This window comes from Theropithecus gelada, chromosome 2 (assembly GCF_003255815.1).
Source record: "Theropithecus gelada isolate Dixy chromosome 2, Tgel_1.0, whole genome shotgun sequence".
Classification (NCBI taxonomy): Eukaryota; Metazoa; Chordata; class Mammalia; order Primates; family Cercopithecidae; genus Theropithecus; species Theropithecus gelada.
Window position 1 is genome coordinate 41601516 of NC_037669.1, and position 284971 is coordinate 41886486.

Sequence of the window (284971 nt, forward strand, 5' to 3'; positions counted from 1 at the left end):
TACTACTAGGTGACAGGTGCAGAGGATGCAACAGCAGGTTTTGATAATAAAATAATTCAAATTTATTTGATTTCTTCTTACCTAGCCACTTTTCTCTTGTGCTCTGCTATAGATGAAATACTTCATTTCACAGAAAGAGAGTCCTATCCCAGTTTACATGGTTGGCTTCAGTCCTCAGCTATGTAATGGGCTCAAGAAAAATTATTGTTCTAGATTATCTGGCATTTTCTCTGCTAAATTGGGAGCAACACTCTTACATAATTTTTCTACATTTCTTTTCCAATTATAAGTACAAATATAGGAATTTTGACTAGAATTTTACTAAAGTTAACATTAGAGATTGTACAACATTATACAATTTGATCTTATATCCAGAAATACGGGTATTTTCACTCATTTTACAAAAAGCATCTTCCAGATTCTTTATGATATGGAGTTATGATTTGTTAACTGATTTTAACTTAAATTCCATATTGTTACAAACACAAACTGAAGTGGCTTCAATTTTATGGTATTAAAACATATTTAAAGCAAACATGGAAATTGAAAAGTATTAGGTTGGAACCAAATAATCATAAAGGTACCTAGGATTATAACAAAAATTAAACATTATATTTAACTCTGAGATTCCTAGGAGAAAAGACAAAAAGGGAAACTGTACATTATATAGTTCTCATAGTTTAATAGAAAGAATGCATTTTTTTGGTAGGTAGTTCCTTTTAGAAATAACAAAATAGAAAATGAGTTCAACCACTGCTTTATAGAAAATAGGGAAATGTTCTTCAATTGAGCATTTCTTTCCCTCACATTAATAAACTCTGCACACACCTCCTATGTTAATAGGAAATAGGAATTCCAGATAACAAATGTGGAAAGTTGAAATAATCCTGACAAATTTTTCAAATCAATTGTTGAAAATCTTTATTTAGAAAAAAATCTTTAGTTGGAAAACAGCAGAAACCAAAGAAAAACACACTTCATGTAAACAACAGAACACTATGCTAAGTTTAGTTCTACAATAAAAGCCACACAAATCTGTGTGTGGTCAAGGATGAGGATACAGAGAAAAGAAAAAGAAAATTGAGAGAGAGGTAGAAGATAACTCTTTGCTTACTGGAGGTCTTGTCACCTCTGGAAAATAATAAGTTAGGATGGCCCTAGTCTACTAGCATGCCAGAGGTAGAACCAATATAATCTCCTAAAATATGAGATTTGTGTCAATTCTTAGGGTAACTCACTAAGGTGGTTTGGTTCCACCAATGAATAAAGTTTCTAATTCTACACTAAGCTCATCCTTTGGAACATCAACCTCATCTCCAGATTCTTCCCCAAGCTTCTTCCACCAGGGTGCTTGTATGTGCTTCAGGGTTGTGAGATGGGCCTGCTTGGCCTTGGCTGCCACAGGCCTGGATCTACTTAGGAAGAGCTCAGGTTCTTTGCCTTCTGCCTCCTTTAGACTTGGTGCCTCTGTAGTGGACAGAAAATAAATAGATGAGAACAAGAGTCCTATGCCAGGCAGGTAGGAACTTGGAAGCTACAGAGCTGTAACTCTGCAGGCAGAAACAGCATTCCAACTCTGAATGTATTACTTTTGAGACAGGGTCTTGCTCTATTGCCTAAGCTGGAGTGCAGTAGCATGATCATGGTTCACTGCAGCCTCAACCTCCTGGGCTCAAGTGATTCTCCCACCTCAGCTTCCTGAGTACCTGGGACTATGCCACCACACCCAGCTAATATATTTTCTCTTTTTTGTAGAGATCTCACTATGCTGCCCAGGCTGGTCTCAAACTTCTGGACTCAAGCAATCCTTCTGCCTCAGCTTCCCTAAGTGTTGGGATTACAGCCATGAGTCAACATATTTGGCCCATTTCTGTTTTTTTTGAGATGGAGTTTTGCTCTTGTTGCTCAGGCTGGAATGTAATGGTGCGATCTCAGCTCGCTGCAACCTCCGCCTCCTGGGTTCAAGTAATTCTCCTACCTCAGCCTCCCGAGTAGCTGGGATTACAGGCATGCACCACCATGTCTGGCTAATTTTGCATTTTTAGTAGAGATGGGGGTTTCACCATGTCATTCAGGCTGGTCTCGAACTCCTAACCTCAGATGATCTGCCTACCTCGGCCTCCCAAAATGTTGGGATTACAGGCATGAGCCACCGCGCCCGGCCATTTCTGTGTTTAAAGGAATAAAAAAAGATGTAGATTTTTGTAAGATGGTTTATTTATTTATTTATTTTATTATTTTTGAGACAGAGTCTTACTCTGTCACCTACGCTGGAGTGCAGTGGCACGATCTCTGCTCACTACAACCTCCGCCTCCCGGGTTCAAGCAATTCTCCTGCCTCAGCCTCCCGAGTAGCTGGGATTACAGGCACCCACCACCATGCCCAGCTAATTTTTATATTTTTAGATGGGGTTTCACCATGTTGGTTATGCTGGTCTCAAACTCCTGACCTCGTGATCCGCCACTTCGGCCTCCCAAAGTGCTGAGATTAGAGGCGTGAGCCACCTCGCCTGGCCAAGATGGTTTATTTAAAGAACAGAAACTTGGCGGAGCAAGATGGCCGAATAGGAGCAGCTCCAGTCTTCAACTCCCAGCGCCAGCGACACAGAAGACCGGTGATTTCGGCATTTTCAACTGAGGTACTGGGTTCATCTCACTGGGGAGTGCCGGACGATCGGTACTGGTCAGCTGCTGCAGCCCGACCAGCGAGAGCTGAAGCAGGGCGAGGCATTGCCTCACCTGAGAAGCGCAAGGGGGAAGGGAATCCCTTTTCCTAGCCAGGGGAACTGAGACACACAACACCTGGAGAATCGGGTAACTCCCACCCCAATACTGCGCTTTCAGCAAACAGGCACACCAGGAGATCATATCCCACACCTGGCCGGGAGGGTCCCACACCCACGGAGCCTCCCTCATTGCTATCACAGCAGTCTGTGATCTACCGGCAAGGCAGCAGCGAGGCTGGGGGAGGGGCGCCCGCCATTGCTGAGGCTTAAGTAGGTAAACAAAGCTGCTGGGAAGCTCGAACTGGGTGGAGCTCACAGCAGCTCAAGGAAACCTGCCTGTCTCTGTAGACTCCACCTCTGGGGGCAGGGCACAGAAAACAATAACAAAGCAGCAGAAAGCTCTGCAGACGCAAACGACTCTGTCTGACAGCTTTGAAGAGAGCAGTGGATCTCCCAACACGGAGGTTGAGATCTGAGAAGGGACAGACTCCCTGCTCAAGCGGGTCCCTGACCCCTGAGTAGCCTAACTGGGAGACATCCCCCACTAGGGGCAGTCTGACACCCTACACCTCACAGGGTGGAGTACACCCCTGAGAGGAAGCTTCCAAAGCAAGAATCAGACAGGTACACTTGCTGTTCAGAAATATTCTATCTTCTGCAGCCTCTGCTGCTGTTACCCAGGCAAACAGGGTCTGGAGTGGACCTCAAGCAATCTCCAACAGACCTACAGCTGAGGGTCCTGACTGTTAGAAGGAAAACTATCAAACAGGAAGGACACCTACACCAAAACCCCATCAGTACATCACCATCATCAAAGACCAGAGGCAGATAAAACCACAAAGATGGGGAAAAAGCAGGGCAGAAAAGCTGGAAATTCAAAAAACAAGAGCGCATCTCCCCCGGCAAAGGAGCGCAGCTCATCGCCAGCAACGGATCAAAGCTGGACGGAGAATGACTTTGACGAGATGAGAGAAAAAGGCTTCAGTCCATCAAGAACAGAAACTTTAATAGAACCTCGTCCTATAGATGAGAGGCTCAGTTTCAGCCATTTATCCAATTTCAAAATATAAAATTCCCAAATAGTAGCCATTAAAGAAAACACTGGTCCTTTCTGTTCACATACACTAAAGAAATCCAAGAGGCTGACTGAAACACAGGGGCTTCATGGATGGGATCTCTCGTTAAATGGGTCAGTGGTTATGATGAATTAATTTTTGTAAAAGTACTTCATTAAAAATTATAGACCAGGTGCGGTTGCTCACACCTATAATCGCAGCACTTTGGGAGGCCGAGGTAGGCAGGTCACAAGGTCAAGAGACCGAGACCATCCTGGCCAACATGGTGAAACTCTGTGTCTACTAAAACTACAAAAATTAGCTGGGCATGGTGGTGCTCACCTGTAGTCCCAGCTGAGGCAGGATAATCATTTAAACCTGGGAGGCAGAGGTTGCAGTGAGCCAAGATCACGCCACTGCACTCCAGCCTGGCAACGGAGGAAGACTTCGTCTCAAAAAAATAAAAAAAAATTATAAAATGCGCTACAAGAGAATGACACTGTAACTATTGTCATCATCTACTTATAAAATATGACCAAAAGCTTTTCAGATTACATAGTAAAAGATGGCTAGTAGGGCTCAGCATCTGAAATTAATAACTTCGGAGTGACACATATGAATGATGGCAAGGCTTGGGGAAACACGTAAGAAGGAGGTTATAAAATCTGCATCATTTGAAAACATTATGTGCTGGTCTGATCTATGTAAAAATTTCCTGAGGTTAGGGGATGAGCTAAAGATGCTTACTAATGGTTTCCTTCTGAAGGTTTTGGATGTCACAAACCTTGCATAGGTTGTTCCTTTTAGAGAACAAAAGTAAAATGAGCACATACTCATTAGCTGTTCAACATTGGTGCTGATCTGTGCCATCAGAGCTTCTCTGTGCTGCTGGGCTCGCTCTTCCACGGCCCTGCCCATGAAGTAGTGTTGCAGTCGTTCTTGAGCTTGGGCATGGAGTTCCCTACTGACCACATCTGACATTGGAGAGCCCTGGAAACACAGGACAGAAAAACTTATCACAAAGAGGACATAGGTATCAAAGTACCCAACCACTTAGCAGAGGTTTTAGAATGCTTAGCTGTCTCTCATTTTATCAATTGAATCTTATGATTGATGTCTATCTTGTATTCTTACGCAAGTATTAAATAGTCTCTTAAAAGTTTTAGATAAAAATAATGGTGGAGAAGTTTTTTGTCTTTCTTTTTCGTATGTGACCATACTTTACTTTCTCAGACACTGTGGAATTACCGGAGAGGATATAAAAAACAACTACAAAAAAACAACCTGATTAAAAAATGAACAAAATATAATCCTGTGGAAAAAAAATGACTTGAATAGACATTTCTGAAAAAAGATAAAGAAACGGCCAGTAAACACATGAAAAGATGCTCACACTAATTAGGAAAATGCAAGTTCAAACCATAAGATACAACTTCATATCTATTAGCTGCTATCAAAAACAATGACTACAACAAAAATAACTAATGCTGACAAGGATGTACAGAAACTGGAACCCTGTGTGTGACTGGTGGAAATGTAAAATGGTACAGCCACTATGGAAAACAGTATGGCAGTTCCTCAAAAAATTTTTAAAAAGACTTAGCATATAATCTAGCATTTACAGTTCTGGGTACTCACCCAAAAGAATTGAAAGCAAGTACACAAACAGCTATTTGTACACACATGCTCACAGTAGCATTATTCACAATACCCAAAGGGTGGAAGGAACCCAAGTGTTCCTTGGATAAACAAAATGTAGTATACATAATGGAATATTATTCAGCCTTTAAAAAGTAGAAAATTCTGACACATGCTAAAACATGAACCTTGAAGACATTATACCAAGTGAAACAACGAAGTATGATTCCACTAATGGGGTACTTAGAGTAGGCAAATTCATAGAGACAGGAAGTAGAATGGTGGTTGCCAGGAGCTGGGTAGTGGGGGAATGGTGAGTTAGTGTTTAATGGTTGCCAGGAGCTGGGTAGTGGGGGAATGGTGAGTTAGTGTTTAATGGTTGCCAGGAGCTGGGTAGTGGGGGAATGGTGAGTTAGTGTTTAATGGATGCAGAGTTTCAGTTCTGCAAGATGAAAAAAGTTCTCAAGATGGATGGTGGTGATGGTTGCACAAACAATATGAACGTACTCAATGCTAGTACACTACATTTAAACATAGTCAAAATGGTACTTTTTACATTTTATCTATTTTACCACTCTGAAAATAAATAAATTTTAAAAATATAGGAACATGAAGCCACACAAAACTTACTGTATCAGAATTTCTTGGGGTGTGTGGGGCTTGGGTATATAATTTTTATAAAGGTGATTAAATTTGTAAATGATTAAAACTGTTAAAAGCAATATGTCCTCTCTACAGAGCTTAGGAACTGATTATTTATTGGAGAGAAGGCATGCTTCTGTCTATCCTCATTCCATCTCTGCTTTAAAAACTTTCAGTTGTGGTTCTGCCCCTCTCTCCAATTAGGTTCTGGTGCTTGGCTAAGGGAGGAGTTGCTAATATGCTTGATAAGCACTTAAGAGATTCGTTGGCCATATACACCATGGAATACTATGCAGCCCTAAAAAAGGATGAGTTCATGTCCTTTGCAGGGACATGGTTTATGTCCTGGAAGCTGGAAACCATCATTCTCAGCAAACTAACACAAGAACAGAAAACCAAATACTGCATGTTCTCACCCATAAGTGGAAGTTGAAAAATGAGAACACGTGGACGCAGGGAGGGGAACATCACACAGTGGGGCCTATCGGGGGATGGGGAGCTAGGGGAGGGATAGCATTAGGAGAAAAACCAAATGTAGATGACAGGTTGATGGGTCCCAAACCACCCATGGCACGTTATACCCATGTAACACACCTGCACGTTTCGCACATGTATCCCAGAACTTAAAGTATAATAATAACTAAAAAGAAGAGATTCATTGGCCATGCTTTATAGGTGGCCAGGCTGATTATTTTTAAAAGCTCAGGACCCCTAAAATTTTTTTAAGCACTTAGGTTAAAAGAACTTTATTAAAAAATACAGCTTTATTCACTCCTCAGCAAATGTACAACAACAGAAATTATAACAAACTGTCTCTCAGACCACAGTGCAATCAAACTAGAACTCAGGACTAAGAAAATCAAAACCGCTCGACTACATGGAAACTGGAAACTGCTCCTGAATGACTACTGGGCACATAATGAAATGAAGGCAGAAATAAAGATATTCTTTGAAACCAATGAGAACAAAGACACAACATACCAGAATCTCTGGGACACATTTAAAGCCGTGTGTGGAGGGAAATTTATAGCACTAAATACCCACAAGAGAAAGCTGGAAAGATCTAAAATTGACACTCTAACATCAAAATTAACAGAACTAGAGAAGCAAGAGCAAACACATTCAAAAGCTAGCAGAAGGCAAGAAATAACTAAGATCAGAGCAGAACTGAAGGAGAGACACAAAAACCCTCCAAAAAAAATCAGTGAATCCAGGAGTTGGTTTTTTGAAAAGATCAACAAAATTGACAGACCGCTAGCAAGACTAATAAAGAAGGAAAGAGAAAAGAATCAAATAGACACAATAAAAAATGATAAAGGGGATATCACCACCGACCCCACAGAAATACAAACTACCACCAGAGAATACTATAAACACCTCTATGCAAATAAACTAGAAAACACAGAAGAAATGGATAATTTCCTGGACACTTACACTCTCCCAAGACTAAACCAGGAAGAAGTTGAATCCCTGAATAGACCAAAAGCAGGCTCTGAAATTGAGGCAATAATTAATAGCCTACCAACCAAAAAAAGTCCAGGACCAGATGGATTCACAGCCGAATTCTACCAGAGGTACAAGGAGGAGCTGGTACCATTCCTTCTGAAACTATTCCAATCAATAGAAAAAGAGGGAATCCTCCCTAACTCATTTTATGAGGCCAACATCATCCTGATACCAAAGCCACAACAAAAAAAGAGAATTTTAGACCAATATCCCTGATGAACATCGATGCAAAATCCTCAATAAAATACTGGCAAACCAAATCCAGCAGCACATCAAAAAAAGCTTATCCACCATGATCAAGTGGGCTCCATCCCTGGGATGCAAGGCTGGTTCAACATACGCAAATCAATAAACGTAATCCAGCATATAAACAGAACCAAAGACAAAAACCACATGATTATCTCAATAGATGCAGAAAAGGCCTTCGACAAAATTCAACAGCCCTTCATGCTACAAACTCTCAATAAATTCGGTATTGATGGAACATATCTCAAAATAATAAGAGCTATTTATGACAAACTCACAGCCAATATACTGAATGGGCAAAAACTGGAAGCATTGCCTTTGAAAACTGGCACAAGACAGGGATGCCCTCTCTCACTACTCCTATTCAACATAGTGTTGGAAGTTCTGGCTAGGGCAATCAGGCAAGAGAAAGAAATCAAGGGTATTCAGTTAGGAAAAGAAGAAGTCAAATTGTCCCTGCTTGCAGATGACATGATTGTATATTTAGAAAACCCCATCGTCTCAGCCCAAAACCTCCTTAAGCTGATAAGCAACTTCAGCAAAGTCTCAGGATACAAAATTAACGTGCAAAAATCACAAGCATTCTTATACACCAGTAACAGACAAACAGAGAGCCAAATCAGGAATGAACTTCCATTCACAATTGCTTCAAAGAGAATAAAATATCTAGGAATCCAACTTACAAGGGATGTAAAGGACCTCTTCAAGGAGAACTACAAACCACTGCTCGGTGAAATGAAAGAGGACACAAACAAATGGAAGAACATACCATGCTCATGGATAGGAAGAATCAATATTGTGAAAATGGCCATACTGCCCCAGGTAATTTACAGATTCAATGCCATCCCCATCAAGCTACCAATGAGTTTCTTCACAGAATTGGAAAAAACTGCTTTAAAGTTCATATGGAGCCAAACAAGAGCCCGCATTGCCAAGACAATCCTAAGTCAAAAGAACAAAGCTGGAGGCATCACGCTACCTGACTTCAAACTATACTACAAGGCTACAGTAACCAAAACAGCATGGTACTGGTACCAAAACAGAGATATAGACCAATGGAACAGAACAGAGGCCTCAGAAATAATACCACACATCTACAGCCATCTGATCTTTGACAAACCTGACAAAAATAAGAAATGGGGAAAGGATTCCCTATTTAATAAATGGTGCTGGGAAAACTGGCTAGCCATAAGTAGAAAGCTGAAACTGGATCCTTTCCTTACTCCTTATATGAAAATTAATTCAAGATGGATTAGAGACTTAAATGTTAGACCTAACACCATAAAAACCCTAGAAGAAAACCTAGATAATACCATTCAGGACATAGGCATGGGCAAGGACTTCATGTCTAAAACACCAAAAGCAATGGCAACAAAAGCCAAAATTGACAAATGGGATCTAATTAAACTAAAGAGCTTCTGTACAGCAAAAGAAACTACCATCAGAGTAAACAGGCAACCTACAGAATGGGAGAAAATTTTTGCAATCTAGTCATCTGACAAAGGGCTAATATCCAGAACCTACAAAGAACTCAAACAAATTTACAAGAAAAAAACAACCAACCTCATCAAAAAGTAGGCAAGGGATATGAACAGACATTTCTTAAAAGAAGACCTTCACACAGCCAACAGACACATGAAAAAATGCTCGTCATCACTGGCCATCAGAGAAATGCAAATCAAAACCACAATGAGATACCATCTCACACCAGTTAGAATGGCAATCATTAAAAAATCAGGAAACAACAGGTGCTGGAGAGGATGTGGAGAAATACGAACACTTTTACACTGTTGGTGGGATTGTAAACTAGTTCATCCATTGTGGAAAACGGTATGGTGATTCCTCAAGGATCTAGAACTAGAAATACCATATGACCCAGCCATCCCATTACTGGGCATATACCCAAAGGATTATAAATCATGCTGCTATAAAGACACATGCACACATATGTTTATTGCGGCACTATTCACAATAGCAAAGACTTGGAATCAACCCAAATGTCCATCAGTGACAGACTGGATTAAGAAAATGTGGTACATATACACCATGGAATACTATGCAGTCATAAAAAAGGATGAGTTCATGTCCTTTGTAGGGACATGGATGCAGCTGGAGACCATCATTCTCAGCAAACTATCACAAGAACAGAAAACCAAACATCGCATGTTCTCACTCATAGGTGGGAATTGAACAATGAGATCACTTGGACACGGGAAGGGGAACATCACACACTGGGGCCTATTATGGGGAGGGGGCAGGGGGGAGGGATGGCATTGGGAGTTATACCTGATGTAAATGACGAGTTGATGGGTGCTGATGAGTTGATGGGTGCAGCACACCAACATGGCACAAGTATACATATGTAACAAACCTGCACGTTGTGCACATGTACCCTAAAACTTAAAGTATAATAAAAATAAAAATAATAATTTAAAAAAAGGTCACAATATTTCTCCATTGTTTCCTTTTAGAAGTTTTATAGTTTTAGGTTTTGCATTTAGGCCTATGATCTACTTTGAGTTAAATTTTGTATATGAAGTGATGTATGGCTTCAAGTTCAATTTTTTTTATATATGGATAGCCAATTGCTCCAGTTTTTCTACTATATTAACTGTGCATCTCTGTCAATAATTAGTTGGCTATACAAGTGGATTTATTTCTGGATTCAAGTATGTTCTACTGATTTGTTTTTGTATCTTTGTATCAATATCACTGTTTTGATTCTATAGCTTTATAATTGCAATCAGGTAACGTTAGCCCTCCAACTCTGTTCTTTTTTGCAGTTACTTAGCTATTCTATTCTAGGCCCTTTGTATTTCTATATGAATTTTAGAATCAGTGTGTCAATTTCCACAAGAAAACCTGATGGGATTATGATTGTGCTGAACGACATTCTGCCTTGTTCCTAATCTTAGAGGAGAAACATTCAGTCTTTTGTCATTGAACATGATGTCAGTTGTAGGTATTTCATAGATATCTTTCATCAAGTGAAGAAAATTTTCTCCAAATTCCCAGTTTGTTAAGATTTCGTTCTTGGGGTGTGTGGGGTGTCAGGACTAGATGTTGTATTTTGTCAAGCTCTTTTTCTGCATTTATTGATATAATAATATGATTTTTCTTAGTCTGAGTCTGTTAATATGGTAAATTATACCTGAGATAAACTTTACTTGTTCATGATATACTAGCCTTTCAACATATTGTTAGATTCAATTTGCTAAATGAATAACTATTTTGAGATTTATCCATGTTGTTAAAAGTTTTAATGTTTAGAATTTTGAGATAAATGTTCATGAGGAATATTATTCTGAAATTCTTTGCTTGTAAGGTCTCTGGTTATGGTGTCAGGGTATTGCTGGTCTTATAAAATGAGTTGGAAAGTATTTCCTCTTCTTCAATTTTTTATGGAATTGGCATTATTTCCTTCTTAAATGAATCAGTGAAGCAATCCAGCCATGCAAGTTTTCTTGTGGAGAGGTTTTCAGCTACAATTTAGTAGACATATAGATTTATGAGATTATTCATTTTATCTATTCTCAGGTGAACTGCGGTAATTTGTCTTTTGAGGATTTGTCTATTTCATAAAAATTGTTGTATTGGTATAAAGGTACTAATATTCTCTTATTCTTCAATATCTGTATAGTCTATATTGATGTCATTCTCTTACCTCCTGATGTTGGTAATTTATGTCTTCTTTTTCCTGGTCAGTCTGGCTGCAGTTTTATAAATTTTATTGATCTTCTCAAACAATCAGCTTTTAGTTTCATTTATTTTTCTCTATTGCTTTTGTTTCCTAGTTTATTGATTTCCCTTTTATCTTTATTTCCTTTCTTCTGCTTACTTGGAGTTTAATTTTCTCCGTTTCTAGTTTTTTAAGTTATAAGCTGAGGGTTTTCTTGTTTTTGTTTTTTAGTGAGAAAGGAGGGGCTGTCTGTTTCTGTTTGTTTTTTTTTTTAAGAGACATAGTCTTGCTATGTTGCCCAGGCTGGAGTACAGTGGCTATTCACAGGCACAGTCATGGACCACTATAGCCTTAAACTCCTGGGCTCAGGAAATCCTCCCGCCTCAGCCTCCCAAGTAGTTGTCACAGGCTACTGTGCCCAGCTCTTTGAGGCCTTTGATTTGAGACCTATCTTCTTTTTAAAATACAGGTGTTTAGTGATAAAAATTTCCTTCTAAATACTGCTTTTGGGGAATCTACAAGTTGTGAAAGGTGGAGTTTTCATTCAGTTTGAAATACTTTATAATTTCCCTTCTGATTTCTTCTTTGAGCCTTTGGTTATTTAGAAGTGTGTTGTTTAGTTTCCATATAGTTGGTAATATAACCAGAGATATTTCTGTTATTGACTTCTAACTTAATTCTATTGTGGGCAGAGAATATACTTTGTATATATATATTTTTTAGTTTATTGAGATTTATTTGATGGTACAGAACATAGTCCATCTTGGTAAATGTTCTATGTGCAATGTTCATTAAGAAGAATGTTATTTGGTGAAGTTTTCCAAAAATGTCAATTAGATCAAGTTGTTTAATAGTGTTGTTCATATCTACCATATCCTTGCTGCTTTTCTGCGTGCTTGTTCTATAAGTTGTTGTTGAGAGGGTTATTGAAAGAATTGTGGCTTTATTCCTCATCACAGTTCTATCAGTGTTTGCTTCATGTATTTTTTTATTGTGGTAAAATATACATAAGATTTATCATTTTAACCATTTTTAATTGTACAGTTCAGTGGTATTAAAGTACATTCATATTGTTACATGACCACTGCCACTGTTCATCTCCAGAACTTTTATATTTGCCCAAATTGAAATTCCATACTCTTTAAATACTATCTTCTCATCCTACTCCCCAACTTCTACTCCTGAAAACCGCAATTCAATTTTCTATTTCTATCAATTTGCCTTCTCTAGGTATCTTAGATAAGTGGAATCAGATAATATTTGTCCTTTTGTATCTGGCTTATTTCAGTTAGCATGTCATCAAGGTTCATTCATGTTGGCTACATGTATTTTGGAGCACTGTTATTAGGTATATAAACATTTAAAATTCTTATGTCCTCTTAATTGATTCCTTTATCATTATACTTGTTCCACCTTTTTTCATATTTAAAGTATGTTTCTTGTAATCAACATATAATCAGGCTTTTTTATTCAGTCTGCTACTTTGCTTTTTAATTGGGGTGTTCAGACCATTTTTAGCTATTGTAATTACTGATACAATCACATTTGAGTCTATCATTTTGCTTTCTTTTTGTCCCATCACTTTATTTTTCCTCTTTTTCTGCCTTTTTTGATCAAGTATATTTTATGATTCAATTTCATCTCTTTTGTAGACTTATTAGCTATTTTATTATCAGTCGTTAGCTATAACTCTTTGTTTTTTAAATTTTAGTGGTTGCTTTAAGGTTCATACCATACATGGTTAACTTATAAATCTACCTTCAGATGATAACATATCACTTCATATATAGTATAAGAACCTCTCAATAGTATAGCAATCCCCCAGTTATCCAAGGTTTCACTTTCTGTGGTTTCAGTTACCTGCAGTAGAGTACAATAAGATATTTTGAGAGAGACAGAGAGACCACATTCATATAACTTTTATTACAGTATATTATGATAATTGTTCTACTTTATTACTGTGGTTGTTAATCTCTTACTGTGTGTAATTTATAAATTAAACTTTATCATAAGTATGTATGTATAGGAAAAAACATGATATATACAGGGTTCAGTACTATCTGCAGTTTTAGTCTTCCATTGGGGGTCTTGGAATGCATCTTCTGAGATTAACGGGGGACTACTGTATATTTACCCAAGTACAGTCATGCCTTGCTTAACGACAGGAATAGGTTCAGAGAAATGTGCTGTTAGGTGATTTTGTCACTGTGCGCCTGTCATCGAGTGTACCTACACAAACTTAAATGGTATAGACTACTACCTATGTAGGCTATGTGGTATACCCTATTGCTCTTAGGCTACAAATCTGTACAGCATGTTATTGTACTGAATACTGTAATCAATTTTAATGCAATGGTAAGTTTTTGCATATGTAAACATATAAAAATATAGAAAATGTCCAGTAAAAATATGCCATTACAATATTATGTGACCACTGTTGTATATATGGACCAACACTGACTGAAAATTCATTATGTGACACATGGCTGTAATTACCATTTCCAGTGCTCTTAATTTCTTTATGTAGAGCCAGATTTCTCTCTGGTATCTTTTCCTGGCATCATTTTAAACAGAAATGTTAAGTGTTTTACACGTTAAAGAACTTAACATTTCTGATTTACATTCCCACCAACAGTGTGTAAGTGTTCCCTTTTCTCCACATCCTTGCTAACATCTGTTGTTTTTGATTTTGTAATAATAGTCATTTTAACTGGTATAATATGGTTATTTATTATGATTTTAATTTACATTTCTCTGATGATTAGTGATATTGAGCATTTTTCATTGTTTGTTGACCACTTGTATGTCTGTTCATGTTTCTTGCCCATTTTTTTTTTTTTTTTTTGAGACAGGGTCTCTCTCGGCCACCCGGGCTGGAGTGCAGTAGCATGAACATGCCTCACTGCAGCCTCAACCTCCTGAGCTCAAATGATCACCCCACTTCAGCCTCTCAAGTAGCTGGGACCGCAGACAGGCACCACCATGCCTGGCTAATTTTTAAATTTTTTGTAGAGACCAGGTTTCACCATGTTGCCTAAGCTGGTTTCGAATTCCTGGGCTCAAGTACTCCTCCTGCCTTGGCATCCCAGAGTGCTGAGATTATAGGCATGAGCCACAGCATCCGGCTTTGCCCACTTTTTAATGGGTTTTTTTCTTCTTGAGTTGAGTTCCTTGTAGATTCTAGATATTAGCCCTTTGTTAGATGTATAGCTTGCAACTATTTTTTCCCATGCTATAGGCTGTTTACCGTTGATTGTTTATTTTGCTGGAGAGGAGTTTGCAATATAAGCATGTAAATGTGCATTTTTACTCCCTCAATCTATATGAATAAAAAGAATTTAACATTTTTTATAACATTTCTGGAATGTTAAATTCTTTTTTGGTAGTGCAAGTGTACTGGTGATCAAGTCTTTCAGCTTTTGTATGTCTGAAAAAGCTTATTTTTAACAATTTTTTTTGCCAGGTACAGAATTCTAGGTTGGACAACTTTTTTTCCTTTCAGTACTTTAAAGCAAGGTATCTTCTTGCTTGCACTGTTCCTACTGAGCAATGTAATTTTTGTCTTTATATAACATTTAAAATTTTTTTTGTTTTTAAGATTTTCACGTATCACTGGTTTGACAATTTTGATTATGATATTCCTTGGCACAGTTTTTTCCATGTACTTGTGCCTTAACTGGTTTGGGTATGGGCTTATCATTTTTAGTTTGGAAAGTTTTCAGCCATTATTTTTCTCTACATTTCCTTCAGGGATTCCAATTTTTCATTTATTGGGTCACTTACAGTCCCACAGCTCAGTAATGGTCTTTTCAAATATTTTTCTCTTTTTTCCCTCTCTGTGACTCATTTTGTGCAGTATCTACTACTATGGCTTCACCTTTATTATTAATTTATTATTAGACTTCCATCCAGCAAAGTCTAATCTGCTATTAATTTGATCAAGTATATTTTTCACACCATACTTTGAAGTTTTTATCTCTAGGAGTTTGATTCAGGTATTTTAAAAATATTTTCCATATTTCTACTTGACTTTTTGAACATATAGAATACAGTTATAATGACTGTTTTAATGCCCTTCTCTGCCAATTTTAACATCTATGTAATTTCTGGGTTGGTTTGATTGAATATCCTCCTCATTATGGGTCCTATTTTCCCACTTCCATGCATGCCTTTAATATTTCATTAGCTGCTAGACATTGTGACTTTTACCTTGTTGGGTGCTGGATATTTTGACATTTCTTAAAATTTTGAGTCTTTTTTTGGAATGCTGTTAAATTACATGAAAACATTTTAATCTTTTTTTGACTCTTGATTTTATAATTTGTTTGGCAGAATGGAGCTGTCTAGGCTAATCATAATCTACTATTAAGGGAAGGTCTTCCTGAGTACGCTTCACAATACCCTGTGAATTATGAGTTTCTCCAGCGTATTTGACGGGAACAGGCACTATTCCTGGACCTATGTGAGTTCCAGACACACTTCCGTCTTACCTTTTCAGATGACTGTTTGGAAAATTTGGCTTTAGATAATTTCCTCACATGTACATGCTGATTAGTATTCTGGAGAATACTCAAGGGGTAGATTCTGTAGATATCTGGGGTTCTCTCTCTTTGCAGCTCTCTTTGCTCTGGTACTCTGTTCTATCAAGTCTAGCTCTCTTGGTGTCACCAGACTCTCAGTGCCATCTCCTTAACTCAAGGATTCTAAAGAGCTCTTCTCTTCCTTGAGCTATGGCCTAAAAACTCTTTCAAGGCAGTAAGCTGGGGTAATTATAGGGCTCGCTTTGTTCCCTCTCAGAAATTATTGTTCTTTGTTGTCTGATGTCCAGGGTCTTGAAAACGATTTTCTCATACATTTTTATCTGTTTATGTTTGTTTCTTTTTCTGGTTGTTTCAGGCAGGAAGTAAATCTAGTCCCTGTTACTCCATCTTGGCCAGAAACAGATGTCAGGACTTTTTCCAGTGTCTACCTCTTTATGGTAATCACAGAGGGCCTGACATAGAAGGGTGGTTTTTTCCTCCTCTCTTTCTCCACAGACTCCATTAGGTTTTGGGTCCCTAAATCCAGATTAGCAGGAGGGGAAAGTAAGAGGGCTTACTTACACTTCTTGGACTAAGCTATGCTATCCAATTCAGGTTTTACCATTGCTGTGTTCCAGTGATTACCAGATACATGCTCAGCTACTAATATATTTGCACTTCATTTCCATTTGTATAGTGGTTTTTGTTTGTTACAAAAAGTCCTTTCATTTTGGGCGCTCTGGAGGAATGAAAGGGTGAATGACAGGACTGCCTAAATATCACATCAAACCTCTAACATCAGTTATCCAGAACCTTCAAATTTGAGAAGTGTGTGTGTGTATCTGTGTGTGTGTGTATGTATGTGTGTGTGTGAGAGAATGAACTCAGGCACAAACACCACCACCACAATCACAACAAAACTCATGAAAAGCACCAAGATACACTATGAGTGGTTGGTTCAAATGAGGGAATAATTCTGATAGATTGAAATGTATAAACTGCCAACTTTGTCCATAAAATTACAGAAGTGTGAAAGCATGGGAGAAACTGTAAGAGTAAAGAAAGTAGAGGTAATCAGCAAAGGTGCAGGTGATTAAAATTAATGACAGGAGTGGTGAGTTACTCCCAAGGCAGAAAGGGAAATGACCTTTGAAGACACATAGGAGTAGATGGTCAAGAATTCAGGTGGGAGAAGTGAATAACACGTGACCTGCAATACTGTGGTCATAGAAAGTCAAAGATATGGACATTTCTGTTGGGATAAAGGCGCTAGCAGTATATTTGTGGTAAGATCATAAGAGGCAAATAGTCAAATGCTATATCTTATTGGCTTCTGGAGGTACATTAGTAGTCCAACAAATGTAAGAATGAATAATCATTGATTGACAATTACATATACTCTTTCTGGAAGGTTCAAAATAGTTCGAGTTTTACTGTATATTGCAAAAGAAGAAATGAACAAGTCTTATTGACGTAGTATGGGAAAAAACTGATTTAAAGCAGAGTCTCCTTCACCACTGACTATACCTCTATGGCTATGTAACTATAAAAAGATATACCATTACTTCTATGGAAAAGCCAATGCATTACCTTATACCAGCAATAAATGTATACACACACACACACACACACACACACACACACACACACATATATATGAGAGACACTGTTTTGTTGATCAATATCATGCACTGGAATAATGTAATACTGATTTGGCACAGAAGCCTACATACCAAATGTCTTCTGACATAGTCATCCACTTGTTGCTTCAGTTCAACTCGGCGTGCATCAGTGAGTTCTTGGAGTCCTCGCCAAGAAGTAAATAGTTTCTTTTTCTTATGGCACTTTGCTAGGAATTTAAGTGCCTGGAGGAAAAAAAAATTGAAGGTTTGTGATTTTTCTCCCCTAACTAATAGAACTATTTTCTCACTACAACATATGGTAGTGACCACATTGCAATATTGATTAACTCTGAGTGTGTATAAGGAGGGGAATGGGACTGTGACAAGACGCAGGAGAATAGTGATTTTGAAAATACACAGTCTTCTGTAGTGCTTTTTACAAGGATATAGTCACATATTATTTGTGCAGTAAGCAATGAAGAGGAAAAAAGCAATAGATTCTAGTCTCAATTCTAGTCCCTTATAAACTATGATTCTGGACAAGTCACTTGATCCCTAGAGGACAGATTCTATGTCTATAGAAAAAAGGGGCCTTAATTCTACACAGCCTACAGGATTGTAAACACCTAGGAGACAGTATATTTCTGTCTGAATTATTTCCCATGTCCTTCAGAATGGACTCTGGTAAAAAGAAATTTTGTAATAGGCATGATATGGGACAAATTTGCAATTATTCTTCCCAATTGTTTTCACTCTTCTTGTGTCTTTGTTGTTTTTATTTTCATCAAAGTTACATGTTCCCATTATTTAAAGCAAGGGTCAGCAAATCATTGCCCACAGGCCAAATCTAGCCTGCTGCCTGTTTTCATAGGGCTTGAGAGCTAAAAATGTGTGTGTGGTTTTGTTTTCGTGTTTTTGTTTTGTTTTGTTTTTTCATTTTACATTGTTAAACAATTTAAAGGGAAAAGAATATTTAGTGGCATGTAAAATTATATGAAATTCAAAATCTAATGTTTACAAATAACTTTTTTTTTTGAGATAGAGTCTCACTCTGTCACCAGGCTGGAGTGCAGTGGCACAATCTCAGCTCACTGCAACCTTCAACTCCCCAGGTTCAAGCAATTCCCCTGCCTCAGCCCAGAGTAGCTGGGATGACAGGCGTGCACCACCACACCCGGCTAATTTTTGTATTTTTTAGTAGAGATGGGGTTTCACCATGTTAGCCAGGCTGGTCTTGATCTCTTGACCTTGTGATCCACCTGACTCGCCCTCCCAAAGTGCTGAGATTACAGACGGGAGTCATCGTACCCCACCTCTACAAATAACATTTTACTGGAACACAGACATGCTCATTTGTTTACTATTGGCTATGGCTGCTTTTGTGCTATAACTGAATACATGTGACACACTGCATGACCTGCAAAGCTTAAAATATTTTATTATATAGCGCTTCCCAGAAAAGTTTGCTGATATAACTCTATCGTTTAATGTGTCAGTTTCGTAAGAATTACTAGAATGCTATTGTTTAATTTGTCAGCTGCATAAGAATTACTAGAATTCGGCCGGGCGCGGGGGCTCAAGCCTGTAATCCCAGCACTTTGGGAGGCCGAGACGGGTGGATCACGAGGTCAGGAGATTGAGACCATCCTGGCCGACACGGTGAAACCCCGTCTCTACTAAAAAAATACAGAAAGCTAGCCGGGCGAGGTGGCGGGCGCCTGTAGTCCCAGCTACTCGGGAGGCTGAGGCAGGAGAATGGCGTGAACCCGGGAGGCGGAGCTTGCAGTGAGCTGAGATCCGGCCACTGCATTCCCGCCTGGGCGGCAGAGCGAGACTCCGTCTCAAAGAAAAAAAAAAAAAAAAAAAGAATTACTAGAATTCTTACTAGAGTTACCCATTTACCCTGTCCCCTGACTCAAGGGCAACAATTTAATTCAGTTTATTCTTTTGACATTTAGCTCCGCCTATTTTTCTGTGATTTTTTTTTTTTCAGATATAGGTATTACCTATTGATTTTCTTGTATGAAAGGTATGAATTTAGCTCTCTTTCACTTGCTTCTACTCCCCATCCATCCTATATTATTATATCATAATTTTAGTTAAATTAATGTTCAATATTTGTAAAATTATGACCACATAAAGGCTATTCACTTTTGAACAATATACTATAATTACTTTTCCTTCCTTGCACATTTTTATTTTCTCTGGAATTATTAATTCTCTTTTCTCCCATGCTTTTTTTTCCATACTACCGATTGTATTTTATAAACTCTGCCCTACTTTTCAACACATTAAAATACATCAGGCATTCTATCAAATTCATTTTCTTGGACACACTTTCTGGAGCTTCCTGACCTGCTCTCTATACCTTGGGCATAGCTGTCATCCTGTGGTCTCCATTCACCATCATCTCGGTGACTACTTTTTATCTTTCCCGTGTGTTTCTTGGATTCCATGTTGCCTTCTTTCTCAGGTTATTCCCTCTTATCTAAAAATGTCTTTGGTCTGTCCTTATCTTTAATTAATAATTTGGTTGGGTATAGAATTCTAGTTGGAAATCATTTTCCTTCAAATATGTGACAGTCTCACTTCAATACTTTTTAGCTTCCAATGTTGCTGTCAAGAAGTCCTTTTGTTCCTAGTACATCTCACAGTATTATGAAACAAATGTGGAAGTGTTTCTGTCACTGTATTGGACACTTAATTGGTCCCCTTAATCTAAAATTTGTGACATTCAGTTCTGGGAAATCTTCAGTTATCTGACTTTTTCTCTTCTGTTTTTTCTTGTTCTTGATTTCAAATGTTTGGCTGTTTGACCTCCTAGACTGGCAGTGTTTTCTATCCATCTTTTTTTTTTTTTTTTTAAATTAAAGATTCTACCTTTTTTTCTTTTTCTAATGATATTTCATATGTTGACCAGGCTGGCCTAGAACTGCTGAGCTAATGCCATCCTGCTGCCTTAGCCTTCTGAGTAGCTGGGATTGCAGATGTGTGCCTCTGGCAAAATCTTTTTTCCTTGCTTTCTGTGAGATTTCTTTAACTTTTCTCCCACAATCCTTTTATTAGTCTTTCAGTTTTCCCTGTCGAATTTTATTCTGTGTGTTCCCTTTTATATGGTATCTTGGTTTTGTTTCATATATTATGTTTCCTTATCTCTCTGAGGATATTAATAACAGATTAAAAACATTTTTTCCTTATACCTGCAATGTTTATATTCTATCAAGTAGTTTTATTCCATTTGCTTTGTCTTTGGCTTTCCTTAGATATTCAGTGATAATTATCCTTTAGTTGATATTTAAGAGTGGGCACTAAGAAGCGGTTTAGAAAATTTCCCTAGTACCCTTTACTTTTTTGGTATTTTTTTTTAAGACAGGGTCTCACACTGTCACCCTGGCTGGAGTGCAGTGGCTTGATTATGGCTCACAGCAGCCTCAAACTCCTGGGCTCAAGTGATCTTCCCACTTCAGCCTCCTGAGTAGCTGGGACTACAGGTGTGCGCCACCAAGCCCAGTTAATTTTTTGTAGAGAAAGAGTCTTATTATATTTCCTAGGCTGGTCTCAAACTCCTGGGCTCAAGTGATCCTCCTGCCTCAGCCTCCCAAAGTGTTGGGATTTACAGGCGTGAGCCACCGTGCCCGGCCTTGTTTTCAGTATGGTACTTGAGTTTTCAACTGTGCTTGCATCCTTCTGTTGAGACTCTCTTCTTTCCTTCTATTCTCCCCTTTCATTTATTTTTCTCTTTTAGCAAATTTCCTCAATTTTTAGCCACTGGAGAAACAACGCCTCTGTTTTTGCATCAAGTAAGAGAAGAACAGAAGGTGGATAACCGTTCTGGCCTTTCTTTTCCTGCCGAGGACACTAATAACCGGTTCTTCCTGAGGGACGAGTTCATTGAAAGGATATTCCTACTCCTTTATACTCCTTTATGTTACTTTTTTTTTTTTTTCAGGCTGGATCTCATTCGTATTGTCCAGGCTGGAGTGCAGTGGTGTGATCACAGCTCACTGCAGCCTCAACTTCCCAGGCGCAGGTGATTTTCCCCACTTCAGTTTCCCAAGTAGCTGGGACTACCAGTACGTGCTACCATGCCTGGCTAATTTTTGTATTTTTATTAGAGATGAGGTTTTGCCACATTGCCCAGGCTGGTATATTACTTTCAATGAGGCTAATGAATTATTTCCCATTTTTTTCTTAGCAAGGTCAGTAGCAGTGCCAACAGAAGTATAATGTGAGTCATATAAGTAATTTCAAATTTTCTAGTTGTCACATTAAGAAAATAAAAAATGGGCAAAACAATATTTACTGAGTTATATAAAACATATAACTCTGTATACACAAAATATTAGTATTTCATCATGTAATCAATATAAAAAAGTATTAATGAGATACTTTACACTTTTTTTCATGCTATGTTTTCAAAATCTGGTGGGTATTTTACACTTACGACACATTTCAATTTGGACTAGCTACATGTCAAGTTCTTCATAGCCAGCTACGTATGCTTAATGATTATTTTATTGAACAGTGCAGGTCTCTAGTGTGTCTTAGAAAAGGATACCTTAGGCCAGGCACAGTGGCTCACACCTGTAATTCCAGCACTTTGGAAGGCTGCAGCGGGAGGATCACTTGAGCTCAGGAGTTGGAGACTACCCTGGGCAACAAAGTGAGACTTAGTCTCTACTGAAAAAAAAAAAAAAAAAAAAAATTAGCTGGGCCTGGTGGTGCAAGCCTGTAGTCCCAGCTACTGTGGAGGCTGAGGCGGGAGGATCTCTTGAGCCTCGCAGATCAAGGCTGCAGTGGGCTATGATTGTACCACTGCACTCCAGCCTGGGAGACAGAGAGAGATTCTGTCTCAAAAAAAAAAAAAAAAAAGAAAGGATGCTTTAAAAATATGGCAAAATGTATCCTTTATTGACGATTGCCTTGTTATACTTTTCTCTATTTTTCTATTTCTTTTCTCAGTGTACTTTCCCATTTTTCTTTCTCTTTTCCTTCTTTGAAAGTAATTCTTGGCCAGGCATGGTGGCTCACACCTATAATCTCAGCACTTAGGGAGGCTGAGGCAGGAGGGTCGCTTTAGCCCAGGAATTCAAGGCTGTGATGCACTGTGAACACACCACTGTACCTGGGTGACAGAGTGAGACCACGTTTCTTTAAAAAAAAAAAAAAAAAGTAATCCTCTTATTTCCTTTTCCATTTTGGCTAACTTCACTTTGACTTCATCTTATTTTTATTAATGAGATGCAAAGACTATAAACATGACTTTGACCCATCCCTTTTTGCTCTTAAACAGAGACGCATTCCTTTTTTTTATTAATGAGATGCAAAGACTATAAACATGACCTTGACCCATCCCTTTTTGCTCTTAAACAGAGACTCAATTACCTTTTTTTTAAGCAGATATGAGGCAAATGCGACTAATCTTCCTTTTGTGCCACTGGAAAGTATAAAAGCCAAAACAACTTTGCCTTCATAGCCTTCAGATACATTCTTATAATGACCCCTACTTCTTTCTCTAAGAAATGGTAGGCAAACCAGGATATTTCACTTTATAGTAGAGGATCCTTTTACAAAGTATTTAGGGTCATCTAAATCAGGCAAGTAGTAAGTCAACTTAATAAGGGCCCACCTAATTCTATGACAGGGAAGACTTTAAAAAGGAGGTATTTATGAGTTAAAAGTGTTAGAAAGAAGCCAAAGGTTCCTCCAAAGGAAGTGTCTCCAACCCTGATATCAACTGGTTAATCCTTAGATGACTTTGTTTAGCAGAAGGTAAATATCAGGAGTATGTGTGATTCAGTGATAGTGCAGGACTGTTTGTTGCAGATACAACCTGAGATCCCCAGAAGAGCCTGAAGAAGGAGTAGGAGGCAGGCATCTCTTCCTATTTCTCTAGCATTTATTCTACTATGTTTTTGGATGATTAAAAAAAAAAAAAACTTTGTAAAAAGTTAATCACAGAGACTGTTCAAAATCTATCACAGTAGAAAACTGAAATTGACCTAAAAATTCAATAACGGATTGTTAAGCTAAATGCTATAGGACCTGAAATCCTAATATGAAAGTTAACCATGTATAAGACAATAACTGGATGTTAGGAAAACTGGTCATTAAATTTTATTTTATTTTATTTTATTTATTTTTTTTTTTTTTGAGACAGAGTCTCTCTTAGTCGCCCAGGCTGGAGTGCAGTGGCGCGATCTCGGCTCACTGCAAGCTCCGCCTCCCGGGTTCACGCCATTCTCCTGCCTCAGCCTCCCGAGTAGCTGGGACTACAGGCGCCTGCCGCCTCGCCCGGCTAATTTTTTGCATTTTTAGTAGAGACGGGGTTTCACCGTGTTAGCCAGGATGGTCTCGATCTCCTGACCTCGTGATCCGCCCGCCTCGGCCTCCCAAAGTGCTGGGATTACAGGCGTGAGCCACCGCGCCCGGCCTGGTCATTAAATTTTAAAAACCACCTTGTGCTATGCTTTTCCAAGGCAACAAAATAGTACTATGCTCTAGAGAGATCACAGAAAGATTGCTATTTAAGAACATGAGGCTGGGTGTGGTGACTCATGCCTGTAATCCCAGCACTTTTGGAGGCCAAGGTAGGCAGCTCACGAGGTCAAGAGATCGAGACCATCCTGGCCAATATGGTGAAACCCAGTCTCTACTAAAAATACAAAAATCAGATGGGCGTGGTGGTGCGTGCCTGTAGTCCCAGCTACTCAGGAGGCTGAGTCAGGAGAATTGCTTGAACCTGGGAGGTGGGGGTTGTAGTGAGCCAAGATCGCGCCATTGCACTTCAGCCTTGCAACAGAGCAAGAATTCGTCTCAAAAAAAATAATATATATATATATATATAAAAAATTCTACAATTAAAATGTTATAATGATCTAAATATACCTAATATCTGTGCATTAAAAAAATCAAATATCACATGCTGCACTTGCAGAGAACTTTGTAATTTACAAAATACATTCCCATGAATTAGGGTAACTGATCCACATAACAACTGAGTGAAAAGGGTAAGGGTAAACATCTATTCACACATCAAGCACATGTGATGAGCTGACAACAATAAGACTTAGCTCCTTATTCCTGAAGAACTCACAGCCCAAGTAAGAAGGGAAATAATTAACAAAACAACATTGTAGTATAGTAAATGATGTACAAGGTTCTAAGGTAGTAAGTACTAAGGACTGAGTGTCTAAACCAGCTTGGCCAGAGGTAAGGAGGTTTTCTTTTACAAAAGAAAAAACTAAGGCTCAAGAAAACTAAGTGTCTTGATTAAGGCTTTATAACAGGTAATTAGCAAAGTCAGGTTTGAACTCATGTTTTTGCCTCTTGATTCAGAGCTCTTTTCACTACATTAGACTCACTGCTCTTTGAAGTGTGACAGCTGCTTTATACTCTGTGAGAGACTGCCTCTGTTGGTGAAAATTTTTCCTTTCCCTGTACCCTCTCCAATGTTTCTGGATAATCAATGCTGATTTCTCTTCCATTTCCCGATAGTGTTTCTCCACCTGACCTAAAAAGATGATAGACACTATTACAACATACTCACTGCCATGCTTTCTTAAGTTCTGGAATCAGGACAATGATAATAATAATCTTGCTTTCTTTTTATTTTTGCCAATACTGTTCACTAATTTTCCCAATTCTATTATTTTACCATGGTTCTAAGATTTTAGAAACAAAGCTTTCCCAGATTATGCAGCTTCTTTAGAGAAAGAACTCATATAATATTTTTGTGGTAGAGTAATAAGAAAATCGCTGAAAATCCAACATTAAAAACATTTTAAAAAACCCAAAAAACCAAGAATCCTAAGCACACGATTAAGAAGTCATTCAGTAGCATCAGAGGGAAAGGGAAAAATGTATGTATGTGTTCTCTCTACATGCTTCCAAATTTCTCTTAAGTCACTCAGTCAGTTATATAGATGACTTTCTTTTTGCTTTCTTGGAGTTGCTCAGCATACAACCCAGGGTTCACAGTACATACATGACAGAATAAGGTAGTAGAATTGTTAATAAAAAGGGGAGTGTATTTGGGGGAGTATAAGAAACTGATATAATTTAATGATCAATTGGATATAGAGGTAAAAGAGGGAAAGGACTCTAGGATGTCTCAAATGGGAAACTGAGTAAGTTACTGGTGCCATTACCTGAGATGGGGAATAAAGGAAAAGGAAATCTGAGGGGTAAGATAATGACTTTGGTGTTTGGGTTGCCTGTGGATATCCAGGTAAAGCTGGATCCAATAGGCAGTTGGGTACAGAGGTGTGTTATTCAATAGAGTAGACATTATCCACAAGTGGCTACTTGGGTTAAAATAAAGTAAAATTAAAATTCAGGTACTTCAGTACACTAGCCACATTTCAAATACTCAGTAGCCATCTCTAGCCACTGGCTACCCTACTGGATGGTACAGATATACAACCTTTCATTTTTGTAAAAATTTCTATTGGGCAATTCTCCTCTAAGAGCTTAGGAGAGTAGGTGAAGACAGAGACCAGATTTGAGACTGCTCAGCACTCAGTTGAGAGTTGAGCTGTAGTTATGGATGGATACCCCAGGAAGAGCAAAATGACAGGAATAAGGTGAGGATGGAATCCTAGAAAACATCTATATTTAATGGAGATGAAGTGAAATAAAAGGCTAGTGAAGGACCCTGGATTGAATAACAAGACGACAGGTAAAAGAACTTGAAGATAATATTGAAACCACTAAGACCTCTCAGACCACACCTTATTATTAATTTCAGCTTAGTCTGTTAAAGGTGGAAAGAAGATGTCACAACATTTGTACTAAGGAATGAGTTAAGTTCTGATGGCAGAATGTGATAATATTCCAACTCCTTATTTCAGTTCAAGAAGTATCTTTGTGTCTCTAACAGCTATCTTTATGCATAAATTTTTATGTTTCACTAAACTATCTGAAGGATAAGAAAAAAAAAAACCGGTGGGCAGATTGTTCATCATCAACGAATAGGTCTGAATCAAAAAAATAGTAACCATTTTTGAACTCAGAAGATTTAATAAAGTTTATCTAAAAAACAGAGAAAAAGGGCAAAAGTCCAAATTTTTAAAAAATCATCATGTAGCTAGAAAACTTGGTTTGTTAAAAGATAACCTAAATATTCTTATGTTTATAAAGTTGATACTGCCACTCACCTGGATGAACTATTTCGAGCATACTCAGTCGCAATTCTCGAGAAAGTCTCATGGCTCTCTGTCTTTGAAGCTGCAATCGTAATTTGAGGTCCTCCTCTTCCTTCTGCCTATTTATCTCCAGCAACATCTTTGTTCGTTTAGATCTGTGGTGGAAACAGTGTGTTATACATAATTTTCATAAATCATATGAAAAATGCATAACCTCCCTGGTAATCAAATAAATGTAAACAGAAAAAATTTTAAGGTAATTTCTAGTGTTAATAAGGTATAATAAAATAGCCTGTCATCTGCGGCTGTTGTGCAACCTTTCTGGAGAAATATTTGAATATACGCATTAAAAGTCTGGAAAAATATTTGAAATATATAAATAAAAAGCCTTAAAAGTGATGACCAATTAGTTCCATTACAAATAATATCCTTGAGGAAATAATCAGATATATATGTAAAAACTTCTGTTCAAAAATGTTCTCCACAGTATTACAACAGTAACAAGTTGAAAACAAACTTTGTCTCACAACAGGGAGTTGGATAAATAGATAGTGGTTCATTCACCTGATGGGATGGGATTATATGAACTATGAAAAAATAAAATGTTCGAAGAATATTTAGTGACATGAGAATATATCAATGATCTAATGTCAGGTAAAAGTAAAATCAGGATATAGAAGGATGAGATCAAAATTGTGTCAAAAAATTTACATTTACTTACACAGAAAATTAAATAAAAAACATTAAAATTTCAAGTGATTTTTACTGCATGATGTGATTACAGTTGATTTTTATTTTCTTCTTATGCCTATTTCTCAATTATTGATAACTGAACATTACTTTTAAAACTGGTTATGAAAACCTTCATGTGGCCACATTTTATATAATTATCATTTCTGTATTACCTCCTTTTATTCACCAAAATTTCTCCTTAGCCATTCCCATCTAGTTTTTCTTGCTTCCAATATCACTATGTAAGGAGACTACAAGTGTCAGTTTACAGTAAATATACTCAAAATGCTTTCAGATACCCACAGAAAAAGAAAACGAGGATAAGAAGAGAGACAGAATAAACTAGTTTACCTCTATAGACTTAATTTGACATGTGTCTCTCCCAAGAACATTTTCTCTTAGATCTTTTTTTTAAACTGTATTCTTAGAATTAAACTGTAAACAAATGTGGTACCTTGGCTATAGCTTTGTACTCTTAATAGCCAGACGTCATTATAGTATAATTAGAGAGGATTATTATGATTTTTCAACTGAATTTTCAACTCAAAATAGTTTATTTTGATTAAATTGTTTTGATAAAATGTTGTGTGCCTGTGGTTGTTTCTTATAAATTCTTCCATCAATTACAACTTAAATTTTCTCTAGCTTTCTACTTAGGACACAGTAGAGAATTTGTTTTGAAACTTCTTTCTTATCTCTCTTATGAAGACAGAGAAGACCTCAAAAGTGTATGTGTGTCAAAAGGTTCTAGAGAAGATCTAGGAAGTGTCTCTTGCTCTTTGTGAAAGCTGGAAATGAAGCAGGTAAGGGCCTCTCCCTTCCCAAAGAATAGCTGATGGCATCTTGCCTGTTCTACAGAACTCCTTCGCCTCAAAACTTCTGGGTTATACAGCATGCAGATAATAATGTTTTATCTTTTACCCATTCATAGAGGGTAAAAGAGAGCAGGCACTAAACACAGCCTCCTTTTAAACTGGTTTTTAAAAAACTAACTCTGTGGCTCGGTGCACTGGCTAACACCTGTAATCCCAGCACTTTGGGAGGCCAAGGTGGGTGGATCACCTGAGGTCAAGAGTTCGAGACCAGCCTGGCCAATATGGTGAAACCCCATTTCTACTAAAAATACAAAAATTAGCCAGCTGTGGTGGTGTGTACTTATAGTCTCAGCTACTTGGGAGGTGAGGCAGGAGCCTGAACCCGGGAGGTGGAGGTTGCAGTGAGCCGAGATCGTGCCACTGCACTCCAGCCTGAGTGACAGAGTGTGACTCCACCTCAAAACAACAACAACAAAAAACTACCTCTTTCTAACTTCTAACTGACTATAGATTATAGTGTTTAATACTGCATCATCAATATTTTAAATATCATTTCATACTATTAGTATGAAAAACATAGTAATCATTAAAATTACATCTGTTAGAATATTTAATCTGTCAGAAAACCAGGTTTGGGAAACAATTTAGGTATGTAGGCTATGAAATATGGCAAAAATGAAAAGACTATGGAGCATGAAGGTGGAAGTAAAGTACAAACCAGAAAGACAGGACAAAAGTGAGGTTTGGTGATTTAAATAGGGACTAAATTGTAAACAGATGTGCTTACTGGATTCATGTTTTACTTTCATGTTTGAAAACATTAGGAACTGATGTGATTTCGAATGTAATTCCCCCATTTATTATTAAATAACATCTAGTTATTTTGTTCAGAGTTTCTATAATCACTCAAAAATCAAACAATTATTCTTCCAACTGGTTTCTTTGTAAGAATTAGTAGGCACTGGACCACCTGGCCTCTGTATTACACTTCTGAAAATAAAATGACTGATCAGATGTCATATTCTGAAAATAAGTAAATTCCATGATTTACATTTAATCAGTCTGAATTTTTATCATTAAAGTGGGAGTTGACCAAACTTTCTGCTGCCAAGACACTGTGCCTCAGAGGGAGAGAAAAAAGATACTATTCTGCATTTAAGAAGCTCAGTTTCAAGGTGAAATCAACAAATGTAATTAAAACACTTAAAAATCAGCACTATGATAGAGGTAGGTAAATTGTAAGGTTTCTCTAAGAGAACTAGAGCAGCTGTTAGCTGCTTCAGAAAACTTTGCTGAAGAAGAGTACTTAAGAGACAATAAAGTTTCTGAATATGAGAAATGACTAAATAAAAAAGAAACCACTATGAAAGTGCGTTAGCAAGGGTGTGACTATAAAAGAATGCCTCTTGCTGAATCTAAAGAACACTAATCAATCTGAACCCATAAGTGTGACTGGTGGGCAGTCCCTCTCCCAAAACCATGGGAGGGGGAAATTACTGAGATAAGACCTGAGCACAAAAAGACAGAAATAACCTTTGAAAAAAAACCAAGCTACAAAGGAAGCAAGAGACATTTGCATGAACTGTAACAACTAATAGAAGAGGGAAGGTGCTGAACTGGAGCAAACTGAAAATTAAAAAATTAAATAGAATCCAACAGGTTAGAACTGCATTTCAGTATATTCTGGAACCTCAAATGCAAAAATACTGGAAAGGTAACAAACACAAAATGTGAGACTTAAATAATTTTTGCTTCACTGTTTATCTTTTTTAATGGAAATATTTATTAACTCTTCTGGTCACATAAAGAAAGCAATGGAATTTCTATTTTAAAATAATGGAATATTAGATTCCATAGAATTTTTCCACTTAGAAGTGGGAAAAAGTCTGTAATCCTGGGCTACTTTTAAATAGAGATTTTAATATTGAAAGAGAGAGTATATGAGCAAATTTGGCAACTATTGTGGGACTAAACATTAATGCTCTGAATCCATGTATAAGAGTGCCTTTAAATTTAAGATGCCCGATAACTAAGGATGACAGCAGGTAGAACCCATAAGTAATACCTACTCTATCTGAATTCACCACCAAAGGCAATACCAAGAGCACCTCAGATTCTTTGGGTAGAAAAATATATACTGTGACTCAAAAAGTACTCAATATTTCTCAGATTTATCTAACCACAGAAATGCTTTTTTTTTAAAAAAAAAAAACAGTTTGTAAGATAGGCAATAAACTTTGAGTAATAATAGATCGATAACACTTGCCTCTCAGTATTATCTATTTAACGCATCTATTTGTCTAGCTAGATTTGTAAATTTTCAAGGACAGAAAATGTGCCATATGCATTTTTCCTCCTATCATTTTCTAAGTGCCAGAAAATATGCTAAAAACTTTGTATTATCTCAAATTTTACATTATCTTGATCATACAAGTGTATAAACTATTATTCTCGTTTTATAGATTGGAAGTTTGAGGCTGAGAGAGGTGGGGCATTGTCCAAGTTCACTCAACCAGTAAGTTGCTGAAATGAGATACAAACTCGAATCTGTTAAACTGCCAGGGGATGGATCCCCTGGCATATACTAGGCACTTGATATGTATTTAAAAATTAATTCTTTTCTTTGCTACCAATAATATTGACACCCAATAATATTTTAAATCCATCTTGAATTCTTCCCTGAAGAAAACGTTCATCAATTAATAGGATACCCACTAAGAGACACAGTTAGCTAGAGTGATTTCAATGTCTTCAACTCTGTGACTACATAGTATTTTGAACCCCAGAGCTATTTTTAAATGTTTTTATAACTGAGAAATGTATCTGCAGTTATTAAAAGAATAGTTTCAGTTTTCTTTAAAAAACTAACTTCTGTAAAATGCCAGTTTCATTTTAATGAACTAAAGCTTGGCTGTAAGTTAGGCTGCATGAAAAAGTCACCTCTGAAACAGTTCTTTATCATAAATTACCTAGCAGCTAAGTTACTTTTTCTTGTTCTGTGACCTCGGAGAATCTGGATTGGTTAGTCATTTCAGAAAGTGGGCTATGTCTTCAGTATTTCCTTTTCAGTCTACTTGAAATAAATGCCAAACTATATCATAATTCAATGAAGATATCCATCGAGGCCATATTTATTCAGGAAAATCAGGTTAACAGACTTAAACTCTTATATGCATACATGTTATTGTTGTAATTATATACACACAATCATGATAACTGTTGGTTTTGAGGGTTTAATAATATAACTATCGTTGGCTTCCTTTGTAGGCTTGTCCCCTCCCCAAATATCTTAAGTGGATGGGATTGTATATTTAACACATTAGATTCCTGTCTTATGTCCTTTGCTTTGAAAGTGCATCTGGTTACTGGAGTGTTGGTACCCAGAAATGTAGAGAAAAAGAACGAAAAGATAACAATAAACATACTAGGAAATTTTTAAAAAATCACCTAAATTTCAATTCAACTGTACTCTAGTAAGATTCTCTGATCATCAATCCCCTTACCAAAATTTTTTACCTGAAACTCCTCTGCAAAGCAATCACAGCAGATGGAAGCTTCTTTAATCTCTTCCTTGTCTGAAAACCCTTCCAATAGGCTTGAATTAAGCATGCTGCTTGATGTAGTTTCTGAAATTAAATGCCAAAAACAACTTAGAGATATCTCTAGGAAGGTCTTAAAAAAAAATACCTCTTAAAGTATCAGGCCAGGGCAAGTATTAATCTCTAGCTCTAACAAGATGGGTAGGGATATTAAACCTTACCTCCCAAAGGAGGTATGTTAGGCTCGATAAGGCAATTTCTAGAACATACTCAAGATATAGTCTAGTTAGCTCCAAATTCTCCCTGGATAATCTCACTTCCATTTCCTTTTCAAAGATTTTATAGTCCGCCTGACCTTTCATAATCTTTTTTGAGCTACCATGTTAATGTTTTTATTTAATAAGCAGTCAACCTAGTTAGGTTCAAACTATAAGCTCTGTTGACCATTGTGGATGGTTGCTTGAATCTCTGTCTAGTTCTGTAAGCTTTTGGTATGCTATTCTCCTGATGGACCATTGGGCTTAAAAGGTCAGTGAGCTGTCTGAGTTCTTGACTGAATTCTGTCACAGTCTCCTGTTTACTTAGTAGACTTCTGAGTCCTCACATGGAATGAAAAAGAGTACAGCTATTAATAATAAAATGTGATTTCTATGATTTTGTTACCTAATCAATATGAATTTGAGCACATGCATAGTTTTGAGATTAATCTAAACTCATGATGGTTCATATATACAGAAAAAAGAAATTCCCTTCTTCTGCATTCTTCCTTCCAGCCTCCCCCAACCCATTCTCCTGCCTTACTGGACTTCTTTTCATGGTTTCTGCTTGTATTTTTAAATTTATTGCCTTTTTGGTTTTGGATTTTAGATACACAATGTCCCCTTTTCCTTTTAAATTAAAAAATATATTTAGTCATTTTAGACGTTTTCCATATTTAAGTCTTTATCTGGAAATCAGAAAGCTATATGCCTCTTCCTGTTGGAATGGGCTATTTAGAGCCATCATTTTGAGTATACTAGAGGAAGTATGATGAAATAATCAATAACCTGCTGCCTCAAATTTCTAAATAATTTTTATTAAGACCATTTCTTACACAAACGAAAAGGTGTTATTGTTGTATCTCAAAGAACAAGAAGGGTAGCCATAGGTGACCATAAATACAGTTTGCTACCATTAGAGATTTTTTTGGAAAAACAATTTTAAAATTTTAAATAGCTTATAGATAAAATAAGATAAACATTATAGATGGGGCTTTCATGAAAAATGTTGAGTGAAACTGATGTGGCAGTATCTATAAACAGATGAAAATGGGAGATTGAAATTATGTTTTTCAGCAGGTTGAAGGCGGAGAGATACAATTTTGTAACATTATATTTTAAAGATGGGGTTTTGCTATGTTTACCAGGCTGCGGTGCAGTGGCTATTCATGGGTGTGATCATAGGGCAGTCTCCAATTCCTGGACTCAAGTGATCCTCCTGCCTCAACCTCCTGAGTAAAAATTTTAAAGATATTTCTATTTTGGGAGTATTTTGCTTGAAGTCTTAAGAGAAAGAAAGTGAGGAACATTTAAGGAAAACTAAGGTTTAATACAGTCAGTGAATATCATGCAATTTTTTTTTTTTTTCTGTAACTTAATACCTGCTCTTCTACTTCCTGACAGACCGTTGGGCTTAAAAGGCCAACGAGCTGTCTAAGTTCTTGACTGAATTCGGTCCCAGTTTCCTGTTTACTTAGTAGACTTCTGAGTCCTGAAATAGAATAGCAAAACGTACAACTATTATTATAACAATAAAATATGATTTTGTTATCTAATCAGTATTAATTTGAAGCCAAAAAGTCTGGCTTAAAAACAAATGAAAACAAGATTAATCACATGATTTTTCTTTTTCCTTTTCTCAGAGACTTCCAGGTTGAAATCTTTAAGATATTCCTTCCTCCTGAGAATTCTTCCGTGCTCAATTGTGGGATCTGATAAAAAGAAAATCAGTCTAGACAATCTCTTTAATAAAAAAAAAAAAGGAGGAGGATGGAATCACTGTGGTAAATCAAAAAGTAGAGATAAATTTTTTTTATTTGAACATAAATACTTTAAGTGGAAACATTTTAAAGGTAAATTACTACAGACACATATTCAGTAAAAGCTTGTCCTGTGGAAGCACTCATGCAGATTATTATGTCATTATTAGTTGAAAAAGATTATTAAATATGAACATATGATAACATATATAATTTGGGGCAAATCAATAGGTTCCTGGGAAAACATTATAGGTGAAGTGCTACAACACTAGGATAGTACATTTTCATGCCAAAATAATACATAGCAGCAGTAAAAGGTACAAAGTAAGTACCATTTCCAGGTACTTGAAATGGTGTATTATAATGTGTGTATTCAAAATAAATACATAAGGTAAAATTGCCTTGTAGTGTATAATTGGGGAAACCACTGTGTGGCTCTTTTAATGCCTTATACTCTCTTCAAGACCCAAGTTCTCAGCAGTATTAATAATTGTAAAATATCTTCAGGAACCTGAATTAGTTCTGCTATTGAGATATAAGTCAAAGAAAGGGAGAAGGATTCAGGTAAAATTCCTTTATAACGACTCTGTTGGACATTCACATTTCTTTAGGAATTGAATTACAGAATTGGAAAATGTCTATCTGGCACAGTATCAACTAAAGAACTCTATTACTGGTACTTTTCCTCTCTATTCCTACAATACCCCCAGTAATGACTAATGCAAGGTACATTATTACAATGTCTTCAAAATCATCAAGAATGATAAAGACTTTTCTAGTAGTTTAGGTATTAAATACATCATATTATATTCTAACTTTTAAAAATTCCCATACAGTATCACCCTATATTAATAAGTATATTTAATGGACTAGAATCCCATTTTCTGACCATGTTGAATAAGAAGAATAGGTTATAATACATATATGGCTCTGGTCATCAAAGAAATAAAACAAAGATAACATATAACTTTGCTTGGCAATTAAAAAATATATATACTACCTTTGTGATCTTGGACAAATTACCATGTCTCTGTTTCTATATCTATAAAATAAGGATAAGAATATCTATCCCATAGGATTGTTGTGAAGATTAAATATTTTAACGCATGTAAAGTATATAGAATGTGCCTGACACACAGTGAATGCTCAATTAAATGAAAGCTATTATATAAGAATGTTAATACACTTACTCCTTTCATCCTCAAAATGTCTGACTTTTAATTCACATATGTATTTGAATTTGGAGGTAAGGCAATTTTTTTTTGTTTGTTTTTGAGGAAAGACAGTGTTGAGTAATTATGGATAGTTCAAAATACCATAAGGGCTACTGGGCTCTCAAGCACAGCTCCATTTTCTCCACTAAAGCTGGTCTTGCTAAGGTCACTGATCTTTTTGGTCATTATTTTACTATATTATATGGTATATCCAACACATAACCTTTTTGTCAGAGAGGGAGTAAATATTCATTGCAACCTGATCAGAAAGGTATCTTCCACTTGCTATCTGTAGTGACATGAAGATAGCTTGATTATATAAAGACTTTTTTTTTTCCTGAATTGGTATAAAAATTGATGCCAATTTTTATGTAGAGTTTTATCTACATAGTTATCAACTCTTTAAAATATAAGAATTTTGTTTTTCATAAACCATCAATAAAAAGTTTCTTTTTGAGAATCCCAAGTAAAGAAAGAATGAATGCACTACCTTTGTAGCAGGTACTTTGTCTCAGTAAAATCAAAATTTCCTGATGGGATTCAGCCATCAACAGTAGGAGTTTTGTAGCAGTACTTCTTATGACTGGACTAGGAGTTGAAAAAAGCTTGAAAATAACTTCATCTAAAATTGAATACAGGGCTTTTCTTCCTATTCTGAGTAAATCACCACTAATAGAACAAAATAAAAAAAAAAGTGCCATTACTAATTGATGCACAGGTATCACAACAAATTTAAAATAAAAGATTCAGTAACTTGATGCCGGACTGTGTCCTGATCCAAGAATATAACCACTTTTTAAAATATATGTTGGTTCCAAGAATATATCATATTCAGTCACTTAATATTTATTGAACTCCTACTATGTGCAAGGTACCATGTGTGCTAGGTACAATAGAGAATACAAAGTAGCCAAAGGCCCTCTCCTTAGAGAAGCTTGCAATCAAATCAAGGAGGAAAGATAAATGTGCAAAATACTAAATAATAAATAATTTAAAAGCTTCAAGGCAATGATAAAAGTGAAATCAAGACATGTACACAGTTAATTGTTAAATGATGTACAAAGACAAAAATGCCATAGGAATTCTACCATGTGCTTAATATAGGAGAAACTTAAAATCTTTCCTTGGTATTTCCTTTATTATACTAACAACCCATCTTATATTACTGATGTCATGAAAAATTATCTAAAACTTAGAAATAGTCAAAAGAAAAAGGTTAGTGAGTGTCCTTTTATTTACCCCCTTAAGGAGTATGTGATTTTCTAGGCATATGTACCTCTGTTTAATTTTCTACTCACTATTAAAATATTTTACAATTCTGTAAAAATAGAGGTTGGCTGGTAGAAAACAATGCCAAAGATTCTTATCTAAGAGCAATGTAAACAGACTCTTATTCAAAGCAATACAAATTATTTCTGTCCAGTAGAAAAGGTAATTCTAAAGGCTACATTGCTTTATAAGTCATATTTTCCTATTAGCAAATTTTTAAAAATCAATCAGCAAATTTATTTCTATATTCCTTCAACAAACCAACTCCATAAATCTATTTTCCTCAAATTCTCCTTTGAACCTGTATAAATATCTTACTTGTTCCCTCATTAACGAGTTGAATAAAATTTTGAGCAGTCAAATTTTATATTTGTATAAGACTCATGTTTGAGCTTTTTGAAAACTATACTTTAGTAGTTACTAAAATAATTTTGTTAAGAGAAAAGAGATCAGCAACATATCTTAAATGTAAAAATCTCTGGGTTGAAAGACTTTATAAAGTTATCCAATTAAAATATGTGAGAATCTTTGTGACATCTACTTCTGTGCCCCTGTGTCTCTTAAATGCTATTCCCTATGCCTAGGATGCTCACCCTTTCCCATCAGTCAATATCATCACACCATTCAAAACTCAGATAAAAAATATGCTCATCTCAGAAAGCCTTCTACAGATATCCCTATCCCAATCTTATCATATCTTTACTCCATATCCCACCAAGAGTTTGTGCTATAATGTAATACAGTAGTTTAAATGCTTTTAGATGCTCTTCAACCTCCTAATCTTAAAGACTTCTCTGACGCCACTACCTCATATCTCATTTCTCAAACCACTGCATCTAGTTTTCATTTTTTACTATTTCACTATACTATCCTTGGTAAGTTCATTTCATCAGTATAACTTCCCAAATGTCAAGTCACATATATATCATGAGTGATTCTTTTCCTAGACTTGTTTGTATCTGATACTTTCTACTTAGCTTCTGTGATACAAAGTTCTGGTCTCCCCTCTACTTTCCACCCATACTTTTCCGATCATTCTTTTTAATTTGTCTTTATGGGCTCCACTTCCCCAATATAACCCTAAAAGGTTATTCCCCAAGACTCCATTTTCAAGTCATTTATTTTCTCACTGTATTCATAATTCCTATCAATCTCACTTTCTGTCATGTTTTTCACTACCATGTATAAGCTGATTTGTAAATCTGTAACTCTAGTCCCCACCTCTTCCAGAAGTTAGTTTACCTATTCACCTGATGGACATTTGAGTTATAGCTAGTCCTTGGTTTTTACAAATAAAGCTCAATGAACATTTGTGTATAAGTCTTTATATAGATACTTACTTTTACTGCCTGTTGAACTACCTTACTCAACATAACCAACACTGAATTCATCATCTGTCTCACAAAACCAACTCCTTATATATTCTACATACACACATATATTCTGTCTAATCACTCAATACAGAAAACTTGGTATCATATCTGACTGCACCATTTATTTTACCTACCCCATATCAAAACACTTACCAAGTCCTCATAATTTTTGTTTTTAATAGCTTTTTAAAAATATAATTGATATGCAACAAACTGTACACATGTAAAGCATATAATTTCATCAGTTTGACCTGTTTCACCAATATAAAACAAGAAAATGAATATATCCATGACCCCTAAAAGCTTCCTTGTATTTCACTGTAGTTCCTGCCTTATTGCCTTCCCTGTCATTCTATGCCCAGGCAACCACCGATCTGCTCTCTGAGAAAGTTCCCTTCTATTCCTACTTTGCCGAGAGGCCTTTTTTAAAAATTAAAATCAGGGGTAGATAATGGATTTTGTCAAAAGCTTTTTCTATATCTACTGATATGATGGTTTTTTTTTTTTTTATTTTTAGCTTGTTAACATAAGTTACAATGACTGACTTTAGAATATTAAACCAGCCCTGAATCCTGGGATAAACCAGACTGATTCACGATGTATTAACTTTTTAATATATTGCTGAATTCGACTTATTAAAATTTTGTTCAGAACATTTGTATCTATGTTTATGAGTACATTGATGCGTAGTTTTCTTATAATGTCTTTGTTTGGTTTTGTATCAGGATAATGCTGACCTCATAGAATGAGTTGAAAGTGTTTCCTCCTCCTCGACTTTCTAGAAAAGTTTGCTTAAGATTATTATTTCTTCCTGAAGTGTTTAATAGAATTTACCAGTGAAAAAGCCATCCAGACCTGGAGTTCTCTTTGTGGGAAGGTTTTTAGCTACAAATTCAGTTTTTCTTTATAGCTATCTATATTTGGGTATATATTTGGGTTCTCTATTGCTTCTTCAGTAAATTTTGGTAGTTTGTGTCTTTCAATCAATTTGTCCATTTCATCTAAGTTGTTAAATTTATAAGCATAAAGTTGTTCATATTATTCCCTTGTGATATTTTTAGTATCTGCAGGCTTTGTTACAATGTTACCTCTCTAATTCCTGAGATTGGTCATTTGTATTATTTCTTTTCCTTTCCGTATTAATCTTAATCTTGCTACAGGTTTCTTCTTCTCAAAGAGCCAGTTTTGGTTTAATTTGCTTTCTCAAAGAACTTCAATCTTCTCAAAGATCCAGTTTATGGTTTATTTTCTCTCACTTTTGCTTACTATTTTATTGATTTCTGCTCAACCTTTATCATTTTCTTTCTTCTGCTTAGAGTTTAATTCCCTCTTCTTTTCCTAGTTTCTTAAAGGGGAAAGCTGAGGTCAATGATTTGAGACTTTTCTTCTTTTCTAATATATAGACATTAGTGATATAAATTTTCCCCTAAATATCATTCTGCTTTAATTAAGAATTTCCCCAGAAATTCTCATGTTGTGTTTTTATTTCCATTCATTTAAAAATAATTTCTAATTTCACTTTTGATTTCTCTTTTGTCTTGTGAATTATTTAGATGAATGTTTTTATTTCCCACATATTTAGGGACTTTTCAGAGATCTTCTTGGTATGAATTTCCAACTTAATTCTGTTGAGGCCAGAGAACATACTTTGTATAACTGAAATCCCTTTACGTTTTTCTTGTTTTTGAGACAGGGTCTCGCTCTGTTGCCTAGGCTGGAGTGTATTGATGTGATCTCAACTCACTGCAACCTCTGCTTCCTGGGCTCAAGTGATTCTCCCACCTCAGCATCCAAGTAGCTGGGACTAGAGGCACGTGCCACCATGCCCAGCGAATTTTTTGTACTTTTTGTAGAGATGGGGTTTTGTCATGCTGCCCAGGCTGGTCTCGAACTCCTGCAGTGCTCTGCTCACCTCAGCCTCCCAAAGTGCTGAGATTACAGGCGTGAGTCACTGTGTCTGGCCCCTTTTATGTTTCTTGAGACTTTATTTATGGCCTGGAATATGTATCCTTCTTTGTAAATGTTCCATCTGCATTTGAAAAGAACATGTATTCTGTACTGTTTGGTAGAATGTTTGTAAAATGTCAATCAGGTCAAATTGGTTGATATTACTGTTCAGATCTTCTGTGGTCATACTAATTTTTTGTCTACTTATTCTATTAAATATCAAAAGAGGTATATTAATATCTTTTGCTCGAATTGAGGATTTCTTCTTGTAGTTCTTGTCAATTTTTGCTTGTGTATTTTAAAACTCTATTAGGTAAATAAACACATCCTTTTGATGAACTGACTTTTTTCTGATTATGAAATAACTTTCTTTAGCACTAGTAATATTCTTTGTTCTGTAACTTACTTTATCTGATACTAATACAGGTACTTCAACTTTCTGTAGTATAAGCATGGTATATCTTGTTCCACCCCATTACTTTTAACCTATTTGTGTCTTTATATCTAAGGTGCATTTCTGGTAGACAGCATATAGTAGGTTTGTACTTTTTAAATCCAATCTGTCAATCTGTCTTTTAACTTTAGTTTTTCAACATTTACGTCTAATATAGATAGGTTTAAATCTACCACTTGGTTTTGTTTCTCCTTTGTTCTTTTTTTTTACTTCCTTCTTCTGGATTGCATATTTTTTAATGATTCATTTTTATTGCCTTTGTTGGTTTACCAGATGTAAATTCTTTGTTTTGCTATTTTCTTCATTGCTTTGAGGTTCAAAGTATACATTTCAATTTATCACAGTCTTATCACTTATCATAGTGATATTATACCACTTCATGTACAGTATAAAAGCTTTACATCAGTATACTTCCATTTATCTCCTCCTAGCCTTCATGCCCTTTTGGAATACATTCTACTTATACATATGTTCCTCAAGTACATTATTATTTTTGTGTAGGCAAATATATTATAGATATATTAAAATAATATAAGAAAAACTATCTTATATGTTTATGTAATCACCATTTCCGATACTCTATTTCTTTGTGTAGATGAATTTCCTTTCTGGTGGAAGGACTTCTTTGAATATTTTTTGTAGTGTTGGTCTGCTAATGATTTCTGAAGAAGTATTTCATCTTTGCTTTTGAATATATTTCTGCTGAGTATAAAATTCTAATTTGACAGTTTTCTTTTTCAATATTCAACTGTCTTTTTACTTGTGGTGTTTCTGATAAGAAAGTTGCTGTCATCTTCATCTCTATTTCTCTATATAATGTTTTTTCATCTCTGGTTGCCTTTAAGATTTTTCTCTTTATCACGGGTTTGAGCATTTTGATTATGATGTGCCTCAATGTAGAATTTTCTTCATATTTATTGCCCTTGGGGTTTGATGACCTTTTTGAATCTGCATGTTTATAGTTTTCATCAAATTTGGAAAATGTTAAGCCATTACTTCTTCACACATTTTTTTGTGACCCTACTGCCTACTTTATGTACTCTGATTACACCTACGTAAGGTTGCTCAAAGTTGTCCCACAGTTCACTGACATGCTTTTATTTCCTTTTGTTTCTTTTTTGTTTCATTTTGGATAGTTTCTACTGATATGCCTTAAAGTTCACTAATCTGTAATGTTAATCTGCTGTTAATCCCATCCAGTGTATTTTTCATCTCAGATATTGTAGATTTCATCTCTAGAAATTCACTTTGAGGCTTATATGTCTGTATTCAACTTTTTTAATATATGGAATATGGTTATATGGTTATAATAACTAGTGTCCTTGTCTGTTAATGCCAACATATGTATCAGTCTTGATTAACTAATTCTTCTCATTTTAGATCCTGTTTTCTTGTTTATTTGCATGCCCAGTACTTCAGTACCAGTAAAATCAAATCACCTGTTGAATCGTAGTATGTTTTGTAGCATAGTCATGACTGCAGAATCTATCAGTTTGTAGTAACGCCAAGAAATAGTTATTTTGCAGTAATAAAGAAACAGAAAAAAAGAGTCATCAAAGCAAATATTCTATGATGACACAGGTGGGATTTTTCTCACCCTTTTAAAAGCCAAATCGAAAGATTTCTAGTGAACTTCCTACCTTTGTATAACCTACAGTAAAAAAAAAATTTAAATACAGCCAGGTTCAATAACCACATGCAGTTAAGTTACTTGGAAACAGTTTGACCCTTTTGGGTCTTGCTTTTATGATCTGGAATAGTGCTCATTCTAATGTGAATTATTCCTCACTACTGGGGTAAAACCTTCCTGAACACTCTACCCAATGACCCATTGTTTATGAGACTTTCCAGTTTGGCTGCTGAAAACAGGTACTATTTCTGGCCCCGTGTGAGCTCCTTGCACTGTTCCTTTTAGTCCTTTTGGATTATTATTTTCCCTGGCGTTGGGTAGTTCCTTACATATATGTGCAGATCAGTACTCTACTTAATACTTGAAAGATACCGTCTGCAGATCTCTGGGGTTCTCTATGTGTATAGCTCTCTTCTCTAGTATTCTGACTTGTGAACTCTAGTCATCTTGTTCTCTCCAGACTCTGGGCTCTATTGCTTCAACTCAAGCTTGCTAGGATGCCTCTGCCTATACTTCAACCTGAAAACTCTCTCAATACTGTAAGTTAGAGCATTGTAAGACTCACCTTGTTTATTCCTTTTTCTCTGGGCTTACTTTCTTTCACTGACTGATATCCAGTTTCTTTAAAAATTATGTTTCATGTTTTTGTCCTTTTTTTCAGATGGGAGGATAAATGCATCCCTACTATTCCATCTTGATCAGTAAAGTCTTGATGATTTTCTTTTTTTTTTTTTTTTGAGACGGAGTCTCGCTCTGTCGCCCAGGCTGGAGTGCAGTGGCCGGATCTTAGCTCACTACAAGCTCCACCTCCCGGGTTTACGCCATTCTCCTGCCTCAGCCTCCCGAGTAGCTGGGACTACAGGTGCCCACCACCACGCCCGGCTAATTTTTTGTATTTTTTTTAGTAGAGACGGGGTTTCACCGTGTTAGCCAGGATGGTCTGGATCTCCTGACCTCGTGATCTGCCCATCTTGGCCTCCCAAAGTACTGCGCTTACAGGCTTGATCCACCGCACCCAGCCTAATTCATTATTTTAAAAACTCCATATCCCAGGTACCAATGCCCAAGGACAAGATATCATTACTTCACTTGGATTAGTATGATTGCCTTTTTTGTCTAGAGTTTTCTTTTCTTTTCTTGTTTTTTTTTTTTTTTTGAGACAGAGTCTCGCACTGTCGGAGTGCAGTGGCGTGATCTGTGCAGTGGCGCGATCTCGGCTCACTGCAAGCTCTGCCTCCCGGGTTCACGACACTCTCCTGCCTCAGCCTCCTGAGTAGCTGGGACTACAGGCGCCCGCCACCGCACCCGGCTAATTTTTTGTGTGTTTTTAGTAGAGACGGGGTTTCACCGTGATCTTGATCTCCTGACCTTGTGATCCGCCCGCCTCGGCCTCCCAAAGTGCTGGGATTACAGGCGAGAGCCACCGCGCCCGGCCTTGTCTAGAGTTTTCTTCCCCTTAATCTTTCCTTCACATAGTCACCAGAGTAACAAAACTGAAATGTAATCTGACCACTTTCGTCTACTTTAAAAATCTTCAATGGTCCCCGTTGCCTATAGGATAAAACTTCATTTCCTTAACACAGCATATAAATTCTTCATGACTTTGAGTCTCAGCCGAGCTTGCTAGCCACCTCCCTATATGGAACTTTAAATCCCAACAATAATGAATTTGTACCTACTTTTCATCCTCAGCATGTTGTTTCTTATCTCTGTATTTTTGCTTATGTTGCCTGGAAATACTGCTTTCTCTTTCTCCTCTTCCTCCCTGGCCAATATACCATCCTTGAAGTTTCATCTCAGATATTACCTTCTCCAGAAGCATCTCCCCTCAGTTTGGATTAGAAGGTCCTTTAACATTTATGGTCACTTTTAATATTGTAACAATGTATTATAATACAATGATGTTTGTGTGTCTGTCTTTTCCATTCTATTGTAAGCTCTTTGAAGATAAGGTTTATATCTTAATCAACTCTATAATTATAATGACAGACACAGCAGCTGCATAATAAATTCCTACTAAACTGAAAGAATGGATTATTCCAATTGTGTATACACTGCCCTTCCATTTTACCCTAAATAATTGCCAATTGCTTCTTTTATACCCTTCTTGAGCATCTGTAAAAATACCAAGCTTGAAGTTATTCAATAAATGTGATTAAACATTTTTTGTTGTGATCTCAATATTTTTCTTCAGATATCACACTAATTCTCTTCTTTAAGCCTGAGATTTGAGCTAAAATCTTAAGCTCTGGGATAAGGTATCAATTTAATAATACATTTCTAGTCTTTTGTAGTATTTTATATTTTTTTCTGAAAGACAATGGTGATGGAGCTTCAGCATTATATACAAGTATATGTACTCTATACTTGTATATACATTATATATACATTATATACAAGTATATGTACTATGAACTTGTATATACATTATATACAAGTCATATGCAGTCAATTTTAACAAAATTGGAATAAAATTGGTAATGCTTCTGATTAAAAAAACAGTAACATTTTGTGAAAACCAAGTAACCTGTTGATCTGTAGTATATTCTGTAGCATCATCATGACTGCAGATCCTATTTGGACATTGTCAGCTTGCAGTAAATGTAAGAAATGATCACTTTGTAGTACTAAAGGAAAAGAAAAAAAAAGAAAGATTAAAGCAAATATTTTACAATAACAAAGAAAGATTTTGTTCTTTTCAAACCAAATCAAAGCATGACCATTTCTGCTAAACTTTCTGACTTTGTAGACTCTACAATAAAGAAGATTTTAAGATGTAAAATTCATGGCAATTTTACATAGCCATAAATAAGTCATTTCATTTTTATGAATATAGTCAGACAATAGGCATAAATACTAAGGTAAGAATCTATTGTTATCTCTCTCTAAATAGAAAATAACATATCCTAAATCTGAATCTTTTTCTTCTATCAATGAATTTCAGTGAATAAAAACAAATTTTCTGCAAAGACAGAATATAAGGAAATGGAAATGGCACAGATGACTATAATTGGTTGCTCACATCCTTAAAAAATTTAATTTTGTGACATACTGTTTTATATAATAATGAATACATTAACTACAAAAATTTCCTTTTATTGATTTGTAATCTTTAAGCTCTGAGCAGCTAGTTATAACGATTTAGCACTGGATACTTATACAAGTAGCTTAACCTCTTAGAAACTATTTCTTCATCTGTAAAACTAGAAATAGCTCTCACATGAGCTAATGTAAAATATCCTAGAACAGGGAACGTTTCTAACAAATGTCAGTTTCCATTCCATTCCATACTCAATAACTGAGCATAACTACCAAGGTATTAGTTATACTAACTGAAAGTAGTTGCCTTTGGAAAATGGGAAATGGAATGGGCATGAGAGCCAGGGATTGTGTGTATGTTTTAATGATCCTTATAGAACTATTTGACTCTTCAACTTATGTGCATGCAATGATTCTGAGGAGAAAAGCTAAAAGTAAAATTTCAGTTCAAGTATTACTTAAAAAAATATTCTTAGAGTGTTACATTTATATTAGATGAAATTTTTCTAGGAAGAGCGCCATGAATGTAACTAAGAATTATTTTTTCGGAGGCCGGGCGCGGTGGCTCAAGCCTGTAATCCCAGCACTTTGGGAGGCCGAGACGGGCGGATCACGAGGTCAGGAGATCGAGACCATGCTGGCTAACACGGTGAAACCCCGTCTCTACTAAAAAATACAAAAAATTAGCCGGGCGAAGTGGCGGGCGCCTGTGGTCCCAGCTACTCGGGAGGCTGAGGCGGGAGAATGGCGTGAACCCGGGAGGCGGAGCTTGCAGTGAGCTGAGATCCGGCCACTGCACTCCTGCCTGGGCGACAGAGCGAGACTCCGTCTCCAAAAAAAAAAAAAAAAAAAAAAAGAATTATTTTTTCGGTCTTAAGAAAACAGAAAACTCATACATGTTTAAATCTCTCAATGTAAACATAAATATCCTATAACTTCCAAGTTCACTAAAAGGTCATTAAATAAAAGTTTACTCTTACTTGGATAGTTAGACTATATGAATTAAATCATATCCACCCTGAACATAGGGATTTCTCTCACAATACATCTAAAACACTGACTGCAATCTTTTAAACTTAAAAGTTATTTTCAGGAATAAACTGTTCAAATTATCATTTGTCTTCATCTTAGATTTGCTAAACAGAAAAAGCTAAAGTTTTATTTCAACAGTATTCTCCTTAATTTAATATTCACATTGTTGATGTTGGCTACGTAAAACTGGAATATCCATTTTTAAAAATTGTGAGTTTATTTCAACATGGTTTCATTTCAGTGAGGTTATCTGCACAGTTAATGTGGCATTTGTTTTTGGAAAAAAAGATCAAACTGTTAGCAGTTGATTCTACAATAGCTGTTAGTTACATTAAAATCTTTTCTCTTACCATTCTGAATAAGTTCAACATGGCCTCCCAAAAGCCAGAAGAGAGAATCAGTCACAATTTGGAAAAAGTGTAGTAATTCATCTTTTTCTTCAGCCTTAACATAAAAGATAAGCCCAGTTTACTTTTCCATAGTGTTTTTTTTTTTTTTTTTTTAAGGAGACTTCTCTCTGGGGAGTTAGAGTATACAGTTTCTGGATCTAACTTAGCCATTTATGAGGGACATGATTTTGTTGACGTTAGTTTCTTAATTTGTAAAACTTGTGGTTACAGGATAGTAGTATCTACTAGAAATGGTTGTTATCCAGATAAAATAAAACAATATAAGTAGTGTAAGGGCTACAAGTTGATACACTAGGATTTCTTAATACTTGCTATGCATCAGAATCACCTGTTGAGCTTTTTAAACACATCTATGCACAAGCTTTAGTTCAAATATACTGAATTTGAATCTCCAAAGGCAGTCTGGATATCTGTACTTGCACAAAGTTAGGTGGGTGATTTGGTTATACAACTCGGATGAAAACAACTGCAATATGCAAATGTAGATGTCAGCATGAGAGACATTATTAATAGTGTATTTCAGTTCCCGTTTCTACTCATAAGTTTAGGAGGGCAGAGATCATGTCATTTAGCTCCCCATACAAACTCAGTTTCTAGGACAGTTATGACACATAGTAAATGTTCTATCAACATTTAGTCAACAAATAAATGACAATTTTTTTCTGGCTCTTCCTTTCTGGAAAGTAGGGTGATAAATTATTATAAATTAGAGTGCCACAAGGAGAAATAAGAAGCATAGATTCCATTTACAATTTTGTCATTTATTGGCCATGTAACTTTGGTGGAACGTTGGATAAAGGTCACTAATCTTACCCATGTCCTGAATGTTTGTACTATAGCACAAAAGTAATAATGAGACCAGCAAAAATATTATGACTGCCATGATTATTCTTTATAATAATGAAAGTATTTTCTTCCTAATATTCTAGCACAGAGCTACATAGGTATTTAGTAAACTGACATGTGCTGACTTGAATATAACAATGGAAAAAAAAAAAAACCCGTAAGAAACGTCACATTAGGGCAAGAATCCTTTTATCCTTTTAGTTCAGATAACTACCTTTGCCAGAGTTTTACTTAAAGATACATCAAAAAGGGCATGGTAATTCTCATTGTTGTCAATCCCAAAAGATAGTGTTGTACTCTTAGACTTCCTACTTTCCTTAAAATGCACATTAGATAATGTGCAAATTCATGGTTCCTGAGACAAGTTAACACAATTAACCTTTAAATCAAAATTGTCACATACACACATACAAAACCACTTTGTATTTTAGGCCAGAATGTGTATGTCCCACCATGTGATCTACTAACTACATACTATCTAATTAAAACAGAAATCTGATTGAAAAGCTCCAAGGTAAATAGACTAATAAATTAATTCAAGTTTTTGTCACATCTTTTTTATGTCCCTGTTTTAATTTTGCCCTGTGGTTAAGTGGCCCTACTTTTTCTGTAGCCAATTAATTCTTTGATACTATTAAAGAATCTTTTATGTCAATAAAAATACAATAATAAAGGACAGAAAAATATTGTGAAAAGTATTAAGGACTCTATAAATGAAAATAATTAACTGAATAAGTATATTTATAATGAAAGCAATATACAAATACATAACATATTAATATATACTTTTAATAATATATAAGGAAAAAGCATCATTAATGCTCTTAAATAGGAATATTAAATAAAGGTGCTTTGAAGAAAAGATAAAGCTTACATAATGGTCTGAGCTATTAATGGGACAGAAATTATTTTACAAATGAGGAAAATGACATACAGTGAAATCCAGTGATTTGCTATTGAACCTAGAGTTAGTTTGTGGCACAGCCAGCAAAAGAAATCAAATCTAACACAATTCTATAGTTCATGTAGCTTCAACTGACCTGAATTAAACTAACTCTAGCAAATATTTATTTAGTGCTAACGTCCCACAAAATGCCAGTGGAGATTTCAGAAATGGAATTTGTAACCTATTACATGGAACGCATATGCTCTACCACTGAGTTAAATTATCTGCCAGGGGCATCTGGCAAGATGGTTGAAGAGGAACAGCTCTGGTCTGCAGGTCTCAGCAAGACCAATGCAGAAGGCAGTGATTTCTGCATTTCCAACTGAGGTACCCAGTTCCTCTCACTGGGACTGGTTAGACAACGGGTGCAGCCCACAGAGGGCAAGCAGAAGCAGAGTGGGGCATTGCCTCACCTGGGAAGTGCAAGGGGCCGGAGACCTCCCTCCCCTAGCCAAGGGAAGCCAGGTGGGACTGTGCTATCCAGCCCAGATACTACGTTTTTCTCATGGTTTTTGCAACCCACAGACCAGGAGATTCCCTATGTGCCTAAACCACCAGGGCCCTGGATTTCAAGCACAAAACTGGTCAGCTGTTTGGGCAGACACCGAGCTAGCGGCAGGAGTTCCTTTTCATACCTCAGTGGTGGCTCATTCCTCAGCAAGACAAACCTCAGCAGGACAAACCTCAGCAAGACAAACTGTTCACTCCCCTGGAAAGGGGTCTGAAGCCAAGGAGCCAAGTGGTCTTGTTCAGCAGGTCCCACTCCCACAGAGTCCAGCAAGCTAAGAACCACTGGCTTGAAATTCTCGCTCCCAGCACAGCAGTCTGAAGTCGACCAACCCGGGATAATTGAGCTTGGTGGTGGGAAGGGCATCCACCATTACTGAGGCTTGAGTAGGCAGTTTTCCCCTCACAGTGTTAAGGAAGCCACCGGTAAGTTTGGACTGGGTGGAACACAGCTGCCTTGTTGTGGCCAGACTGCCTCTCTAGATTCCTCCTCACTGGGCAAGTCATCTCTGAAACAAAGGCAGCAGCCCAAGTAAGATGCTTATATATAAAAATCCCACATCTCCCTAGGACAGAGCACCTGGGGACAGGGGAGGCTGTGGGTGCAGTTTCAGCAGACTTAAATGTTCCTGCCTGCCAGCTCTGAAGAGAGTGGCACATCTCCCAGAACAGTGCTAGAGCTCTGCTAAGGAACAGACTGCCTCCTCAAGTGGGTCCTTGACCCCGTGCCTCCAGACTGGGAGACACCTCCATATAGGAGAGCTCTGGCAGGCATCAGGCGGGTGCTACTCTGAGATGAAGCTTCCAGAGGAAGGAGCTGAGAGTAATATTTGCTGTTCTGCAGCCTCTGCTGCTGATACCCAGATGAACAGGGTCTGGAGTGGACCTCCAGCAGACCTGCAGAAGAGGGACCTGTCTGTTAGAAGGAAAACTAACAAACAGAAAGCAGTAACATTAACATCAACTAAAAGGACACCCACAAAAAATCCCCATCCAAAGGTCATCAGCATCAAAGATCAAAGGTAGATAAATCCATGGAGATGAGGAAAAACCAGCACAAAAAGGCTGAAAATTCCAAAAACCACAACGCCTCTTCTCCACCAAATGATCGAAATTCCTCCCCAGCAAGGGCACAAAACTGGACCAAGAATGAGTTTGATGAATTAACTGAAGTAGGCTTCAGAAGGTGGGTAATAACAAACTCCTCTGAGCTAAAGGAGCATGTTCTAACCCAATGTAAGGAAGCTAAGAACCTTGAAAAGAGGTTAGACGAGTTGCTAACTAGAATAACCAGTTTAGAGGAGAACATAAATGACCTGATGGAGTTGAAAAACGCAGTACGAGAGCTTCATGAAGCATACCCAAGAATCAATAGCCAAATTGATCAAGCAGAAGGAAGGATATAAGAGATTGAAGATCAACTTAACGAAATAAAGTGTGAAGACAAGATTAGAGAAAGAAGAATGAAAAGAAATGAACAAAGCCTCCAAGAAATATGGAACTATGTGAAAAGACCAAAAGTATGACTGCTTGGTGTACCTGAAGGTGATGGGGAGAATAGAACCAAGTTGGAAAACACTTCAGGGTATTATCCAGGAGAACATCCCCAACCTAGCAAGACAAGCCAACATTCAAATTCAGGAAATACAGAGAATACCACTAAGATACTCCTCAAGAAGAGCAACCCCAACACACATAATTGTCAGATTCTCCAAGGTTGAAATGTAAAAAAAAATCTTAGGGGCAGCCAGAGAGAAAGGTCAGGTTATCTACAAAGGGAAGCCCATCAGACTAACAGCGGATCTCTCTGCAGAAATCCTACAAGCCAAAAGAGAGTGGGGGCTAATATTCTACATTCTTAAAGAAAAGAATTTTCAATCCAGAATTTCATATCCAGCCAAACTAAGCTTCATAAGTGAAGGAGAAATAAAATCCTTTACAGACAAGGAAATGCTGACGGATTGTGTCACCACCAGGCCTGCCTTACAAGAGTCCTGAAGGAAGCACTAAACATGGAAATGAAAAACTGGCACCAGCCACTACAAAAGCATACCAAAATAGAAAGCCCAATGACACTATGAAGAAACTGCATCAACTAACGTGCAAAATAACCATCTAGCATCATAATGACAGGATCAAATTCACGCATAACAATATTAACCTTAAAGGTAAATGGTCTACATGCCCCAATTAAAAGACACAGACTGGCAAACTGGATAAAGAATCAAGACCCATCTGTGTGTCGTATTCAGGAGACCCATCTCACATGATAGGACACACACAGGCTCAAAATAAAGGGATGGAGGAATATTTACCAAGCAAATGGAAAGCCAAAAAAAGCAGGGGTTGCAATCCTAGTCTCTGATAAAACAGACTTTAAACCAACAAAGATCAAAAAAGACAAAGAAGGGCATTATGCAATGATAAAGAATAAAGAGATCAATGCAACAAAAAGAGCTAACTATCCTAAATATATATGCACCCAATACAGGAGCACCCAGATTCATAAAGCAAGTTCTCAGAGACCTATGAAGAGACTTAGACTCCCACACAATAATAGTGAGAGACTTTTACACCCCACTGTCAGTATTAGACAGATCAATGAGACAAAAAATTAACAAGGATATTCAGGACTTGAACTCATCTCTGGACCAAGCAGACCTAATAGACATCTACAGAACTCTCCACCCCAAATCAATAGAATATATATTCTTGTCAGCATCACATCGCACTTATTCTAAAATCGACCACGTAATTGGAAGTAAAACACTCCTCAGGAAATGCAAAAGAACAGAAATCATAACCGTCTCTGTCCACAGTGCAATCAAATTAGAACTAAGTATTAATAAACTCACTCAAAATCTCACAACTACATGGAAACTGCATGTAGTTTCCTGAATGACTACTGGGTAAATAACAAAAGGCAGAAATAAATAAGTTATTTGAAACCAATGAGAACAAAGACACAACATATCAGAATCTCTGGGACTCAGCTACAGCAGTGTGTAGAGGGAAATTTATAGCACTAAATGCCCACAGGAGAAAGTGGGAAAGATCTAAAATCGACACCTTAACATCACAATTAAGAGAACTAGAGAAGTAAGAGCAAACAAATTCAAAAGCTAGCAGAAGACAAGAAATAACTAAGATTAGAGCAGAACTGAAGGAGATAGAGACATGAAAAACCCTTCAAAAAATCAATGAATCCAGGAGCTGGTTTTCTGAAAAGATTAACAAAATAGACCACTAGCCAGACTAATAAAAAGGAAAGGCAAGAAGAATCAGATAGACACAATAAAAAATGATAAAGGGGACATCACCATTGATCCCACAGAAATACAAACTAACATCAGAGAACACTATAAACACCTCTACACAAATAAACTAGAAAATCTAGAAGAAATGGACAAATTCCTGGACACATACACCCTCCCAAGACTAAATAAGGAAGAAACTGAATCCCTGAATAGACCAATAACAAGTTCTGAAATTGAGGCAGTAATTAATAGCCTATCAACCAAAAAAAGCCCAGGACCAGACGGATTTATAGCCGAATTGTACCAGAGGTACAAAGAGGAGTTGGTACCATTCCTTTTGAAACTATTCCAAACAATAGAAAAAGAGGGACTCCTCCCTAACTCATTTTATGAGGGCAGCATCATCTTGATACCAAAACCTGGCACAGACACAACAAAAAAAGAAAATTTCAGGCCAGTATCTCTTATGAACATCGATGCAAAAATCCTCAATAAAATACTGGTAGACCGAATCCAGCAGCACATCAAAAAACTTATCAGCCACGATTAAGCTGGCTTCATCACTTGATGCAAGAATGGTTTAACACATGTAAATCAAAAAAAGTAATCCATTACATAAACAGAACCAATGACAAAAATCACATGATTATCTCAATAGAAGCAAAAAAGGCCTTCGATAAAATTCAACACCCCTTCATGCTAAAAACTCTTAATGAACTAGTTATCAATGGAACATATCTCAAAATAATAATTATTTATGAGAAACCCACAGCCAATATCATACTGAATGGGCAAAAACTGGAAACATTCCCTTTGAAAACAGGCACAAGACAAGGATGCCCTCTCTCTTCACCCCTATTCAACACAGTATTGGAAGTTCTGGCAGCAATCAGGCAAGAGAAAGAAAGTGTATTCGAATAGGAAGAGGGAAAGTCAAATTGTCTCTGCTTGCAGATGACATGACTGTATATTTAGAAAACCCCATCATCTCAGCCCAAAACCTCCTTAAGCTGATAAGCAACTTCAGCAAAATCTCCAGATACAAAATCAATGTGCAAAAATCACAAGCATTCCTATATACTAATAATAGACAAACACAGAGACAAATCATAAGTAAACTACCATTCACAATTGCTACAAACAGAATAAAATACCTAGGAATACAACTCACAAGGGACGTGAAAGACCTCTTCAAGGAGAACTACAAAATGCTGCTCAAGGAAATAAGAGAGTAAACAAACAAATGGAAAAAAAATTCCATGCTTAAGGACAGAAAGAATCAGTATCATGAAGATGGCCATACTGCCCAAAGTAATTTACAGATTCAATGCTATTTCCATCAAACTACCATTGACTTTCTTCACAGATTTAGAAAAACTACTTTAAATTTCATACGGAATAAAAAAAAAAAGAGCCCATATAGCGAAGACAGTCCTAACCAAAAAGAACAAAGCTGGAGGCATCATGCTGCCTGACTTCGAACTATACTACAAGGCTATAATAACCAAAACATCATGGTACTGGTACCAAAACACATATGTAAACCAATGGAACAGAACAGAGGCCTCAGAAATAATACCACACATCTGCAGCCATCTGATCTTTGACAAACCTGACAAAAACAAGAAATGGGGAATGGATTCCCTATTTAATAAACGGTGCTGAGAAAATTGGCTAGCCATAAGTAGAAAGCTGAAACTGGATCCTTTCCTTACTCCTTATACAAAAATTAACTCAAGATGGATTAAAGACTTAAACATAAGACCTAAAACCATAAAAACCCTAGAAGAAAACCTAGGTAATACCATTCAGGACATAGGCATGGGCAAAGATTTCATGGCTAAAACACAAAAAGCAATGGCAACAAAAGCCAAAATAGACAAATGGGATCTAATTAAACTAAAGAGCTTCTGCCAGCAAAAGAAACTATCATCAGAGTGAACAGGCAGCCCACAGAATAGGAGAAAATGTTTGCAATCTACCCGTCTGACGAAGGTCGAATATCAAGAATCTAAAAGGAACTTAAACAAATTTACAAGAAAAAAAAAATCAAAAAGTGGGTGAAGGATATGAATAGACACTACTCAAAAGAAGACATTTATGAGGCCAACAAACATATGAGAAAAAGCTCATCATCACTGGTCATTACAGAAATGCAAATCAAAACCACAATGAGATACCATCTCACTCCAGTTAGAGTGGCAATCATTAAAAAGTCAGGAAACAACGGATGCTGGAGAGGATGCAGAGAAATAGGAATGCTTTTACACTGTTGGTGGGAATGTAAGTTCAACCATTGTGGAAGACAGTGCGGCAATTCCTTAAGGATCTAGAATCAGAAATACCATTTGACCCAGCAATTCCGTTACTGGGTATATACCCAAAGGATTATAAATCATTCTACTATAAAGACACATGCACACGTATGTTTATTGCAGCACTATTTACAATAGCAAAGTCTTGGAACCAACCCAAATGCCCATCAATGATAGCTTGGACAAACAAATGTGGCATATATACATCATGGAATACTATGCAGCCATAAAAAAGAATGAGTTCATGTCCTTTGCAGGGACATGGATGAAGCTGGAAACCATCATTCTCAGCAAACTAACACAGGAACAGAAAACCAAACACTGCATGTTCTCACTCTTAAGTGGGAGTTGAACAATGAGAACATGTGGACACAGGGAGGGGAACATCACATATTGGGGTCTGTCGGGGGTGGGGAGCAAGGGGAGGGATAGCATTAGGACAAATACCTAATGCAAGCAGGGCTTAAAACCTAGATGATGAGTTGATGGGTGCAGCAAACCACCATGGCACATGTATACCCATGTAACAAACCTGGGCATCCAGCACATATATCCCGTAACTTAAAGTATAATAAAAAAAAAAAAAAAAGAAAAGAAAAAAAATTCTCTACCAACAGTATTTCTTATACTCAAACCAGCTTGTTGTCTGTACTATTATACCTCTCATTTGATTTCATTCTTCTAATTAAAAAAAAAAAATTCTTAAACTAAAAATACATCTATTTTAGGCTTTCTATTAGGAATGGCTAAGACTTTTTCTACTCTATTAGCCTGGGAATACCTTAAATGTAAGACTGTGTCTATTCTTTACATACCCAAAGCACCTTAAATAGAACTTAATATATCATGGTGATCATTATGGACTGTTTGCGTCCCCGAAAACTCGTATGTTTAAACCCTAACCTCTAATGTGATGGTAGGGACTTTTGAGGTTTGGACTGGATCATGAGGGTGGTGTCTTCATGATGGGATTAGTGCCCTTATAAGAAAGAAAGAAGGAAATGACAAGAAAGAGACAAGAGAGCTGCCTCTCCCTCACAAACACAAAGAGGAGGTCATGTGAACACACAAGAGAGTGGCTGTCTGCAAGCCAGGAAGTGGGCCCCATGAGGAAGTGAATCTGTTGGCTTCTTGATCTTGGAATTCTTAGTCTCCAGAATTATAGAAATAAATGTCTTTAAGTCACCGAGTCTACAGTATTTTGTTATAGCAGCCTGAACAGAGTAAGTCGAGTGACTGAGTTATTACTATCTCTGTCCATAATTGACAAAAGTTGTGAATCTGTTCAAACTTTGATATAGTAGTAGGCCCAAATGTACATATAGCTAAGAACTCTTCTAAGGTAAAGGGGTTTCAGCCTTGTAGACTTATCACTTCTTATAAATTCTAAGATGAACCTCTGCTGTCATTATACTTAAGAAAATTGCTAGCACACACAAGGTAAAAAGTTTTCATATTAATATAATGTATTCATTAATGCCAAGTTCCACTCTCCTCATTAGTTATTTTTGGATTCCCACTTGCGGGTACCTGGTGAGGAAATATCATTTTTAAAAAATCAACTGACAAAGAGCTTGGAGCAAAATACTCCTACTACATTCCCTATGTGGAGCTAAGAAAACCAGTGTCTCATATTACACCTTTTATATTCTTACAATTTTTTTCTTAATATTTCATTTGACCCTCTTTTTTTCCAAAGTCATAGTGAGTCAAGACACTTATCCCTTAGTTCTTCTAGCTTACTGCAATTATTTAAAATAGTCTATTCTTCCGCTCTCTCCAGCATACTTTTATGTCTCCGCAAAAAAAAAAAAAAAAAAAAAACTGGGGCGGTGGCGCCCAAGATGGCCAAATAGGAACAGCTCCAGCCTCCAGCTCCCAGCGCGAGCAACATAGAAGACAGGTGATTTCTGCATTTTCAACTGAGGTACCGGGTTCATCTCACTGGGGCATGTCGGACAGTTGATGCTGCTCTGCAGGTGCAGCCTGACCAGCGAGAGCTGAAGCAGGTGAGGCTCAAGGGGGAAGAGAATTCCTTTTCCTAGCCAAGGGAAATTGAGACACACAACACGTGGAAAATCGGGTAACTCCCACCCTAATACTGCGCTTTACCAAGGGTCTTAGCAAACGGCACATCAGGAGATTATATCCCACACCTGGCCCAGAGGGTCCCATGCCCACGGAGCCTCCCTCATTGCTAGCACAGGAGTCGGAGATCTAACTGCAAGGCGGCAGCGAGGCTGAGGGAGGGGTGCCTGCCATTGCAGAGGCTTAAGTAGATAAACAACGCCGCCAGGAAGCTCGAACTGCATGGAGCCCACTGCAGCTCAAGGAGGCCTGCCTGTCTCTGTGGACTCCACCTCTGGGGACAGGGCATAGCTAAACAAAAAGCAGAAGAAACCTCTGCAGATGTAAAAGTCCCTGTCTGACAGCTTTGAAGAGAGTAGTGGTTCTCCCAGCACGGAGGTTGAGATCTGAGAATGGACAGACTGCCTGCTCAAGTGGGTTCCTGACCCCTGAGTAGCCTAACTGGGAGACATCCCCAACTAGGTGCAGACCGACACATCACACCTCACATGGCTGGGTACACCATGAGACGAAGCTTCCAGAGCAAGAATCAGACAGCAACACTTGCTGTGCAGCAATATTCTATCTTCTGCAGCCTCCGCTGCTGACACCCAGGCAAACAGGGTCTGGAGTGAACCTCAAGCAAACTCCAACAGACCTGCAGCTGAGGGTCCTGATTGTTAGAAGGAAAACTAACAAACAGAAAGGACACCCACACCAAAACCCCATCAGTATGTCACCATCATCAAAGACCAGAGGCAGATAAAACCACAAAGATGGGGAAAAAGCAGTGCAGAAAAGCTGGAAATTCAAAAAATCAGAGCGCATCTCCCCCTCCAAGGGAACGCAGCTCATCGCCAGCAACGGAACAAAGATGGACAGAGAATGACTTTGATGAGTTGAGAGAAGAAGGCTTCAGTCAATCAAACTTCTCAGAGCTAAAGGAGGAACTATGTAACCAGCGCAAAGAAACTAAAAACCTTGAAAAAAGAATGGAAGAATGGATAACTAGAATAATCAATGCAGAGAAGACCTTAAAAGAACTGATAGAGATGAAAACCATGACACGAGAAATATGTGACAAATGCACTAGCTTCAGTAACTGACTCGATCAACTGGAAGAAAGATTATCAGTGATTGAAGATCAAATGAATGAAATGAAGTGAGAAGAGAAATGTAGAGAAAAAAGAGTAAAAAGAAATGAACAAAGCCTCCAAGATATGTGGGATTATGTGAAAAGACCAAATCTACATCTGATTGGTGTGCCTGAAAGTGACGGGGAAAATGGAACCAAGTTGGAAAACACTCTGCAGGATAACATCCAGGAGAACTTCCCCAACCTCAACATTCAAATTCAGGAAATACAGAGAACGCCACAAAGATACTCCTCGAGAAGAGCCACTCCAAGACACATAATTGCCAGATTCACCAAAGTTGAAATGAAGGAAAAAATGTTAAGGGCAGCCAGAGAAAAAGGTCAGGTTACCCACAAAGTGAAGCCCATCAGACTAACAGCAGATCTCTTGGCAGAAACTTTACAAGCCAGAAGAGAGTGGGGGCCAATATTCAACACTCTTAAAGAAAAGAATTTTCAACCCAGAATTTCATATCCAGCCAAACTAAGTTTCATAAGTGAAGGAGAAATAAAATCCTTTACAGACAAGCAAATGCTTAGAGATTTTGTCACACCAGGCCTGCCCTACAAGAGATCCTGAAGGAAGCACTAAACATGGAAAGGAACAACCGGTACCAGCCATTGCAAAAACATATCAAAATATAAAATCCATCGATTCTAGGAAGAAACTGCATCAACTAATGAGCAAAATAACCAGCTAATATCATAATGACAGGATCAAGTTCACACATAACAATATTAGCCTTAAATATAAATGGACTAAATGGTCCAATTAAAAGACACAGACTAGCAAATTGGAAAAAGAGTCAAGACCCATCAGTTTGCTGTATTCAGGAGACCCATCTCACATGCAGAGACACACATAGGCTCAAAATAAAGAGATGGAGGAAGATCTACCAAGCAAATGGAAAACAAAAAAAAAGCAGGGGTTGCAATCCTAGTCTCTGATAAAACAGACTTTAAACCATCAAAAATCAAAAGAGACAAAGAAGGCCATTACATAATGGTAACGGGATCAATTCATCAGGAAGAGCTAACTAAACTAAATATCTATGCACCCAATACAGGAGCACCCAGATTCATAAAGCAAGTCCTTAGAGACTTACAAAGAGACTTAGACTGTCATACAATAATAATGGGAGACTTTAACACCCCACTGTCAACATTAGACAGATCAATGACACAGAAAGTTAACAACGATATCCAGGAATGGAACTCAACTCTGCACCAAGCAGACCTAATAGACATCTACAGAACTCTCCACCTCAAATCAACAGACTACATATTCTTCTCAGCACCACATCACACTTATTCCAAAATTGACCACATAGTTGGAAGTAAAGCAATCCTCATCAAATGTAAAAGAACAGAAATTATAACAAACTGTCTCTCAGACCACAGTGCAATCAAAATAGAACTCAGACCTAAGAAACTCAATCAAAACCACTCAACTACATGAAAACTGAACAACCTGCTCCTGAATGACTACTGGGTACATAACGAAATGAAGGCAGAAATAAAGATGCTCTTTGAAACCAATGAGAACAAAGACACAACATACCAGAATCTCTGGGACACATTTAAAGCAGTGTGTGGAGGGAAATTTATAGCACTAAATGCCCACAAAAGAAAGCAGGAAAGATCTAAAATTGACACCCTAACATCACAATTAAAAGAACTAGAGAAGCAAGAGCAAACACATTGAAAAGCTAGCAGAAGGCAAGAAATAACTAAGATCAGAGCAGAACTGAAGGAGATAGAGAACCAAAAACCCTCCAAAAAATCAATGAATCCAGGAGCTGGTTTTTTGAAAAGATCAACAAAATTGATAGACCACTAGCAAGACTAATAAAGAAGGAAGAGAGAAGAATCAAATAGATGCAATAAAAAATGATAAAGGAGATATCACCACGGACCCCAGAGAAATACAAATTACCATCAGAGAATACTATAAACACCTCTACGCAAATAAACTAGAAAACCTAGAAGAAATAGATAATTTCCTGGACACTTACACTCTCCCAAGACTAAACCAGGAAGAAGTTGAATCCCTGAATAGACCAACAGCAGGCTCTGAAATTGAGGCAATAATTAATAGCCTACCAACCAAAAAAAGTCCAGGACCAGATGGATTCACAGCTGAATTCTACCAGAGGTACAAGGAGGAGCTGGTACCATTCCTTCTAAAAGTATTCCAATCAATAGAAAAAGAGGGAATCCTCCCTAACTCATTTTATGAGGCCAACATCATCCTGATACCAAAGCCTGACAGAGACACAACAACAAAAAAAAGAGAATTTTAGACCAATATCCCTGATGAACATCGATGCAAAAATCCTCAATAAAATACTGGCAAACCGAATCCAGCAGCACATCAAAAAGCTTATCCACCATGATCAAGTGGGCTCCATCCCTGGGATGCAAGGCTGGTTCAACATATGCAAATCAATAAACATAATCCAGCATATAAACAGAACCAAAGACAAAAACCACATGATTATCTCAATAGATGCAGAAAAAGCCTTTGACAAAATTCATCAGCCCTTCATGCTAAAATCTCTCAATAAATTCGGTATTGATGGAACATATCTCAAAATAATAAGAGCTATTTATGACAAACCCACAGCCAATATCATACTGAATGGGCAAAAACTGGAAGCATTCCCTTTGAAAACTGGCACAAGACAGGGATGCTTTCTCTCACCACTCCTACTCAACACAGTGTTGGAAGTTCTGGCTAGGGCAATCAGGCAAGAGAAAGAAATCAAGGGTATTCAGTTAGGAAAGGAAGAAGTCAAATTGTCCCTGTTTGCAGATGACATGATTGTATATTTCGAAAACCCCATTGTCTCAGCCCAAAATCTCCTTAAGCTGATAAGCAACTTCAGCAAAGTCTCAGGATACAAAATCAGTGTGCAAAAATCACAAGCATTCTTATACACCAGTAACAGACAAACAGAGAGCCAAATCAGGAATGAACTTCCATTCACAATTGCTTCAAAGGGAATAAAATACCTAGGAATCCAACTTACAAGGGATGTAAAGGACCTCTTCAAGGAGAACTACAAACCACTGCTTAGTGAAATAAAAGAGGACACAAACAAATGGAAGAACTTAGCATGCTCATGGATAGGAAGAATCAATATTATGAAAATGGCCATACTGCCCAAGGTAATTTAGAGATTCAATGCCATCCCTATCAAGCTACCAATGACTTTCTTCACAGAATTGGAAAAAACTGCTTTAAAGTTCATATGGAACCAAACAAGAGCCGGCATTGCCAAGACAATCCTAAGCCAAAAGAACAAAGCTGGAGGCATCATGCTACCTGACTTCAAACTATACTACAAGGCTACAGTAACCAAAACAGCATGGTACTGGTACCAAAACAGATATACAGACCAATGGAACAGAACAGAGGCCTCAGAAATAATACCACATATCTGCAGCCATCTGATCTTTGACAAACCTGAGAAAAACAAGAAATGGGGAAAGGATTCCCTATTTAATAAATGGTGCTGGGAAAACTGGCTAGCCATAAGTAGAAGGCTGAAACTGGATTCTTTCCTTACTCCTTATACGAAAATTAATTCAAGATGGATTAGAGACTTAAATGTTAGACCTAATACCATAAAAACCCTAGAAGAAAACCTAGGTAATACCATTCAGGACATAGGCATGGGCAAGGACTTCATGTCTAAAATACCAAAAGCAATGGCAACAAAAGCCAAAATTGACAAATGGGATCTAATTAAACCAAAGAGCTTCTGCACAGCAAAAGAAACTACCACCAGTGTGAACAGGCAACCTACAGAATGGGAGAAAATTTTTGCAATCTACTCATCTGACAAAGGGCTAATATCCAGAACCTACAAAGAATTCAAACAAATTTACAAGAAAAAAGCAAACAACCTCATCAAAAAGTGGGCAAAGGATATGAACAGACACTTCTCAAAAGAAGACCTTCATACAGCCAACAGACACATGAAAAAATGCTCATCATCACTGGCCATTAGAGAAATGCAAATCAAAACCACAATGAGATACCATCTTACACCAGTTAGAATAGCAATCATTAAAAAATCAGGAAACAACAGGTGCTGGAGAGGATGTGGAGAAATAGGAACACTTTTGCACTGTTGGTGGGACTCTAAACTAGTTCAACCATTGTGGAAAACAGTGTGGCGATTCCTCCAGGATCTAGAACTAGAAATACCGTTTCACCCAGCCATCCCATTACTGGGTATATACCCAAAGGATTATAAATCATGCTGCTATAAAGACACATGCACACGTATGTTTATTGTGGCACTATTCACAATAGCAAAGACTTGGAATCAACCCAAATGTCCATCAGTGACAGACTAGATTAAGAAAATGTGGCACATATACACCATGGAATACTATGCAGTCATAAAAAGGATGAGTTTGTGTCCTTTGTAGGGACATGGATGCAGCTGGAAACCATCATTCTCAGCAAACTACTGCAAGAACAGAAAACCAAACACTGCATGTTCTCACTGATAGGTGGGAATTGAACAATGAGATCACTTGGATACAGGAAGGGGAACATCACACACCAGGGCCTATTGTGGGGAAGGGACGGGGGGAGGGATAGCATTAGGAGATACACCTAATGTAAATGATGAGTTAATGGGTACAGCACACCAACATGGCACATATATACATATGTAACAAACCTGCACGTTGTGCACATGTACCCTAGAACTTAAAGTATAATAATAAAAAAAAAATTAAAAAAAAAAAAGAAAACGTGGTACCAATATACCATGGAATGCTATGCAGCCATTAAAAAGAACAGGATCATGTCTTTTGCAGGAACATGGATGCAGTTGGAGGCTATTATCCTCAGCAAATTAACACAGGAACAGAAAAAGAAATACTGCATGTTATCACTTTTAAGTGAGAGCTAAATGATAAGAACTTACGAACACAAAGAAGGAAACAACAGACACTGGGGTCTACTTTAGCGGGGAGGGTGAAAGGAAGGAGAGGAACAGAAAAGATAACTATTGGGTACTGGGGTTAATACATGGGTAATGAAATAATATGTGCAACAACCTCCCACAACATGCGTTTACCTATGTAACAAGCCTTCACATGTACCCCCAAACCTAAAATAAAAGTTTAAAAAATGAAAAAAAAAAGTTAATGAAAATTAAAAAAACAAACAACTCAAAACTGAGAATATTTTTAAAAATAGAATAAAATGTAATAGACAAAAAAAGTGTCTTCACTGTTGTAGAATCAAGTTCAAACTCTTTTTCTGTTTTTTCCTTTTTTTTTTTTTAAGAGAGAAGATCTTGCTCTGTTGCCAAAGCTGGGGTGCAGTGACATGACCATCGCTCACTACAGCCGTGAGCTTCTGGGCTCAAGCAATCCTCCTGCCCTAGGCTCCTGAGTAGCTAGGAAGACAGGTATGTGCCACCACACTTGGCTAGGTCTTTCTGTGTTGCCCAGGTTGGTCTTGAACTCCTGGCGTCAAGTGATCCTGTAATCTCAGCCTCCCAAAGTGCTGGGATTATACAGGCGTGAGCCACTGCATCTGGCTTTCAATCTTTCTGAATGAGAATACTCTAACTCTAGTAGGTATCTGCTCTGGGACTCAAAGATGCCATACTTATTCCTCTTTTCTGGTCTTGTCCATTTCCCTTGCCTGTAATGCCCTCATATTTCCAAATCTCACCCATGCTTTAGAGATAGACCAGGTACCATTGGCCCCACAAAGCTTTTTCAAATCACTCTTGTTCACATTGGTTGTCCCCTGCTCTTCTTCTTTATAGAACTTACTTTCCTGTTAGTTATGGGCCAGAAAATATGTTAGGCATTACAGTCTCTAGAAACTACTGAACTCTAGGGCTATAGTGAAAGTAGTCATGGATAATTTAAACAAATAGGTATAGCTGTGTTCTAATACAATTTAATTGAAAAAAATAAGCTGGATTTAGCCAACAGGCCATAGTTTGTTGGCCCATGCTTTGCTGACCAAATGTATAAACTCGGGAAAAAATATAAAAAGCAATTGTTTGAAGGTTTTAGATAGCAAGCAAAGGCACACAGACATGACCCTGAAATAAAATGCACTGACTGAAATCAAAATTTATCTTGTGTGCTTGTCAAACACTATTCTGGGTGTTTCTGTAAGGGTATTTTTAGATGAGTTTAACATTTAAATTTTTAGTCTGAGTAAAGCAGATTGCTTTCCTTAATGTGGGTGGGCCTCATACAATCAGTTGAAGGCTTGAGTAGAACAAAAGATTGAACCTCTCCTACATAAAGGGAAATTCCTCTTGCCTGACTGCCCTTGAGTTGGGACATCATTTTTTCCTGACTTTAGAGTCAAACTGAAACACTGCTTCTTCATGGATCTTGAGCCTGCTGGCATTTGGACTGGCACTACGCTATCAGTTCTCCAGATTCTAAGGCCTTTAAACTCAGACTAGGCCATCAGCTCTCCTGGGTCTCCAGCTTACCAACTGCAAATCTCAGGACTTGTTAGCCTCCATAATTGCCAATTCCTTATAATCAAGCACTTTCTCTTTCTTTCTCTCTCTCCATATATCTTCTATTGGTTCTGTTTTTCTGGAGAAACCCGACTAATATGCCTGGCTTTTCCCAGTGTGTGTTTATTAACACAGTGAAAAGAGTTCAAATAAGAAGTTGCAGCAATTACCAGCAATTTCATCATTTGCCTAGTGCTGGGTATACAGAGTTTGGAGTCTAGGTTCTTCCAGGTCAGATGGTCTGGGTTAACAAGGTGGGCTTTCCATTTAAACCACATAAGGATCCCACCTTAGGTATAAGGACTGTGAACCAGGACTAAGGGCAATACTCTAACAGCAAAACTGAAATAAACCTCTCCATAGAAAGGCTAAAACCAAAACTCCACAGGAACAATTGACCTGCCAGAATTTAACTGCTCTCAAGTCTTCAGAGGAAGATATGAATTTCTATAATGTGTCATTCACGGTGTCCACTATAAAACAAAAAATTAATAGACATGTGAAGAAGCAGAAAAATTTGACCCAGTATTAAGAGAAAAAACAGGTATTAAAAGACTCTCAAATGATCCAGGTATTCGATTTATAAACAATAACTTAAAACTAACTATGATAAGTATGGTAAACAATCTATAAGAGAAGCAAATAAAAATCATAGAACAATACAATGTATGAAATGAAAAATTCACTAGGTAGGATTATTAGCACATTAGACACTGCAGAAGATAGGGTCAATGTACTTGAAAACGGACCAATAGAAATTATCGAAACTGAAGTAAACAACAACAACAAAATGATGAAGACAGCCTCAATAACCAGAAGTCCCAGAGGGAAGGTAGAGAGAATAGGACAAAAAAAGTATTTGAAAAAATATTAGCTGAAAATTTTCTTAATATGAATACAATAACTCAGATACATGAAGCTCAGGACCTCCAAGCAAGATAGACATCAGGAAATCTACAATAAGGTTAATCAAAGTAAAATTGCAGAAAATAAAACAAAATAAACCAAACAAAGAGAATATCTTAAAGAAGCCAAAGATAAAAATATTCAATATGTATAGGAGAATGACAACAAGAATGAAGGCTGAATTTACATCAGAAACAAAAGATGCCAAAGACAATGGGAAAAAAATCTTTCAAGTGCAAAAAGGGGGAAAAATTGATGAAGTAGAATTATACACATGCAACAGAAATATTCCTCAAAAGTGAAGGCATCATGAAGACATTTTCAGATAACCAAAAAGCTGAGAGACTTCATTACCAGCGGAACTGCACTGTTCCGCTGTGCAAAAGATATGCTAAAGGAGGCTGTCAGGCTTAAAGGAAATGATACCAAATGAAAATTCAGATCTGTTTAAAGGAATAAAGACAACCAGACATAGTAGATATAAAAAATCATTTTTCTTTCATTTCTTTAAATTATTGAAAAGTCAATACACTATTTAAAGTAAAAATAACACATGGTGGATTTTATAATATATGTAAAAGTAAAATATATGACAAAATAGTACAAAAGATGGAAAGTGGGAACAAATTTTTTTAAAATACCATAATGGTAGAATTAAACCCAACCATACCACAACTTAGATTAAATGCAAGTAAATGATACCATTTAAAACAACAGCTTGTCAGACTAGACGAAAAAGCAAGACCTGACAATATGTTATTTAAAATAGACTCACTTTAAGTATAAGACGGAGATTAAAAAGTAAAGGGTTGAGAAATGATATACAATAGTCTCCTCCTTACCCATGGAAGACATGTTCCAAGACCCCCAGTAGATGCCTGAAAGTGTGGATAGTACTGAACCCTATATATACTTTTTTTTTTTAATCCGAAAACTGAGACCGGTTACAAAGTGACCAACCAGCAGGTAGCCTATACAGTGCTGATACGCTGGTCATAGGGTGCTTCACATCCCGGGAAGGACATTATGAGATTTCATCATGCTATGCAGAGCACCATGCCATTTAAAATTTAACTGTTTATTTATGGAATCCTCCATTTAATATTTTTGAATCACTATTGGCCATGGGTAACTGAAACCATGAAAGGTGAAACTGCAGAAAGTGTATCACGTAAACACTAATTATAAGAAAACTGGAGTGGCAATATTCGTAATAATAAACAAAGTAGACTTCAAGATAAGGTGTATTACCAGAGATAAAGAAGATCATTTCATGTGACCTGAGTCCATGAGTAAGGTTAAAAAAAAAAAAAAAAAAACCATTTCATAATGATAACAGATTTCATTCATCCAGAAGATATAATATTCCTAAATGTGTATGTATCTAATCACAGAGTTTTGTAATACATGAAGCAAAACCATATGGAACTAAAGACAAAATTAGACAAATCCACAATCATAGTTGGAAATTTTAGTACCCTTGCTCACTAAAAAGTAGAAATGCAGATGAAAAAAAAAAAAGAGAATTTAGAAGACTTCAACAACTCTACTAACCAAATTGACCTAATTAAAGTTTATAGAACATTACACACAACTGCAGAGTTCACATTTGGGTATACAAATAATCCTAGCTTTTGCATGGCACCATATTAAATAAAACCTGTGCATGTTAAAACCTTTGCATGGTTCTGATATGAACAAGTTTCAGTTAAGATGGAACTGTGCAAAGCAAAGGTGTCTTTCTCTTTTTTTTTTTTTTTCAGATGGAGTTTTGCTCTCGTTGCCCAAGGGGAGTGCAATGGCACAATCTTGGCTCACTGCAACCTCCGCCTCCTGGGTTCAAGTGATCCTCCTGCCTCAGCCTCCCAAGTAGCTGGGATTATAGTTATGTGCCACCATGCCCGGCTAATTTTGTATTTTTAGTAGAGCCAGGGTTTCTCCATGTGGGTCAGGCTGGTCTCAAACTCCCGACCTTAGAAGATCTGCCCACCTTGGCCTCCCAAGCTGCTGGGATTACAGGCGTGAGCCACCACGCCCGGCCCACAAAAGTTTATTTTAACAGAATATTCACAAAGATAAAACATATGGGGAGGGCCATAAAACAAGTCTGAAAAAATTCCAAAGGATTGAAATGGTATAGAGAATGTTATCTGGCCAAAACATAATTAAATTAGAAATTGATAATAATAAAGTATCTAGTAGATCTTCAAATATTTGGAAATTAAGCAATACACTTCTAAATCCCTGGATCAAAAAAACAGCATATGTATAGCATCTAGCATAATGCAATCAAGAAATACTTGAAAAGACCCCTATGTTTGGGTTGAATATTTTGATTGGAGAAGATATGAGAGATCAAATAGGAAGTTCACCTTTATTCTTCACTACTGGAGCTACTCAGAAAAGCCCTAGCCCTAGAGAACATACTTTCCTCTACTGTTAATTTAAGTAAAAAGTATGTTTAGAAAGATGTTATGGAAATAACTGTCTATGGGTGCTGCCCAACAAGTAAAGTAGCAAGGCGGATCCTTCGAAAAATCAAACGGCATGCTTCATTAAAAATTTTTCAAACACAGAGATGATTTTTGGAAGGTTGTAACTTTAAAAATGTTTAAATCCACTATTTTAATTGTTCTTTCAGCCAAATATTGCACATCTGAAAAATAACAGAACAGCTTCTCAAGAACTAAACTGATTTAGCTACAAAACACGGAATAAACACATACCTTAGCTGCATTGATAAAACATGTTTGTAATTGTCTACCCAAAAATAGAAAATTTTCTGCAGCTGATGGAAGCAATTCATTGTAAAATTCCTCTGCATCTTCTCCTGGCTCCAAGCCCACACAGCAATGGCTGAAATAAGAGCACAAGTTTGTGTTAATTAGAAGTTTACATAGAATGTTCAAGCTTCTAGAGACACTGTGCCTTATTGAGAATTTTTAGTATGCTTCTTTTATTGCCAAGCCAATAAAGAATTTTTGTCGAAAAATTAACAACTTCCTAGAAAAGTAAACAGTGGTATAGACCATGCAGGTACTTAGGTCTGGGATTTATATATCCTAAAAACCTACACATCAGCTCATTCAGGAAATAAAAGACACATGGCTCACAATAAAGAGAAGCTAAGTTTTTGGTGAATTGGCTATGATCATTCTCAAAGCTATAGGATACCTTGAGAGTTTAATTTATGAAAGGCATTTGTGTTAACTAATACATTTTAGACATCCAATAGCTGAAAAATGCCCAGGTAGGATTTGTTTGTAAGGGATACATAAGCAAACCAAACACTAATTTCATGCCAATTTTACCTTCCAATAGATCTACTTTTTGCAAAATATTCACTTGCATATTCCTTATATCAGAAGGACAAACAGCAAAACCTAACTCTAGTAGGAACACTTTACAATATACATTAGAGGAGAGAAAGTCACTTAACATGTCAGAAATCTCAATAATAAAAGGTTTTTCTGTAAACTAACATTCAAAAGAGCCTCAAACTCAAGAATGGTCTCTATGTGTGTTCTCTAATGAACAAAATCTGCTGTTTGAGTCTTTTCAACAAAATGCATGGACACTAATAAGCAATAACAACTATGTATTGAGCATGTTAAAAATCTAAGTAATCAATGGCAGACTGGATAAAGAAAATGGTATATTTCTTTGGGGTGGTACATATACACCATGGAATACTATGCAGCCATAAAAAAGAACAACATCATGTCCTTTACAGCGACATGGATGGAGCTGAAGGCCATTAACCTAAGTGAACTAACACAGAAACAGAAAGCCAAACACTGCATATTCTCACTTATAAGTGAGAACAAACACTGAGTATGCAATTTACTTATAAAACAAACCTCCACATGTACCCCTGAACCTAAAATAAAAGTTAAAAAAAAAAAACTAAGTGGCTAACATTTACATGTATCATTTTTTTTTGTTAGTTTATTTGCACCTGGGTTCCTAAAGTTAATGGGCTAATGCTTACATGTATCAGCTTTTCTTTTCTCTTTGGTTCCTAAAGTTAATTACTTAAGAGTATCTATTTTGATTGAAAGGCTTAACAAATGAAATTATGTTTCTGCATTCACAAACATGGGAATTTCTTAAGTCTTGAATTCTACCCATGAGCCTGGCTTAATTAATATCATCATAAACTAGCATATCCAATCAAACAAAAACATAAGTCTTTATTTACTTAAGAAAATCAATCTTGAAAATTAAAGTATGAAAAAGAACATGATATACATTTTTTTAACTGTTCTTTGTAACTGTATACTTTAAATTTGGCCTTTACCAAGTAACACAGTAGGATTAGCAGCTTAGAAATCTAGCATCCAAGACAAACCTTTCCAGTGGGAATAGTTTACTAAACCCAAATGCCTTATTTAGGAAAAACAAAACAAGAAGGCTAGGATCCAGTTAGTAAATACATCCTTTCAGTTACTTAATCAGGAAGTAGTTTAGGCACTAAGAACATCTGGTTTATTCTACTACCTCCTTTTAAAAAATGTTTATTTCTCTTCTATTGATTTCTAGCATGGCAGTAGATCAGGAAATTCTACTTCTAAATTTTATTGACAGTATTTGGGTTGCTTAATGAAATATACAGTTGATAGCTAAATTGACGTAGTGAAACGAATGTTTCTTTATCGGTTCTCCTATAGTACTTGCTTGCATACTTTCATTTTAGCACTGATTTCATTCTGCTTTGTATCATATACTTACATGACTGTCACCCAATCTCTATTTTAAGTTTCTCAAGTACAGAGCCAGTGCCTTAATTTCTTCACTTCTTTAAAACTTCCTTAGTCAATAAAGAGTATATTAGGCACTTGGAATTCAGTGGTGAGAAAAAAAATGATCACCATCTTCATTAAGCTTGTGGAGGAAAATTTTAGATAGTCAAACAATCTGAAGTAAAATTATGAATAACAACATATAATATGAAGGAAAAGTACAACCAAAACCTACAACAGGAGGTTGCCAATGTTTGTTAGGCAGATAAATAAAAAGCAAACGTTGAAAATCAGAATCAACTACTACATCCCTCAAGAACAAGCTGACTTACTGCTTCATTTTACCTTAATATCTGTGTAAGCTGGGAAATGGTAGTCCAACCACCCTGGATTCGAGAACAATCTTGACTGAGGACCAAGAGGCAATATTGAATGAGATCATAACAATATATATCTTGTTTGATTTTCTTCAACTCTGAGCTTCCTAAAGGTGTGATGTTTATTATTTCTAAGGCAAAAGGAAATAAGATATATTTAATTTTGCTTAATACACCCAGGAGCTATTTGTATTTTTATATGTTGAATAATCACTAAAAATATATTAGAAGGAAAAATTACTGTTCTATTATAGTGTTAAGATTTCTCTGAACAAATTTAAAAGAAATGTTAAAATTATACCAATGATGGAACCGTTTTTCACTTAAAATGATATCTAATCACAAAAAGATTTTCTTACCTTTTAACTTCAACAGTATAACAGGGACATTCTGCTCAGGGCTTTTTGCAACTTCAGCAGCTATAGATAAGATCCTTGGGTCTGTACCTGTTGGCTTCATTTCTCATATTACCTATATTTTAACAGAACAAGAGAATAAAGGTCAAAAAGCCGTAAAATGTTCACTACCTAAATAATGTTTGAAATATAATTTCAATATAAATAAAAACAGCTTTTCTTGCCTTGTTTGAGAAGCAGAATATAGATTTTTTCATTTCTTCCTTATAGAAAACTGGTTTTTCTAACCAGTGTAAAAGAGCTCAAGATTCCTATACCTCACATGTAACAGCTATAGCAGGTATTATTTATTGTGCACTCACTAAGAGTCAGGAACTGTGATAGGAGCTTCACATTCTCTGTCTAATCTGCACAATAATTCTAGGATAGGAATTAACTTCCTTTAATTGTACAAGAAAAACTGCAAAAAAGAGCTAACATGACAGGCCTAAGACTACTATCCTTTCAAAGGTGTGCTTACAAGGTTGGCCCTTGACTAGCATCTAGAACTTGGATTTCAGGAGGGTTTCTACCATTCTTTGATAAGAGTGGCTCCCTGTGCCTAAAACTGTTTATAAAAAATAATGTGGTTCATGCTGAATACCCGCTTTCCTTCCAGGAGTCTTAGAATTCTGGTATATGCCAGCCAAGAGTACCTATATAAAGGGTGCCTATGTGGCCATCCTCCAATAAAAATTCTGATCACTGAGTGTCTAGTTGAGCTTCCCTGGTAGACAACGCTTCAAACATGTTGTCACAGCTGGCTGCTGGAGGAATTAAGCATATCCTACGTAACTCCACTGGGAGAGAACTCAGAAGCTTGTACCTGATTTCCTCTGGATTTCACCCAATATGCTTTTTCCCTTTGCTGATTTTGCTTTATTTCCCTTCACTGTAATAAATCATAGCTGTAAGTACACTATATTCTGAGTCCTGTGAGCCCTCCTAGTGAAGCACTGACCTTCAACACACTAATGCTCAGAAATGTTACATAAATATAAGATAATCAGTGATTGCTTCTAAATAGTATAGTGAAGGCCAAGTGCAGTGGCTCACGCCTGTAATCCCAGCACTTTGGGAGGCCAAGGTGGGTGAATCACTTGCAGTCAGGAATTCAAGACCAGCCTGGCCAACATAGTGAAACCCCATCTCTATTAAGAATACAAAAATCAGGTGGGCATGGTGCTGCGTGCCTGTAATCCCAGTTACTCGGGAGGCTGAGGCAGGATAGTTTGAACCCAGGAGGCGGAGGATGCAGTGACCGGAGATCACATCACTGCACTCCAGCCTGAGCGACATAGCTAGACTCTGTCTCAAAATAATAATAATAAAAAATAAATAAATAGTATATTGAATAAAATCAATTCTCCTAACATTAAAAAACAAGGTCCACATCCTAATTGTTGCTAAAATTTTCTCTATGTAAAAAAGTTTAAGGCAGGAGAATCACTTGAGAATAGGTGTTTGAGACTAGCCTGGTCAACAAAGCAAGACTCTGTCTCTAAAAAAAAAGTTTTAAAGCATTTGAAGCTCAAAGATATCTTCACATAATAAAAGTGTATTTTCGTATTTATAATAAAGCTAACATGTATCAAATGTTTAATATAAGCTAAGCACTGTGTTAGTATACTATACACTGTCTTATCTAATCCTCACAACAGGGCTATGAAGTAGAGCCCGTGATCATTTGATCATTTCCAAACGTACATATATACATATACATATATATGTTTTTGTCCACAGTTCCTGGCTCATAACTCCCATAGCCTTTGTTACAATATTGTTATGTTAGGGTGCTTTAGGCCTCAGAAAACAGAATCTATCTCTGACTTTCTCCTCTCCTCCTTTCACCTGCTCCTTCTCTCCAAAGCAGAACTCTAATCATCCCTGCCTTTCTCTGACCTATCTTGTCTAGTTGTAGGTCATAAGACCCCTGTTTCAGAATGGATCTTGCCCTGTATCGTGGAAGGAGTGCTGCATAGAGAAGCCAAGAAGAATCTGAGCAGCCAGGCCTTGCTGGGTCTCCCACTCAGTCTATTAGTATTAGATCATATCTTTTTTTGTCCAATCACATTTCCAAAATGATTGTCCACACTTCAGTCATGCCTATCCAATGAAATCTCCATAAAAGGCTCAAGAGGATGGGGTACAAAGAACTTCTGCATAGCTGAACATATGGAAGTTCCTGGAGGAACCTCCCGGATATCACACCCAGGGAGGACATGGAAACTCTGTGCCCCTTCCCATACTTCACAGTATGCATCTCTGTATTTGTATCCTAATATCTTTTTTTTTTTTTTTTGAGACAGGATCTCACTCCTGTTGCCCAGGCTGGAGGGCAATGGTACAATTATGGCTTACTGCAGCCTTGACTTCTCGGGTTCAGGTGATTCTCCCATCTCAGTGTCAGTCCCAGTAGCTAGGACTATAAGTGCAAGCCATGACGCTCAGCTAATTTTTTGTATTTTTAGTAGAGACAGAGTTTCTCCATGTTGCCCAAGGTCTCTGTAATATCTTTATAATAAACTGGAAAACATGTTTCCCTCAGTTATGTGAGCTCCCCGAGCAAATTAATACACCCCAAGGAGGGGGTGGTAGGATTCCCCATGTATAGCTGGTCAGTCAGAAGCACAGGTAAAACAACCCAGGGCTTGCGACTAGCATCAGAAGTGGGGGCCACTCTTGCGGGACTAAGCCCTAAACCTGAGGGATCTGACCCTATCTCCAAGTAGACAGTGTCAGAACTGAATTAGATGATACCCAGCTTGTGTCTGTTGCAGAATTGATTGCTTGCTTGTTAGTGGGAGAAATCTCCACACATTTGGTCACAGAAGTCTTTTGTGTTGTCATGATGTGAGAGCAAAAACTGTTTTTCCATTCATATATCTCTTATTAGGTACAATATAAATCATTAAAAGACAGGTTTGCTGAAAATACTTTAAAGAAAGCCCAGTGCAACTCCTGGCACATAGTAATCACAAAACTTTCAAAGAGAGTGCATATAGTTATCTCATTCTTTCCAAATGGCTGCATTATGCTACATTTCCTTTTCAAGAATGCAGCAAAATATATCTAAACATCACCTCTACTGGAGGTCACTCAAGCCGTATGCTATTACAAGCAACACTGCAATGAATATACACATTATCCTTTATATTTTTGCCAATCTATTACATGATAATTGGTATGATTGTGTTTTAATTTGTATTTCTTTTTTTTTTTTTTTTTTTTTTGAGACGGAGTCTTGCTGTGTAGCCCAGGTTAGAGTGCAGTGGCCGGATCTCAGCTCACTGCAAGCTCCGCCTCCCGGGTTTGCGCCATTCTCCTGCCTCAGCCTCCGGAGTAGCTCGGACTACAGGCGCCCGCCACCTCGCCTGGCTAGTTTTTTGTATTTTTAGTAGAGACGGGGTTTCACTGTGTTAGCCAGGATGGTCTCGATCTCCTGACCTCGTGATCCGCCCGTCTCGGCCTCCCAAAGTGCTGGGATTACAGGCTTGAGCCACCGCGCCCGGCCAGTTAATTTGTATTTCTTTGATTATTAGGGAGGTCAGCCACATTTCATGTTCACTGGCCATTATTTATGTATTTTCTATTCATATCCTTTGACTATATTTCTATTGGCTTGTCTTACTTTTTTGCAGAAGCTTTTCATACATGGATAGGAATCTTTTCTCTTTTATATTGGTTATAAAATTTTCTCCTTGGTTGTCATTTATTTTTTTAAATTTGACTAGGGGGTCTTTACCATAATTTTACAATTTTTTTTTTTTTTTTTTTGAGAGAGAGTCTCACTCTGTTTACCCTGGCTGCAGTGCAGTGGTACAATCTCAGCTCTGTGCATCCTCCACCTTCCGGGTTCAAGTGATTGTCATGCCTCAGCCTCCCGAGTAGCTGGGATTACAGGCATGTGCCACCATGCCCAGCTAATTTTTGTATTTTTAGTAGAGATGGGGTTTCGCCATATTGGCCAGGCTGGTCTTGAACTCCTGACCTCAAGTGGTCTGCCCACTTCGGCCTCCCAAAGTGCTGGGATTACAGGCATGAGCCACAGCGCCCAGCCATTTTTACAATTTTTTACATACTGAAATAGAACAATCTTTTCCTTTATGGCGTCTGTCTTTTGTGTCATGTTTAGAACGGTCCTCTTTAACCCAAGAGGTAAAAAACATTCTCCAAATCTTCATGTTTTTCTGGTTTTGTTTTCCTTACATATCTTCGAAAGTAAGGTATTTTTGTGAATGGTGTCAATAAGAATCTGAATTTCTAATGTTAAAGTTATTGATGGATTAAAAAATGCACATAACAGTCCTAAACTCATAAGGTAACTAGTTATGAATAGACAACAAAAACAATCTGAAATGTCACATTTTCATGCACTAAGTATACATACACATACGCAGGGTATCTTTTTGGACTCTACTTAGTTTCTAGTAATTTAATCTGTTTGTCTATTCTTAAGCTAGTACAACATAGTTCATTTTAACATATGTTTGGATAAAATTCACCTCAGAAGGTAAGCTTCATGACGGCAACCTACCTATCCCTTAGAGATGATTAAATGAGTTAATACATGAAAGCAACTGGAACAATTCCTGGCACATAATAAGAGTTCTCCAAATGGTTATTATTAAAGCGCAGCTCTACCATCATACTACATTTAAGACCATCTTTGGTGGCTGCTTGGTTCACAACTATATTGTGATCTTTGGTTCACAACTATATTCCCAGTGGCTAGACTAGTACCTGGCATGTAGCAGGATTTACTAAACACCTGTTGAAAGAATGAGTAAATGCACAAACCTCAGGCATTCTGAGCCTCAATTTCTTGACTTTCTGTTTTTCTTTTGTTACAATACAGAAAGCTCAGATTTATGGTTGGAAGCCTCTCTAAAGTAAAACAGGCTCAAAACAGTTTGTGCCCTCCTGGCTACCATAATAAAACATCACTAAATCATTATTGTCATCAACAAACATGTTTAGAGCAGTATGGTAGATGTAGGGGACACAAAGATTCCACACAAGACATACTCTCTGCTATTGTTGCGGTTGGGAAAGAAAAGTATGTATATATACGTGTGTACACACACACACATATTAAAAAATATACTTAAGAATATCAGATATATGATAAATGCTAAATAGATGACACAGATAAGAATACAGGCCATAAAGTCAGAGGACTGGGCTTCTCTGATCCACTTTTCTTGCTGTAAACAACATAGCAATTCCTACCTCCTAGAATGATTCTATTTAGAAGAGAAGGCAGCCACCAAGACGGTCTTAAAATGTAGCATTAAGTGTAGAGCTGGACCTTAAATAATAACCATTTGGAGACCTCTTGTTATGCTCCAGGAATTGTTCTAATTGTTTTCATGTATTAACTCATTTAATCATTCCAACAACTCTAAGGAACGGGTACTATTATTTTTTCCCCAATTTGAACAATGAGCATACTTAAACTCTGGAGAATGTAATTAGCTGGCACAAAGTCACACTGTTAAGTATAAAGCAGGGGTTCAAACTGGAGCCACCATCTGGCTTAAAGCATTTAACTACGATATGAAACAGCTTCGGCACACCTTCAAAGGGTAGGATTTACACAGACAGGTTGAAGGAGACATAGTCACCTACCCAAAAATCAATTGACAAATGTGACTAAGGCAGAAAGTGAGGGAGTGCAGTTGGACTGCATAATTCCCCTGAAAAACCACCTGTTATGGAAACCATCCGTAAACTTTCTCTTGAGTGTTTCTCCTATAATTCAACACTTCTCCCATCTTTACATTAAATTCATGAAATTTGACACAAAAAGACAATTATTTATCTATTTTAATGCTACTACCCTGTTGCCAGGCCACTGGGGCCGGCCCAGCCTCTTGATTCTTCTGGAATCACTTCTCCCTCGCCGCGCCTGTTACTGCCTCCACGGATCACTGTGAGGAAAATAAATGAAAAGGAAATTCAGTGTGATCCGGTTGCGGCTGATCCTAAATGTCTGCAGTTCCTTTCTGCTAATCCTCTTTTTCCTCCCCACTACACATCCCCTTCTCCAGTCCTAAGACCACAAGAAACTTCCTCTGATACAAAAAGGTCAGAAAACGATTACTGAGGTAACAGCGTCGCTTCAGTCCAAGGACCGAGATTCTGGGGCCGCGGGGGCCCTTTACTCCAGATTCTAGACCCAGCTTTCGCGCTACCAGGCCTTGGACAAGACACTAGGCCCTGTGCCCGGACACTGCACCTCCCCAGGCCTCAGTTTCCACACCAGATCTCTACAGAGTGGGCGTGAGGGCAGGCCAATTCTCCCGTTAAGAGCTCTCACACGCCGGCTGACTTTGTCAAGAAGCCTGGGGTCCTGGCCTCCCGGTAGGCGCCCTGGGGCCCTATCCCTCCCCAGCCACCACCTCAGATAAGTTACCTCATCCTCGCTTCGCGTTCTTCCACAGAAGAACCCGGCTCCCACGCCGCACCACAGCGCCGCGGCCTTCCCGGGACAGCCTGCGTCGCAACGCGGGAAGGGGCCTGGAGGCGGGACCAGGGGCCTCGGAGTCAAGGGGCGGAGCGCCCTTTGCCAATAAGCCAATCAGAACGTGAGATGCTCCCGGTGGGGCGGTGCGCGTCGGGCGCGGGGTGGAGTCTGTGGTGACTCGGCTGGCGGGATCAAGTGCAGCTGCTTCAGGCTGAGGTGGCAGATAGTGAGCACCGGCGGCGGAGTTAAAGTCAGAGCAGGAGAGTAATGATGAACAGCGCAGCGGGATTCTCACACCTAGACCGTCGCGAGCGGGTTCTCAAGTTAGGGGAGAGTTTCGAGAAGCAGCCGCGCTGCGCCTTCCACACTGTGCGCTGTGAGTGAGGACCGCCCAGGGATAGAGGGGGAGCCTCCCGGGATGGGGGTGAAGAGGCACAAACCCCTCTGGGTTTTGTTCCCACAGTCCGCCTTACATTGTTGGAGACTACGGGGCGGGGAGTGGGGGAGGCAGCGCGATCCTCTACCCTACTCGGAGTCTTAGGGGGTCGGTGGAAGGAATCGGAGTAGAGCAAATGTGGGTAAACCCTGGACAGAGAGCGTTGAGACCAACAGACAGGAAGGGAAAGTGTGAAAAAAGCCTGTAGAGGTGACTGTGGAGACAGACGTGACAGGTGGATGATGCAAGGGTGGACACAAAGATAATAAGGTGACAAATGGGAAAGGACTAAGGACCGAATGCCGGGGAAGTTGAATGCCTTGAGGCTGGTGGGGCAATATCCTCTCTTTTCTTCACTTTTTCTCACCTCTGGCAGATGAGGGTTCTTATTTGGTGTGTTCTTTGCAAAGGGAGAAATTCTCAACCACCCCAATGATCTATATATCTCTTTAGACCCCAGATTTCACTCAGTTATCAAATACTGATTATCAAAGTGTTCGAGGGTGTGTTATTAATTTCTTTATTTGGAAGATGCTTACCTCCCTATGATTTCTATCCTTTGGTTTTCTTTATGTCCTCTGGAACTAGTTTTAATAAATTATTCTCTTTTATGTTGTTGGAGCAGAAAAAGGAGCTCTTTTGCTTTAACAGTTGGATGATATAGATTCCAGGAAGGAAAATATAGCATACAAGTTTTTATGTGTAAGACATTCGTTTTTTGCATAACAGCTGTCATAGAATGGTAGAGCGGGAAGGAAACTTCGAGATCACTGAATCATAACCTCTCATTTTTCTGTGGTAAAATTGTAAGTATTTTTTCACTTCCTTTCCTCAGCCTTGCCCTTCCTTAATATTTCATCATTCCGCCTTTCTCAGTCATTCTGCCCTCGGGTTGTTTAGAGACCTTTATGGTTTTTACTCTGAAATGTTCCACAGTTCAATCAAAACAACTAATTAAAACATACATTCTCCCAAAAGTTTATTTAAGTTGTAGACAATTTAGTTACAGTTACTCAGAGTAAAGGTATGAAGAACCACTGGTTTTAATCCTGCAAGAATATATTTACTAAAAGGATTTTTTAAAGCAAAATTAACATCCAATTGGTAGACTAAATGGGTGAGATATTTGTGAACAGAAAATCTTCAACAGTGTCCCTTGTTTATTCTTCTTTATAATATACTTTCTCATCCAGAGCTCCCCACAATGAGATAGTTAGTGCTGTGCTGGCTCTGCAGTTTCTCTCTCTCTTCAGTCCAATTTTCCAGAAGTGTGATATGCGTCTTTATCTGGTTTCTCCATGCCTTTTTCTCAAATAGTATCTACTCTCTCCTTTTCTCTTCCTTCTCTGGTACACAATAGTCTTAATATTAATTTTTCAAGTTACAAGGGCTTAAGATTATAAAAATTTGCTTAAGAATATATTTCTACATGATTTGGGTATATATTCTCTTATGTAAGGCACAAACCCCAATTTAAATGAATACAAAATTACCTTTGAAAATAATCTTGCAGGCCCTTCAAAGCCTTTCATTTATAAAGGTTCTGAAAATGCCAGTATCTTGAAAGTCAGAGGATCAGATGATCCAGCTACAAGAATGAAAATAAACAAAAATAAGCAAAACAACAATAATAATGACAATAATAAATAAATAAACAAATAAACGTAGATGTTTGAATACACACTGAGTTCTGTGGAAGACAGAACTATTAGAAAGGTTTTCAGTCCTTCTTTTCTTTTCTTTGTTGTTGTTGTTGTTGTTGTTGTTGAAGCAGGTGTAGTAATGGCGCAGAATCATTTTAGATTTATTTAAATAAAACTGCTCATTATTCTTGAGGACAGGTTCATTTCCAATGTAATCCTCACTCTTAAGACTCAGAGTGAGGGATGAAAACTGTAGAATAGTATGAAGCTGATGTTCATACACATAAGGTGGACCTAATTTATAACCAGCCCTCAAGCCAATGTTATTGGAGAGAAAGTAATATTCTGCCTTTATTTACAGGAGCAATTCTGCCTGTCTGATATAAGACTTCAGGCAAACCTGGATGTGAATCCTGGCCTCCACCACCTGACTTTGGGAATATTCTCTAAGCTCTCAACCTCAGTTTTCTTATGGCTAAATGATAATAGTAATATTTACATTTCATGTTTTTTGTAAAGATTAAATAAGGTAGCATAAACAACCTGGCACAATATTTGCCACAGGGTAGAGAATAAATAGTAGTCACCATTAATGTTGAAGAGTTACATTCATATGTGTATGAGGGGTGCTAATGAATGTAATTTAGTCAGACTTTGAAACAGCATTTATCTGGGTTCACCAATAAAAACTATCAAAAAGATAGTCTGCCATGTGGTAGGAAGGGCATGGGATGTTCTATCAATGATAAGCTGAATCCTTAGCAACAGGTGTTTACTGGGTAGAAGAGTTTCAACAACAGGACCTACTAGAATCAATTTTGAATTGGGAGTAGTACTCGTTTTACTATTTATATCCAGATAAGGGAATGAATTGTGAAATCCTAAGTTTGTAAATGACACCACTATTTTGTGTCCTTAAATGATGAGCTAATGAGCAGTGTGGGTTTTGGAGTTGGTTGAATTCATTCAAATCCCAGAAAATAAACTGATGATAATAATTGTGGATTCTTATGAAAATATTGACATTATGTGATGCCACAGTCAAAATAATCAGAAAAGCGATAAACATTGGCAGAAAAAATATTAAATACAAAGTAAAAAATGGTTTTCTACTCTTCATGCAATATAATAAGTAATTCCATTGCAAACCTGAAAAAAATTGCATAGATGAAAGAAATCCAGAGAGAATAAATAAATGGTAAAGTTGGTGGTAGGGTTTCCAAACAAAGAAGAACTGAGAAATGAACTATGTAGTCTGGAATCATAGCAACTTAGAAGAGAATACATTTGACATTTAGAAGCATACAGAAAGCATGAAAATGAGATTATTCAACAAATTCTTTAATTCTAGAACTAAACCACTTGAAACTCAGAAGTTATATACTTTTTAAAAAGTGTGTGAAGACAAAAGACAACACTGCTTGATATAACGAGTAACAAAGAGTAAAGAGTAGAATTTATTAATCCTAACAGTAGAATAATTATAAATGTAAAGAGATTCAAAATAGTTTTGGTAGATTTATTTATTATGAATTCATGTTTATCATTAAGTAAAGCTAAAGATATTTTGCATACATTTGTCTCTTGCAGATAATCTCATTTACTATAGGCATTTATGTAGGCTTCAGGGACCTGTGAACCCCTTGGGATTATACAGTATTTGATATGTATGTTCATATATGTATTTTTCTGTGGAGAGGATCAATGATTGGTCTATAATTTTCATCAGGTTTTCATAGGGATTTATGACTGACTGTCTCTCATCTCCTAATACTGCTCCCCATATACACACATACAAGTTAAGATCTGTGGATGTAAGACAAATAGGCTATATAATATGAGATAACGTATGTGGCTTGAGTCCCTGACTTCATCATTTATTGACTTCATTACTTTAGAGGAGTTCCCCATTAGTAAAAGTGGGCAAAATGTGCAACCCAAAATTTTGTTGTGAAGATTAAAATTGATAGTATATTGTAATGAAAAAAATCACTTCATAAACACTAAGACAGAGGTTATAGATTAATAGCATATAAGCTGAACTTGACTTTAGAAATGCTTTATTTGCTCCACACCATTGTTGTTTTATCTTGAGTTAGTTGCAAATACCTAACATTCAGGACCTTTTATATAAAAATCTTTTATATAAAAATCTAGATTTTCAGCTTATCTTTAAAAATGATAAACTGGTAACATTGAGCCCATATCTTCTCTTGGCAGCAGTTAGGTGAAGCAGTGTTGTGAGATTGGGTTACTCATCCTCGATGTCACTATGATTCCCACTGGTCACCTTGACTGCCTGGGTTATCTTGCTGGCCTATCTAAAGCATCATTTAGCTGTAGTTAGATGACAACCATACCTTCCAGTATTTCCCTTTGTGTCACTGTGAGAAAAATATTAGAAGTCTGAGGGCCATAGTTTTATTCTGGGATGTCATTTCTAAGGTTTTAAATATTTATCATAGAAAATCTTTATTGCCAAATATTAATAATGGATGCTGCCTATGAGAACAGAAGTATACTAGTGAAAAGTACAAAAGGAAAATGGCAGTCTACCCTAAAGAGATTGAGAGTTTTGAAGTAGAGGTGAATCTGACCCACAGAAAATAATTAGAAAACAAGCATTTTACACATAATTTAACACCTTATATATACTTAAAATAAGTTTAGAAGTGATTCAGAGAAGAGTGAACAATATGAACCTGAATGAACTACAAGATTTCTTGTATATCTATTACATTAAAGGCACTGTGCTAGAGACACTATCTGGAGAAATTAAAGTATGAGTACTGTGCTTTAAAAAATTACAATCTAATAGGATATGTCCACGAAAAAGTAAATAATAGGCCAGGCACCGTGCCTCATGCCTGTAATCCCGGCACTTTGGGAGGCTGAGGAGGGTGGATCATGAAGTCTGGAATTAAAGACCAGCCTGGTCAAGGTGGTGAAACCCTGTCTCTACTGAAAATACAAACATTAGCCAGGCGTGGTGGCGGGCGCCTGTAATCCAGCTTCTTGGAAGGCTGAGACAGAGAATTGCTTGAACCCAGGAGGCGGAGATTGCAGTGAGCTGAGATCACGCCACTGCATTCCAGCCTGGGTGACAGAGCGAGACTCCCTCAGGAAAAGAAAAAAAAAAAAAAAAAAAAAAAGGAGGCAGACCCCCCCAGGAAAAAAAAAAAAAAAAAAAAAAAATGCCGGTCGCAGTGACTCACACCTGTAATCCCAGCACTTTGGGAGGCCAAGGCGGGCGGATCACGAGGTCAGGAGTTCCAGACCAGCCTGACCAACACGGAGAAATCCTGTTTCTACTAAAAATATAAAAATTAACGGCCTGTGATGGCGCGTGCCTGTAGTCCCAGCTACTCAGGAGGCTGAGGCAGGGGAGTCGCTTGAACCAGGGAGGCGGAGATGGTAGTCAGCCGAGATCGCGCTACTGCACTCCAGCCTGGTGACAGAACGAGACGTCGTCTCAAAAAAAAAAAAAAAAAAAAAGGGTGCGGTGGCTCACGACTGTAATCCCAGCACTTTGGGAGGCCGAGGCGGGCGGATCACGAGGTCAGGAGATCAAGACCATCCTGGCTAACACGGTGAAACCCCGTCTCTACTAAAAATATAAAAATATTAGCTGGGAGTGGTAGCGGGCGCCTGTGGTCCCAGCTACTTAGGAGGCTGAGGCAGGAGAATGGCTGTGGTCCCAGCTACTCGGGAGACTGAGGCAGGAGAATGGCGTGAAGCTGGGAGCAGAGGTTGCAGTGAGCCGAGATCGCGCCGCTGCACTCCAGCCTGGGAGACAGAGTGAGACTCTGTCTCAAAAAAAAAACCAAAAAAACAAAAAAAAAAAAAGGGGGGGGGGGGGGGCGGTAAATAATATCAGGTAGGTAGTTTATGTTAGGTTTTAATTAATGGTTTAGTAAATGCTACGGGAATGGAGAAGAAATTAAGATTCTGGATAGTACGGAAAGAACTGTACCCTGAAATGACTTCAGAGAAGGGGAGACTTTGAAATAGGATTCAAATTCTAAGAGAGCAAAAGGATAGAGAAAAGCAGAAGGGCAGACCATAAGGTATTCCAGTAGTTTAGCTGATTGAAAACTAGCTTGTCCACAGCAAGAATGGAAGGGGATGGCTTTGAAAAATATTAAAGAAGATGTAATAATTAGATGTAAATGATGAAGTACATAGAGGAATATTTAGAGTAATATTTAGATTGATGAGCGGAACTTTGAAGAACAATTAAAATTAGAAAGTTGAGGACCGCCGGGCACGGTGGCTCCCGCCTGTAATCCCAGCAGTTTGGGAGGCCAAGGCAGGCGGATCACCTGAGGTCGGGAGTTCAATTCCAGCCTGACCAATTTGGTGAAACCCCATCTCTACTAAAAATATAAAAATTAGCCGGGCTGTGGTGGCGCGGGCTTGTAATCTCAGCTACTCAGGAAGCTGAGGCAGGAGAATCACTTGAACCCAGGAGGCGTACATTGCAGTGAGCGGAAATCGTGCCACTGCACCCGGCCTAGGCGACAGAGGGAGACCCTGTCTCAAAAAAAAAAAGAAAGAAAGAAAGAAAGAGAGAGAGAAGAGAAGAGAAGAGAAGAGAAGAGAAGAGAAGAGAAGAGAAGAGAAGAGAAAGTTGAGGACCAGCCAGGCGCAGTGGCTCATGCCTGTAGTCCCAGCACTTTGGAGGCTGAAAAGGGTGGAACATTTGAGGCCAGGAATTCAAGACCAGCCCGACCAACATGGTGAAACCCCGTGTTTACTAAAAATATAAAAAATTAGGCCGGTCACGGTGACTCATGCCTGTAATCCCAGCACTTTGAGAGGTCGAGGCGGGCGGATCACGAGGTCAGGAGTTCGAGACCAGCCGGACCAACATGGTGAAACCGTCTCTACTAAAAATACAAAAATTAGCCGGGTGTGGTGGCGCGCGACCGTAATCCCAGCTACTCAGGAGGCTGAGGCAGAAGAATCGCTTGAACCTGGGAGGCGGAGGTTGCAGTGAGCTGAGATCGCACCACTGCACTCCAGTCTAGGAGACAGAGAGACTCCGTCTCAGAAAAAAAAAAAAAAAAAAATTATCCGGGGGTGGTGGTGCGTGCCTGTAATCCCAGCTACTCAGGAAATTGAGGCAGGAGGACCGCTTGAACCTGGGAGACAGAGGTGCAGTGAGCCGAGATCTAGCCACTGCACTCCAGCATGCAGGACAGAATGAGCCTCTGTCTCAAAAAAACAATAATAAATAAAGTTGGGGATCAACAAAGTCCACTAGTATGGGCACCCACATAGGCCATGATGATAACTTATTTATAAATAGTGAAAGCTTTTATGAGGCAGTTACTTCATTTCTACTGTATATATCCATATAAAATGACTTTGGTTATTATTTCAGATTCACAAATGGTATTTGCTAGCCCAAACTAAACTTTTTTTCTCTCTTTGCTGACATTTATATATCTTGGCCAGCCTTTCATCTTTTTATTCTAACTGGGTTTTGTAGTTCTTTTTTCTAGCTTTAGAAAACAGTTGCATCATCTTGGGCAAGGAACTTAATTTTTTCCACCCTCACTTCCCTTATCTGTAAGATAGGGGTATTCACTACTCTTCAGGATTGGTGTGAAGTTTCAAAGTGAACATCATCAGGAAAAACTTTTAAAATTGATCAGCATGTAATAGCTGTTATTATTGTTGTTTTGGTTCATATCTGTGTTCATTCTCTCAGATTTTCTGGCTTCTCTTCTACTTTATCCCTATGATACTTTCTCAAGTTCAGTTCTAATTTTTTTCTCCTCAATAGCACTGTCCTTTCAACAACTGACATTATTTAACACTTATTTCCCTGAGTCCAAACCCTCTTTCAAGCATCTAAAACTTAACACTTTAATTATACCTTTCACTTTTCTCACCTTGCCACTACTAACAAACTCCTCAATTTATTTTCAGTCTGATCTTTATCCTTTGATTCTTCAGTTATACATTCTAGGGATACATTGTAAATCAAAACACTTTCACAGTTCATATTGCTTATGCTATTTTTATATCTGTATCTTAAAATCTAGGAATAAGCATCAAGAATTTAAGAGACAGTTATTGCATCTATTCAGTTTTGAATTAAAGCGCCATGAAGAATAAACTATATTATAAAAATACTTTCTGTAAATTGTTTATATTCATTTGCATTTATGTTTATTTAGGGAATAGAGGATGAATTTCATTTCTTTCAGAGTTGCTATGAGAAGTAAATATGAAGTGTTAAGCATGGTACCTGGCATGTAGTAAGTGTTCCATAAATGTCAGCTATTTTAATTGTCATTGTGAAGCAGGGCCAGCCTTGTTTATTGACAGAGCAATAATTTGATGATTATTGGAAAATTCTCCTTTCCCAAGGTTTGCTAATTATAATTCCCTATATTCCACTTATAAATATCCATTACTTTGGATTTAGACTTTTTGCCTTTGGGGCCTTTTTGTTAATATAAGATGAATCTTTAGGAATGATGGGTAATAACTGGGAGGGGCCTCTGTGGAGCTGGTAATGTTCTATTTCTTGATTTGGTTGGTGGTTACATGTGTCACTTTGTAAAAGTCAAAGGTTAATTTTTGTTCTCTTTTGCATTATACTATATTTTAATAAGGAGTTAATATAATATACCACAGGGAACTATGTATCAGAATTATTAGTTGTTGATGTATATTGGTATGAGTTAGTTTTAAATGGCTTTCATTGCTTAGAGGTTTTTAAGCTTGTTTAACATGTGAAATATCCTAGTAGCCTGAATTTCCTCCTACATGATAGATTTTAATGGCATCATTTGAACTATGATTTAACTCAAAATTAAATTTTACTTTAAGATCTTATAAAGTGACAGATTTGGTTAAATTAGACATCATTTAGTGGTGTACATATTCATGAAAAAACTGTTAAACTAGAAACATTACTTTTTCTTAAGTTTATTCATTAATATGTACTGTATTTGCTATGTATTCATTCATTTTGTTCTGCTAGAATGACAGACAAGTAGCAGTAGGCATCAAAGGTGCTTTAAAAAAAATTTATGGGCCAATATTCATGAACTAAGTCAACAGCCATTAAAAATAACATAAAAAAGAAAAATTTATGGGAAAAAAGGACTGAAAATTGAAAACATTCTACCTATATCAGTTTTTTAGCAAGTTGTGAAAACACTGACATTATTTACCTTTTAGCAGTAGAACACGTTAGTCAGATTCATCTTGGTCTAAACAGGATTCTATGGAAGCATGAGTGTGAGTAATTCTGTTTTAGAGTTTAGCTATTTCTTTTCCTCAGAATTATGCATACAGAAATAAACAAATAAAATACAAAACAAAATACTTTTTTGTATTTTGTTTGTTCATTTGCAATATGAAGACTTTAAACCATTTTAATTACAAAGCTCTTAAAAATGATTTATCATTCTGAAACATGCTCATAATTTTTATATCCAAATATCATTACATTTTATAAGAATTGGTATTTGTATCTATTTTTAGATGACTTCAAACCTGCTTCTATTGACACTTCTTGTGAAGGATACCTTGAGGTCGGTGAAGGTGAACAGGTGACCATAACTCTGCCAAATATAGAAGTGAGTATTTCTATATATTTAAAGTGATCACTTTTGTGGGATGCTCAGTAAATTTAAATGAAAACTATTGCAGAATTTGTGTAGTGATAATTGGTTAAAGTAATAAGCAGAGAAAAGCAAAAACCATATTGTAAACTACTTTAGGCAGAAAAATCTTAAAATACTTTAGTCCATTTAATAGTTCCAAGAACTATCATAGCAAATGATTTGGAAAAAAACTGGAGTCTAAACAAATATTTATTAAATGCCTACTATAAGCCAGATTTTAAACACTGACCTTAGGATGGTAGCATATCCCTTGCCTTCTAGTCCTAATCTTTTATAGCAGACAGACACAGAAACATCTAGTGTTATAAGTTAGAGCATATACAAAATTCTATGTAACCACATAAGTAGAAGCAAATACTCTACCTGGTGGAATCTTAAAAAGCTTTATAAAGCAAGCAATATTTCAGCTGAGCCTTTAAAGGACAAGTAAGATTTTATTGGGTAGATAAGGAGTAAAATAAGCAAACAGAACAGTATATGAAAGGCTCTGATACTGAAAGAACAAAGAGTTTGTGGAATAAGTGACTTTACATAGTAAATCATAGTATAATGAAAAATGACGGCTGGGCGTGGTGGCTCACGCTTGTAATCCCAGCACTTTGGGAGGCTGAGGCGGGAAGATCACGAGGTCAACAGATCGAGACCATCCTGTCCAACATGGTGAAACCCCGTCTGTACTAAAAATACAAAAATTAGCCCGGTGTGGTGGCGCGCACCTGTAGTCTCAGCTACTCGGGAGCCTGAGGCAGGATAATTGCTTGAATCCGGGAGGCAGAGGTTGCAGTGAGCCGAGATCACAACACTGCACTCCAGCCTGCCAATTGGCGAGAATCCGTCACACACACACACACACACCAAGAAAAGAAAAGAAAACAAAGAAAAGAGAAGAAAAAAGAAAAATGGGCCAGGAGCGGTGGCTTACGCCTGTAATCCCAGCACTTTGGGAGGCCGAGGTGGGTGGATCACCTGAGGTCAAGATCAGCCTGGCCAACACGGTGAAGCCCGTCTCTACTAAAAATACAAAACTTAGCAGGGCGTGGTGGCTCACGCCTGTAGTCCTAGCTACTCGGAGGCTGAGGCAGAAGACTTGCTTAAACCCGGGAGGCAGAGGTTGCAGTAAGCCAAGATCGTGCCACTGCACTTGAATCTGGGCTACAGAGCGCGCCTCCTTCTCACAAAAAAAGAAAAAAGAAAAAAAAAAAGTCCGGGTGCGGTGACTCACACCTGTAATCCCAGCACTTTGGGAGGCTGAGGCGGGTGGATCATGAGGTCAGGAGTTTGAGGCCAGCCTGGCCAACATGGTGATGCCTCGTGTCTACTAAAAATACAAAAATTAGCCAGTCGTGGTGGTGGGCGCCTGTAGTCCCAGCTATTTGGAAGGCTGAGGCAGGAGAATCGCTGGAACCTGGGAGGCAGAGGTTGCAGTGAGCGGAGATCAGACCACTGCACTCCAGCCTGGGCGACAAAGTGAGACTCCATCTCAAAAATAAATAAAGAAAGAAAAGAAAAGAAAAAGAAAAATGATTGATAGCAACAGAGACTAGAAAAGTAGGTCAAGATGAAATTGTGAAGGATATTTTATGTTGTAATGTAGAATTTGAACTTTAACCCATAGGTATTAGAAAACCATTCCAAGTTTTAATACACAGAGGTAACATGATTAGATTTGTTAGATTAGAAAATCTCTTTCTTTTTAAAACCATTCCTCAAACTCTGGCTGAAAGTCCAATGATTAGAATTCTAATGATTCGATTGTATTTTTGAAAGAACTTCAGCTGGAGTTTGAGGAGTGGTTTTAAAAAGAAAGAGACTGTCAGGGAGGCCCTAACCAAAAGTTTTGTCCATTAAAAAAATTTCCAGATGTATCCAAGTAACGGTACCAAATACTATTTGCATAAAAATACAAGTTCTTTGTTGTATGCTCTAGTTTTCTCAGTCCTTGAGTTAGAAATTTTTGAGTATTCAGCTTGTTTCTTTTGCTTTTTGCTTTTCTTTTATACTGACTTTATTCTCAGAAAAAATCAAGACTGTAACTTTATACTTCAATATATAAAGAAAATGCTAGATTTTTTTGAGATTTTTTTCTTTGTTTTGTTTAATTTTTGTAATAGGAGTGGTTTTGTGCTAGTCCATCCACATTCTCCTTTATGCATTAATGAGATGGTTTACCATGGTTATATGTATAGCAAGTAAACTCTGTATCCTCTCATCTGCTGTCTTTTTCTTATTTTTATCAGTTAACCATTTATTGAGCACCCACTGTTATGTCAGACTGTATCAGTTACTATCTCTGGAGATTTTCCTAAGGCTAATTAAATGTGTAGGGGCTTTTTGTTGAATATTTCCATTTGTTCTTTCTGGAACTGAAGGAAATAAAAAATATTTAGTATGAGATGTTGTAGATAAGTTAATCTTTCTATTACTCTGTTATGAAAAATTGTTCAGGTTCTAGTATTTCTAAAACAATTTGGAAATTTAATCTCCAGTAACCTAAGGCTTCTTTGCTTTATGATGTTTATTAAAGAAAAACCCGAACCAACCACCGTATTTTAAGAGTTTAAAGCCTCACATTAACAGTAGGAACCATCGCACCGTTGCACTCCAGCCTGGGCAACAAGAGCAAAACTCTGTCTCGAAAAACAAACAAACAAACAACAACAACAACAACAAACAGGAACCACTATCTATTGTCTCAGGCTATATAGTATTATTGATCAGTAATGATTGGTTTGCAGAATCACTTTAGTTGGATTTTTTTTTTTTTTTTTTTTTGCCAAGTAGAATATTGTTTTCTCAAGTTGCCATCCTCCCATCCTCATCCCTTGCATTGCTCTTCTACTACAAACAAATGGGGATTGTTATGTTTAATAATAAACCCTTGTCATTCACTCATATCTTGCTTTAACCAAGAGTTACCATCTTCCAGGTGTTTGGTTATGGTCTCAATTGAAATATGTCTTAAAGGAAGCACAGTTATAGGAGGCCTATGTTTTCAAGCCTGAAAAGTGTAAATTTCAGAAATTGGGAAAAAGTCACTACCACCACCACCACCCCTTTCCACAAGCCCCCAGAGATATGTCCAAAAAAGAATATGCCTCAGTATTTGTGTGTGTGTATATGCATGGACATTCTGTGTGATAAGTCATATTCTAAGGTAGCTGCCACTGGGAATACAGAAGTAGACTAGACATAGTCAATATCCTGAAACATTTTATCATTTAATGGGAGAGACAGAAAATAACTGGTTAAAATGTAGACATCTAAGAACTATAAAAAGGTATACATAGAATATTATAGAAACAGGAAAGAGAGGTATCTCAACCAGGGTACAGGGAGAACACATCAGGATACACTGAATTTTGAAGATGAGTTAAAATTACCCAGGTAAAGGAGAGAGGGAAGGACATTTTAGTCAGAGAAAAGAAAAAGACAAGGACTAAGATACGACAACAAAAGAAAGTTTGTTAAACATTTGAAGAACTACATATAATGCCTAGTGGCATATATGTAGTTACGTATGTAGGCGTATGTGTAGGCTAGGTTAAAAGGGGTGCATATGAGGACAAGGTGGGTAATATTTAGATATTTAGGAACCAGATTGATAAAGGGTCTATTATATAATATAAATTAATTATAACTCATTTAAACAGTGAGAATGAAAGAGTTATTTAGATCACCATTTGTCAAAAGCAAATATTGTTTCTCCTGGGTATGTAGTCCTTGAACAATCTTGAATAACAATGGAAATTATATTCTCAAATAGACTTTGTGAGGGTTTTCCCCCTCCACTTAAAGAACATCTTTAAGCAGGTAGGAGATTTGCTTTTCTTCAGTCTTCTTAATTCTGTTGGTATTTTGTGGAAATGTAATGGTTATTAGTTTGAAGCATTTAGATTCTTCTATTTTCTATATGAACTTGCTTTCATCATCCTGGTATAACTGCCTAGGAAGCTTAGAGTCAGACCATAAAATAGAACTTTTATTATATTACAATTTTAAGAGTACCTTTGGTTCTTTGGTAGGGTAGATTTTCTAATTCCATTTGTCTTAGGTTTCTATGGTATTACCAAATAGAAGAAACTAATAAAAACGAACACTAATAGTCTGGTTAAATAGTTGGGCATTTACAAATCTCTCTTCCTTACAAACAATTCTCCATGATTGCTATAAAATTTCAAAGTGTTGAATTTTGAAAGAAAAAGTTTTACTTACTTTGACTGTTAAGATTTGTCATTGGTGCTGAGATTGGCATATTTTTAGCGTTGACTCTTTATCTTACGAGGTACTTCTGTGGGCTTTTATGAAATAGCCCACTGGAAACTTTTAACTATCTATTATTCAGGCAATGCATTTCTAGTGGTTATGTATAATTTAACCCTCAAAACCTATACTTATGAGGCTCCTATATGTATGAGGGGTACTCCAGATGACCCTCTTGGGCAAAGTCCCTTTCCAAATGAACCTGGTCTGGTTTTCTCCAATGGATTTACTTAACTGATATAGGAAAATAGTCCACTATGTTCTTGAAATCTCATTTGATTTTAGGACCAGAGTCCTATTTTAGCACCCTTTTATATTTTTTAATGAAATGTATCTTTGATTATTACAAAATAACATTGTTTTCCTATTTTAGTGTTTTGAAGCTTAAGTGCTTACTTCTCTGAGAGATATATATATATGTGTGTATATATATATGTATATGTGTATATATATATGTATATGTATATATATATATATATATCCACCTTTCTTTCTTTTGTGTGTTCAAAGAATCTTAGTGTCTCTTCCTTTTATTTAGCTGACATTTACATAGCTATCTTTACTTTCTGTCTTTTGTGTATTCATAGAATCTTAGTGTCTCTTCCTTTTGTTTAGCTTGCATTTTGTATGAATTATATATTTTGTTAATATAATATGCTGTTTTCTTTAATATAATATGCTGTTTTATTTTTAAACCCAGTTTGACACTTTCTGTTTTTATTGGGAGAATACTGTCTATTCAGTCTATTCACATTTAGTTCAAAATTTATATACTTGATTTTTATTTATCTTATAGTTTATTAGTTTTTAAATATTTGTTGTTTCTTCTTTTATATTCTTTATTAGTTTTACCAACCATTTCTTTTTTTCCCTTTGTCTTTGGTTTTTTTTTTTTTTCATTACTTTTTAAAATTACTCTTGTTACTTTGGGAGTAGTAGTATACTTTTCCATTCCATTATTGATTATTTTCTTTTCCTGGTGTTCATAATGAGACATATGATTTTATTTTCTTATATGAAAGCTGAGTTCCTCCATTATTTTCCTACCTCTATCAAGTGAGATTTTTAGAATACGTTTATTATCTCTTAATAATAAGACTTTTTTCTCCTCCCTTCCACTTTTCTTTCTTTCCACCTCAGCCAAACACCTAAGTTTTTGCCAAGATATTGTATTACATTATAGAATGTCTTCATGTCAAGAATACTTATTTAGCTCTTATATTATACGTTCTCAGTCTATTCTTATCCTTCTTTTTTTTTTTTTTGAGATGGAGTCTCACTCTGTCACCCAGGCTGGAGTGCAGTGGCGCAATCTCGGCTCACTGCAACCTCCACCTCCTGGGTTCGAGCAATTCTCCTGCCTCAGCCTCCCAAGTAGCTGGGATTACAGGTGCCTGCCACCATGCATTTTGTATTTTTAAGAGATGGGGGTTCACCATGTTGACCAGGCTGGTCTCAAACTCCTAACCTCAGATGATCCACCTGCCTCAGCCTCCCAAAGTGCTGGGATTGCAGGCATGAGCCACCGTGCCCGGCCAAGTCTATTCTTATCCATTTAAACTTAGGAATATATAAATAGCCAGATTCCTTTTATCACTTCTTTTATTTATATTTATATTTTCTCTTCATTTCCCTATGTTGAGGTGTTGGTTCTAATTCCTTTGTTGTATGGTTAAGAGTCCTTTCATTCCCTCAAATAACATATGCACTCACTTGTTTTATTTTATTTATTTTTTAGAGACAAGATTTCATTCTGACACTTAGGCTGGAGTGCAGTGGCACAATTATAGCCCACTGCAGTCTCAAACTCCTGGGCTCAAGCAATCCTCCTGCCTCAGCCTTCCAAGCAGCTAGGACTACAAATGTGCACCACCACGCCCAGCTAATTTTTAAATTTTTTTGTAGAGACAGGTTGTCCTCATGTTGTGCAGGCTGATCAGAAACTCCTGGGCTCAAGTGATCCCCCCACCTTAGCCATCAAAAATGGTGGGATTACATGCATGAGTCACCATGTATGGCCCACTCACTTATTTTATATTTTATCTTTTATAGTTTTGTCTTTTGGTTGACTATCCTAAGTCAGTCATTCACGTAAACCAATTGTAAGCAATTCTGTGTGGTTTGTAAACAGTGACAAATTGAGAAAGTTGGAGAGTAGATGAGAAGATCATGGAGGGTCCATTTGCAGGTTTATGGAATATGGCTTTTATCCTGAATACATAGTTTTTTAAGCACAGAAAGATTTTTAAGCATGGGAACAATACGATTAGATTTGCCTGTCCACAGAATGGGGAACAAAATTGGAAAGAGAGTAGGGAGGAGAATAACAATAAACTAGGTGAATGACAATTGAAGGTGTGTAATCACAGTGAACATGGAGCTGATAGGAGGTATTCAATATTTTTTTAGAGACAATGATAGTTCATATGCTTAGTAGTTGTCTGGTACTTTAATAGTTGCCTTTTTGGGGTATTGAATAAGGGAATGGACAGAAACTGAAGCTTAAAAGTTAGGAATGGTGCTCAATTCAATGAGGGAGAAAGTTTACATTTATAAAATTTGTTCAAAATGTAGATGGCAGGTGTAGAGATTATGAAAGATTTGTTTCATGTGTTACTTATAACCAGAAATTGTCTATATTGTTCATATTTAACATTCATTGAATATTTATAAAGGTCTTGGTGCTTCTTCAGGTACTGAGAACAATTTTTAAAAAATTAATGATGAGTTCTTATTTTCAGGAGCTCAGAGAACAATAATACACTGTAATTTTTAGATGTATTCCATTCTAATTAAGACTACAGGTATCATTAAGAAGAATATATTGCACAAATCTCTTATCAACTGTAATTTGGAGTCCTTAGGTAACTATTTTGGGCTATCTTACTTGTTTCAGTTAACACGTCTGAAAAATTTACTTACCAGTCAAGTAGACCCACTTTGTTTTGTTATGATCATGCTCCTGACTCTCCAACTTACCGGGGCTTCAACTAATCACTCCACATCTAACCATTTTAGAGCTAGCCCAGACATGTCTTCATTTATGTGTTGTACATTCTTGATTTTCTGTAGATTACTTTAGTCTTTGGGAGAGGTAAAAAACCCACAAACAACTGTTCCTTTATTTTACATTTATCATTTTCCCTCCATACCTTCAGAAATCTCTAAACTACCCATCTTTTATGGCATTTTCAATTACCAAATTTATCTTATACTCCTCCTAGTGGTCATTTAGTAAATCTCTAATGATTAACTTTATGATACACCCCTTAGGCTTTTTAGAAGTCATCCTTTTCTAACCTAATAGTACTATTTTATTATTTTTATAATATTTGACAAAATTATTATGATAAATCCATTAAAAATTTAATGTACTTTTATAAACTTCAAAGACAAACATACACAAATAATTGTTTAGAAATACATATATGTAGGATAAAGCGAAAGAATGACAAACATAAAATTCTTTCAGGTTTGATGGGGCAGGGACAAAAGATATGGGAGGAGCATGTAAGTAGATGTAGTTTATTAGTAATGATACAGGTTTATTTTATGGCCAACAGAATAGTATAATGAATGACATGTACCCATCACTGAGCTTTAACAATTACCAACATTTTGCTAATATATATTTTTTAATCTAGTGTCTTACCACTTTTTTCCCTTGGCATATTTTATAGCAAATCCCAGACAATGCACCATTTCATCAATGCTTACTTATGTATCTCTAACTGATAAGGACATTTCTACCTTTATCTAAGCACCATGCTATTGTCACAAATAACATAATTAATAATAATACTTCATCCATAGTCACAATTTTGTGATGATATCAAAACGTGTTTTTACAGACATTTGTCTGTAAAATGTCCTAACTAGAATCCAAAAAAGATTTCTACATTGTATTTGAATATTATATTTCTTGTCTCTTTTATTCTTTAAAAGTCCCTTCCTTTTCTCTACACCCCTTTTTAAATTTATCCTTTTTAGAGACAGGGTCTCACAGAGAGACCTGTGTTGCCCAGGTGAGAGTGCAGTGGCTATTCACGGGTGTGATTATGTTACACTAAAGCCTAGAACTCCTGGCTTCAAGCTGTCCTCCTGCTTCAGCACTCATCCTCCACAAGTAGCTGGTACTACAGTGCCTGCACCTGGTTCTCGTTCCCTTTTTATGCCATTGGTTTGTTGGAAAAACCGTATTATCTGTCCAAGAGAATACACCTACATTCTGGACTTCAAATTACTTCTATATAGATGTATTTATCTTGTTCCTCTATTCCTTCTGTTTTCTATAAAATGCTAGTTATATATCTAAGGGCAGGCTGGATTACGGATTATTTGGGGTTTGATAAGAATTAAATTCTTTGGAGTTTTTGTGTGGTTTTTGGCAAGAGTATTTTATGGATGGCACTGAGTACTTTTATATTACATCATTAAGCACATAATGTCTGCTTATCTTACCTTTAAGGATGCTAAAATTAATTAGCGGTTTAGTGTAAAAGGTGTTCCTTAATATGCATGGGGAGGTACTACTTTAAGAAAATGCAAGATTTTAAAAATTAAACTTACAATGCAATAAGAAAGAAGATGAGGAGGCTGGGCACAGTGGCTCATGTCTGTAATCACAGCACTTTGGTAGACTGAGATCGCTTGAGGTCAGGAGTTCGAGACCAGCTTGACCAACATGGTGAAACCCCGTCTCTACTAAAAATATAAAAATTAGCTGGGCGTGGTTGTCCACGCCTATAGTCCCAGCTACTCTGGAGGCTGAGGCAGGAGAATCACTTCAACCCGGGAGGTGGAGGTTACAGTGAGCAGAGATCGTGCCACTGCACTCTAGCCCGGGCAACAGACCAAGACTCTGTCTCAAAAAAAAAAAAAAAAAAAAAAAAGAGGAATAGAAAATATGATTCAAAGCTCTGTTTCCTTATTCATAAAATATATTGGTTGTATTCGAATTGAATCTCAATTGCTCATTATAGGCCAGTGAAACGAATCTTTATGGTCCCAAGGTGAGTACTTCCTCTCTTCCCTTTCCTCAATGACAGCAGCTTTGAGATTTCAGCCTATCTTCATCTGTCTTTTTTACTACACTCTTTGGATTCAGGGTAGTAAATTTAGGTAGTTTATGGGTGACTTGAAGTATAACATAGAAGGAGAAACACAGAATCAAGATTTCAAAGGCCTTCCCAACTGAATTCCTATGATAAATTTTAAGTAATAATAATTAACTTTTTAAACAGGGTTCAACTCCACCAGTAACTGTTTTCAAAGGTTCAAAAAAACCTTACTTAAAAGAATGCATTTTGATTATTAACCATGATACTGGAGAATGTCGACTAGAAAAACTCAGCAGCAACATCACTGTAAAAAAAACAAGGTATGTGGTTTAATGAAATATATTATAAACATTAATTTCTAAGGAAATGTCAGGAAAAAATTTACTATATTAAGTAACATTATAATATTAGGTTTATTTATGTGTGGTACAAAAATGTTTTAATCTTATTCTAAGTTTAAGTTTGGTGGCGGGCGCCTATAGACCCAGCTACTCGGGAGGCTGAGGCAGAATGGCGTAAACCCGGGAGGCGGAGCTTGCAGTGAGCTGAGATCCGGCCGCTGCACTCCAGCCTGGGTGACAGAGCGAGACTCCGTCTCAAAAAAAAAAAAAAAAAAAAAAAAAATTTGATGGAGATCCTAAGCCAAAAGCTTTTTACCACATCACCCTGTGATATATAAAAGCTTGTTTTGCTTCTAAGTGCTTTCTATAGGTATAGGTATACTTTTTATCCTATTGTAGATACTTCTGTATCACTGGATTGAAGGGAGCCATTATACATTCTCTAAAATAATTTCATCTTCATTAGTAAAAATTTATTGAGTACCTATGCTGTGTAAGGTACTAGAAAAAGGAAAGTTTGTTCTGCAAACGCCTCAGAACTTCTGCGTTTTATTCAGGTAAACAGACCATTCCATTTAAAAAGTCAGTAGGAGAATATACCCATCTCAAATCCTTTTTGGAAATAGGTGAGACATTACTTACCATGTAATATAAGGATGTTTGCTCTAAAAGCCATGCAAATAGTATAGACAAAAATTGCTCTAGGAATTAAGAAAAAGGAGAAGTAATGGTAGATCGGAACATTCAGGGAGGCCTTTTTGATGTACCTTAAGGGGAGGTTAGGATCATAAGAATTACCTTGGGTGCTTGTTAAAAATTAGTTCCCGAATCCAGCCTTAAATCAGGGAAGGATCCTGGGAAACTCTATTTTTTAATATCCCCTCACCTCTACCATCTATGCCCTGCTGTGATTCACACCAGAAGAAAGTTTGTGAAATACGATTTAATTGATTAGAGAGGAGATGAGGGTGTAAGCCAAGTTTGAAGGCAGGAATATATCTGACTTATTCAGGGCCAATGAGTAAGACCTATTTGAACGGAGCAGAGGTTTGTCTCTGTACCCGTGTATATGTTTTGGAAAGTAGGGGGCGATATTGATATTGGGCTAGAGGTAAGTTTGTAATTTCGTTGGTTGAGGTTAGTGCCATCAATATTAACTAAGAAATTAGGACATTATCTTGCTGGTAGTGGTTGCATATTAAAGTCTTTTTAACCAGGGATTGGCATGTTTACAGTTTTGTTTTAAAACATTAATTCAGTAGAAAAGCTGAGTAAATGAAACAATGCAGGAATCAGAAAAATGTATAAACCAGGATTTTTTGAGAGCAGAAATGAAGAGAAAAGTGAGGTTCTAAAGACTCTTTGAAGGAAGAACTGACAGGATTTGGTGACTGGAAATGGGAGAGGCAAAAATCAAGTATACTTTTGTTATACACTCTTCTTAAAGATGTTGAGAGAAAAGTATTTGAATCTCCTTTATTATCATGCCTGTCTTAAGTTATGAATGGAAACTGTAGAAGTGATTTAGTTTTAACAGAAATGATAATCTTAGAACTTAGGGAATATATCGTACCTGTTATACACTTATATTTTTCCTTTTATTTTAGCCATTTGTGAATATCTTATCTGTTCAATTTAAGCAATGGCTTTTTTTTTTTTTAATGGTTGTTTTATTTATTTTTAAATAGAGATGGGGGGTCTTGTTATATTGCCCAGGCTAGTCTTGAACTCCTGGCCTCAAGCCATCCTCCTTCCTCAGCCTCCCAAAGTGCTGGGATTACAGGCATGAGCCACTGCACCAGCCTGGATTTTTGTTTTTGTTTTTGTTTTATGAGATAAGGTCTCACTCTGTCACCCAGGCTGGAGTGCAGTGGCGCAATCATAGCTTACTGCAGCTTCAAACTCCTGGGCTCAAATGATCCTCCCACAGCCTCCTGAGTAGCTGAGATTACAGGTGTGCATCATCATGCCCAGCTAATATTTTTATTATTTTTATACAGACAGAGTCTCACTATGTTGACCAGGTTCGTCTTGAATTCCTGGCCTCAAGTAATCCTCCCACTTTGGCCTCCCAATATGCTAGGATTACAGGCATGAGCCACCAAGTGTGGCACTGGTTTTGTTTTTGTTCTTCTTTGTATCCCTCAATGGACATGTGTATCACAGAAATAGAACTTGACAAATACTTGTTAAATTATGAACTAAATTAATGTTTTAATTACGGAATATTACTCTAAAGATGTTTAGGAAAAGAGTAAGTGGTCAGTTTTAGTAATTTTGTAAGTTGAAATTTTTGTTACATTGCTGTCATACCTGTTTCAATATTTGATATTCTTAATTGCAGAGTTGAAGGAAGCAGTAAAATTCAGTATCGTAAAGAACAACAGCCACAACAAATGTGGAATTCAGCCAGGACTCCCAATCTTGTGAAACATTCTCCATCTGAAGATAAGATGTCCCCAGCATCTCCAATAGATGATATTGAAAGAGGTAAAATCTAAGTATATATAACATCCCTTTATAAGAGATAATTAAGAAATGTTAAGGCCAGGCACGGTGGCTCACACCTGTAATCCCAGCACTTCGGGAGGCCGAGGTGGGTGGATCATGAGGTCAGTAGTTCAAGACCAGCCTGGCCAACATGGTGAAACCCCATCTCTACTAAAAATACAAAAATTAGCTGGGCATGGTGGTGCACGCCTAGAGTCCTAGCTACTCGGGAGGCTGACACAGAAGAATCACTTGAACCCCGGAGGTGGAGGATGCAGTGAGCTGAGATTGCACCGTTGCACTCCAGCCTGGGTGACAGAGCAAGACTCTGTCTCAAAACAAAACAACAAAAAAGAAATGCTAAATGAATTTTTTCATTTTAATTAACAGTGGTACTAATTATAAACGTTTACAAAGAGCATAATATTTTTTGTAATTATGCATTTTTCTGGAGTAAGGATGTAGCTTATGATTTTTAATTTTATGTAAACAATATCCATATAAGAGAATTTGTATCATTTTATTTACTTTTTTATTATATCTTAAGTTCTAGGGTACATGTGCACAACGTGCAGGTTTGTTACATATGTATACATGTGCCATGTTGGTGTGCTGCACCCAGTAACTCCTCATTTATATTAGGTATATCTCCTAGTGCTATCTGTCCCCCCTCCTCCTACTCCACAACAAGCCCCGGTATGTGATATTCCCCTTCCTATGTCCAAGTGTTCTCATTGTTCAATTCCCACCTATGAATGAGAACATATGGTGTTTCGTTTTCTATCCATGCGACAGTTTGCTGAGAATGATGGTTTCCAGCTGCATCCATGTCCCTACAAAGGACATGAACTCATCCTTTTTTATGGTTGCATAGTATTCCATGGTGTATATGTGCCACATTTTCTTAATCCAGTCTATCATTGATGGACATTTGGGTTGGTTCCAAGTCTTTGCTATTGTGAATAGTGCCGCAATAAACATACATGTGCATGTGTCTTTATAGCAGCATGATTTATAATCTTTTGGGTATATACCCAGTAATGGGATGGCTGAGTCAAATGGTATATCTAGTTCTGGATCCTTGAGGAATCACCATACTGTCTTCCACAATGGTTCAACTAGTTTACAGTCCCACCAACAGTGTAAAAGTGTTCCTATTTCTCCACATCCTCTCTAGCACCTGTTGTTTCCTGCCTTTTTAATGATTGCCATTCTAACTGGTGTGAGATGGTATCTCATTGTGGTTTTGATTTGCATTTCTCTGGTGACCAGTGATGATGGGCATTTTTTCATGTGTCTATTGGCTGCAGAAATGTCTTCTTTTGAGAAGTGTCTGTTCACATCCCTTGCCCACTTTTTGATGGGGTTGTTAGTTTTTTTTCTTGTAAATTTGTTTAAGTTCTTTGTAGATTCTGGATATTAGCCCTTTGTCAGATGAGTAGATTGCAAAAATTTTCTCCCATTCTGTAGGTTGCCTATTCACTCTGATGGTAGTTTTTTTTTCTTTCTTTTTTTTGCCATGTAGAAGCTCTTTAGTTTAATTAGATCCCATTTGTCTATTTCAGCTTTTGTTGGCATTGCTTTTGATTTAGTCATGAAGTCCTTGCCCATGCCTATGTCCTGAATTGTATTGTCTAGGTTTTCTTCTAGGGTTTTTATGGTTTTAGGTCTACCATTTAAATCTTTAATCCATCTTCAATTCATTTTTGTATAGGGTGTAAGGAAAGGATCCAGTTTCAGCTTTCTACATATGGCTAGCCAGTTTTCCCAGCACCATTTATTAAATGGGGAATCCTTTCCGCATTGCTTGTTTTTGTCAGGTTTGTCAAAGATCAGATGCTTGTAGATGTGTGGTGTTATTTCTGAGGCCTCTGTTCTGTCCCATTGGTCTATATATGTGTTTTGGTACCATACCTGTACCGTGCTGTTTTGGTTATTATAGCCTTGTAGTATAGTTTGAAGTCAGATAGTGTGATGCCTCCAGTTTTGTTCTTTTTGCTTATGATTGTCTTAGCAATGTGGGCTCTTTTTTGTGTCCGTATGAGTTTAAAGTAGTTTTTTTCCCCAATTCTCTGAAGAAAACCATTGGTAGCTTGATGGGGATGGCATTGAATCTATAAATTACCTTGGGCAGTATGGCCATTTTCACAATATTGACTCTTCCTATCCGTGAGCATGGAATGTTCTTCCATTTGTTTGTGTCCTCTTTTATTTTGTTGAGCAATGATTTGTAGTTCTCTTTGAAGAGGTCCTTCATATCCCTTGTAAGTTGGATTCCTAGGTATTTTATTTTCTTTGTAGCAATTGTGAATGGGAGTTCACTCAGGATTTGGCTCTCTGTTTTTCCGTTATTGGTGTATAGGAATGCTTGTGATTTTTGCCCATTGATTTTGTATCCTGAGTTGCTGAAGTTGCTTATCAGCTTAAGAAGCCTTGGGGCTGAGACAATGGGGTTTTCTAAATATACAATCATGTCATCTACCAATAGGGATAATTTGACTTCCTCTTTTCCTAATCAAATACCCTTTATTTCTTTCTCTTGCCTGATTGCCCTGGCCAGAACTTCCAACGCTATGTTAAATAAGAGTGCTGAAAGAGAGCATCCCTGTCTTGTGCCTGTTTTCAAAGGGAATGCTTCCAGGTTTTTGCCTATTCAGTATGATATTGGCTGTGGGTTTGTCATAAATAGCTCTTATTATTTTGAAATACGTTCCATCAATACCTCGTTTTTTGAGAGTTTTCAGCATGAAGGGCTGTTGAATTTTGTCAAAGGCCTTTTCTGCATCTATTGAGATAATCATGTGGTTTTTGTCGTTGGTTCTGTTTATGCAATGGATTACATTTATTGATTTGTGTATGTTGAACCAGCCTTGCATCCCAGGGATGAAGCCAACTTCATCGTGATGAATAAGTTTTTGATGTGCTGCTGGATTCGGTTTGCCAGTATTTTATTGAGGATTTTCACATTGGTGTTCACCAGGGATACTGGTCTAAAATTCTCTTTTTTTGTTGTGTCTCTGCCAGACTTTGGTATCAGGATGATGCTGGCCTCATAAAATGAGTTAGGGAGGATTCCTCTTTTTCTATTGGTTGGAATAGTTTCAGAAGGAATGATACCAGTCCTTCTTTGTACCTCTGGTAGAGTTCGGCTGTGAATCCATCTGGTCCTGGCTTTTTTTTTTTGTTTTTTTGGTTTGTAAGCTATTAATTATTGCCTCAATTTCAGAACCTGTTATTGATCTATTCAGAGATTCAACTTCTTCCTGGTTTAGTCTTGGAAGGTTGTATGTGTCTAGGAATTTATCCATTTCTTCTAGATTTTCTAGTTTATTTGCATAGAGGTGTTTATAGTATTCTCTGACGGTAGTTTGTATTTCTATGGGATTGGTGGTGATATCCCTGTTATCATTTTTTATTGTGTCTATTTGATTCTTCTCTCTTTTCTTCTTTATTAGTCTTGCTAGCAGTCTATCAATTTTGTTGATCTTTTTAAAAAACCAGTTCCTGGATTCATTGATTTTTTTCAAGGGTTTTTTGTGTCTCTGTCTCCTTCAGTTTTGCTCTGATATTAGTTATTTCGTGCCTTCTGCTAGCTTTTAAATTTGTTTGCTCTTGCTTCTCCAGTTCTTTTAATGGTGACGTTAGGGTGTTGATTTTAGATCTTTCCTGCTTTCTCTTGTGGGCATTTAATGCCATAAATTTCACTCTACACACTGCTTTAAATGTGTCCCAGAGATTCTAGTATGTTGTGTCTTTGTTCTCATTGGTTTCAAAGAACATCTTTATTTCTGCCTTCATTTCGTTATTTACCCAGTAGTCATTCAGGAGCAGGTTGTTCAGTTTCCATGTAGTTACGTGGTTTTGAGTGAGTTTCTTAATCCTGAGTTCTAATTTGATTGCACTGTGGTCTGAGAGACAGTTTGTTGTGATTTCTATTCTTTTACATTTGCTGAGGAGCGCTTTACTTCCAACTCTGTGGTCCCTTTTGGAATAAGTGTGATGTAGTGCTGAGAAGAATGTATATTCTGTTGATTTGGGGTGGAGAGTTCTGTGGATGTTTATTAGGTCTGCTTGGTGCAGAGCTGAGCTCATGTCCTGGATATCCTTGTTAACCTTCTGTCTCATTGATCTGTCTAATATTGACAGTGGGTGTTAAAGTCTCTCATTATTATTGTGTGAGAGTCTAAGTCTCTTTGTAGGTCTCTAAGGACTTGCTTTATGAATCTGGTTGCTCCTGTATTGGGTGCATAGATATTTAGGATAGTTAGGTCTTCTTGTTGAATTGATCCCTTTACCATTATGCAGTAGTCTTCCTTGTCTCTTTTGGATCTTTGTTGGTTTAAAGTCTGTTTTATCAGAGACTAGGATTGCAACCCCTGCTTTTTTTTTTTGTTTTTCATTTGCTTGGTAGATTTTCCTCCATCCTTTTATTTTGAGCCTATGTGTGTCTCTGCATGTGAGATGTGTCTCCTGAATACAACACACTGATTGGTCTTGACTCTTTATCCAGTTTTCCAGTCTGTGTCTTTTAATTGGAGCATTAAGCTTATTTACATTTAAGGTTAATATTGTTATGTGTATATTTGATCCTGTCATTATGATGTTAGCTGCTTATTTTGCTCATTAGTTGATGCAGTTTCTTCCTAGCATCGATGGTCTTTACAATTTAGCATATTTTTGCAGTGGTGGGTACCGGTTGTTCCTTTCCATGTTTCGTGCTACCTTCAGGAGCTCTTGTAAGGCAGGCCTGGTGATGACAAAATCTCTCAACATTTGCTTGTCTGTAAAGGATTTTATTTCTCCTTCACTTATGAAGCTTGGTTTGGCTGGATATGAAATTCTGGGTTGAAAATTCTTTCCTTTAGGAATGTTGAATATTGGCCCCACTCTCTTCTGGCCTGTAGAGTTTCTGCCAAGAGATCCGCTGTTAGTCTGATGGGCTTTCCTTTGTGGGTAACCTGACCTTTCTCTGGCTGCCCTTAACATTTTTTCCTTCATTTCAACTTTGGTGAATCTGACAATTATGTGTCTTGGAGTTGCTCTTCTCAAGGAGTATCTTTGTGGTGTTCTCTGTATTTCCTGAATTTGGATGTTGGCCTTCCTTGCTAGGTTGGGAAAGTTCTCCTGGATAATATCCTGAAGAGTGTTTTCCAACTTGGTTCCGTTTTTCCCATTACTTTTAGGTACACCAATCAGACGTAGATTTGGTCTTTTCACATAGTCCCATATTTGTTGGAGGCTTTGTTCATTTCTTTTTACACTTTTTTCTTTAAACATCTCACTTCATTTCATTCATTTGATCTTCAATCACCGATACCCTCTCTTCTACTTGATCTGATTGGCTACTGAAGCTTGTGGAAGCGTCATGTATTTCTCACGCCATGGCTTTTAGCTCCATCAGGTCATTTAAGGTCTTCTCTATGCTGTTTTTTCTAGTTAGTCATTCATCTAATCTTTTTTCAAGGTCTTTAGCTTCTTTGCAATGGGTTTGAACATCCTCCTTTAGCTTGGAGAAGTTTGTTATTACTGATCGTCTGAAGCCTTCTTCTCTGAACTTGTCAAAGTCATTCTCTGTCCAGCTTTGTTCCATTGCTGTTGAGGAGCTGCATTCCTTTGGAGAAGAGGCACTCTGATTTTTAGAATTTTCAGCTTTTCTGCTCTGCTTTCTCCCCATCTTTGTGGTTTTATCTACCTTTGGTCTTTGACAATGGTGACATACAGATGGGGTTTTGGTGTGGATGTCCTTTCTGTTTGTTAGTTTTTCTTCTAACAGTCAGGACCCTCAGCTGCAGATCTGTTGGAGTTTGCTGGAGGTCCATTCCAGACCCTGTTTGCCTGGGTATCACCAGCGGAGGCTGCAGAACAGCAAATATTGCAGAAGGGCAAATGTTGCTGCCTGATCCTTCCTCTGGAAGCTTTGTCTCAGAGGGGCACCTGGCTGTATGAGGTGTCAGTCGGCCCCTACTGGGAGGTGTCTCCCAGTTAGGCTACTCAGGGGTCAGGGACCAACTTTAGGCAGTCTGTCCATTCTCAGATCTCAAACTCTATGCTGGGAGAACCAATACTCTCTTTAAAGCTGTCAGACAGAGACATTTAAGTCTGCAGAAGTTTCTACTGACTTTCGTTCAGCTGTGCCCTGCCCCCAGAGGTGGAGTCTACAGAGGCAGACAGGCCTCCTTGAACTGTGGTGGGCTCCACCCGGTTCAAGCCTCCAGGCCACTTTGTTTACCTATTCAAGCCTCAGCAATGGCAGATACCCCTCCCCCAGCCTCACTGCTGCCTTGCAGTTTGATCTCAGACTGCTGTGCTAGCAGTGAGTGAGGCTCCGTGGGTGTAGGACCCTCCAAACCATGTGTGGGATATAATCTCCTGGTATACCATTTGCTAAGACCATTGGAAAAGTGCAGTATTAGGGGTGAGAGTGTCTCGATTTTCCAGGTACTGTCTGTCACGGCTTCCCTTTGCTAGGAAAGGGAATTCACCAACCCCTTGCACTTCCTGGGTGAGGCAATGCCCTGCCCTGCTTCGACTCACACTCTGTGGGCTGCAACCACTGTCCAACAAGCCCCGGTGAGATGAACCCGGTACCTCAGCTGGAAATGCAGAAATTACCCATCTTCTGCATGGCTCACACTGGGAGCTGTAGACTGGAACTGTTCCTATTCAACCATCTTGGAACCTCCCCTTGTATCATTTTAAATTACTATTCAGGGTAAAAAAAAAAATGACTCTTTAGAAATATATAACTGGAGTTTTCTTCTTTTTGGCATTTGTGATGACTCAAATTCAATTCTTCACAGCATCTTCCTATCAAAATGTTTATGTATGGCCAGGTCGTACATATTTAAGATGTCACCAATTCCATAGGGAAATGAGGAAATATAGTAAGCAGAATAAGCAAGCACCTTTTTCTGAATTGCTGCTTACTTCTCAGAAGGGAGGTATTTTTAGGGAAGTACATACAGTCCTTTTGTCAGTAAGAAAACTTAAATCTCCATTTTTTTTTCTAGCTGCAATGTGGGTTATCGATGTAGTAATTGTGGCTGCAGTGAGACCCTGGTCACTAAAGTATATTTGCTTCTACACTTTGCCTTCTTAAAATTTGCACATAGCCATCCAATTTCATTGTTCTCTTCTAAGCCCAGTAGAGTATTCATTTTCTAATTGATTAGTAGCTCCTATGCAAACAATAAAAAAGACAAGTCTAGAACCCTTGGTGGTACAAGCGGTCTTGAATTTTATTTTTTTTACATCATACTTGCTTCCAAATGGATTTGAATTATGATATCTTCATATACATGAATACAATAAAATATTGGTACAGAAAATCAAGATATTGAAGCAAATTTGCTGATCATTAACACATTAAATTGCCAGGTGTGGTGGTGTACACCTATAATCCCAGCACTTTGGGAGGACAAGGCAGGTGGATCACTTTAGCTCAGGAGTTTGAAACCAGCCTGGGCAACATGGTAAAACCCCATCTCTACAAAAAAATACAAAATTAACTGGGTGTGGTGGTGTATGCCTGTAGTTCCAGCTACTTGGGAGGCTAAGCTGGGAGGATCACTTGAGCTTGGGGAGGCCAAGCCTGCAGTGAATAGTGATTGTGCCACTGCACTCCAACCTGGGTGACAGAGTGAGACTCTGTCTCAAAAAATGAAATAATAATAAAAATAATAATAATTTAGCTCTGAGCTTCTAACTATCAAGAAAAAAAGGGAGACACAAGCAGCATATGTTGTATTATCGGATAGGTTACAAAGAATCAGACTTTTTCCTGTTACTAAATTCTGAAAGGAATTCATCATATGGAACGTTTTTCTAGGGAGCATTAAACTTTATATAGTGTTCTCAATGGTAATTTTACAGTAAAAGTAGAAGTTCTTCCATGTGACAGTTTTTTAATAGAGGCCTTAATAAAAGTATTGTATCGAAGCATAACTCAGGGAAAAGAAAGTTGTAGAGGACGCAAGGCACAGTGGCTCATGCCTATAATTCCACCACTTTAGGGGCCCAAGGTGGGAGGAGCATTTGAGTCCAGGAGTTCGAGAACAGCATAGGCAGCATAGTGAAACCTCATCTCAATTAAAAAATTATAAAAATTAAAAATTAAAAAAAAGAAAGTTGCAGAGGATAAGTTAATATCTCCAACCATAAAGCTTTCTATTTCTAACTTAGTATGAGAATGGAACTTCATTTACCTTGAGATATTTGTATAACATGTTCCTTAGATTGCATTCTATAAAATATTTTGTTGACCCTACTGTGCCACTGACTACTGTTAAAATGGTTGAATCATCTTTTCAAGTTTATGTCTGGCAGTTATATTAGTATTTTTGTAGCTTAAATTTTACATTTACATCTTCGAGCTATCTAGAATTGAGTTTGAGATAAGATAGAGGCTAGGTGCAGTGGCTCATGCCTGTAATCCCAGCACTTTTGGGAAGCTGAGGTGGAGGATCGTTTTGGGCCAGGAGTTTAAGATAGCAAGATCCCATCTCTACAAAAAAAATATATATATATTTTTTTTTAAAAAAAGAAATAAGATGGATCTAAAATTCTACTCCCCATACCCAGAGACAACTCACAGCTGGAAGTACCAGCAAACAGGATGATACCACAGTGAGTGATTGCAGTCCTCAAAGTGTTCTCCCTTTATGCCTGGCCTGAGACTCCCCTCCTCCATCAGAGACACTCTATGGCTAGAAAGTCCCTGCAGGTAGAATTCTATTGTAATAAGCATTCAGCCTGGGAAGACTGTTTATACTACCTCCTAGACCTGCCTCCCTGCCCTATTAACCTAAGATTCTTCTCTCTCATCTAAAGACATCTTGAGACTGGATCACACCAATAAATGGGATCCTGCCACAACAAACACTTTGCTAGGAAGCACTTTCCTTTCCTCCACCCCTCCAAGCAGGGGAGCTAATCACCAAAAAAAAAAAAAAAAAAAAAAAAAAATTGCCAGGCTCAGAAAGCACTCTTTATCCCAGGCAAGAGACTCCATTTCTCCACCTATACGCACCATATCTCCTTGCCTGGTGAAGTCCCTTCTTTTCGTCACATAGCACCAGCAGAGATCATCAGGGACCCCAGCTGCTGGAGATTTAGTTAAGAAGACCAAGATAATACTGCAAAAACTCTGGAAACGAGATTTTCATTTAAACCACAGCCCACAACAGTAGGCAAGAATATGCACGCTAAACCTCAACTGGGTGATTGCCTACTAAAATTAAAAATGTGAATAAGATATAGATCTCCCCTAGCATAAAAACCAAGATATCCAAGATACAATAGAAAATTACCTGTCATGGCCAGGTACAGTGGCTCACATCTGTAATCCCAGCACTTTGGGAGGCCAAGGTGAGCAGATCACTTGAGGTCAGGAGTTTGAGATCAGCCTGGCCAATGTGGTGAAACCCTGTCTCTACTAAACCCTGTCTCTACCCTGTCTCTACAAAAATTAGCTGGGTGTGGTGGTGCACACCTATAATTCCAGCTACTTGGGAGACTGAGGCAGGAGAATTGCTTGAACCCAGGAGGTAGAAGTTGCAGTGAGCCAAGATCGTGTCACTGCACTCCAGACTGGGCGACAGAGCAAAACTCTGTCAAAAAGAAAGAGAGAGAGAGAGAGAGAGAGAGAGAGAGAGAAAAGAAAATTACCTGTCATAACATAATTTGTGATTCAGGAGAATCACTTGAATGAGAAAAGACAATCAACTGATACCAACATCAAGACGAATCAAATGTTAGAATTATCTGACAATGATCTTTAAATGACTATCACGAATATGGTTCAGTTTTACATTCCCTTGAAACAAATGAAAAAAATAAGAAATAGAAAATCACATTAAAGAAATAGAAGTTTTACGTAAGAATCAAATGGAAATTATAGAACTGACAAATACAATAACAACAAAAATACTCACTGGATGGGCTCAGTGCTAGGGAGTGGATAGAATCAGTTTACTTGTGGATGTATAGAATCCACTCAACCTGAAAATAGAAAATAGACTGAAACAAGATGAGTATATCCCCAAGAATCTGTGGAAGAATGACAAAATATCCAATATTTGTGTCATTGGAGTCTCAAAGAAGAGGGAGAGCAGGGTTAAAAGAGTATTTAAAGAAATATGTGCAAAAACTTCCCAAGTTTTATGAAAGATATAAACCCACAGATGTAAAAACCTGAACAAACCCCAAATAGGATAAACCTAAAGAAATTGATGCCAAGGTACATCATAATGAAACATCTGAAAACTAAAGGCAAAGAGAAAAGGGTTGAAAGCAAGAAAGAAATGACATATTACCTATGAAAGAATACCATTCAGTTAACATCAGATTTCTCATCTGAAGTCATGGAGCCCAGAAGGAAGTGTCATAATATTTTTCAAGTGCTGAAAGAAAAAAAACATGTTAAGTGTGAATTCTGTATCTACCAAAATGCTTCTTCAGTAATGAGGGGTAAATAGCCTGCTTCAGAAAGGAAAACTGAAATAATTTGTTCCTAGGAAACAATCCTTAAATATTGGCTATATAAAGTCATTCAGACAGAAGAGAAACGTTAAATGGAGGAATCTTAAGAGTATCAGGAAGACAGAAACAACAACAGAAAGAGCAAACATATCAATAAGTACAATTGATTATAGTATTCCTCACGGCTTTTCTAAATCCTATGTGATGACTGAAACAAACGTAGTAATACCTTCTGATACCCAAAATAATGATATTTCAAAGTGGACCTACATGGATATGAGGTTTACTTAGAATGGGAATGCATTGACAAATCAGGTATGTATATTGAAAAACCCAAACCAACTACTAAGAAAAATATACAAAATGACACCTTTTAAAACTTTGTAAATTAATTGAGATGGCATTCTAAAATGGTTCAAGTAACCCACAGAAAGGCAAGACAAGAGAAATGAAATACAGAGGAAGCAAACAGAAAACAAATAACAAATTGACACACTTAAGCCCTAACATATATCAATAATTACTTTAAATATATATCGTCTAAATAAGCCAATTAAAATGCAGATATTGGCAGACTGTATAAAAAGCGCACTCAACTATATGCTGTTTATAAGAAACTAATGAAATATGTAGCTTGAAAGTAACAGTATAGAAAATATATGCCATTTAAACATTAATGTTAAAAAGCACAAACATGTGGCTATATTACTATCAGATAAAGGTGACTTAAGAGCAAAACAGGCTGGGCGCAGTGGCTCACACCTGTAATCCCAGCACTTTGGAAGGCCGAGGCAGGCAGATCACTTGAGGTCAGGAGTTCGTGACCAGCCTGGCCAACATGGTGAAACCCCATCCCTATTAAAAATACAAAAATTAGCTGGGCGTGGTGGCACACACCTTAATCCCAGCTACTCAGGAAGCCGAGGCAGGAGAATCGCTTGATCCTGGGAGGAGGAGGTTGCCGTGAGCCAAGATTGCACCACTGCACTGCAGCCTGCGTGACAGAGTGAGACTCCGTCTCAAAAAAAAAGAGCAAAATAAATTACTACAAAGAAGTACATTAATAATGATTAAAGTATTAATTTACTAGGAAGACATCAATGTGTATACATCTAACAACTGAACTGAACTGAGAAAAACATGAAGCAAAAACGGATAGAACTGAAAAGAGAAATCTGTAAATCCACAATTATGCCTGGGTATTTCAACACTCTGCTCTCAGCAACTAATAGAACTACTAGACAGAAAATCAACACAGATATAGGAAATCTGAGTAACACGATCAACCAACAGGATGTAACTGACAGATACATAACATGCCACACAACAGCAGAATACACATTTTGTTTCAAGTGCCTATGGAATATTTACTAAGATAGACCATATCCTGAGCCATAAAACAAATCTCAATAGATTTATAGAAACTGAAATCATACAGAGTATGTATCTGACCATAATGGATTCAAACTAAAAATCAGTAACAGACAACAGGAAGAATCTCTAAACACTTGAAAATTAAACAACACATTTCTAAAGGATCCATGGGTTAAAGAAGAATCATCAAAGGAAATTAAAAATACATGCAACTAAATGTATTAAGTTAACATAGCATGCCAAAATATGTGTAATGCAACTAAAGAAGTTCTGAGAGGGAAATTTATGGCACTAAATGCTTACATTAGAAGTGAGGAAAGTTATCATATTAATTAATTTAAGTCCCTTTTTTAGGAAAGTAGAAAAAGAAAAACAGATTAAACCCAAAGCAAGCAAAAAGAGACAAATAATGAAAATAAGAAGTGATATCAAGGAAACTGAAAACAATAGAGAAAATTAATGAAACAAAAAGGCAGTCATCAGAGAATACTGCTGATAAACTTCTAGTAAGATTGATAAAAATGAAAAGACAGAAGGCACAAATTACTAATATCAGGAATGTAAAGTGCAACTTCTATCTATAATCAGGAAAGTAATGAATTTACTACAGATCCAGCAGCCATTAAAAGTATTATAAAGAAATGGTAGGCTGGGTGTGGTGGTTCACACCAGTAATCCCAACACTTTCAGAGGCCAAAGCAAGAGGATTGCTTGAGCCTAAGAGTTTGAGACCAGCCTAGGCAATATAGTGAGACTCTGTCTCTACAAAAAAACTTTTTTAGATTAGTCAGGCGGTCAGGCGTGGTGATGTGCACCTGAGTAGTCCCAGCTACTCGGGAGGCTGAGGTGAGAGGATTGCTTGAGTCCAAGAGGTTGAGCGGCAGTGAGCCATAGTTGTGCCACTGCACTCCAGCCTGGGTGACAGAGCAAGACCCTATCTAAAAAGAAAAGAAAAGAAATATTATAGCTTTGTGCTCATAAATTTGACAATTTAGAGGAAATGGACTAGTTCCTCAAAAGCTAAAAACTACCAAAACTCAACTAAGGTGAAGTAAGCAACTTGAATAGTTCTATCAACATTGAATAAATTAAATTAGTAATTAAAAAGCACCCCCAAAAGAAATAGCCAGACCCAGAAGCCTACCAAACATTTAAAGAGAATTAACACCGACATTACACAATCTCTTCTGGAAAAAGGAAAAGGAAGGAATATTTCTAAGCTCATTTATGAGGCCAGTATTACCCCCAATACCCAAACCAGATAAAGACAGTACAAGAAAAGGAAAACTATGAACCAATATCTCATATGAACTTAAACTCAAAAATTATCAATGAAATATTAGTAAATTGAATCCAACATTGTAAAACGATAATTATACAACATGAACAAGATAACATTCCTATTCTCACATTATATTTAGGAGTATGGATGAGGGTGAGAGGGAGGGTGGGGAAGATACAAGCAGTAAACAAATAAGTATTCAACTGAATTTCAGAAATAAGTGTCTTGAAGAGAATTAAACTAGGCAATGGGGGTTGCAGAATGGAGAGGAAGGAACCTTTTGAGAAGGTTACACTTAAACTGATTCAAGAAGGAGCCAGCCTTTCAGAGATCTAGAATCTTCTCAAGAGACACCATTAATGAAAGGAAAAGCCTAGCTACAGACTTGGGGGAACCTGGAAGAAATATTCACAAATGCATATGTGTGACAAAGGGCTCATAGCCAGAAGAATTAGCTATAAAGAACTCTTACTAATCAGTAAGCAAAAGACAGACAAACATAAAAATGGACAAAAGATTTGAACAGGCTTTTCACAAAAGATGATATTCAAATGGCCAGTAAGCATATAAAAAACACGGCTTCATATTATCACATCAAATAAATGAAAATTAAAACTACAAGAAGTTACCATTGTACACCCATCAGACTCACTATACCAAGTGTGTGTGTGCCCTAGTTAGGGAAGATACGAAGCATCTGTGACTCATACCTTGCTGGTTGGAGTGTAAAACCAGTTTGAAAACTGGGAGTTTTTAATGAAATTAAACCTATGCCTATTGTGACTTAGCAATTTCTCTCTAACTTTCTACCTAAGAGAAGTATGTATATAAGTTCAAAAAGACTTGTAGAGGAATTTTCATAACAATTATATTCATAATATCCAAAACTGAAAACAACACAAATATTCATAAATGGAAAATGGGTAACCAACTTGTGGTATATTTATATCATATCATATCATATCATATCATATCATAGCAGTAGAGAAGAATAGTCTACAGATTAATTCAGTAACATGAATAAATATAAAAACATTATGTTGAAAGAAGGCAGACCAAAAAGTACATGCTGAGTGAATCCATTTGTATGAAGTTCAAGAATAGACAAAAATCTTTGGTAATAGAAGTCAAAATGGTGATTAGTGACTGGAAAAGAGCATAGGAGAATATTCATGGGGATGCAAATATTCTATATCTTGATCTCAGTGGTAGATATACAGGTTTTATATATGCTAAAATGTATCTAGCTGTACATTTTACTTTATGGAAATTATGTATTAAACAAACAAACAAAAGATCTGAGTGAAGAATATACCAGGCAGAGGAAACAGCTAGTACAAAGAACATAGCCTGGAAATGGGTTTAATGTGGTCAAATAATAGAAAGCCAGTGTGTCTATAATAGGGAGAATGAGGGAGTGGGCTAAAAATTACCAGTTAACTTAATGTAGCAGTGTACTAAGATGATAACAAATGGCAATGTGTTAACTGAGCATATTATTGACTTAGAATTTTTTGGTTTAAAAAATTTTGTTCAACTATTTGACATTTGTATCATATAGGAAAATATTGACTTGAAAGTCAGTAGACTTGCCTCTACCCATATATAACTGACAACTTTTGACCTTTCTGGATCTTCATTCCCTCATTTATAAAATTATGAAGTTGTTCTAAATGGTGGCTGAAGACCTTCCCAACTATGATTTTTTTGTGTGTCTAGAACTTGAAAAACACTAAACAAAAGAAGACATCATTATTATTCTTTTTATCTATAGAAATATGTATAGCCAAAGTTATAATGGGAACTGGCGTTTCAAAAATACTTAGAATATTTTAAATCCCTATTAAGGGAGCAGGGGGGAAACCTATAGATGCTTCATCAAAATGTTGTCTAGGAAAACCAGGAAAAGAATGAATTTCATCTGTTACATTATCACATTACATTATATGTATTTAAAGGAATAAAAAATAATCAGAAGACAGTTTCTGCCAAAATAGATTTTAATTTTCATAGTTTTTCACAGTATTTACTTCATATTTGAGTCACCTGTATATTTAAGTACAATGGTTTAAATAAATGTGGAGTTTAGATTTAGACCTTGTCTATCCCTTTTAGTTTCTGTAATCCAATCATTGAAGTATGGCTTGGTGGTAGAATAGTTTTGTGTTTTAATAAAATGCTTTAAGTTCTGTAAATATATGTTTGATTTTAGTTTCAACAGTTTCTTAAAAACTAATACATTCAATTTTTATTATATTTATTTAGCATTTTTTATTTAACCTATCTATTCATTTCTTCTTATTTTCAGAACTGAAGGCAGAAGCTAGTCTAATGGACCAGATGAGTAGTTGTGATAGTTCATCAGATTCCAAAAGTTCATCATCTTCAAGTAGTGAGGATAGTTCTAGTGACTCAGAAGATGAAGACTGCAAATCTTCTGCTTCTGATACAGGGAATTGTGTCTCGGGACATCCTACCATGGCACAATACAGGATTCCTGATATAGATGCCAGTCATAATAGATTTCAAGACAACAGTGACCTTCTGATGAATACTTTAAGTAAGTATACATAAACACAGGCAACTGGAAAAGTAAGAATTTATAGTGGACCCATATTGATTGTCACCTAAAATTTGGATAAAGAAAAAGATTCCTATTTTTTGCATTTGATACTATTAACAATTACATTTTTATTGAATTATGATTTTATTTTGAATCTGTAACATAATGCCTTCTTGGTTTTTCTCCCATCTCTCAGATAATCTTTCCTTTCATTCCTTTTCAAGTTTATATGATCTTCTGCTCAGTCATTAAAGTTGGAGTTTTGTGAGGCTTACTTTTGGGTTCTTTTTTTCTTTTCATTCTACAATTTTTCCCTAGATAATCTCCTCCATGTTTCTGTTGCAGTCAGTATTTATGTGTAGATAACTTGCAAATTTATATCTCTGATTCAAACCTCTAGGCTTTAGACACGTGTTTAACATCATCCCCCATCATCTCATCGCCTTCAATTTACTTTGTCCAAAACCAACTCATAATCAATCTTTGGCTCACTGTGTTACCTCTTAGTGAAGGTAGCATACATCTAATTATGCAAATCATAAGTATAATTATTTTCAATGACTGAATTTCTTCCTCTTTACAGTGTAGCCACTCGTTCATCAAGTCCTGTTTGTTTTGCCTCCTCTATATTTCTCAAAGTCATCTGCTTCTCTGCATCTCCGCCACTATCACAGTAGTTCAACCTATTATTTCTTGCCTTATCTACTACAATGACCTAACTGGTTCACACCTTTATCTAGTCAAGCCCATTTTTGATCCATTATGTACATTGTAGCCATATTGATTTTTTTCACAATTCAAATACAGTTTGTCATCTCTTCTGCTTTATACTTTTTAGTAGCTTGTAATTTCTTTTAATATAGAAGCAAAACACCTTAACATAATGGTCTTGATTTTTCTTTTCTAACAACACGTGCTTTCTTTTTGCCACTATACTCAAATACTTTCACTCACATCAGGACCCTTATACATGCTGTCCATTCAGCCAGAAACACTTCCTTCTTTTCATGCGATTTTTTCTCCTTTAGATTATAGTTCAAAGTTACTTTCTCTAGGAAGTCTTTTTCACCTTTCTGACAAGGTCCTATCTTTTATAGACTTTTAGAATATCAGATATGTCTTCTTTATATCAATTGTTTGACAGTAGTACATTTACATTAATTTGTGTGATTTGCTCTCTTTCTCTAGAGTATAATGTTCCATGAGAACAAGGACCTTGTTTGTTTTTGCTTATCATTGAATTCTAGCACTTAGCACATGGTACTTGACACATAATAGATGCTCAGTAAATACTTTTAAATAAAGGCATGCAGGTTGGTATTACCTGGGGAGAATGGAATTTTCTGTATATTTAAAATTAATCCCACTATGTTTATTAATAATGAAAAAAGTAAGCAGCTAGAAAGACTGATTAGCTTTAGCCTAATGATAGAACTAAAGAAGGGAGAAGCCAAGACTGAGAGGCAGATAATTGGTAAAACTATGGGTTAATTAGGGACTAGCAAAGATATTTTGAATTTCCAGTTATTTAGTGTTATTCTTGACTTGGGAAGTAATATTGAAATATTTGATTTTTTGAATGGCCAAGGGAACATGGAGAAAACTCAGCTTGGTGGTACTAAATGAGAATCTGAGTAAAAGCTAGAAAAAATTTTCCAGAAATTAATAAATTCTATAGTAAATTGAGCACATGTCTAGGAATCAGCATATCTGTATTATATTCCTGACTTCCTTATCACTTATTAGTTATGTAACTAATAACACTACACTTAACTTTCTTGTAGCTTCAATTTCCTCATTGAAAGTGGAGGTCACATTGCCTTGTAGAACTTTGAAGGGGTTCAGGATATTTTATATTTTAGAATTTCTTTTTATATCTAGAATAGTTTTCTGGTAAAACATGGCACAGTGAATTTATGTTTTTAAAACCCCTTCTCTGCCAAACAAATAGGAACAATGGGTAAAGTATTAAAAGGTAAAACCCAGACATGGCCAGAATCAAATAATATAAGATAAACATCTCTAAAGAGAAGAACTGGAATATACACACAAAACAGTGGGCTTAGTGGAGCTGAAGCCATTGGATCTGAGTTCAAAAGGAGGTGATATTGGTAAGGATCTTGGTACTTTCAGGGAAAGGTATAATAACATAATCAGAACTTTTAGGGAAACTTTTAGGGAAATAATCAGAACTTTCAGGGAAAGGTATAATAATATAATCAGAACTTTTAGGGAAAGTTTTAGGGAAATAATCAGAACTTTCAGGGAAAGGTATAATAATATAATCAGAACTTTTAATAGTTTAAAACTATTAAACTTTTAAACTATTAAAACTTTTAAACTATTAAAGTTCTGATTCAGTGAACCTGAGTCATACTTTCTATTTGATGCTAGAGAACGTGTGTTGTTGGGGGTTAGTAGGGGAAGGGAGAGAGGGTTGATAGAGGTGAGGATAAATAATAAAAGAAGTTTGGAAGAAGTAACCAGTTAATAAAAGAGATTGGAAGAAATAGACATTTACATATTGACTGAGGCTACTGTGTTTTAGAAGGTGTGGGCATAGGGTCTGTAGAACCTTGATATCCATTGACTCCTTGAAGGGATCTAGTATATTTACAATATACCCAGGGGATAACAACCTCCAAATGTGATTATGAAACCTGTTTCTGGTAATGGATCTCAGAGGACTAGGTAGAGGGAACTACAAAACCCTGTCAGAGTGGTGTGAGGATAGAGAAAAACAGAAATTTTCCACTCAAAATGAGCAATCATAATTCTAAAACAGAAGAAAAAAGTCTAATGCCAAGAAAGTCAGCCAACAAAATTAATAGTTAGGGCAGGGATTCTTTCCAAATGAAAATCTTTTTACAGAGCAATTAAGACAAAGACATTTAAATAAGTATTCTAAAAGCATTCAAAGAGATAAATGAAGATACAGCTTTTAAAAGAATTATAAAACAAAGCCAGGAAGAAATGAAACAAATCTAATAGATTATAAAAAAGAATAAATTAGACTGGTCATTGAAATTTTTTAAAAAACCAGTAAATGAGAAAAACTGTAGACTGGACACAGTTGAAGAATAAATTTGTGAAATAGAAAATAATATTGAGGAACTATCCCAAAACACAATATAAGAGAGACAGAAAAATAAAATGGGAGACCAACTTAGAGATAGAAAAGATTGAGAAGAGTGAACATTACGCAATAGAAAGTCCAAGAAAGAATGGAGGAGATAGTATAAAAACTTAATCCTGAGAATTTTCCAGAATTGAAGAAACCCATGAATTTTTACTTCAGCTAATAAGCAGGATAAATAAAAATAAATCTAGACCTCAAAACATGATCGTGAAACTACAGAACATCAAGGATGAAATAACCTTAAAAGCTACAGAGAAGACAACCTACAAAAGAAGAATAGGCTGACAGCAGACACTCTTAGCTAGATAGGTAAGCCAAAAGATAGTGGGGGAAATATCTTTCAAGTGTTGAAGGACAATAATTCTAGCTAGAATTTTATACCCAAACACAATGTCATTCAAGAGTAAAATAATTTTCAGGCACATGAAAACAGTTTATTATTTGTAGAATTTAGCAAATGTATTATTAACAGACATATATATGTTTTATATATATATATTTCGGCAGAAAGAAAAGTGAAAACAGAAGGAAAGTGTGGAATATGAGAAACAGTAGTGAGCAAAGAAATAGATGAAATGTCAGGAAATCTGATTAACCTTTGACTATAAAGATAACAAGTCTGTTTTAGATGTTTGTACATTTGGAAGTTTTTTTTTGAAGATTAAAGCTAAAACTCTAGACAATAGTTGTTGAGAGAGTATTCAATCAGTAGTTTAAGTAAGCTAAGATCCATGTCATGTTAGGAAGATAGAAACACTGAATTTGACTTTATTAGATAAATGTGTAGTTAGTTACGTATCCTAAAATGTTAAGGTTACCATTTAATTAATAAATACAATCTATAGTTCCCACATCATCAGTGGAAAAACCAGGGAACATAGAAAACTTTATGTAGTAGAAAGCAGAGAAGAAGAAGTGAAAGAAAGTGATTGATCAACCCAAAACAGAAAATATGAAGTAGAAATAAATCTCAATCTATCAGTAATAACAAAAGCAAAGCATTTTATCCACCTAATAAGAAACAGATTATCAGATTAGATTTTTTAAAAATGCCATATGCTGATTATAACAAATTTTCTAAAAACCATATGGAAAATAAAGAGATAGAAAAAAAGATGCTAGCTAAGTAGTAATTATAACAAAAATCTGGATCATCAATATCAGAAATAATAGACTTTAAGGCAAAATGTACTCCTAGAGGATAAAGGGGCTTGATAAACTACGAGAAAAGGTTCAGTTCACCTGGAAGATAAACAATTCTGAATTCGTATGCATGTAATAACATATCTTCACTGTGTGTGTGTGTGTGTTTGTGTGTATATATAAAACATAACAGAAGTAGTAGAAATTGACAAGTCTATTTTAGTGGGAGATTTTATTAATCTGTAATCAAGCAGAAAAAATTTAGTAAGAGCATGAAATCTGTAAATACATAATAGACATACCTGCTCTAATAGTGAATACATAGAATCCTACAATCCAAAAATGCAAAGCGAGTGGTCATATTTAAGATGCATATGAAACATTTACAGAAATTTACGTCTTACTAGGACAAAGACAATAACAGATTACAAAGAATTCATTTTTTAATGAACATATTATGATTATAATATGATGAAAATATAAATAAATAATTAATTTAAAATAAGTTTAGAAATTTCAAAGCACAGGCCTAATAACTTACATGTTAAAAGGCAACTATAATGAAATTACAAAATATGTGTAATTGAACAATATTTAAAAATTGAATACTGTTATGAAGATAAAAAATCATAAATAATAAATATCACAGCAGTTTTGGTACTTCCAAGGAAATGTTTTAAAGGATAATAGGAAATTTAATTAATTAATTAACTTTATTTTAGAGATGGAGTCTCGCTTTGTTGCTCAGGCTGCAGTGTAGTGGCCATTCACAGGTGCAAACATGGTGTACTACAGCCTTGAACTCTCGGGCTCAAGTGATTCTCCTGCCTCAGCTTCCCCAGTACCTAGTACTGCAGGCATATGCCACTGTGTCCAGCTCATTATAGGGAAATTTATAACTTCAAAATTTTATTTAAAAAAAATTGAAGATAAATGAGTGAAAGGTTCACTTTGAGGAACTAGAAGGACAATAACATCTTAAAGCAGAGAAACAAAATAATATAGATGAATAGAAGTTAATGTAATAGATAATGAGGAAACATTAGAAAATCAACAAAACTAAAAATTTGTTTCTTTGAAAACTAACAAAATAGACCAATAGAATAGACCAATCTTTAACAAGGGCTGAGAAGAAAAATAGAAAAATCACAAATAGGCAATATTAAGGAAGAAAATTAAGTTAAAATTATAACTATATTTTTAAAAATTATTGATATACAATAAACATATTTATGACTTACACGCGATATTTTGATACCAGCATACAATGTGTAGTGATCAAATCTGGGTAATTAGGATATACATTACCTCAAACATTTGTCCTTTTTGGGGGGTTAAGAACATTTCAAATCTTCTCTTCTAGCTATTTTGAAATATACAATAAATTGTTGTTAACTGTAGTTACCCTACTGTGCTATTGAACACTAGAACTTAGTAACTTTATTTAGTTATTTAGTTATTTAACTGTATTTTTGTACCCATTAACCAACCTCTCTTTATCCCTGTCTTCACCTTTCCAAGCCTCTGGTAACCATCATTCTACTCTCCATCTCCATGAGATAGACTTTATTAATTCTCACATGTGAGTGAAACCATATGATATTTTTCTTTCTGTGCCTGGCTTATTTCACTTAACATAATGACCTCCAGTTCCATCCACATTGCTGCCAGTGACAAGATTCCATTCCTTTTTATGTCTGAATAGTATTTTACTATGTATATTAATTATTTATTCATCCATTAATGGATACTTAGGTTGATTCCATATATTGGCTCTTGTGAATAATGCTGCAATGAACATAGGCATGCAGATATCACTTTGATATACTGAGTTCCTTTCTTTTGGATATATACCTAGCAGTGAGATTGCTGGAGCATATAGTAGATCTATATAGTTTTTTGAGGAACCTCTATACTGTTCTCCATAGTGCCTGTAATAATTTACATTCCCACAAGCATTCCCTTTGTGTCCTTGCCAGCATGTTATTTTTTGTCTTTTCAATAATAGCCATTTTAAGTGGGATGAGATGATGTCTCATTAAGCTTTTGATATGCATCTCCCTAATTATTAGTGATGATGACCATTTTTTCATACACCTGTGGGCATTTTAAAAATTATTGATTTTAAATGTCTTCTTTTGAGAAAAATCTATTCAGATTATTTGCCCATTTTTAAACGGTATTATATGGGGGTTCTTTGGCCATTGAGTTGTTTGAATTTTTATATATTCTGGTTTTTAATCCCTTGTTGGATGGATACTTTGCAAATATCTTCTCACATTCTGTAGATTGTCTCTTTACTCCATTGACTGTTTCTTTTGCTGTGCAGAAGCTTTTTAGTTTGATGTGATCCCATTTGTCTGCTTTTACTTTTGTTGTCAGTGTTTTCAGGTCTTACATACAAAAAAATCGTGGCCCAGATGAATCTCTTAGAATGTTTCCCCAATGTTTTCTTCTAGTAGTTTCACAGTTTCAGGCCCTAGAATTGAATCTTTAATCTGTTTTGATTTTATTTTTGTTTATAGTGAGAGATGGGGGTCTAGTTCCTTTTTTCTTTTCTTTTCCTTCCTTCTTTCTTTCTTTCTTCTTTTTTTTTTTTTTTTTTAAGGATATCCAGTTTTCCCAGCACCATTTATTGAAGAAACTGTTCTTTTCTCCATGGAATGCTCTTGGTGCCTTTGTGAAAAATCAGTTGACTATAAATATGTGGATTTATTTCTGGGTTCTCTATTCTGTTCCATTGGTCTATGTGTCTATTTTTATGCCAATACCATGCTGTTTTCTTAGGTAATGTGGTACCTCCAGCTTTGTTCTTTTTGTTCAGGGTTGCTTTGGCTATCTGGCATCATCTGTGGTTCCATATGAAGCTTATTTATTTATTTATTTTTTATATCTGTGAAGAATGTCTTTGGTATTTTGATAGGTATTGCATTGGATCTGTAGATTGCTTTTGGTAGTATCGTTATTTTCACATTATAATTCTTTCAGTCTATGAACATGGCATGTCTTTCCATTTTTTGTGACCACTTCCATTTCTTTCATCAGTGTTGTATAGTCTTCCTTGTGAAGCTCTTTCACCTTCTTGGTTAAATTTATTCCTAGGTTTTTGTTTTGTTTTGTTTTGTTGTTTTTTAATTAAAGACAGGGTCTTGCTCTGTTGCCCAGGCTGAAATGTAATGGCATGATTGTAGCCCACTGCAGGCTTGAACTCCTGGGCTCAAGCGATCTTCCCTCCTCAGGCCCCCAAGTTGCTGGGACTATATATATTCTGATTTTTAATCCCTTGTTGGACGGATACTTTTTTTTATTTTGTAGAGACTGGGTCTCACTGTATTGTGCAAGCTGGTCTCGAACTCCTGGCCCCAGGCAGTCTCCTGCCTTGGCCTCCTAAAGCGCTGAGAATATAGGCATGAGCCACTGTCCTGGACCTTAGTGTTTTGGGGTGTGTGTGTGTGTGTGTGTGTAGCTATTATAAATGGGATTGCTTTCTTGATTTCTTTTTCTGCTAGTTTCTTGTTGGTTTATATAAATGCTACTAATTTTTGTATGTTGATTTTTGTATCTTGCAACTTTACTTAAATTGTTTATCAATCCTGAGTGTTTTTGCGGAGCTTTTAGGGTTTTCTCTTTATAAGATTTTGTCATCTGCACACAGGGACAGTTTGACTTCTTCCTTTGCAATTTGGATGCCCTTTATTTTTCTCTCTTGTTTCTTTGCTCTGGCTAGGACTTCCAGTACTGTGTTTAATAAGAGTGGTGAGAGTGAGCGTCCTTATATTGTTCCAGCTCCTTGAAGAAAACCTTTTGGCTTTTCCCCATTTAGTATAATGTTAACTGTGGGTTTTTCTAATACGGCCTTTATTGTGTTGAGGTACACTCCTTCTAGATCTAGTTTGTTGAGGGTCTTTTATCATAAAGGGATGTTGAATTTTATCAAATCCTTTTTCCACATCTATTGAGATAATCATATGGTTTTTGTCCTTCATTCTGTTGGTGTGATGTTTCACATTTATTGATTTGGGTATGTTGAACCATTCTTACATCTCTGGGATAAATCCCACTTACCATGGTGAATGATCCTTTTAATGTGCTGTTGGATTTGGTTTGCTACTATTTGTTGAGGATTTTTGCATGTGTTTTCATCAGAGATACTGACCTATAGTTGTGTCCTTGTCTGGTTTCAGTATCAGGGTAATGCTGGCCTCATAGAATGAATTTGGAAGAATTCTCTCCTCTTCAGTTTTCTGGAAGAATTTGAGAAGAATTGGTATTTATTCTTTAAATGTTTGGTAGAATTCAGTATAGAAGCCATCAGGTCCTGACCTTTTTTTTTTGACAGGAGACTTTTTATTACTGATTCAGTCTTATTACTTGTACTTGATCTGTTCAGGTTTTCTTTTTTTTTTCTTGGTTCAATCTTTGTAGATGGTATATGTCCAGGAATTTATCAGTTATCATTAGGTTTTCCAATTCGTTATTTTTAAAAATTATTGTTTATTTTATTTTATTTTTTATTTTTTGGAGACAGAGTCTTACTCTGTTGCCCAGGCTGGAATCCAGTGGTATGATCTTGGCTCACTGCAAACTCTGCCTCCCGGGTTCAAGTAATTCTTCTGCCTCAGCCTCCCAAGTAGCTGGGACTACAGGTGCATGCCACCACAACCAGCTAATTTTTTTGTATTTTAGTAGAGATGGGGTTTCATCGTGTTGCCCAGGCTGGTCTCAAACTCCTGAGCTCAGGCAATCCACCCGCCTCAGCCTCCCAAAGTGCTAGGATTGCAGGTGTGAGCCAATGCACCCAACCTTAATTATAATTTTATTTAAACATTTATTTCAGTAAATTTGGCATAGGAATGGATGGTTTTGTAGAAAAAGTATAATTTACCAAGTCACAACAAAATAAGGGTCATCACAGAAATGTAAGAAATGTTAAACATATGAAATGGGATCAATCTAATTCACCACATTAACAGATTATAGAAGTAAACCCATATGACCATTTCAACAAATGAATAACTTGACAAAATTTGATATTTATTAATTTGAAAATACGTACTTGAGGCTGGGCATGGTAGTTCACACTTGTAATCCCAGTACTTTGGGAGGACGAGGCAGGCGGGTCACTTGAGGCCAGGAGTTTGAGACCAGCCTGGCCAACATGGTGAAACCCTATCTCTACTAAAAATGTAAAAATTAGCCAGGCATGCTGGTGCACACCAATAATCCCAGCTACTCAGGAGGCTGAGTCATGAGAATTGCTCACATCCAGGAGGTGGAGGTTACAGTGAGCTGAGATCATGTCACTGCACTCCAGCCTGAGTGACAGAGTGAAACTCTGTCTCAAAATAAATAAATAAATTAATTAAAATAAATAAAAACATTTACCAAAGGATGAATATAATAGGATTTTCTTAGCTTTACAAAAGTTAATTACCAAAAAACAGAACTCCTATAAACATCACACTAATAGAGACTTTAGAAGCATTCCTGTTAAATTCAGGAACAAGACAAAGGGGACAAATGTTATTTCTGTTGAGCACTCGATTGAATTTGCTAGCAAATGCAATAAAACAAGTAAAAGAAATATGATATAAGAATTGAAAACAAGAAATAAAATACTCTTAATTTGTAGGAATGTAAATTATCTACATAGGAAATCCAAAAGAATCAACAAACAATAGAACTAATAAAATAATTTGGAAAGATTACTAGATGCAAAAGATATATGCAAAAGTAAAGTCTATAGTGTTTTTGTCTATCGGTAATAACCACTTGGGAGGTTTTTTTTTTTTTTTAAAGTAAAAATAGTGAAATTTCTTTTCCTGATGTATCTAAACTAGGAGTTTCCTAATGAAATAAACCATCTCTGACCATTACTGCAGTCATCCCATTGCTCAGCTTTATGAGAGACCCAACACCCCCTTTTGTAACAGATTTTTTTTAATTCTCCTTTACTATTTTGAAATAAATTTCATCGCTTAATATAATCTGTGTGCATACTTCTTTGAAAAGCATTAATTTAATTTAATATAAAGGCAAATAAAAACAAATTTTTAGTAATATGTATTCCAACTTTGTAAATGTTAAAGAATAGCTGTATCAGAAGATATAATGAAGTAACCATGTTTTTGCAGTTACTTTTAATGCATAAGTTTGGATTTAAGAAAAACAAAACAACATTCAACTCATATTGTCAACAATTTTTCTTTTTATTTAACCTGTAGAAATAAGGACTAGAAAAGTATAGGCATATATATTTAAAAATTGCGTCTACAGCTGCCTATACAGACAAGTGTTGTGCTGTAATGCTGCTCTAAATACAATGAGCAGCATTGATGACACTAATGTGTTGCCCCAAACTATTTTTAAAAGAAAATTTTTGAAAAGTTCTTAAAAAATACAAAACAAAATCATCTTCAGTTTACATGATAGCTGCATACTTGTAAGTTTCAATTAAATATGTGCAAAGCAATATTTATGGAAATTTATTTATGGAATTTATGGAAATGTATTTCAGCTTTAGTTTTACGTTTATAAACATATCTTCCAAGTATATATTCCATCAGACTTTCAAAAGTTTCACAGAATATAGAAGAGTTCTTTATTGTGCAAGACTGGTTCGTCCATTGCAAGACATTTAGCATTCCTAAACTCCCCTCCCACTAAATGCTATTAGCAATCTACAGCCATCAGGACAAGTAACCCCTCATGTAAATTTCTGTACCATCCCCTGGGGGGCAGTACTACTCTCAGTGCTAACTATTAGTTTAAATGTCTGAATATATTTTTATGGGTAAACTCTCTTTTTCTGAGTCATAATTACAGCTATGATTGAAAACACATTTTCTTTACTAAGCAACTCATAATCAAAGGCTAATCTTATATCTTCAAAACTTGACTGAATATTTTATAACCTTGACAGTATAAAGTCTATAAAGGCAAAATAGAACTCTGAGTGCGTTTGGGTTTGTGTCACTTGAAAAACTCGTATTACAGGCATCATATGAAGTTGAACATTCTTATGTCATACAATAGTTGTGTAAGTGGAAACTGAATCCTTGAAAATGGGCCGGGTGAGGTGGCTTATGCCTGTAATCCCAGCACTTTGGGAGGCCGAGGTAGGTGATTCACCTGAGGTCAGGAGTTCGAGACCACCCTGGCCAACATGGTGAAACCCTGACTCTTCTAAAAATACAAAAAAATTAGCCAGGCATGGTGGCGCATGCCTGTAATCTCAGCTACTCGGGAGGCTAAGGCAGGAGAATTGCTTGAACCCGGGAGGCAGAGGTTGCAGTGGGCCGAGATCATGCCACTGCACTCCAGCCTGGGTGACAGAGTGAGACTCCACATCAAAAAGTTAAAAAGAAAAGAAAGTGATGAGATGGTCATGAGAACCAGATGCACAGAAGAAGCTTTAGCAGATTTTATTTATTTATTTATTTATTTATTTATTTATTTTGAGATGGAGTTTCACTCTGTCGCCAGGCTGGAGTGCAGTGGCGCGATCTTGGCTTACTGCAACCTCCGCCTCCCAGATTCAAGTGATTCTCCTGCCTCAGCCTCCTGAGTAGCTAGGACTACAGGCATGCGCCACCATGCCCAGCTAATTTTGTATTTTTAGTAGAGATGGGGTTTCACCATGTTGGCCAGGATGGTCTCGATCTCTTGACCTCATGATCCGCCTGCCTTGGCCTCCCAAAGTGCTGGAATTACAGGCGTGAGCCACCGTGTGCCCGGTCTAGCAGATTTCTTTATCAAATGATGTTATCAGTTCTGGAGTTCATGCAAAAGACTGAGACATCTTATAACTTATACGTGACCTAAAAACTATTCTTCTTAAATTAGGTATTGATTTCAAAACATGCCAGCTTTTTTGATTATGGATTAGTTAAAAAATACAAGAATTTTTTTAACCACTGTAATTTACTACCTAAGTGATTTCATTCAGTCCCTTTGCTTCAGATAAACCTGTATGATCAATGACTCTCAAATCTTTATTTCCAGCTCCAGCCTCTACCTTTAGCTCCAGACTTGTATATCCAAGTGCCAGTACCAAATATATTTGGGTATTTACTAGGTATCTCAGATTTACCACATGAAGATTGAACTTGTGATTTTTCTTCTACAACCATGTTTCTCTGGTGTTTCTCATCTCAGTAAATGATAACTCAGTAAATGATTTATCCAGTTGTTCAGAACAGAAACCTTGGAGTCATTCTTCACTTCTTTCTCTTGTACCCTAAATTCAATGTTTTAATTAGTCCTATAAACTCTATCTTCAAAGTATATTATGAATCTGACCACTTAGGGGTACCTCCCCTGGACTACCTGAGTCAAAGCCAACGTTATTTCTTACATGAGAGACTGCATTAGATTTACAACTGCTCTCTTGTTTCTGTGTTTCTTCCACACCATTATGGCGTATTTACTGATCTACAACCGGTTTTAAGTTAGTTGCCTGCTTATAATTTTCTCATGAATTCTCATTACATTTTCAAACAAAATCCAAAGTTTTTACCATGACCTTCTGGATATGTTTCTGACCTCATTTACTGCTGTTATCTTCCTTATTCATTCCAATCCACCCACAGTGGCCTTCTTGCAAGTCAGAGAATGCAACAAGTATGCTCCTGCCTTGGGGCATTTGCACTTCTCTTCTTTTAGCCTGGTCACTTCACCTCCACGCTCTCCATTTTTTATGACTTTCTTCCTATATTTGAATCTCTGTTCAAATGTCAGCCCTCAAAAAGACCTTCAAAACTACCCTATCTAAAATAGCACCTGCCACTGCAATCTCCGTACCCATTTTCATTTTTCCGTAATACTCATCCCTACTTGGCATTATGTTATATATTTGTTTATTTGTTTACTGTCTGTCTCCCCCACTGGACTGTAAGCTCCATGACAGTAAGTACATAGATGAATTACAAAAGGAATCAATAGTGAGTTATCCTTGACATATATTATTTAATGATTTTGACTCCATTTTAAGTAAAAAAAAAAAAAAAATTTCCACTCTTCAGAATGATGTAGTCTGATCTTCTAAACTATGCTTTTCTCATTTCCTGATTTAATTAAATCAATGATATTAAAAAAAGAGTGATGGGGATATGTAAAAGAAGACTAAAATAGATGCCAGGAAATACTAAAAGTGTGCTGAAGTTTGGTGGTATATTTTTTCTTTACACGCAGTATTAATTATCTGAGTTACTAATTGTGTCACTGAATTACAGAATAAGCAAAATGCTAGCTAAACAGAATCATGCTTGGGGGCTATATTTTGTGTAAAATTTATGTTATGCAAAAATAAATATTAAATATTTAATTACTGCAGTTTTGTTATTTCTTTTTCATTTTAGGAAATGATTTGCAGCTGAGTGAATCAGGAAGTGACAGTGATGACTGAAGAAATATTTAGCTATAAATAAAAATTTATACAGCATGTATAATTTATTTTGTATTAACAATAAAAATTCCTAAGACTGAGGGAAATGTCTTAACTTTTGATGAGAAAAGAAATTAAATTTGATTCAGAAATTTCAGTTGATGTTATTTATTTATTTTTTAGACAATTTATTTATATATGTAAATATATATAAATATAAAGTTATACATATATAAAATTATATATTATATAATTTATTTATATAAAGTATATATGTATGTTTACATATATACATATATACATGTATATAATATATATACACATGTATATATATAATTTTATATATGTATAACTTTATATTTTACAGCAGTTTTAGGTTCATAGCAAAGTTGAAGTTTTAGGTTCATAGCAAAGTTGTGAAGGTCTTATTTCTTCTCTCCCCATTATCAATATCCCACACCAGAGTGGCACATTTGTTAAAATAGATGAACCTACATTGATAGATCATTATTACACAGTCTATAGTTTACATTAGGGTTTAGTCTTGATGTTGTACATTCTATGGATTTTTGACAAATGTGTATCCATCATTTTGGTAACATTCAGAATAGTATCACTGCCCTAAAAATCCTGCGCTCTGCCTATTCATTCATCCTTTCCCTCTAACCCCCAGCAACTACTAATCTTGTTGTCTCCATAGTTTTGCGTTTTCCAGAATGTCATATAGTTGGAATCATACAGAATATAGCCTTTTCAGATTAGTTTCTTTCACTTAATGATATGCATTTAAGTTTCCTCCATGTCTTTCATGGTTTGATAGCCCAGTTTTTTTTTTAAGTTTGAATCCTCTTCTATTGTCTGAATGTATCACAGTTTATTTATCAACTCAACTACTGAAGGACATCTTGGTTGCTTCCAAGTTTCGTCGATTATGAAAAAATTTTAAATTCAACTTCTTACCTCTGGAATTTGTGTAGTTTTTGTTTTTTAATTTGTAAGTTTTTATTTTAACCTTGCTTTCTCCTTTTCTTTTTCTAGCCCAACTTTAGTTAATCTGTCTTCATTTTTATTTCTATTTTATTTATCAATACTTAGCCAAGAACTACAACTATGTTACTTATTACTTAACTCATAATTAATAAGCAAGCTCATAATTCAAAGTAGCTAGTAAAATGCTTATTTTAATATAGTAATTATAATAGTTTTTACTGAAAGTTGTTATGCTGAGTTTTCTTTTTGGTGTTAACACTACCAAAAATGAGTACATGGTGATACGAGCTGATCAAGCTGGCTATATAACATGCATTATGTTTTCAAACTTCCAGCAAGTTAAACAGTACATCTTTAGTACATCATTTCCCCTCCTTATTATTTCCCTCATAAGTGAAACATTCTTAAAGACCTTTTTTTATGGATTGAATACCTAGTATATCATTCTTTATACCACTCAAGGGTATGTATAAGTACCTCAGAGAGAGAGGAATGAAATATAATATCTCCCGTGCTTTTGTATCTCCTTATTTGATGTGTTTTCAGATACCAAAATGTAGGGAGCTAGTGGATTAGATAAGTTCTCAGATAAAAGGTTCTCTGCCAGAAACAGCTGATGACCCTGACATGATTCTAAACATATACACTTTTGGTTTGATCTGTACTGAATGGTTTGATTAAACTGATGGTAATATAAGCATGCAAGCAGAAAAAGTAAGTTGGCTACAAAAGAACAAAAATCAAAGGACTTTGAATTATTCTATAAGACTAAACTCTAAAGGTAATAAAGCTGCATCTGTGGAAGGGTATTAATGTGACCTATGAATTAGGTATTCATCAGATATCATCTATAGTTTGGTAAGAAGGTATTCTTAGACATATAAGAATCCAGGAGTTCTATTATTCATATACCATTCCTATAATAATTATTGTAGTAATTTTCTAAGTTATTAAGAGATGACTCAAAATTAAGAACTCAAGAATGGAAAAAAGTATAATAAAAATATATTATAAAAAGATTGATAACTATCTAATATTTTCGGGACCAGTACCTTCTTTGTCTCCTGAAGGAAACTCACTCAATTTGAAGGGGTAGTTGACACTCATGCCCAGAAACATTTTAAGTGAAAGTGACTTCTGGGATGCTGACTAGGGAGAGAAGGCCAAGAGCTTATTGGTCCTACTGCCCTGAGGCTGCAATCCTAGTTGGGGCAATCATGTTTCAGGCTGAGGCTGGATACATGTGCGGCAGAAATCAGTGAAGGCCTAAGCTATTCACATACTCCTGACCAACCCTGAGGCTTGTGCGTAGTATACACAAAAGGGCCTGGTGAAAAATAGAACTTGAGAAGACTTGAAAATAACATGTTCTTTGAATGTATTGCCTTACACATACAGATCCATTAGCAAAAGACACAGTCTTATTGGCTCAAAGTGGTTTGGACATGATATCTGTCCAGTCGTTGGCTATTCAGAGTACCATTTTGTAGAACAGTGACCTTAACGGAGGAAGGTTTGACAGGGAGGCAGAAGGGAGGCAGTGGTATTATCTCTGAAGTACTTTCAGCATTGAAGTGCTAGAAATTTTTTTTAACATTATCTAGGTAGTGCTTGTGTGAGTTACACACATATAAAAATTAACAGAGCTGTACACTTAAGATTTGTGCATTTTACTTCATTACATTTAATTTTAAAAGTCCATAAATAAAATCAATAGGAAAAATACTGCAATATAGAGGATGGCAGAACATTAATATCAATAATGTTTAAATTGATGTTACAAATTTACAAGAAGAGGACAAACAACTCTAGAAAAATGGGCAAAGAAAATGAACAGGCAGTTCCAAAAATTATAAAAGCATGTATTTTGGCTCGGCAGTCTCACTTCTGGAAATTTATCCTACAGATATATTTAACTTCTGTGCAATGTTATTATTGCAGTATTACTTATGATAGAAAAAGACTGTGAACACTGAAAATTTGAGACAGGTCTCAGTTAATTAATTTATTTATTTATGTATTTATTTGAGACGGAGTTTCGCTCTTGTTGCCCAGGCTGGAATGCAAAGGTGGGGCCTCGGCTCACTGCAAGCTCCACCTCCCGGGTTCAAGCTATTCTCCTGCCTCAGCCTCCAGAGTAGCTGGGATTACAGGCGCCGGCCACCACGCCTGACTAGTTTTCGTATTTTTAGTAGAGATGGGGTTTCACCATGTTGGTCAAGTTGGTCTCAAACTGCTGACCTCGAGTGATCCTCCCACCTCAGCCTCCCAAAGCACTGGGATTACAGGTCCGGCAATCTCAGTTAATTTGGAAAGTTTATTTTACCAAGACTGAGGACTAGCCGGTGACCCAGCCTCAGGAAGTTCTGACGACTTGGGCCCAAGGTGGTTGGGGCATAGCTTGGTTTTTTACATTTTAGGGAGATATGAGACACCAATCAATATATGTAAGAAATACATTAGTTCCGTCCAGAAAGGTGGAGACAACTCGAAGCAAAGGCCCCCACTGGGCGCTTCCAGGTCACAGGAAGGTGAGACAGATGGTTGCATTCGAGTTTCTGGTAAGTCTTTCCAAAGGAGGCAATCAGAATCTGCATCATCTGTCTCTGAGAGCAGAGGGATGACTGAATAGACTGGGAGGCAGATTTGCCCTGAGTGATTCCCAGCTTGAAGAGGCCCAAGATATTTTCCGTTCCCAAGACTAAACCTGAGTATGCATCAACATAGGACTAGCTAAATGAACTATATTTACCTCCATACAGTTGATAACCTGTTCACAGATTTATTGGCTACTTGGGTATTCTTTTTGTAAAATATCTGTTCAAATCTTTTTTTTTTTCTTTTGAGAAAGAGTCTTGCTCTATCGCCCAGGCTGGAGTGCAGTGGCGCGATCTCAGCTCACTGCGACCTCCACCTCCCAGGTTCAAGCAATTATCTTGCCTCAGTCTCTCAAGTAGCTGGAATTACAGGCACCCACCACCACACCCAGCTAATTTTTTGTATTTTTAGTAGAGATGGGGTTTCACCATGTTTGGCCACGCTGGTCTCAAACTCCTGACCTTAGGTGATCCACCTTTCTCAGCCTCCCAAACTGCTGAGATTACAGGTGTGAGCCACCATGTCGGCTGTTCAGATCTTTTGAATATTTTTCCAAATACTTATTAATCATTTTGTTATTGCTTTCTGCAGTTACTTATATAATCTGGACACAAATCCTTTGACAGATACAGGTAACACAAATATTTTCTTCTTCTTTGTAAATTGTCTTTTGACAATTTGAACAACAAAAGTTCTTAATTTTAATATTGTCCAACATATCATTTTTTTTTCTTTTATGCCCCATATTTTATATCTTTTTTAAGAAATGCTGGCCAGGTGTTGTGGCTCACGCCTGTAATCCCAGCACTTTGGGAGGCCAAGGTAGGCGGATCATGAGGTCAGGAGTTCGAGACCAGCCTGACCAATGTGTTGAAACCCTGTCTCTACTAAAAATACAAAAATTAGCCGGGCATGGTGGTGCGTGCCTGTAATCTCAGCTACTCAGTGTCATGCGCATCCGTGTGAAGAGACCACCAAACAGGCTTTGTGTGAGCAACATGGCTGTTTATTCACCTGGGTGCAGGCGGGCTGAGTCTGAAAAGAGAGTCAGCGAAGGGAGATAAGGGTGGGGCCGTTTTATAGGATTTGGGTAGGTAAAGGAAAATTCCAGTCAAAGGGGGGTTCTCTGGCGGGCAGGAGTGGGGGTCACAAGGTGCTCAGTGGGGGAGCTTTTTGAGCCAGGATGAGCCTGGCACAAGATAATGTCATCACTTAAGGCCAGGTGCAGCCATTTTCACTTCTTTTGTGGTGGAATGTCATCAGTTAAGGCGGGGCAGGGCATTTTCACTTTTGTGATTCTTCAGTTACTTCAGGCCATCTGGGCATATACAGGCAAGTCACAGGGGATGCGATGGCTTGACTTGGGCTCAGAGGCCTGACACTCAGGAGGCTGAGGCAGGAGAAAGAACCGCTTGAATCCGGGAGGTAAAGGTTGCAGTGAGATCGTGCCACTGCATTCCAGCCTGGGCGACAGAGCAGAGACTCCGTCTCAGAAAAAAAAAAAAAAAAAAAAAAAAAAAAAAAAAAAAAAAAAGAAAAGAAAAGAAAAAGAAACAAAAGAAATGCTGACTTACTCCACAGTCATAAAGATATTCTCTTATGTTTTCCTCTAAAGACTTTTTTTTTTTTACTTGAACATTTAGATAGGCAATCTATATAGAAATTATTTTTGTGTATGTTGTAAAATAAGGGTCAAAATAATTTGGGGGATGTGGATATTCAAATAGTGTTTATTTATTGAAATGATCCTCATTTCCTACATTGTATTGCAGCATCTTCTTTGTTATAAACAGTATGTGTGTGAGTCATTTTCTGAACTCTGTGTTCGTTGGTTGCCCTATGTATCTGTGTCAATTCCACTCTGATATAACAACTATAGCTTTAAAATAGGTCTTAGATTGGGTAATTCAATCCTACACCGTTATTCTTTAAGATTGACTTTGCTATCCTTGGCTCTTTGCACTTCCAAGTTGACTTTAAAAAGTCAACTTGTCAACTTCTATACTCACAAAACCTGCTGGAATTTTGTTTTAGAACTGTAGAATGTTTTGAGAAATGTTGACATCTTTATAATATGAGCTTTCCAAATCATAAGCATGGTATGTTTCCATTTATTTAGATCTTCTTCAATTTCTTTCAGTCAAATTTTATAATTTTTAATATTGAGTTCTAGATCTTTTGTTAGATTTATTCCTAAATCTATTTATATAAATAAATATATAAATATATTCCTTAAATTTCCCTTTTCTATTTCTTTGTGACTGATGTTTGATACAATTTATTTTTGTGTATTTTAATTTAGAGAACATGTTAAATATATGTTCCCTTTTAATTTCATATTTTCCTCTTCTCTCTGACTATATTAGATTCTATTAACTTAGAGCAGCAGTCTACTTTTATGTATATATAACTGTAAAACTTTATCATATGTCATAATAAGTGTTTTCTGATGTCGTAATGACTAAGGACACAAATATTCTTTACTCATCACTGATACTTAGATTCTTTCACTTTTATTGTTGTTTGTCTCAGAATAGTTGGTGCTCATTTCTGTCTGGGAGGTGCTTTCTCTTTTATCTTTTCCCTTTCTCCTTCTATCTGATGTTAGCAAAATAATAGGATATAAGAGCCATCTTAGTATTACATAAATGGCTCAAGATTATGCCTTGGGAGCCTAGGATTCCAGTCCTTGCTTTGTCCCTTCTGAGTTCCTCTGAAATATCCTTCAGGCTAGAATAGGAGAGAATTTAAGACCAGTGTTTCCCAAATTCCTAGCATAAGAATTGCTAGAGGTGCTCATTGAAAACAAACATTCTTAGATCCCTACTGAGATCTACTGAATTAGAATTTCCAAGGGAAAATGATTCTTATCCTCAGGGAAGTTTCACTTACACAGGACAAGATTAAGATTCCTTCCATCTCTGATATTATCTGACTCTGTGAATACTATCATTGTATTGCCATAATCAAAAGAAGAATTTTCTCTAAACAAAGGAGTGTCAGAAAACCACTGTCAATACTCCAAAGTTTAGTATTTGGTGTACCTATGAGCACAAATAAATTGATACATTGCATACAGGTGCTATTCAATCTACTCTGCCAGATCAAGGAAAGCCAATGACATAAGAGGATCTTCAAGGCATCTGTGCCTTTGCTAGTTAGCTTGACTAGTAACTTCTGACCATTTATTTTGCATCCAAAGTCATTAACCAAACCAAGTCAGAAATGGCAGTGCTCCTGAAAGAATAACTATAGCTTAATCATTAATGCCACAGTCAGAAATGAAGCTGGACTCTTCTTTGGGTAAAGGTTGGTGGGAGACAGTAGAAACGAGGAGTGTAATAGAAGCTGAGAAGATATGGTCAAAGTCTGAGTTAAAGTTTAGAGAGGAAAAGATAGAGTTTATCCTGGCCCTATTTGTCAATAAATTATTCAAATAGTTAATGTAAAAATTTTGTGAGGGATATAGTTATAGGTTTTCTGTCTTGTATTTTCAAATACAATAATTCATTCTGATGTTGCCTGACCTTGTTTATTTAGTCTTCAATTTTTCTTATTTCTTTTATAGCTCTCTAGTCTTTCTTTTCCCTTTTTGTTTGACAAACAACTAGAGGGGCACCATGCTCTTTTGTTATTCTTTTACTTCTTTGGCTTAACAAAAATAACACGGCATAAAATGAACCTAGCATTATCATGTTTGTTTTTGTTCCTCTTCTGATAAGGACTAAATATATAATTAAGGAAAATGGTGTTCACAACAGTACCTAGAAAATAACTGGTTCACAATTTTTGCTCAAATTAAATTTTATTTGTTAAATGAAAGAATAGATCAATCTTGAAGTGAGAAAATGAAAATGCAAGGAATGACTTTAGCAAAGAAGTAAAATGGTTCCCAAATGTATATCACCAATCATTTTCTCTCATTTTCTTTAGCCCCGCCTCTTTAATTGCTTATAGGCTATTTCTAGCTGAAGTTTTATGATGCTGAAAACAAAGGTCACCTTCCTTTCTTTTCTTCTCTTTTCTTTTCTTGTCTTGTCTTCCTTCCTTCCTTCCTTCCTTCTTTTCTTTTCTTTCGAGTCTCACTCTGTCACCCAGGCTGGAGTGCGGTGGTGGGGTCTCGGCTCACTGCAACCTCTGCCTCCTGGGTTCAAGCGATTCTCCTGCCTCAGCCTCCAGAGTAGCTGGGACTACAAGCGTGTGCCACCACACCCAGCTAATTTTTGTATTTTTAGTAGAGATGGGGTTTCACTATGTTGGCCAGGCTAATCTTGAACTCATGACCTTGTGATCCACCCACCTCAGCCTCCCAAAGTGCTGGGATTACAGGTATGAGCCACCACACCCAGCCAAAACTCACCATCTTTCTTATCTCCCAAATTCAGTTTTATGATGGCTTTCCTTCTTCAATTCATTTTAATCCTCTGCATTCCTACATTCCATTTATGTAACCTCCATACCTGAATAATGACTGATACTAACTCCACTTTTTCCAGCTGTCATGGCATAGTGAAAATTACAGATCTGCCACTTACTGGACAGGTACTTTGAACAAATTCCTTAACCTCTGGGAACATTACTTTCTGTAAAATGGAGATAGTAATATGAATTAGGATAAATATACATGTTATATAGACATACAACATATATGTAATTCATATATATTAACCTTTCAATAGTAGATATTCAATAAATTACAGCTATTGTTACCCTGAAATCAGTTTTTCTTTCTTTTTTTTTTTTTTTTCTTTTTTTTGAAATGGAGTCTCACTCTTGTTGCCCAGACTGGAGTGCAATGGTGCGATCTCGGCTCACTGCAACCTCCGCCTCCTGGGTTCAAGTGATCCTCCGGCCTCAGCCTCCGGAGTAGCTGGGATTACAGGCGCCTGCCACCACGCCCGGCTAATGGTTTTTTTGTATTTTTAGTAGAGACGGGGTTTCACCATATTGGCCAGGCTAGTCTTGAATTCCTGACCTAAAATGATCCGCCTGCCTGGGCCTTCCAAAGTGCTGGGATTACAGGCGTGAACCACCGCGCTTACCTTGATATCAGTTTTTCAATCTGTGCTTGAGGTGTTGTGTTCTTAACTATCTTGTACTCCTTTGCAAAGATAATATTTTTTAAACATAGATTTTCTAATCAGTTCTCTAGCATTGTTTCATTCCATCTTTGGCATGTTTTCACTTTGCTGTGCTGTACTTTTACACATTCTTTTTAACTATAGCTTCCTGCTTTGCTCTGGATCAGGAAGCGATTGAAGCTGACACCCACAGAGTTAAACTCAGTTGCTGAAGCCACCAGCTCCCCCTCCCAGTCCTCCTTTTCAGAGTAGGCTGGCAGCTGTCCTAACTGCCTACTAAAGCCAAATGCTTGAGGAGAGAGAGAAAGGAGCCAGCCATGAATCCTTTCCAGAAAAATGAGTCCAAGGAAACTCTTTTTTCACCTGTCTCCATTGAAGACGTACCACCTCGACCTCCCAGCCCTCCAAAGAAGCCATCTCCGGTGAGTCCTTAGATTCAATCCTGCCTCTGACAGGAATGGCCTCCCTCTTTTGGCTCTCTTCCTTGGGCTCCGGAGCTTCAAGCTGAGCTGTATTAGGGTATTAAAATGATTCTCTCTTGGATTTAGAATTCACCTGAAACCAAATCTAAACAGAAGCTTCCTTTACATAAGAAGACAAAGCAGCAGGAAGAGGTCGTCAAATTTCTTCAGTTGGGATCCAGGGACTTGATGAATTTCATTGCATATTCTGTTTCCCTGGGGGAAAAAAGCAATTTGAATGTCCAGGGAAACTTGGCAAGCATTCTTGTCTGGAGAACTATGTGTGATTGTTCTTTCTTTACCAATATAAAAACTCTGCTCTTAGTTCTCCCTATGTGCAGAGCCTTCTGTTGAACACTAATGGAAGTTTCAGAATAGATCCAATCTCTGTTACTATGTGTTCCCAGTTTATTGTGGGAGATAGGGCAGAAAAACAGAGAAGTAATAGCAATGTTTTGCATTTATAAACTTGCTAAAGCACTTCTAAACTCATCATCTCAGTCAATTCTTACATTAAAATTCTGTAAGTGGGGAGGATATAGTAATGATAGCCAAAATTTACTGAGTTCTTACTGTGGGCCAAAAGGTGATGTTATTCTCATTTCTTCAGAATAACAGAACAGAGGATTTGAGACAGGTGTAGTGACAATGCCAGTATCAGTATGTTAACATAGCCAGTGGCAGTGTTGCCTAACTAGTGACAGTGTGTCAGCTAAACTCCAGATTGCATAATTCTCAAGCTGTGAGCTGCAAAGGTAAGAAGCCCAGTTCACTGTATGTTTCAAGCAAGTTATTTTAAAATGTTAAAATATATTAATATTTAGGAGAGTCGTTTATATATATCCCTAGGGTTAAAAGAATAATACATTACTTTATTATTTTGCCTATTTTTTTTAGTTAATGATATCTCTTCTGGTCCCAAAGAATTTAGGGCTACTTATGAAGATGTATATATTTCTCACGAAATGAGGCAATATAAATCTTATAAGATTTGACAGTACCGAGGACAGATACCTCTATGTCTCTTCTCATGTTAGTTGGTCTATTGTAATAGATAGGGAATTAAAATAAAACATAACATTCCTTATAGTCTGACTGATATATTACGTGAAAAAACATAATTCTTTTAATGTCCAGTAGGATTATCATGAAAATGTTATAGAATCTCTTTAGTAGGAAGAGTAGACATTTAATTTTACAGGATTTAAGAACTCTGCCTAAAGTCAAGATGATCAATTAGCTTACCCTTAGGAATCTCTGCCCTCCATGTTGGGCTCTGTGCCTGACTCCAGCAGCCTCTGAAGTAGAAGCTATCATATTGCCAGGATTCCTCCCAGCATGGCAAACAGAACAGCTGGGGACAAGAGGGGTCAGTCCCCAGAGTGGAGCTAAGCAGAGACTGACATCTGAATCTCACTGCTTGGATATCAGGTATTCCATAGGCTATCTCTTTATTCTGTTCCTAGGAAGTAAATATGACCATTCTTCTGCCCCAGAGCCCTAGGCTTTTCATTTAGTAGTTGTGGGAAGATGAGCAGGTCCTGATGTCTAGGATCAAGGAATATTTGAGCAAGTCCACGTAAAATAAACAAGAAACAAAATAATATTCAGATTAGCTTCTATTATTTCTAAATCAGTAACGTAAGCACTTTTAGTGTTATAATAGGTGTGTCATGAAGACTAGAGACCATTGATCCATTACCTACCATGACAATTTGAAATAAATGAATTTTTCAGTTGTGAAGAAATCTAATTGTTGAAACAGGGGAAAACAGCTCATGCTTGAATCGTTGCTTTCTTGTTGAATAGAAAATCTGTGGCTCCAACTATCCACTGAGCATTGCCTTCATTGTGGTGAATGAATTCTGCGAGCGCTTTTCCTATTATGGAATGAAAGGTAATTTTGTGTCCAAGAGTCCTACCTACTGTCTCCCACTCACCCTCACCCCATGTTTGTGACAGCCTGGTCTCTTTATATGCACTTATTTCCCTAGTCCACTCTTTCTGCCTTGGTCCAAATCGATCCTTTACTTTGGCCAAGACTTCCAATAAATCTCTCATAGGATTTCACCTAATATATAGGCCAAGATCAGAAAGGCCTGAGAGAAACCAGAACACAGACTGTGAGAATGTAAGTGGGTAGAGCTGGACATGATGGCATGTGCCTGTAGCCCCAACTACTTGGGAGGCTGAAGCAGGAGGATTGCTTGGGCCCAGGAGTTCAAGGTTATCGGCCACCTGTAATTGTGCCAGTGAATGGCCACTGCACTCCAGCCTGGGCAACATAGCAAGAACCCATCTCTGAAAAAAAAAAAAAAAAAGTGGGGAAGCTCTTATTATCTGAGTTACATTTTTCCATACCTGTTCCTCAGGTATGAGCTAACAGCTCTTGGCTAAGAGCTCATACCTGAGGAACAGGTATGAAGAATGGAATTCAGATGAGAGCTCTCATCATCTTGTTGCTGGGAAGGAGAGGAGAGCGAAGGAATGTTGGAAGCACCGTGTTATGTTCATGGTTGGCCTAAATGATGCTAGAGGTGCACATAGACTGAAGGGAGGAGTATTTGTACGTTCAACATAGTCCCATTCACTCCCACAACTCCCATGGGGCCCTGCTTCTACTGCCTGGCAGTCACTTCTCAGTCATGCCACTGATGGGAGTACTGAAGGCCAAAATCACCTTATAAAGACCAGAGATTAAATATTTTTTTTTTCCATAAATCGCTTTAGGCCGGGCGCGGTAGCTTACTCCTGTAATCCCAGCACTTTGGGAGGCCGAGGCAGGCGGATCACGAGGTCAGGAGATTGAGACCATCCTGGCTAACACGGTGAAACCCCGTCTCTACTAAAAAGAATACAAAAAACTAGCAGGGCGTTGTGGCGGGCGCCTGTAGTCCCAGCTACTCCGGAGGCTGAGGCAGGAGAATGGCATGAACCCGGGAGACAGAGCTTGCAGTGAGCCGAGATCGCGCCACTGCACTCCAGCCTGGGCGACAGAGCGAGATTCCATCTCAAAAAAAAAGGTCACTTTAATGCATCTGTCTTGTTTTTTCTCCCCACACCCCTTTTTTTCCCCACTACAGCTGTGCTGATCCTGTATTTCCTGTATTTCCTGCACTGGAATGAAGATACCTCCACATCTATATACCATGCCTTCAGCAGCCTCTGTTATTTTACTCCCATCCTGGGAGCAGCCATTGCTGACTCATGGTTGGGAAAATTCAAGTAAGGAAATGGGAGGTCACATCCCTACAAGTTTCACAGATTGTGCAGAAGGCTATCACTTCTAACCTGTTGCTTTTGAGCAAGAACATACCTATGTCATGCGTGAAAAATAAGAATCTCTGTACATCTGTGTAGTGTGGGAAATTTAAAAAAAAAAAAAAGAATCTCTATGGCAATAAGGAAAGGCTATTCTTTTCATTATCAGTTTTTCCAATGTGTTTACATCCTCTTCAGCTGCGGTATCTTTTGTTCCTTAAAACTAATTTAAACCTTCCATTCCATAGTTTAATATTAAATCTTCTTCTAATCTTGGTGGAGATAGAAAGTACTATCCACCAGCAAATTTCTAATTTTAGCTGGCTGCGGTGGCTCATGCGTCTAATCCCGGCACTTTGGGAGGCCGAGGCAGGCAGATTGCCTGAGGTCAGGAGTTTGAGACTAGCCTGGCTAACATGGTGAAACCCTGTCTCTACTAAAAAGACAAAAATTAGCCAGGCATGATGGAGGGCGCCTGTAATCCCAGCTACTTGGGAGACTGAGGCAGGAAAATTGCTTGAACCTGGGAGGCAGAGGTTGCAGCGAGCCAAGATCGCGCCACTGCACTCCAGCCTGGGCAACAGAAGAAGACTCTGTCTCAAAAAAAAAAAAAAAAAAAAAAAAAAAAAAATCGAATTTTAGATGCTTTTAATGTGGTTATTTGATACTTTCTCCCATCTCTTCTCCAGATTGAGTCATCCCATCTCCTTTAGGATCTTTATGAGTGTCTCTTTTCAGCTCTTTTGCCATCTATTTCTCTTCTTTAACATCTTTTTGTAGTTTCCTTCCTACGAATCTAATATTTTCATGAGTTAGACTATTGGTTCATTCAGTTCAGTATCTTTTAAGTCCCTGAACATAGCACCAAGAGATACAACATGGTATAATGTTATAGTTGTCCCCTATAACATTATCCTGATAAGCTAGAAATGGATTGTGGATATCCACTGCTCAATTATTTTCTATGGACCTGTCATTTGTCTAAAAGAGCATTTCTCAAAGGGCATTCTGTTCAAAACTATAAAATATAATGAGTTATGAGGGAAAATAAAGCTCTTGTGGTCAAACAAGTTTGGAAACTGTTAGGCTGAGCAAAGCTAAAAATGTTCCCTTACGGCATGACTTCTTATAGCCTTAAACATGCTAATATGAACTATAAAATCTCCGCAGAAGGTTGTAGTATGTAGTGTTTCCCAAACTAATGTGACTATGGAATATTTTTTCTGGATATTTTGTGGACCTAGTGTTCCAAGGAATTCTCTTTAGTAAACAGTGGTTTATAGCTTACTTTGGCCTATATATGTTCATTATTCTAAAAGTGTTTAATCAGCACCTAATATATATCTATAGACATAACACAGTACTGAACAGTTTCTTGACTTGGGAGAGGAATGGTGGGTGAGTAGCTGAGATCTACATTTGCTACATATGTAGTAGTAGTCACCAAAGTTATCTAGATATGAGGTTGGCACTACTTGCAGAATAAAAAGTGCAATCTATAGTCTATTTATTCAGTTGTAGAAGAAAGATTCATATACATGACATACCACTTTTATTTATTTTAAAAATAATTTCCTTTAAGATTGAAGAAGCACAGTTACAGGATTTGATGAGCAATTGTTTCCTGGTTAATTCAGAGAAAATTTAAGAACCTCCACTTGTGCCCTCAAGTCAATCCTTCTTGATGTATTTATTATTGTTTTTAATTTATTTTTATTGGGATATAACTTACATAAAGTACACAAATTCAGAAGCCTTAACTGTACCACCTTGATCAGTTTTTATATATGTATCACCATCACCTAGATCACTCTCCCTAGGGTCTCTGTACCCTCACTATTCCCCTCTCTCGCCTTCAAAATCTCCCAAAGAACCAGAGTCTTTTCCTGCAACCAGAAGCAGGTGCAAATCTCTAATAGTTTTAAATGAACAAAACTCATCTTGACTCTTCTTTTCCTATCATTTTTCTCTTATTACCATTAACCCCATGTTATAAAAATAATCCTCTGTGTGTGTTGCCTTTCTCACTCTTCATTATCACCTCTTATGGTAGAGTAATATAATGTAATGCAATATAATCCAATTCAATTTAACTTGATTTGACCCAATTTAATTCAATAAATGTTTATTGAGCACTTTCTATTTGTCCAAGGAACCGTGGAGGATGAAGAGGTGAATTACACGTACTATCTAATTCATATTGTTCATATTCAAATAGCTTTAATACAGAGCATATTGTAGTACAATAAGGTATACTATAAATCATCTTTTTTCCTATTGAAATTACTCCCTAAGATCACTGGTAAGGATTTATTCATTAACAAATTCCAGTGGTCTTTTCTAAATTCTTACTCATTTTGAACTTGTTATTAACATTTCAGCCTGTTTATCATTTCTATGAAACTCCCTGGCCTTCTCTACAGTATATTTTTCTTACTCTCGTCCTCTTGTATCTTTTCTTATTTATCTGGCTTCTCTTTTGCCTCTTGTTTACTTCACTCTTTCCTGAGTATAAGCATTTTCCCAGGTTATAACTTTTACCCTCTTCTCTTTCTCTAGATTCTTCCTTAGCAAATTCTGTGGTGTTGATATTAGCTGTATGCAGATGGCTCCTCAAATTCCAGTGAATTACATATTGGCATTCACCTCCTGGATTGTCCTAACTCCCCAGATCTGTTCTTTGTTCTGGCTTCCCTACATTCCTACATTCAATCAGTTATCAAATTCTACCAATTCTGTTTGCCACAATCTCTCTCACATTTATCCTTTTTTCAGCACAAAATCCACTGCATTAGTTGCCATCACCCAGTTTTGGTCTTCATTGTCTCAATGTCTTTAAATTGAGATATTAAAATGGACATCTAAAATGTTTTTACTGCTTCCGATCTCTTTTTCCTACAATTGAGCATATACGCTACTGCCAAATTGATCTTCCTAAAAGAAATTCTGATCACATTACTACTCTGCTCAGCAATTTCTGGTGACTATTAAATCACTGTCTACTAATCTCACTCCAACTGACTTTTCTGTGCTTATTGTCATACTTATCTCCTTTCAAGAGTGGCCACTAGAGGAAAATTTAATACTAATATTTCTGTAATCATATCCAATGAGATCTCTTTTTCATGTCTGCTTGCATTGTTTCTGCTTCATGGAAACCCCTTCTTCTCCATCCTTTCATGTCCAAACCCTTTAAGGCTCACTCAAATACCACCTATGCTATGTAGTATTCTCTGCCCCCTCATCTTTTACTATAGCCAGAAGTAATCTAGTGTTTTTTGAATTCTTTGTTTTCTCACCCTTATATGACATTTACTAAACTCTATCTTATTATAGTTATTTAATTATTTATATATGAATCTGATATCTTCTTTCAAACACCTAAAGGACAAAGTCATTTATATATATTTTTCCCCACCCACCCCATTTATATATTATATAAACATATATAATGTGTATAATATATAAGTATATAACATTTAAGTATATATATAATATATATATTTTTTGTCATTGAGACAAAGTCACACTCTGTCGCCCAGGCTGGAGTGCAGTGATGCAATCTCGGCTCACTGCAACCTCTGCCTCCCAGGTCCAAGCGATTCTCCTGCCTCAGCCTCCTGGGTAGCTGGGATTATATGCATGTGCCACCATGCCCGGCTAATTTTCGTATTTTCAATAGAGATGAGATTTCACCATGTTGGCTAGGCTGGTCTCGAACTCTTGACCTCAAGTGGTCCACCCACCTCCCTCTTCCAAATTGCTGGGATTACAAGTGTGAGCCGCTGTGCCCAGCTGTGATTTATATTTTTATGCGAGAGCACGTAGAATAGTGCCTAGCACGTAGCAGGCCCACAGTAACTCTTTGAATTCATAAATTTATTCACCCTCTGACCCTCAAATGTAGCCACATACTGCAGGTAGATGTAGATAGGCATGAAGGTTACTTTTATTTTATTGTGGGTATTGTGGTTGCTTTTTATTTTTATTTTTTATTTATTTATTTTTTGAGACAGAGTCTCACTCTGTCTCCCAGGCTGGAGTGCAGTAGCACGTCCACTCACTGCAAGCTCTGCCTCCCGGATTCACGCCATTCTCCTGCCTCAGCCTCCCAAGTAGCTGGGACTACAGGTGCTGGCCACCATGCCCGGCTAATTTTTTTGTATTTTCAGTAGAGACAGGGTTTCACCGAGTTAGCCAGAATGGTCTCGATCTCCTGACCTCGTGATCTGCCTGCCTCGACCTCCCAAAGTGCTGGGATTACAGGCGTGAGCCACCGCGCTCGGCCTGTGGTTGCTTTTTAAATAAGAAAACTTGGGGGTGATTGGTATCTCTTTCACAAAGGGAGTAGTTTGAGAAAACGTGGATAACTTGTTCTCCTGTAGTCATATTTGTGTGTGTGTGCGTGTGCATGTGTGCGTGTTAACATATACAAACAGATGATAACAGCAACAAAAGAGAGTAAGTACTTAAAACTACCCTTCCTTAAGTTGGAAAATCAGAAAAAAGACAAGACTCTTCCTTTACTATCTTCTCTAATTTGAACCTGTAGCCTATTTTCTTCATTTGCTAGAGGAAAATGGATAGATTTTTGTTTCAAACCGTTAAGTTCTTCCCCACCTCTTATATGTTTCTCTGCCTGAGTATGTGTTTGTGTGTGTGTGTGTGTGTGTGTGTGTGTGTGTATGGTGTGTTTACTTTTATTCAGGTGTTACCTTGAGGGTGAAAAGCCTTCTATAACATTAGAAAGATTGTTCAAACCCTGAAGTGCAATTTCCTGAATTTAGTAAACAACTTCTATTAAAAATCTTTCCTCTCTTTGCTATCCCAGAATAATAGATTTGTTAAGAGGAAATGGGCATCCAGAGTCCCTGACTCTTGTTTAAGGAACTCCCTATGCCAGGAAAGAAGTGATTCTTCCTTCAGAGCTACACACAGGAAAGACTAATCAATAGGTACACAGTGGGAAAACAAAAATTATTAGACATGCATATTGGTTTCTCAAGGATGCTATTTGTAGTGTCAAGTTGGTTTTAAGAAAGGAAAACACTTTTAGTCATAGTTCCTAGATTTTATATGCTATTACCCAGGCTCATCGGTTTTGATTTTTGACCTGGGCAATCACTTAGAACCACTCTCTTAAAGGTGTTTATCATGCTTTTATAAAAAATTTTAATTTAATTTTAATTTTTATTTTTTATTATACTTTAAGTTCTAGGGTACATGTGCACAACGTGCAGGTTTGTTACATAAGTATACATGTGCCATATTGGTTTGTTGCACCCACGAACTCACCACTTACATTAGTATTTCTCCTAATGCTATCCCTCCCCTGGCCCCGACACCCTACGACAAGCCCCCATGTGTGATGTTCCCCACCGTGTGTCCAAGTGTTCTCATTATTCAGATCCCACCTATGAGTGAGAACATATGGTGTTTGGTTTTTTGTTCTTGTGATAGTTTGCTCAGAATGATGGTTTCCAGCTTCATCCATGTCCCTGCAAAGGACATGAACTCATCCTTTCTTATGGTTGCATAGTATTCCATGGTGTATATGTACCACATTTTCTTAATCCAGTCTATCATTGATGGACATTTGGGTTGGTTCCAAGTCTTTGCTATTGTGAATAGTGCTGCAATAAACATACATGTGCATGTGTCTTTATAGTAGCATGATTTATAATACTTTGGGTATATACCCAGTAATGGGATGACAGGGTCAAATGATATTTCTAGTTCTAGATCCCTGTTTTCCACAATAGTTGAATTGGTTTACACTCCCACCAACAGTGTAAAAGCATTCCTATTTCTGCACATCCTCTCCATCATCTGTTGTCTCCTGCCTTTTTAATGATTGCCATTCTAACTGGTGTGAGATAGTATCTCATTGTGGTTTTGATTTGCATTTCTCTGATGACCAGTGATGATGACCTTTTTTTCACGTGTCTGTTGGCTGCTGAAATGTCTTCTTTTGAGAAGTATCTGTTCATACACTTTGCCCACTTTTTCATGGTGTTGTTTGTTTTTTTTCTTGTAAATTTGTTTAAGTTCTTTGTAGATTCTGGATATTAGCCCTTTGTCAGATGAGAAGATTGCAAAAATTTTCTCCCATTCTGTAGGTTGCCTGTTCACTCTGATGGTAGTTTCTTTTGCTGTGCAGAAGCTCTTTAGTTTAATTAGATCCCATTTGTCTATTTTGGCTTTTGTGGTCATTGCTTTTGGTGTTTTAGTCATGAAGTCCTTGCTCATGCCTATGTCTTGAATGGTATTGCCTAGGTTTTCTTCTAGGGTTTTTATGGTTTTAGGTCTAACATTTAAGTCTTTAATCCATCTTGAATTAATTTCTGTATAAAGTGTAAGGAAGGGATCCAGTTTCAGCTTTCTGCTTAGGGCTAGCCAGTTTTCCCAGCACCATGTATTAAATAGGGAATCCTTTCCCCATTTCTTGTTTTTGTCAGGTTTGTCAAAGATCAGATGCTTGTAGATATGTGGTGTTATTTCTGAGGCCTCTGTTCTGTTCCATTGGTCTATATATGTGTTTTGGTACCAGTACCATGCTGTTTTGATTACTGTAGCCTTGTAGTATAGTTTGAAGTCAGATAGCGTGATGCCTCCAGCTTTGTTCTTTTAGCTCAGGATTGTCTTGGCAATGTGGTGTCTTTCTGGTGTCCATATGAACTTTAAAGTAGTTTTTTCCAATTCTCTGAATAAAGTCATAGGTAGCTTGATGGAGATGGCATTGAATCTATGAATTACCTTGGGCAGTATGGCCATTTTCACAATATTGATTCTTCCTATCCATGAGCATGGAGTGTTCTTCCATTTGTTTGTGTCCTCTTTTATTTCATTGAGCAATTGTTTGTGTTCTCCTTGAAGAGGTCCTTTACATCCCTTGTAAGCTGGATTCCTAGGTTTTTTATTCTCTTTGTAGCAATTGTGAATGGGAGTTCACTCAGGATTTGGCTCTCTGTCCGTTATTGGTGTATAGGAATGCTTGTGATTTTTGCACATTGATTTTGTATCCTGAGACTTTGCTGAGGTTGCTTATCAGCTTGAGGAGATTTGGGGCTGAGACAATGGGGTTTTCTAAATATACAATCATGTCATCTGCAAACAGGAACAATGTGATTTCCTCTTTTCCTAATTGGATACCCTTTATTTCTTTCTCTTGCCTGATTGCCCTGGCCAGAACTTCCAACATATGTTGAATAGGAGTGGTGAAAGAGAGCATGCCTATCTTGTGCCAGTTTTCAAAGGGAATGCTTCCAGTTTTTGCCCATTCAGTATGATATTGGCTGTGGGTTTGTCATAAGTAGCTCTTATTATTTTGAGATATGTTCCATCGATACCTACTTTATTGAGAGTTTTTAGCATGAAGGGCTGTGGTATTTTGTCAAAGGCCTTTTCTGCATCTATTGAGATAATCATGTGGTTTTTGTCATTGGTTCTGTTTATATGCTGGATTACATTTATTGATTTGCATATGTTGAACCAGCCTTGCATCTCAGGGATGAAGTTGACTTGATTGTGATGGATAAGCTTTTTGATATGCTGCTGGATTCGGTTTGCCAGTATTTTATTGAGGATTTCCACATCGGTGTTCACCAGGGATACTGGTCTAAAATTCTCTTTTTTTGTTGTGTCTCTACCAGTCTTTGGTATCAAGATGACGCTGGCCTTATATAATGAATTAGGGAGGATTCCCCCTTTTTCTATTGATTGGAATAGTTTCAAAAGGAATGGTACCAGTTCCTCTTTATACCTCTGGTAGAATTTGGCTGTGAATCCGTCTGGTCCTGGCTTTTTTTTTTTTTTTTGGTTTGTAAGCTATTAATTATTGCCTCAATTTCAGAACCTGTTATTGATCTATTCAGAGATTCAACTTCTTCCTGGTTTAGTCTTGGGAGGGTGTATGTGTCCAGGAATTTATCCATTTCTTCTAGATTTTCTAGTTTATTTGCATAGAGGTGTTTACAGTATTCTCTGATGGTAATTTGTATTTCTATGGGATTGGTGGTGATATCCCCTTTATCATTTTTTATTGTGTCCATTTGATTCTTCTCTCTTTTCTCTTTATTAGTCTTGCTAGCAGTCTATCAATTTTGTTGATCTTTTCAAAAATCCAGCTCCTGGATTCATTGGTTTTTTGAAGGGTTTTTTGTGTCTCTATCTCCTTGAGTTCTGCTCTGATCTTAGTTGTTTCTTGCCTTCTGCTAACTTTTAAATTTGTTTGCTCTTGCTTCTCTAGTTCTTTTAATGGTGATGTTAGGGTGTCAATTTTAGATCTTTCCTACTTTCTCTTGTGGGCATTTAGTGCTATAAATTTACCTCTAAACACTGCTTTAAATGTGTCCCAGAGATTCTGGTATGTTGTGTCAATTTGGCTTTCAACATTTGAAAGCCAGTGTTCTCATTGGTTTCAAAGAACATCTTTATTTCTGCCTTCATTTCGTTTTTACCTAGTAGTCGTTTAGAAGCAGGTTGTTCAGTTTCCATGTAGTCATGTGGTTTTGAGTGTGTTTCTTAATCCTGAGTTCTAATTTGATTGCACTATGGTCTGAGAGACAGTTTGTTGTGATTTTTGTTCTTTTACATTTGCTGAGGAGTGCTTTACTTCCAACTATGTGGTCACTTTTGGAATAAGTGCCATGTGGTGCTGAGAAGAATGTATATTCTGTTGATTTGGAGTGGAGAGTTCTGTAGATGTTTATTAGGTCCACTTGGTGCAGAGCTGAATTCATGTCCTGGATATCCTTGTTAACCTTCTGTCTCATTGATCTGTCTAATATTGACAGTAGGGTGTTAAAGTCTTCCATTATTATTGTGTGGGAGTCTAAGTCTCTTTGTAGGTCTCTAAGGACTTGTTTTATGAATCTGGGTGCTCCTGTAGTGGGTCCATATATATTCAGGATAGCTAGGTCTTCTTGTTGAACTGATCCCTTTACCATTATGTAATGGCCTTCCATGTCTCTTTTGATCTTTGTTGGTTTAAAGTCTGTTTTATCAGAGACTAGGATTGTAACCACTGCTTTTTTTTGCTTTCCATTTGCTTGGTAGATTGGGTAGATCTTCCTCCATCCCTTTATTTTTAGCCTATGTGTGTCTCTGCACTTGAGATGGGTCTCCTGAATACAGCACACTGATGGGTCTTGATTCTTTATGCAATTTGCCAGTCTGTGTCTTTTAATTGGGGCATTCAGCCCATTTACATTTAAGGTTAATATTGTTATGTGTGAATTTGATCCTGTCATTATGATGTTAGCTGGTTACTTTGCCCGTTAGTTGATGCAGTTTCTTTCTAGCATTGATGGTCTTTACAATTTGGCATGTTTTTGCAGTTGCTGGTACCGGTTGTTCCTTTCCACATTTAGTGCTACCTTCAGGATCTCTTGTAAGGCAGGCCTGGTAGTGACAAAATCTCTCAGCATTTGCTTGTCTGTAAAGGATTTTATTTCTCCTTCACTTATGAAGCTTAGTTTGGCTGGATATGAAATTCTGGGTTGAAAATTCTTTTCTTTAAGAGTGTTTAATTCCCCCACTCTCTTCTGGCCAATAGAGCTGCTGTTAGTCTGATGGGCTTGCCTTTGTGGGTAACCTGACATTTCTCTCTGGCTGCCCTTAACATTTTTTCCTTCATTTCAACTTTGGTGAATCTGACAATTAGGTGTCTCGGGGTTGTTCTTCTCAAGGAGTATCTTTGTGGTGTTCTCTGTATTTCCTGAATTTGAATGTTGGCCTCCCTCGCTAGGCTGGGGAAGTTGTCCTGGATAATATCTTGAAGAGTGTTTTCCAACTTGGTTCCATTCTCCCTGTCACTTTCAGGTACACCAATCAAATGTAGATTTGGTGTTTTCACATAGTACTATATTCTTGGAGGCTTTGTTCATTTCTTTTTACTCTTTTTTCTTTAAACTTCTCTTCTTGCTTTATTTCATTCGTTTGATGTTCAATCACTGATACCCTTTCTTCCACTTGTTTGAATTGGCTATTGAAGCTTGTGCATGCATCACATAGTTCTCATGCCATGGTTTTCAGCTCCATCAGGTCATTTAAGGTCTTCTCTACAGTGTTTATTTTAGTTAGCCATTCATCTAATCTTTTCCAAGTTTTTTAGCTTCCTTGTAATGGGTTCAAACATCCTCCTTTATCTTCGAGAAGTTTATTATTACCAACCTTCTGAAGCCTACTTCTGTCAGTTCATCAAAATCATTCTCCATCCAGCTTTGTTCCATTGTTGGCAAGGAGCTGCAATCCTTCGGAGGAGAACAGGTGCTCTAGTTTTTAGAATTTTCAGCTTTTCTGCTCTAGTTTCTCCCCATCTTTGTGGTTTTATCTACCTTTGGTCTTTGATGCTGGTGACCTACAGATGTGGTTTTGGTGCGGATGTACTTTCTGTTGATATTGATGCTATTTCTTTCTGTTTGTTAGTTTTCCTTCTAACAGTCAGGTCCCTCAGCTGCAGGTCTGTTGGAGTTTGCTGGAGGTCCACTCCAGACCCTGTTTGCCAGGTATCACCAGTGGAGGCTGCAGAACAGCAAATATTGCAGAACAGAAAACATTGCTGCCTGATCCTTCCTCTGTAAGCTTCATCCCAGAGGGGCACCTGCCTGTATGAGGTGTCAGTCAGTCCCCACTGAGAGATGTCTCCCAGTTAGGCTACATGGGCTTCAGGGACCCACTTGAGGAGGCAGTCTATCCTTTCTCAGAGCTCAAAAATCATGCTGGGAGAACCACTGCTGTCTTCACAGCTGTCAGACAGGGACGTTTAGGTCTGCAGAAGTTTCTGCTGCCTTTTGTTCCACTATGCCCTGACCCCAGAGGTGGGGTCTATGGAGGCAGCAGGCCTTGCAGAGCTGTGGTGGGCTCCATCCAGTTCAAGCTTCCCTGGCTGCTTTGTTTACCTACTCAAGCCTCAGCAATGGCAGATGCCCCCTCCCTCTGCTAGGCTGCTGCCTTGCGGGTCAACCTCAGACTGCTGCACTAGAAGTGAGCAAGGCTCCGTGAGCATGGGACCCACTGAGCCAGGCGCAGGATATAATCTCCTGGTGTGCCATTTGCTAAGATCATTGGAAAAGCACAGTATTTGGTTAGGAGTGTCCCGATTTTCCAGGTACAGTCTGTCATGGCTTCCCTTGGCTAGAAAAGGGAAATCCCCCAACCCCTTGTGCTTCCCGGGTGAGGCGATGCCCCACCGTGCTTTGGCTCACTCTCCATGGGCTACACCCACTGTCCAACCAGTCCCAGTGAGGTGAACCGCGTACCTTAGTTGGAAATGCAGAAATCACCATCTTCTGCATCAACCACGCTGGGAGCTACAAACCGGAGCTGTTCCTATTTGGCCATCTTGGAGTTATTATGCTTTTGAATGTCTTCTCCACACTTATCTTTTCTCTTTCTCCCAGTGGGTCTGCATAGTATGTCCTTTCTCCTCTTTTTTGTCTGATCTGAACTGACCTTCTTTTCTTCATGCAAGGTCTCTTCCTCTTCCATCACTACACACTCTCAACCTCTGTATATACCTCTTCTCGGTTCCTAAGCTCCTACTAAAAATGGCTCTGGCTTTTTATATTCTTATGGTGAAATAAAATATATTACTTCTTTCTCTTCCATTTCCTTTTTCCACATTAACTTGTTTGTGATAAAACCAAAGGAATGCTGGGTTATGAGTTAAATATAGAAGTTCTACACCTAACCCTAATACTAATTAAAATGTCACTTTGGGGCCAGCTGTAGTGGCTCATGTCTGTAATCCTAGCACTTTGGGAGGCTGAGGCAGGAGGACTGTTTGAGGCCAGGAGTTTGAGACCAGCCTGGTCAGCATCACAAGACCTCATCTCTACAATAAAAGAAAGTCACTGTTTATTTATTTTTATTTATTTATTTAATTAATTTATTTTTTTATTTCTTTGAGATGGAGTGTCGTTCTGTCTCCCAAGCTGGAGTGCAGTGGTGTGGGATCTTGGCTCACTGCAACCTCTGCCTCCTGGGTTCAAGTGATCTGCCCATCTCAGCCTCCCAAGTAGCTGGGATTACAGGCACGCACCACCATGCCTGGCTAATTTTTGTATTTTTAGTGGAGGTGAGTTTTCACCGTGTTGGCCAGGCTGATCTTGAGCTCTTGACCTCAAGTGATCCATCCACCTCAGCCCCGCAAAGTGCTGGGATTATAGGGGTGAGCCACTGCAACTAGCCCAAAAGTCACTGTTTAGAAATGTCATTTGACCTGTCTGGATTTCAGTTTCTTGATTTGTAAAATTGAAGGATTAGTGACGTCAACCTAAAGCATTTCTGTGTCCTGTGGTTGGGATTACAATGACTCTAATATCCCATTTCAAATGCAGAATTTTCAGGTCTCTTGACTTCTTGCTCCTCCTATTAGTTTCCTGCCGTTAGTTTCCTCTCTGATATCCTTCATATCTAAACTATTTCCTATGAGGGTTTATTTGTTTTTTGTTTTGTTTTGTTTTTTGTTTTGTTTTTATCTATAAGGTTGCCTATTTTCCTCCTAAACTACTTATACTTCTGTCATTCATTTAGTCCAAGCTTGTCCAACCTACAGCCTGCAAGCCACATGGAGCCCAGAACAGCTTTGAATGTGGCCCAATACAAATTTGTAAACTTTCTTAAAACATTATGATAATTTTTTTTTTTTTAACTCACCAACTATTGTTAGTGTTGGTGTATTTTATGTGTGGCCCAAGACAATACATCTTCCAATGTGGCCCAGGGAAGCCAAAAGATTGGACACCCCTGATTTAGTCCATCAATTCGATACTGATCTTACTACTCAGACTTTATCACTTTGGCTCAAACTCCTTTTTTTCCCCTCTATGATGATCTAAGATAGATAATCTGTTTGGGGTTCATGATAGCTAGCATTTTTTTTCTGTTCCCTTTCTTGCTATTTATTCTTCTTATTACAACAAGGAGAACCTTTCTCTAGAAGATGTTACAAGATCTTTTGGGAAAGCTTGTCCCGTCCCCTGATGTTAATTAGTCCTACATTAGTCACCTAACTTCTTTTTTTTTTTTTTTTTTGAGATGGAGTCTTGCTCTCTCACCAGCCTGGAGTGCAGTGGCACCATCTCTTGGCTCACTGTAACCTCTGACTTCCTGGTTCAAACAATTCTCCTGCCTCAGCCTCCCGCATAGCTGGGATTATAGGCGCATGTCCCTATGTCCAGCTAATTTTTATATTTTTGGTAGAGATAGGGTTTCACCATGTTAGTCGGGATGGTCTCGATCTCCTGACCTCGTGATCCACCTGCCTTGGCCCCACAAAGTGCTGGGATTACAGGCGTGAGCCACCGTGCCCAGCCTAGTTACCTAACTTCCTGCCCCCTACCCCCCAGACCCTTTAAGGTCCCTGCCCTAGAAAGCCGACCCAAGGATTAGGCACTTAGAATGAGAAATCCACATCCTGAGAGTTTTGACATCTCCGGCCTCTCTTTGCTGTCTTTATTCCATTCTATTCTCTTCATTCCACATTAGCATATAGCATCTTAAAAATTGCAGGTGTAAACTGTATAATTTCCAAGGTTCATTATAATGCTAACATTCTACTTGTATGTAGGAATGGTGGTGTGGTAGTACACATAAGGAATATATGTTGTAGTGTGCCATATTCCAATGTGTGAATCTCTCTATATGTTCTTAGTGGAGTTCCTTATTCTTCTACTTTCTATTTGCTGTTCAAGTTCTTTGAGAAAACAATACAACAGAATGTTCCTTCCAACTGCATGGTTTTCATAACTGGACAGTCTATTCTAAGTCCCTGCCTCCTTTCTTACCCTTGTTAACTTGTCCCTGAAGAAACTGTGGTGAGGATTACAATTAATCCAAGAATCCAAGTTACCCAGGCTGAACCTGAGAGCTTTCTACCTCCCAGTGCTTCTTTAATTTTGAGGAAGTTGTTGGGTTAGCCATTCCTGTTTACTTGAAGTTCTTCCTTGACCCCTCTTGCTCCCTACAGCAAAAGACATTCCTTGAGAAAAACGCCTAAAGTCCAAATATCCTCTTCTACTGGTTCTCCCATTTTAAAACATTATTACTTTTGCTACAAATCCACCTTGTTCTTGTCATGTCCGTACAAAGTAGGGTTTCTCTGTGTATGTGTGAAGTGAGCGGGTAGAAGGAAAGGGGAAGGTGGGTATAGGAAGGGAACTTGAACACTACAGAGTGAAGAATTCCACTCCTTTTTCCTAGTCTGTTTACTTCACTCACATTATTGTCTCTATTTGGATTTCTCAGATAATTCTTTCCTCCTCCACTCCTTCCTCCTCCTCCTCCATTTATCCCCACACTGAGAACAGTATGAACCCTAAGTCTGTATTATTCAAGTCTCTCAGTTCTGGTTTTAGACTGACTGATTTAGCTCTCTCAACAGGACAATCATCTATCTCTCCTTGGTGTATGTGCTTGGCCATGTGATCAAGTCCTTGGGTGCCTTACCAATACTGGGAGGACAAGTGGTACACACGTGAGTAAAATCATGGAATCAACTAAACTACTTTTCTCAAACATTCGTTACAAATGATTTTCTATTTTCTTACCAGAGATGTCCCTTTATTTCCAATCTACAGTTTTACTACAAAAGAGGTTAAGAAAAACAGTCTTATAACCAGTTGAACTCTTTCCTGCTTTATCTGAGCTCATCTGTTTTTGGGACTTGTAGAATGCCTAGTTAGTATCCTCTTCATATGCTTGAAAATAAACAAAACCTTCACACCCTACATATTCCCTCACCTTTTTATTCATCCATGCAACTATACTTTACCAGGGTTAAAAAAAAAAAGTCTATAATGTTTCCTTATAATTAATTGTAGAAGTCATACTCAAAGCTTCGAATATTTACATTTATGTGTAGTTCCATATATTTCAGTTGCTATTGATGTTTATGGGATCAGAGGCATTTGATAAATTCTGATGTCTGTTTGTTCAGTCAGTAGAGAGGATTACAGCTGTTCACAAAGCAGTTTATATGTATTCATGTTATAATGCACCTGTGTGCCTGTGTACATGTATTTATCCTATGAGTTAGAAATTTTGTTTGTTTTTAGACAGAGTCTTGCTCTGTTGCCCAGGCTGGAGTACAGTGGGGTGATTTTAGCTCACTGAAGTCTCTGCCTCCTGGGTTCAAGTGATTCTCCCACCTCAGCCTCCCGAGTAGCTGGGATTACAGGTGCCCGCCACCACACCTGGCTGATTTTTGTATTTTTAGTAGAGACGGGGTTTTACCACGTTGACCAGGCTGGTCTTGAACTCCGGACCTCAGGTAATCCACCCGCCTCGGCTTCTCAAAGTGCTGGCGTAGCCTCTGCACCTGGCCTTGATATTTAATAAATACTACTTTCTTATTGGTGTCCCGTCAAATATCTTTGACACTGTTGCTATTAGTTATGATGAATTTGAACATTTTATATATTTTTTAAAATTTTGGTGAGGATATGTGAGATCAGGGTCCTTAAAAGGTCTTTCTGTTGAAGTACTCCTTTGACTAAAACAAGATTGGGAACCAGTGTGTTAACTTTGGAGTTCCTTCAGTATCTGTTTCTATCGGATGCTCGTAAGGGGTAAATGGAACTACCAGGGATGAAATCTTCCCACGTAATGCATACTTTCTTGCAGAAGCCAAAGGATCATAAATATGGTAAGTGCCCATGAATACCTCCTAGGAATAAAGGCAAATGGAAAGTACCAATGGGGTAGAAATGTGAAGGGAATCTTTGCCCTTGTACACATGTTTTCCCCTCTGCAGCTATGTAGTCCATCTCTACAGGTGCATTTAGTATCAACATGGTTGGCATTCTCACCTCTCCATTTCAGAGTCCTATCATTAGTCGGCCTGAGTCTAATAGCTTTGGGGACAGGAGGCATCAAACCCTGTGTGGCAGCTTTTGGTGGAGACCAGTTTGAAGAAAAACATGTAAGAATCCTGTTATTTTGTATTTTCAAGAATATAAAGCCAGCATTAACAGTGGTACCTGGCAGGTAGCCATTTGCCAAGATTGAAGTAATCTACTGATCAGATCTTACCTGAGCAGTTGTATTCAATGCTGGATACTGGTCATTAATAGTGAGGAAAACTGAAACAGTTTCAAAGGAAAGAGACCAGGGTGGTAGATTAACTAAAAGGCATGTCTTATGCGGAAAGGTTGAAGGAAAATATAGCTGCTTATAGATGCTGGAAGGATGTCAGTGATTAAACCTGAGACCAATGAGTGAAAGCCTCCAAGAAGCCAGTGTTTTGCCTGATGGGTGGAAAAACTTCAAACAATTGTTAAGTTTACTCTAACTTGAGGTGTTTAGGAAGAGATATGGTAAGCACTTTGGGAATGGGAGGTGATGAGTAGTATAGAGATGATTTAAGCATCTCATTTTGAGATTCCATGAAAGGGGAAAATGACCAATTGCAAGGAAACATAATGAATGTCTATAGATGAATTTCCCTGGCTGATCATTCCCTCTCTTCCTAAATACTTTCCATTACCAGTAGTGAAAAATAAATGGGCCTCTATGAGAAAGCAGTGACAAATAGGCAAGGAAGTAGTCTATTTCTAGATCTTTCAACATTTCTGGCTTCCTCACTTTTGTTTCCAGTTTTCAGTTTTGTCTGTCTTCATGTATCCATTCCGTCTTCTCTAACTGTTTATCTTTTTTCCAGTTTCTCTTTTTCCCCCTCACCACTTCTCTCTCTCTCTCTCTTTCCCCGCCCCCTACTCTCTCTCTCTCTCTTTCCTTTTCCCTCTTCTACCCTGATATAATGCCTATTATCTCTTTCTGCCTCTGCTATGCTGTCCTGTCTTCTAGTGTTTTTCCCACCTTTCAGGCCATTTGGGTTATTTTATACTCTTTATCTGTCCAAGAGTCCATAGATCATAATTGCTTGCTGACTTTGGAGAAAGAACCAACTTTTGGCAAGTGGGACCCTATGTATGATGAACTATATAAATTAGATGAGTGGAATAAGGTTTAAATTGAAACCAGGAGAGGAAACAAAACACACTATAAATAGACAATGGGGAAGGACTTGTTGTTCTAATGTGGCAGGGAGAGATCTGGGGTGTCAGAATGAAGCATGTCAGTGTATAATGAATGAAACATCAGCAACTTTATTTGAAAGTTGTTTCATTTGATAACTGCTCCACAAAGATATTTCACTTAGTAGGACGAATCCGCCTCCAGGTTTCTACTAGCCACTTCTAAGCCTGCTGATTTCTTTTTAGACTCTCTGGCAGATCTCCCTTAAGCACTAGATGAACTATCCTGCTTCATTAACAGTTGACTCTACTGTCCTATGTTCTGGTACTATTCCTACCATACACTCCTACCACAAAATCTATTATTTAACTAAATCAGGCATTCACTTAGTTAATACAGTCAATAAACATTTATCGAGTCCCTAATATATGTCAGATGCTGTGCAAGGTACTGGGGATTACAGAAATTAGTAAGATAAAATTTCTGCTCTAAAGAAACTCACAACATACTGACAAAACAGACATTTATGGGAGGCAGAGGCAGGAGAATGGCTTGAGCCCAGGAGGCAGAGTTTGCAGTGAGCTGAGATTGCGCCACTGCACTCCAGCCTGGGCAACAGAGTGAGACTCCATTTCAGAAAAACAAAAACAAAAACAAAACACACACACACACACACACACACACACACACACACACACACACACAAATGCAGACATTTAATGCAAAGACATTAATATTCAAATAGTTATATACAGGACACAGTAGTGGCACTGAAGACAGGAAGATTATTTTTAACCTATGCAAAGGGAGGAAAAGAATGTTAAAGCTGCTCTGGAGTTTGAAAGGTGAGTAAATGATTGGGGTCCCCCAGCCATGTTTTTAAATATCTATTAATAATATGAAATTCAGGTATTATGGAGGCAATATCTGAATCTTTCTCTTTGTATGTACCTTCAGCTCTGAATCTGAACATGGAATGGGGCTGGAGCTAGGGGACACATTGCACTGATGATTTATCCTGTTTGTTTCAGGCAGAGGAACGGACTAGATACTTCTCAGTCTTCTACCTGTCCATCAATGCAGGGAGCTTGATTTCTACATTTATCACACCCATGCTGAGAGGTTAGGATTTTTTCTGATGGGAAAAGGCTTTGCTCTGGTCAGCCAAAAAGCTGTTCAAGGCTTTCTCCTGTCCATCGTCTCCTTTTATAAGAGCTTGATAACCTGTGAAAATTTATTTTAGTCTTGATTTGTCTGGCCCAAAGGAAGAATTATGGATTGGGTAATGGGAGGAAAGAGGATGGTTATGTCTATTCTGCAAGCTCAGGTTTATTTGACAACCTGAACTTGTAGAATAAAACATCAAATATTCAAGACTCAGAGTTACTTTCCTCCTCACATCCCATTTTCTTTAGGAGATGTGCAGTGTTTTGGAGAAGACTGCTATGCATTGGCTTTTGGAGTTCCAGGATTGCTCATGGTAATTGCACTTGGTAAGTTCAGTGAAGCAAAGGAAACTAGTAATCATTGATACCTGTCACATGTAAAGCATCATGTAGGCACTTTACACGAGCTGTTTCATTCAATCCTCACACTAGGGCCTATTGGGCAACAGTTATTGTAAGGGTTTCCCCTCAACTTTGGAGGTAGATTCTGAATGAGGTCAGAAACTTTAAGAAAAGTGTCCAAGGTTGCATAGATGCTTTCTGGGGAGCCTTAAAAAAGATCAAACTCTGGGCCAGTCAGGGACTTGGGCATTTCTTAGTATCTCGGGTCATTCTAATGTATACTCAAGGTGGAGATCCACTGCTCTGCACTACAATATATAGGGAAGCAAGGAAGATAACCCTCTTTCAAACTAGTTTACTTCATATGATACTTATTTATCTGGTAATTGGAAAAGATTTTAAATTCTCTAAGCCTTTTAAAACAGCTTCTAGGTTTAGCTATTTCTGCCCTGCTCTGTAGTGCCCCCCTGGAGTGCCCCCAAAGAGTCTGCCCTTGAGTAAAGAGAATAAGAGGAGGTGAATAAGTAGGTGAAAATTAATGCAACTTAAATCAAGTGGCGTTCTTTTTATCCCTGAGAACCCAGTCCTGGAAGAGAAGAGGGATATGGTGTTCCTTATTTTACACAGCCTGAGGGAAAACTTGGGCATGATTATTTCTAATCATTGACCTGGAAACCTGTTCTCACTCTGAGCCTCAGCGTGACACCCCCCTGGAAGATATCCAGTGCAAACCCATAAAGAGCTCAACAGAGGAAAAACAGCCCAGAGACTCAATGTTCAGTGTATTATTTAACAGGGAGTGGATGGGAGGGCGGTGATAGTAGTACTCAGAATTCCCAATGCCAAGGAAATTTATTATAGGTGAGCTGTGATAATATATTCCCTATTTCCTTCTTCATTCAAAGCCAAATATTTTCCCGAATATTTGCATGATAATAATATTTACATAATAGAGTAATTATGAAGATAAAAAAGAGACGATATAAATGAAATGTTTTATAAATTATGAAATGTTAAGTGCTAGCTGTCATTGTTAGTCAGCAGCTTCAGTTTTCTGGATACTAATCAATAACTCAAATCTCTGATCTTTTACTATAATTAATTTCTTTTTTCTTTTTTTTTTTTTTCTTTTTTGAGACAGAGTCTCACTCTGTCACTCAGGCTGGAGTGCAGTGGCATGATCTTGGCTCACTGCAAGCTCTGCCTCCTGGCATTCTCCTGCCTCAGCCTTCCAAGTAGCTGGGACTATAGGCACCCGCCACCATGCCTGGCTAATTTTTTGTGTTTTTAGTAGAGACGGAGTTTCACCGTGTTAGCCAGGATGGTCTCGATCTCCTGACCTTGTGATCCACCCGCCTCGGCCTCCCAAAGTGCTAGGATTATAGGCATGAGCCACCGCGCCCAGCCAATTAATTTATTTTTTCATTCAATCATTTATTTAACCAACATTTAATGAACCTGTTGTGTGCCATATTATGTGCTAGGTATTGGGATCACACTGGTGAATTGGATACCTGGAGAGTTCATGTTCCCAAAGAGCTATATAGTTCAGTAGAGAGAGGAAGGCAAACAAGTAAAAGGAATTTACAATATAGTATGATCAGTATTTCCCAGATCAATATAGTATGATCTAGGAAAGTACAGAGAGAGCTATGGGAACCACATAAAAGGAATGTTTAATTAAGACCTTGAGGGACCGGGCACAGTGGCTCACACCTGTGGGAGGCCGAGGCAGGAGGATTGCGTGAGCTCAGGAGTTTGAGACTATCCTGGACAACATAGCATGACTCCATCTATACAAACATTTAAAAATTAGTGGAATATGATGGCACACACCTATGATCCCAACTATTTGGGAGCTGAGATGGGAGGATCGCTTGAGCCTGGAAGGTCAAGGCTGCAGTGAGCCACGATTGTGCCACTGCACTTCAGCCTGGGCAACAGAACAAGCCCCATCTCATAAATAAATAAATGAATAAAATAATAAATAAATAAATAATACTTTGGGGGTTGTAAAAAGTTTGCCTAAAGAAATGACATTTAAGGTGAGACCTAAGGGCCGAACAGCAGTTAATCAATAAAGAAATTATAAGTGATGCAGAAAGAGGACACAGTAGCTGTAAGACAAGAGGCTGAGAAATAGCATGACATGTTTAAAAGCTTTAAAGGCATTCGGATTACTTAAAGCATGAAAGAGAATGATAAAGAGGAGAAACTGCCAGAAACCAGATAATGAAGGGCCTTTTAAACCAGCAAGGAATTAGAACTTCATTGTGAGGGAGAGTGGGGAACTCTCAAAACATTTTAACAGATGAATAATTGCTAGATTTTAATTTCTCAATGATGTTTCTATAATGTAGAGAAAGGATTGTGTTCAGATGAGGCAAGGATAATATTTATTTTGATTACTGAATTTTTTGATATTTGCTTAAATTTAGTGCTTGAGATGAGTGCCTCACTCAGTTCACCCTAATCTGGCCCTGGTTGAATTAACAAACCTTAGAATGGTTACATATGTTAAGTAAGGGAGAAGATAAGTCAAGGTTTAATGTAGTGTTCTGAACCTTGAGCAACTGGGTAGGCAGTGGGGTCATTAACTGAGATACTGAGGAAAAGCCAGTTTGGGGCAATGTTGATAAATTTAGTTTTGAACATGTTGCATTTTATATGTAGTTGGAATATTTAATTGGAGTTACCAAACAGTTATTTGGAAATACAAGATTAGAGCGTAGAAGAAATGTTTGCACTATAGATATAGATCTGGAGTCATTAGTATATGGGTAGCAATAAACCATGAAATGAAGATAGATAACTAAAAGCTAGTAAGATAAGAGTAAGGTTAAAAAAAAAAGTGGGGTGGGAGGATAGGTTCAAACTTCAAGGAGTGCCAGGATTTAAAAGATAGGCAAAGAGGAAAAGCCCACAAATAAGACTAAGAAGGAATGGCCAAAGTGGTAATAGTGCTATCTTGGATACCAAGAGGATTTCAAGAAGGGATTCATTCAGCGTGATAAATGTTACTGAGTGGGAGATTAAGATAGGGGTGACAGATGTCTATTAAATATAGCAACAAGGAGGTCACTGGTATGATTATATCAGTTATGGTAGAATGGTGGAGGCTGAAGACTGATTGGAGGACACTGAGAAGTAAATGCTACAGGATTCCTTTGGTGCTGCTTTGTCAGCCAGAAATCTCTGTGGCCACTGCCGCCTCTGTTCGGGCCTTGCTCTGGCCCACTGGGCTTGCTCCACCTGCTCAGCCTGGTAGGCTGCACTTGGCTCCCACCTGCTCAGATCCTGTGCCTACTTCCATGCTGTGCCCAGCTCCATGCTCAGCCCATGACTGGACTAGGCATGCAGCGAGCAGCTTCTGTGTTGGGTGTGGCATCTAGACAAGGGGAACACAGTGGCACCCAAAAACTCAGAGATGCTAGCAATCGCAGAGCCCTAAGGGATGTTACATCTCCTGTTCAGGAATTCCCGAGGTCTGAGCCCCCAGAAATGTTACAGCTATTCACTCCTGTCGTTCAACGAGCAGGAGCATGTTACAACTCTCTTTCTTCTGTAGTCTAGCGAGCAGGAGCGTGTTACGGCTCTTTTATTCTCGCTGCCCACAGCTTGGTGAGCTGACCAAGGGTGTCACAGCCCTTTCATTCCCACCACCCACAGTTCAGCAAGTTCCGGGTCCTTGTCCCATGACCAAGAAAAATGAGGTGTGTGGACACCAGAGAGTGAGTAAAGCAGAGAAGAGAAGAATTTTACTGAGTGGCAGAAGGAAAGCTCTGAGCTCCTAGAAGGGACCCGAAGTGGGTAGCTGTCTGTGAGGCTTAGTGTGGGTTTTTTACGGGCTTTGAATGGGGGAGTGCATGCTGATTGGTCCATGGGTGGGTTTGGAAAAAGCACCACTTGATTGGTTAAAAGCCATCATCCAAAAGGAACCAATGGAGAGAGAGGGTAAGACGGAGATAGAAGTTCTCACTCAGGTCATGGACTCTATCAGGAACCGGCAACTCAGTTTTCAGGCTTCAAACTGTCTTTGGCTTGAAGGTCAGGTTTCACTGGGACCCGTCCATGTCTGCCTGGGAATTTATCTGCCTCTTGTCACTATCAGTAAGAAAGTGAAATAGTATTTATAGCTGGAAGGTGACATGGATTCAAGAAAGGATATTTAGCATGTTTGAATGTTATTAGGAATAATCCAGTGCAGAAAGAAGTTGAAATACAAGATAAAGACAGTATAATCAGTATGAAAACACATATGAGCAAATTGGCTTTGGATAGGAGGAGGAATATCACCTTCACCTACCTGGAGGGAGGACAGGATGAGTGTGAATACAAGAATTAATAGATTTGGTGGCAGGAAATTGAAGGAGTTTCCATTCGAAGGTCCAGCCTCTTTCTAGGATCATTCTTAGTTTCAGGAGCAGTTTATTCTCTACCCAAAATTTTCCTCTTTTTTAGGTACCTCCTTTTTTTTTTTTTTTTGAGATGGAGTCTCGCTGTGTCACCAGACTGGAGTGCAGTGGCACAATCTCAGCTCACTGCAATCTCCGCCTCCCAGGTTCAAGTGATTCTCCTGCCTCAGCCTCCTAAGTAGCTGGGACTACAGGTGCCCACCACCACGCCCAGCTAATTTTTGTATTTTTAGCCGAGACAGGGTTTCACCATGTTGGCCAGGTTGGTCAGCTCGATCTCTTGACCTTGTCATCCGTCCGCCTCAGCCTCCCAAAGTGCTGGGATTACAAGTGTGAACCACTGCACCCAGCCTTCTAGGTACTTTTTTATCTGCCCACTTGACTCTCAGGATTAGCATTCCTCTACTGAACTATTTTTTCTATCAACCGTGAGAAGGGTGTTATAGATAAAGGATGCTATTTGGAGAAGCTTTGGGGAAATTGAGAGGATGAATGAGAAAAAGTGGTAGAGTGAATCTGACTGAGAGGAATGGAGATATTTAAAAGTGATGGGAGAGAAAAGTAAAGTGATCTCTGCATTCTGATGTGTAAGGATACTGGAAAATGCTACTGGTCCCTGAAACAATCATCTTTAGCAGAGGATCTACTAGAGGGGCATCATGCTGAAGCTAGGAAATCTGTTAAGGAGGAAAGTGCATCTGGGAGGGAACCAAGATGGAGTTTTTCTATTGGGTTTAATTTAATGAAATTGAAAAAAAACCCACTGTTTTAAAACTACAAAGGTAATACCAGCTCATTGTTAATTTGAAAAATTAAAGAAATGAAATCCCCTTAAATTAGCTGTGGAGATGTGGTTAAAGGACAGAGATATGGGCTGAAAGAAACAGAATGAGCTCAAGAACAGAAATTGTATAGAATAGAAGTGTTTGTCAAAATGATGAATAGTGGTTACAGTATAGGGTACCTCAAAAAGATTGATGAAATATAAAGTGGGAAACAGCAGGTTCAGGTGAGCTCCTTTGAGGACAGGGACCTTGTTTTTTTCACCTGTGTTACCAGTAGTGTCTAAGAATTAGTGAGTGAGATGCATTATAAGGATTAAATACATAGATTTTTGAGTCAGTCAAGCCTCAGGTCAAAAGTCCAGTTCTGGTATTTTCTAGCAGTGTAACCTTGTATAGGGTGCTTAATTTCCTTAATATTCCTTCATGTATAAAATAGAGATAGCGGCACATATTTTGTCAAGCTAAATCAGTTAATGTATGTAAAATGCTTAACAAGGTACATGTGATAAACCTTCAAATAGATGGTAGGGCTAACAATAACTATCAGGATAACAGTGAATTTGGGAAAGTCTTTCAGGCCAGGAGTTTGGGTGAGTAAAGTATTAATAGGTCCTGGAAAGAAACATTTGGCATCAGATTAAAGAAGGAAGAGACTAGGGAATGAGAAACTAGTTGGTGGCCATTTTAATAATCCAAAGTACAAGTTGTGAAGTCCTGAACAAGAGTGGTAGCAGTAGTAAAGTGAAAGAGGGGGCAAATAGGCAATACATTAAAGAAAGAGGACCAATAAAACTTGGTAACATTTCAGATATGGAGATGGAGAAAGAAGAGTAAGAAGTCACAGATGACTTCCACTTCTGTCATTACATGAAAGTCTCAATAGATCTCTCTCTTAGCAACATACCATTTTATCTTCTCTTGGCTCCTGCAATTTTGATAACTCCAAAAGTCAGGAAATGTACGTCAGTTCCCTCTTTATGAGATTTCCCAACCACTCCCACAGTTCAGCAGCCTGCCCTTAGCACTGATATATTGAATGTGCTATTTAGGTTGGTGCAAAAGTTATTGCGGTTTTTGCCATTGAAATTAATGGCAAAACCGCAATAACCTTTGCACCAACCTAATGAATGAGAAGCTAAGAAACTTGTTTGTGTATCAACTGCAGTTGTGTTTGCAATGGGAAGCAAAATATACAATAAACCACCCCCTGAAGGAAACATAGTGGCTCAAGTTTTCAAATGTATCTGGGTAAGTCCATAAATTGTTTTCTTGCCTTTTTCAATCAAAAGAAAGAGATGCTATGCTGAGAATCTTGGCCTTCAAACATGGACATACATTTTTCTCAATGACCTCTGTTCTATTTCCATGTTTTTTAACAAGCTGAGATTAATCAGTCTTCTTCTTATGGCTCTACTTAACCATTAAGTTTAAAAAAGGTAATCATCTTTTTAAATTGGCAAAAGTCTTCTGAAATGTAATTATGTATAGACAGATAACTTTTTTCTTTTTTGTTGTTATTTTTTGTTTTGAATGGCAAGTTCTTTCTTAAAGTGATAGATAAAATTATATCAGAAATATTCTGAAATTCAGTGCCTATAAAATTATATCAGAAATATTCTGAAATTCAGTGCCTGATTAGGTCTAAGAGTTGGAGTAAGTCACGAAAAGTATGGTGTTTGAAGGAAGGTATAATAAGTTGGAAAAGGCAGAGGATGTTTTTCTGTTTGTCTCTCCCATGATGTCTATGCTCTGCCCTAGTTTGCTATTTCCAATCGTTTCAAGAACCGTTCTGGAGACATTCCAAAGCGACAGCACTGGCTAGACTGGGCAGCTGAGAAATATCCAGTAAGTTGGAAATGCAGAAACATCTTATGGCTTGATACAGTCTTTCCTAATGTTCAGAATGATTCTATCCTACTGCATTCAACTTCCTCTCTACTGTTTTTTGGACACTTCTACTTTAAGCAAGAAAGCCATGTACAGAACTTCTTGCATTTCTGCCTATTCTTCCTCCTTTTTGCAGAAGCAACTCATTATGGATGTGAAGGCACTGACCAGGGTACTATTCCTTTATATCCCATTGCCCATGTTCTGGGCTCTTTTGGATCAGCAGGTAAGAATAGTTCTTTTGGACATTACCCCTCCTTACAGCCACTTCCCTCTCACAGGAAAGGGATTTCTCATAATAGGATCTGTTTTTCCTAGGGTTCACGATGGACTTTGCAAGCCATCAGGATGAATGGGAATTTGGTGAGTAGAAGAGATTTTCCAGAGAAGTCTATTATTTTCTTCAACATCCATATTGGGGAAAAATTAATTTCTTTGTGGTTTTGCCTGAAAACTAATAAGATTTTCAGAGAAGTGCTTTTAGCCTGAAGGTACTGTGTAGGCAAAGATAAAGAAAGCTAGTTTAGAAATAAAAACCAGAATCTCCTCTTTAGAAATCAAAACCAGAATCTTCTCTTTAGAAATCAGGAACATAAAGATGAGAAAGTTTCAATGTATAGAAGGAAGTATTGAGAGGCTAGCAAATGAAGTCATACATACCTGGGATAGTGATTTTCTTCTGTCTAAGCCTATCGCAGGGCACAGCAGGGACAGGTTTGAGTGGCGCTACTACACAATTAGTCTATCTCTTCAACAAGGATCACAGGCCGGGCGCGGTGGCTCAGGCCTGTAATCCCAGCACTTTGGGAGGCCGAGACGGGCGGATCACGAGGTCAGGCGATCGAGACCAGCCTGGCTAACACAGTGAAACCCCGTCTCTACTAAAAACAATACAAAAAACTAGCTGGGCGAGGTGGCGGGCGCCTGTAGTCCCAGCTACTCGGGAGGCTGAGGCAGGAGAATGTCGTAAACCCAGGAGGCGGAGCTTGCAGTGAGCTGAGATCCGGCCACTGCACTCCAGCCTGGGCAACAGAGTGAGACTCCGTCTCAAACAAAACAAAACAAAACAAAACAAAACAAAAAAACAAGGATCACAGCAGAGGACCTGTAGGAAATGGAATATTTTGTATATATGGATATGGAAAGAATGAGAAGGTTATACATATTATTTTCTCTTTTTCCAAACTCCATTCTTTAGCCCACTCAAATAAGGTACCACCTCTGCTCCCAATTGTTCTTTTCCCAGATTAGTATATTATTTTTCTATCTTCTCAGTTTTCAAAAGGACAGAGTAGAATGATACCAGGGTCTTATTAGTCAGTCTATTTGGAGCCTGCAAAATATAATTTTACCTTTTCCCTTCCTCTGGTTGTCTCTTATTTACCATGGTGGTTTTCTTGTTGGCCCTCTGGAGAACAACTTCGGAAACACTATATGTCAGGGAGAGTCTTCACCCTAACCATGATGTCTTGTCCTTCATATTATTGCAACCTAAAACTACAGTTGCTGAGATCAATAAAAATGCACTGACTCTATTTCCTTTCAAGTTAAGGAAAGCATAATACATAGAAAAGAATTTCTCCCTTAGGCCCATCTGCCTGGCAAACATAGCCAGAAGCTTTCCCAAGTCTGTTCCCATCCCCCAAATAATCTTAACAGCAAAATAGTGGCCCTGAACCAAAGACCTGATGAATTTTCTCTCATATGCTTCTCACTTGCTAACTAGCAAAATTACTGATCTAGGCCAACAATTTTTTTTCTTGTCTTCAGATATCATCTAAATATAATTTGTTATAATGTTTCAGGGTTTTTTTGTGCTTCAGCCGGACCAGATGCAGGTATGGGACTCTTCTATAGCATGGGGACTTATTTGTTTCCTTATCTATGCCTCCACCTGCAGTATTAGGATTAACAACCATAATTTGATGCTTTTCTCTTTGTACACTGATAAGGGCCAAGCTTTGACATGAAAACATTCTCTTTAAGCCCCACACTTCTCCTTCAATCCCCTGTTAAGGACTTAATTTGCCACAGGTAAAGTATAAGCATTGGATTTTTTTCCGTGTCAAGATAGTATAATGAAAATGTTATAAAAGAAATTGTAAGGCTTGTTTTGTGAGCAATGAAGTCATGAGAGGAAAGAGCTCACAATAAGGCTGGCAGAAAGACAGGCTCAGAATGAAACTTGTCCCTTGCGATATTTGAAAGCTAAAATGCTATGCAAGGGAAATAGGGTCTTGGGTGTAAATGGACTGAGGAACGTGGAATCATTCTGTACTTACAATGACAAAAGTGTGTGTTGATGTGAGACAGAGTGTACACAAGCAAATGAGTGCAGTACTCACACTCATGAAAGGAGAACATTTGTAGCTAATCCTTTTTATTATGGTGTTACAGGTTCTAAATCCCCTTCTGGTTCTTATCTTCATCCCATTGTTTGACTTTGTCATTTATCGTCTGGTCTCCAGGTGTGGAATTAACTTCTCGTAAGTGTTCACTGTGCCTGTATGGATTACTCTAAATTGACTCAATCTTTCCCCAGTTTGATAAATATTCAATGTCAGTATTTTTCTTAGTGATGATTGGTTTTGGTTTATCATCTATCTGCTTCTATTTTTCCATGTTGGACTAACTGCCTATTGACCCTGAAAAATGGGAATTAGATCTAATTAATGAGAGTCAAAGCCATTACTGTGGATTTAACTGTGTGATATTGAAGGGGCAGGTCTAGGTTTCATGCCAAACCAAAAATATGTGAAATTTAGCTCCTAAATCAACTTTCTTCTTTGTTCTTGAATGTTGTCTCTTCAAAGAAACTCAAGGCCTTTGATGACTACTAATCCCTTTAAATCTCCTGTTGTCCCTATGAAACAAATGGGGAACCTAGTGGGACTGGGAACTGAATTGTTCCCAATTACTGCCTGAAATTTTTTCTACATAGAAGGATTAGTCTTTTTTAGAGTTTCACAAAAGAAAGTTTCAAGCCTTCTTTCATTCTTGATTTAATAGCAATTTCATTTTGATGACCACTTTACCAAATGAAAATGGCCCTTTTTCATCTGCTCATTGAGCAGATGTCGGGAAGTTTAGGACCAAGTGTCATGAAAATATATATCAAGAAAAAACCATTTCCCTCAAAGAGTTTATTACTTAGTAAGGGGGCTAGAGCATATATATATATATACACACACACACACACATATAAAAAATGCAACTACTACACAGGCAAAATAAGTGTCCTAAGAAGAGCCTAAGATCAAGTGCCAAGAAGATGTAGAAAAGAAAATGTCCTTCCCCTGCCAAGGTCAACAGATTTCTGCAGAGGAAAGTGACGTAAATCATGTATAGCACCTGGCATATGGTATTTGTTCAATAAACCTTGTTGTATTGCCATTATTTTTGGTATTACGACATAGTGAATAGAAAAACCATCATAAGCAAAGATGGAGGTGAGTAAATGTGGTATATCACAGAGAAGAGCAGTTCAATGTGACTCAGGAAAAAGAATAAAGAAGAATGTATGAAGAGGAGTTCTAGAAAATACCTTGAAAAGTAATTGGTCATGGAAACGTGGATTTAAAAAAGAAAAGTAATTGGGATCAAATCAGGAAAAGTCTTTGATACAGTTTGATTATTTGTACCCACCCAAATCTCATGTTGAAATGTAATCCCCAATGTTGGATGTTGGAGGGGGTGTCTAGTGGGAGGTGGTTGGATCATGTGGATGAATTCCTCATGAATGATTTAGGGCTATCCCGTTGGTGCTGTCCTCATGATAGTGAGTTCTTGTGATATCTGACCATTTAAAAGTGTGCAGTATCTCTCTACCCTTCATTTGCTCCTGCTTTCATCATGTGACATGCCTATTTCCCCAGAGGGTACAAGCCATAAACATTGATGGCTTCTACATGGTGTTAAGCCTGCAGGCATACAGAGTGCAAGAATGAAGAATGCTTGGCACCCTTCACCTAGATTTCAGAGGCTGTATGAGAAAGTGTGGGTGTTCACACAGAAACCTGCTGCAGGGGTGGAGCCCCCAGAGAGCACCTCTACTAGGGCAGTGTGGAGGTAAAATGTGGGGTTGGAACCCCCTACAGAGTCCCCACAAGGGCACCGCCTAGTGGACCTGTGAGAAGGGGGCCACCATCCTCCAGACCCCAGAATGATAGACCCACTGGCAGCTTGCACCCTGGGCCTGGAAAACCACAGACACTCAACAACCTGTGAGTGCAGCCACAGGGGCTGAACTCTGCAAAGCCACAGGGGAGGAGCTATCCAAGGCCTTGGGAGCCCACCCCTTGTACCGGTGTGCCCTGAATGTGGGACGTGGAGTCAAAGGAGATTATTCTGGAACTTTAAGATTTAATAACTGCCTTGCTGGGTTCAGACTTGCCTGGGGCCTGTAGCCCCTTTGTTTTGGCCACTTTCTCCCTTTTGGGATGGAAATGTTTACCCAGTGCCTATACCACCATTTTATTTGGGGAGTAAATAAGTTGATTTTACAGGCTCGTAGGTGGAAGGGACTTGCCTTATTTCAAATGAGACTTTGGACTTGGGACTTTTGATTGAGTTTGTGCTGGAATGAGTTAAAACTTTGGGGGAAAATTGGGAAGGCATAATTGTATTTTGCAATGTGAGAAGGACATGAGATTTTAGGGGTCTAGAGATGGAATGATATAGTTTGGATATTTGTCCCTGCCCAAATCTCATGTTGAAATGTAATTCCCAATGATAAAGGTGGGGCCTGGTGGGACATGATTGGATCATGGGAGTGAATTCTCATGAAGGGTTTAGCACCATTCCGTGGTGCTATCCTCATGATAGTGAATGAGTTCTCACAAGATCTGGTAATTTAAAAGTGTGTGGCACCTCCCACCTCCTCGCTTGCTTCTGCTTTCACCATGTGACATGCCTATTCCACCTTTGGCTTCTCCCATGATTGAAAGCTCCTTGAGGCTTCACCAGAAGCTGGGAAGATGCCAACACTCTGCTTCCTGTAATGCTGCAGAACCATAAGCCAATTAAACTTCTTTTCTTTATAAATTACCCAATCTCAGGTATTTCTTTATAGAAATGCAAGAGCAGCCTAATGCAGTCTTTAATAATAGGCTACAGAGTTTGGATTTCATTCTTAAGAGTCTAAAGTTTAAATGTAATTGTTTCTCCTTTCTACCACAGATCACTTAGGAAAATGGCTGTTGGTATGATCCTAGCGTGCCTGGCATTTGCAGTTGCGGCAGCTGTAGAGATCAAAATAAATGTGAGTTCAGTAATTCTTAAGCTCCATGAGGGCAGGATCATATCTTTCTTATTTGCTCTTTTTGACTTGTTCGATCATGATTCCCTGGGACCTAGCACAGTACCTTTTTTATAAGAGGTGTATCATAAGTATTTGTTATAAATAAGTAGATAGAGCGGTAAAACAGCAATGCAAAATGAGGCCCACCTCCCACCTGAGTGACTTAGAATGTATTTTCAGGGAATTCTCAAACACTAATATCCAAGATAGCCATCTCCTTAGGGAATACAGGCTTATGTGATGCCTTTCTAGATACTCAAGTAAAAACCTTTTGGCAGATTGAATAGCCACTATTACGGATGAGGCCATAGCTGATTCAAAAAGCATGGAGTTTGTAAGCTGGCATTGGTACTTGCTACATTGAACTGATGTTTCCCTCTCCAAACTGCCTTTAGAGTTTTCTAAGCCAAATATTTTTCAAAGGGAGAAAACTATATCTACTTGGCTAGTGGACTAGGCTGTCAGAAACAACTGAGATATGTGTTGTCATTGTATCTGAAGGATTATTTGTTGGTGATTCTGACATGTATTCTTTGTTCTAAGGAAATGACCCCAGCCCAGCCAGGTCCCCAGGAGGTTTTCCTACAAGTCTTGAATCTGGCAGATGATGAAGTGAAAGTGACAGTGGTAGGAAATGAAAACGATTCTCTGTTGATAGAGTCCATCAAATCCTTTCAGGTGAGGTGTGTACCTGAATGAATTAGAAACTCTGTATGCTATATTGATCTTGATTTTTTCTTAACATTAATTGTATCATAAGCATCTTCCCATGTCTTTAGATAATCTTTGAGCACATGATTTTAATGGGCATATAATATGCCATTCTATAGATATACCATAGTTTATTTAGACATTTCCACATAGGTATTCAGTTTTTATTATTATACATAATCCTATAATGAACATTCTTATTCATAAATATTTATGCATACCTCTGATTATTTCTTAGGGTAGATTCCAAGAAATAAAATGACTTGGTTAAAGAAAGGAATTACTAGGTTGAAAATGTTTGATGAGGTCACCTACTCTGAGATGCTACAATATTGTAATGTCCAATATGGAGTAGAAGGTGTATGTGACCTTCAATTTATGTTCTTCATTTTACAGAAAACACCACAGTATTCCAAACTGCACCTGAAAACAAAAAGCCAGAATTTTCACTTCCACCTGAAATATCACAATTTGTCTCTCTACACTGAGCATTCTGTGCAGGAGAAGAACTGGTACAGTCTTGTCATTCGTGAAGATGGGAACAGTATCTCCAGCATGATGGTAAGTTGAGGGATTGCCTGTGTTTTAAGTTGTCATCTCAAAGTAATATGACTGTCTTATCAACGCTTACCAAGGATCTGCCTGATGATCAAATTTTCTGAGTGTAGTAGGTCTTATTTCATCAGCTGTTACTGATTTTTACTTTCCTCTGTTGTAGGTAAAGGATACAGAAAGCAAAACAACCAATGGGATGACAACCGTGAGGTTTGAATGTCAAAGAGATTCCAAGCCACTCTGTTTTCTTGAATCTTGGATCTCTTCTAATCTTTGGGGCTTCATTCTACTTGTTCTGAACAGGAATTCCCTCTCCTAGAGTGCCAGCGGCACTGGTGTCAAAAGGCATTTTCTAGGACAATGAGAAGCAGATAGGCTTCTTTTCTCATGTGGGATTCAAAGATGACCCTATCTGTGTATGCCCCCTGTACTCTGGGGCATAAATTCTTTCTGCTGAATATCTGTTTATCTTGCTTTCAGGAAAATAACTGAGTACTTTTCTCTTTGTGATCGTCAGAGAGAAATTTGGAAGTGAGAAAATAATCCTCCCTTCCTTTTTGATAGTTGAATATATATCTCTTAAAGTATAGTTTTTATTATAAGCCTAAAGAGGCATCATGGTATAGTACACATTTGGAGTCAAAAGACTTAGTTTTGAATCCAGATAAGGCTGAAGGGTGTTGTCAAACGGTGAGGGACAGTTACAGAGATGGAGTACCCAAGAGGACATGTGTTCTCTGTGGCCGGTATTAGACATGAAATGGACAGATACACAGGTCTATGGCCACCAAAGTCAAGTGGTTGCTGTTGAGAATAGCATTTTACAGGAGAACTTTTAGTGAAAAGTCTGGATTTCACTGAAGGGTAGGACAGTCATAATAACTTGCTTTTGAATATGCTTCAAAAAAAGTAAACAGCTCAAAATAAGACAAATGGACCTCCAGAGGGGCATTTTCTAGGTCAGTGTAGAATGATCTAAAGTCTAGGAATCAACATTCAGGACTCTAGAGGGAACTGTCCTTCTTATTCCTGGGGCCAGAGACCAAATCCAAAGCTATCAAAACAGAAATGTACCAAAAACCCATCCTGAGAGGACAATCTAGGTGCCAGGTTCAGAAAAACAGAAAGATGGTTCTGGAAGGGTCCAAAGTTTCTGCAGACTCCAAAACAATTATAGCAACCTACTCTGGGCTAGAAGTCTGAGTTTTGCATAAGTCACATTGGGCTTAATTTATAAGAAGTTAAGATATGAGTTTTATGTAAATACTATCATTTCTTTACGCATAATTATCTTATTTTTCTTAGTAAAGTCTCAGTTGATACATTCCACCATTATAAGGGAAATAAATTAGATAGACCTAAGTTGGATTAGTGAGGAAACTCAGATTGCCATGAATGATCATGATAGTGTCCATCTAGCTAGAGGTCTGGTGAGGATGTGAGAGATAAAAGTACAAGAAAAAGAAAGTTAGGGACAGCTAAGACTATGGATTACTTTTTACATATGGGATCATTCATTTGTCTAGTTAACAATATACATTATATACCTTTTATGTGCCAGCCACTATTCTAGGCACTTAGGCACTGGGGATATAGTTATACCCCAAACATAAAAGGTCCCTACCCTCTTTAATCAGGTGTTCCTGTTTGTTTGATATGTAAATAATATCTCTGCCCTCAGGTTTGTTAACACTTTGCATAAAGGTGTCAACATCTCCCTGAGTAAAGATACCTCTCTCAATGTTGGTGAAGACTATGGTGTGTCTGCGTATAGAACGGTGCAAAGAGGAGAGTAAGTGCATTGCCCCTGTGGACATTTTACTTTTGTCAATAATTGTTTTTTGAGTGCTATCTTTGTATATAGGTGGGGAATTTAGGTGCATGTGGGCTAATTTTGTTTTTGTTTTTGTTTTTTGGTTTTTTTTTTTGAGACGGAGTCTCACTCTGTCGCTTAGGCTGGGATGCAGTGGCGCAATCTCCACTCATTGCAAGCTCCGCCTCCCGGGTTCATGCCATTCTCCTGCCTCAGCCTCCCGTGTAGCTGGAACTACAGGCGCCCACCATCGCGTCCGGCTAATTTTTGTATTTTTAGTAGAGATGGGGTTTCACCGTGTTAGCCAGGATGGTCTCGATCTCCTGACCTCGTGATCTGCCCGTCTCAGCCTCCCAAAGTGCTGGGATTACAGGCGTGAGCCATCACGCCTGGCCTGCATGTGGGCTAATTTTGAGTGTAGAAGCACTCCTGATCTTTTCCAACTCTTGCTTCCTTCCCTCAGTCTCACTTTTTTTCTGCACAGATATGTTGAGATCACGATTGCTGTGAAGACCACACTATATAGTTAACACAGCCCATCTCTGTATAGTTAACACAGTCCATCTCTGTGAGTTTCTCAAAGTTTATTATTGGTTTCCATTTCTACTGAAGAATGTACTTTGGTACCTTGAATTGGCACTTCATTACTTAGAGCTTATCTTCTCAAGTTCACTGTTATAGCCTGTTCTACTAGGTCATAAGATTTGCATGAGGAAAGTTCACATGGTACTTAAGTTCACAAAAGAATATGATTTGTAACTACTTTATTTAGGTTGAATATTTTAGAAAATACCTGACAGGCAATAAAGAGCTCAAATCAGGGACAGAAGCCTGGCATGAAAATAACCCACTCCAAGAAACATTTCTCTTCAAAGATAATTAGTAGCTTCACTGCTTTCCTCACCATCAGTAGAGAGATGAGATCATTTTCACCTGGAGATGTGAATGCTTTTCTTTTTTTTTTTTTTTTTGAAAATTACCAAATTTTTATTTTTCAAAGTTTTCAAATTTGCTTTGCTTGGTCTAGCTCATGAAATAAATCAAAAGTAGCAAGACCTCCACCTCTAAAATAATGATAATAATCATGATAACCTCAAAAGGAAAAAAGAAACAAATATTTTTTAAGAAGAAAAAGTATTGTTAAATAGGATTATTGTGCACTGAGAAAACTCAGGAGACTCATTAAATCTGTGAAATAATTTTAAAATACGAAATGCAAATCAAAACCACAATGAGATACCATCTCACACCAGTTAGAATGGCAATCATTAAAAAGTCAGGAAACAACAGGTGCTGGAGAGGATGTGGAGAAATACGAACACTTTTACACTGTTGGTGGGATTGTAAACTAGTTCAACCATTATGGAAAACAGTATGGCGATTCCTCAAGGATCTAGAACTAGATGTACCATGTGACCCAGCCATCCCATTACTGGGGATATACCCAGAGGATTATAAATCATGCTGCTATAAAGACACATGCACACGTATGTTTATTGCGGCACTATTTACAATAGCAAAGACTTGGAATCAACCCAAATGTCCATCAGTGACAGACTGGATTAAGAAAATGTGGCACATATACACCATGGAATACTATGCAGCCATAAAAAAGGATGAGTTTGTGTCCTTTGTAGGGACATGGATGCAGCTGGAAACCATCATTCTTAGCAAACTATCACAAGAACAGAAAACCAAACACCGCATGTTCTCACTCATAGGTGGGAACTGAACAATGAGATCACTTGGACTTGGGAAGGGGAACATCACACACCGGGGCCTATCATGGGGAGGGGGGAGGGGGGGGGATTGCATTGGGAGTTATACCTGACGTAAATGACGAGTTGATGGGTGCTGACAAGTTGGTGAATGCTTTTCTAAGCCGTGATATTTATTCTAACCTAAATTCATCCTGTTCCAGATACCCTGCAGTGCATTGTAGAACAGAAGATAAGAACTTTTCTCTGAATTTGGGTCTACTAGACTTTGGTGCAGCATATCTGTTTGTTATTACTAATGTAAGTAGCTCACAGCCACCTCCTCACCCTCTCTCCATATATATCTCCTGGGATCCTCTAGGCAGAAAACAAAAGAGAAGACTCTGTGGCAAAGCAGACACATATATTTATTTCTAGTGTAAGATGAGAGGTTCTACAGTGACTTTATTTATTTTTATTTTTATTTTTTTTAGACGGAGTTTCACTCTCGTCGCCCAGGCTGGCATGCAGTGGCATGATCTCGGCTCACTACAACCTCTGCCTCCTGGGTTCAAGCGATTCTCCTGCCTCAGCCGCCCAAGTAGCTGGGATTACAGGCACCCATGACCACGCCCAGCTAATTTTTGTATTTTTAGTAGAGATGGGGTTTTGCCATGTTGGCCAGGCTGGTCTCGAACTCCTGACCTCAGGTAATCCAGCTGCCTCAGCCTCCCAAAGTGCTGGGATTGCAAGCATGAGTCACCGCACCTGGCTCTACATGACTTTAGAAAGCCCACTGTCTCTGTAGGGGATGTTAAGAGATAACATCAACAACAAGCAAAGGGTCTTGGGGAAGGAGAGACATAATTTATCTTGAGCCATCACTGTGAGATGCCACGGCCTGCTCCAGTCTCATTATGTCTCCAAGCAAACAATAGTGATTTATGAAAAAGTATTCATGTCTTCTTGACCAGCTTCATATGCAGATCTTCTCACTCTCTGGAAATTTGATCTGCTAACATGTCACAGTCTGAAATGCTGAAACTGATAGTAATGTCAATTTCTACACAAAATTTGGGGATCAGTTAATTGTGGTCTGTCAAAAACAGTTGTCCTAGCAGTCAGGGCAGGGTACCTCTGATTTTAATTTTGATGTCAATCTTGACTTTAATTTTGTTATTTCATTACTATTCACACTGTATTAAAGACTAAAAGATAGTGAATAAGAAAAAGAGAGAACATTTCTGGAGGTTTGATGAGAACCCGATCTAAAAAGTTCTATTTGTTTTACTAATTAATTAATTTAATTAACTTGATCCCTTTGGTGTGCCATTTTTATAAGTTTTATTGAGATATAATTCATATACCATAAAATTCACCCACTTAAAGTATCCAATGATTTTAAATATATTAGTATAGTCAATATATGTTAATAAGTATTCATTATATAGAAGGAATATATATCCAATAATATATATTCAATGGCTTTTACTATATTCACAGATTTGTGCCATTTAGGAACACTTTTTGTCACCCCTCTCAAAAATAACATACCTATTAGCAGCCATTCCCCATTTCCTCTTAAACCACTAGTCTACTTTGTCTATAAATTCTTCTATTCTGGATATGTCATGTAAATGGAATCATACAATATGTGCTATTTTGTGTCCGGCTTCTTTCACTTAGCATGTTTTTCAAGGCTCTTCCATGTTGTAGCATGTATCAGTGTTTCATTTCTTTTTATTGACGGGTAATATTCCATTGCATGGATATAATACATTTTATTTATTTATCAATTGATGTACATTTGAATTGTTTTTACCTTTTGACTCTTGGGAATAATGCTGTTATGAACATTCATGTACAAGTTTTTATGTGGACATATGTTTTCATTTCTTTTGGATAGGTAACTAGCAGTGGAATTGCTGGCTCACATGGTGACTCTATGTTTAACCATTTGTGGACTTTTCCAAAGTGACTGCACTGTTTACATTTCCACCAATCACGTGTATGAGTTGCAGTTTTTCTACATCTTCACCAACACTTGTTTTCTGTCTTTTTATTATAGCCACTCTAGTGTGGATGTGAAATGGCATCTTATTGTGGTTTTCATTGCCATTCCCCTGATGGCTAAAGATTTGGAGCATTTTTTCTTGTCTTTATCAGTCATTTGTGTATTTTCTTTGAAGAAGTATCCCTTCAGATCCTCTGCCTAATTTCTAATTGGGGTATTTGTATTTTTTATTAGTTGTAAGCATTCATTATATATTTTTAGATATATCTGTTATCATATAAAATTTGCAAAATCTCACATTCAATAGGTTGTCTTTTAACTTTCTTGATGGTATCTGTTGAAGTAGAAAAATTTTTAATTATGATGAAGTTCAATTTATTTTTTCTTCGGTTGATTGTGTGTTTGATGCCATACCTAATCCAAAGAATCTGTGCCTATGTTTTCTTCTAAGAGTTTTATAGTTAATTCATTTTGAGATAAATTTTGCATATGGTATAAGGTAGGGGGTCCAGTCTCATTCTTTTGTATGTGTATATCTAGTTGTCCCAGGGCAATTTCTGGAAAAGACTATTCTTCCCATATTAAATGGTCTTGACATTTGTGTCAAAATTCAATTGATCATAAATGTTAGGCCATTTTTCTGGACTCTCAATTCCATTCCATTGATCTGTATGTTTATCCTTGTGCAGTACCATACTGTTTTAATTACTGTTGCTTTATAGTAAGATTTGAATTCAAAGAGTATGAGTCTCCAGCCTTCTTCTTTTTTAAGATTGGTCTGCCCATTGTGGGTCCCATGAATTTTCATATGAATTTTAGGATCATCGTAAGATCAGAAGCCAGCTGGGATTTTGATAGGGATTTCACTGAGTCTGAAGATCATTTTAGGGAATAGTATTGCCATATTAACAATATTAAGTCTTCTGGTCAGTGAACATGAGATGTCTTTCTATTTACTTAGGTCTTCTTTAATTTTTTTCAACAATTTTTTGTAGTTTATTTTATTTAGACATGAGGTCTCATTCTGTGGCCCAGGCTGGAGCACAGTGGCACCATCATAGCTCACTGTAGCCTTGAACTCCTGGGCTCAAATGACACTCCTGCCTCAGCCTCCTGAGTAGCTAGGACTACAGGCATGTACCACTGCTCCTGGTTAATTTTTTATTTTTTTGTAGAGATTGGGGTCTTGCTATGTTGACCATGCTGATCTCAAACTCCTGGCCTCAAGCAATCCTCCTGCCTTGGCTTTCCAAAGTGCTAGGATTACAGGTGTGAGCCGTCATGCCCAGACTAAGGTTCCTTTTTAGAGACAGGGTCTTGCTATGTTGCCCAGGCTGGTCTCTAAGTTCTGGCCTCAAGTGATCCTCTCTCCTCATTCTCCTGAGTAGCTGAGATTATAGGCATGAACCGCTATGCACAGAACAAGTTATTTTCAGAGTATACATTTTACATTTATTTTGTTAAATTTATTCCTACTTACTTTATTCGTTTTGAAGCTGTGGTTAATGGAATCCTTTTCTTAATTTCATTTTCAAATTTTTCATTGTAAATTACAGAAATACAGTTGACTTTTGTATATTGATTTTGCATTGTGCAATCTTGCTGAACTTATTTATTAGTGCTAATGGGTTTTTTTAGTGGATCCCTTAGGCCTTCTACATAAAAGATCATATCATCAGCAAATAGAGATAGCTTTACTTTTTCATTTTCAATCTGGATGCTTTTTATTTCTTTTCCTTGTCAGTTGCTCTGGCAGGAACCTCTAGTACAATATTGAATAGAAGTGGTGAAAGCAGAAATACTTTTAGGGGGAGAGCATTCAGTCTTTTATCATTAAGTGTGTGACCTGTGGATTTTTCATAGATACTCTGTCAGACTGAGAAAGTTCCTTTCTATTCCTAGTTTGTTGGAGAGTTTTCTGTTTGTTTGTTTCACCATGAACAGGAGTTGAATTTTATAAATGCTTTTCCTGCATTTATTGAGATGGTAATGTGTTTTTGTCCCTTATTTTACTGATATAGTGTATCACAACAATTGATTTTCAGATATTAAACCAACCTAATTCTATTAACCTCCTCCTCCACCTTCTTCTCCTCCTCCTTCTTTCTTCTTCTCTTTTAGAAATAGGGTCTCGCCCTGTTACCCATGATGCAGTGCAGTGCTGCAATCATAGTTCACCGTAGCCTGAAAGTCCTGGGCTCAAGTGCTCCTTCTGTCTCAGCCTTTCAAGTAGCTGGGACTACAGACATGTCCTATCCTGATGAATTAATTTAAAAAAAATTTTTTTTTTTAAAGAGAAGAGGTCTCACTATGTTGACCAAGCTGGTCTCTAACTCCTGGACTCAAGCAATTCTTCTACCTCAACCTCAATCCAAGTGCTTGGATTACAGGCATTAACCACTGCGCCTGGCTATAATTCTATTAATTTTCTAGGGCTGCTGTAACAAAGCACTACAAGCTAAGTGGCTTATGGGATAGAAATGCATTGTCTCACAATTATGGTGGCTAGAAGTCTGAGATGGAGGTATTGGTAGGACTGGTTCCTTCTGAGGGCTGTGAATAATCTGTTCCATGCTTCTGCCATGGCTTCTGGCAATTTGCTGGAAATATGTGGTATTCCTTGGTGTATAGAAGAATCATCCTAATATCTACCTTCATCTTCACATGGTGTTCTTTCTATGTATCCGACTGTGTCCAAATTTACCCCCGTTTTAATAAGGATACCTGTCATTGGATTAGACCCACCCTAATGACCTTATTTCAACGTTACTAATTACATATATAACAAACCTGTTTCCCAATAAGTTTATATTCTGAGGTACCTGGTTTTAGGACTTCAACATATGAGTTTTGGGGGACATGATTCAGCCATAATGCTTGTGTTCCTGGTGTTATTCCATTTTCTGTTTCTTCTGTCTCTCATATGCCACTCAAGATAGAGGCCATATGTATTGTTTCTGAATACCAGGATCTAATAAGCATCTACAGTAGAGGCCATAAATTGTGGGTCTGGAGGCCCAATTTCTTTCATAGTCTTGTCTTGTTTGGCCTGCACAGTATTGACAAAAATAACAAAAGAATTAATTGCCAATAAATTCAAGAGATTACACCTAAGAAGTTGTATTACTAACATTTCTTGGGAATAAAAAAATCAGAAGATTTCCTAACAGCTATTACTGTGTCAACTGTCTGGTGCTGTAGTGGCTGTGCCCTTTAGATGGAACCTGTGCTGTCCAGTTCATGATAGGCCTCATCATTTCCTTGCAGCCTCTTTCATTTACTTAATTACCTGCCTATTAGCATGTAAGTATCTGACTTTGATTTAGAAGCTCTGGCCATAGTCTCTTCTTATGCTGAGAAAACACAAACAGATGCCTAGGTATTATTTACACTGTCAACTAAAGGAAAAGAAGATTCCCTTATCTTACTATTTTAGACCCAATGACCATTTGATTCAGAGGATTAAGGGCATTTAGATGTCAAAGACTTTTCATCTGAAAGACTTTTGACCATGATATTTTAACTATGCTGTTTTGTCTCATGTATCTGGATATTACACCTAATTCCTGATAACAGTTTTACTTCAAGAAATATATTCATATGGTTAGGCTTTGTGTCCCCACCCAAATCTCATCTTGAATTATAATCCCCATAATCCCCACATGTCTAGGGAGAGACTTGGTGGGAGGTGACTGGATCTTGGAGGCACTTTCCCCAATCCTGTTCTTATGATAGTGAGCGACTTCTTATGAGATATGATGGTTTTATAAGGAGCTCTTCCCCCTTTGCTCCTCACTCTTCTCTCTCCTGCCACCATATGAGAAGGTCCAAGCTTGCTTCCCCTTCACCTTCTGCCATGATTGTAGGTTTCCTGAGGCCTCCCCAGTCATGTGGAATTGTGCGTCAATTAAACCTCTTTCCTTTATAAATTACCCAGTATTGGGCAGTACTTTACAGCAGTGTGAAAAAGGACTAATACATATATATAATTTTTTCTTCTGTTTTCTTTTCGAGCCCCTTCAATAAATATACATATAATTTTCAAAATGTTATTTCATTTGTAATAAAAGATATTAGTAGATATAATCTACATAAAACCAACCATAGCTAAAAACATAAATATAGTTAAAGTACTTTTACACCAAAGAAACAAAAGTTGATTGTGGAATCACATATATTTGGTAATATTAACAAAAACTTCACCCTGAAAAAAATCTCTTTTGAACCAAAATTTTACAGAAAAAATACTTCTTTTTTTTTATTATTATACTTTATGTTCTAGGGTACATGTGCACAACGTGCAGGTTTGTTACATATGTATACATGTGCTGTGTTGGTGTGCTGCACCCATTAACTAGTCATTTACATTAGGTATATCTCCCAATGCTATCCCTCCCCTCTTCCCCCACCTCACAACAGGCCCTGGTGTGTGATGTTCCCCTTCCTGTGTCCAAGTGATCTCGTTGTTCAATTCCCATCTATGAGTGAGAACATGCGGTGTTTGGTTTTCTGTTCTTACAATAGTTGGCTGAGAATGATGGTTTCCAGCTGCATCCATGTCCCTACAAAAGACATGAACTCATCCTTTTTATAGCTGCATAGTATTCCATGGTGTATATGTGCCACATTTTCTTAATCCAGTCTGTCATTGATGGACATTTGGGTTGGTTCCAAGTCTTTGCTATTGTGAATAGTGTTGCAGTAAACATACATGTGCATGTGTCTTTATAGCAGCATGATTTACAATCCTTTGGGTATATACCCAGTAATGGGATGGCTGGGTCAAATGGTATTTCTAGTTCTAGATCCTTGAGGAATCACCACACTGTCTTCCACAATGGTTGAACTAGTTTACAGTCCCACCGACAGTGTAAAAGTGTTCCTATTTCTCCACATCCTCCCCAGCACCTATTGTTTCCTGACTTTTTAATGATTGCCATTCTAACTGGTGTGAGATAGTATCTCATTGTGGTTTTGATTTGCATTTCTCTGATGGCTAGTGATGATGAGCATTTTTTCCTGTGTCTATTGGCTGCAGAAATGTCTTCTTTTGAGAAGTGTCTGTTCATATCCTTTGCCCACTGTTTGATGGGGTTGTTTGCTTTTTTCTTGTAAATTTGTTTGAGTTCTTTGTAGGTTCTGGATATTAGCCCTTTGTCAGATGAGTAGATTGCAAAAATATTCTCCCATTCTTAGGTTGCCTGTTCACTCTGATGGTAGTTTCTTTTGCTGTGCAGAAGCTCTTTAGTTTAATTAGATCCCATTTGTCAATTTTGGCTTTTTTTGCCATTGCTTTTGGCGTTTTAGACATGAAGCCCTATTGCTTTTGGTGTTTTAGACATGAAGCCCTTGCCCACACCTATGTCCTGAATGGTATTGCCTAGGTTTTCTTCTAGGGTTTTTATGGTTTTAGGTCTAACATTTTAGTCTCTCATCCATCTTGAATTAATTTTTGTATAAGGAGTAAGGAAGGGATCCAGTTTCAGCTTTCTACTTATGGCTAGCCAGTTTTCCCAGCACCATGTATTAAATAGGGAATCCTTTCCCTATTGCTTGTTTTTGTCAGATTTGTCAAAGATCAGATGGTTGTAGATGTGTGGTGTTATTACTGAGGGCTCTGTTCTTTTCCATTGGTCTATATCACTGTTTTGGTACCAGTATCATGCTGTTTTGGTTACTGTAGCTTTGTAATATAGTTTGAAGTCAGTTAGCGTGATACCTCCAGCTTTGTTCTTTTGACTTAGGATTGTCTTGGCAATGCAGGCTCTTTTTTGGTTCCATATGAACTTTAAAGTAGTTTTTCCAATTCTGTGAAGAAAGTCATTGGTAGCTTAATGGGGATGGCATTGAATCTATAAATTACCTTGGGCAGTATGGCCATTTTCACGATATTGATTCTTCCTATCCATGAGCATGGAATGTTCTTTCATTTGTTTGCATCCTCTTTTATTTCACTGAGCAGTGGTTTGTAGTTCTCCTTGAAGAGGTCCTTCACACCCCTTGTAAGTTGGATTCCTAGGGATTTTATTCTCTTTGAAGCAATTGTGAATGGGAGTTCATTCATGATTTGGCTCTCTGTTTGTCTATTATTGGTGTGTAAGAATGCCTGTGAGTTTTGCACATTGATTTTGTATCCTGAGACTTTGCTGAAGTTGCTTATCGGCTAGAGGAGATTTTGGACTGAGATGATGGGGTTTTCTAAATATACAATCATGTCATCTACAAACAGGGACAATCTGACTTCTTCTTTTCCTAATTGAATACCCTTTATTTATTTATTTCAGGCCTGATTGCCCTGGCCAGAACTTCCAACACTATGTTGAATAGGAGTGGTGAGAGAAAGCATCCCTGTCTTGTGCCAGCTTTTAAGGGGAATGCTTCCAGTTTTTGCCCATTCAGTATGATATTGGCTGTGGGTTTGTCATAAATAGCTCTTAGTATTTTGAGATACGTTCCATCAATACAGAATTTATTGAGAATTTTTAGCATGAAGGGCTGTTGAATTTTGTCAAAAGCCTTTTCTACATCTATTGAGATAATCATGTGGTTTTTGTCTTTGGTTCTGTCTATATGCTGGATTACGTTTATTGATATGCATATGTTGAACCAGCCTTGCACCTCAGGGATGAAGCCCACTTGATCATGGTGGATAAGCTTTTTGATGTACTGCTGGATTCGGTTTGCCTGTATTTTACTGAGGATTTTTGCATCGATGTTCATCAGGGATATTGGTCTAAAATTCTCTTTTTTTGTTGAGTCTCTGCCAGGCTTTGGTATCAGGATGATGTTGACCTCATAAAATGAGTTAGGGAGGATTCCCTCTTTTTCTATTGATTGGAGTCATTTCAGAAGGAATGGTACCAGCTCCTCCTTGTACCTCTGGTAGAATTCAACTGTGAATCCGTCTGGTCCTGGACTTTTTTTGGTTGGTAGGCTAGCAGGCTCTGAAATTGAGAAAAAATACATCTTTTTGACAAAATTTGAATGTGTAAATTTTGAGTTAAAAAATAATGGCTTGGGCCAGGCACTGTGGCTCATGCCTTTAACCCCAGCACTTTGGGAGGCCAAAGAAGGCGGGTTGCTTGAAGCCAGGAGCTCGAGACTAGCTTGGTCAACATAATGACACTCCATCTCTACAAAAAAAAATTCAACTTTTTAAGTTAGCTAGGTATGGTGGCACATACCTGTAGTCCCAGCTACTTGGGAGACTGAGGCAGAAGGATTGCTTGAGCCCAGGAGTTTGAGGCTGCAGTGAGCTGTGATTGTGCTGCTGCACTTCAACCTGGGTGACAGAGCAAGATCCTGTCTCAAAAAAGAAAAAAGCCAGTGAAGATAAATCAAAATAGTAGGTGGCATTTGATATGGATTTTTAAAAATTGACCAGTAAAACTTCAATGTGTTATCAAGAGAGTAATTCATCCTAATAAAAGTAATTTCAGTAAATTAAAAATCAAAATATCAAATGTTAAAAGCACTTTAATTGTACTTACATAGAAAGTGGAATAAGAAATTAAGCTTTTCTCAAGAAAATGCTTTCTGAAAACTTACTTTGTTTGTATAATTCAGATGCCATTTTAGGTTTAAAGTGTTGTCCAGGATCAAAATGCCTGATAGGGCAAAACGGTGGAAATCCAAACTGCAATATCAAAATATTCTCTCATTTAAAGTCTCTGTCAATAATGATATCCGATTGAATCTAGGCAAGTGAGTATAATATTACCAAAAGAAGTTTTGAAAAGCTGGAATTGTGTAAAAATGCTCAATTTCCTGAAAGTGGCAGAATAATGAAAATACACAAAGGATGGATATAAGATTGTAGAATGCTGTGGTTAGGAATATTTACTTGAGACTACTTACAAGTCCATTTTCTCTTTCTCTCACTAAGAACACCAATCAGGGTCTTCAGGCCTGGAAGACTGAAGACATTCCAGCCAACAAAATGTCCATTGCATGGCAGCTACCACAATATGCCCTGGTTACAGCTGGGGAGGTCATGTTCTCTGTCACAGGTCTTGAGTTTTCTTATTCTCAGGTAAGTTTTTGCAAATAGAAGGTAGAAATTGAGACATTGATTGAAGGATGGTGAATTTTAATTCTAGCACTGACTTAAATAGGTATGTTATCTCTTTTGGCCTTGGGTACCTTATTTATGACCCTGAACATATATGACCTGAACATCTTGACTCCCTAGATCATGACAGTGCAGCATGGGAGTCTATGATTTTGGGGTTCTAGGAAAGAGATTAAAGATTAAAATGAAGAGCTGCAGAGTCAGACTCCCCGTGTTCGAATTTTGACTGCATGACCTATTGTGTAACCTTGAGCAAGTAAATTACTATCTCTTCTCTGTAATGCTTTTTATTTTTATTTTTATTTTTTTCTGAGATGGAGTCTCGCTCTGTCACCCAGGCTGGAATGCAGTGGTGCGATCTCAGCTCACTGCACTCCAGCCTAAGCGACAGAGAGAGACTCCATCTGCCTCCACGGTTCAGGCAATTCTCTCGCCTCGGCCTCCTGAGTAGCTGGAATTATAGGCGCGCACCACCATGCCTGGATAATTTTTGTATTTTTAGTAGAGTCAGGGTTTCCCCATGTTGGCCAGGCTGGTCTATAACTCCTGACCTTGGATGATCTGCCCACCTTGGCTTCCCAAAGTGCTAGGATTACAGGCATGAGCTACTGTGCCCAGTCTGTAATGCTAGTTTTTAAATGTGTAAGAATACTAATAGAACTTATCTCTTAGGGTAGTAATGAAGATTAAATGACATAATGAATTTAAAAATATTCAATTAGGAGTTTCATCTTATTGTTTGCATTATTATCACCCTCTGAATCAATGTGATAGCTGAACTTAATGAGGGAAGTTCTAACTTGAAAGTTTTTGTGGGAGAAGTTTCCTGGATGCATGGGGCATGAGGGCAGTGAAGGGAATTTGTTTACTTTCAAATTTGTGTCATCTCCAGGCTCCCTCTAGCATGAAATCTGTACTCCAGGCAGCTTGGCTATTGACAATTGCAGTTGGGAATATCATCGTGCTTGTTGTGGCACAGTTCAGTGGCCTGGTACAGGTATGGATCTGAGGGAAGCAGGATTCATTTCTACTCAAGGTTTTCCTCCAGCTTTCTCTTCTCCCTTTCCACCTATCTCTCTGTTTCCTGTATTCCCCACTCAGTGCTGTGATATGAAATGGGTTAGATACACAGACTTTACCAGGAAAACAGACATATGTAAGTGGCAATAATGACTACAATATACCTATGTGAGGAGAGGCCAGTGAACCCAGTCTTTGTCCAGCAAAAGTCTGGTTGAACTGGTGATCCCAGGTCAGTCTGCTCCCCAGTCCTCATCCTGTAAAGATCTCTTTAGTTTCAGGTTTCTCCATATTCTTCTCATATTTATTTCCCCCTGCAGTGGGCCGAATTTATTTTGTTTTCCTGCCTCCTGCTGGTGATCTGCCTGATCTTCTCCATCATGGGCTACTACTATGTTCCTGTAAAGACAGAGGATATGCAGGGTCCAGGAGATAAGCAGATTCCTCACATCCAAGGGAACATGATCAACCTAGAGACCAAGAAGACAAAACTCTGATGACTCCCTGGATTCTGTCCTGACCCCAATTCCTGGCCCTGTCTTCAAGCATTTTTTTTTTCTTCTACTGGATTAGACAAGAGAGATAGCAGCATATCAGAGCTGATCTCCTCCACCTTTCTGCAATGACAGAAGTTCCAGGACTGGTTTTCCAGTACATCTTTAAACAAGGCCCCTGAGATTCTATGTCTGCCTGTCTATCAATGAACTCATTAAAACTTATGCAGTGTTGCTGGAGCTGGCCTGGCGTCTCCAAATGGCCATGAAAATACACATGTATAATGGAGATCATTCTCTGTGGGTATGCAAAGTTATGGAAATTCCTTTATAGGTAACTGGCATTTAGGACTGATGGCCCTAATTTTTGAGGTACTGATTTAGAGGTAAAATTGCAGAATAACAAAGGAATGGTATTTCTAGTCTTTGTTTTTTGTTTTTTGTTTTTTTTGTAAGCAATGTAATTATGCTATTCACAGGGGCCTCAAGAATTGGTATGTATGATGTGATCTGGTCCAGCCAGGGCCTGGTTTGTCAGCTATCTACGTTTGATAAGACTTTAGTAAATTTGTCAATACAAATCGTAGGAAGCAGAATGTCATTTTACTAAAACACAGGAGAAGTTATATCTTTCTGATTATGACAGTATTTTATTTGCTTATCCAAACACTCCTTTCTCAGTATGGATAGATCATGGAAACCAGATTAGAGATAGTAAACATTAGTAAACATGGTTCTGGAGAACAGGAACAGGTGTAAGTTATAGAAATCCTGAAGAGCCAGTCATTCTTTTACAGAGTACATTCTTCTTAGCCTCTATGGCACTGAACTGTGCCCTTCAGTGAACAGTTGTATAAACAATAATTATAATCTGCAACTTTGTCTTATCAACCTTGCTGACCCAGTTTTTTCTTATTATTACACCTTGTCTTGCTTATTGCTGCAAATATTCAATAACAACAATGTTTCTATAAGTCCAACTTCCTTTATTAAGGTTTCCATTTAGCCTCAAAAATAGCAAAGTAGTAGTTCCTTTTTGATGTTGCTTTCCTGATTTACTTTTCCCATGTTTTAAATACCATTTCTTCCTTGAAGCCTAGAAATTTTCTTTTTATTCTAAAAGAGTTACATTAATGCCTAGGTTTGAGCTCCTAAAATGGAAATAGTCAATAGAGGAGCATGGTCCTATATGAGGTTCCTATCAAAATTTGTGGGAGTAGGGGTGGTAGAGCATGAGGGTTTTGTTTGTGTATGTGTGTGGTCATGAAAAAAATTGAGAAACATTACCTCACACACAATGAATGAACCAGAGGACAGACACGGAAATGTCATGACTGTACAGTGTGTTACTAGGAAAAAAGTTCAGAATCACTGTTCTAGAAAGCCTCATTTCCATTGGTTTTAAAACATTATTCTCATGTAGAACAGTGTTGGGTCTCATACTGTTAATGTTAACAGGTAACAATGTTAATGTTAACAGGTACCTGTTAATATTAACAGATAATGTTACTGTTAACAGGTAAGAGAAATTGCTCTAAGTGCCCAAGCTTTATATACTTCAGTTTTAATGACAAGCATTTCAGAAGTACAAGAGTGGCAGCAAGACCAACCAGTTTTTCCAGATATATTGATGTGAACCTGACCCTACTCCTTTAGAAGACAGCCTGTTCATTTTTAAATAGCTTTAACCCAAACTGTTCTATGACCATTGTTTCAAGAGACATTAACACAGTTCTGTAAATAGAAGTGTCTATGGACAAATAAGTTTGGGAAATGTGGCATACTGTATCCTTTTCTTAACATTTGCATATTAAAGACTCTGAGATATCCTGCAGTAAAGACATAAGATACCTTGTTTAAATTAACATGTTACAGTATTCTGCAGAACACTGGTTTGGAAAAAACTGTCGAGCAGTTCTTCCTTGTAAGTGCTGAGCTTCCTCTCTGAAACCTCCTACCATTGTTTTTTCCTCCCCTGTAGCTAATAAGAAAAAGTATAACACCCGGCCGGGCACGGTGGCTCACGCCTGTAATCCCAGCACTTTGAGAGGCTGAGACAGGTAGATCACCTGAGATCAGGAGTTTGAGACCAGCCTGACCAACATAGTGAAACCCCGTCTCTACTAAGAATACAAAAATTAGCCTGATGTGATGGCAGGTGCCTGTAATCCCAGCTACTTGGGAGGCTGAGGCAGAAGAATCACTTGAACCCGGGAGGCGGAGGTTGCAGTGAGCTGAGATCGCGTCATTACACTCTAGCCTGGGGGACAAGAGCGAGACTTCATCTCAAAAAAAAAAAAAAAAGAATAAGTATTACCCCCTTTTTCATGTGGCAGACGTTTAGCTATTTGGGGGGAACTTCCATGGCTCTTCCCTAATCATCAAGTATTCAAGTTAAAGATTCTCGGTTCCTGTAATGGTTCCTCACCAGGCATAATTTGTCCTTTTACCATCCTACTTTCTCTCTTCTGAAAAACATTCTTTATCTGAAATACAGCAATTAATATTAAGATATCTTAATATGAAATACCTGGAGTCAAATATAACATTCCAAAGTAGTCTGACTGGAAGAACTAGCACCTGCCTTTCTTCAAACAATGCACTTCTGTTAATGCAGTGTAAGGTAACATGAGTTGTTTTTGGAAACTACGTCATAATGTAAGCTTATATTCTAGCACTTATCACTTAATGACAGGGATACATTTGAGGAATGCATTGTTAGGCAATTTTGTCATTATGCAAACATCATAGAGTGTACTTACACAAACCTATGGTATAGCCTACTACACATCTAAACTATGTGGTGTAGACTGTTTCTTCTAGGCTAAAAACCTGCACAGCATGTTACTGTGCTGAATGCTGTAGGCAATTGTAACACAATGGTATTTGTATATTTAAACATATCTAAACATAGAAAAGGTACAAAAACTTTACACATTATATAGATGTATCAAATTATATGTATTCTGAAAATGTCTATATCTATTATGTATCAATTTTTAAAAAAGTGAATGACATAATAATTCTTTTGAAAAAATGTGGACACACAAATTGGAAAAGAGGTATAAATGCAGCATTATAATCTAATGGGACCACCATCGCATATTTAGTCTGTCATTGACTGAAACTCCAATATGCAGTTTTTCTTAACATTTGCATATTAAAGACTCTATGACTATATATGGACATATATGACTCACCATTGTAAGACATTTCGATGTTATTCTAAGTGACATGTGAAACCATTGGAAGCTTAGAACATGAGAGTGACATAATGTGATCATTTAAGATCACTTTGGCTGCTGAGGGGGAAATTATCTATAGGCAGGAAGGAAAAGAAGTAGGGAGTTCAGTTAGGAGGCTTTTGCAATAGTTCAGGCAATAGGTGGTCATGACTGGTACAAGGTGATAGTAGTGCCAGTGGAGAGAAACAGTTTGACTTGGAATTAAACTTTAAGCTAGAACTGACAATATTAGAGTGTAGCTTGGATACACAATTTAAAAGAAAGAAAAGAGCCAGGTGTGGTGCCTCACACCTGCAATCTCAGTTCTTTGCAAGGATGAGGCAGGAAGATTCTTTGAAGTCGGGAGTTCAAGACCATTCTAGGCAATATAATGAGACTCCCTCTCTACAAGAAATAAAAATAAAAAAATTAGCCAGGTGTGGTGGTGTGCACCTGTAACCCCAGCTTCTCAGGAGGCTGAGGCAGAACAATCCCTTGAGCCCAGGTGCTTGAAGCTGCAATGAGCTATGATGACACCACTGTACTCCAGCCTGGACAATGGGACCCTGTCTCAAAAAGAAAGAAGGAGGGAGAGAGAGAGAGAGAGAAGAAGGAAGGAAGGAAGGAAGAAAGGAAGGAAGGAAGGAAGGGAGGGAGGGAGGGAGGGAAAGAAAGAAAGAAAGAAAGAAAAAGAAAGAAAGAAAGAAAGAAAGAAAGAAAGAAAGAAAGAAAGAAAGAAAGAAAGAAAGAAAGAAAGAAAGAAAGAAAGAAAGAAAGAAAGAAAGAAGAGAAAGAAGGAAGGAAGGAAGGAAGGGGAAAGGAAAGGAAGGAAGGAAAGAAGGAAAGAAAGAAAGAAAAAGAGAAAGAGAAGGAGAAAGGAAAGGAAAGAAAAGGAAAAGGAAAAGGAAAATTCACTCCTAGATTTGGTCCTAAGTAGTAAGGATGAATCATGATGCAATTTTCTAAAAATAGCAAAGACTAGGATAAGAAAAGTTTTCTGGTATGAATTTTGTTTTGGATATGTTGAGCTTCTACCCATGCTAATGGGTATCCATTAGAGACATTAAGTTATCAGTTTCATATATGAGTCTGAAGATCAGGTAAGAGGTTGGAGCTAGAAACATAAACTTGAGAATCATCAGCATATATATGGTATTTAAAGCCATGAAACTGGAAGAGATTTCCCAAGAAGTGAATGTGTATAGAGAAATGATGAGCAAGAAGGACAGTTTGACAAGAATAAGGGGCAAAGAGGTAAAATATACAGTCAAAGGAAGCTAGGGATCAGATCATGTAGGTCTGGGTATGCTAGTGTGCACCTGTAGTCCCAGCTACTCAGAAGGCTGAGGTAAGGAGGATTGCTGGAGCCGAGGAGTTTGAGGCTACAGTGAGTGATGATCACACCACTGCACTCCAGCCTGGCCCATAGAGTGAGACCCCATCTCTAAAAAAGAGAGAGAGAGAGAGAGAGAGAAATGGTCAAGGAATGAGTGAGCTTGGGGGCACTCCAACATTGGAGGCTTGGAGAAGAGGTGGATGCAGCAAAGGCAATGAGATGGGTGACTTATGAAATATGAGGAAACTCAGTAGAATGCAATTTAATATAAATGACATACTATGTGTTATAATTAGATAAAAAACAATTTTTATCTTTGACCTAAAGAAAGTACTTTTTCCTGTTAGTAGACCTGGGCTCTGGTAATTTCTATGTTTGTTTGCCTGAATCCTTTTTCCTCCAGAATTTAATTCAATTTGATGGTCCTTCCATCTTTTTCCTTTTTTTTCTTTTTGAAACAGGGTCTCACTCTGTCACCCAAGCTGAGTGAAGTGATGTGATCATGGCTCGCTGCAGCCTCAACCTCCAGCGCTCAAGCAATCCTCCCTCCTCAGCCTCCCTAGTAGCTGGAACTACAGGATGTGGCACCATGCCCAACTAGTTTTTTATTTTTTGTCAAGACTTGGTCTCACTATGTTGCCCAGGCTGGTCTCAAACTCACAAGTGATCCCCCTACCTCGGCCTCACAAAATGCTGAGATTATAGGTGTGAGCCACTGTGCCCAGCCACATTGATCATTTTCTTCTCCTTTGACCAATAAGTTACAACTACACTAGCAATCTTTGCTTCTGAAACATGCCAAGATTGTTCCTGACAAGATCTTTCCACTGCCTAGAATATTCTTTCCCCTGATCTTGGGTTGACTCTTATTGTCACTCAGTCCTTAGGTCACCTCTTCATCACCTATCTCTCCATTTGAAATAGCTATCTAGCATACCCTGGACAAATACACATTTCTGAGGAACAAAAGGCAATGGAGTCAGTTCAACTAGCAAATATTTTTTGAGCACTTGCTATGTTCTAGATAAACAAAAAAGACAAGGATGAATGAAACACAATTCTTGCCATCCATGAGCTCAAAAGTTTTTCAATTTCCAAAAATTTTCTATCAAAAGCTTTGTGTTTTTCTAACTGTAGTATCTGACTCTCAGTCTTTTTCTGTCTTATCTTCTACAATCACTTTTGGTGTTTCCCACATCCACTGACAAAAACCATTAACATCCAGGACTCACAATTCTTTGACCTCTTTTGAAATTCCATGACCTCCATTTCACCTAAGATAACAATCATCCTCAGACTAAGCTATATGTCAAACTTAAATATGCCTTGAAAAATGCCACTTGCAAATCTCCATTTTAAAAATATTCTCTGATATTTATTTTCTGCACGTTTACTTTTCTCCTTCCTCTTAATCGAACTCACTGTTTGTTTTTATTGTAATCTCCAATAGACATGTCTCACTTCTCTCAGATTACATTCCAGTATGGTTTCATTTGTCTTGAAACTAACCTGGACACCATTATTTTAGCTCTTTGTTTGCTACCACCTCAAAATGTTCCCCTTTCTTGACTTTCATCATTTCTGCTAATCTGTACCACTACACAAATCTATATATTATTTCTATTCCTGTTTCTAGGCTGTCTGGAACTGCAGGAGAATATCACAAGGGTATGATTATGTGGTTCAAAACTCAATACCATCTACCGATTTTCCAAATTAGGAACATAGGCATTATCCATTGACTCTAGTAACAAGTCTTGAAACCTACCTACTAAATAGGTTTCAAATCTGTCCGCTTCTATCCTTTCCTATTGCCACTATCAAAATCACCATTATATCTCTAGATTATTACAACAACCTTTTAGGCTTAATCTATTTTTTCTTAAAACTGTTATCAGTGTGATATATTTTAAAATGTAAATCATATAGCTCATCTGTGTAACAACCCTTCATTGCTCCCTACTTTAAGGATAAACTTCCAACTTTGTAATAAGATCAACAATGCCCTATCTGCCCTGGCCCCTACCTACCTATCTAGCCTTATCTTTGCTATGGCCCTAGTCAAGTTGCATATATGCAACACATATACACACAGATCTGTTGAGATCAGGATTTGTTGCAGTCAGGATTGCATTACATCTATAGAATAGATCTTTTCCAGTATTGAGTCTTTCAAACTTGCTTTTCTCTTTCTAATTTCTTAAGATGAGTTGATTTTTCAGCCTTTATTCTTTTTATAATATGTGTATTTAGGCGATTAATTTTTAAAATTTGATTAATTTTTCTGTGATCACAACTTGAGCTGCAACCTATTGGACATTTCTCCTTTTACCTCTATTCTATAGCTACAACTTTTCATCATATTTGTTTAAAACCTCATTTAAATGTCACCACTTCTATGGGGCCTTTTGTGATCCACCTCTGGGATATACACCTGCTCCTACCTCTCAACTTCAGTAGAGCTCTATTTGTTATTTGGTGAAGACATTCATAATTTTCTATCTTGTAGCACAGGTATATTGTACAGTTTCATTTCCTTTGCTCAACTGCAGGATTCTATTAGTTTTGATGTGCTGCATTTTCATTACAATGCAATTTTTAAATACAATCCAGTTTGCTTTTGAGATGGAGTCTCACTACGTTGCCCAGGCTGCAGTGCAGTGGCTCGATCTTAGCTCACTGCAACCTCCGCCTCCCAGGTTCAAGTGATTCTCCTGTCTCAGCCTCCCAAGTAGTTGGGATTACAGGCACTCACCACTATGCCCAGCTAAGTTTTGTATTTTTAGTAGAGGTGGGGTTTCACCATGTTGGCTAGGCTGGGTCTTGAACTCCTGACCTCAAGTGATCCACCCAACAGTTTTAAAGGATTTCTAAGTTATTTTGGATTTTCTCTTTATCTATGGGTTATTTAGAAGTGCATTGCTTAATTTCTAAAAATATCAAAGATGTTCCAAATTATTCTTTTTAAATTAATATCTGCCTTAATTCTACTGTGATCAGAGAACACATTCTGAGGGAAATACAATCCTATGAAATGTGTTGAGGAAACAAATTTGTTTTATAGTCCTTCTTTTCTCTTCCTCTTCCTCTTCCTTTTCCTCCTCTTCCTCCTCTTCCTCTCCTTCTCCTTCTCCTTCTCCTTCTCCTTCTCCTTCTCCTTCTCCTTCTTCTTTTTGAGACAAGGTCTTGCTCTGTTGCCCAGGCTGGAGTGCAGTGGTGCAATCATGGCTCACTGCAGCCTCAATTTCCTTGTGCTCAAGCAATCCTCTCACCTCAACCTCTCAAGTAGCTAGGACCACAGGTGTGTGTCACCATACCTAGCTAATTTTTTAAATTTTTTTGTAGAGACCAGGTCTCACTATCTTGAATAGGTTGTTCTCCAACTCCTGAGCTCAAGAGATCTTCCCACCTTGGCCTCCCAAAAAGCTGGGATTACAGGCATGAGTCACTGCATCTGGCCTATAATTTAGTATTCTATCCAGATAAATTTATGTAAATATTGCATGTATACTTGAAAAAAAGAATACGTATTTTACCAGGTATGGTGACTCCCAGCTACTTGAGAGGCTGAGGTGGGAGGATAGCTCGAGCCCAGCAGTTCAGGGCTGCAGTGAGCTATAATTGCACTACTACACTCCAGCCCATGCAATAGAGCAAGTCCCCCTCTAAAAAAAAAAAAAATTTATTTTGTTGTGCGCCATGTTCTATATGTCAACTAGAGCAAATGTCTCCTAATATAATTGAAGATTTGTCTATTTCTGTCAAATTTGGTTTATATATTTTGAGGCTATATTTTAGGTACATATAGATTTTACGTTGTTATATGATATATGGCAAATTAATCCTTTATCATTATATCATACCCCTCTTTATCTCTACAAAGCTTCTTACCTAAAATTTACTTTATCTCATATTAATGTAGCTGAACCCATTTTCCTTTACATTTTTATGAGATATCTTTTTCAATCCTTTTACTTTACATATTTCTGTGATTTTATCTTCAAGGTGTGGTTTCTTGTAGGCACCATGTAGGTTTTCTTTTTTAAAAATTCAGGCTATCGGCCAGGCGCAGTGACTCACGCCTGTAAACCCAGCATTTTGGGAGGCTGAGGTGGGTGGATCACCTGAGATCAGGAGTTTGAGACCAGCCTGACCAACATGGTGAAACCCCATCTCTACTAAAAATACAAAAAATTAGCCTGGCGTGGTGGCAGGTGCCTGTAATCCCAGCTACTCAGGAGGCTGAAGCAAGAGAATCGCCTGAACCTGGGAGGTGGAGGTTGCAGTGAGCCAAGATCACACCACTGCACTCCAGCCTGGGCAACAAGAGCAAAACTTTATCTAAAAAAAAAAGAAAAAAAAAAATTCAGGCTATCGTAGTCTTCCACCTGGAATATTTAGTCTGTTTACATTTGGTAGAATTATTGATAATATTTAGGTTTTATCTACCATCTTATTATTTGTTTTCTACTTAACCTCTTTTATATTCCTTTGACTTTTCTTTCTTTCTTTTTTTTTTTTTTTTTTTTTGAGACAGTCTTGCTCTGTCACTCAGGCCGGAGAGCAGTGGTGTGATCTCGGCTCACTGCAACCTCCACGTACCGGGTTCATGCAATTCTCCTGCCTCAGCCTCCCAAGTACCTGGGATTACAGAAATGTGCCACCATGCCCAGCTAATTTTTGTATTTTTAGTAGAGACGGGGTTTCACTATGTTGGTCAGGCTGGTCTCAAACTCCTGACCTCAAGTGATCCACCCACCTCGGCCTTCCAAAGTGCTAGGATTATAGGCATGAGCCACCGTGCCCGGCCCTGGTTTTCTTTTATGCATTCTTTTTGGATTAATCAAATATTTAGTTTCATTACCCCACTATTAACTTTTTCTATTATATATTCTTTTTTTTAATTAAGTGATTACCCTTGGGTTGTTACACACATCCTGAACTTCTTATAGTAAGTATACATGATTAATTTAACCACTTCCCTAGCAATGCTCAGATTTTAGAACATTATAATTCCTTTATTCTCTTCTACCTTTTGTTTGTTTTCATGTATTTAAATCCTAAACATATTTTACGCCCCACAAGACAATATATTAGTGTTGCATATCCTCAATATTCATTTAGATTAATCCATATACTTACTCTTTCTATTGTCTTTCACTCCTTACTGAATTTCTAGGCTTTTATCTGAAATTATTTTCCTTCTGCCTGAAGAACTATTTTTTATAGTAATTTTAGTGTAATTCTGCTTAGGAAGTATTCTCTGTTCTTGTTATTCTGACATTTTCATTTCTCCTTCATTTTTGCAGGATATTTTTGCTGGGTGTATTTTCTGGGTCTGTACTTCTAGATTAGCAGTTACTTTTTTCACTACTTATATTCTCACTGCCACCATTTTTTTGAAAGTCAGCACCAAATCAATTAAAAACTGAAGGTAATATTTCTCACCATCAGGCTGTTATAAATTTTTTTCTTTGACCTTGGTTTTTATTAGTGTTACTGTAATGTGCCAAGATATGACTTTCTTTATATTCAACCTGCTTGAGGTTTTCAGGAATTCATGTATCAGTGGCTTTATGTCTTTCATTAGTTTTGGGAAAATTTTAGTCATTTACTTTTCAAAGATTATCTCTTCCCTATTCTTTTTTTCTCTCTCTGCTCTCCTTTTGGAGCTCCAATTATATTAAGTTAGATTTGTTCATGTTATTCCTTATGTTTCTTATGTTCTTTTTTACATCTTCCATGTTTTTCCCTCTCTGAGTGTCAGCTCTGTGGTAAGGCAGTCTTGAGGACTTGCTTCTGCTGGAAGGAACTGATCTGACTTGGAGAACCTCAAAAAAGCTCTATCACTGGGTATTCATGGAAAGAATAGCAATTAGAAGCAATCTGCTCAAAGTCAGCTTTGCAACTGCTTAGGGCTGCAATATAGGTTGAGGTACCAAGAGACTAGCAAATATTTTATAGGGTTACATGAGAAACATGAGAGCCAAGGGGACTTTGATAAGCTCTATAATATGTCTATAATATTCCTGGGGATTTAGAAGTTTGTGTGCAAGTTCAAGGCTGCATGCATGTTCAGGAAACACCAGCAGGAGCCCCAGCTACTTATTCATCTCTTACTGACCTTGGAGCTCAGTGTGAGCAGGAAATCAAACCTAAGGCAAATTTGTAAACTGCCTGAACTTTGAAGGCATGTGGAAACTCACAGTTTCCCTAAGCCAGGTGCAGAAGACTTACTTATTCAAGTCATTTAAGAAAACCTTCTAACCAGTCATTGTCTGACCCCTGAAGTATGTAAACACAGGGCAACCCCTGGGAAGTTAGGCTTAAAAATAGAAACAAGAATTTTTTTAAACGTAAGCATAGATTTCTGTGGCAGCATACTTCAGGGACTCTATAGAACTAGCCTAGGTAAATTGCTAAACAGACAACAACAAACCCTGGTGTGGGTGGCATAATAAAATTTCAGAGTCATTAAAATATTCTGGTATTTAGCAAAAAAAAAAAAATTATCTAAAAGGTATAATTTTTGACAGAAAAGTACAACACATGCAAAGAAACAGGAGACTGTGGCCCATACTATCCGAAGAGCATACTTAGTAGAGACAACCTTTAAATCAGCTTATTATAAGTATGTTTGGAAAATTAAAGAAAACCACTTTTAAATAATTTAAAACAAATATGAAAACAATGGCTCATTAGACAGACAATATCAATAGAAAGATAGAAATTACAGAAAAGAACCAAAGAGAAACTCTGGAATTAAAAAGTATAGTAACAAATAAAAAACTTAGTGGAAGTTTCAACAGCAAGTTTAGGCTGAAAAACGGAATCAGTGAACTTGAAGATAGGTCAATAGACATTATCCAGTCTAAAGAAACAAACAAACCAAAGAACTTTAAAAAAGGAACAGAGTGTCACTGGGTGCCCCCAGCACTTTGGGAGGCTGAGGCGGGCAGATCACGAGGTCAGGCGATCGAGACCATCCTGGCTAACATGGTGAAACCCCGTCTCTACTAAAAATACAAAAAATTAGCTGGGAGTGGTGGTGGGTGCCTGTAGTCCCAGCTACTTAGGAGGCTGAGGCAGGAGAATGGCATGAACCCAGGAGGTGGAGCTTGCAGTGAGCCGAGATTGTGCCACTGCACTCCAGCCTGGGTGACAGAGCGAGACTCCATCTCAAAAAACCCAAAAAGGAACAGAGTGTCAGAAACAATGAAAAACAATTGGCATGCCAACATATGCAAAATGGAAGTTCCAAAAGGAGAGAAAGGAGAAAGAAGAAAAATAAACTATTGAAGATATAGTAGCTGAAAATGTCCCAAGTTTGCTGGAAAATATTAATCTACACATCCAAAAAGTTTAAAGAACTCCAAGTAGCCTAAATATAAAGAGTTCCACACCTAGACATATCATAGTCAAACCATCAAAAGTCAAGTAAAAAGAGAAAATCTTAGAAGTAGCAAAAAGATAAACTATTATTATTCACATATGAGAAATACTCAGTAAGATTAACAACTTACTTCATATCAGAAATAATGGAGGTCAGAAGTCAATAAATTGACATATTCAAAGTGTTGAAAGAAAAAGAAGAAATTGATCACCAAGAATTATGTAACCAGAAAAACTATTCTTCAAAATTGAAAGCAAAATAAAGACATTACCAGATAAAGAAAGATTAAGATAGTTTGTCACTAGCATACTTGTCCTATGAGAAATTCTAGCTGGCTGTGGTGGCTCATGCCCGTAATTCCAGCACTTTGGGAGGCTGAGGTGGCCAGATTGTTTGAGGTCAGAAGTTCAAGACCAGCCTGGCCACTATGGTGAAATCCCATCTCTACTAAAAATACAAAAATTATCAGGGCATGCTAGTGCACGCCTTTAATCCCAGCTACAGGAGAATAGCTCGAACCTGGGAGGCAAAGATTGCAGTGAGCCGAGATTGCGCCACTGTACTCTAGCGTGGGTGACAGAACAAGATTCTGGTTTTTTGTTTGTTTGTTTGTTGTTGTTGTTTTTTAAATAAATTCTAAAGAAAATCATTGAGACTGAAAAGAAATGAAACTAGAAGATAGTACTTGAATCCCTACAAAGAAATAGCATCAATAAAGGTAATTATATAGATAAATATAAGAAATAGTATATATACTTTTTACTTTTTTCTTCTCTAAATGGAGTTAAAAGACAATTGAATAAAAACAATAATCATATGTTTATTTTGGGATTATAACATATATAAATATAATTTCTATTACAACAATACAAAGGAGGGGAGAGAAAATGATGCTATATTGGAACAAAGTTTCTATATACTAAAGTTAGTATTAATCAAAGCTAGATTGTTTCAAATTAGCATGTATATTGCAATTCCTAGAGCAACCACTAAGAATATTACTCAAAAAAAATAGCGCTAAAACACCAACAAAGTAAAGTGGTGCAATATAAAGTACATATTTAACACAAAGGAAGGCTATAAAGAAGCAATACAGCAACCAAAAACATGATACATGTAGAACACAGCCAAATGACAGCTATAAATCCAACCATTAAATATAAACCATTTAAGTCCAACATTAAATGTAAATGGAGTAAACCTTTTAATCAGAAGGGAAAAATTGTCACATTGGATGAAAAAACAAGATCCAACTACATGCTATCTACCCCTCCTCATCAGCAAAATGAGGAGAAAATCTTAGGAGCGAGCCCTAGGTTACCTAAAAATTTCTTTGCATTCTAGAATTCCTTAATTCTATCAAAAACAGTGGTTTTCCTCCAAAATAGAAGATTAGCCAACATCACACTACTCCAAGTGTAGGTCTAAAAGGAATTGACCAGCCTGGGCAACATGAAAAAAGAAGAAAAAAAAAAAGAAACCTGTATTTACAAATAATTCAACAATTATCCAAGTGTGGTGGTGTGTACCTGTAGTCCCAGCTACTTGAGAGATTGAGGTGGGAGGGTCACTCAGGCCTGGGAGGCAGAGGTTGCAGCGAGCCACTGCACTCCAGCCTAGGGTGGCAGAGCAAGACCCTGTCTCAACAGCAACAAAAAAGGGAATTGAGAAAATCCAATCATGAACCCCCTAGAGGATTCCATTGGTTACTTCAGGTATGCCCTATGTAAATGGAGAGGATGAAGTAAAGTTACAAAGTCATTTATTCGGTGTATGCCTCATGGAGTAGTTATTTCCTGTCATAGCTGAAGCGTGAATCAGCCTTATGTTCCTGGTCTCCAGACCCTATTTTCCTGCCTCACCACCGCTTACCCAAAGTCAACCAATCAGTGCCACAGTCTATTTCCTTTGGGTTGGGGATCTCCTCAGTTTCCTCCCTTCATGGTTGCCAGAAAGATGTTACCAGAAAGGGGTCCCAAGTCAGACCCCAAGACAGGGTTCCTGGGTCTGACGAAAGAAAGAATTTAGAGTGAGTCCATAGAGTAAAGTGAAAACAAGTTCATTAAGAAAGTAGAGGAATAAAAGAATGGCTACTCCGGAGACATAGCATAAAAATGGGCTGCTGGGTGCCCATTTTTATGGTTCTTTCTTTCTTTCTTTCTTTCTTTCTGTCTGTCTGTCTGTCTGTCTTTCTTTCTGTCTTTCTGTCTTTCTCTCTTTCTGTCTTTCTATCTTTCTATCTTTCCGTCTTCCTTTTTTTTTTTTTTTGAGTCGGAGTCTCGCTCTGTCACCCAGGCTGGAGAGAAGTGGCATGATCTCGGCTCACTGCAAGCTCCACCTTCCGAGTTCACATCATTCTCCTGCCTCAGCCTCCCGAGTAGCTGGGACTATAGGCACCTGCCACCACGCCCGGCTAATTTTTTTTTTTTTTTTTTGTATTTTAGTAGAGACAGGGTTTCACCATGTTGGCCAGGATGGTCTCGATGTCCTGGCCTCATGATCCACCCGCCTCAGCCTCCCAAAGCGCTAGGATGACAGGCGTGAGCCACTGTGCCCAGGCTTATTTCTTTATTATATGCTAAACAAAGGGTGGATTATTCATGCTTCTCTTTTTTAGACCATATAGAGAACTTCCTGATACTGTCATGGCATTTGTAAACTGTCATGGCACTGGTGAGAGTGTAGCAGAGAGGACAACAAGAGGTTACTCTTGTCACCATCTTGGTTTTGCTGGATCAAATGGTAGATCTACTTTTAGTTCTTTAGAAATCTTCATACGGTTTTCCATAAAGGTTGTACTAATTTATATTCCCACCAGCAGTGTATAGTAATTCCCTTTTTACCACCTCCACCAAAATCTATAAACATTAAGTTTATTAATAGCTGTATGTTTTTAGTAGATGATCTTTATCATTTTGAAGCAGTTCCCTTCTAGTCCTGTTTTCCTGAAAGTTTTTTTTTTTTCAGTGTTAATTTTTTTTTATCAGTGTTAAATTTATGAGTGTTAAATTTTGTCAAATTTTTTCCTGGTTTGATTAATATGATCATGTAACTTTTCTTGTTTAGCCTGTTAATATGGGGTATTTAACCCATGGGCTTTTTTTTTTTTTTTTTTTTTTTTTTTTTTTTTTTTGAGACAGGGTCTGGAGTGCATCCTGGAGTGCAGTCATATGATCATAGCTCACTGTAACCTATAACTCCTGGGCTCAAGCAATTTTTCTGCCTCAGCCTCCTGAGTAGCTGGGGTTACAGGCACATACCACCACGCTTGGCTATATTTTTTTATTCTTTCAAAGAGTTAAGGTCTTGCTATGTTTCCCAGGCTGGTCTTAAACCCCTGGCCTCAAGTGATCCTTCCACTTCAGCCTCCCAAAGTGTTGGTATCACAGGTGTGAGCCACTGCACCCAGCCCCATTGACTTTTTTTTTTTTCCTTTTTTTTTTTTTTGAGACAGTGTCTCACTCTGTCACCCAGGCTAGAGTACAGTGGCATGATCTCGGCTCACTGCAACCTCTGCCTCCCAGGTTCAAGCGATTTTCCTGCCTCAGTGTCGTGAGTAGCTGGGATTACAGATATCCACAACCACGCCTGCCTAATTTTTGTATTTTTGGTAGAGACGGGGTTTCACCATGTTGGTCAGGCTGGCCTTGAACTCCTGACTTCATGATCTGCCTGCCTCGGCCTCCCAAAGTGCTGGGATTACAGGAGTGAGCCACCATGCCAAGCCTGCCCCATTGACTTTTAATGTAATTCCGATATGTTAGGACTTATGTCTGCCATTTTATTTTTTTCTGCATGTTCTATTTGTCTTTTTCTGCCTTCCTGTGGATTACGTCAACTTTTTTTTTCTTAAGAATTCTGTTTTATCTATATTATTTGTGAGTACATCTCTTTATGCAACTTTTTAAAGTGATTGCTCTAGGCATTACATTACATTACACACACACACACACACACACACACACACACAGATTTGCCTCTTGCAAAATACATATTTGTTGATGTTTTACATTTGAATAAAATATTAGGTAGTGTCCTTAAAAATTGGGAAATTTATGTCAGCTGATCAAACTTCAGAGAAAGATCTCCCCATATTTAGGGTTATCTCTCACATCAAGAAAAATATAAATTAGCTGCAAGGTCGAGATATATTTTGGGCTATTGGAATTGGCATCCCCAAAGAGGTTGCTATGAGGACTGAACAAGGGTGGAATGCTAAATATTTAACATTAAGAAGGCCAAGCAATAATTAAGCATAACAAACATCAGCCATGGTGCTGGAGCAAGGTCATAAAGGCCCCCTGCTTGGCTCATTAAGTTGCTATTTTGTAGGGAAGTCCAGGGGGTGCCTGGCAGGAAGAGGCACAGGGCTGCCAAGGTAGCTTTGGGTAATGGCTGTTTTACCAATGAGAAAACAGAGAAAATCCAATATGTACTATGATGGCATAGGCCTTAGGATTGAAAAATATTATTGTAGGTAAAATACTTAACACAAAGCCAGCACTTAGTAAGTGCTCAGTTAATGGCCATTCTTATTCTACTACTTCCTCCTTTCCCTTCCCTTTCCTCTTCCCTCTTCTTGTTTTTGTTCACTATATTGCATTACCCAAAAACAAATATCTGACCTACAATATTGAGTATAAAGTTTCTTTTCTGTCAAAATTTTTGGCCCTTCATGAAGCTAAATCAGAGGTTCCTCAACTTTCTTGAGTCTCTTTGTGTCTCAGTAACTATTTTATGCTCTAGGCCAAAAGAAATACTCAATTCTTCTATTTATTAAATAGGTAGATCCAAACAAACCACTACTGGGTATCTATTGAAAGGAAAAGAAGTCATTATATAAAAAGACAACTACACTCATATGTTTATCATGGTCCACTTCACAATTGCAAAGATACAGAATCAACCTAAATACCCATCCATGAGTGGATAAAGAAAATGTGAGATATATATGGAGAGACAGATAGAGAGAGAGATAAATGATCCAGATATAGATATATAACGGAATACTACTACTCAGGCATTAAAAAGAACAAAATAGTCTTTTGTGCAACTTGGATAGAACTGGAGACGATTATCCTAAGTGAAGCAACTCAGGAATGGAAAATAAAATACCATACGTTTCTCACTTATAAGTGGGACCTAAGCTATGGGTATGCAAAGGCATACAGAGTGGTATAATGGACATTGGAGTCTCAGAAGGGGATAGGGTAGGAGAGGAGTAAGAGATGAAAAACCACCTACTGGGTACAATGTACACCATTTGGGTCATGTGTACACTAAAATCACAGATTTCACCACTATACAATTCATCCTTGTAACCAAAAATCACTTGTACTACTAAAGCTATTGAAACTAAAAATAATTTTTTTAACGAAAGTGGCACAGAAAGTAGAGTTTCCAAGTCAGCCAGAGCAAGATGGCTGAACAAAAGCCTGCATTGATTGTCCTCCCTAGAGGAACACCAAACTGAACAACTATCCACACAAAAAAGCACCTTCATAAAAATGAAACATTAGGTAAGTGAGCACAGTAATTGGTTTGACTTCATATTACGGAAAGAGGAACTGAAGAAGATAGGAAAGAAAGTCTTGAACTGCTGATGCCACCCTTCTTCCATCCCCTGGCAGTGACCACATGATGCAGAGAGGAAATCTACACTTGGGGAAGGGAAAGCACAGTGATTGTGGGGACTTTGCATTGAAACTTAGTGCTTCCCTGTCACACAGAAAGTCACATTGGGCAGAAATCTGCTGGTGCCCACATAGACAGCATTTAGACCAGCTATGCCAGAGGCAAATCATCCATCCCAGTATTTGGAACCTGAGTTCTGGCAAGTCTTGCCACCATGGGCTAAAGTGCTATGGGTCCTAAATAAACCTGAAAAGCAGTCTAGGCTTAAAGAACTGCAATTACTGGACAAGTCCTGGTGCTGTGTTGGGCTCAGAGCCAACGGACTTGGGGGGCAGGAGATCTAGTGAGACAGCAGCCAAGGCAGTCAAGGGAATGCCTGTGCCATCGTCCTCCAAACACAAGCAGTCATGCTGGCAGCTCTGGGAGAGACTTCTTTCTTCTGCTTGAAGAGAGGAGAGAAAAGAGTAAAAATACAAACCTAAAACAACAAGAGAAAAGAAACAGATAATATACAATGGAGCTCCAATATGTGTCTGGCAGCAGACTTCTCGGCAAAAACCTTATAGGCCAGCAGAAAGTAGTGTGACATATTTAAAGGGCTGAAGGAAAATAACTTTTATTCCAGAATAGTATATCCAGCAAAAACATCTTTCAAACATGAAGGAGAAATGAAGACTTTCCCAGACAAACAAAAGCTGCAGGATTTCATCATCACTAGGCCTGTCCTACAAGAAATGCTAAAGTTCTTCAGTCCAAAAGAAGAGGATGTTAATGAGCAATAAGAAACCTCTGAAGGTACAAAACTCACTGGTAGTAGTAAATACACAGAAAAACACAGACTGTTATGACTGTAATCGTGGTGTGTAAACTACTCATATCTTCAATAGAAAGACTAAAAGATAAACTGATCAAAAATAATAACTAAAATAATGTATTAGTCCATTCTTGCATGGCTCTAAAGAAATGCCTGGGACTGGGTAATTTACAAAGAAAAGAGGTTTAATTGGCTCACAGTTCCACAGGCTTTGGAGCAGGAGGAAGAGAGAATTGGGGAGGTGCCATACACTTTTAAACAACCAGATCTCATGAGAACTCTATCACAAGAACAGCACCAAATGGGGAAGTCTGCCCCGATGATCTAATCACCTCCCACCTGGCCCCTCCTCCAACACTGGGGATTACAATTTGACATGAGATTGGGCAGGGACATAAATCCAAACCATGTCAAATAACTTTTTAAGACATAGACAGTACAAAAAGATATAAATAGAAACAACAAAAAGTTAAAAAGTTGGGTGATGAAGTTAAAGTGTTGAGTTTTCATTAGTATGCTCTTGGCTTGTTAGTTCTTTTTGTTGTTTATGTAATTAGTGTTGAGTTGTCATTAGTTTAAAATAATAGATTATGAGATATTTGCAAGCATCATTGCACACCACCAGAGAAAATCACCTTCAGTAAAAGGAAGACAGGGAGAAAGGAAAGAAGGAAGAGCAGGCCACAAACCAGAAAACAAGTAACAAGATGGCAGTAGTAAGTTCTTATCGATAATAACATTGAATGTAACTGGACTAAACTCTCCAATCAGAAGAGATAGAGTGACTGAATTGATTAAAAAACAAAAAACAACAACAAAAAAGTAAAAAAATAAAAACAACCAAGACCTAGGATATGTCGCCTGCAAGAAACACATTTTACCTATAAAAACATACATAGACTGAATATAAAGCAATGGAAAAAGATATACCATGCAAGTGAAAACCAAAAAAGAGAAGGAGTAGCTAGACTTACATCAGACAAAATACATTTCAAGACAAAAACTATGAAAAGAGACCAAGAAGGTAATTATAAAATGATAAAAGGGTCAATTCAGCAAGAGGATATAACAATTGAAACTACATACGCACCCAATAATGGAGCACTAGATATATAAAGCAAATATTGTTAGCAATAGAGAGAGATATAGACTTCAATACAATAATAGCTGGAGAGTTAAACACCCCACTTTCAGCATTGGACAGATCAACCAGAAAGAAAATGAAAAGAGGAACATCAGACTTAATCTGCACTGCAGGCCAAAGGGACCTAATAAGCATCTACAGAACAGTTCATCATATGGCTGCAAAATACACATTCTTCTAAGCACATGGATAATTATCAATGATAGGCTATATGTTAGGCCACTAAACAAGTCTTTAAATATCAAAAAAATTGAAATTATATCAAGTATATTATCTGACCACAATGGAATTAAACTAGCAATTAATAACAAGAAGAATTTTGGAAACTATACAAACACACAGAAATTAAACAATATACACTTGAATGACAAGGAGGTCAATGAAGAAATTAAGAAGAAAATTTAAACATTTATTGAAACAAATAATAATGGAAACATAATGTACCAAAACCTATGGGATATAGGAAAAGCAGTACTAAGTGGAAAGTTCATAGCTATAAGTGCCCACATCAAAAAAGTAGGAAAACTTCAAATTAAAAAAAAATGGTTTATCTTAAAGAACTAGAAAAGCAAGAGTAAACTAAACCCAAAATTAGTAGAGAAAATATAATAAAGATAAAAACAACCAAATAAAATTGAAACAAAAAATACAAAAGATCCACAAAATGTAAAGTTGGTGTTTTAAAAAGAGAAAGTCAAACCTTTAGTCAGACTTAAAAAGAGAGAGAAAGAAGATCTAAATAAATGAAATTAGAAATGGAAAAAGGGGCATTAAAACTAATACCACAGAAATTAGGAGGATTATTAGAGGCTATTGGGAACAATAGCCTCTAATAATTGGGGTCATTCAAGTGTATATTGGGAGCAGTAGCCTCTAATAAATTGGAAAAACCAATATATTGGAAAAACCGAGAAGAAATGTATAAATTCCTTGATACTACAGCCTACCAAGATTTAACTATGAAAAAATTCAAAACCTGAACAGAGCAATAACAAGTAACAAGATCAAAGCTGTAATAAAGTCTCCCAGCAAAGGAAAGCCTGGGCCCTGCTGGGTTTTCTGCTGAATTTTACCAAACATTTAAAGAAGAATGAATAGAAGTGCTATTCAAACTATTCCAAAAAAATAGGTGAGGAGTAAATACTTATAAACTTATTCTATGAGGCTAGTATTACCCTGATACCAAAATTAGACAAAGACACATCAAAAAGAGAAAACTACAGGCCAATATCCCTCATGAACATTGATGCAAAAATCCTTAACCAAGTACTAGCAAACTGAATTAAACAACACATTTAAAAGATCATTTTTTGTGACCAAATGGGATTTATCCCACGGATGCAAGGATGGTTCAACAAATGCAAATTAATCAATGTGATACATCTTATCAACAGCATGAAGGACGAAAACCAAATGATCTTTAAACTAGAAAGCAATAACAAGAGCAATTTTGGAAAATATTCAAACACATGGATATTAATGCACTTGAATGACCAGTAGGTCAATGAAGAAATCAAGAAGATAAAAAAATTAAGAAGCTAAAAACCTTCAAAAAATTGAATATAGAACAAACATAACTCAGCACAACAAAAGCCATATATGACAAACTCACAGCTAGTATCATACTGAATGAGGAAAAACTGAAAACCTTTCCTCTGAGATTTGGAACATAACAAGGATACCCACTGTCACGACTGTTATTCAACATAGTACTGGAAGTCCTAGCTAGAGCAATTAGACAAGATAAAGAAATAAAGGACATCCAAATTGGAAAGGGAGAAAACAAATTATTCTTGTTTGTAGGTGGTATGATCTTATATTTGGAAAGACCTAAAGACTCCACCAAGAAACTATTAAAACTAACAGACAAATTCAGTAAAGTTGCAGGATACAAAATCAACATATAAAAATTGGTAGCAGTTCTATATATCAAAAGTAAACCATCTGAAAAAGAAATCAGGAAACTAATCTCACTTACAATAGCTACAAATGAAATGAAATACTTACGAATTAACTTGACCAAAGAAGTGAAAGATCTCTACTTTGAAAACTACAAGGGGGTGATCAAGATGGCTGACTAGAAGCAGCTGGTGTGTGTGGCTCTCATGGAGAGTGATATGGTTTGGCTGTGTCCTCATTCAAATCTCAACTTGAATTGTATCTCCCAGAATTCCCACGTGTTGTGGGAGGGACCCAGGGGGAAGTAATTGAATCACAGGAGCCAATCTTTCCTGTGCAATTCTCATGATAGTGAATAAGTCTCATGAAAACTGATGGGTTTATCAGAGGCTTCTGCTTTCGCTTCCTCCTCGTTTTTCTCTTGCCACCTCCAGGTAAGAAGTGCCTTTCACCTCCCTCCATGATTCTGAGGCCTCCCCAGTCATGTGGAACTGTAAGTCCAATTAAACCTCTTTTTCTTCCCAGTCTCGGATATGTCTTTATCAGCGGCATGAAAACAAACTAATACAGAGAAGAATGGAAAAGGCAAATAAATACAGTACCTTGAACTAAAACATCCAGGTATATGCATCAGGACTAATCAAGGAAACAACTCAACCCATGGAGCAAGGCAGGATGATGGCCCACCTGGGAGAGATACAGAGCCAGGGGACCCTCTCCAACTCAGGAAAGCAGTGAGTAAATGTGCAACCCTGGGAACCCACACTTCTCCCTTGGATCTTTACAACCCTTGGGTTGAACTGTCTCCACCAGGGCCTTCAGTCTGACACACAGAGCTATGTGGAGTCTTGGCAGAGCAGCCACTCAGGCACATGAAGATATCTGGGAGCCTTGGATACCTGGGCTTTCCAGGATTCACAGCAAAAGTAACTGCAACTCCAGCAAAGTGGGAGGTTAGACCCCTGTACATATCCCTAGGAAAATGGTTGAATACAGGGGGCTAAGCAGCAACAGTCTGCAGGTACCTCATAGGAGAAGACCCACTAGATTGGAACTCCAACCAGCCACTGATAGCAGTGTTGCACTTCACTGAGACAGAGCTCCTAGCGGGAGGGGTAGCCTGCCATCTTTGCCATTTGGCCAACTTAGTGGTTCCAGCCTTTGGGCTTTGGAGAGTCCAAGCCAACTGGGGGCTGAATTGATTCCCCAGCCCAGCATAGCTGTGCTACAAAAACATGGCCAGATAGTTTTTTAAACGTGTCCCAATCCCATTCTTCCTCACTGGGCAGGACCTCCAACCAGGGTCTTGAGCCACCCCTACTGGTGGTTTCTGGCTGACAGAGATTTAAAACCTCCCTGGGATGGAGCTCCCAGAGGCAGAGGTGGGCTGCCATCTTTGCTCTTTAGACAATTAGCCATTCCAGACTTCAGGGTTTAGAGAGTCCAAGCCACCTGGGGGATGAAAGTGGTCCCCCATCAGAGCATAGCTGCTCTACAAAAACATGGCCAGACTGCTTTTTAAAGCAGGTCTCCAATCCCATTCCTCCTCACTAAGTGGGACCTCCCAACCAGGGTTTCCAGCTACCCTCGCCAGTGCTCTCCAGCTGACAGATTTAAAGCCTCCCTGAATGCAGTTCCCAAAGGGAGTGCCAGGTTGCCATCTTTCCTGTTTGGGTTTCTTAACCATTCTGGCCTTCAGGCTTAGGAGAATCTGAGGTGACCAGGGGCAGTAGCAGACCCCAAGCACAGCACAGCTGCCCTACAAAAATGTGACCAGACTGCTTTTTAAAGTGGGTCCCCAATCCTGTTTCTCCTCACTGGGTGGGAACTCCCAACTGGAGTCTCCAGCCACATCCTAGAGGTACATTTAGGCTGGCAACAGGTCTGTACCTCCCTAGGACAAAGCTCCCAAAGGGAGGGGCAGGCCACCATATTTGCTGTTTCACAGCCTTCACTGTTGATACCTCCATGTACTGGAAAATCAGGGTGACTAGGGACTGGAGTGGACTCCCAGTATACTGCAGCAGCCCTACAAAAAAGTGGCCAGATGGTTATGTGGATGCCCATTTCCATATCTCCTCACTGGGCAGGTCCTCCAGGCCTGGGCCTCCAGCCATCCACTGCCAGAGCTATCAAGACAGTAGCAGCTCTGCAACTCCCTGAACAAAGCCCCCACGGAAAACTGAAGGCCTTTCTGTCACTGCCTCTGCAGTGGAACTGCCCTTGCTACCCTCATGCTAACAAAGGAGCAAAGACCCTAAGGCCTTATCCACACCTCCAACAAGCTGCAGTAGACCCAAGAAGAGGAGGCCAGTCTATCTCCCACAGGTCCCATCCAACCTCCCTGCTCATCACCAGACAGGAAGTCCCCAGCGTGGGCCCACAGCGCAGACCTTCCATCCTGGGCTGATTGCACTGAGCAATTGCTGACCTATGTATTTCTGGGGTGGAGCCCCCAGGAGACAAGCAAAATACCCTTGGCCATAACTGCTACTAAGAACCCTTCCTCTGCTGCCTCCAAGTTGGGGAAGGAGCATAAACACTGAGATTGCCCTAGAGCTTCAGTGGGCAGCTCAGGAATGCCAAGCTGTGATCTACAGCCAGCACTCAAGGGGGAGAGGAACCCACTCTTTCAGATCATTGAGAGAGAACATGGCTGCAACTGTGAGGAAACAGTGAGGAGTGCAGTTGTGATTCATAGATTTGGCTTCTTTACATAATTCCATACTTCTTGGAGGTTTCTTGGGGAGCCAAATAACTGAGCAAGAGCCTATCAACTAACCAATACATGTAAGTGCCACCTACTGGATCACAATCCAAAACTTCAACACCCCAAATACCTCGCTTACATACTCCAATCTGAAACCAAAGACAAGAAGTCAGCTTCAAATAAAGAGCCTGCACAAAGTCTTGGCTCTGTGAAAACATCCAGAAAAGAAGTCTATTGACTCAATCTACACTGCAGTTAAAGGAACACCCACATGCAGAGATGAGAAAGAACCAACACAAGAACTCCAGTAACTCTCATGGCCAGAGTGTCATATGTCCTTCAAACAACTGCACCAATTCACCAACAAAAGTTCTTGACCAAGCTAAGCTGGCTGAAATGATAGAAAGAGAATTCAGAATATGGATAGGAATGAAGATCATCGAGATTCAGGAGAATGGTAAAACCCAATCCAAGTAAACTAAGAATCACAATAAAATAATACAGGAACTGAAGGACAAAATAGCTGGTATAGAAAAGAACCTAATGGATCTGACAGAGCCAAATAACACAAATACAAGAATTTCACAATGCAGTCACAAGTATTAACAGCAGAATAAACCAAGCTGAGGAAAGAATCTCAGAACTTGAAAACTGGATCTCTGAAATAAGGCAGTCAATAAAAATGGATCTTCAAAACCTCCAAGAAGTATGAAATTATGTAAAGAGGCCAAATCTTTTCATCACTGGCACCTCTGAAAGGGAGGGGGAGAAAGCAAGCAACTTGGAAAACATATTTTAGGAGATCTTCCATGAAAACTTCCCCAACCTTGCTAGAGAGGCCAACAGTCAAATTCAGAAAATACAAAGAACTCCTGCAAGATTTTACACAAGATCATCCCCGAGACACGTAGTTGTCAGATTTTCCAAGGTTGAAATGAAAGAAAGAATGTTGAAGGCAGCTAGAGAGAAAGGGTAGGTCACCTACAAAGGAAACCCCATCAGGCTGACAGTGGACATTTCAGCTGAAACCCTATAAACCAGAAGAGATCAGGGGCCTATATTCAACATTCTTAAAGAAAAAAATATATTCAACTAGGAATTTCATATCTAGCCAAACTAAGCTTCCTAAGCAAAGGAGAAATAAGATCTTTTTCAGATAAGCAAATGTTGAGGGATCCACCTTACAAGAGATCTTGAAGGGATCACTAAATATTGAAAGGAAATACTGCTACCAGCTAATACAGAAACACATTTAAATACACAGACTGGTGACACTATAAAGCAACCACATGAATAATCCAGTGTAATAACCAGCTAACGACACAACAGGATCCAATCCACACATATTAATACCAACCTTAAATGTAAATGCACTAAATGCCCCACTTAAAGACACAGAGCAGTAAGCTGGATAAAAAAGTAAGACCCAATGGTATGCTGTCTTCAAGAGACCCATTGGATACATATTGACACCCATAGGTTCAAAATAAAGGGATGGGGAAAAATTTACTAAGCAAATGGAATACAGAAAAAAGCAGGAGTTGCAATCCTAATTTCAGACAAAACAGACTTTAAACCAACAAAGATCAAAAGAGACAAGGAAGGCCATTACATAATGGTAAAGGGATCAATTCAACAAGAAGACCTAACTATCCTAAATATGTATGCACCCAACACAGGAGTACCCAGATTCATAAAGCAAGTTCTTAGAGACCTACAAAAAGACATAGACTTCCACACAATAGTAGTGGGAGACTTCAACACTCCACTGACAGTATTAGACAGATCATTGAGGCAGAAAATTAACAAAGATATTCAGGACCTGAACTCAACATTGGACCAAATGGAACTGATAGACCTCTATAGAACTCTCCAATGAAAAACAACAGAGTATAAATTCTTCTCATCACCACATGTCACATGCTTTAAAATCAACTACATAATTGAACATAAAACAATCCTCAGAAATGCAAAAGAACAAACATCATACCAAACACCCTCTCAGACAACACTGCAATAAAAATAGAAATAAAGACTAAGAATCACTCAAAACCATGCAATTACGTAGAAATGAAACAACATGCTCCTGAATGACTTTTGGGTAAATAATGAAATTAAGGCAGAAATCAATAAGTTCTTTGAAACTAATGAGAACAAAGATACAAGATACGAGAATATCTGAGGCACAGCTAAGGCAGTGTTAAGAAGGAAATTCATAGCACTAAATGCCCACATCAAAAAGTTACGAGATCTCAAATTAACAACTTAACTTCACAAAGCAAGAACAAATTAACACCAAAGCTAGCAAAATCAGAGCTAAACTGAAGGGAATCAAGACACAAAACATGATCTTAGAACTTGAAGATGGGCTCACTGAAATAAGACAGTCAAAAAAATAAAATTTAAGAAAAGAATAAAAAGAAATGAACAAAACCTGTGAGAAGTATGGAATTATGTAAAGAGGTCTAATCTATGAATTACTGGCATCTCTGAAAGAGAAGAGAATTCATTCAAAAGTTCAACTAATGCAGGAGTTGGTTTTTTGAAAAAAAATAATAAGGCTGCTAGCTAAACTAATAAAGAAAATAGAGAAGATGCAAATAAACACAATTAGAAATGATGAAGGGAATGTTACCACTGACCCCATAAAATAAAAAATAACCATCAGAAACTACTATGAACACCTCTATGCACACAAACTAGAAAACCTAAAAGAGATGGATCCATTTCTGGACACATATATCCTCCCAAGACTGAACCAGGAAGAAGTTGATTCCCTGAATGACCAATATCTAGCTCTGAAATTACATCAATAATGAATACACTATCAACCCAAAAAAGCTTAGTACCTGATGGATTCCCAGCCAAATTCTACCAGATGTACAAAGACAAGCTAGTACCATTCCTACTGAAACTATTCCAAAAATTTGAAGAGAAGGGACTCCTCCCCAATGCATTTTATGAGGCCAGCATCACCCTGATACCAAAACCTCACAGACAAACACATACACAAAAAACTTCAGTTCAATATCCTTAGTAAGCACTGGTGCAAAAATCCTCACCAAAATAATTGCAAACCAAATATAGCAGCATATCAAAAAGCTAATCATCCACAATCCAGTAGGCTTCATCCCCAGATTTGCAACGTTGGTTCAACATATGCAAATAAAGAAATGTGATTCATCACATAAACAGAACTAAACACAAAAAACCACATGATTGTCTCAATAGACACAGAAAAGGCTTTTTAAAAAATTCAAAAACGCTTCATGTTAAAAACCCTCAATAAACTAGGTATTGTTGGAACATACCTCAAAATAATAAGAGCTATCTGTGAGAAAACCACACCCAGCATTGTACTGAATGGGCAAAAGCTGGAAGCATTTCTCTTGATAACTGGCATAAGACAAGGGTGCCTTCTCTCATCCCTCCTATTCAACCTGGGGATGATTAATGGGTATAAAAATATAGTTAGGATGAATAAGATCTAGCATTTGATAGCACAACAGAGCAACTACAGTCAATAATAATTTATGGTACACTTTAGCATATCTAAAATGGTAAAATTGGACTGTTTGTAAAATAACAAAAGGATAAATACTTAAAGTGATGGATACCATATTTACCCAATTTGATTCTTACACATTGTACGTCTGTATCAAAATATCTCATGTATTCCATAAATATACATCTACCATGTACCACAAAAATCAAAAATAAATTTAAAAATAATAATAAAAAAGAAAGTAGAGTTTCCATAAATCCCCATTCCCTCCCTGCCCCACCCCTAGTTTCTTCTATTATTAACATCTGGCATTAGGGCTGCACATAATATTATGATTAACTAATCAATATTGATACATAATTATTAACCAAAATCCATAGTTTACATTAGGATTCACTCTTTGCATTGTATAGTTATATGGATTTTGACAAATGTGGAATGTCATATATCCACCATTACCATATCATACAAAAGAATTTCTCTGCCTTAAAAATGCCTTGTGCTCCACCTATTCATCTTTCCCCCTACCCTAAAATCTTGGCCCACTGAATTTTTATAATTTCTAAGTTTCATCTCTCCCAACCTGTCATATAGTTGAGATCATACAGGATGTAGCTTTTTCATACTGCTCTTTTTCACTTAGCAATATACATTCCTTCATGTCTTTTCCTAGCTTGATATTTCATTTCTCTTTTTTCTTTTCTTTTCTGTTTTTATAGAGACGAGAGTCTCACTATGTTGCCAGGGGTGGTCTCAAACTCCTGGATTCAAGCGATCCTCCTGCCTTGGCCTCCCAAAGTTCTGGGATTACAGATGTGAGTCACTGCACGCAGTCTCATTTCTTTTTATCACTGAGAAATATGCTATTGTATAGATGTACCATAGTTTGTTTACACATTCACCCACTGAAGAACATCTTAGTTGCTTCTAACTTTTGGTAATTATGAATAAAGCTGCTATAAACATTCTTATGGAGGTTTTTGTGTAAACACAAGTTTTCAGTTCATTTGGGTAAATGCCTAGGAGCAGGATTTCTCTATCATATGGTAAGCCTATGTTTAGCTTTGTAAGAAACTACCACAGTTATCTTCCAAAGTGCTATAAAATTTTACATTCTTCTGAACAGTGAATGAGGGTTCCAATTGCTCCACATGCTCACCAGCATTTGGTGTTCTCAGTGTTTTGGATTTTAGCCATTCTGATAGGTGTGTAGAAGTATCTTGTTTTGATTTTCAATTCTTTAATGGCATATAATGTTGAGCATGTTTTCATAGGCTTATTTTCCTATTTTATATCTTATTTGCTATTTGCATATCTTCTTTGGTGAATTTGCCATCTATACAGATATTTTGTCCATTTTAAAGTTGGGTTGTTTGTTTACTTATTGTGAGTTTGAAGAGTTTTTTGTATATTTTGGATCCATGTCATTTATCAGATATGTATTCTGCAAATAGTTTCATCCAGTCTGTGGCTTTGTTCATTTTAAACAAACAAAGTTTAGTAACGTGTACTTTATGTGGTACATAAGGTACATAATATGTGGGAGATACTCACAAAAATGAGTACATCTCACAGGTGGCTTTGAATTCCAACTTATGTAGCATCTTCAACAAACAACAGCAAATTTAGAGAAGTGACAAGACAAAAGAAAAAAGACTTTGAGTCTCGAAGGGTGGCAAATTATGGAAAGGCAAAGAAATGGTAGATACAGACTAGTTAATAAAGCTCATTACCTAGGTTCCTCTGGCACTGATCCCTAGGCTGGTAAGGGGTTGTCCTTCCTGGTAGAAAGGGGAGTAGGGACACATTGGTGAATTTATGTCCTGCTTTTAAGCAAATAGTGGGAGAACACAGAACTCCTTTTATATTTGCTTTTTCCCATTTGTCTTCAGCTCAAAATAATCCTTATGCCAAAGTGGCATATTCTAGTCACTTACAGTCCTCCCTTTGAACTTTATTTCAGAAAGTTTCATATATTAAAAGCTGAGTTCACAGTCCCATATCTTATGGAGCCAATCTCTTAGTCCTGATTTCAGTTAAACTCAGGTCAATTGAGTTAGAGAATTGTATATCATTTCAGGTGGCAGTGTTGCAGGTGGGTTCCCAACAAGGTTAGGCCTCTATATGGTGCAAGCAAACAGGTATTTAAGTAGAGTCATTTCTATGGACACAAAAAAACTAAAGGTTAATCACTGGAAAAAAATGATAAATCAGCTTCTAAGTCCATAAGGCAGTCATGTGAGAGAGTTCTAGATTTGATCTCAAAACCTCTTAGATGGTGGAATGAGGATGGCAGTTAAAATCTAATGTGTTTTCCTGGTTTGTGGTTTGAATATCTCTGGTGATATCATAGCATGTTCCAGTGAACTTTCTGAGTGGCCCACACAGCAACAGGCATCAAGGTTGCCTATATTTGAACTTTTGTGGCTGAAGATTCATTTGATGAATCCGATTTTTCTGAAATAGATTATTTTTATGATTCAAATGATTCTGATGTTAGTTCTGTTTAGAAATAACTCTAAAAATGGTCTTTATATTTTATTTTCACATTGAAAATCCGTCAAATTTGCTTCAATCTCAAAGACCATGTTGATGTAAAATTAAATGAAAATCTTCAGGGTCTAAAGTTAGGCATTTTTAAAGAATTGTCACTAAAGCATAATTTAAAAAAGGGAAAATTGATAAGGTTGACTCCATCAAAATTTGCTTCGTGAAAGCCCATGTGAAGAGGGTTAAAAGATAAACTACAGGCTGATCAAAAACATTTGCAAACCACATATTCAGTAAAGAACTAGTATCTGTAATAAGAACTCTCAAAAACTCCACACTAATAAAATAAATAATTCATTTAGAAAATAGGCAAAAGACATGCAGATACATCTCTTAATAGGACATGCAGATAATAGGTAAGCACATGAAAAGATATTTGACACTATTAGCCACTAGGGAAATAGAAATTAAAACTGATATAAGAGTTAAAAAGAAATTATTTAGGCAGATAGTGAGGGTAAAGAAGTCCTTGATAAGGTTTTCCTTTCAGTGAAAAGCAGCCCCCAAATAATTTCTTTTCTAATAAAGAGCAGCCTATAAAATTGAGCTTCAGACATAGATAAGCAAGCTGGAAGCTTGCATGGGTGAATGCCAGCAGCTGTGCCAATAGGAAAAGGCTACCTGTGGGCCAGGCATGTTCAACATGGCACCTCCATCTCCCCTTTTCTTTGCCAACCATGTGTACAGTAAGGGACAGACAACATGACACCAGCCAGGAAGAGACCCTATTTGCATAATAAGAGATGAGGGTGGGGTGGCCACCTTCCTCGCATGCTATGTAAATGGCACACCTGGTCCAGCCAATCTTTGGGCCCTATGTGAATCAGATACTGCCTCCTCAAGCCAGTCTCTAAAACCCCATGCACTTCACCACGGAACCAGAAGACCCACCTGGGCACCCCTCTCTCTCTGCAGGAGAGAGAGCTATTCTCTGTTCTCTTTCTTTCACCTATCAAACTTCCACTCTTAAATTCACTACTTGTGTGTCCATGTCCTTGATTCCCTTGACATGAGACAACAAACCTCAAGGATTTACCCCAGACAATGACACTGCTTCAAAACCAGAATAACATATCACTACACATCTATCAGAAAAGCTAAAAAAATAGTAGCAACACTAAATTCTGATTACGGTGCTAAGCAACTGGATCACTCATACATTGCTGCTGGAAATGTGAAAAGATATAGCCACACTATAAAACATTTTGGCAATTCCTTACAAAACTAAAGATACAACCACATGGCCCAACAGTTGCTTTCTTCCCAGAGCCCAAGGGCCATTTACAAAGTCAAACTTGTGACAAGAGGGCCTATATAGCAAAAAAGTTACCAAACAGAATTAGGTTTTACTGGTAAAAAGCTGGGGGAATATTCATGAAATGGAATTATAAGGGTAATGCCTCAGGGATGTAAATTTAAGTTAGCGAAACTGCCATTGCAAAAGTTATCACACTAAGAAAATTATGACAGTGAAAGAGATCTGATCTAACCAACCCAATCTTGTCTTTAACCTCCAAACTGTCCTTAACCTTTTTCCCATTTGCCCTAAGAATACTTGCTGGTGGCACTTGCAGCTGCAGTGCTTACCCCAAGATAACTTTGCCACAAAATATCTCGCTTTTATTATTATTTTTGGATTTCTCTAGTATATCAACTTTGGAAACAAAAGACATCATTCTATTTATAGTATTCTGTTTTTAGTAGTGGTGTTTCCATTTACAAAATATAGTAATTCGTAATTGCTGAAAATGTCAAATTCTAGAAAATGTAGCATTCCTATGCATGACGTTAACATCAAATTCATGTGGGGAACTGACTTGATTGTCCTACTGCCCTACAGTCAAGTAGGTGTTCAGTCTCTACTATGGCCCAATAGCAAGCCAAAAGCTATCTCTCAAAATGAGGGTAATTAATTTTCAAATCAGGCATGATTTTGCCCCAAAATGCTGTGGAACTCTCCTCTAATTCTCTTATCAGGGCTTCCACAGAATCCCCCAGCATGTTGATCAGCCATACATATTTTGAAAATCACTGGAATCACTGGTCATAAGTAGGGTGACCATATAATTGATCAATCCAACTAGAACAATGTTGAGAGTAAAAGGAGGCACTAGTAATAAACATGTTGGGAAAATGTATGGTCATCCAGTCATAAAAGCCAAGTGATTCATTTGTTCACTCTGCATCCTTTGCCAGCTAGAGTACACATTGAAAGATTAATATAGAAAATTTTGATAAAGAGCTCTCAGTTATATCCTGGATTAGGTTATTGAATTTCAAGGCAAAACTTCTTCAAGCACTCAGGCAGAAAAGGTAAATATTTAATTATTTATCACACTTTAGTGTGAATGAGAAGTACCTGGATGTATTGTTAAAACAGCCTACTCAACTTTATACTCGGAATTTCTAATTCTGTAGCTATAAAATGGACTTGAGAATTTGCATATTAACAAATTCTCAGGTGGTATTGATGTTGCTAATCCAGGGGTCATACTTTTAAGAACCATTGATCTATAGAAGAAGAAGAAGAAGAAAAAAAAAAAAAACATAGACTGTCCTCAGTTTTTTTCCACAGCAACATGTAATACCAAATGATAATATTCTAAAGAGAAACCTATACCGAGATGTAGTTGAAGTTTTAGGTCCACCAACAGCTTTTATAAACATGAACAAACTCTAGGAACATTGCCTTCTAGAGAACCTTTTGCAAAAACCGTAAGATGATAAAATCACTCTTTTTTTTTTTTTTTTCTGATACTAGGATCTAGGGGTTACAGTATATTTATGACCTGGCTGTCTAAAGAAAGGTTGTTGTATGGTTTGGCTTTGTCCCTGACCAGATCTCCATCTTGACTTCCCACGTATTTTGGGAGGGACCCGGTGGGAGGTGATTGAATCATGGGGTCAGGTCCTTCCCATGCTGTTCTCGTGATAGTGAATGAGTTTCATGAGATCTGATGGTTTTAAAAAGGGGCGTTCCCCTGCACAGCTCTCTCTTTGCCTGCCTCTATTTACATAAGATGTGACCTGCTCCTCCTTGCTTTCTGCCATGATTGTGAGGCTGCCCCAGCCATGTGGAACTGTAAGTCCAATTAAACCTCTTCCTTTTGTAAATTACCCAGTCTTGGGTATGTATTTATCAACAGCATGAACACGGACTAATACAGTAAATTGGTACCAGTGGAGTTGCTGAAAAGGTATCCAAAAATGTGGAAGCAACTTTTGAACTGGGTAACAGGCAGAGGTTGGAAGAGTTTGGAGAGCTCAGAAGAAGACAGGAAAATGTGGGAAAGTTTGGAGCTTCCTAGAGACTTGTTGAATGGCTTTAAGAAAAATGCCAATAGTGATATGAACAATAAGGTCCAGGCTGAGGTGGTCTCAGATGGAGATAAGGAACTTGTTGGGAACTGGATCAAAGGTGACTCTTGCTATATTTTAGCAAAGAGACTGGCCGCATTTTGCCACTGCCTTAAAGATTTGTGGAACTTTCAACTCGAGAGAGATGATTTAGGGTATCCGGCAGAAAAAATTTCTAAGCAGCAAAGAATTCAAGAGGTGAGTTGGGTGCCGTTAAAGGTGTTCAGTTTAATAAGGGAAGCAGAGCATAAAAGTTTGGAAAATTTGCAGCCTGACTATGCAATAGGAAAAAAATTTTTTTCTAGGGAGAAAATCAAGCCGGTTGTAGAAATTTGCATACGTAGCAAACAGCCTAATGTTAATCCCCAAGACCATGGGGGAAATCTCTTCCGGCCATGTCAGAGACCTTCATGGCAGCCCCTCCCATCACAGGCATGGAGGCCCAGGAGTAAAAAGTGGTTTTGTGGGCTAGGTCCAGAGTCTCCTGCTGTGTGCAGTTGAGGGACTTGGTGGCATGTGTTCCAGTTGCTCCAGCCATGGTTGAAAGGGGCCAACATAGAGCTCAGGCCATGGCTTCAGAGGGTGCAAGCCCCAAGCCTTGGCAGTTTCTATGTGGTATTGGGTCTGTGGGTGCACAGAAGTCAAGAATTGAGGTTTGGGAACCTCTGCCTAGGTTTCAGAAGATGTATGGAAATGCCTGGATGCTCAGGCAAAAGTTTGCTGCAGGGGTGGGGCCCTCATGGAGAACCTCTGCTAGGGTGGTGCAGAAGGGAAATGTGGGGTTGGAGCCCCCACAAAGAGTCCCTACTGAGGCACTGCCTAGTGGAGCTGTGACAAGTGGGCTACTGTCCTCCAAACCCCAGAATGGTAGATCTACCAACAGCTTGCACCATGCACCTGGAAAAGCCACAGGCACTCAATGCCAGCACATGAAAGCAGCTAGGAGGCAGGCTGTATCCTGCAAAGCCATAGGGGTGGAGCTGCCCAAGACCACGGGAACCCACCTCGTGCATCAGTGTGACCTGGATGCAAGATGTGGAGTTAAAGAAGATCATTTTGGAACTTTAAGATTTGACTGCTCTGCTGGATTTCAGACTTGCATGGGGCCTGTACTCCTTTGTTTTAGCCAATTTCTCCCATTTGAAATGGCTGTATTTACCTAATGCCTGTTTCCCCAGTGTATCTAGGAAGTAATTAACTTGCTTTTGATTTTACAGACTCATAGGTGGAAGGGACCAGCGTTGTCCAGATGGGACTTTAAACTTGGACTTCTGGGTTAAAGCTGAAATGAGCTGAGACTTCGGGGGACTGATGGGAAGGCATGACTGGTTTTGAAATATGAGGACATGAGATTTGGGAATGGCCCGGGGCAGAATGATACAGTTTGGCTGTGGCCCCGCCCTAATCTCCATCTTAAATTCCCACATGTTTTGAGAGGCACCCGGTGGGAGGTGATTGAATCATGGGGGCAGGTCTTTCCTGTGCTGTTCTTGTGATAGTGAATGAGTTGCATGAGATCTGATGGTTTTAAAATGGGTGTTCCCCTGCACAGCTCTCTCTTTGCCTGCTGCCATCCACATAAGATGTGACCTGCTCCTCCTTGCTTTCTGCCATGATTGTGAGGCTTCCTCAGCCATGTGGAACTGTAAGTCCAATTAAACCTCTTTCTTTTGTAAATTGCCCAGCAGCATGAAAACAGACTTATACAGGTTGTATTTACTAACCTCAGATTCAGATGAGGTTTCCAGTAATATAAAACTTGACAATGCTCTAGGTTTACCTACTACCATATTTCTCTGTCTCCTTTCCTTCCATTCAGCTAAAGAAATTAAGGCTCTGGTGCTGTCAAACTGTCTGACTCATCTGAAATGTAAACCTTTATGTTTGTCAAAAATTGTGAAATATGTTTGAGATGATTAAAATAAATCTGAAGGCTTGGCTAGTTTATGTATGTATGTACCTGAACTTCAGGTGAACTCTATGAACACTGTCCTCTATAAAAAAGTGCAGCTTTTTTTTTTTCTGCAGAATCCTAAAAGATCAGAACAGCTTTTGATTTTTAAGATGACTATCAGAATTCTTTGTTCCCCTTCTGTGGAAGTTGGAAAATAACCTTGAATAAAAATTATCTTTTTTGGGTTTTCTAACATAAACATAACTAGTTTTGTTTACTGTAACAACAAAACTAAGTTGAGAGATGCAGAGCTGTAATGTTAGAGGAAGTATGAGAGTGCCAGTATTTTCATTTTTAATACCAGGAAGTCCATTTGAAACCTGAGGGTTTAAAGCACAACGATTCTAACTGCATCATGTTTTTCTTCATCTCCTTTCGTAATCTAGGAGGGTTCTTTTAAGAAATAAAATCCCTTGAAATGAAAGATTTAAAGCTTAACAATTCCTCTAGTTTCCCTTCAATTTACTTTTCTTCTGTTAAAATCCAGCAAAACAGTTTTTATTTTTTATTTTTTTTGGACAAGGTCTCACTTTGTTGCCCAGGCTGGAGTGCAGTGACACGGTCACAGCTCACTGCAGCCTTGACCTTCTAGGCTCAAGCGATCCTCCCACCTCAGTCTACCAAGCTGGGAGTACAAGCACATGCCACCATGCCTGGCTAATTTTTTTTTTTTAATTTTTATTGTTAGTAGATACGAGGTCTCGCTATGTTGCTGAGGCTAGTCTGTAATTTCTGAGCTTAAGTAATCCCCCCACCTCTGGTCCCCAAAGTGCTAAGATTACAGGTGTGAGCCACTGCAGCCAGCAAAAGTTTTTTTTTTTTTTTTAAACTAAAAGTAGTAGCATTCATATGAACACATTTTGAAAGGTTTTCTATTGCTTTCATTCTATATAAGCAGAGAAAAAATACTTGGAATGATGTTCAACTACTATGCTTAAAATTTTCACTGAGGTGTAATATACAAATCAGAAAATTCACTTATGATCGTACAAGTTAACAATTTCTAGTAAATTTACAAAGTTGTTCTACCATCATAACAAACAATTTTAGAACATTTCTATCACTCTGAAAATAACCCTCATGTTCACTTACCATCTCTTCCCACTCCAGTGCTGGGCAACCACTAATTTACTTTGTCTCTACAGATTTGCCTTTTCTGGACATTCTGTACAAATAGAATCACCTCATATGTAGTCTTTGTATCTGACTTCTTTTCTTTAGTATAATGTTTTTGAAGCTCATCCATGTTGCAGCATGTCAGTAATTTATTCCCTTTTATTACAGAAGTCCATGGCTATGCCTACCACATCATGGAGTGAATTGTGTCCTTGCCCCCCAAATTCATATGTTGAAGCACTAACCCTCCAGTACGTCAGAATGTAACTATATTTGGAAAAAAGTCCTTTAAGGAGGGTGTTAATTTAAAATCAGGCTATTTAGGGTATGTCCTACTCCAATCTGACTGGTGTCCTAGAAAGAAAAGATCAGGACATACGAGAGAGAAAGTGAGAAGGCTACCATCTGCAAGCCAAGGAAAAGAGGCTTCAGGAGAAACCAAATCTGCAGGCACCTTAATCTTGAACTTCCAGTCTCCAGAACTGTGAGAAGTAAATTTCTGTTGTTTAAGCCACCCAGTCTGTGATATTTTGTTATGGCAACCCTAGCCGACTAACTCACCATTCTGGTGGTTATGAAGTGTTATCTCACTGTGGTTTTAATTTTCATTTCCCTAATGATATATATCATCTTTTCATGTGCTTGTTGGCAATTTTTGTATCTTCTTTGATGAAGTCTCTATTTAAACGTTGCCCACTTAAAACAAGTTGGGTTTGTCTTATTGTTGAGTTGTAAGCCCTCCTGATATATTCTGGTTAGAAGTACTTTATCAGAAATATGATTTGCAAATATGTTCTCTAAGGTTGTAGTTTGTATTTTGTTTTCTTAATGGTATTCTTTTGAAATACAAAAGTTTTACATTTTGATAAAATTGAATTTATACATTTTATCTTTTAAGGATTATGCTATTGGTGTCATATCTAAGGACTCTGCCTTACCTGAGGACAAAAAAGATTTTCTTATACTTTTTGGGGTTTAGCTCTTACATTTAGATCTATTGTCTATTTGAAGTTAATTTTTGTATAAGGTGTAAGAGTCTAAATCCATCTTTTTGCATGTAACTAAACAAATGGTCTATCACCATTTATAGAAAACACTGTCTTTGCCTCATTGAATTGCCTTAGCAGCTTTGTCAAAAATCAATTTATCCACAGCTATAGGAGTTTTTTTCTGAACTCTCAATTTATGTCATATTGATCAATATTTCAATACCACACTATCTTGATTATTTTATAGTATATTTTAAAGTTAAGAAGTATGTAAATCCTCCAATTTTATTTTTCAAGATTTTTCAAGATTGTTTGGTCTATTCTGGGAACTAAGCTTGCTTATCTGGAATAAATCCCACTTGTTCATGGTGTATTAAAAGATTTGCTAATACTCTATAAAAGATTTTGCTTCTAATTCTAGGAGAGATGTTTAGGTTTTTTTGTTTTTTGTAATGTCTTTGACTTTGTACTGGCCTTTTAAATACATTGGGAAATATTTCCTCTTCTATTTTCTGGAAGAGATTATGTAAAGTTGGTGTTAATTCCCTTTTAAAAGTTTAGCAGAATTACTCAGTGAGACCATCTGGGCCTGGAGATTTTATTTTGGAGAGGTTTTTTTGTTTGTTTGTTTTTTTCATTAGAGTCTCGCTGTGTCGCCAGGCTGGAGTGCAGTCACATGATCTCAGCTCACTGCAACTTCCACCTCCTGGATTCAAGTGATTCTCCTGCCTCAGCCTCCTGAGTAGCTGGGATTACAGGCATGTGCCACCAGACCCAGCTAATTTTTATATTTTTAGTAGAGACAGAATTTCACCATGTTGGCCAGGATAGTCTCTATCTCCTGACGTTGTGATCTGCCTCCCTGGGCCTCCCAAAGTGCTGGGATTACAGGTGTGAGCCACTGCGCTCGGCCTTTGGAGAGATATTTAATTAAAAATTCAATCTCCTTAATAATAATAGGGCTATTTAGATTGTCTATTTCATCTTAGTTGAGTTTTTGTAGTTTGTGTTTCTCATGGAATTGGTCCATTTATTCTAAATTGTCAAATTTATGAGCATAAAGTCATATGTAATACTATTATCTTTTTTAATGGTTGCAGTATTTGAAATAAGAATTCTTGTTTAAGTCCTCATATTGGTGACTCATTTTCCATTTTTGTCAATCTTGCTAGGGGTTTATTGATTTTATTACAGTTTTCTGAAGAACCATATTTTCCTTTCATTGTATTTTTTAGTAAGATTTTCCTATTTTCAATTTCATTGGCTTCTGCCCTTTACTATTTTATTCCTTCTTCTTGTTTTGGATTTATTTTGCTCTTTTTGAGGAAAAGTAGGAACTCAAATTATCGACATGACACCTTTCTTAACTTTTTTTGCGGGGGGGAGTGAAAGTTTATTTAAAAATTTTAGAGAAGGAATGAAAGGAAGTATACTTGGAAGAAGGCCAAGGGGGCAACATGAGAGATCAAGTGCCCCTTTCTTCATTTTTAATATAAGTATACAGTGCTATGAATTTTCTTCTTAGCTGTATCCCACGTACTTTGATATGTTTTCATTTATCCTTTTAATTTACTTTGAGACTCCCTGTTTGACCCATCGTTTAATGTTCCATGTGTTGCGGGAAGTCAGGGACCCTGAATGGAGGGACTGGCTGAAGCCATGGCAGAAGAACACAAATTGTGAAGATTTCATGGACATTTAGTAGTTCCCCAAATCAATACTTTTATAATTTCTTACGCCTGTCTTTACTGCAATCTCTGAACATAAATTGTGAAGATTTCATGGACTTTTATCACTTCCCCAATCAATACTCTTATAATTTCCTATGCCTGTCTTTACTTTAATCTCTTAATCCCATCATCTTCGTAAATTGAGGATGTATGTTGCCTCAGGACCCTGTGATGATTGCGTTATCTGTACAAATTGTTTGTAAAACGTGTGTTTGAACAGTATGAAATCTGGGCATCCTAAAAGAACAGGATAATGGCGATTTTCAGGGAACAAGGGAGATAACCATAAGGTCTGACTGCCTGCAGGGCCAGGCAGAACAGAGTCATATTTCTTTTCCTGCAAAAGCCAATAGGAGAAATAATGCTGATTCTTTTTTTCAGCAAGGAACAGACCTGGGAAAGAATGCATTCCCAGAGGAATGGCTGCTCTGGGAGTGTCTGTCTTATGCAGGTGAAGATAAGGGATAAACTATGCCCTGGTCTCCTACAGTGCCCTCAGGCTTGCTAGGATTAGGAAATTGCAGCCTGGTGAATTGCAGTCAGACTGGTTGTCTGCTCTCGAACCCTGTTTCCTGTTAAGATGTTTATCAATGACAATGCGTGCATAGTGGGACATGAAACCTCATCAGCAATTCTAATTTTGCCCTGGCCTTGTGATCTTGCTCTGCCCCCATTGGCCTTGTGATATTTTATTGCCTTTTGAAGCATGTGATCTCTGTGACCCACACCCTATTCATACACTCCCTCCCCTTTGAAAATTGCTAATAAAAACTTGTTGGTTTTGCAGCTTGGGGGCATGATGGAACCTGTCAACATGTGATGTCACCCCCTGAGACCCAGCTGTAAAATGTCTTGCTTTTGTACTCTTTCTCTTTATTTCTCAGAAAGGCTGACACTTAGGGAAAACAGAAAAGAACCTACATTGAAATATTGGGGGCTGGTTCCCCCAATATCCATTTATTCTTTAATTTCCTTTGAGACTCCCTGTTTGACCCATAGATTATCTAGAAGTATGTTATTTAACTTTCAAGTGTTTCAAGAGTTTCCTGTTGTCTTTGTTAGAGATTTTCAGTTTAATTTCATTATGGCCAGAGTGCATGATTGCAATTCTTTTAAATTTGTCAAGTTTGTTTTACTATATATTTTATGTCTTTTTCTATTTGATGAATAGTGCATGGGCAATTGAGAAAAATGTATTGTTAGGTGGTATGTCTTATAAATGTTAATTAGACCCTATTGATTGTGTGGCTCAGATTTTCCATATCCTGGTGATTTTTCTACTTCATAGTTCTATTAGTTACTGGAGAAAGGGGAGAATGATGTTGAAATTCCCAACCATAATTATAGATTCTTCTATTTCTCATTTCAGCTTTATCAGTTGCTGCTTCAGGTATTTAAGGCTCTATGGTTTAGTTTGTACGCGTTTAGTATAATGTGTCTTCCTAATTGATCCTCTTATCATTATATAATATCCCTCTTTGTCTTTGGTAATTTTCTTTGCTTTGCAGTCTACTTTATCAGACACTACTATTGCTACTCCTGTTTTTTTAAAAAATTATTAATGTGTATGTGATAGATCTTTTTCCACCCTTTTTTACTTTCAACTCACCTGTGTTTGAACTTGAAATAAGTTTCTTATATGCAGCACATAGTTGGATTATGGATGGTTTTTAACTCTACCAGTCTCTGTCTTTTGATTGGTGTATTTAGACCATTTATATTTAAGGTGTGGTATTTACTGACATTTTAGCACTTTAATCTGTTATTTTGTTATTTATTTTCTATTTGTCTCCTCTGGTTCTCATTTCTTTTTATCTTTCTTGCCTTTCTGCAGCTTATTTAAACATGTTTTAGATTCCATCTTGATTTATTTATAATACTTCTGAGTTTGTCACTTTGTATAGTTTTCAGAGTGGTTGCTCTGGGTGTTACACATGCTACTTATAACAATGTACTAGTATCAATATTCACCACTTCAAATGAAGTGTGGAAACCTCACTTCCATTTAGGTCCCTTTGGATTCCCCACCTTTAAATATCATTGTTTTAAGTATCAGATGATGTTCCAATTTTTGTTTCAATCATAAAATATATTCTCTAAAACCCATAAGGAAAAAATTGTCTATTGTATGAACCCATATTTCTGCTCTATTGTTTCTTCTTCCTTCCCGATGTTCTAAGTTTCCTTCTTTTACAATTTCTTTTCTGTTTGAAGAACTTCCTTTAGCTAATCTTTGAAGGGTAGACTGGCTAGTCACAAAATCTTTTAGTTTTCTTTCATCTGTGAATGTTTTTATAAATCTTTCATTCCTAGAAGATAGTTTTGCCAGATCTAGAATTACAGGAGACAATTCTTTTCTTTCATCCCTTAAAAAATATTTGGCCACTTCCTTATTTATGGATTCAGATGAGAAATCCATTCAAATTGGTGTTCCCCTACAAGTAATGCACTATTTCTTGCTTGCTGCTTTCAGGACTTTGTCTTTAGTTTTCAAAAATTTATAATGTGCCTGGGCATGGAATTTTTTTTTCTTCTGTGGGATTCATCCAGCTTCTTGAATCTCTAAGTTAGTGTCTTCTATATAATTGGGAATGTTTTCAGCCTTATTTCTTTAAATACTCATTCATCCCTATCCTTTTTCTCCTTTGCTTTCTGTTACTCTGACAATATGAATGCTGGATATTTTGTTATTGTTCCATAGGTCCCTGAGGTTTGTTTATTTTTTCCAGTTTATTTTCTCTCTATTGTTCAGATTGGGTAAATTCTATTATTCTGTCCTCAAGTTCACAGATTTTATCTCCCATCATCTCTACCATACTATTAAACCTATCCAGTGAGTTTTCAGTTTGTTATTGTATTTTTCAGTCCTATAATTTTCATGTTTCCTTTTGATAAAACTTCTATTTTTCTGAGGTTTTTCTGTTTTTTTCATGTTTCAAGAGAATTTGTAATTGATTGTTGCATTGTTTTTATGATGCCTGCTTTAAAATTCTTATCAGATAATTCCAATATCTGGTTCATCTCTGCTGGAATCCATTGATTGCCTTTTTCATTCAAGTTGTGATTTTATTGGTTCTTGATTTGCACTCTGAGTACTTTGCCTATTATGTTAGGAGACTCATTTCTATTTAAATATTTTATTTTACAAGGAGTCACTCTGTTTAGGTTTAGCATACAGTTTTAGCCTACTTTTGTGGGCCGTAATTCTAATGGCAGCTTAATTTTCAGAGCCCTTGTAGTGTTATTTTAGTTGCTTGGTTTATCTAGGGCTCCCACTGGTCTCTGTTATGCTGCCTGAAAGGGCGGAAGGAATTTCCCCGACTGGGTTGCCAGGTATCTCTTGGTGAGGTCGGGCTATGACAAATCCTGCAGGTGCCTCTAGCTGCCCAGATATCTCTCCTGGGAGGAGAGTCTTGCTTCTACAAAGTGGCTTCTGTGATCAGGTTGCTGGCTTCAGCGATGTTGGCTATGACAGATCCCTTTTCCTGGTTCTACCAGCCGATCCTAGTATCTCTGGGCAGGAGAGGAGAGTGTTAGGCCTGTGCAAAAAGGCTTCCTCAACTGGACCACCTGTTTTTCCTAGGTTTCTCATACTGGCTCCTCCTGTCCACCTCAGTATCTTTCCTTGGAAAAGAGGAGTTTCTGACCCAGCAGGGAAGAAGGGGTTTCCCCTGGTCACTTATTTTTTTAGGACTCCCAATCAGTCCCCCTGCCTGAGGTTGCCAGAGGGACTCCATTAGGTTCAGGGGGAAGAATGAGCTACTGGGCTACCTTATGCTGCTAGATGGAAAGTGAGGAAACACCTTCTGATAGTTAGGGGGATATAAGATGCCCTGCCTCTGTGCTGTTCTTCTGGTCCTGGGTTTTCAAACCAGCCTGCTTTCTTCTTAACACCCTTTAGAATTCTCCTTTGGTTTTCTCCTGTACCATTTCCAAAATATATTAAGTTGTGCTTAGCAGGGCATAGCAAGGGAAATGGGACAATGCCATCTTGTCCAGACCAGAAGTCTCTCACCTACTGAATGTTATGTCTACATTATCTGTAAATATATATATTTTTTGCTAATTTAGATCCAATTACATATGAATAATCAAAAATCCCAGAGAAGTCTACCTAATGCAGAAATTTAACCTATTTTCTCCACATGTAATTAAATTAACGAGACTGGGGGAAAATGGATGTGTCAATAAATAGGATCTAAAGTGAGCACATAAGGATACTGTTGAGGAACATACACACACACTCTCCTCCACTCAGGCCATCTCCTTCCAGTCTGCTCAGTGTGGATCTCTACATCAAGCACACATGGATTCATGAAGCCTCCAAAGGAGCTGAGAAAAATGGGAGTGGGTGGTAAAGCCTATTATAGTGAAAATACAGTCCTTTCTTCCTGGGGCCCTCTGAGTGGCAAGACCTGCCTGGATGTTTCTGCTTGGGAAATCTCAGCTCTGAAAGGCTGAGTAGTGCCAGGAGAATGGTAGCTCCAGAACTCCCTAGGTTGGTCGGGGTCTTCTCTGAACTTTAGTGGTGAAGGTGGCTTAATCCAATCAAATGCACCAGAGTAGGAAAGCAGATATTTATTTGGGGCAGCACGTTCAGCTTGGTATGGTTTCTTTCTTTCTTTCTTATTTATATACTGTGTCATTCCCAAGAAGGATTTAAAGTGACTTCAATCAATACACAATATATACGAACATATAAATTAGATATACAGGTAAAAAGGACCAAGAGGAAAACAAGGCACAGGAACAAGGCTGGTGCAAAACTGCTTCTCTGTGATTTTCTACACTTATAATAAATAGTCCATGAGTGGCACATGGCTGGGGTATTTCCTATGCCATCTCTGACTGGAACCTCAGGACTGGGCATGGGGATGGCAGGATAAACTCCTAACAAGAAAGGACCCTCAAGACCTGCCATGGAGGAAGACACATTCCCATGGGAATGTCCCTATAATACTCCATAGATTTCCTCTTCCTGAAACGTGTTTGATTTCTTCTTAAAAATTCCCAAGTTCTCACTCTGAGAATGGCCATGGTTCTGGGCAGTGTAATCTACTGAAAGACTCAGGCTACTAAGTATCTGAGGAATCACATTCCAGTCAGGGTCCATTACAAGTCAGAGACTATATAAATATGAAAGAGAGCATGAACCAAGGCTAAAACTATAGTTGGTAATTCCTCACACTCTAACTTTTTTCTTTTTTGGTTTTTTGGTTTTATTTAGTGATGGGGACTTGCTCTATTGCCCAGGCTGGAGAACAGATGTGTGATCATGGGATCCTGGCTCATTGCAGCCTTGCACTCCTGGGCTCAAGGGATCCTCCTGCCTCAGCCCCTTGAGCAGCTGGGACTACAAGTGCATGCCACCATACCCAAATTTGTTTTTTTGTTTTTTTTTGTTTTTTTTATGTAGAGATGGGTTCTCACTATGTTTCCCAGACTGATCTTGAACTCCTAGTCTCCTAGGTAGTACCATTCAGGACATAGGCATGGGCAAAGACTTCATGTCTAAAACACCAAAAGCAACAGCAGCAAAAGCCAAAATTGACAAATGGGATCTAATTAAACTAAAGAGCTTCTGCACAGCAAAAGAAACTACCATCAGAGTGAACAGGCAACCTATAGAATGGGAGAAAATTTTTGCAATCTACTCATCTGACAAAGGGCTAATATCCAGAACCTACAAAGAACTCAAACAAATTTACAAGAAAAAAACAGACAACCCCATCAAAAAGTGGGCAAAGGATATGAACAGACATTTCTCAAAAGAAGACATTCATACAGCCAACAGACACATGAAAAAATGCTCGTCATCACTGGCCATCAGAGAAATGCAAATCAAAACCACAACGAGATACCATCTCACACCAGTTAGAATGGCGATCATTAAAAAGTCAGGAAACAACAGGTGCTGGAGAGGATGTGGAGAAATACGAACACTTTTACACTGTTGGTGGGATTGTAAACTAGTTCAACCATTATGGAAAACAGTATGGCGATTCCTCAAGGATCTAGAACTAGATGTACCATATGACCCAGCCATCCCATTACTGGAGATATACCCAAAGGATTATAAATCATGCTGCTATAAAGACACATGCACACGTATGTTTATTGCGGCACTATTCACAATAGCAAAGACTTGGAATCAACCCAAATGTCCATCAGTGACAGACTGGATTAAGAAAATGTGGCACATATACACCATGGAATACTATGCAGCCATAAAAAAGGATGAGTTTGTGTCCTTTGTAGGGACATGGATGCAGCTGGAAACCATCATTCTCAGCAAACTATCGCAAGAACAGAAAACCAAACACGGCATGTTCTCACTCATAGGTGGGAACTGAACAATGAGATCACTTGGACTCGGGAAGGGGAACATCACACACCGGGGCCTATCATGGGGAGGGGGGAGGGGGGAGGGATTGCATTGGGAGTTATACCTGATGTAAATGACGAGTTGATGGGTGCTGACGAGTTGATGGGTGCAGCACAGCAACATGGCACAAGTATACATATGTAACAAACCTGCATGTTATGCACATGTACCCTAGAACTCAAAGTATAATAATAATAAAAAAAAAAAAGAACTCCTAGTCTCAAGTGATTCTCTCACCTTAGCCTCCCAAAGTGCTGGGATTACAGGTGTGAGCCACTACACCCAATCTCAAAATCTTGTATTTAAAATTCTTCTATTTGATTCTCAGAATCTAAGCCAAAACTGTTAGATTCAGACTTGCAGGTCCCAAGTCAGCTGGAAATCTAGGTGATGCTGATGACACGTAGAAGCCGAGAAGTAGCCACAGAAGTTGTGCTGTGTGCTTGGTGACTAAATGACCACACTCCTTCCGCTATGAGAGCTGTCTTTCTCCTGGGGAATAGAAGAATACACACACACAAAAAATCCAGTCAGTGTAATCCGTCTATGCATGTAACACATAAGGTGTGCTTGATTCATAAATCCTAAGTGGGTGGTGGCTGCCAGGACAGCAGATCTGAACCTAAAAAATACTTCTTTACTCTTCATGAAACCAATCTCTCTCCCTAGGCTTAGGTTTTTCTTGCTTACCTCTCTAGAGACTCCCTCAAATACCTTTAATTTCTGAACATTTAATCCAGTCTAATTCACTCTGCCTCTTGCTCTGTTTTCTAATACCTTCAAGTCTCCCTGAGACTCAAAAAGTGGTACCCTGTTCCATTCTCCAGTCCATCTCCCTCCCATTCATTCATAAAGACATTGCTCAGTTCTCTTTTTCCTTTTTATAATCTCCTGAATCATTCCTTCCCAGCCTTCTTCTAAAAAGTTTGGCTTCAAACCTTAGTATTTCTCTGAAGTTGTTTTTCAAAGATCACCAATTACTTCTTCCTGACCATACTCAGTGGCTTTTTTTTTTTAGAAGTTATTCCACTCCACTTGGTCTTTGGGCTTTTTCCACTTCCTTGGTGAGGGTGAAGAACTGTGGTTGACATTTCTCGTATTTCTCTAGCTATGGTAGGGGATCATTTTATTTAAGTTTTGAATATCTATAGTTGTGGTCCATGAATGTGACCTTCCTCATCTTATTTGAAATAGGAAAACAAGGTATCTGTCCTAAAATATACTGCTCAAAAGGGATCACATATGTATGTACATTCACGCTGCTATAAAAAAGAAAGTTTCCAATTTATCAGGAAAGTGAGTTTCAGGGGTCATGATTTCTAATCAAAATACTGCAGAATAAATGTTCTCTGACATAATAGAAAACAATGAAAGGCAGTAAAAGGAACTTGTCCAAGTTTGCTAAAAGAAAACCTAGACATGATCAAGGAGTAGACATTTTGTTGAAAGTAGGAGATTAAGAATGCCAACATAAAACTTTCTAAAAATTAAATCAAAAAGTCAAGAAAAAAGCTGGGATTCTCTACAGGAAGTTTGAATTTAGGTTGGAGAAGAAAGAACACCTTGGCTTTCTCTTGTATTAGAACAGGTGTATACTGGCCAAGTGTTTTTTTTTTTTTTTTTGAGACTGAGTCTGGCTCTGTTGCCCAGGCTGGAGTGCAGTGGCCGGATCTCAGCTCACTGCAAGCTCTGCCTCCCGGGTTTACGCCATTCTCCTGCCTCAGCCTCCCGAGTAGCTGGGACCACAGGCGCCCGCCACTTCGCCCGGCTAGTTTTTTGTATTTTTTAGTAGAGATGGGGTTTTACCGTGTTAGCCAGGATGGTCTCGATCTCCTGACCTCGTGATCCGCCCGTCTCGGCCTCCCAAAGTGCTGGGATTACAGGCTTGAGCCACCGCGCCCGGCCTACTGGCCAAGTTTTGAACAAGCCAGAAATACTTTGAGAATGTCTTAGGACAAGATTAGAAAGAAAGATAATTGATTGGAAGGAGTCCAGGAGCCTGGGCCACACAAGTCTGTAATCACTGAAGGTAAAAGCTTGAAGTTTTTGCTCCTTATATTTCTGAGGTTATAGCTTCAGTGGAGTGAAAAGGCCACCAGACCTGAATTGAGAAGAGCTTGGCTGGAATCCTGGTTCTGAAGTTGGGTGGAAGATCCCTCAATATAACTTCCATTTTCTCATGGGCACTGTGTAACATATAGTTTCTACCTATTTCAGGTTCCCATGAAATCATCTGTATGGAAGCCCTTGTTTGTCAGTATCTATTTGTTAAACATTACTCTTGAGAGAGAAGGTTCCACATGAACACCAAAAAATAATTGTTCCATTTATGTTTCTCTAAATGCCAAACAAAGTATTTTAAATAAGCATTTTATAAAAAGTTATGGTAAAGCTGTAACTGCTGAAAGCCTGCTTTAGGAAAATAGTGATACATCTTATCAACTCAAGCAGTAAACAGAAACTTCCAGTGCTGCACGATGGAAGGTCCCCATCTAGAGGCCCAGTTGTATTATGACGTTTCATTACAAGCTCTAATGACTTCAGAGGCTAGGAAGGCAGCCTGTGTAAGAAGCAGCAGCCAGCCCAAGGAGAGGAGGGAAGAGCATGACTTTGGCCCTGCAGACTTTGCCTCAGTAAAGGCATTCAAAATTTAAGTTACAAACAAAACAAACTAAACACAGTGCCCTTCAAACTGAGCAATCTCCCAAATCGAGCTTTGGTCCTGGGCCTCTGCTCACTGTCAGAATATGAATGGAAAGTTGAATGTGATAAGTAAAGTGATAGCTCCTTGGGAGATAAGCTCAAAGAAACTCCAAACAATGGAGGCTTTTACAATTTCTTGTACAAAATCTTTGCTTCTTGGGAGTAACTTTACAATTGAAAATTTGGTTTGGTTGTGGTAGGTGGTAAAGGAAGCTGTGATATTTTCAGAAAATGAGGAAGAAATAAAGTCACCAGAAGATATCATTGACTCCAAATGATAATCTCTTTCTCTCTTTCCTTTTTTTCTGAGTCAAGGTCACATTCTGTTGCTCAGGCTGGAGTGCAGTGGTGCAATCATGGCTCACTGAGCCTAGAACCTGGGCTCAAGTGATCCTCCTATCCTTCTGAGTAGCTGGGACTATCGGTACATGCCACTGCACTTGACTATACTTCTCTAAGGAGGCAGAAAGGGCACAGGCTTGAGAATCAAAGTGCAATTCAAACCTGAGCTTCACTCCCTATTGGCTGTGTGGCTTTGGGCATGCTACTCAACCTCTCTGAGCCTCCCATAGTTGTGAGGATTAAATGAAAGGAAACTTGGAGGCCAGGCACGGTGGCTCATGCCTGTAATCCCAGCACTTTGGGAGGCCGAGGCAGGTGGATCACAAGGTCAAGAGATTGAGACTATCCTGGCCAACATGGTGAAACCCTGTCTATACTAAAAATACAAAAATTAGCCGGGCGTGCTGGCATATGCCTGTAGTCCCAGCTACTCAGGAGGCTGAGGCTGGAGAATCGCTTGAACTGGGGAGGCGGAAGATGCAGAGAGCCGAGATCGCGCCACTGCACTCCAGCCTGGCGACAGAGCGAGACTCTGTCTCAAAAAGAAAAAAAGAAAGTTTGGAAAGGGCTTAAAGGGCTTATCCAGTGTCTGGAATATAACTGGTGTTCCTCACCCTTCTCTCACTTACAAGAAGCCACATAATTTAACTTACAGAAAATAATTTAACTTAGAAGAAGATAGCCTGTAGATTTGGGGTCCAAAACTGGATCTTAACTTTGTTGTTGTTATTGTTATAATGAAGAGACCTGGTTTAGTCACAACATGCGTAAAGGAGGTATGACTGTCCCAGCTTTGACTGTGTTTTCTTTCAGCATGTAATTTTCTTACTGGTAACACAGAAGAAACAGTTGTATCATCTGTAAATGAGGATAATAGTACAAAACACACAGGGTGGTTGTGAGGATTAAGCAAGATGTTATATAAGATGTCTGTAACTCAGTACCGCTTAGTAAGGAGTAGCTATTTTCACTATTGTTGATCCTTATCACTCAAGGGACATGTGTGAGAAGATGATATAATTGCCATTGATTATTACAGAAATGCCTGCTGGTCTTTGCTACCTTCCTCACAAATCACTCTCACCAAGGTTCTGCTCTAGAAAGAGCAGCACTGTGGCTCTCCTAAGAGGCCTGCTCCTTTGCACACACCATGTGTGTGATTGAGTTTTTAAAACACTCACAGCAGAACATGTACTTCCAAATGAGCGTTGTATCCTTCAAAACCTGTGAGAGACTACAGTTCTTCTTTTATAATATCTCTCTGCTCCGGGAACTTCTTTCAGAGCTACTGCATATACCTTTGACTATCTCAACAGAAGCAAAAGAGAAAAGGATTTTGGTCAAATAGAGAAAAGATCTTCATGGGTAGCCTGTAAGTTGGCTCTGAGGCAGTTTATTAATGTTTTTGAGCAATGGCAACATAGCTTTGCAAAGTGGCAACATTAAAGGAATGCTGTTATTTGGATGTATTAATTTTTTTTTTTTGAGACAGAGTTTTGTTCTTGTCACCCAGGCTGGAGTGCAATGGCACGATCTCAGCTCACTGTAACCTCCTCTTCCCAGATTCAAGTAATTCTCCTGCCTCAGCCTCCCAAGTAGCTGTGATTACAGGCACCTGCCACCACACCCAGCTAATTTTTTTTTTTATTTTTAGCAGAGACAGGGTTTCACCATGTTGGCCAGGCTGGTCTCGAACTCCTGACCTCAGGTGATCCACCTGCCTCGGCCTCCCAAACTGCTGGGATGACAGGCGTGAGCCACTGCACCCAGCCCCAAATAATTTTTAAAGTCATTTCTTTAAAACAACACAAAAGATCTGCATCCAGAGGCCCTAAAGGCCTACGCCCTTCTGTGTTCCCCTTTTAACTATGTCTGGCACCCATTGGCATCTTGCCTATCCACAGAATCTTAATGTTTTGGCCTGTATATGGAATATCAGGGTTTTAAAAATCAGTTTAATGGTCCCTTCCAGGGGATGTCTCAGAGGGTCCCAACCTCACATATACCAGGGCCTTGAATGCTGACTTAACAAGTGTCTTCTGTCAGGCCCAGTGTTCTAATTTGGGGTATGGAAATGGGTTGCTAACTAAAGAAAGCAAAGCAGCTGTGAAAGGAGGTGAGGCTTTAGCCACAACGACCTGCATTCAAGTCCTAGCTCATAGCTTGCAAGGTGCTTAATCATGCTGAGCCTTATTTTCTCCCGTGACCCCGCTTGGCTTGCCCCACAGGACTGTGATGACAGCCGAAGCGATGGCGAGAAGGCGCTTCACAGGCAGCGAACTCTCCCCTGCACTCTGCACGCGCTTGATTTCTTTAGCTTTAGCAAGAGGTAGTCCACCCAGCCCACAGTGTAATTTGGGCAAAACAGGGAGGAGGCACCCTCTGTGGCAGAATGAGAGGCAGCCTGTGTTGGCTGTGGTCATGCCTGGCTGGAGGGTCCTCTCTGCCCATGCCCGACCCTCAGCAGGATGCCCCAGGCTCACCGAGCGCTTCTCCACACTCCCTTTTTTCCTGCTATTCTTGCCTGGAGTGACATCCAGTGAGCGGTAGCTAGGTGGCTTCTCCTCGGGCCAGTGTGGGGAGTGCGAGCGGCGGCGATGGGCCCCCCAGCTCTGGGGCTGCCTCTCCTTGTCCTCTTCAGAGCTCCAGGAACTGAGGCCGGAGGGCAGGGGAGGAGAGTAGCTGCGGTGCCTGCGTCGTCTCCCGTGCCTCTGAGTGCTCTCCCGGGGGCTGAGCCTGTGGGGCCTCTCCTGACAGCGGCTCCTGAAAGGAGGGTGGCTCGGCCGCCAGCGTGCCTCACTGGACGAGGGGACATCGCTTAGGCTGTCCCTGTCTGACCAGTGTATGGGTGACCCATTCAGCCTAGAGCTACGGTGCCTTCCACTCCACGATGGGTCCAGTTCTCTTCTTTCCAATGCCCAAGACTTTGGCCCCCGGTCCTGGAGCTCCTGGTGGAAATCAGGGTAATGGTGCTGCCTTCTCCCATCTCTCAGATCCCAGGGCCTGGAGTGAATTGGGGTGAGCCACTGCTGGTGCAGGGAGTCACTGGTCCTCCTTGAGGATGACAGGTCTCTGATCAGTGGGGGCAGGTGGATGATTCTGCGTTCCACAACCTCGGAGCCCAGGGAGGACAGCATGCTGCAGGGATGGCCAAATCTGGCTTTGAGGTCAGGGGGCAGAGGCTGCGCCAGGTTGAGGTTCCGCAGTTCTTTCTCCAAATACTCCAGGACACCATTGGTGATGGGAGGGTGATTGGTGGTCTGGGTCATTGGCATCTGAGGGAGGCTGGACCGCAGGGACAAATCTGAATGGAAACAAGGACATGACATATAGAACAAATGGCCCAAAACATACACCTCAGAATCAGGACATCAAAATGTGACATTGGTTAGCATGACTCCCTCCCATCCTCCATCATGAAGATGCCCGCCACATTGGTCACGGAGGCCTTGATGTAGCCCATGTTCCTGCCCTTGCCCTCTGCCCTCCCCTACCCCAAATCTCTGGAAGAGTTTACCTCGCTGCAGCAGCGGGTGCATTGGATAAGATGAAACCTGGGAGCTCCTGTCCGCCCCCCAGTACAGGGGTTTTTCCATCATCTGAGGACCTAGGGCCTGGGCCTGCTTCATGTAGCGGTGGCGGGCCAGGGCTGCAGGGGAAGAAGGAGAAATGCAGACCCTCAGCCAGGCAAGCCCCACACCTCCCACTTCACTTCTCTCCACCTAGGGGCCCTGCAAGAGGCCAGCTTCTCTTGTCCATTCTCACCTATCTTGCATGGGAGTAAGGGTTAAGGGGGTAGTAAATTAAATGTCCCCCTGGCAAGGAGCTGGAACTAAATTCTCTTCAAGACTGCAACTTCTGTATCCCAGGAAAGTATATTCTTAAAACTTGACTTCCTAGCCTCAAAATCATTTCATCATCTTGCCCATTCCTAAGGTCACCCAAAATGCATAGGTAGATTCATGGATACTAGCATACAATGAATTACTGGGCCATAGGCCAACAAAACTAGAAGCCAAAGGCCAGAAACAGAAGGTACAGATGCAAAGGACTTAGAGGAGGCTGGGAGTCAGGGCCTGGTGGCATCTGCTCGAAGAGTGAAAGAAAAAGGGAAGGGCATGATACTGAAGATAATGGGCAGAATTACTTGGCAATTATATGGAAGAGTGTTTCTAGCTGGCACGCCAACCCTGGATGGAAGAAAATTTGTGGGAAGAAGGCAAGGGTGTGCAAAAAGCTCAAGTAGATTCCAGTGGGTCCTTTCTACTCTTCTCCTCACCTTATTGAGATTGTCCCTAAGTAGGGGAATTTCTAAGGGGTGGGGTAGAGGCAGGGAAGGGGGATGAGAAATACTATTTCCTTTATGGCAAAGAAAATCATATAAAAAAGTAGTGCAAGGATCCATAGAAATGTCACTCCAGCCCCTTAGGTGGGGCTGGTCTGAGGCATACAACCCACAGTGAGTACTAATTAAAAACAAAAGCATTTCATTGTTTTTGTTCATGCTTTTCTATTTTGGGGTAGTTGTGGCTGAATGCCTCATGTTTCCTAAGTGCTCTGCCTATCCATGCGTGTTGGACGCGTACCTGTATGTTGAGGGCAGGAAGTGCCGGCCTCAGTGTGAACAAGGATAGGCCCCAGCCTGGCATTCTCAGTTCCTCCTTGCTTCCCTGGGCCCTGTGGCCACCCCTAAAACAGCAGGGCCCAGGCACAGAAGGGGGCAGAAAGCTGGCATCCTGAACACAGACACATAGGGTGTAGGGTTTGCCAAGGCCAGCAGCAAAGGGGTCATCCAGTGGGCTGCCCAGTGATTCCAGTATGAAACTCCCAGCACAACAGGAAGTGGTTGTAAGAGAGTCCCCAGAAGTGTCCGGAGTGTCAACCCTCAGTGTGAGTCACAGCCTAGCCTGGAGGAAATCAGATGCAAACTTGCAGCTCCCCCAGCAGCTACACCTTCATGCCAATTGATAGCCTCGAGCCTCCCTGAAGACAGGTCCACAGGCTCAGAGCTGCCCTCTCCCTCTGCAGAGCTGCCGCTCCCCAGCTCCCTCTACTGGCCACCACCAACACACATACTGGAATGCCCAGCCTTATACATGTAATTTACCTTACATAAGCTAACTAGTTCTCTGAAAAATCTCTTCATCTGGGAATCCAATGAGGAAGTTGGGCTCAGAGAGATTACCTTCCCAGCCTAAGGTCCCACAGCTAGACTGGCAAAGCCAGGATGTGAACCTGTGCGATGCTCAAGCCTACGCTCTTTGTGTGCCGTACCACCGAGTCCCCAGACTCCTTTATTTTCTGTGATGAAGCAAAAAACCTTCCCTGCAGGCACCTCCTCAATTTACCTCTCTCTAACTCAGCTACAGACCTTTCAAAGTCCACTCCAGACTAGTCTCTCCTTCCATGGCCTGGGGACATCTGATTCCAAGGAGAACAACCCTACCCACTGTACCCCTTTAATGGAATCCTCACCTCTTCCAGATGGTCCTATTCCCATTTAGCCACTCCTTCTCCTGCTTCCTTCAATCAGGGAGAAAGGCAGAATTGTGCTTCCTCTTTGCTCCTCAAATGATTTTTTTCACTAAAGGGACCCCCTCCACAAATAACTCTCTAACAACCCTTCCAGATCCTCCATGAGTGTTTCTGACATTTCCCCGAGTTTTTTCACACGGTCCACAGATTAACTCACCTGCTTCCTTAGTTACTACAACCTTTTTTCCAGGGTCTCCCCCTTCCTTGTTGCACTAAAACTAATGAAATAGGATGGAAGACACAGTCTTTGAGTTTTTCTCTTGCCTGCCTTCCCCCGCATCCCTGAAAACAGCCTCACGGGATGTCTAGGCTCTCAGGGGTATCTGTTGCTCACCTAATGGGGAATCAGATAGGCAATAAAAGTAAGAAACCTGGACAAGGCAACAAAGCTGCAAAAGACTCCCAATAAGTTATCTCTTAACCTCAGTGGAGTAAAGTCTGCCTTAGTCACCCTTAAAACTACAGCTTTCTGAACCTCATTCCCAGGGACCCTCCTTCAGTTGGTCTAATGCAAGGCAAGAAAATTTGTATTTTCAACAAGCTCCCTGTTTCAACAATGTAGGAATCAACTTGGAATTGACTGCTGAGGACTCTCAACAACACTTTGTTCACCATCCCTTACCATCCCCCCTCCACTCTTACAGAACCCATTCTTGCCCTTCTTTTATTTATTTATTTATTTATTTATTTATTTATTTATTTATTTATTTTTCTGAGACGGAGTCTTGCTCTGTCACCCAGGCTGGAGTGCAATGGCACCATCTCGGCTCACTGAAACCTTCGCCTCTAGGGTTCAAGTGATTCTTCTGTCTCAGCCTCCCAAGTAGCTGGGATTATAGGCGCCCGCCACCATGCTCCGCTAATTTTTGTATTTTTAGTAGAGATGGGGTTTCACCATGTTGGCCAGGCTGCTCTTGAACTCTTGACCTCAGGCGATCCACCTGCCTTGGCCTCCCAAAGTATTGGGATTACAGGCGTGAGCCACCATGCCCAGCCCTTGCCCTTCTTTTAACCTATGGTCATTCAGTCTATTTGCTTTCTCCAAAACTACCAGTCCTCCCTGATTTGACTGACCAGTCATTTCTGGGACATCCTCAGGTGCTTCCTAGAATCCCATGCCTCTTTGAACTCTCGTCATTTTAGCTTTAGGCAACCACCAGCAGATGCTTCTGGGTCCCAACCAGGCAACTGACCTCAAATAGCCCTCCTCCCAATAGGGCTTTCCTTCTTGACCTCTCAAACATGCATTCCCTTCTCTATAGCAGCAACTTAAACATTCCCCACCTCTTAGGTCTTCCCCTGCCAGTGAACTTTCTGCTAATGACTTCATCTCTATTGAGGAAGAGGAACCAGCCCTGAACATGGAGCCAAGAAACCTAGGTTTAGTCCAGGGCCCACTGCTAACAGGCTGTAACACAGTAATTGTGGAAAAACCTCCCTCGATTTCACTTCCTTCAGCTGTGAGGTGGAAGGAGATGGGGCAGGAGACATCAGAGATTCTCACCGTGGCTGTGGCATACTGCAGGGCATGCCTGGAGGTTCTGCAGTAAGGAGGGCCAGTAACTGCTCTAGGGATGAAAGGCGTTTCTCCAGTTTTCACAGAAAAAGTACGTTTCCATTTCAAAAACGTCTATCTTTAGGTCCTACTGAGGGCTGTTTACCACTACTAGGTGAACTATCAAGGGTTACTAAAATTTGGTCGTATTTTCATTTTTCTCCTCTCTAATCCTTTTTTAACTCTCACTAGAAAGTGGGAGCAGGTTGGGGAGGTGGGATGTGATCAAAGAAGTTCAAGAATCACTGACATGTTTCTTGAAGCTTCCTTCTGCATCTAGAATTTTGATTTGCTGAAATTGAGTCGGAAGATGTGAGCTCCCTCAGCTTCCTCCCTTACATCTTAATCATCCTCCACATTTTAATGACTTCCTTTCTGTCTTCAGAGGCTAGGCTGCTTCCCTTTCCCTTCCACTCTCTAAGGCCAGTTCTTTCCTTGTAGGGCTGAGGCCACTCCTACCAGCTTCATCACTCATCAGTGACCACCTCACTTCTTAATGCTTCACTTTACTCACTTGATATTAACCTTGGTTCGTTGCTTATAAACATGTTTAGGATCACCTTATTCTCCAAACACCAACAATAACCCCTTACTCCTCTAACCAAAGAGCTTTCTTTAATAACTCATGCCCTTCTATGCAATTCTTCTTGTCAACAAACTTCTCAGGACAGTCTGCTCCAGTGACTCACTTTGAAAGTGACATCATCGGCCCAAGTTCAGGGATCTTTGTGGTCTGCAGTTCTTGATTTTACTAGTTTTTAAAAATGAACCTAATCCCTCAGGAGAAACAACTCTCCCCCAGAACCTCCATTTATTAGTTTACTAATAACGGATGCACTTATCATCTGTGTTAGCTTTGTCCCCAGTCTTGCCTGCTTTTAGTGCCCCACGAACCTAGGGAGTCTAAGCAGCCATCTTGGGCAGGTTTTTCTTATCTCATCCTGCATTGACTCCAGTGACAGTGACCTCTCCACGGCCTCCTCCCTAAGGTCCCTGAAAGGTAGGGAGCCCTGCAGTCCAATGTTGCATCCTCCGTAACTTTTCCCCTCCTATGGTGTCTTAGCCAATCCCACAGTGATCCACCTACAGAGACTGCGGCAGTCTCTGCTATAGGAATGCAGACTTTCACAAGTCAGATGAACATGGATTCGACTCTGCAAAGCCACTGCTATTTCCTAGCTGTGGGGCTTTTCTGACCTTTGGTCTCCTGTCTGTTAAATAGGGATGACATCTGCCTTCTAGGGTGGTTGTGAGGATTCAGTGAGGAAATGTATGCAAGGGGACTACATGTCAGACATCCAATAGAAGTTAGTTCTCTTTTCCTGTAAGACAGCAACTTTGGAGCATAGTCCCGAAACCAGACTCAGGCCACCGACGTTCTTCACATTGTAGATCAGATTTTGTTTCTATCTTAATAGGTCATTCATTATTTTTCCCTAAAAACATTTCCTTTCAAATGGATCAAACTGATAAAAGTGTTATCTCTGGGTACTCAGATGAGTCATTACATTTTCCTGAATTTCTCAAATTTCCTACAATATAGTACTTTATTTAGATCATTAGGAAGAGGAAATATTATTGAAAACAAAAGCCAAAAAAAAAAAAATTAAAAACCTTCTATTTAACGCAGTTGGCACTATTCCATCTATTTGACCAAGAAAATATCTTTATAGAATAATTTTGTATTATTTTGCCTTTACCATGTATTCTGTAGCCAACATTTTTTATGGCATAATTCTGTTACAGTTCTGTTTTAAAGGATCAGACATTAGTCCAAAGGAAGATTACATTGAAAGCAAGATCATCTGCTCCCTCTTCCCTTGCCCTAACTCAAGGATTCTCAAAGTGTGGCCCCTCTACCAGCAGCAGCACATCACCTGGGAACTTTTGAGATAAGAAATACAAATAAAGTTCTAAGCCCCCAAATGACTAACAGACCCCTTCTTGGCCAAGGGGACCCCAGAGAAACCTTGGAAGCTAAGTTCATGGCCATGACAGGATGGGAGGTCAGACTCGTCTCATTATATCCCCACCCACAGTGACCAGCCCTTTCAAAAGACTCCACGTGGATAAGGTCAATTACTAGCTTATCTTCCCAGGTACAGAACAAAGACAAGATAAAGTCTAATTCCTCTTTTCCCCTTTTCTAATATTCACTTTATCTTATGTAAAATATAGATTTGCTGGGCACTAACTAAAGTTTCACAAGTGTATAATCATTTGTTTCATTGCTGCCCCCCACTTCTTAAGGAAAATTATAAATACTAAACCTCCTGGGAACCTCGCTGGAAAAAAAAAAACAGTCACAGATGCATCTGTGACTTATGTTTTTTCCCTGGGTATGCCCTCAAGCTAGCTCAATAAACCTCAATGATCTGAGACTTAGGCCTCAGTCACTCATTTTGATTGCTAGAGAAATAAAAATTCTCAGGTCCTACCCTGGACCAATTGAGTCAGAAAACCTGGAGGTGGCAGCCAAAAATTAAGTTAAGGAGGAAAATAAAAAAAGAAACAGAAATCATCCCTACCTCCTGACCTCTAGGGAGGGGAGAGTGGCTGAAGGTTGAGTTGATCACCGATAGCCAATGACTTAATCAATCATGCCTATGTAATGAAGTCTCCATAAAAACCCAAAAGGACTGGGTTGGGGGAGCTTCCTGGTTGCTAAAGACGGAGGTACTGGGAGGGTGGCACACCTGGAGAGGACATGGAAGCCCCGCCCCGCTCCCACATACCTTGTTCTATACATCTCTTCATCTGGCTGTTCACTTGTGTTCTTTTAAATATTCTTTGTAATAAGTGGGTAAACATAAGTAAAGTGTTTCCTTAAATTCTGTGAGCTGCTCTAGCAAATTAACTGAACTGGAGGAAAGGGTCGTGGTAACTGCCAATTTATAGCCATTTCCTCAGAAGCACAGGTGACAACCTACTAGTTGTAACTGCAGTTGGCGTCTGAAGTAGGGGGTGGTCTTGTGGGACTAAGCCTTCCACCTGTGGGGTCTGGTGCAATTTCCAGGTAAATAGCATCAGAATTGAGTTAAATTATAGGACATTCAGTTGGTGTCTGCTGAAGAATTCCTTTTTGTGTGGGGAAAACACATACACACTTGGTGTCCGAAGTATTGAATGGCATGTGAGAATAGGAAAAAACAGTTTTGTTTTCCTTTACAAGTGGTCTTCTCTCTTACTGGCTTATTTAAACCACTCGCTCCAGCCCACCTTATGTCCAAATGAGGTCAGTGCTAGGAATGAAGATTGAAGCACAGGCACATCAGGGCTGCTGAGGAAATGCCATCAGTAGGCAGAGCTATCTGAGAGATGCTTTAGGCAGCCTGAGAGTGGACAAGCAGATGTCCTCATTTCAGCCACCTTCCATGTGGCTCCCTAGCCTCCCTAAGCATCATTTTCAGGGCTGAGGCTAATGTCCTCTGACCCTGTGATGGGAGAACGGCATGGAGGACAGAACCTGGAAGAACCTTTGACCTGGCACTTGAAGCTGATCTGCTTCAAGTCCTGGTCCCTAACCCACTCCATTCCACTGCTTGTCTGTCCCCTCTCACCTTCCTCAGGACAGCAGCAGCGGGCGGGACAGCAGGGACAGCGGATGTAGCAGCAGCAATACTGAGGACAGCACTGGCACCAGCACACTCCAATCAGCAGCAGGAGGAGAAGGGCTCCCAGGATGATGAAGATCACGGTCAGCCAGTCTGCAGGGGAGAAGCCAAGAAGGGGCTGAACTAAACATTCGGGGGAATACTTCCAGCTCTGATGTCCTAGAGGTCTCATAAACAGAGCTCTTGACCTACAGGTTAAAGTTCAGCAATATGTCGGCAAAAAATTAAAAGTTTAGCTTTGATAAGGGAACTTCAGAGGTTGATAATCCAATGACAAGAACTTAGGCTTGTTTATTTCTGTTTTTTTCCTGTGAGTAAAAGTGTTACGGCAGTGAGGTAGACTGAATAGAAAGCTCCAGTAGCACTTACGCAGGACGATGAGCTTTACTTCCTTATCGGGGTCTCCTGATGTGTCCCCTGGAGCCTCAATGGTGCAGTAATACACTCCGTGGTCCCACCACATCACTTCATTAATCACAAGATCTGCTCCTACACAGTAAGGAGGGAGAAAGTGCCAGTGTCAGAGGAGAGAGCACTGGTGTCTAACCTGTGACAGCCTCAAGACCTGGGCAGCATGGCGAGACCTTGTATTTACAAAAAATAATAATAATAAATTATCCAGGCATGGTGGCATGTACCTATAGTCCCAGCTTCTCTGGAGACCAAAGGGGGAGGATTGCTTGAGCCCAGGAAGTTGAAGCTGCAGTGAGCTATGAATGTGCTAATACACTCCAGCCTGAGCAACACAGTGAGACCCTATCTCAAAAAAAAGTTAAACATAAAATACTGTTTAAGTTGCCAGTATATGGGGCTTTTACTTCCTCACAATCAGACCTAATCCCAACTGGTACAGTGGAAATTATTATTTAGCTGCATTTCAGATGAGGAAAATCAAGACTCAAAGGAACTGGCCTAATAACATACAGACAATGCTCATCAGAGGTAGGTTCAAACCCACATCTCTCTAGTACTCGTACCCACCAAGCTTTCCTGTCTTCTCTAAATTGGGTAGAAAAACTCCAGATTCTAGGTCCCTTGTCAGCCTAAAATGAGCAGTTATCTCTGGATCCTGAAGGACAGGTATGAGATGAACTTGAATAAAGATAAAATGCCAGTATTTTAAGAGTAAATGTAACTCAAGAAGAGTTTCAGTTCTTGTGGGCACGCAGTGTTGTATACCTACATTAGGATAGATGAAGGGTTTATATATATATATATTTGCTGTACATTCATTTTTGTTTTTTTAAATTTTAAGGTCAGGGATGTATGTGCAGGTTTGTTACACAGGGAAATGTGAGCCATGGTGGTTTGCTGCACAGATCATCCCATCACCTAGGTATTAAGCCCAGCATCCAACAGCTGTTCTTCCTGATGCTCTCCCTCCTACACCCCCGAACCCTCCAACAGGCCGCAGTGTGTATCGTTCCCCCCATGTGTCCAGGCATTCTCATCATCCAGCTTCCACTTATAGGATCATCAGGGTGGACAGACAACCTACAGAACGGGGGAAAATTTTTGCAATCTATCCATCTGACAAATGTCTAATATCCAGCATCTACAAGGAATTTAAAATGAATGGTTAGTATTTATGTTCAAGTTTAGCAAAGTCAATAAATATTCACTAAAGCCCTTTTGTGGGTCCAGCACTATATCAGGCACCGAGAAGATATAAAGAGAAACAAAACCCTTTTCTGTCCTGAAAGGGTTTAAAATCCAGTCAAAGGCATCAGGGCAGCCTCTGTGTGAAGTGCAGTGGCAGTTCCAGTTCCCCCACCCACAGTAAGCACCAGCGCCACGGAACCTTAGCGTTACAGACTTGCTCCTGCTAAGTTGGTTGTAATATCTGCAATTCTTTATTATCTGTTTGTCAAGAAATGTTTATTGAGGAAATGAAACAAAAATGCAAGGTCACGCATCAGTGGACCTAACTTTAGGACTTCTGTTTCCTTCTCTTTCTACGTCAATACCTACAATTTTTTCCTACCCACTATTTTCCAAACCCACTACCTTTCCCAGAAATAAGCTTACCCTAGACTTGGAAAAATGGTGAAAGTGCTTTTAAAAAATTCCCCTCGGGGCATGATGTGTATTGTAAATCTGCTCTAATTTTTATTGGAGACATAAAGAGTATTTGAGGGATGTCAGAGTAAGAAGGGTGTTCAAATATGTTAATGTTTTAAAGGATCTAAGGACTGATTTGACAGGGTCATCTCAAATGATGCAAGCATAGGCAACAAAGTGTCAGAACACAAGGACTCCAGAAGTCCCAACAAGCCTGGAGACAGAAATAAAAACAGAGGGGAATACTAACGTATTCCTGTGGGAGTAAGAACGAAGCAAGGTTTGAGCCAAAGGTGGCTGGGAATGGAAGTAGTGGAAGGTATTTACCTTCATGTTTTTAGAAAAAAAAATAAGAGCAGGGACTAGCTACTATGGGGATTTCCATCCTTCAGAAACTGTACAAGTAATTTACTAATTAAAGAGGCTTGAAACTTTGAGGTCAGAGGAGAACAAATTCTGCTGGCTTTGGAAAAGGCAGAACCACCTTGGATCTTTAGAGATGCCCCTGGAGACGAGAAAAGAAGGACAGATGTACCCTAAAGCTGAGGGCTGGCTTGGGGAAATCAGAGGCCGAATTTAAAAAAAAAAAAAAAAGGTCAGACTTAAGTGTTACAGACAAAACTGAAAGCAATTATTAAACTGGTTCCCGTTAAGTGACCTCCCTTTAAACAGTCAGAATATTCACTGATTCCTTGATATTGTAGCTATGGCCACCATGAGTGGCCCACTGGGTGTATTCTTCCCTTTTTCCCCTTTTAACAAACAAATATTTATTTAACACAGCACATAAAGCCCATTGAAATAGGCTCTGAATTCTGTGCTGATCTATGGCAGCGACTGTGGATTACACAATAGAAATATGAGGAGCTAAGCCATTTATCCAAAAGTATACGGAGTGATAACTAATGCTTACTGCCCACTTCCTGTTTGCTAAATGCTTTATACATATTACCTTACTCCCCACAAATCTCTATGATCTAGGTACTATGGCAAGTCCCATTTTATAGAAATTGAGGCTGAAAAATTGTAGATACTTGCCCAGGTTCACATACCCTGTAAATGCAGAATTGGGATGCACACTTGCACCTGACTCCAGGGCTCTCACCACTACTCCCTGCCCAGGGCACAGAGAATAGACAGGCTTTGGACACAGCTCTCACGTATCATGCTAGATATTCACTTTGGAGTAGGGAGGAAGACACCACGATGCCCATCGTTCAGATGAAGAAACAGAAGCCAAAGAAAATAACTGATCAGGTTGGGTGCGGTCGCTCATGCCTATAATCCCAGCACTTTGGGAGGCTGAGGCAGGCGGATCATGAGGTCAGGAGATCGAGACCATCCTGGCTAACATAGTGAAACCCCGTCTCTACTAAAAATACAAAAAAATTAGCCGGGTGTAGCGGCAGGCACCTGTAGTCCCAGCTGTTGGGGAGGCTGAGGCAGCAGAATGGCATGAACCCGGGAGGCGGAGCTTGCAGTGAGCCGAGATCGCACCACTGCACTCCAGCCTGGGTGACATAGCAAGACTCTGTCTCAAAAAAAAAAAAGATAATAACTGATTACTGGTCACTGAGCTAATGAGAGGAAGCACTAGGACTCTCACTGGGGCATTTTAGTCCAAGCCCAGTGTTCTTTCCTCTATCAGTGGAGGACAGTGGTCTCAAGGTGGTCATCTGCTCAGAGCCCCCTATTTCCTTCCATATGAACAACAGGAATAGCCAGAGGGAAACTCAGTGACCTGGGGTTTCAGTAGGCCCCGAGAGCAATTTGTGGAATGAATCAAAGAAATCTGATCCACATCTTAGCCCTGAATCTCAGGAAAGCAAAGGAAACCACTCACCCCTAGACTTTTAACCAAAGCTATAGATAGCAACAGAACAACCTCTGGTCCAGAGACTAACTTCCAGGGAAGTAACTTCAGCTGGTGCAGCACATTCTATGAAGCTGGCACTTTCCTCAAACAATGACAGCGACCAAGTAGACCAACAGGCAGCAGAAAGAAATGGGAAATCCCATGCTGACTCAGCCTGCCGGGCCTGGTGTCTGCACCTCCCCCCACCCCCAGTTCCCCTGACACCTCCCCCGCACTCACGGTTCTGGATGGTGATCTTGCGCTGCCGGTAATCTACCCCCAGCACAGGCTCATTCTGCCCCCGCCGCTGCGCCACGATGCGAACTTCCCGCTGGTTGTCGTTGCAGTCGTTGGATGGGTCCTGGCCCAGGGATAAAGCTGCCTGGTATGCTGAGGAGAGAGGGCACACTAGAGTCACACAGCTATAGGGGTTTCCCACAACGAAAGGTTCCTTTCCTGCTCCAGGTGTGAGACACAGTGAAGTGTCTCAATTTTTCCCAAGACTATGCATCCCTTGGGACTCTTGTTAATCATGAAGATCCTGATTCTGCAGGTCTAGAGTGGTATCTGAGATTCTCATTTCTAATATGCTCCCTGGTGATATCAGGCACCACACTTTGAGCAGCCAGACTCCTGACCCCCTAACAGGCCATGATTTCATGCCGGCTGTATCCCCCACCTCCTATTCCAACTTCCTTTGTCTCGTTTTCAAAGTCACCCCAGCCTCCCTCTGCTCCCATGGAATTCATCTACCTGCCCTTAAAACATAAAGTCGCATGCCTGTAGTCCCAGCTACTCAAAAGGCTGAGGCAGAAGAGTCACTTGAACCTCGGAGGCAGAGGTTGCGATGAGCTGAGATCACGCCATTGCACTCCAGCCTGGGCAACGAGAGTGAAACTCCATCTCAAAGACATATATATATATATATATATATATATATATATATATATATATATATAAAATCTGAGAGCTGTTAAATCTGCCCCTGGCAAATGCCTGCTTCCCTAGCCTCTCCTCCCTGGCCATTTAACCCAGGCATTTTAAGAGTAACCCCCAGGAAACAACGCCTCAATTTAGAGAGGAGTCTTTGGGGACAATGGCAGGATCAGTGGGTGGCTCAGACAGCTCTTGAGGTTCTGCTCACATCATATTGTGAGACATTAGCTCGAGAGCTCAAAAAGTAAAAGTTAGGGTCCTCGCAGAAGGACTTGAAGCACCATGTCACCACCATGTCCTGGAGCTGGGCAGAAGTGGTGTAGTCATTAGTAAAGACTAATGCCTCCCTCTCCCTTTGCTTCTTCTCGGGAGGCTCACTTCTTCCTATGAACAGGGTGTCTACTTCTATTCTCAAAATCTCCAAACAATTAATTGTCTTGGTGCTGACAGTGGGGTGTTCTGGGTTCCTTTGTTCTTTGAGAGAAGGCAGAAATGGGCAACTAGGAAAGAGCTCTGATCCAGACAGCACAACCCACATGCCTGGGGGCAGTTGTTACTGAAAGGCAGGACTGGCCAACCCTAAGGGGGAGTTGTGTAGCACTAAGAGACTTCCCACAGTTAAAGGGCTGCCTGTGGGGCACTGGAGGGCTTAGTCAGCAGAGGAATGACCATCTCCCCAAAGGCGGACTGAGGAAGGGAATATAGCAAGAAGCAAGAGGCTCCTAGTCATTTGTGCTGAGTGTAGAGTCTTCTTGCCGGCATTGTAAGGTGGTGGGGGTGACGGGAGGCGGGCCTGCATCATCAGCTCAGCACACTGGCATGGAACCAGGAATGAACAGGGAGGCAGGATTTTTGCCTAATGTCTGAGTTTCTTTAAATGTTTTTGAGAACAAAGCAGGACAAAAATTGTAAAATAAACTAGTATGTGACCTTGAATACATTATTTCATCTACCTGGACTCCGTTTGTTTATCTATAAACAGAGGAACTGCATTAGGTGATCTTTGTGGCTTCTCCTCACTACCAAGATTTGTAATCCTAACTAATCCCTCAGCCCTAACCACAGTATGTCACAGAGGTGTCTGGGCCCCACACAGGGCCAAGGGGGTAAGGATACTCACACGCTGAGTAGTAGTCAAAGATAGGGTCCTTGCAGAAGGACTTGAAGCGCCATGTCACCACCACGTCCTGGAGCTGGGCAGAGGTGGTGTAGTCACATTTGAGGACGACAGAGGCAAACAGGGTGACATAGCGTTCTGTGTGCTGGACCGTCACAAGCAAGGACAGGCACCCTAAAGCCAAGAGCAGGAGACAATGCTGAAGGTGACCTACATCTGCTCACGGGTAAGAAAAACAATGTGAATGAGTAAAATATACTGCCTGCCGTCCTGCCTTACGCTGGCTAGGAGCTCACAGACAGAGTCTGGGCTCTTACTCACCTGGGCAGGCAATGGCTGGGGTGGGGTGGAGAATGCACTCAGCCACCTCAGAGGGGCATAGGAAGAAAGGAGTGAGGAAAACTCCCAGGAATTTACAGTGCATTAACAGTGATGACATATCCAACAATATAAGAATTGTATCAAAATAAAGCCACATTTGCACTGAAGTGACACTGCTAATATATTTATTTTCCCTCACATCACGTCTCTTCTTAAAATGGTTTCCCATTTCCTAAGGATAAAGTTCAAGCTCCCTAACCAGGCCTACGAAGCCCGTTAGCTCAGCCTACTGCCCTTCTCGTCTGCCCTATGTCCCTTCACGTCTCATCTCTCACTCGAGGGGTCAGCCATTCTGAACTCGCTTCAGTCTTTCCCATGCTAAGACCATTCTCTTCTCCAGGTGCAGCTCTCTCATCCTGGAACAGTCTTCCACATCACCTGCCACTGCTCCACTCTCTTCCCTGGGCTAATTAAGATTCGTGCCTTGGGTCCTCAGCTGAACAGGGATTCTACTTCTGTCTACCCCGTAGACAGGGTTCTGTGTCTGGAACCGTACCTCCTCCAGCAGCCCTCCTGTCTGCAAGTCTGGGAGAGGGACCTCCCTCTGTTTTTTCTAAGTGCCTCATCCTACCCTTAGGCAGCACTTTTCATGCTTCTTGTTGATGGCCTGCTCACTGTGGGCTCAGAGAAAAATGCAGTTGGCCTTCTCTAAGTCATTGCTCAAATACCAGCGCCCAGTACTGTGCCTGTCACCTACTTGGCACCCAACAAATGTTTGTTGAATAAATGATGGAATAAATGACTAAGAATATATTAACCAGTGGAAATTTGGCAGTACAGGCAGTCAGCATAAACACAGAGCAAATAAAACAGTCAGATTGTGACAAACTGCATCAAGAAAGACTTGAGGAAATTAAGAGGAGATTTTTCCTTTTAAAAAATGTCCTCTCCCTACCCTCCAAACCTACAGGCATACTTAAAGCTCCAGGTGTGCCTTGATGAAGGATTAGGTAGCACCAAAATGTCAGGTGGGCCTTTGGCACAGTCAGGGGTCCAGACATAACCAGCACCTTGGAACATTCCTATGTTAGTTTGGTTTCTAGGCCAAGTTATAAAGGGATTCTCTTGTGGGAGGTTTAGTGTGGAGCAGTAGTACTCAAACTTGAGTATGCATCACCAGAGGGCTTGTGACAGCCCAGATCACTGAGCCCTATGCTAGGAGTTTCCAGTTCCGTAGGACTTGGCTGAGGCCCAGAGACACAAATTTTTTTCTTTTCTTTTTTTTTTTTTTTTTTTTTTTTGAGATGGAGTCTCACCCTGTCACCCAGGCTGGAGTGCAATAGCACAATCTCGGCTCACTGCAACCTCCACCTCTCAGATTCAAAGGATTCTCCTGCCTCCGCCTCCCAAGTAGCTGGGATCACAGGTGCCTACCACCATGCCTGGCTAATTTTGGTATTTTTAGTAGATGCAGGGTTTCACCGTGTTGGCCAGGCTAGGCTCAAACTCTTGACCTCAAATGATCCACCCACCTCAGCCTTCCAAAGTGCTGGGAATACAGGCGTGAGCCACTGCGCCCGGCCTGAGCCACTGCACCTGGCTTCTTTTTTTCATTTTTTTTTTTTTTTTTTTTTTTTTTTTGAGATACAGTCTTCCTCTGTTGCCCAGACTGGAGTGCAGCGGCACAATCATGGCTCACTGCAACCTTGACCTCCTGGGTTCAAGTGATCCTCTGGTCTCAGCCTCCCAAGTAGCTGAGACTACAGGCATGCACAACTATGCCTGACTAACTTTTTAAATTTTTAGTAGAGATGAAGTCTTGCTATGCTGCCCAGGATGGTCTTGAACTCCTAACCTCAAGCAATCCTCCAGCCTCAGCCTCCCAAAGTCTGGGGTTATAGGCGTGAGCCACTGCACCCAGCAATGGATGTAAATTTCTAACTAATTTCCAGGAGATACTGATGCTACTGCTCTGAGGGCCATACTCTGAGAACCATTGGTGTAGACTTGATTTAAAACACACACACACACACACACACACACACACACACACACACACACGCTTTAGATTCAGATACAGCTGTGTTGAAATCAAACTTTAGTACTTACTTGAATTTTGGACAAGTTATTAATGCTCTCTGAGCTGGTTTCTCAGCCCTGAATGGAGATGATGATAGTGCTAGCCTCATCAGGTCCTTGCAAGAATGAGATAATCCACTGTCCTTGGCATGAAGCCTTGCACATACACTGCCACGTTAGTGTTAGTATGTGGGTCTCTTCCCCTTTTCCCTTTATTATGAGGGCCAGAGAGAAAGAGGTTGGAGTTGGGGTTTTCTCCAAAAGAGTTTTCAAGTGGAGCCACCTTCATTTTGACCAAGGTACTCCCACAAACAAAACAAATGTAGTCATTATCTTACGGAGCAGCTAGGTGGGCCTGTCTTGAAGGCTAGAGTCACAGGATTCTTGGGTCCTGCCTGACCTACTGGTCACAGCCCTTATAAGACTTTCCTCTTAAACTTCCGATAGGCACCTGCCTCTGGGTTCCTCACATCCATAGACAAGACAGCAGAATGCTGTTCAGGACAGGCACTCACAGAAATGACCTGATGACAGACAGCAGAATGATGTTCAGGACAGGCACTCACAGAAATGACCTGACAACCTGTCTCCAGGACTGGGCTGTGATGCAGATGCCCCAAGGCAGTTGTGCTAGATAGAGGCTCTGCAGCAATGCAGGCGAGAGCTGTGGGCAGGAAGCCTTCATGAAAGGAAAAGATTTAACCTAGGCTCCAAGAAGCAGGTAGGACTAAGATTATGCATGAGAAGCAGGAAGAAGGCAGAGAAACTCATTGTTTCTGTAAGCAAGAAAGGAGGGAACAAAGAGCCTTATTAGGAAGGGGCAGTTACTTGGGCAACCTGGGGGAAACCAATCTAGCTGTGTCTCCAGCTTTATGGAAGACAGAGAAGATAAATAACGTGGGGCAAGTGGTGGTGAGTGGGAGATGGAGCAACGGAGTGAAGTCTAAATCACAATCCAGTGTCAATTTCTTGTCCATGGATCATCACTGAAGTCTTTTCTGAAGAACAGTAATAGGGTGAAAGTGGTGTTTTTAGGAAGATAGATGACTTCCCCACTCAACTGTAAATGAAAAAAATAACATTTTTAAAATAAACCTTGAGTACTTTTGGGAAAAACAGCTGCTGTCTCCATAAGCTGTAGATTCCCAGAAATCAGGTCAATCAGAATGGAAGGGCCAGTGATCAGCATCTCAAGCCTAACATGGATTCTTAATCTAATTTTTGGTTCTTGTTCTTTCTCTCTGACTACCCCTTTGTGTTTCTTTGTTTGTTTTCTTCCAGAACTGACCTGAAATAGACCTTGGAGATCTCACCAACCACAGTTTTATCTGAACAGTAGAAACAGCCACAGATAAGATTTTCTCAATGAATAGGTTGCCATTGTCAACACTGACTTATTTTGTTCCATAACACACGTACCAATGAGAAGGGAGAGGAAAACACTGATTTTTGGTCTAAATAAAATCTTAGGTTCAACAGTATCTTCAAATATATTCTTTTACATACTAAATGTGATACCTGGGAGAAGATTAGCTATGCTCACTTCCTGTACAACAAATCTGAGGCTTAGAAATTTAAGTGACTTGTCTGTGGTCATTCGTTTTCTAAGGGGGTCAGAGTCAACATTCTGTCCCTGAGCAGTGCTCTTGCCTCGCAGGTTGGCTATTCTTTAAATAAAAGATAATTGGTATTCACAAGTTTGCAAATAATTTGAGCTGGGGCCAGGCTATGTGAGTAATAATTAAAATATAACTGGTGCAGTCACTCTGACACAGTGAAATAAAGAACTTGTAGGCTCTTTATTTGGCTGAATGTAATTTGATATAAATAGCAATTTATTCAACACTCCAGTCAACATCACTTGTATAGAGGTAGAGCATTTGGGAGCAGGGAGGCCAGGTTTGCTGGGTCAGAAAAGGGAGTTTGGTTAGAGTCAGAAATTGCTGTGGGGTAGCTTTGAAGATTGCAGAATCTGACACCCTCGAGGACGGGAAATGGGGAGAAAGGTGATCACTCAGCTCCCCTTCCATGAATGCTCTTATTGTGGACAAACCACAGTTGGGGTGACACAACTCACCTTTACCAACGTCAGCACTGACTTGGCTGCTTGGGTTTTCTTTTATCTTCTCTTCTATTTCATCCCTGTGTGAATGTCAAGCTTTGAAATCTGCCAGGTTCAGCAAGTTCTGGCCATCTTGAGGTCATTCACACTCCCTCCAAGGGTCTGCCAGCCCCACAGCATCCTGCGCAGACCTCACACCTCCACCCCCTGCCCTGTCTCTCTCTCTCTGTCTCTCTCTCTCTCTCTCTCTCTCTCTCTCTCACACACACACACACACACACACACACACACACGAAGAGTCCCAGGAGAAGAATTACTGAACAACCCAGCAAACTCTTCTCCCATCTTCTCAGTTGTTGCTTCTGGCCCTTAGCATCTATTATGCACCGGGTGATATACATTCTTAGTCTCTAATTCTCACAAACCCCCTCAGCTGGGCAACAGCCCTGCTCATATAGGTGGGCAGAAGTTCAGAGTATAAGCCACACCCCCACATGCCCAATATCACATACCTAAAAAGTGTCAGCGTCAGGATTTGAGCTTGGGCCTTGCTAACACCAAATCCCAATTTTTCCCAAGCAGGCAAGCTTGATCTTCCAAAGTAGAAGTCAGGCGCCAGGCTCTTAAAAAGCAGTCGGATTTTTCAGATTGGGAAGGAAAGAGGCAGTAGCAGGACAGTCCATCTAAAAGGCAAAAATCTCCCCACTTTCTTTTCCTATATCCTCTAACTTCTCTGTAAACCTAACCACACTGGGCATGCACAGAACTAAGCAGGTGGAGTTTTCAAGAAAGGACCCAAAGCAGCAGAATCAGGCTGAAAATGTGAACAGGATCAAAAAGAGAAATGCCCTGATTATAGTCATCCTGGTTGCAACTTTGCTCTTTCAGGCTTACTACAAGTTTTCAAATTCTTAATTTTTTTTCTATTCTTAAATTTCCTTTATCCTGCGGCATTTTCTCCTCCCCAGTTCACTGACTCCTAATTTCTTAGCTGCCTCTATCATTTTCTCTTAAAAACGTTAATTCTAGAGCCTGACTCCCTGAGTTCAGATTCTGTCTCCAATCCCTAACAGCTGAATGGTAATGTGATATAAACAGCAGTTTATTAAACATTCTAGTCAACATTAGTTGCTGGGGGTCAGAAAAGGCAATTTGGTTAGAGTCAGAAGTTGATCTACCAAGTTATTTCCAAACTATTGTTTTCCTTTGTATGCAAACCTGAGATGACAGTAATACCTGCCTCATAGGGTTGTGGTGAGCATAAAAAATGTCCCCCATTTAGCAAAGAGTCTGGCACATAGTAGACATTCAATAAACCTAAGCCATCATTTGTATCATTTGTACTTATCTTGACTAGTTCAGGAGTTCCAGATCCACTGAGACCAGCATGTAAAAGCATTTGAAAAAATGATACAAATGTAAACTATCATGATTGTCTTCTCTTTGCCAAATGAGTTGGTGCCTCAAAAGCTTCAAAAGTTTCATAGCTTTGTACCCTGGTGGACACATTCACAACTTGCCCCGTTCTGTGAAAGAAGGGAAGGAGACCTGTCACGTGGGTTGAAAGGAAACTTCAAATGAGGTATCAGAGCTCATGGGAAGGAGAGAAGGGGAAGGGGATTCTCTGATTCCCGCCATCAGGTACTTTCCAAGGCCAGGCTGCTGTGCTGAGTGGGGACTACCATCCTACACTAAAACAGAAGGAAACATACCAACGAGGGCAGAGTATCTTTACAACTAAATGTCATCTGTTCCTAAATATATGCACATCTTTGCACATTTTTTATTCCTCATTTCCTGTGTAGTATTAGACTGGGCAAGAAGTTGTTTTAGTTTCTAGAAGATACTCACACAGTATAGGAATATAGGTATATATTTTTAAATATTTTTAAAATTAAAAACTGTTTTGAAGGACTAGATGGCACTTCCCCTCCTTTCCCATGAACGAGCCTGTTTGGAAGGGATGGTAGGCAGGAGGGTAAACGCAGGTCTTTGCCGGCAAGGGGCAGTGGCCTGGGACTGACACAAATTGATTCCTGAGTGTTTTTCAGGTATACAAGCACATTGACTCCATGTGGCAGGTTAACAAAATGCACACAGGTTCAATACTATCAGAGTTTATGTCTGAGCAGGCTATCTCACCAAGCATATTTACCATCAGTCCTTGTTACATTTCCTCAGATAACAGTGCAAATATGAGAGGAATCAAGGAGAAGAGGGACTAGCTATGAACAAGAAGGAGCAAGACAAGAAGTGACTGGCTATGGACAAGAAGAGACAAAGACAAGAAGGAGTGGTCACGAACAAGAAGGAAAGGATAGGGAGAGCTGAGAGAGAAGGAGACCAGGAAAGCAGATGGGTGGGGAGAGGAATGATGTCTAGGTACTGTGTGTTTACCCAAGGTCTGGCATGCAACACTCACCAAGGCAGCCTCCCCTGAGAAGGAAAGTGTTGTGTGCTGAGCACTTACTATGTTGTTTGACACGGTATTGGGTGTTTTATTATACATTATCTCATTTAACCTTTGCAAGAAACTGATGAGATAAGGTGTACTTTATCTCAATTTCATTGATGAGGAAAATTCTGAGAGATTAAGTAATCTGCTTAAGGCCACACAGCTAGAAAGTAGCAAAGCTGGATTTAAGCTTAGACCTCCACCTCGCTACCATGTCTTCTGGATAAGTTTTCTAAATGGTTGAGATATAACCCCTTGAGTAATATTCACACACTTAAGGGACATTCACAAATTTATTTTAATCATTTTGTACCAAAGCCCTTCTTTTCTTTTCTGTTCATTAATACAAAATAAATAAGTGAAAAAATTCAAACAGTGGAGGGGGTATCAAGTAAAACGTTCCTCCTTGCTCACCATGAATTCCACTTTCCAGAGATACTGCTATTGACAATTTGGTCTACATCCTTTCACATCTTTTCCTATATTGTTTTTTTTTTTTAAAGTAATCATATTATGTACATTGACTTGTGACTTTTTCTTCAAACTAATGATATATTGTATATCATACACAAAATATATATATATTTATTTACTAACTGCATGTACATTTTACTCCATCATTGAGCCACTTTTATTTACACATTTTCCAAATTATGGACATTTAGGTTGTTTCTGACTTTTCAGTATTATAAGCAATGCTGACATGAATTACTGAAATGAATATGTTTATATAAGTATGTCTTCACATGTGTTCTTTTATTCTAGTAGAATATATTTCTCAAAGTGAGCTAAAGGGAATAAGCCTTTCCTATTCTAATAGACACTTCAGGAAAGAAATGCATATTCCCATAAATAGCAAGTGATAGTCCCATGTTTCACCACAACCTATTCAAAAGGGGAAAATATCAATCTTTAAAATTTTTTTTTATAAACTACTAAGTGAAATAAATAGCCACTCAGGTGGTTTGAACTTAACATCCCTTTGGTTACCAGGGGGAGAGGCCAAGACCTGGTTAAGGGCAGATGCTTGGGGTTTCCAAAGTCATTCACCCAGGTTAGTGACTCATGTCTCCACACACTAATCTCAGAGCGCATGCAAATTTAGGCATGACCAGAACACACACATTCATTCATTTATTGAGTATCCACTCTGAGCCAACATTAGTAGCAAATAAGAGATACAGACCCCTGCACTCTTGGAACTTGTGCTCCTGGTAGGAGAGTCAATGATAAACAAGTAAACACATAGACAAAGTAGTTCCTGTCATGGATGAGTTTTATAGCATTGATCAGAAACTATGAGAGCACTAAATATTACATCTTACTCCTGTACAATAAGGGACTAAAACAGACACATGTATCCAAATGCTCCTGATAGTCCTTCCTGGTTGTTTCAAATTCTAAATCAAGCCCAAAATCTAAATCATCATCCTTCCATACAAACTTGGGCCTCTCTCATATTTCCCATCTCAGTGAATGGAAAAGACCAAAAACTAGGAAGGAATCATCCTGGTGTCTTTTCCTCCTTTGCTCGTCATATACAGTCTGATATGGTTTGGCTGGTGTCCCCACCCAAATCTCATCTTGAATTGTAGTTTCCATAATCCCTATCTGTTGTGGGAGGGACCAGGTGGAGACAATTGAATCTTAGGGTGGTTTCCCCCATTCTGTTTTCATGATAGTGAGTTCTCACAAGATCCAGTGGTTTTATAAGGAGCTTCCCTCTTCACTGGGCAGTCATCTCTCCTGCCACCATGTGAAGAAGGACATGTTTGCTTCCCCTTCTGCCATGATTATAAGTTTCCTGAGACCTTCCCAGCCCTGCAGAACTGTAAGTGAATTAAACCTCTTTCCTTTATAAATTATGCAATCTCAGGCAGTTCTTTATAGCAGCATGAGAACGGACTAATACACAGTCTATCATCAGACTGGGCTTATTCATCTCCGAAATATTTTCAGAATCTCTCTCTCTCTCCAATTTCACCACTATCCTAGCACAAGCTACTATCATGTCCAGCCTCCATATCACCTGTGCTTACCTAGTACTGTACTCATGCATGCACTGGTTCCCCCTGCCAGGTGGAGTCCACATTGCTGTTAGTCTCCCAATTCCTCCTCCTTAAAAACCTCTAACAGCTGTCCATTGTTGTTAAGATAAACACAAAACCTCCTACCATGACCCATGCAGCCATGCACATCTGGTCCTACTGACTCCTCTGGCCTCAACTCCACCACTCTTCCTGTGGCATCCTTCACTCAGTCCCGCTAACATTCTTCTCATCTCTCACACACACTAAGCTCCTATCCAGCAGTCTTGCAGATGCTATTACTTTGGTTTGAATTCATTGTTCCTCAGTACTCATGCATCATCCTTTCAGGGAGGGCCTCCTGACTGAGCAAAATCCATCTACTAACTGCTCTTGTGGTACCCTGTATCCTTCTTTCCTGGCCTTGTCACAGTTGTATTTCCACATTCACTAGAATCCCCTTTAGACAATAAGCACCACAGGGGCCAGGGCCATGACGGCTTTTGTTTGACAGCGCAATGTCTTGCACCGAGGGCACATTAAACATTTGCTAAACAAAAGAACAGATACATTCATGCAAGAGAGACTAAATTGCTTGGAACAAATTTTAAGTGCCCTAAAATTTCAAAAAAATGGTCAACATTAACCATGTCTAGTACAGTCAGACAAAAAGCAAGAAAGAAAGGTGTGTGTTGAGGGGAAAGGTTATACAGTAAGACCATGCCTGTATCTGTGGGGACAAGGCTTCCCAAAGCAGTGAGCCCAGAATTAGTTGGCCTTGAATTTCAAACAAAGAGTTTTAGCCCAGTCTCATAAGCTATAAGGATCTAATGGAGCTTCTTTGGGTGGAAGATTAAAATGAAAGTGGGAATTATTAACTCAGGTAGGTTTAACCTATCATCTGCATAGAGAATGGTTGGAAGTAGACGGAGAAGTAGCAGGACTAGAGGCAAGAAGATGCTTAATGTAGACTAGTATAAGAAGTGTCACCCAAAATAGAAAAGAAGAGGCAGAACCTGGGACTAAGTAACAGAACTCAGTGATTACCTGGTTATGAGAAATAAAGAAAGTGTCAAAATTGCTTTCCTCTGACCCCACCTTATCACAAAAGTTGCAGATTGGGAGATCTAGAAAGAACTGGGGACATGGCCAGAGTCTTCTCAATTCTTTATTTTATTTTATTTATTTATTTTTGAGAAGGAGTCTCTTTCGCCCAGCCTGGAGTGAAATGGCACAATCTCGGCTCACTGCAACCTCCGCCCCCTGGGTTCAAGCGATTCTCCTGCCTCAGCCTCCCGAGTAGCTTGGATTACAGGCACCTGCCACCACGCTGGGCTAATTTGTGTGTCTTTTGTAGAGAAGGGGTTTCGCCATGTTAGCCAGGCTGGTCTCGAACTCCTGACCTCAAATGATCCACCCGCCTTGGCCTCCCAAAGTGTTAGGATTACAGGCGTGAGCCACCATGCCCGGTCAGAGTCTTCTCAATTCTTAAAACATACAATTTTCTTTCCCCCAAGGACTTCAGATAATGAAATAAATCATTATGGTAAAAGAAACCCAGGTACACTGTACACTAATCATTCAACATCTTGTTTCACTGCATTGTTGTTGGGGCAAGATGTTTAAACATTAGCATTTAGTTAGACATCCAGGAAGCAGACACCTGTTTCTATTTCTGTATACCAGAATTCAATTAAACAAAACAAACTTAAAACTATGATCAGAGTGAACAGGCAGCCTACAGAATGGGAGAAAATTTTTGCAATCTATCCATCTGACAAAGGGCTAATATCCAGAAGCTACAAAGAACTTAAACAAATTTATAAGAAAAAAGCAAACAATCCCATCAAAAAATGGGCAAAGGATATGAAGAGACACTTCTCAAAGGAAGACATTTCTGCAGTCAACAGACACATGAAAAAATGCTCATCATCACTGTTCATCAGAGAAATACAAATCAAAACCACAATGAGATACTATCTCACACCAGTTAGAATGGCGATCATTAAAAAGTCAGGAAACAACAGGTGCTGGAGAGGTTGTGGAAAAATAGGAACACTTTTACACTGTTGGTGGGAGTGTAAATTAGTTCAACCATTGTGGAAGACAGTGTGGTGATTCCTCAAGGATCTAGAACCAAAAATACCATTTGACCCAGCCATCCCATTACTGGGCATATACGCAAAGGGTTTTAAATCGTGCTACTATAAAGACACATGCCCATGGATGTTTATTGCGGCACTATTCACAATAGCAAAAACTTGGAACCAACCCAAATGTCCATCAATGATAGACTGGATTAAGAAAATGTGGCACATATACAACATGGAATACTATGCAGCCATAAAAAAGGATGAGTTCATGTCCTTTGCAGGGACATGGATGAAGCTGGAAACCATCATTCTCAGCAAACTAACACAGGAACAGAAAACCAAACACCACATGTTCTCACTCATAAGTGCGAGTTGAACAATGAGAACACATGGACACAGGGAGGGGAACATCACACACCAGAGCCTGTTGGGGGTGGGGGTTAGGGGAGGGATAACATTAGGAGAAATACCTAATGTAGGTGACGGGTTGATAGGTGCAGCAAACCACCATGGCACGTATATATCTATGTAACAAAACTGCACGTTCTGCACATGTAACCCAGTATAATTTAAAAAAAACAAAAACAAAAACAAACAAAAAAAACCTGCTCCACAGTATGAAATAGGAGAGAGAGCAATGGAGAAAGGGTGAAGACACCGGGATTCTGGTCCCAGTTCTCAAACTAACTCCCCTATGTCAACCTGAGACACACGACTCGGGTCCGGATTTCCTTATCTGTAAAACTGTCTGGGAGGGGAAGATAAAGGCTGGGAGTGATTTTTACCTGTGTTCAACAGAGTGCTGGAATTCTGGGGAGGTATTCAGGAGCTCCCAAGGAGACAGGGGAACAGTTGAGTGGACAGTCTCCCATCCACCACCCATACCCCCTCACCCTGGGAAATAACAGGGAACTTTGTAAGATTTCATTAAGTCTACAGTATGGTCCATACCTCCACCCCCACCACCCAGGAAAAATTACTGGTCTAGATGCTGTCTCTCTAAGGATATTATTACTTAGGAGTCAGTTGTCTGACTTCCCAAAGAATGAAAATACAAGTTGATAGCTCTTGGATCTGCAAGTTAACACCACACACTATGATGTTAAAAAAATTCACCAGAGCAGAAATGACACACATCATTTTAGAGTTTGGGGAATCAGCAGGGACACTAAACTTTCATTCTGAGAATAAACTTTGACATTGGATGAAGGCAACCAGAACTATTAGCCAACAGTAGTACTTACTTTAGCCTTATTTTAATGTTTTAAGAACAGATATTCACATACCACTTCTGTGTTAAAAGTGTATTTTTTTTTTTTTTAAGACAGAGTCTCACTCTGTCGCCCAAGCTAGAGTGAAGTGGCATGATCTCAGCTCACTGCAACCTCCACCTCCTGGATTCAAGTGCCTCAGCCTCCCAAGTAGCTGGCACTACAGGTGCATGCCACTACGCTCAGCTAATTTTTCTACTTTTAGTAGAGATGGGGTTTCACCATGTTGGCCAGGCTGGTCTTGAATTCCTGACCTTAGGTGATCCGCTCACCTTAGCCTCCCAAAGTGCTGGGATTACAGGCGTGAGCCACTGCACCCAGCCCCAAAAGTGTATTTATTTCTGAAGAAAAAACTTTCAGAGAATTACACACCTACCCCCCCAACACACCCCTCTGGCAACTGATCTCTACACAGCTCAGAGCACAAGGACTGTGACAATATCACAAGACTCCCTGAGCCCAGAAGCTTCGTTAGGGGCCTCAAGCCACAGTGACCAGCAAGTACCTAAATATGACACAATTTTACTACGGCCTCACACTTTGCAATTGTGGGAACTTGGAGGCTAATTTGAGAACCGGGTTGACTCTTCTTTAGAGACAGGAGGGATCAAGGTGATGGGCCAAAATGAACACACTTTAGTACAGGGTTTTCCAAAGTGCATAGTGCAGTTTGCCGTGGGTTTTGAGAAAATCAACTTACAGGGTGTTTATATTTAATATTGTTAATGTGGGGATGATTTTTTAAATGAATTTTAATATCAGTAAGATAATATGTAATGTCAATTGTTATTATTTTATTCAACTTAGTAATACAATTTTTGTGATTATTTTGCTTCCATTTTATAAACTGAATACGTGTGCATACATGTCACAATGTAATTGGATCTTTCCGGGAGCTGTGAAAAAAAAATCAGAAACCACTGCTTTGGTAGATATTGAGAGCAAGAGAGGAAGCTTGATCTTCAGTTTGATCTTGACAGACACTTTGGGAATTTTGGCTTAAAAGTTAAGGAAAAGGTGGGGGAGTCGAGAAGGACTTATGCCCAGTATTTCCTGAGTGAAGACCACACACACCTACTTCTGACAACTGATCTCTACACAGCTCAGAGCACAAGGACTGTGACAATATCACAAGACTCCCAGCCCTCAGAAGCTTCATGAGGGGCCCCAAGCCACAGTGACCAGCAAGTACCTAAATATGACACAATTTTACTACTGCCTCACACTTCGCAATTGTGGGAACTTGGAGGCTAATAAGAGAATTGGGTTGAGTCTTCTTTAGAGACAGGAGAGAACAAGGTGATGGACCAAAATGAACACACTCTAGTACAGGGTTTTCCAAAGCGCATATCACAGTTTGCAGCATGTCACTGACACTGTGCTTGACCTTAATCCACCCAACAATAGTTGGCCTTATTGAGAGGGCAAAGGGAGTTGGCTTGTCAGGAATTTCACCTGTTTTCCAGACAAAGGCAGTTTAAGTAATCCATCCAAAGTCACAGCTAGTATGAGGCAGATTCAGAATTCCAACCTGATAATCACCTGTTACTATAGCTCATATTTTCTTAGCCATAGGGGAAGGAAGAATAGAGAAACCTGTTTCCTTAAAGTTAGCTTTAAACAATCCCACCTGGCTCTAATTCCTGACTACTATTATCAGCCTGGATAATACTGATTAAGCTTTCCCTCACTTTGTTCAGGCACTCTACTAAGTGCTTTAAAACCTTAATTTCACTTCATCCTCACAAAAGCCGTATGAGATATGTACTATAATCATTGCTGTTTACTGGAAGCTTTGAACAGTTTAGTAACTTGTCCAGTGTCACGTAAACATCATTGACACAAACCACATTAAATAGCTAATGTAGTTTATTTACATTTCTACACATAGGAAAACGATCTGCTAAAATAGCTATTTCCCCTCCAAGTGTTGGAGTCAAACAGTTGAAATATCAATTTCTCATCTATACAGTGAAAGTGAGTGTAGAGGTTTGCTGAGGATTATGAAGTCTTAATTCTGGGGATAGAATACCCAAGGGCAGAGGTAGGAGCAGAACTGTATTTTTTCTAAAAAAGGTAGCTTAAGCAGCTTCAGAAATCCCCAGCTGCTGTGGAGTTTGAGATGAGCAGGGGAGGCACAGGAGAGAAGACTGTGCAAACCTGTGGGATTTTTATAAATTTGCATTCATAGCCTCAGCTGGTGTTTGGTGAAATTTTGGACACAAAGTGAGGTGAGGGTTAGTCTATTTCCCTGTGCATCGTGGGTGTCCAACATCTAGTCTCGTCAGCTTCAGACAGGGTCTACCCTTTTGCAAGCCTCTCTCCCCTTTATTCTCAGCATTATGCTTAAGTTATTGTAGAATCCTGTCTGAATCAGATTTGATTATACCTGAGCAATTCTTATCTCTTACTGAGCTTGTAAAAAGAACATTCTGCCGACACACCTTCATATTGCATCTGTTCCCAACCTAAAAATACAAGACTCAAATTTGTCTGTGAGCAAACTCTAAGTTGACCTTCCACTGACAACTTAGAGGTAAGAGGGCAGCTATTCCGAAAGGGAGGGGAGGGGTAAAATGAAATAAAACAGGGTGGAGCTTCCAAGGGAACTTATAAATTTTCTTTGCAAGGTCACACCTACATCCTAATTGGAAAAGAGCTGAAAGAGCCTGCTCATTCCGTCCCTCAGCTACCCTTTCCGACCTGGTTTCACTCGTGGAGATACACACTTCTGGCAGATTTCCAGGCCACACACAGAGATACACAAAATCATGTTTTCCAAAACAGAGAGATTGGTGTGGAGGGTAAGAGAATGAAGGCTGAGAGGGTAGATGGTTGGACACCTGATGCGGGATGAGCAAGGGGGTAAAGTTAGGGCAGTGACTGGATACAAAGAAAGTAGAAAAGTGACATTGAACATGGTTAGCACAGAGGCACACGTTGTGGTCCTGCACAATGGATTCAGATTCTGGCCAAACGCTGCTTTGTATACTGAGAACATATTATAACCTCCCAGAAATGAAACATATGCACTTCTGGGTCAATATGGTTGTCACCATATCAGATGAAAGGAAAAATTAGGAATTTTTAAGAATGGTGCTTTTGCCCCTATCAGTTCAGCTTCAGAGATCAAGAAGTGCCTAATGACTGTAGGAAGGAAAGCTCAAAGGCTCCAGGTTTCTTAGTTGCACCTGTTTGGGAAGGGCCTGGACTAACAAAAGAGGAAAGCAACAGGTTCCCACAGGCAGAAACTCGATCCAGTCCCCGCACCTCCTGGCGCCCATGCCAAGCGCCACCAGAGCGCGGCCCAGGCCTCCACTGCCCTGCCCGCGGCCAGCTCTGCAAGGCCAGGCCACAATGGCTTCCTGTCTCCTTGGGTCCAGGGTGGGTACCATTTTTCCAAGGCTCACCTGCTGGGAGCCAAGTGCAGAGCAGCAGCCAAGGTGCGGGCAGTTTGGGCCATGCCATGCCGCCCCCTTTCTGGCCCTTTTCAGTTCAGGGGCTTCGGGGCACTGCGTCTTTCTTCCTCAGCTGCAGCCCCAGGACGCACCACCTTCTCCAGGGAACCCCTCGGGTTTCCCCTCACTAGGCGCAGCGCGGAAGGAGGTCCGCTCTGGTCCCGGGGCAGGTGCCGCCCGGCTCGTCCCCACCTGCGGCGCTCGCTGCGGCTCCGCCTCCCGCTCCGCGCGCCGCCGTTTCCTGCTCCGCCCCCGGCTCCCGGGGGACTGCGGCCGCCTTCCCTACCTGCAGCTGCCTTCCCTACCTGCTGCCGCCTCCCACTCGCTGAAACACCGTCCCCCACCTCGCCGACGGAGAAGATTCCCTCTTTCCTCCAGAAGTTCTCGGGAAATCTCACCCCCTGCAAATATATCCCCCTCTCCTTCTAGAATTATGTGGATATAACTTTCTAGGGTGTGTTTCCTGCGTTCTATTTCCATTCCCTCGTAAATACTTGCAAAACATTGTTTCACTAAAAACACAGTAATATGAAGTTTACAGGTAATGTCTGTTCAGATTTTCTAGAAACTAAAGATTCGTTTCTAGGCCAGGCCCAGTGGCTCACGGCCTGTAATCCCAGCACTTTGGGAGGCCGAGGCGGGTGGATCACCTGAGGTCAGGAGTTCAAGACCAGCCTGGCCTACATGGCGAAACCCTGTCTCTAATAAAAATACAAAACAACCGTGCGTGGTGGCACGCCCCTGTAATCTCAGCTACTCGGGAGGCTGAGGCAGGAGAATTGCTTGAACTGGGGCGGCGGAGCTTGCAGTGAGCGGAGATCGTGCCACTGCACTCCAGCCTGGGCCACAGAGCGAAACTCAGTCTCGAATAAATAAATAAATAAATAAATACGTAAATAAAGATTTGTTTCTAGAAGGTAGAAATAAACTAGAGAAGTTGACTCAAGTTTCTACAACTATAAAAGTAAAATATCATAGAAAAATATAGTTATGGGAGTTTAAAAACATCACGCTGCCGCTTTCCATAGCCAGGCATTGTTCACGCAGGTATATTTATTTTTATTTTTTCTTATCCTTCATTGTCACTGAGAAGCCACTCACAGACCTCAGCCCCTACCAAGGTTTTGACCTTGCCAGATCAAGGTTTTGACCTTTTGCTTTGCAAAGACTCTAGGTCTCTTTGCACCAGGCCACGTAGCATGTAATCTCAGTCTCTCCTTCCATGGCAGAAAGTCCACCAGCCATCACATTTTTCTTCAAGAAAAATGAATGAATAAACATTCATTAAATTCATTAAACACAGTTTCAGGAAGCTCCCATGCTGGTCACTAACCTTAGAAGTCAGTATCATTTCTCCTGAGCTCATATCATTTCTCCTGAGCTCTGCTGTGAGAGGGCCCCTTACCCTGTGTTGCTGATATCCTTCATGTAGCCTCCACCCAGAGGAGCATCCTTGTCCTGGATCTGGTGCAGGATCTTAACTCAGTCTCTTCTCCTTGTCTTTCCTTCTCCCGGTTCCCTCCTGGATCTGGCTTCTCTTTTCCCCAGTGGGCCTCTTCTCTTCCAGAGAATAAATTCAGGAAGTGTGTGGCCAAAGATAGATGGTAAAATGTTTAGGAGCCTCATAGGTCTTCCGTGGAGGGATCCTAGCACAGTAGCAGCAGCAGCAGGAGGAGGAAGCTGCAGTGTGAGGGTTGGGGGTCATGTCCCTCAACCCCCTCTGGAGATCCTGTACGTGTTCCCAGCAACACTGTGTATGTTTGGATGTCTGTGATCCTGAGGGATTTGCGTAGTTTCCGGGTTTGTGAACAGTCTTCAGCAAATGCTCAATTCCAGTCTAAAAAGAAATGTGAGCCCTATCCTTCTCACACCTCCCCCCCATACCCCTCAGCCCCCGCTTTGGTATAAAGGCCATTTTAATATTCATCTAAGCCAGTGTTTCTCCCATGTTTGTTCCCTGGAATGTTAATTCATAGTATATGAAAAAAGGGCTCTATTATTAAGTCAATTCAAGAAATGCTGGATTAAACTAAATGAAACATTTTTTTTCAGGACATGTTAAACCTTAGAGTGTTAATGTACATTTGAATATAGAAGGAAATATGGCACTCAGCATTCCCCCAAAGTCATTCAGCCACAGAACCCTTTTTTCTCACATAAGGTTTAGGGCAAATGCTCCATGGAGCGTATTTTGGGAAATCCTGGTGCTGTAAACCAACATAATTGCGATGATAAGTTGGAGACTTCTAGATAAACAAATGAAAAATAGCTTTAATAAAGTTTATCTCAAGTGCATCAGAATTAGAATTTCCTTATTTTTCCCTTGGGAATCACTCATCCAGTTGAACATCTACCTTCATTGCTTCTCTTGAAGTGAACACTTAGATGACTTATTTTCACCCGTTTCTCTGTCTACTGCATGCATCTTTTTTCTTCATCATTTATTATGTACTATGTACCAAGCAATTCTTAGTGCTTCACATGCTTTCTTACAATAACTGCACGAAATAAGGGCTATTATTATCCATCCCATTTTATAGATATGGAAATGGAGGAACAAAGAGATAACCTGCTCAAGGTTACAATGTGGTAAATGGCAGAGTAATGAGCCTAGGTGAGGTGGTCTGACTCCAGAGTTTGTGCTCTTAGCTGTTACACTATAGACCCTCACCTAGCTATTAATGTATTTCCATCCATCTGTATTTACAGCTAGCTGGTTCTGTCAATGTGTGCTAATACAGTTTCTTTCCACATATGTTATTTAGCTCTACATAAGGGAAAACTGAATCCCACAGCTCCGGGCTCTCTTGGGCCAGTCATTCTTCCCACATGTGCCATTGGTCCAATAAAGATTAGATAAGAGTATGCACTTGGCTCATAACAACAGCAGTTCTTCCATTGCTAGATACAAAGTAAAAATCACTTGACTTGCTGATAGTGACTTCCTCCTATACAAAGTAATAATAATAGCTACCATGTATTAAACACATTGTGCTAGGCACTATTCTAGACACTTTTTAATAAAGACTAGCTAAGTGTGCTAGTGAGAATGGGGGAAGACAACAAGGAGTTCTATCTGCAGCTGACTGGGGACAACCAATTGAGATAACTCACTATGGTCAGACTAGCCTCCAACCACTTTCATTATTGAAGTAAATACAAATTCAATAATTTGTATTGAACTGCACTGTGACACAGGGATCATCATTGTCCCCATTTTACAGATGAGGTGCAAAGTTTTATTAACTTACCTAAGGCCACCCTGCTTGTAAGTAGCAGAGCTGAGAATCAAATTTAGGCAATCTATTTTCAGAACACAATACTCTTCACCACCCTAGCTGTACAATGCTTCTGTGTTTTGACTGAGCTAGGATCTGACAACAAAGTACTAAGCTGTTATCTCATCATTTATAATCATACTTCCTAGGTGAAACTGTGTCTATGAATGTTTCTGAATACTGTGTGTTTTCTGAATACTATATATGTGCATCTCTACTTGAGAATAATGTAATATTTGTACATTTATATGTGTACAGTATTTATCGAGAATGGAGAAGATTTTGTAGACATACATGGAAAAGAATGAAGAACTAGGTAAGTAAAAATCATGCACCAGGCACTTAAAGCTAAGGGGAGGTAAGAAGTGTAAGTAGTTGATTGACACTAGAAGATTCAGACTATGTCTTATGCATTTTGTATTCCCAGCATCTAGCATAGTATCTGAAATATAGATGTACTCAATGAATATTTCTTGCACTCTTTATCAATAATTCCTGGAGGAAGGGACATCTGCTCTAGGTTTGAAAATGAATATGACTTTGCCAGAGCAATCCAAGCAGAGAGACCAGCCTATACAAAAATCACAGCACCAATAAACAGCATAGCTGAACAATAAGCACTTTAGTTTTGCTAGGCTGGTGTGTTAGACAGCTAGCCAGAATAAATAAAGAGTTAGTATGACCAGCTGGAGAACTAAGACTTCATGCAGGAGACAATGGAAAGCCAATGAAGCATTTTAAACCCGGAGAGGCATAATGAGAATTGTATTTTTGAAAGATAAACTTGGCAGCAGTGATAAGAAAGGTGTTCGGGAATTTAGATGAAAGACAGGGAGACTAGTTAGGAAACTGTTACTACAGTTAAGGTGGGAGAACTGAGGGCCCAAGCCAATAACCGGTGTTGGAAATGGAGAAGAGAGAATATTTTGACAGATATGTAGAATGTGGAACTGACATAATTGATGATCAATTAGTGTGGGGGTTGAGAGAAGGATATAGGTCTCTGACTATTGACCCTATATAGATGGTGATTCCTTTAATGAACATAAACATATGGAAAGAATAAAAGGTTTTCAAGCACCTCAGACACATTGCACTAGAGAGTAGTGGACCACCCAAATAAAACTCCTAAGGATGGTTGGACACCTTTACTAAGCGCAACTGGCTGAATGAGGTTCGTAGGAGCTGCATTCCTATACAGGGAAGTCTGGGTCAGCAGGGAAGTCTGGGTCATCAGGGACTGAGAGACCTACTTCTTGGCTAGTGGCCTAGAACAAAACAATCTTGGAGTAAGGCTAAAAGCAGCAGGTGGTGGAAGCTAATGAAAGGGTTCTGGGAACAAGTATGTTTATTATTGCAACTCTTATTCAACATTATACTGGATATTCTAGCCAATACAATTATAAAATAGAATTAAAAGGCTGAAAATGAAGAGTAAAAATATTATTGATAATATTATGTTATCTACACAGAACATTAAGAGAATCTATACATTATATATAAGGACTAACAAGAGTGGTTGCTGGAAACAAGAGCAATATATTAATGTCACTGACATCTGAATATACCAGCAACATATATTTGGAAGATCTGACTTTAAAATATACAATAAATCTATTAAGTAACTAGAAATAAGTCCAACAAAATATGTGGAATAGCTTCATGAAGAAAATTGTGAACAGTTACTGAAAATATTTTTTCTTTCTTTGTTACTGTTTTAAGTTAGTATCAAGCCAGCATTCTCAATGAAACTTTTTTTTTTTAAGATGGAGTTTCACTCTTGTCACCAAGGCTGGAGTACAGTGGTGTAATCTCAGCTCACTGCAACCTCTACCTCCCAGGTTCAAGAGATTCTCCTGCCTCAGCCTCCTGAGTAGTTGGGATTACCGGCGCCCGTCGCTACGCCCAGCTAATTTTTGTGTTTTTAGTACAGACGGAGTTTCACCATGTTGGCCAGGCTGGTCTTGAACTCCTGATCTCAAGTGGTCCACCCGCCTCAGCCTCCCAAAGTGCTGGGATTACAGGCGTGAGCCACTGCGCCCGGCCTGAAACATTTTTTTTAAAGACCTAAATAAATGCAAAGATACATTGTGTTCTTGGATAAGAACCCTCAGTATCATTAAGGATGACAATTCTTCCCAAATTAACAAATTCTATGTATTTCTAATAAGAATCTGAACAATTTTTCAGAATTTTACAAACCGTTTCTAAAATTAACTGGAAATTATACAGTAGCAAACAGACAAGACAATTTAGAAGAAGAAGTTGCATTATCAAACTTCAAAATTAGAAAGCTAGAGCAGTGGAAAGTGTGGCATTGGCACGTGGATAGACAAACTGACAAGTAGAACGTAAAACTCCATAAGTAGATACTCATACAGATTGGGGACTTGATATATCACAGAGGTGGCATTGTAATTCTGGGGGACAACCATAAACTACTCTATAGGTGAGGCCGGGACAACTGATTTTTCTTATGTTATAAGATAAAATGTATTCTGTCTTTATACCACATACAAAACGAATTCCAAACTAATTAAAATCCCATTGTTAAATGCAAAAACTTCAACCTTTCAGAAGAAAATACAGTAGAATACCCATATGGCCTTGAAGAAAAGAATAAAAATTTCAACAGAAAATAAAAAGAATAACTCATTAAGGGAGACTGATACATAAACTACTGCAACATAATAAGAAACATGTATTTAGTCTCCCCACCCCTTTCCTGGCACATAAAACCCTTGGAATCGCTGGAGTAATAATTATGTTTTTGTATGCTGATGTGGTTTGGCTGTGTCCTCACCCAGATCTCATCTTGAATTATAACTCCCATAATTCCCACATGTTGTGAGAGGGACCCCGGGGAAGATAATGGAATCATGGGGCAGTTTTCCCCCATACTGTTCTCAGGGTAGTGACTAAGTTGGTTTCATTCAGCGTTTCCACTTTTGCTTGGCTCTCCTTTCACACTTTTCTGATCCCATGTAAGATGAGCCTTTCACCTTCCGCTGTGATTGTGAGGCCTCCCTGGACATGCGAAACTGTGAGTCCATTAAACCTCTTTTTCTGTATAAATTACCCAGTCTCAGGTAGGTCTTTATCAGCAGTGTGAAAATGGACTAATAAATATGCTAATAAGATGACTGATGACTCCTAGATAGTTTGTGGATGGCGGGGAGGGGTAGTGCCAGGGAGGGAAGAGGGGCTGGAGATTGAGTTCAGTCACCAATGACAAATGATTTAATCAATCATGTCTGTATAATGAGGCCTCTATAAAACCCCCAGAGGATGGGGTTTGGAGAGCTTTCATGGTGCCGACCATGTGGAGGTGCTGAGAGGGCAGCGCACCTGGAGAGGGCCTACTTTCCCCCATTCCTTGCCCTGTGCATCCCTTCTAACTGGCTGTTCCTGAATTGTATGCTTTATAATAAGATAGTAATCTAGGAAGTAAACTGTTTACCTGAGTTCTGTTAGCAATTCTAGAAAATTATTGAACCTGATGAGGCGGTTGTGAGTACCTCCAATTTATAGCCAGATGGTCAGAGGCATAGGTGATAACCTTGACTCGCAATTGGCATCTGAAATTGGAAGGGACAGTCTCATGGGGCTGAACCCTTAACCTTTGGGATCTGATGCTTTCTCCAGGTAATTGTATTAGAATTGAGTAAAAGTGTAGGATGTTCACTTGGTGTCCACCAAGAAGTGGAAAACTGCTTGGTATGGAAAAAATACCCTCATATCTTGTATCAGAAGTTAAGTATTGTGTGAAAGGAAAAACAGTTTGTTATTCTCATTCAACTATATTAAATTAAAAAGTTATATAACCAAAAGACTACATAAACATTTTTTTAAAAGTCACAAACTGGGAAAAGGTATTTGCTGTGCATGAAAAAGGCAAAAAAGTTTTAACTGGAAATATATAAAGAACTCCTTAAAAATCAGTAGAAGACAACCCTCTGCTAAGGCAGATAAACATGTAATTCACATAAGAGGCAATCTGATTCACTATTAAACATTAGAAGACACTCAACTTGTACCAGTAATCAGGACAATGGAAGCCAAAACAACAAATGGTATTTCATATCCATCAAATTGGTTAAAATGTAAAAGTCTGAGCTAGCTAAGTATTGGCAAAGATGTGAGAAGTGTAAATTGAGTTAACCACTTTGTAGAACAATTTGACAATATCTTGTAAAATTAAAGGTGTACATATCCTAGGACCTTGTAATTTCCCTTCAAGGTCTTTACTCTATAGAAACTCAAATTGTTGGACACAGGTACATGTGCAACATGTTCATTGCAAAGCGATTTGTGCAAAACTCGGGAACAACTTCACAGTGAAGGAATAATAGACCAATAGGGTGGTGTTTATTCACGGATGAGATAATATGCAGCTGTTAAAGTGAATTAACTAGATTTACAACATGGGTGAATATTAAAAATATAATGTTGTATGAACAAAGAAGCTGTAAAAGACTAGAGAATTATGCTAATTAAGACAAAACAATATCATACAGTATTATGGAAGATACATATGTATGTAGAACAAAGTATAAAAACATACAGGGGGGCCGGGCGTGGTGGCTCATGCCTATAATCCCAGCACTTTGGGAGGCAGAGGTGGGTGGATCACTTGAGGTCAGGAGTTCATGACCAGCCTGGTCAACATGGTGAAACCCCGTCTCTACTAAAAATATAAAAATTAACCAGACGTGGTGGTACACGCCTGTAATCCCAACTACTCAGGAGGCTGAGGCAGGAAAATCACTTTAACCAGGGAGGCGGAGGTTGCAGTGAGCTGAGATCGAGTCACTGCACTCCAGCCTGGGCGACAGGTGACACTCTGTCTAAAAAAAAAAAAAATATATATATATATATGAAAATATATATATATTTTCAGAGGAATGGGACTCTCCAGTCTTAAATGTTGTTACCCCTAAGGAGGGAGGGAGAAGAGAGATGGATTGGGGGTGCTTTAGCTGAATCCTTAACATTTTATTTATTTATTTTTAAAATATGAAACACACTAGATATGCAAAATCATTTAAATTTAGGTGATATAAGATAGATGGTGCCTATTATTTCATGTACTTTTATGTATCTTTGGCATATTTCATATTTTATCAGTATAAATATTTTAAAGACGAAAACTAGTGACATTTTACTGTAGAATTAAACCAAGTATGTTTGTGCCTTGACATGTCCCCTGACATACTATGTAACCTTACATAAATCACTTTTGTTCAAGTCTGTTTTTCATCTGCAAAATGGAAACTGGAGGTAATAACCTCTTTGGTTCTTTTCACTTCTGGCATTCTACACTTCAAAGGGGAGAAGAATCCAGGTTAGGAAGATATCAGGCTCCCTTGGCTGGAGAAAGGAATGGTGAACTAAAGTATCTCTAAGGGTGACCTCTCTCAGAGAAAAGTCTTGCTAGGATCCACCCATTCTAAGTAGAAGTGTAGACTCCATGGTCTGCCAAAGGCCACTTATAAAACCAAGGAACTTTAATTGCACTTGCCATGCACAGCCTAAGAATCTAATTCTTTCAACATTTTATTATAAGGGGAGAAACCAAGGATAAATGGGGGCTGCATTCCTAGGGCTGGAGCCACAGAGAAGAGGTTCAAGTCCTTAAGTCATAGCAACAAAGGTAGAGTGTCTGAAGTTTGCCACCACCTCCTTTGACAACATGAAGCAGGGGGAGGGGAGGGAGAGAGAGAAAATTATCAATCAGTATGGAAACAGACACAATACCACTCAGCCACATGCTTCTCCCCTTCCCTGGCATTGCCAGTTGCCACTATCCCCACATCCCCCCTTCTCTTTGCAACCTCTTCTTGACCAAAATGCAAGAGACCGTGATTAGTGGATGTGAATTCCTTCTGTTGAATCATGCCACCACTCCGCAGCCAACTATGGATGGTTTTAATGGTTTCCCTTTCGTTATGTCTGTGAGCTCAGTCCCAGAACAAAGAGGCAAAGGGGTTCTCTCTCTCTGTCTCTCTCTCTCTCTCTCTCTCTCTCTCTCTCTCTGTTTCTTACTCTTCTGGCAAGGCTCAGTTTGATGTTCAGAGTCAGAGCTGCTCGGATATGATGAAGTCAGTCCACATACATCTCGGTTAAGCTCAATGAGGATCAAAATATCCTATTCTTTCCAGCTCACTCCAGAAAGTCTGTTTCAATTAGTCTTTGTGGAGGCCCAGGAAGCAGGATCTTTTTAAAGTTCCCAGGTGGTTCTAATGTGCAGCCAGAGCTGAGAAGCTAGTTAAAGCATGAGTTGAATGAGAGAATGTCTTGCACCTTGGTGACAAAATAGGGCATTCCCCAGAGCAGCCCCTAAGTGGAACACTTTTTATCACGTTTTCTATCTCAGCTTCTCTTTGCTAACTTTCTCTTTTTCATCACCTAGAGTGACAGACTAGGAGAGTATCTACTCCAAAGCTCATGGGCCTGAGATGTATAACATTTCTCCTTTCTTCCTTCTCTACTAGAACAGCATAACATACTTGTGATATTACATTCAGATGGGAATGAATCTCCGGACATTGCCACAAGTAGCTGCATAACTCTAAACAAGTAACAGTCTCTCTAAATATTAGTTTCTTTATTTGTAGCACCAGGGAGTTAGCTAGATCAATAGTTTTCATACTGTGTTCTGAGAAGTTTTGGCATCCTGTGGAGTACCTAAGGGGTTGTCTCTGCCAGGGAGGTCAGTTTGAAAAATCTCTGGACCAAATGATCCAGAGGTCTTTTCAGAACGAACATTCTACAGCTCATACTTTGCGGGAATAGCCTGATGCTACCACCAAAGTTTATCACAACTATATGCTTTGAGGCCTGCCACAGATTGCACTTATCAACTGCTAGAGACTGAATACTTCTGTCCACCCAAATTCAAATGTTGAAACCTAGTCCCCAAGGTGATGGTATTTGGAGATGCGATCTTTGGGAGGTGATTAGGTCATGAGGTTGGAGCCCTCATGAATGGGATTAGTGCTCTTATAAGAGACCCCCAAAGAACTCTCTTACCTTTTCTGCCATGTAAGAACTCAGCGAGAAGATAGCCATCTATGAACCAGGAAGTCTGTCCTCACCAGACATTGAATCTGCCAGAACCTTGATCTTGGACTTCACAGCCTTCAGAACTACGAGAAACAAATTTCTGTTGTTTATAAGCCATCCAGTCTATAGTAGTTTGTTAGAATAGCCCAAATGCAATAGGACATCAACCCTGGGTCTAAAGCAGGTATTACACACTGGATACTTTCAAGCCAAATTGCACACATACTTGTTTTCTTTCTTGTGGATGAGTACTGTTTATTTCCTTGATATCTTAACAATTTTTAAAAATTGAAGTATAAGGTGATTCTGAAATATGCACAAATCAGTAATCCATGGCTAAACGAGCTATCACAATGTAAATATACCTTTGCAACCACCACTCAGGACAAAATATAGAACAGAAGCTCCCTCTTGTAACTCTCTTGTAAGCCTGCTTAATTATTCCCTCCTGCTTCTCTCCAAAGGTAACCACCATTTTGACTTCTTATATTTTAGGTTGGTTTTGCCTCCTTTTAACATTTATATAAAACAACAATGTAGTACACATTCTGGGGAGTTATCTCTTTTGCTTAATAATATGTTGGTGAGATTCATCTGTGTTTTTGCATGTATTTGTAGTTTATTTTCATTTCTGAATAGTATTCCATTGTATTAGAATATGCTGCAATGTGTTTATCCATCCTATTATTAATAGACATTTGGTTTCTGCTAATTGGCTATTATGAACAATGATGCTATAAACATTCTTTTACATGTTACATTGTTTTGAGGTCACCCGCCCACCCATTTTTGCTTCTATAGCTCGGGGTAGAATTGTTTGGTCATAGGATATGTATGGTGATCTTAAGATATGTCCATAAATTCTTCAACCCTCCTCCCTTCAAAAGGAGGAGACTAAATCCATGACCCTCAAGTGTGGGCTGGACATAGTGACTTACTTCTAATACATAGAATTGCAGAAATGGTAGTGTATTACCTCCAGGCCTAGGTCATAAAAGGCATTATAGCTTCTTCCTTGTCCACTCTGGGAAAAGTCAGTTGCCAGGTCATGAGAATGCTCAAGCAGTACTATGAAAAGGTCCACATGGGGAGAAGGGATGGCTCACTCCCATGTGAGGAACCAAGAATTTCTGCCAATAATCAAGAGAGTGAGCCATCTTAAAAAGAAATGTTCCAGCTGCAGTCCGGTCTTCAGAAGAATTGCCATCTTGACTTCTAACTCATGAGAGACACTAAGTTAAAAACCATACAGCCAAACTGCTGTCAAATTCCTGACACAGAAACAGTGAAGAAACATGTCGGTTGTTTTAAATCATTAAGTCTTAGGGTACTTTGTTATGTGGCAATAGATAACCAATGTGGTATGCATACGTTCAAACTTAGTAGGACATGCCAAAGATTTTTCCAGATTTCCAACACTACGCATTATCCGTGTTTGAGATTTTTAGTTGTTCCACATCCTTGGCAACATTTGGAGCTAACAGTCTTTTCAATTATAGCTCTGCTGGTGGGTGTGAGATGGTATTTTGCTGTGGTTTAATTTGCATTTCCCTAATGACTAATAGTGTTGAACACTTCTTCATATTTATCAGACTCTTGAACTTTTGGATATCTGTTCTTGAGTCTTGGTGGATTTTTTTTTTATATTCACTTTTCTATCTTTTTCTTACTGGAGTTGCAAGTTTCTTATGTGTCCTGGATATAGTGCCTTTGTGATTATACAAGTTCAAGGTACCTTCCCTCAATTTGTGACTTGCCATTTTGCTCTCTTAATGCTATTGTTTGATAAACAGATATTTTTATTATTTATTTTAATAAAGTTTAATTTATCAATCTTTTCCTTTAAAGTCCTTAAGGTTTTTGTGTTTTATATAAGAAATGCTGTCTTCCCCAGGTCATGAAGATTTTTTTCTTTATTATCCCATACTAGTATTATATTTTGCCTCTTACATTGAGATCTACAATCCACATGGAACTGAACTGTGAGATAGGGGTTAAGTTTAATTATTATTTATCTTATGGATAAACAATTTTCTGAGCACATTTTCATTGAAAATGAAATTCATTCCCTGCTGCCCAGCAGTGTCATCTTTACCCCAAATCAAGTGTCCATACATGTGTAAATCTGATTCTGGATTCTCTTGCATTGGTCTATTTGCCTGTCCTTGTGCCAGTATCACACTCTTTTAACTATTATTACTCTACAGAAGTCTTGATATCTGCCAGAACAAGTCCTTCCACCCCATTTTTCTTCTTCATGAATGACTTAACTATTCTTGGTTCTTTGCATTTCTACATATATTTTAGAATCGGCTTGTCAATTTCCATAAAAACCTGTTAGGGTTTTAACTGGGATTGCATTAAATCAATAGACCAATTTGGGGAGCATTGGAATTTTTATGTTATTAAGCCTTCCAATATAAGAACTTAGAAGAAATTTCACATATCTTTGATGTTAAATAGTATTATTTAATTTTTAACATTTTATCTGTTGTTGGTATATAGAGGTACAGTTAATTTTTAAATATATTGACCACAAGGTTAAATCCAGCAACTTCTTGTGTCTGGTTAATTTTCATTGAGTTCTAGAAATTATATATTAAAAGTTATAGATATTAGTTCTGATTTCACCTCAGAGATGTAGAGAGCTAGAAAGAGTTATTTTCATCCTTATGACAAGAAAATCCTGGAGAAACTGTAAAAAAAATGAAATTTCTTGAACCCCTAAGAGAACTGAGGTCACAGGGCAAAAATTCAACAAAATCTGGAAAAAGACAAGCTCATATTTGCAAAAATAAGACCAGAGCATATTATTACCTTAGCTGATGCTTCCAGATGCCATGTAAGCCAGTAACAAGAATCAGCTAGAAAACTTTAATAAATTGTTAAATGCTGAGTACGGGCTAGTGTGATACAGTAAACCCCTTAGAGTTCATACTTTCTTGCAGGTTTGTTTTTTTTTTTTCTATAAGAACCCTGTATTAGTCTGTTTTCATGCTGCTGATAAAGACATACCTGAGACTGGGGAATTTACAAAAGAAAGAGGTTTAATTGGACTTACACTTCCACATGGCTGGGGAAGCCTCACAATCATGGCAGAAAGCAAGGAGGGTCAGGTCACATCTTATGTGGATGGCGGCAGGCAAAGAGAGAGCTGTGCAGGGGAACACCCCTTTTTGAAACCATCAGATCTTGTGAGACTCATTCACTATCATGAGAACAGCATGGGAAAGACCTGCCCCCACAATTCAATCACCTCCCACCAGGTCCCTCCCACAACGTGTGGGAATTCAAGATGAGATTTTGAATCTTGAATTCAAATTGGACACAGCCAAACCATATCAAACCCCACTAGGAGCTCAAGAGAAAAATTGGAAAAAATTCTTAGAAAGTTTTCATCACCAGGCCGGCTTGGTGAGGGGATAGCAACTACTGCCAAAACTCTGCTCAGACTCATCTATTCTATCTTCCCTATGGAACAGAAGGCTTACTCTGTAGGCATAAAGGAAGCAAAAATTTCATTCTTAGGGTGCTTGTGGCAACCCATTGCCACTGGGGGAGGAAAACAAGAAAAAAAAGTTTATCCCTGGGAGAAAGGCAAGAATAGGTTCCAGGCTTAGTACTAGACCTAGAGGAGGGGTTGTTCCACCAGTGAAGGTCCCCATGAAGCAGGTTCACAATGCCTGATTGGAATGGAAACCTAGGATAATCATTCTATGGTTCTCCCTGTGTACACATTAATAAATTTGTATGCCTTTTCTCCAAAAAAAGATACCTTATATGGTTTGGATTTGTGTCCCTGCTCAAATCTTATGTCAAATTGGAGGAGAAGACTGGTGAGAGGTGATTGGATCACGGGGGCAGATTTCCTCCTTGCTATTCTCATGATAGTGAGTGAATTCTCACAAGATATGATGGTTTGAAAGTGTGTGGCACTTTCCTCTTCCCTCCCTTTCCTGCTCCACCATGGTAAGATGTGCTTGCTTCCCCTTTGCCTTCCACCATGATTGTAAGTTTCCTGAGGCTTCCCACCCATGCTTCCATACAGCCTGTGGCACTATGAGTCAATTAAACCTCTTTTCTTCAAAAATTACCCAGTCTTGTGTAGTTCTTTAGATCAGCATGAAAATGAACTAATACAGAATATTGGTACCAGGAAAGTAGGGGATTGCTACAAAGATACCTGAAAATGTAGAATTGACTTTGGAACTGGGTAATAGGTAATAGGCAGAGGTTGGAACAGTTTGGAGGGCTCAGAAGAAGATAGGAACATGTGGGAAAGTTTGGAACTTCTTAGAGACTTGTTGAATGGTTTTGACCAAAATGCTGATAGTGACATGAACAATGACGTCCGGGCTGCGGTGGCCTCAGATGGAGATGAGGAACTTATTGGGAACTGGAGTAAAGGTCACCCTTACTATACTTTAGCAAAGAAACTGGTGGCACTTTGCTTCTGCCCTAGAGATCTGTGAAATTTTGAACTTGAGAGATGATTTAGGGTATCTGGTGGAAGAAATTTCTTAGTAGCAAAGTATTCAAGAGGTGACCTGGCTGTTTCTAAAAATGTACATTCATATGCATGAATAAAGAGATTATCTGAAATTGAAACTCATATTTAAAAGGGAAGCAGAGGCTGGGCGCAGTGGCCCATGCCTCTAATCCCAGCACTTTGGGAGGCCAAGGCGGGCGGATCACAAGGTCAGGAGATCAAGACAATCCTAGCTAACACAGAGAAACCCCATCTCTACTAAAAACACAAAAAATTAGCTGGGAGTGCTGGCGGGCGCCTGTAGTCCCAGCTAGCTACTCTGGAGGCTGAGGCAGGAGAATGGCGTGAACCTGGGAGGCAGAGCTTGCAGTGAACTGAGATCATGCCACTGCACTCCAGCCTGGGCGACAGAGCAAGACTTTGTCTCAAAAAAAAGTGGGGGGGGGGGGGGGAAGCAAAGCATAAACGTTTGGAAAATTTGTAGCCCAGCCATTTGCATAAGTAAAGAGGAGCCGAATGTTAATAACCAACACAATGCGGAAAATGTCTCTAGGGCATTTCAGAGACTTTCATAGCAGCCACTCCCATCACAGGCTCAGAGACCTAGGAGGGAAAAATGGTTTCATGGGCCAGGCCCAGGGCCCAACTGCTCTGTGCAGCCTCAGGATATGGCGCCCTGCATCCCAGCTGCTCCAGCTCCAGCCATGGCTAAAACGGGCCAAGGTACAGCTCAGGCCATGCCTTCAGAGGGTGCAAGCCTCAAGTCTTGGTGGCTTCCACATGGTGTTAGGCCAGCAGGTGTGCAGAAGGCAAGAGTTGAGGTTTCAAAACTTCTGCCTAGATTTCAGAGGATGTATGGAAATGCCTGGATATTCAGGCAGAAGTCTGGTGAAAGGGTGGAGCCCTCATGGAGACTCTCTATTAGGGCAGTGCAGAGGGGAAATGTGGGGTTAGAGCCCCCACACAGAGTCCCCACTGGGGCACTGCCTTGTGGAACTGTGAAAAGAGAACCATCATTCTCCAGACCCCAGAATGGTAGCTCCACCAACAGCTCACACTGTGCACCTGGAAAAGCCTCAGGCACTCAACACCAGCCTATGAAAGTAACCAAAGGGGCAGTACCCTGAAGAGCCATTGGGGCAGAGCCACCCAAGGCTATAGGAGACCACCCCTTGCATCAGTGTGCATGGGTGTGAGACATTGAATCAAAGGAGATTATTTTGGAGATTTAAGATTTAATGACTGCCCTGCTGGGTTTCAGATTTTAATGGGGCCTGTAGCCCATTTGTTTTGG

At 38.7% G+C, this 284971-nt stretch overlaps 4 protein-coding genes across 10 annotated transcripts; 2 read left to right on the top strand and 2 right to left on the bottom strand.

Moving 5' to 3' along the window:
• Nucleotides 1–667: 667 nt before the first annotated feature.
• Nucleotides 668–76799, bottom strand: IQCB1 (IQ motif containing B1). Of its 2 annotated transcripts, XM_025377789.1 has the most exons (15): nt 76687–76778; nt 76111–76201; nt 70233–70344; nt 69842–70004; nt 67481–67610; nt 46192–46285; nt 44298–44397; nt 35588–35766; nt 33506–33615; nt 31844–31953; nt 26793–26935; nt 24999–25147; nt 17746–17877; nt 4615–4771; nt 668–1467 (listed from the first exon to the last, which is right to left on the bottom strand). In XM_025377789.1, exons 3-15 carry the CDS (start codon nt 70330–70332, stop codon nt 1238–1240), a joined length of 1797 nt encoding a protein of 598 aa, XP_025233574.1. In that variant the 5' UTR covers nt 70333–70344; nt 76111–76201; nt 76687–76778; the 3' UTR covers nt 668–1237. The 2 variants fall into 2 exon arrangements, with proteins under 2 accessions (XP_025233574.1, XP_025233575.1); XM_025377790.1 differs by lacking the exons at nt 31844–31953; nt 33506–33615; nt 35588–35766 and having other exon boundaries at nt 76687–76799.
• A 101-nt stretch (nt 76800–76900) lies between these two features.
• Nucleotides 76901–128138, top strand: EAF2 (ELL associated factor 2). Of its 3 annotated transcripts, none has more exons than XM_025376241.1 (6): nt 76901–77113; nt 86323–86417; nt 95969–96105; nt 98471–98616; nt 114060–114311; nt 127956–128138. In XM_025376241.1, exons 1-6 carry the CDS (start codon nt 77005–77007, stop codon nt 128000–128002), a joined length of 786 nt encoding a protein of 261 aa, XP_025232026.1. In that variant the 5' UTR covers nt 76901–77004; the 3' UTR covers nt 128003–128138. The 3 variants fall into 3 exon arrangements, with proteins under 3 accessions (XP_025232026.1, XP_025232025.1, XP_025232027.1); XM_025376240.1 differs by lacking the exon at nt 127956–128138 and adding an exon at nt 114511–114685; XM_025376242.1 differs by lacking the exon at nt 95969–96105.
• An 8446-nt stretch (nt 128139–136584) lies between these two features.
• SLC15A2 (solute carrier family 15 member 2) lies at nt 136585–189460 on the top strand. 2 transcript variants are annotated; one of them, XM_025376944.1, is made up of 22 exons: nt 136585–137072; nt 138921–139008; nt 140195–140336; nt 154759–154851; nt 156198–156297; nt 158384–158474; nt 158768–158845; nt 165226–165308; nt 165819–165905; nt 166084–166173; nt 166266–166310; nt 167753–167785; nt 168345–168433; nt 171126–171207; nt 171790–171924; nt 172354–172518; nt 172676–172722; nt 174194–174304; nt 176247–176343; nt 185922–186068; nt 187000–187104; nt 187448–189460. In XM_025376944.1, the coding sequence occupies exons 1-22, from the start codon at nt 136968–136970 to the stop codon at nt 187622–187624; spliced, it is 2190 nt and encodes a 729-aa protein (XP_025232729.1). In that variant the 5' UTR covers nt 136585–136967; the 3' UTR covers nt 187625–189460. The 2 variants fall into 2 exon arrangements, with proteins under 2 accessions (XP_025232729.1, XP_025232730.1); XM_025376945.1 differs by lacking the exon at nt 154759–154851.
• A 44312-nt stretch (nt 189461–233772) lies between these two features.
• On the bottom strand, nt 233773–268992 carry ILDR1 (immunoglobulin like domain containing receptor 1). Of its 3 annotated transcripts, XM_025377001.1 has the most exons (8): nt 268798–268992; nt 253083–253253; nt 251267–251416; nt 247480–247599; nt 247057–247203; nt 239924–240055; nt 238890–239710; nt 233773–233853 (listed from the first exon to the last, which is right to left on the bottom strand). In XM_025377001.1, the coding sequence occupies exons 1-8, from the start codon at nt 268853–268855 to the stop codon at nt 233812–233814; spliced, it is 1641 nt and encodes a 546-aa protein (XP_025232786.1). In that variant the 5' UTR covers nt 268856–268992; the 3' UTR covers nt 233773–233811. The 3 variants fall into 3 exon arrangements, with proteins under 3 accessions (XP_025232786.1, XP_025232788.1, XP_025232787.1); XM_025377002.1 differs by lacking the exon at nt 239924–240055 and having other exon boundaries at nt 233812–233853; XM_025377003.1 differs by lacking the exons at nt 247057–247203; nt 247480–247599 and having other exon boundaries at nt 268798–268956.
• Nucleotides 268993–284971: the final 15979 nt, after the last annotated feature.

Coding starts and splice junctions, on each gene's coding strand:
- IQCB1 (XM_025377789.1), bottom strand. CDS start 70,332: ATGAAGCCAACAGGTACAGACCCAAGGATCTTATCTATAGCTGCTGAA. Junction 31,954..33,505: donor GTCAGGAAGTAGAAGAGCAG/GTATTAAGTTAC, acceptor ATTTAATTTCAG/AAACTACATCAAGCAGCATG. Junction 25,148..26,792: donor GCTCGAAATAGTTCATCCAG/GTGAGTGGCAGT, acceptor TCATCTTTTTAG/GTCAGGTGGAGAAACACTAT.
- EAF2 (XM_025376240.1), top strand. CDS start 77,005: ATGATGAACAGCGCAGCGGGATTCTCACACCTAGACCGTCGCGAGCGG. Junction 77,114..86,322: donor CGCCTTCCACACTGTGCGCT/GTGAGTGAGGAC, acceptor ATCTATTTTTAG/ATGACTTCAAACCTGCTTCT. Junction 98,617..114,059: donor AATAGATGATATTGAAAGAG/GTAAAATCTAAG, acceptor TCTTATTTTCAG/AACTGAAGGCAGAAGCTAGT.
- SLC15A2 (XM_025376944.1), top strand. CDS start 136,968: ATGAATCCTTTCCAGAAAAATGAGTCCAAGGAAACTCTTTTTTCACCT. Junction 154,852..156,197: donor GGAGGACAAGTGGTACACAC/GTGAGTAAAATC, acceptor TCTCCATTTCAG/AGTCCTATCATTAGTCGGCC. Junction 186,069..186,999: donor TTGAGTTTTCTTATTCTCAG/GTAAGTTTTTGC, acceptor TGTCATCTCCAG/GCTCCCTCTAGCATGAAATC.
- ILDR1 (XM_025377001.1), bottom strand. CDS start 268,855: ATGGCATGGCCCAAACTGCCCGCACCTTGGCTGCTGCTCTGCACTTGG. Junction 247,204..247,479: donor AGTAAAGCTCATCGTCCTGC/GTAAGTGCTACT, acceptor TCTCCCCTGCAG/ACTGGCTGACCGTGATCTTC. Junction 240,056..247,056: donor CTGCTGCTGTCCTGAGGAAG/GTGAGAGGGGAC, acceptor CTTCCCCTGCAG/CCCTGGCCCGCCACCGCTAC.